Source organism: Sturnus vulgaris, unplaced genomic scaffold, assembly GCF_052056855.1.
Source record: "Sturnus vulgaris isolate bStuVul1 unplaced genomic scaffold, bStuVul1.hap1 Scaffold_195, whole genome shotgun sequence".
NCBI lineage: Eukaryota > Metazoa > Chordata > Aves > Passeriformes > Sturnidae > Sturnus > Sturnus vulgaris.
The window spans coordinates 3,563,770-3,816,065 of NW_028276170.1; the positions used below are offsets into that span (position 1 = coordinate 3,563,770).

General features: G+C 51.4%; 1 protein-coding gene across 1 annotated transcript; it reads right to left on the reverse strand.

Annotated features, from left to right (window-relative positions):
- Nucleotides 1-1,378: 1,378 nt before the first annotated feature.
- On the reverse strand, nucleotides 1,379-201,127 carry LOC148218014 (uncharacterized). The gene is given in 8 exon segments (XM_088158029.1): nucleotides 1,379-1,446; nucleotides 15,763-15,951; nucleotides 38,366-38,703; nucleotides 56,989-57,432; nucleotides 88,892-89,488; nucleotides 103,025-103,574; nucleotides 191,618-192,153; nucleotides 201,123-201,127. Coding segments are annotated over 8 exon segments (2,727 nt in total).
- Between the last annotated feature and the right edge of the window lie 51,169 nt (nucleotides 201,128-252,296).

Here is a 252,296-nt window from a genome sequence, read left to right on the forward strand (position 1 = left end):
CGTGTTCTGCTCCAGCTCCATCCCCCATGGGAGGATCGGTGTTGGATGATCCCCAGTGACCCCCGTTGGACAGAGCCCTGGTGATCCGTGGTCCTGGTGATCCCTGTTGGGTGGGGGGAAGGGATTGTAGAGATTTCTCTGTCTTTTCCTTCTGTTGCTATGATTTGATTGGGAATAAATTCCCTCGCTGTGCCCAGGCTGGCTCTGTTGTTCCCGTGCCGGTGCTCGGGCCGGGATCTCTCCTGTTCCTTCTCTCACTCCCGGGCCTGTTCTCAGCCAATCAGAGAATGCGATGGAGAAGATTCAGCCAATCAGAGAGAGCAGCTGTGATGACTCACCGGTTGCCGGGCAGACCCGCAGCACCCAGTGTTCCCCACCTGGACCCGCCCTCCCCGCCCAGTCACGATCCCCCCCCGGGGTCCCCCCAAGTCCTCTCCCAGTCCCGCCCCACAATAAACGGGACGGGGCGAACTGGGACACTTTACTGGGAACACCGGGAGCAGCCAGGCTGGGGCAGAGTGAGAGTGGGGCTGGGGGGAACACACGACCCCCCCAAAATCAGCGCGGGGACGGAGTGGAGGATCCCGGCCGCACCCGAGGCCATGGGGAGGGGCTGCAGCAGCTGCTGGGTCAGGAGCTCTGTGGGCAGAGAAAAGGGGGTAGCACCGGACTGGGGGCCCCATGGGGAGCGCACACGCTCCGGGGTCGGAACGCGACCCTCGGGACCCTCCCCTCACCCTTCTTGCACAGGTAGAAGCCGAGCCTCAGCTCCAGGAAGACGAAACCCAACACGGAGCCCCCGATCCCCATCAGCACCTTACTGCGGGTGGTGTCTGGCGGCATCTCTGGGGGTCCACAGGCGTCAAGACCTCCCAAAATCTCTCACAGACCCCCCCAAGCTACTCCAATCACCCTCCCAGTCACCTCTAGCCCACCCAGGACTCCTTGAATCCTCCTCCCAATCTCTTCCCAGCCTCACCAGGACCCACCAACGCTCCTCCTGTCCCTCTCACGATCCCATAACCCCCTCCCAGTTGTCCCCCACCACCCCAGGACCCCCAAACCCTCTCCCAGTCCCTACCCAGTGTTACCAGGACTCACCAGGACTCCTCCCAGTCTCTTCCCATCACAGCCAACCTTATTCTAACCCTTGCTTTGAAGTTCCTGATCTTTCTCCATCCCTTCCAGGCTCACTCAAATCCCTCCCTGTTCCCCCCAGCTGATCCCAATGTCTCCCCACTCTCTCCCAGTGCCCCCCAGTGTGTCCATCTCACTGTGGCCCTCGAGCTCCCAGCCTGGCGCCCGCTGCCTGCTCTGCTCCATGGATTTCTACGCTGCTGAGATCCAGGTGAGGTTCTTCCAGGGCCAGCAGGAGCTCTCAGGGCATGTGGTGGCCTCCAGGAAGAAGTCCCCAACAGGAGATGGCTGGTGTGGCCCTGCGAGGGACTGGGAATGAAATTGGAGAGAGTGGGGGAACAGTGGGAGAGAGTGGATTGGACTGGGGCAATGGGAGAGAGGGTGGAGGTTTGGGATTGGACTGCAAAGGACTTGGAAAGGACTGGGAGGAACTGGGGGGTCATTGGGGGAGAAGGGAGAGATTTGGAAGGGCACTGGGAGGGCACTGTGAGAGAGGATGGAGGTTTGGGAGTAGATTTAGAAGTACTGGGAGTGGGAATGGAATGGCTGGGGACTGAGAGGAATTGAGAGGGACTCTGGTGACACTGGGAGGGACTGTGAGGACACTGGGAGAGACTGGGATGGACTGGGAGAGCAGCCGGAGTCACTTGGGGTGAGGGGGCAGGAGGCCCCGGGGATGGGCACAAGAAGGGCTGACGTGTCTCGGGTGATTCCCAGGGAGGTTTTGAGGGGCTCCAGGGTCATTCCCAGGGCAGGGCCCGAGGGGACACGCTCTGCCCCACGCTCACCTCTGCGCTCCACGAGGAACGGGCTGGACAACTCGTAGTTGTGCCGGCAGTGCCTGTCCACCGCAGCCCGTCTGTACTCCATCCATTGCGGGTCGCTGTTCCAGTGCCTGGCAGCCTTGTCCCCAAAGGAGGTGTCCCCACGTGCAGCCCCACATCGCTGCCCAAGTGCAGGAACTGCTCCCGCTTGGAGATGTTCCTCTCCACGAACCTCAGCCGGTCGGTGCCGTGAATGAAGTGACACTCGGACTAAACCATCTCCTGGAACAGCGCTGTGTGTGCAGGACACAGGTCTGGGGTAGCCCCCCAGCAGCCCCATAGAAGCCCACAGTAGCCAAGAGCTCCGGGCCCCCGCCACACGCCCCATGGCCAGCACTGGGCAGGGTCTGACACCTCCCCCTGTTGGAACCCTGGAAACTGAGGGGTTTGGGCTTTCTGTGCTGACAGGCATTGACCCCCAGGAAAACACTGCTTTTTACCAGAGGCCGTGAAGAAGCTTTCCAGAACTGAGTGATAGAACTGGGATCGCTGGTGTGTAGTTTGAATAGAAGTGTGTTATGTCCCATGGTGGAAAATTTAGAATTTCTTGGTTTAAACTATATTAATACATATAAAACAAGATGGAAGTTTTAGGGTGGAGTTTCCTTTCTTTTTCACCTTCTTCGCGGGTATAGGTGGTACTTTTGTAATTAGATAGAAAATTCCACATTGCAGGTCACGGGTGATTGGTTCTTGGGCTATTATGGTGTCTTTTTTTAATTGGACTCATTGGCCCTTAAAAGGGCTTGTAGAGAGAGGTACGTCGCCATTTTTAGCCTGTTAGCTGTAAGTGCTGTAGAACTCACTGTAATATAGATAAGAATTAATAAACATCTGAGTCCGAACACGAAATTCCATGTCTAGAGCATTTAATCTCGACTCTAGAAAAACAAAAAAGAAGATAAAACGCGATACCCCCCTCCCCAAATTCTCCTGGCGGGGGGGCGCTGGGGGCGGGGCGCGGGTGGAGTCCAGGTGAGGAGCTCTGGGCGCTCTGGGACTGCCTGAGGAGTCATCAGCGCCGCGCACTCTGATTGGCTCAATTATTTTGGTGACTTCTCTGATTGGCTGAGGAGAGGTCCGGGAGTTGAGAGGAGGACCGGGAGAGATCCTGCCCCAGGCTAGCGGTGGAAGAACATCCAATTAACAAGGCATGCAGATCATTTCCCAGTGGTGCCCACACTCCTGTAGGAACTAAATGCACCGAGGATCTCACGAGGGTCACCAACTCTCTGGCGGCCAAATCCAGCCCTGCGCTCCCTGCGGGTGCGGGCACTCTGGGAAGGGCTCAGCTGCGGGTCAGATGGCCGGAGAGTGGCTTGGTGGTCACCTCGTGTGTGAGGCAGTGATGGGCTGGGGAGATGCGTGCACACTGCACATAATCACTTCCATGCAAAAATCATTCCAGGAAGGAGTAACAGCTTCTGACAGAGACCAAGTGTTGCCACCAGGTGCTCCTGCCAACAGCCGCCTGCAGAAAGGAGCACACACACCAATGCACGTGGGCTTTGGCTGTCCTCTGGCAGAGAAGTCCCCAGGGGACACAGGTCTCTGTGGCAGGAGCAGGCACCAGCATTGGCAGGCCTTGGGGGCGGCAGGTCTCCTTTGGCAGGGAGTCTGCCACACCTGCTGATTTCACTGCTCCCAGGGCTCAGAGCAGCATTCGTGCCCTGGGCCATACGTCCCGTGTCTGTGTCACACTCCTGTGTGTGTGACGGCCACCCAGCACCGGGTCTTGTCCCAAAGAGGCCCTGGCAGCTGCTGTGGAAGGCCCCGATGCCCTTCCTGCTGCAGCTGCATCGGCAACCGAGGAGGCTCCTTCTGCTGCCCTGAGCAGGCAGAGCAGAGGAGCATCTGCTTGTTGTTTGAGCCATTCCTAAAATTCCGGTTGGGCTGTCCTCGAACCTTGGGGGAACGTCTTCCTTGCAAGCTGGGCCACTTTGGGGGTGGGGGTGGGGTGGGGGTGTCCTCAGGGCACGTGGAGGTGTGTCCTAGGGCTCTTTGTGACACAGTGCACCGTGGTCACCGTGCAATAGGAAAGGGACAGAGCGTACAAGGGTGACCCTTTGTGACACGTCGTGACATAGGTGCTGGCGGTGACACGGCCACACCACAGTGCTCGGTGCACTCGTCGGGACAGGACGGAGAGAGCGGTGCTGTGAGGAGCCCCCACACAGCCAGCTTGTTCCTTACTGACCCGGAGCTTTTCCAAAGCGTTTCCTCTGCAGGTGGCCTCGAGGACAGACTGCAGGACACGGTGTCCTGTAGCCTTCCCAAGGCTTCTCTGTTGCAGGTGCCCACAAGGCACAACTGCAGCACTTGCTCATCTGGAGCTTTTCCGAGACATCTCTCCTGCAAGCAGTCCCAACTCCAAACAGTGACATGGAGCAGACACCACCCAGAGTGCCCAAGCTGGCCTGGGTGAAGGAGGAGGAGGAGGCTGCAGCTCCCTCAGCACAGCAGCCTGAAGAGCTGGAGCAGATCCAGCTGCTGCAGGAGGGTGAGTAGCAGAGCTGGGCCACAGAGCTGGTGTCTGCAGCCAGCTTAGCCCCATCCCATCCCATCCCATCCCATCCCATCCCATCCCATCCCATCCCATCCCATCCCATCCCATCCCATCCCATCCCATCCCATCCCATCCCATCCCATCCCATCCAACATGTCCATGGATAGGACAGAAGAGGGGCTGGGGCTGAACCCCCTGGCAGCCACACCCCATCCCTGGAGCATCCCAGGGCTGTCCCTGCCTGGGAATGCAGGGCTGGGCTGTGTTCTCCGGCCTCTCCCACAGCCCCTCAGCCCTGGCTGCGCTCGCTCTTTGCCAGGTGCCGCCATGGACCCAACACAAGAGCAGGACCCTGCCCGTGGCCGCTTCCGCAGAACAGCGCAGGTACTGCAGCCATCCCCACCTGGGCTGGGCCTGCTGTCACTGCTCAGCCCAGCACCGTGCTTGGAGCACTCCATGGATTCTCCCTCTCTTCCTGCCCTTCTCCTGCAGATGATCTATGAATTCATCATGTGCATTTGGTGGGAAGAGACCACCGCTGTGGGCACTGGGCACTTGGCAAACTTTCCCCTCTTCACTGCTGAGACCGGGGCTGCCATGCTGGATTTGCTTGTGGAGAAGGGTGTCTCCAATCCAAAGCAAGTAAGCAGCCTGTGGCCAGGAATTGTGTGGCGCCTCAAGCCAGCTCTGCTGGGTTCCTTCAGTCTTTGAGGCCCAGACCAATAGGGTAGGAAGGGCAGCACTTCTCAGGGGAAGCTGGGGAACCTGCTGCTCGGGCAGGTGTCCAAGTCTCCCCGGGCCTTCTGCAGGTGCCAGCTATGGTGAGGTACATCCACAAGTGGCTCACGGCCAACGAGTCTGCTGGGCACAGGCTGGACAAGGCCCTTCTGGAGCTGACCAGGGAATACCCCTGCGATGTGCTGATGACTCTCTTGCGCTGGGCCCCATCGGGTGACAGGTACGGCAGCCCCACCTGCCTTGAGGGTTTAGGGTTCCCCGGCCCGTTACCCTGTAGAGCCTGTCCCTGGTGACTGCCAGACAGGGGGACAGTTCCAGGAGCCTCTGGCTCCTCCGTTTGCCAGTGCTGCCATGTCAGCCCCTGAGCGTGCTGCCACGCTCCCTCCCTGCCCCTCAAGATGCCTGCAGCCCCGTGGGCTGGCTGGGTGCTGCCAGCGAGGGCCGGTGGGCAGAGGCAGGGCTGACGGCCAGCGCGGGCCCCTGCAGCAGCCCAGGCCACAGTGCTGTGGCCCAGACCCCCCTGACACAGAGCTCTGACCCCACAGAGCTGCTACGGCCATGTGGGGAGTGATCATGTCCTCCACTGGGACTGCGGAGCCGGCGCTGCAGATACTCCTCAATGTGCTGAACGCCTGGCCAGTGGACAGTGTGTACACCTCCGATGGGGACAGCACAGGAGTCTTTGCCCTGGCTGTGAGTTCCTGCAACTGACCTTGGCTTGTCCCTAGGCCACCTCTCCAGCAGCTAGCTCTCTGTCCTCCCCCCAGCTGCATCTCTCTGCCTCAGGCACTGGACTGAAACCTGCCTTAGGGGCAAGGTTCAGGGGCACCAGGCTGGGTGACCCCGCAGTGTCTCCCCCGGCCTCTCCCTGGCATGCTCGGGCCCTGCCACACGGATGTCTTGGCACTGAGTGTTGTCTCTGGGTGGTTCATTTTTTGCAGGCAACCGTGACACTGTGGAGTGTCTTCAACCTGACCTGGTGCCCACCTATAGTGTTGGAGTATTTTCCCCGTCTCTTTCTGTGTCTGCTCTTCCAAGTTTACATCAGCGCACTGGATACGCCAGAGGAGGTTGATACCTTCTGGAAGGGGTGCCAGGAGCAACTGGGCCTTGCCACCAACCCCCAAAGGTGCTCCATCCCAGTCCTCCCAGTGTCCCCATCCCTTCCAAGGCAGGAGCCAGGGCTGCCAGCATGACCTGGGCTTTGCTCTGCACGCAGGTTTGCAGTGCAGACCCTGAAGGTCCTGCTCTGCCGAGTGCAGTGTGAGCGTGTTGTGGTAGCCATGGAAGGCAAGGCTGGCTGGGACACGCTGCTCTGTACTGACACCCACCACTATGCAGTGGGACTCCTGGCCAGGTGAGACCCCCTTCTCCCTGCTGCCCCCGGCACTTGTGCCCAGGGTGCCCCACACAGTTCCCATGGGCATGGGTGAGAGGGCTTTGTCACAAAGAGAGGGACGAGCAGACTGGAAAAGGCTGGCAGAGGAGGGTGCCCGGGAACAGCCGCCTCCCAAAGCGCGCACGGGGGGCTTGGGAAAAGACCAGAGCTCCGTGGGTCACTCCTGGGAGAGCTTTGCCCTCTCGGCTCAGGGGCAATGATGCCTTTTCCCCCCCACCAGGGAGATGCGCTGTGTCTCCATGATCTGGTGTTGCAGCTTCATCTCCTGCCTCTTGGAGCTCCTCAGCCAAGACATTTCAGACTGGCAGCTGCCTGCCATGGCGTTCCTTGTGGAGGTGAGCCCCATGGGCAGCACAGTTGAGCCGCCTCCCACCTCTCTGCCCTCTCACAGCCGCAGCTGCCTGGGACGGTGCCCGTGCCCTGTGCTGCTGCCTTGGCTCAGCCCTGTGCAGTTCTGAGCTCCTGCCAGCTGGGCACCCCGGTCACTGCTTTGTGCCTTTCAGGTCCTGGACCTCCTGGACATCAAAGAATGGGGTGACAGCCTCCTGGAGATCATGGCAAGGCGCCTGCAGAGCACGTCCAGGGAGATGCGTCGCCTGGTGCTCAGAGGCCTCGTGCAGCTCAGCAAGGACCCCTCGATGGTGAGAAGACAGCAGCGGCTGAAGCTGTGCTGGCAGCGTGGGGCTGGGGAAAGCAGCCCCTTGGGCTTGGCTGGGCTTTGGGAGCTGTGGCAGCTGCTCCCAGCTCTCCTGCGTTGCTGTTCAGCTGCCCGAGTGCTTCAGGACAGGCCTTCGGCCCCTGGGCTCCACAGCAGCAGCAGCAGCAGCAGCGTGGGCTTGCCCTGCCTTGTCTTCCATGCAGAGCATTAGAATGTACAGCCTGACAGAAAGCCTTGTGGACCTGTTGTGGGATGCAGATGAAGACATCGTTGAGATGACCGTCGCGGTGCTCAGCTTTCTGCTCTCGCACAGACACCTCGCAATACCCAGCCCCATCGCCCTGCGGCTGGCTGGCGCGCTCTGGCCACTGCTGGACAACGTAAGGCTCTGTGCCCCCAGCCACGGCCACTGGGTGCTGTCCCCAAGTGTGGGGCCCCGTGGATTTTTGGGCCTGTGCACAGAGGGGTCTGGAGCAGCTGATGAGGAGGGCTTTTGCTTCCTTTCCAACAGGACAACCGCCATGTGCAGCTGCTCTCCATTCGCCTCTTCCAAGAGCTGATGAGGTTGGTAGCGGCCAAGGGTAAAAAGCCCCTCAAGATGCTTGTGAGCAAGAGCCTGCTGCCACTCTTCTTCAACTGCCACGATGAGAACATGCGTGTGGCAGAGGTGAGGACTCCTGGGCGCTGCTGTCCTCCTGGCAGGGGGCTCAGCTGTCTCCCTGCACCCGGGCACCTCATGGGCTCCAGCCTCCTCCTGGCCTTGGCACAGAGAGGCAGGTCCTGTGCCCTGGGCTGCGGTGCCATCTCTGGGTCTCTGCTGTTCTGCAGGCCTCTTGTGAAACGCTGCTTTCAGCACTAAGCTTCCTGAAGAGGAGAGATCTTGAGCACCTGCTGATGGCGGATCAGATGTGGAGGTTTGGCGAGTGCTTGGTAAGAACGCTGCTCCCTTCCCTGGGCTGCCCACGCGGGCTCTTCTCCAGGCTCCTCTGGCCCCAGGGCCGGAGCTGATGGAGCCCCGAGCTCCATCAAGCCCGCGCCTTGCCGGGCCCTCTGCCCCGCTCAGGGCTGTGCGGGCAGGGCAGGCCGGGGCCAAGGGACAGAGCCCGCGCCAACCCTTCCCTCCGTGCCCTGCCGCTCTCTCCAGCTGGCACAGGACAGGAGCCGAGCGGCCGAGCTGCTGCGCCAGGCGCTGCCGTACCTGCGGAGCCCACAGGAGCCCCTGCGAGAGGCGGCCGTCAGGTTTCTTGGTGAGCCACAAGCCCGGCTCCCTCCCCGCCCCGCCGCAGCTCGGCCCCAGCCCCGCCTGCTGCCCCGGCAGCGCCATCCGGGCCGGGGCTCTGGAGCCCCGCCTGCCCTCGGCGCCGCTGCCGCCCTCTCGCAGCCGTGTCCTTGGGCGTCAGGATGCGGCGAGGGCCGGGCCCGAGCCCAGGGGAAGGCGCTGCTGTGGCCGCAGGGCTGGCAGCGCCGCTGCGGGGCAGCTGTGCGGCTGGGGCCGTGACAGGCTCTGTGTTGGCAGGGATGGCCGGGCGGTTCCTGAGAGAGCAGCAGCGAGAGTTGCAGCTCATGTGCAGGGGTGAGTGAGGCCAGCGGGCTGTCAGCGGGGGCTGGCGCTGGCAGCTGCGTTCCCTGCCCCGGCTGGGAGGGCTCTGCTCCCTGCGCGCACGAGGGGCGGCGTGGGCAGAGCACAGAGACCTTCCAGGGGCCTGCGGGAGGGACATTCGTGGCCAGCGCCTTCCAGCTGATCCTTGCTGTCTCCTGCTTCCTTCAGGCTATGGCAAGAGCTGCCGTGTGGGAGGGATGGGGCAGGAGGGTCTCCCCAGGTCCCTGCAGATGCAGGCTCTGACTGTGGCTCTGTTCCTCTCTCTTCCAGCCCTTCAGGACATGACAGATGACACCAGCCCTGCCATCTCATGCCTGGCTCTTCAGACTCTGTACATCAACAGAGCTGTACAGAGCATTCCCTCCTCCCGACTCCAGCAGATGCGAGATGGATTCCGCCGCCTCTGGAAGTCACGGCCTTCCCTGTGTCGCAGGGGCTGGTTGTCCTGTGTGAGCACTGTGGAGAACTGATCCGGGATGCTGCGTCTGCTGGGGCCACCTGAGCCTGCAGGGAACACCTCTGCACTTCAAGGACGTTCTTTCACCCCATTGTAGGATTAGTAAATTGCTGTTGTCATACACAGAGGTCCAGGAGCTTTCTTCTGGTGCCAATGGGGAAGAGGGCAAAAAGGGTGCTTGTGCTCGCCAAGTTGTCCGAGCGTGCGGTGTGGAAGGGAAAGTGGCCAAAAGGCCCTTGGCCTTTGGTGGTTCTGTGGAAGCCTTAAGGCTTCCGACAGAGCGGGCGGGCAGAGGCCGGAGCTGCGGCGGGGATCCCTGAGAGACCGGTCCCTGGAGACGGCCAGCACCCCTCTGCCAGCCTGGAAGCGCCATCTGTGTCCTGCCCGTGTGTTGCTGGCTGGATTGCTGAGGGCTCTGAGGTGCCTCTTGATGCGGCTCCTCTGGAGCTCCTTCAGCAGCCAGGCAGGCCTGGGGGAGGCGTGGAGGGCACGGGACAGTGGGAGGCCATGAAGGGCTGCGGTGCTGCCAAGGCCTGCCCGGAGAAGGCAGTGGGAAGGCGTGAGGGGGATGCGTGTGGCGCTGGGTGGCGGGAGGCTGTGATGGGCCAGGAGGACTTGTGTGGATGGGTTGGTGGGAAGCCCTGAGGAACTGGGTGGCAGAGGCCATAAGCAGCCCCCAGACAGCCACCTTCTTCCTGCCAGCCGGCTGCTCTGGCGCTTCCCCGACGCGTCTCTGGTGCCTGTGGCAGAAGCCCTCGAGGCCTGGCCTCAGCAGGACGGTGGGGACAGCCCCGAGGTGCCCAAGCTGCTTTGGGCAGGGACACGGAGGGACAAGGAGGGACAAGGAGGGACAAGGACCGCAAGCAGGCCCTGCTGGATCACGGCCACTGGCTGCTGCAGGCGAGGAGCAGTGGGAAGTGGCAGCGCTGGCGATCAGCCCGGGTCCCCAGAGCTGTCCAGGCCACTGTGCTGTGTGGCCAAGACTCCCCTGACACTGAGCTCGGGACCCACAGAGCTGCTGCCACCATGGCAAGAACGATGTCTCCTGGAGCTGGCCTGTGGAGCTGCTGCTGTCAACGTGGCTCTGGACACCAGAGAAAAATGACCAGAGTGTGCACAGGAACAGCAGCACCCAGAAGGCTTGTACCTCCTCAGGAAGACATCCACACCAGACAGGATGCCAAAAGAGGGGATGCTATGGGCACAATTTTTTGTGGCTTGGCAAAGGGTGAAGGGAAAGTGGTCACCATGGTTTTCTCTTGACTTGCCAGAATCACAGCAACGCTTGGCAGCTTCAGCTGCAGCCTGTCCCCCTGACTGACCTCAGCGGCTCTGCTCGAGGGCACACTCGCCTTCCAGAGTCGGCTGTCCCAAGGCAGCAGCGTTGGTGCCATCGTTAGAGACTCTGATGGGACACGAGCCCTTAGCTGCAGCTGCTGACACTCTCCTCCATTGTTATAGTTTTGACTTGCAATTTAAATATACTCATTTTTCTGTTGTGAGACAGAACCAGGAGCAAAAGAGCAAGGCAGGACTAAAACTTAAAAAGGGTATAAAAAACTTTATTATCTACACAAAAAAAGAGAAAGAAAAGCAAATTCAGAGTAAGATCTTCAGACCACTCCTTCCTTCCCTCTCCCAACCTTCATAACAACAAAACAAAGACAGAAAAAACTACTTCAGTCAGTTCCCAAGTTAAATAGTCCTTTTCAGTTCATGTTGGAGAGAGAAGTTTCCTCTTGTCAGGCCATAGGGACTTCACCACAAGAAGCGAAAAAAACAGTCCCCTCGTGGCTTCACTTTCACGATTTGCATCTGCCCTGGAAAAAACTTGCAAAGTCGTTTCCCAAAGCTGTGCTTATGGGCCATGTAAATCCCATGAGGTATTTACTTTTAAGAATTAACTGTTCCAAACCAAACATTTTCTTCATCTCTCTTTCTCTCTGTTCATGCTCCATCTCCAGAAAAAGAGATCCCCTTTTCTCCTCGGGGTGAAGGATTCTCAACACAGATGCCTTTGATTAACAATCTATCAAATGGAACATCTCCAACCTCCCCATGTCTTTCTCCATGGTTTATAGGAATATTCATCAGTTCATCCCTACAATCTTACAAAAGGAATTTTCAGCCATCTTCACAACATCTCCTCATTCTCCTTCCATCTAAAGAAACTTAGCTCTTGCTTCACCGACTTTGGAGCATCTCCTTTTCCCCCTCTCATATTCAAAGGAAAGCCAGAAGTCTGCAAAATCTTACCTGAGCACTAAAGAGTTAAAGTTTCACACAGAAGTCACGGCGCTGGGTGTGGGGGGCGGCTGAGATGTTAATCAGCTTTTCTGGAGCTTGCTGCAGCCCCACACTGCCCATGGCCACCCCTGCTTCCAGACAGGGCCCGGCTGCCTCCCCCAGGCCGTGCGGGGGCTGGGCGGGCTCGGCCCCTCCAAAGCTGCTCCGAGCCAGCAGCAGGAGCCGGGCCCCCCCAGAGCCGCGGGCTCGTAGGGGAGGAAGCCGGGCTAAGGTCTCATCAATGAGCCTTTCCTCCCCCCGGCCATCGGGTTCCCTGGTTTGCAAACGGGGCCCAGCGGCCTCCCGAGCTCCCCCCACATGGGAGGGAGCCCGGGCTGGGCCGTTGTTACCTGCTCAGCCACCGGAAATAAAAGAGAGTTTTTTCCCGGGTTACCGCCTTCAAAATGTGTGCTCACCGAGCGAACTAACTTTCTCCAATTGATTGTTCAGGCTGTCAATAACCAAACCAGCCTCCAATTGGTCCCATCAACTCCCAGAGGGAGTTCTCACACTGAAAATTTCTCTCTTGAGTTTCTTCTCCCCGGGTGAAACTAGCACAGAAGCCGATATTAGGGAAGATCCTGCTGCTTTCCACCAGTTTTAGAGGGTCATAAACACTCTGTATAATTTTGAAATTAAGGGGCTCTCAGGCAATGATATGGAAATAGGAATAACAACAACTATGAAATTAACAACAAACAGAACAGGAGCCCCGTTCCGGTCTCTGGGCCACGGGCACTTTCCCCTTTGGTGCAGTTGCTGTCACAGCTGGCAGTGAGCTCTGGCAGGCTCCTGATGGGCAGGTGCGACGATCCCCGTGCGGCTGCAGGGGCACTGGGGTGATGGCAGCTGTGTCCCAGATGGGAAGGGATGGAGGAGAGGCAGGATGCTGGGAAAACAGCAAGCTGAAGCAGGAGGGCGTCCAAGCAGGGCTGCGGGGTCCAAAACAGAGAGGCAGCTCCCGGCGTTGGGATGGTGGGGGGGTAGCAATGACCTTTCTGCTCCGAGAGCCAAAAGCGAGCGAGAGCCAGCAACTGCCCCCCACCCTCCTTTACCTGCTTCTAATCTCACTGTGTTCCCCCTTTCCCTCCACCCACCCTCCGAGAAAAACTCCCAAAAATCCAGGGAGGCTCTCCCTGGTGCTGGGACCCAACCATCAGTGCTTCTTAGCATGTCAATGGGAAAAAAATTCCACAGGCAGAGAGGAAAGGAAAAACCAACCCCCAACAGAGGCTTATCCAGTTCTTCACTGATTTGAGGTTTATCAGCTGTTGCAAACACTGGGATGATGGTACAATGTTTTAATGTTTGGTAATAATCTAATTTCACAAGTGTTTTTAATTATATCTGTTATCGGAAATGGTTTGTGGTAGCAGAATTATTCCCGATTACTGTAAGTTTTGCTTTTACTACATGTATTGCTTTGTTTTGAACTTCCCTTCATGTTCATGGCAAGAGTCATGCATGCTGTTTTTAAAACAAGGAAGGGGGAATTAACTCCTAAATATTTACATATTTATAAAGATTTTTTTTGCCATATTTATACCAAAAAAAGGTAAAATATTTTAATGTAAGGCTCTTCAATTGAAGGTACAATGACAAAGTCTAATTAATTCATTAACTTAAGGAGAAGGTATGCACGTGTTTTTATCATCAACAAGTTCAAAGTAGTCACCTGTTCATTCAGCCAAACATCAGTTGCCCCCAAGAAAATGAAGCCCAGTGAGAAGAAAAAGAACCTAATCACCATGCAGCCTTCGTGGCCAGAACAAAACCAGAAGTAGGAGTGCCAAGACATGGCTGTGTCTGGAAATTTACAGGCAAATTGCCAACAAAAGCCTTGTGTCATCATCATGGTATAGTGTTCCTACTAACCTTCTTCAGTTATTCCCTGTTCCAGGATCCAAGAGCACATTCAGTGATGTCAAAGATCAACATTTCCAGCTAATGGACTATTTGGACTTTAAAACAATGGTCATTTATTCCCATTTGCTTAGGAGACATTGGACATTATTCTTTTGTTTTCTCATGCTGTGAAACCCTGTGTCAATGACATGATAGAATTTGCTAAGTTTTGTTGATTGCAATCTGTCTTTTATGTATCTTATCCCATATCTAGGAGATAACCAGTAATAACCTTAATGAGATAACACCCTCACAAGAGAGAGCTATTTTAACATCAGAACATATGAGCCTTTTTTGAATTAATGAAAAATGGTGAGATGTTGCAGTCAGGTAGATAAATTATAAAAGGAAGGCCTCATAAAATCAGGTCTTGCTCTCTGCTAATTAATAGCTAGCCTGTCACTTCTTCTATGTGCAGCTAAGTTACTTGCTTGTTCCCGTGTGAAAACAATCTTCAGCATGGCAACAATTAACACAACAAGCTATTCTGGTAAGAGAACCATTGGCACCTGCAAGAAATAAGAAATCTGTCCTGCTGGGGCCAAGGACGTTCATTCCCTTCCAGGAGCCCAATGCCCGGCTGGGGCTCCAGGGCAGGGGGTCCTTGAGCAGCTGCCCCAGAACCTCCGCCAGGGTCTCCCAGCGCAGCCAGAGCCGCTCGGCCTGGGGTCCCCAAAGGCCTCAGCGAGCCCCAAGTCCCTGCCAGGAACCCTCAACTCCCTCCAAGCCAGCATCCCCCACAGCCCCTGCAAGTTCCCCCCATGGCACCGGCCGTGGCCGTGTCCCCACATGTCACTGGCCATGTCCCACCATGTCCTCACCCATGGCTGTGTCCCCACCATGTCTCCATCCCTGTCACTGTCCCCCACATCTCCATCCATGCCTGTGTCCCCCCATGTCCCCACGAATGGCCACGTCCCCCTCCATGTCCATGTGTCCCCATGTCACTCTCCATGTCTGTGTACTACCATGTCATTGTCCCCCCATGTCCCCACCCATGTCTCAGTTCAGTGTCTTTATTTTTACCCCAGTGTTGGATGTTTTAAAGGGATGAAGAGAAATGAAAAGCAAATCAAGGCCAAAATAAAAGGATTTCTGTGTCTGTGCAAGTAGAGGATCCATGTGCTTGGAAGGGAGGGAAGAACATTTTTGGAGGAGTTTCCACCCCACTGTCTCCAAAATCTTGGTCTTTGCCCCAGTCCATCACCATTTGGCTGCAGAAGACACCCTTGGGTAATAGGAAATCAAAATCCTGGAATCACTGAGGTTAAATGTAGTAGTTTTGGTTTATTAATTTGAATTTTTTTGTTGTGAGAGAGGATTAAGAAGTAGACAAAAAACAGGATTTACTTTAAATGGTATAAAGAGAAATTTTATTACTAGAAACTATATGAAAAAAACCCTTAGAACAAAACTTTAGTCTACTGCTTTTTCTTCCATACATTTTTTTTAATACTAAACACGTACAAAAACAACTCAGTCTACCATCTCTAAAATAGTTTTTCACTCATTTACTTGAAAGAGGAGACTTTTTTTCAGTCTATGGAGATTCCTCCACAAGAAAACGGATTCTTTTTGTTTTGATGTTACAGTGATTAGCTTCCCAGGAGAATGAAAATCTGATTACTATCTAAGAATCCTTTATACAGACTAACAGTTTTTCTCATAACTGTTATTGAGGACTATATTGACTTCTGATGCACAGTTTAAGGATTATAACAGTTCAAAAAAAACTTACTTTATTTTTTAAAATAGAGTTTTTTCCTTTTTCTTTTTTTGGGGGGGAGAGCAGGGGTTTTCTATTACTAAAACCTAGAAGATTACTGTAATTTTTACATTTGTTTAATATTAATGCTTTTCTTTATATGTACAGTTAGAACAGTCATATTCACTTCAAAATATTTTTACATGTTTTAGAGGAAACAAGAGTTTTTTCTCCATAGTTTAAAAAAAGCGAAATGTTAGTTCATGACTTTTCTCCATTCTTATTTCAAAGTTGACTATTCTTTTTGTTTGATTTTGGTGTTTTTATATTGCTTCTGTGCGTATCACTATTTTAGTGGGTTTTTGTTTTTGTTTTGTTTTTGGGGTTTTTTTTGTTTGTTTGTGTGTTTGTTTGGGTTTTGGGGTTTTTTGTTTGGTTGGTTGGTTTTTGTGTTTTTGTGTTTTTTTCAACCATCCAACACTGATCCTCCCATGGGGGATGGAGCTGGAGCAGAGCACGAAGCTCTTCCCACACTCGGGGCACTCACAGGGCTTCCCTTAGTGGAGACTCCGTTGGTGTTGGGTCAAGTTAGAGCTCTGTGAGAAGCTCTTCCCACACTCAGGACACTCATAGGGCCTCTCCCCAGTGTGGATGCGCTGATGTTTTTTCAGGTCAAAGCTCCATCCAAAGCTCTTCCCACATTCCAAGCAGCTGTAGGGCCGTTCACCTGTGTGGACCACCTGGTGCCGGAGCAGGCCGGAGATCTCACTGAATCCCTTCCCGCATTTCCCACACTCGTAGGGCTTTTCCCCAGTGTGGATCCTCTGGTGTTGGATCAGCCTGCACCTGTAGCTGAAACTCTTCCCACATTCCAAGCACTTGTGGGGCTTCTCCCCTCCAGGAGGCTTCTCCACCAGCTCTGAGCTCTGCCTGGATCTCCGGCCGCCTTCCCGGCTCAGGGAGGGTCTTTCCTCCTCGCAGCTCCCTGGGCTGGGTTTGCAGCCCCTCCTCCTGCGGGATCTCCGGGGCTTTTCCTCCTCCTCCATCTCCTCACGCCGTGGGAATGAAAAGTCCTGGTTTGGGGAAAAAACAAGAGAGCTCCATAAACTGGGAGTTCCTCCTTGCCCAAGTTCATCTCTGCAGGTCATTGAGCATCTTGCGTCTGTAATAACCTCCCAAATATCAAGATTCAGTCAAAATCCCCTCCAAAATTGTGCTGATTTGAAAGCAAAACCAGTGAGAGACTCCAAGTCAGAAATACAGTTTAATAGAAAAAAACAAGAGAAAAAAATAAAATACATGCAATTCAAAAGAAAAGAACTGACAGAGTCAGAATACAACCTTACACTCCGCTAGTTAGGGTGGTGGTAGCAGTCCCGATGAAGTGGTCTTGTTGTAGTAGTGATCCTGTAGAAAGGTCTGGTAGCTCTTGTCCTCTGGAAACCAGTGGGTAAGGGATGATTTGGTGTTCCAAATCTCAGTTTGAATCTAGGTACGAAATGTTTGGCTCCTCCCCCTGGGTGCAGAATCGCAAAACGGGATGATGTAATTTTATCAGTTATGTATTGAACTCAATGGCCCATTAACAGAAGATACCTGATATCGTCCTGGAGGAAGGATGGATGGAAGAAAAGATAAAGAACACTCCCCCACCTGTTTTCTAGCATATGGCCCATTTACAGAGGATATCTCCCTCGGAGATAAGGATCACTACCCCAGCTGGCTTCAACAGATGGTGATAGAATACATACTTTTGGGCACATTTTACATTGGAACCGAGGAAAAAAATATAAAGATGCAGTCGCCACAGAAAAACCTCAGCCCCAACATTTAGCCCAATAAAGCTCAGAAACACCAAGATTTACCCCTGTGCAAATCATGGATCCTTCTCCCTGATCACCCGCGGCTGGTCGGGGGTGCAATGCTCCTGGGGCTGGGGGGGCCTGCAGATACAGGGAGGGGTGGAACCTTGTGGTGTTTCCCGTTTCTGCTACTCCTCGTCCTCATCCTGTGTCCCTACTGCCCCTCACACTCCTCTTCCTCCTTCTCCTGCACAATCCCACCTGCTCCTCCCACATGCATCATTTGATCATCTTGTTCTTCAACCCTGCGTCCGCCTTCCTTCTCCTGCTGCCCCCAGGCCCAGCACCCACTGCCGGCTCCCTCTTCCCCCCAAACCCACAGCATCCCAGCGCAGGGGCAGCGATGGAGCTGGGGCAGCTCGGGCTGGGGCAGCGCTGGGCTCTCGGCCGCTCCCGCCCGCACTCGCTCCCCACTGCAGCCGCTGCCGCCACCACAGCGCGGGGGGGCCCGGCCTTGGCGCTCCCCCCCTCCCACCTCCCCAAATTCCCCTGCCGGGGGGCGCTGGGGCCCGGGCCGGGCGCAGGTGGCTCCAGGTGGGCAACGCTGGGAGCTGCGGCTCTGCCTGGACACTGCTGCGTCATCACCGCCGCGCGCTCTCATTGGCTCAGCGCTGCCCGAGGGGCGGGGCTGCACCAAGCCGGGACACCCTGCTCCAGGGGGATGGCCCCAAAACGGGGGACCCCCATGCAAGGAACAACAGCAAAGGGTCTCTACAAACACATGCTGCGAATCCGCTTGGACACAGGGCCAGGGATGTGGACATAAGGAAGGGACAGCAGAAGCCATCAGGGTCAGAAAATGTTATTAATTGACCACACAGACTGCTGCTCAGCCAAGCTCCTGCTCAATTCAGGAACTCCCAGAAGAAGAACAAACACTTAACAGAGCCATGAATATCACTAGCTATACAAAAGTGGGGTGCATATTAAGGCCCAAGCACCCAGGGGCTCTCACATCCTTAAACCATCTTCAACCAGGTGCCCTCCTCACATCGCCATCATTCAGTATTTGATGGCAAAGATGCTTTCTGGGGATGCCCACTTACACAGGATGGTAAACTGGATTTTCCTTTTGGGTGGGAACAAGAGGTAGAAGGGAAAATGGAAAAGACATGGACGGTCCTTCTGCAGGGATGCACGGAAGCACCAGCCTTATTCAGGAAAGACTTGCAGAAAATATCACAAGAATTTACCCCATGCCCAGGGATTGGGTTAATGCAGGATGTGGATGACTTGATCGAATCAGGAGGACAAGGAGTGGTAGAAGAAGCCTCTGTGAAATGGCTGAATGTTCAGGCTAAACAGCATCTTTGAGTATTTGAAAAAAAAAAAAAAAGCGCAAATGGTGGAAAAAAAGGTAAAATATTTGGGACATATTTTGACTGCAGGTTTCTGGTGTATTGACTCAGAGAGAGACCAGGGAAGCTCAGAAATAACCCAGGATTAAAAAGGAGTTGCAAGAAGTATGACGATTAATCGGAAATTGCAGGGTCTGGATTGAGGATTCTCTGTTCTAGCCAGAACACTGAGTGACTTTTTAACACCAGATAGCCTCAATGCTGTGGTATGGATACAAGAAATGGAACAAAACTTAAGAAAATGAAATAAACAAATGATTGATGCTGCAGCCATGGCTCTATCAGACTCAGAAAAAAAAATTTGAATTGTATATGGATGTTAAACAGGGCCATGCCAAAGGAATTCTTCTGCTAAAATGTTTAGCTCAGTGGCCAGAGTGGCCTCATTGTCTGCAGAATTGTGCAGCCACAGCTTTAATGGGACCTGAGGCCCAAAAACTGTTGGCAGAAAGATCTCCTGTTGTTCAAGTCTGGCACCAAGTGAAAGCTTTGATAACCAAAGGAGCCTCTACATGGATGAGCAGTGCTCTATGATTACAGAATGAAACTTGTTAAGTGGCACAGGAGGATTTAGAATTGAGGACAGGGGAAGGGGAAGGGTTTAACCCAGGCTCCTGATTGAACAGCATGCACAGGGGGCTGGGAACAAACCCATGACTGCATTCGAGTGACAGAGCTCCAGAACCAGGCTGGGAGGGATTTAGGAGAAATTCCCCGGCCTGAGGGACAAAATGTGTTTATGGATGGGTCTGCAAGGGCAGGAGAAGGGAAAAGAGCTCCAAGACACGCTCTGATGAAGGAAAGGGAATTAAACCAAGCTAAGTTTTCCACCTGCGTGGTCAGCTCAACCGGCAGAGCTGGGTGTGCTTGGAAGAGCCTGGCACTGAAATGCCCTGAGCAGGAAGGCTCAAATATCTGCTGGTGACAGCATGGCAGCTAACAGGGTGAAAAAAGCTATTCTGACTTCTTCTGTTGAGTCGACTGCTGCTGTACTTGAGACAGAAAACACAGCACTCTCTGATCCTTATGAAAAAGTCCTCTTTATTTTTCTGACTTCTTCTTAAATATCTTTCTTAATGTTCCCAGGTAAGCGCCTGTGATTGGTTCCATGTTTAGGCTGCTCAGCCCTCTGAGCAATAGCCCCTGCAGCTTAGGACAGAATTGAAGACAGACAAGGATGTAACCCAATGAGTTCCAGCCTATCTCTGCTCTCTGGGGGCCTGTCTATTAGGCCAGGCCACTTCTCTTAGCAGTGGCCAAATTCACTGCCCAGTGTAAGCCAGCTAACACTGTGACACTCTTCAGCAATCTCTGGATCGTTTATTAAGGTATTTCTAAAACAACACGAAGATAAAGGATTGTGGAAAAAACAGACTCTCAGATGGGGAACTCTTTTCACAGCGAAGATCCTTCAGGGGGTTATGGCTGCTTTCGGAATACAATGGGACCTCCACAAGCCCTGGCACCCCCAGAGCTCAGGGCAGGTAGAAAGAACAAACAGGGAAATAAAGAAACACCTTTGGAAGCTGGTGATAAAAACCAAGATGCAATGGCTACGGCTTTTGCCATTGGCTTTGGCCAGAAAAAGTGCCAGATCCAGGGCAGATATTCAATTATCTCCCTTGGAATTGATTTTGGCAATTCCTTACCCTGGGAATTCTCCACCTAGTGCAGGGTGGAGATAAGGGATGTATATTTCAAGCAGTCTGTGGCCAGAATCCTGTCTCTGGTGAAATCTCTGCCACAGGAAGCTGGGCTGGCACAGAGCCTGCCTTGGCACTTTGCTGTTCACAGCATCCACCCAGGCCATCGGGTCCTGCCTAAGGAGTGCAAAGAAGCACCACTGGTGGCCAAGTGCCGTGGCCCATTCCAAGAGTCCCTGAGCACAGAAACAGCCGCCAGCACAGCTCAACACGGGGGGACCCCTCACCCTGGGCTCAGGGGCTCTCAAGCCCCGGAGATTTGGAATTCCCGGCTGCAGGAGCAGCATGGGAGGGCACCACTGACCCTGCACTGAAGGCAACGCAGCAGCAGCCAGGGCTCCACATCGGGCCAAGCCCCTGGGCCTGCCCACAGATCCTCTGCTGAAATCCTCTGCCTGGGCACCCTCCTTTGGCATCTCCACACACTGGGGCCAATCCTTGCTGCCACTGCTGGAGCTTCGCTGCTTTCTGTGCCTGCACTGCCACAGCTGCTGGGGAAGACAACGGCACAATTCCACTCTGCCCCTCAGTTACACTCACACACTGGGCTGCCGGGGATTCCATGGTCGGAAAATATACCATGTTCAAAATTTTTAAAAATCTTATTTCTCTACTACTGCTTGATTTACCTTTGCCTTGGGGAAACGAATTTTAAAGGGATTGTTTGAGGGATACTCCACCACTCAACAGAGATGAGTTTAACATCTCAACAGACTGGGAATAGCCCAAATGATACCAACAAAGAGAACGACATTCAACAAAACATCAACGAAAAGACAGCAAACATCAAGGAACACCCAACCCAGACACTGCCCCGGCATAGATGGAGACACCTGGTCTGGAAAAGGCTGAGAAAGAAATCCAGGAATGTGGATCTAATTAACATCAGAAGAGGAGAAATCTGAGTGCAATAGGAAACGAAACACTAAGAACTACACAACTTGGAAGTAATGAACATGAAACCAATGGAATTCTATGGGTTCAGACTGTAAAAAGTTAAGGGAAAATCTAGTAAAACTCACATGTCATGAAATGATTTTCTCTGCACACCCGGGCTATGTGTGGATGAAATTACTTCTGTTGCATATCCTGACCAGAATCAAGCAATGCCTTAACTCTCTAACACTAAAGATATTGTTGGAGAGATTTTTATTGTCCCTGCAGTTTCAGTGACAAGATTACACCGTGAGAAAAATTTTTCACAATAATCCTACTTTTATATTGTCAGTTAGGTTTGGGCCAGGGGTGTGACAATCAATTTTTACTCTTAGGAGAAGAAGTAGAAAAAGCTTGATTGCACTGGAATATTTTTGTATATATTTGTGAGTGGCTCTTAATGATGGCAGAATTTCAGAATGGATTTTTCTATGCTCACCTTTTGGATGCATTTTGCCAAACTACAAGAGGATTGATTGTGAGGGCTTAAACACATAAACAGTTAATACAAAATTGTTAACAAAAACAAGAAAAGAAAAAAAAGCAGACTATAGGGGTGCATGTGTGAATCACCTAAGGGCTGCTCTGGAAAAGAAGCATTGGATCCAGGCAGCCAGGACAGGAGCTTTAGAAATGCAAATTAACACTGATAGGGAAATGTGTGCACAATTAACCAGGATCTTCATCTCATTCCAGGAGGAATTTCGCTGATTCCCTCTGCCTCTCACCCCAAGCTCTGCCTGCTTGCACAGATGGAATTAGCATAGATAAAGGCAGAGCCCATAGTGAGGATATCTGACTGCAACAGAAATTGGTTAAGCTGCAAAGGGAAACAGCAAACGCAGAATGTTGGGAAAACTTTACTAAAAAAGCGGGGGGGAAATCATCCCTCTCCCCACTCCAACATGTGCTGCCACTGTCTAGGTTATATAGGGTGTATTAGAACACTGGGGTGTTTGTGCTAGTCCAGAGAAATCAGTTTGGAATCCAAACATTTGATAATTTAATAAGATAAAAGTGGTCAATTGATGCAGCCCTGGATGGAGGGAGCACCCAAAAAAGATGAACGGCCACCAGAGCCAATCCTACAACACCATGGACCAGCCCCTGGGATCCCTAACGAATTCATATCAGGACACAGAAAATCCATCCATAATTTGAGTGGCATAATTAGATTTAAAAGTGTCCTTGAAATAATAACCAACCAGACAGCTCCAGCTTCTGACCTTCCTGACGACCAATCCACTGAAATAAGAAGGAGACATTTCACCATGGGATGGGATCAGATTATCTATTAAAAGAAGGAGGCGGAGTTTGTGGAAAATTAATTACTCAAATTGCTGTTAGCGACTAGATGATAACCGAAAAGTGGTGAAACAGATAACAAAGGAAATAAGAAAGTAGCTCATCTACCAGTCCAAACAGGGAAAGGATGGGAATGGGAGACGTTTCCGTGGTTCCCTGGCAGACCATGGCTTAAACGAATGCTGCTCCTCCTCTGATGTGCTGCAGCAACTCTCAGCTTTTCACCATGCACGACACCTTGCGCCAAAGAGGATGCAGGAAAAGAGATTGAATCAATGGAAATTAAAAGTTTGTAAAGGCAATTCTTGAGAAAATGAGAAAAGGAGGGATTGCAAGCAGTAAGATTAATATCGTAGTAGGAGTGCATATTAAGAGGGATATGCAGTAGGTGGATCGGGAAGTCTGAAGCTTCCAAAAACGTCAGCAAGAGGGGAATGGGAGATGCAGACGGGAAAATGAGGATAAAAAGGAGGCGGCGCTTTAGAGACCGCATGGCAAATGCCGCATGGCCTCTCTCTTTGTTCATCAATAAAGTCACTTTTACAGGACTCCTCTGTCTCCTGCGGGCACACAAACCTCCGCCCACGGGAATTTTGCCGCACAGCCCCGGGCACAGGGCAGACACCTCTGTGCCACGCACAGCAACCGGGACGAGCCAGCGCCGCTCCGGCACCGGCTCCTGCCGAGGCCCCAGCGGGAAGGAGACCGCGGGCAGCCGCTCCCGCAGCGCCCTCAGCCCAGCGCCAACACGGGCCGGCACCGGCACAACCAACCCGCCAGAGCCCCCTGCCGCCCCCGAGGCCCGCAGCGAGCCCCGAGCCCCCGCACAACCGAGCGCGGCTCCCACCTGCGCTGGGGCCGCCTCCGAGCTCCGCCGCCGCCTCCCCGGGCTCCGGCCGCTGCCGCCGCTGCCGGGCCCGCACAGACGCTGCCACAATGGCGCCTTTGCTGCTCTGCCCAATCAGCGCGCGACAACCAGGAGTGACATTGGCACAATCAGCCAATGGCAGCGAGGGCCGGGCTCTGCACACGGCCCAGCCTCGGCCCGCGCTCTCAGGGCCCCCCGGGCTGTGGGAGGGCAAAGGCGGAGATGAGGAACAGCCCTGGAACGGGCCCGGGCCCGGGCCCGAGCCGCCATTGGCCTGGAAACACAAACAAAGTTCTCCGCAGCTCCCGGCACGCCTTTCCCAGCCCTGCGTGTTCGCTGCCTCCGGCTCAGCGGGAAGCCCTGGAGCCTCTCTTCTCCTACCCCCTAATTAGGAGCATCAGTGCATGGCTTTGATTTCACGCACAAAAAGGGAAAACTGCTCCAAAGCCCTGTGGATGAGTGGGAGAGGGGAGAGATTTCTGGCAGAAAACTCCAAAAACTCGGAGCATGAGAAGTAAATGAAGACCCTTCAATCCAGCTTTCCACACGCCTCCCTCCTTCCAGCTGCACCTCCTACCTCTGCAGTGCAGGGTTGGAGAAACGACGCTCACTTTGTAAAATTATAAAGGTTTTTATTAAACCTTAGCAAAAAAAAAATACACCAAAAGACTGAATTAGGAGAAAAATCAGCGCTGGGAGCACAGGACTAAAGCAGCAGGCCCGGGTATGATTTGGGGGCCCAGCGGGGTCCCCGGGCCGCCCCCGCCCCCCCCGATCTCGGCCAACGGGTGCGAGCGGCGCGGCCCCGCTGCTGAGCACTGACCCCGCCCCGGGGGCCGCCGGGAGCCCCCCGAAAAAACCCGCACCTGCACCCCCCCTTCAGTCCCTCCGACCTTCCCAGTCCTGGGGGAAAAGGGGGAAAGGGGAGGACCTGGGGCGGGATCACCCGGAGACCCCCGGGGTGAGGAGGGGGGGGGTTGGGCTCGCTCTGAGGGGGGCGGTTCCCGCGCGAGGATTTCGGGGGGGTTCGCTCGAGGAATTTTGGGGGTCCTCCTGCGAGGGATCCTCGTGCAAAGGGCTCCACTCGTGCCACCGTCTCCTCATGTCACCCAGACCAGTTTGGGGAGCTCTTTGTGTCACCCAGAGGAATTTTGGGGCTCCTCGTGTCACTGAGAGCCCTGCGAGTGTCACCAAGAGCTCCTCGAGTGCCACCAGGAGGAACGGGGGGACTCCTCGTGTCACCGAGAGGCCTGCGAGTGACACCGAGAGCCCTGTGTCACCAAGAGCCCCTCAAGTGCCCCCAGCTCCTTGTGCCACCAGGAGCTCCTGGAGTGCCACCAGCTCCTCGTATCTCCGAGAGCCCCTCGTGCCAGAGAATTTGGGGAGAGTCTCTGTGCCACCCGGAACCCCTGAGTGTCACCAGCCCCGTGTCAGGGTCCCCATTGTCACCGGGGTCTCTCTCTGTGTCACACACCAGACCCCCCCTCCGAGCACCAGGACCCCCGAATTTAACCGTCCTCGTGCACCGGGACCCCCTTAGGACCCTCGAGTTTCCTCTCTCCCCTCCTCGTGCACCGGCATCACCGGACCGCCCCCCCTTTCCCGAGGAATCGCCGGAGACCCCCTCCATCAATCACCGGGCACCGGGACCACCAGAGGACCTCCCCCATCAATCAGCACCGTCACCGTCCACCGGGACACCCCCCCACCATCGAGCAGTGACACCCCCTCATCGTGCACCGGGACGGCCGGACCCCCCCTCAAACATCGCCAGCCTCGGGCATCGAGATCACCGGAGACCCCTCCATGAGTCACCGGGACCCCCCCGTCATGCACCAGGACCACCGGAGACCTCCCCAGGAATCACCGGACACCCCCTCACGAATCACCGGGCACCGGGACGCCCCCTCGGGCACGGGAATGGACCCCCCCCTCGTGTACCGACCACCCTCCGGTGCACAGGGCCCGGACCCCCCTTTGTGCCCCCCCTGCCCATCCCGGGGATTCCGCCCCTCCCCTTTGACTTCCCCCGGGAACAGGAGCGGGAATGGGGGGGGGGGGGCCGTGCGCTGGGGGGGCACCGGGGTGTCCCCAGCACCGGGGGGAGTCCCTTGGGGCTCGCTCCTTTCCCCCCTCTCCTCCTCTGGTTATCATCAGGGACCCCCCCAATTTACCGGGGCTCCCCCTATTCACTGCCCCCCCGTTCACCGACCGCCCCAAAGCGCAGGGACCCCCCCCGGATACTTGGGACCACCCCAGGGCCCCAGGACCCCCCCTCACTCACCGCCCCTCCCCCATCCATGGGACCCCCCCACTCACCGCTCCCCCCCCTCACCAGGACCCCAAAATCCATGGGACTCCCCCCACACTCATCAAGACTCCCCCCAAATCCATGGGACCCCTCCCTCCCCCCCACTCACCACCCCCTTCTCAGCACTCCCCGGGCCCTCCCCATTGATCGAACGCCCCCATGGCCCCCCCAGCCCCTCGCCCTCGCATTGGGCCCCCCCGGGGCCGAGGCAGAGCCCTCCCTGAGGGACACCCCTCATCCCCGGCCTGCAGCCGCCCATGGAGCCGCTGACCACAACTCCCTGCCTGCGTCCATCCGGCCAATTCCTCTGGCCCCGCACAGCCCAGCCTGCAAAGCCAGCACCTGCTGGGCACCTGCTCCATGCCACTTCCAGGGGCTTGGGCTGCTGAAGGGCTGCTGGGCTGGGCCCTTTGTGACACAGGGCCGTTCTATCGGGTTCCTGGGTGCTGTTGGCCATTCTGTTGTCCTGGTGACATGGCACAGCCCCGCCCTGCAGGGGTATATACGGGGCACAGGGCCCTGCGCTGCCCAGGGCCAGGAGTGCCACTGGCTCAGGAGGAAGCAGCTCCTGGGACCTCTGTGCTCCAGACGACGTTACACATGGAGGAGGAAAAGGTGAACCCTGTTATAAATGAGAGATATTCTCGATATTCAGTAAAATTTAGATTGCTTTATTTGATATAGAAAGAGCAAGCAGCGCTGGGGAACGTGAGGGGTCACCGCCCACTCCACGCTCCACCGAACCTTGGTTTGCAGCCTCTTATACTGTGGGTTCTCGTTGTACAGAAATTCACAAAGCCTTTGGGTGATAATCAGTCACAGATAGCCATCCGGTCCTTCTAGATAAGCACCAGAGAAGTTCTGGGAGTCTGGTCCTTGAGATAGGCAGTATTGATTAGATAAAGGCAGGAAGGGTTTTTTGGGAAGTCCGATTTTGCAAGCTGGTAGCCAATACAACATATTTGAAAAACATAACATAACATATTATAATGTAAGATAATATAACATAATATAACATAACAATGTGATTTTAAACTGAATTATTTTATCATATAATTTCCTTTATCTAGTGTCCATGCTTCATTTCAGAGCTTAGTATTCTGGTTTATAGAAACCCCTAATGCTTTTGTGATTAACACGAATCTTTTATCAATTGTCACAATTTCCCCACTTCTCTTTTTTTATCCCATTGATTTGTGTTCTGGTTTCAAATTTTTTCAGTACCTCTTGTACTAGATTTAATTCATGTACTGTTATTAATTTTGTTGCCTTCTCAGGGTCTCTTGGTATTGTAGCAACTTGCATTCCTTGAACCACCGACTGGATTAGTCGAATGAAGCATGGAACAAGACAAGGGATGAACAGTAGTTCTAATAATGCACATGTTAACATAAACCCTAATTTCTTCCACCAAGCTCCCCCCCAACAGGTTATTCCACCAATTATCATTAAGCATAGTGTTTCAGTTTTGTACAGGTACATGGGCTATTCGTTTTATTTCTTCTGCAATTTTAGTAATTACTTCACTATTATCATCAATTTCTAATCAGTATTCAGAATTATTAAATTTCCCACACACTCCCCCTCGATATTTCTGTTTGATTTCACTCTAGCAACTGTTCTGGCCCTAATCCTTCACCCCACCTCCTTGGCCATTGTTCAGTCATCTGCATTCCTCTACAGATCCAACAGTGAGTTAAGATCAGTAGTAATTTCTTTCATTAATTCTACAAATAATTTTTTCCCGAGGTGGGTAATTCCCGTTCGCTGAGTTGTTGTTTTATTCTCTCATAGAAGTTAAAACTTCCCCCACGGTTTGTCCTTTTTCCCTTGAACATTTTAGTTTTTTTTTTTTAATCAATTCCTCCTTGTAGTGATCTTGCACTCCTCCCTGATCTGAATATCCCCACATACCTTCTTTTGGGAAGCAGAGGTGTGTCTCTCCTACTGGGCAACTTTGGTATGCTGATGGAGCCCACCCTCCTTTTTCCAAATTGGTGGCTACCCAATTTTTTCCATAATAGTGCATAATGTGTTTATTACAGCAGGCCGAATTGATGTGTGTGTGGAAGGCAAGGGTGGATACCGTGCATCCCCGTACCCAATTGTCTGGTGACACTTGGAACAAGCATCAGCATTATTTCCTTTTATCATCATTAGCAATAGGATGACTCCCATGACCATTTTCATCCCTCTGCCTCCCTCAAGGCCTACGGGGTTGCTGCCAGTAGCCGAGGTTTGTTTGATCTTCTCAGCAGCAGGGAATATGTCCTGGGCTCTCCCACTTTGTCTTTCTCTTTTGGTAGTGTTTCTTAATTTTGTCCCAAATTTAGCTTTAACATTCCAGTACGAGGTACAGCAGTAACAGCTCGGTATACACAACCCTTCTGACACTCTATTGCCAATACCTCTGTTCTGGTTTTCCTTCTTTTTTTGTTTTTCCTTATTATAGGGTATTAATACTGTAATAGTTTCCTTATATTCTTTTTTTATACACTGGACACATAATGTGAATGGGGGATACCCACCCTAGGAATAACACCACAACAACTCAGTACAATATGGACACCTTTTCTTGATGAACAGGCTACAGCCGGGTTTGGGGCAGGTGACTTTCAGTCCTGATTAGGAGACCTTCGAGACGAATTGATCCGATATTGACATCAAGTCTTCCGAATTCGCCCTTTGAGGTCTCCAGGCTCAGATGTCACTGCCCAACCTGCAGTAGGAGGGGTTACAGGACCCTTGACTCTACTCACGTGTGTCCATCCCTTTCCAGCTGTCCTCACAGCTGTTTCAGTTGTTAACAGAACCAAATACAGTCCTTCCCATTTTGGATCTAGATTTTCTTTTTAATTAACACATGTTGTCCTGGCCTAATCTTATCTATGGCAAATCTTAGAGGGACAGTTTGAGCCAAAATTCCCTTCTCCCTTAATACTTGCAAATTTTTATTGATTATTATTATTATGTAATTCTGGAGGGAAGGGTCATGAAATAAAGCTGGATCAAGGCGTTCTCCTTTAGGGTCAGGCATACCATACAGCATTTCGTATGGTGAAATCCCTGTTCTTGAATTTGGCATTGTTCGTATATTAGACAGGGCTAGTGGGAGGCACTTTGTCCATGGCATTTTAGTCTCAATCATTAATTTTTTACAGCTGTTGTTTTAATGTTTGATTCATTCTTTCAACCCTCCCAGAACTCTGAGGGTGCCAAGGTGTGTGATACTCCCAGCTGATGCCCAGTGCCGGGGTCAGTGACTGCAGCACCTTTGATGTAAAGTGCGTCCCCTGCTCTGAGTCTATTGCTCGAACCAGGCCATACCTTGGGATTATGTGTTCCAACAATATTTTGGCTACCACTTGTGATGTGGCCCTAGCTGCAGGGTATGCCTCTACCCAGTGGGTTAATTGGTCTACTATCACTAGTAAGTATTTCCACCTTCCTATTTTTGGTAATTCTCTAAAATCTACTTGTATTCTTTCAAAGGGTGTGTAAGCAGTTTTCTGTCCTCCTGACGGATCTTGTCACATACCTTTTTTATTAATTTTCTGACAAGTTAAACAACCCTGTACGTTTTGCTTTGCAATATCAAAAATGCCGATGCATCCAAAAAATTTTAAAAATTGGTCTGCTAGTGGTCTGGTTCCCCAATGTGTTTGTTGGTGTAATTGTTCAATAATTTGTCTGGCCTGGGTCTTAGGTAAAATTTCCCTGCCATCTGGTAAAACCCATTTGTTCTCATGCTGTTCTGCCTTTAATTTTTTTATTGCTTCTTTTTCCTGAGGAGTAAATAGCTTCTGTAATTCCTGGTTGGGGCTGAGATTTCTAACTCTAGTACTTAATACAGAAACTGGTTTTTGCTCCAATGCTGCTTTTTTTGCTTCTTTGTCAGCCAGATTATTCCCCCTTGTATGGTAGCTTGTTCCTTTTTGGTGCCCTCTTATATGCCCTCAATTTCAGTGGGGCCCCTAAGAGCCTCTAGTATTCTAACAATTAATTCTTGATGTATCAACCCCCGTCCTTGAGTGTTAATTAACCCCCTTTCTTCCCAAATTTTACCAAATGTGTGGACTCTGCCATAGGCATACTTAGAATCCGTATATATCGTTCCTTTTTTACCTTCTAAATAAGACAATGCCCTATAAAGAGCAAATAGTTCACAAGCCTGAGCAGACCCTGCTGCGTTTAAGGGTCCGGATACTACTAATTTCAATTCTTCTCCTCCTCCTATGGCATATCCCGATTTTCGTTTTCCTTCCACCACTCGAGAAGATCCATCTATAAACAATTTTACTCCATCCTCAAATTCAACTTCTCCCAGGTCAGGTCTCATTTTTGTTTGTAATTCTGTAACATCCACACAATCATGTTCTAAGTTTTCTCCTGGTTCCCCATATAGGAATTGTGCAGGACTTTGAGCAGTTGTTGCTTTTATCTCCAAATCTGGGGAAGTGATTAGAATAGCTTCATATTTTAATATTCGGGCATCAGTTAACCATTTCTCAGCTTTTTGATTCAGAATTCCCCTTACGTTATGAGGGGTGTGGACCACTAGGGCTGCCCCAAAGGTAATTTTTCGGGCTTCTTCAATTAAAAGTGCTGTGGCCACTGGGGCCTGGAGGCATGTGGGCCAACCCCGACTGACAGGGTCGAGCAGTTTAGAATAAAATCCCACTGGCTTTCGACTGCCTGCCCATTCCTGGGTGAGTACCCCATATGCTGTTTGATCAGAGGTGTTTACAAATAACTCAAATGGTCTCTCCAAGTCTGGGAGACTGAGTACAGGGGCTTGAATTAAAGCATGTTTGACCTTTTCAAAACTTTTATCATCCTCTTCTGTCCATTTTAGGCGATTAGTGGTAAGTTTTTCATATAGAAATTTTACTTTCTCACTAAATCCCTCTATCCATTGGCGACAATATCCCAGCAATCCCAAAATTTTCCTCACTTCTTTTTTAGTTTTTGGAGGTCCCAGACTTAATATTCCAGAGATTTTGTTAGGATCCAATTTCTTTTTCCCTTTACTTAGCCAATGTCCCAAATATTTTACTTCTGGTTCTGTGAAATGTAATTTGGCTTTGGATACTTTCAATCCCTGTTGTCCCAAAAAGTTTAGAAGTTTTATAGTTCCATTTCTAGTAGATTTCTCGTCTTTTCCTGCTATTAATAGATCATCTACATATTGTAACAATTTCACCCCGTCGGGTGACTCAAAAGATTGCATTAATTCTTCTAGGGCTTGTCCAAAGAGATTAGGGGATTCTGTAAAGCCCTGAGGCAATAGTGTCCAACGCAGTTGTTGTTTCCTGCCCTTATCAGGATCTTCCCATTCAAAGGCAAAGCAATCTCTGCTACTTTCCTCTAATGGGCATGCCCAGAAGGCATCTTTTAGATCTATTACACTATACCAAGTGTAGTCAGGGGACAACTGGTTTAAGAGTGTGTAAGGGTTTGCTACTACGGGAAATTTGGTAACAGTTCGCTGATTTATAGCCCTCAAATCCTGTACCAATCTGTAATTCCCGTCTGTCTTTCTGACAGGCAGAATAGGAGTATTATGTGGGGACATACATGGTTCCAAAGCCCCCTGTTGCAAAAGGTTTTCTATGAGAGGCTTAAGGCCCCGTCTCCCTTCCAGTGATATTGGATATTGATGAACTCGGATAGGTAAATCGGGATCAGTGATTTTCACTTTGATAGGTTTCATTTTTAACTTCCCTATTTCTCCAGGGGTGTACCACACCTCAGGACATATTTGCTCCTCGTCCTTTTGGGTTAAAGCAAAAATTTTAAGCTGACCTTGGGATACTTCAATTTTCAAATCCAATGCTATTATTAAATCCCTCCCCAATAAATTATTTTCTGCCTCTGGCAGCAACAGCAGATCTTTTAATTCAATTTTGTTTCGGGTCTCAATTTGTACATTTTTAATAATAGGGACCCGAAATGGTTCACCTTTTGCTCCAACCACGAGTGCTGTTTCTCTACTAGGCTCACACCCTTTTGGTAGGTGTTTAATTGTGGATTTTTCGGCTCCTGTATCTACTAAAAATTCCACCTCCTCTCCCTGGGGACCAATCTTTAAATTTATCAAGGGCTCTTTGGATGGTATGGTCCCTAATACATACAGCCCCTGACACCCCTATTCGTCTTCTTGGAACAATTTTTCATCCCGTATCCGTTCTTTACAGTTTTTCTTTATATGACCTTTCTTGTTACAGTAAAAGCAGGTTCGCCTTGGTGAATTATTTCCTGCTTCATTTCCTTGTTTTGGTGGGGGTTTTCGTGATTTCCCTCCCCCTTTCTGCTGGGTTTCTTTCTGTGTTTCACGAACTGCAGCTATAAAGATTTTTGCTTTTGCTTTCTGCTTTTCTTCATCCCTCCTTACATAAACTTTTTGTGCTTCTCTTAGCAATTCTTGTAACCCCCGATCTTGCCAATTGTCTAACTTTTCTAATTTCTTTCTAATATCTCCCCATGATCGAGCAACAAATTGGGTTTTGAGGAGTGCCTGACCCACTTGTGTATCAGGGTCTATCCCGGAGTACATTTGGAGATCTTTCCTCAGCCTCTCCAACCACTCAGTCGGGGATTCGTCCTTTTTTTGTTGTTCACTAAAGGCTTTATTAATATTTTGTCCTTTAGGAACTGATTCTCAGATACCTTTAACGAGTATCCATCTTAAGTCCATCATATTCTGGCGATGGACATCATTCTGATTATCCCAGTTAGGATTATTTAATGGCCATTTCTGGTCTCCCCTAGGTCCAATCTGATGCTCCCGGTCCCATACCCTCATTCCAGCCTGTCTGATCATTTCCCGTTCCTCCGTGGTGAATAGGATACTTAATATAGATTGTAATTCCATCCAAGTATACATACTTGGTCCGAGGAATTGATCTAGTCTCTCTCTGACACTCCTATAGGATCTTCTAATAGTTTCCCATTTCTTTTTTAAAGTTTCTCACTTCCCCTGTGTTCAAGGGAACATTTACAAATCCAATTAATCCAGCCTGTTGTCCTGATAATGGCACTTCCCTCAGGGGGTAAAGGCGAGCCTTTGTATCGTTATCTCCCTCCTCTCTGGTGATACCATCTCTCCTGGTATTCCTTTGACTGGAGCGAGTTCTCAGAGCTATGGGAGTACCAGGAGGAGAAGTGGGTGCGTGGGGGGGGGTCTCCTGTATTTTCTGTATTATATGGAGGTGGGAGATTATCAAGGGGTTCCCAGGTAACCTTATTTTTATCTTCATCCTCTTTTTCTTTTAAAGTATATATCAAGGATGGCTTGGACTGTTTTGCCCCCAGGGCAGCATACTCACATTCCTCTCTGTTAAATGGTTCTTTATGAGCCACATATGTGTTTAATGCCCGACAAATCCAACCTTCAAATGATCGGAACATGGGCCAGTATAGGATATCTTTATGGATCATTTCTCTGGTCCATTCCACCATGCAATATTGAATCAATTTTTCTTTACTTTTTCTTCTGTATATCGCCCCTGTGTCCCAACAGTTTAATATTACTCCCAAAGGGCTGCCTGGTGCTATTTCTGGCAACCTACTTGTCTTGTCTTTATTTTCCCGGTCTCCTTGTGGACCAAATGAACTTGAACCTCTTCGTGGGTCCTTGGGACTCAGAATCTTACTCCCTCTTTTGTCCCATTTTTACCTCAAGGGACTGTCTTGAGGTGTTTGTACTCCCCGATGTGTTCTGTCCGAACCCCTGTCTCTCCTCGGGTCAGGATGGACTGGAACCCGCCTCTACCTGGACTGGGATGGGAAAAGCAGCTTTTCCCTTCTCCCTCCGTGACTGGTGTGTTGCAATCTGCTTTTCTTTTCCTCCCCCTTCCCCCTTCCCGGGTCCTGCCTCTACCTGGACTAGGATGGGAAGGACCCAGCCTCTACCTGGGCTAGGACAAGAAAAGCAGTCTCTCCCTTTGTGCTCACTCGCTTCGTCCGGTCACCGGCCAGGTCCCTCGCGGGATGCTGGAAACGCGGATAGAAGGACTCCACTCTCGCTTCGCAGCCAAGGCCACGTCTCATTCAGGCAAGCACACAGTCATCCCCACCAAACCACACAGATACTCACAGTCCGATGCTCCTGTCTGGCTCTTCGTGCACGAGAATTCCAGGTGATTTTGCCGCGGTCTTCCGGGGAGATTTTCCTTGCTCAGTCTCTATGGTGCGGGACGTCGATGGGTCCCGAGAATCACTGACGAACCGGGGCCACAGCAGTGGGGCGCCTCCCCGAAATCGCAGTGCCTCTCAGGGCTCCAAGGACGTCCCGGGTTTCGGCACCAAATTGTTATAAATGAGAGACAAAAGTGTCGATTTTCAGCAAAATTTAGATTGCTTTATTTGATATAGAAAGAGCAAGCAGCGCTGGGGAACGTGAGGGGTCACCGCCCACTCCACGCTCCACCCAACCTTGGTTTGCAGCCTCTTCTTATACTGTGGGTTCTCGTTGTAATCAATAATTTTTGGATTTTTGTTGTCATAAGCAGTGGTGGTTGAATAAACATCCTTACACAAAGCCTTTGGGTGATAATCAGTCACAGATAGCCATCCGGTCCTTGTAGATAAGCACCAGAGAAGTTCTGGGAGTCTGGTCCTTGAGATAGGCAGTATTGATTAGACAAAGGCAGGAAGGCCTACGGGGAAGTCTGATTTTGCAAGCTGGTAGCCAATACAACTTATTTGGAAAACATAACATAATATAACATAATATAATGTAACATAATACAACATAATATAACATAACAAGGTGATTTTAAACAGAATGATTTTATCATATAATTTCCTTTATCTAGTGTCCATGCTTCACTTCAGAGCTTAGTATTCTGGTTTATACAAACCCCAATGCTTTTGTGTTTAACACGAATCTTTTATCAATTATCACACAAAGAAAAACCTTTTAAGTTCCGCTTTTGATAACTTAAGAGTGTTCACAACTTGGTAATAAATGTCCTTTTGAGGAGGGCTGAACTTAGCACTACTGATCAAATTGCCCATCCTCAAAACTCCAATCTCCCACCCAGCAGTAAAAGAAAAAACTAAAGGAAGAAGACCCCAGTATTTCTTAACTCACTCTTTTCTTCGGGCTAAGCAAAGCCCACTGGGTCAACAGAAAAGCTGCTGGGGAGGCCGTTGGGCCGGCGATTGGTCTCCAGAGATGTTCCACAGAAGGTCCCAGTCACCCCTCAGACGGCTTCCAGTAGAACGCGGAGAGCTGTGCTCGGGGAGCTGGCCGTCCCGAAAAGCGGCTTGTGTCCTGCAGTTGGTGCTGCAGGAGACGCTTCTCCAGGAACTCTTTCGCGGAGGTCCCGGTCTTTGGGCTCCGGTTATCGCGGCGGCACCGGCTGGAAGGAGCCGGTGGGCGTGGGGCGAGCGCTGGTGCCGAGACCTTCCAGAGAAGCGTCTTTAGAAAGACGGCCTGGGGGTTACAGGCACGTTCCCGCTCTCGGGACGAGAGGGATTTCAGCTCTCTTGTGTGAGCCCCGCTTCTGCCGACGGTGGAGAGAGGGACGGGAGCCACGTGTGGTGATCCAAGGCGGAGTTTGTTCCTTCTCGAAGGGTCCAGGGACGAAATGGCTCGAAGGGGCAGAGGGAACGGGGACACTGGGGTGGTGCCATGGGTGGCAGTGGTGATGCTGGGATGGCACTGGGGACACTGGGATGGAACTGGGAGCACTGGGAGGGGACGTTGGGATGGGGACATTAGGAAGGGACAGGTGACACTGGGGTGGTGACACCGGGATGGCACTGGGGGCACTGGGACAGGACCAGTGACACTGGATTGGTGACACTGGGACAGAACTGGTGGCACTGGGATGGAACTCGGGACACTGGGATGGTGACACTGAGCTGGCACTGGGAGCACTGGACTAGTGGCACTGAGACAGGACTGGTGGCACTGGGCTGGTGACACTGGTATGGGTCAATGACAGGGTGGCACTGGGCTGGCACGGGGACACAACTGGGAGAACTGGGACAAGAACACTGGGACAGGATGGGGGACACTGGGATGGCACTGGGGACACTGGGCTGGAACTGGGTTAGTGACACCAGGCTGGTGGCACTTGGGTGGTGACAGACAGAACTGGTGGTACTGAGTTGGTGACACTGGTATGGTGACAATGGGGCGGTGGCACTGGGACACAACTGGGAGCACTGAGACAAAAACACTGGAACAAGATGGGGGACACTGGGCTGGCACTGGGAGGGAACTGGTTTGGTGACATTAAGATGGTAACATTGGTATGGGGACAATGGGGTGGTGGCACTGGGAAGGAACTGGGGACACTGGTATTGAACTGGGAGCACTGGGATGGTGACACTGGGACACAACTGGTGGCACTGGGATAGAACTGGTTGCACTGGGACACAACTAGGAGCACTGGGACAGGGACGCTGGGACAGGATGGGGGACACTGGGATGGGACTGGAGACACTGGGAGGGAACTGGGAGCACTGGGATGGTGATATTGGTATGGTGGCAGTGGGGCAGTGACACTGGGCTGGCACTGGGACCACTGGGAAGGAACTGGGAACACTGGGCTGGTGACACTGAGACAGGACTGGGGACACTGGGATGGGAGTGGCTTGGTGGCACTGGGTTGGTGACACTGGGCTGGTGACAGTGGAATGGAACTGGTGGCACTGGGATGGAACTGGGGACAGTGGGTTGGTGACACCTTGGTAGCCCTGGTGCCACTGGGCTGGTGCCACTGGGACAGGGCTGAGGACACTGGGATGGCCCTGGGTTGAGGACACGGGGCTGGTGGCGCTGGGATTGAATGGGTGACACTGGGGTGGTGACACTGGGGCAGCCCTGGGGACACGGGGCTGGTGGCTCAGGGGTGTCCCTGGTGCCACTGCTCAGGTGCCACTGTGCTGGTTGCCCTGCTGCCGTGTCCCCGGTGCCACCTGTGCGGTGTCCCCATGTCCCTGCAGTGTCCCTGGACTCGGTGTGCGCTGCACTGGGGGTGGCCGAGGTCAGTCACCTGCTGCTGGCCCTGGGCACGGTGGCTGTGTCCGGCCAGGTGGCCCTGCAGGCCTCAGCGACATTGCGGTGACACCTGGCCACCATCGCCCGTGAGCACCGGGCCATGGCCCAGCGCCTGCAAGACCGCCCAGTGGGTGGCGAAGGCCAGGGCCAGTGGCGAGGCCACTGCGGCCACCAGCAAGGTCATCACAATGTCCAGGGGCGGCTGGACACAGTGACATGGCACCTGGGGTACTTGGTGAATGCTGTTAACCAGGACTTGGTGGTGACACGTGGGGGACATGGCGACAGGGGTTCCCCAGAGCTGGCCGGGCCCTCGGGGACATCGTGGTGGCCTTGGGGACATTGGTGGAGGGACACAAGGAGGTGATGCAAAAGCTGGAGGCGGCCTGGGATGCAGGCACAGGGTGGGGACATGGAAGTGGCACTGTCACCCCGAGGGACACTGGGGACCTTGGTGTCCTTGCCTTGGGGACATCGGGGCCACCCTGAGGTCGCCTGTCCTGTTTTGGGTCACTACAATGTCCCTGCAGTGTCCCCACGTGACCGCAGTTTGTCCCCCTGAATCCTTAAAAACCGGAATAATCACGGACAGAGACCCTCTAACTAATTAAAGTGACAAAGTGGTGTGTTTATTCACCGGCACGGGAGTCACCTCCCAAAGGCGTGACCGCCCCGAACAAGGTTCTTTGCCCTCTATTTATTGCCCAAGATCTTACATACAATACATGTGCATAACCCCAGCACCTCCCATCCCCACCCCATATTAAAATGAGCCCATTCGTCCTTCACGCGTGCGCAGTTCTTCTCTTGAATTGGGTCGGTGGTCTCGAAATGGGCCAGTGGTCTCGATGGATGAAGTCAGGAGAGTCTTCATCAGGTCTCAGTGAACCTCTGGCATGATCCAAGGCCTCGTGCTTCATGATTAACGGTTTATTATTTTATGTTCTTCCATACATAAGTTCATAATAGCAGATAATTATACCAATTAGCTCTTGCCTAAGCATCAAGTAATTACCTACCTAACTCACATCTTGGCCATGAAAACTCCTTCTACCCTTAGCAAAAATCTTAACTCTTTAAAGCCATGATTCAACTCTCCATGTCTGTGCCCCACCATGTCTTTGTCCCTCCATATCCACACCCATGTCTCAGTTCAGTGTCTTTATTTTCACCCGTGTTGGTTGTTTTAAAAGGATGAAGAGAAATGAAAAGCAAATCGAGTCTAAAAGAAAAGGATTTCCTTGTCTGTGTGAGCTGAGGACCAATGTGCTTGAGTGGGAGGGAAAAACATTTTTTGGAGGACTTTCCACCCCACTGTCTCCAAAATCTTGGTCATTGCCTCAGTTCATCACCATTTGGCTGCGGAAGACAACCTTGGGCAATAGGAAATGAAAATCCTGGAATCAGTGAGGTTGGAAAAGATCTCCAAGACCGTTCCTGGATATTCCTGGATACCACCAGGAGATAGGATTGAACACAGAATATTTTCTGAGGTTGAAAGTCAACAAATCTGCTCTCCTCAAAGAATTCCCAATGTCAGTTTGGGCCCTGATGGACGTTCCTGCCCCTGTGTTCATCCAGGTGCCCACAGGGAGACAGGATGATGCAGACCCCCCCAGCCAGGTGTCTTCCCAACACGGATCACCAGAACCAAAGACCACCAGGACTCTGCCCAACGGGGGTCACTGGGGATCATCCAACACCAATCCTCCCATGGGGGATGGAGCTGGAGCAGAGCACGAAGCTCTTCCCACACTCGGGGCACTCACAGGGCTTCCCTTAGTGGTGACTCCGTTGGTGTCGGGTCAAGTGAGAGCTGTGTGAGAAGCTCTTCCCACACTCAGGACACTCGTAGGGCCTCTCCCCAGTGTGGATGCGCCGGTGGACAGTGAGATGGGAGTTGTGCTTGAATCCCTTCCCGCAGTCGGGGCAGCGGAAGGGCCTCTCCTCTGTGTGAATCCGCTCATGGACGAGGAGATTGGAGCTGGTCTGAAACCTCTTCCCACACTTGGGACACTCGTAGGGCCTCTCCCCGGTGTGGATGCGCTGGTGTTTTCTCAGATTGGAGCTCCACCCAAAGCTCTTCCCACATTCCGAGCAGGTGTAGGGCCGTTCCCCTGTGTGGATCACCTGGTGCTTCATCAGATCAGAAATAGTGCTGAAGTTTTTCCTGCATTTTCCACACTCATAGGGCTTCTCCCCAGTATGGACCCTCTGGTGTAGGATCAGCTGGGAGCTGTAGCTGAAACCCTTCCCACATTCCAAGCACTTGTGGGGCTTCTCCCCTCCAGGAGGCTTCTCCACCAGCTCTGAGCTCTGCCTGGATCTCCGGCCGCCTTCCCGGCTCAGGGAGGGTCTTTCCTCCTCACAGCTCCCTGGGCTGGGTTTGCAGCCCCTCCTCGTGAGAGATCTCCGGGGCTTTTCTGCCTCCTCCATCCCCGCACACCTGAGGAATGAAAATTCCTGGTTTAGGGGGAAATAACAAGAAGAGAGCTCCATAAACTGGGTGTTCCTCCTTGCCCAAGTTCATCTCTGGAAGTCATTGAGCATCTTGTGTCTGTAATAACCTCCCAAACACCAAGATACCCACCCAAAATCCTCCAGACTTTAAGACACGGATCAAAACCTCCCCAAATATCAAGATTCAGCCAAAATCCCCCCCAAAATTGTGCTGATTCGAAAGCAAAACCAGTGAAAGACTCCAAGTCAGAAATACAGTTTTATAGGAAAAGAGATAAATTCATGCAATAGTACAAAAGAAAACAACTGACAGAATCAGAATACAACCTGACACCCTGCTAGTTAGGGTGGTGGTAGCAGTCCAGATGGAGTGGTCTTGTTGTAGTAGTGATGCTGTAGAAAGGTCTGGTAGCTCTTGTCCTCTGGAAACCAGTGGGGAAGGGCTGCCTTGGTGTTCCAAATCTCGGATTTTATCTAGGTAGGAAAGGCTTGGCTCCTCCCCCCGGCTGGAGCATCTCCCAATGGGATGATGGAATTTTATCAGTCATGCAGTGGCACTCAATGGCCCATTAACAGAAGATATCTTCCTGCAGGAAGGATGGGTTGTGGAAAAGATAAAGAACACTGCCCCACCTGGTTTTAACAGATGGCCCATTAGCAGAGGATATCTCCCACACAGATAAGGATCACTGCTCAACCTGTTTTTTCCTATACTCTTTGTTCTTTTGTTTCTTCCTGGGATCTCTGACTGGTTACTTCATGTTTGCTGCTGATTTCTTCTCCCTTTTGAAGATGAAAATGGTGAAAGTGTCTTTGACCTGCCTTGCTGGATATTGTGAAGAGGAACAGTCATCTACTGCATGTGGAAGTGTCACAGGTGGAGCAGAGTTCTGTGAGTGCTGTATCAAACCAGACCTCGTCAGAGCTGCCAGAACAACTGGTCCATGCTGCCCTTCACTGCTCTGCCTGTTCCCCACTGTTTCATGCCAGAGTAATTTAACTGCTGTTAATTGGGTGTGTGTTTCACTCGAGCCAGTCCAGCAGAACCAGCAGAAAGCAGCCCCAGAACGAATGGGGCTCTGCAGAGGAGCCCCAGACTATTCATCAGCCTGCCCACAGAACTGGCTCCAACTCTGAACCCTTGTGACCACACTCTGAAGAAGACACACTTCTGATATTTCTGAGGCACTTATGACTGAGGCACTGCATGTGCTTGTGCAGGTAAGAATCCCAAAGTTCTTTCTGTCAGGAAAATTAATCCACAAATACCAGAGGTTTATGTCCAAAAAGGAGACAGAGGAGTCCTTTTTGCTTTATTCGAATAAAGGGAGAGGCCATGGGACATTCCCCTGGGATCTCTCAAATTTTTGGAGGACGCAGCCTCCTTTTTATCCTATTTTCCCGGCCGCATTTCCCTCTCTCTTTCCCCATTGGCTGAGGTACTTGAGAGGCACAGACTTCCCGGAACGCCTGATATCTGAAATTCCCCTCTAATGTATAACCCTCCCTTTTAATTTTTAATTCTTATAGAATTCATAGTTTTCCCCCCCCGTTGCTTCTTTCATCTTTCGATATCCAATTTCATTTATCAGCAGCCCTACAGTTTGTTTGTAAAGGCAAATACCTCTTTCCATTCATCAATCAGTGGAATCCATCCCATTGTTTCTTTTATCTCTCAGTGCTAGCCTTATCTACAGGCTGATCCACAGCTCATTTGGAAAGACAAATTCAACATTACTCGCAATCCCCCCTCTTTTATTTTTTCAATAATTGTCTTTACAAACTTTAGCTATCATTGACTTAATTTCTTGTTCCTGAGTTCTTTTTGGTTTTGTAATTATTTGGAGTGACATCAATTTCTGTCCTTTTGTAACCATCTCTGGATCAGTGGGCGTGGCTCTTACCTGCATCCCTTTGATCACATGTTGAATAAGTTGTACTAAGCAAGGGATCGTGCATGGTAAAAAGATTAGAGTTGCTACAGCACATAAGAGGAAAAAAAAGTAATTGTTTAACCTATAGTCCACCAGGTAGCCAAGAAAACATGTCCCATTCCCATAAAGGTTTTTGCTACTTTTTCTCCTAAGGTCAAAACAATTATTTTCCCATTTTTGGCTCCAACCTAACTGATAATATAAAGGTAACATTATTAAGAGAAACATTCTGGTTGTGTAATCTAATCTCCTAACTTAATTTTTACTTTCACGTTGTCTTTCACACCACCTGTGGCGAGTGAAGGCACAGAAACAGCTCAACATAAAGAAAACAATGACAGCAAGGGTTGGCCCCCAGTGCCTGGAGATCTGAGAGGAGGGATGCCCACACAGACTATTTCAGCAGGCACTCTGTGGGTGGGCACACGAGGCTTCCCCCGATGTCGACGCCCTGGCTGCTGCTCCAGTCCCCTCCTGCCGAGTGTCAGTCGCGGCTTCCCGTCCTTCTCCTCCAGCTGAGATGTCCAAATCTCTGGGGCTGCAGAGACCTTGGCCCGAGTGTGATGGGTCCAGCCGTGTTCAGCTGTCTTGACGGCTGTGTCTGTGCTCAGCAACACCTGGAAAGGTCCACGCCACTTGGCCACCAGTGGTGCTTCTTCCCACTCCTTAACCAGGACCCAGTGTCCCGGTTGGATGTTGTGAACAGCAAAGTCCAAAGGCAGGGTCTGTGCCAGCTGAGCTTCCTGTCGAAGAGATTTCACAAGAGACAGTATCCAGCCACATATTGTTTTAAATACACATCACTTATCTCTATCCCCCCACTAGGCTGAGAATTACAAGGGTAAGGAATTCCAAACATCAATTCAAAGGGAGATAATTGAATATCTCCCCTGGGTCTGGCTTTTAATCTTGCTAAAGCCAGGGCCAGGAGCCGTACCCATGGCATTTTAGTTTCTATCACCAGCTTCAGGAGATGTTTCTTTATTTCTCCATTCATCCTCTCAACCTGACCCAAACTCTGTGGGTGCCAGGGGGTATGGAGGTTCCACTGTATCCCTAAAGCAGTCATAACTCCTTGAAGAATTTTTCCTGTAAAATGAGTTTCCCTATTTGAATCTATTGCTTCCACCATCCCATATCTTGGAATTATTTGTTCCAAAAATACTTTAACAACTGATCCTGTTGCTGAAACAGTTGGAAATGCTTCTGGCCACCCGGTTAATTGACATACTATTACCAGAAGATATTTAAATCTTGCCACTCGAGGCATTTCAGTAAAATTTACCTGGCATCTCTGGAAGGGACTTACTGCCCAACGCCTCCCTCCCCTGGCCAGTTTCTTTGTAACTTTGTTGTTGGTTTTAGCACATGTTAAACAACATTCAATAGCTCGCTTTGCCAGGCTAAAGAGACCAACAGCAGCGTTCATTTTGAGGAAGGCTTCTGCCAGTCCTCGGGAGCCCCAATGACTCCCTTCATGAAGTTCTTTTAACAATTGTAAGGCTCGAGCTTTTGGTATCCACTGCTTACCATCCCTTGTAAACCAATTATTTTTTTTTCTTTCCTCTGCCTCACTCTTTTTAATTATCTCAAGTTCCTCTGGTGGAAAAGAGAGTTTCTCTGGCAGCGGTGCAGTTACTGGGAGCAAAGGCAGGATCTTAGAGACTTCTGGCAACAATGCAGCTTTCCGAGCTTCTTCATCAGCCAGTCGATTTCCTATTGCCTCCTCCGACCATCCTGCCTGATGCCCCTTAGTATGGAATATTGCCACCTTTTTTAGTAAATTCACTGCCTCCCATAGGCGAGAGATTAAGTTCTCGTGAGCTAACGTCTTTACTCTGCAGCTTAATAAACCTCTTTCTTCCCATCGTTTTCCAAATGCATGTATTACCCCATATGCATATTTAGAATCAGTAAATATATTTACTGTCTTGTCCTGGTATAATTCACAGGCTCTCACAAGCCCGTACAGCTCTGCTGTCTGAGCTGACCAGGTGTGTGGTAACCTCCCTCCTTCCTTTAATTGCTTCCCATTTACGATAGAGTATCCTGTAAATCGTTTCCCTTCTACCACCTTGGAGGACCCATCAATGAACACATTCTCTCCCTCAGGCCAGGGAATATCCCGTAGATCTTCCCTAGCCCGTGTCTGGAGGTCTATAACCTGGATACCATCATGGATTTCTTCCTGGCCCCCCTTTTCTCCAGGGCCATTTAAATAAGAGGCTGGATTAAAAATTTCCCCACCTTTAAATTCTAAATCCTCCTGTTCCATTAAACAAGATTCATACTGTAATAATCGAGCACTCCTCATCCACTTAGAGGCTCTCTCAGTTAACAAAGCTTTAATCTGATGTGGGACTTTAACAATGAGATGCCCTCCCCTTGTCAGCTTTCGGGCCTCAGCCACCATCAGAGCTGTGGCTGCACAGTTCTGCAGACAATGGGGCCGCCTCTGGCCACAGGGTCTAACAACTCAGAAAAACAGGCAACAGGCCTCCGTGTTCCCCCATGCTCTTGCACCAAAATTCCTTTAGCATGACCCTGTTTGACATCCACATATAGTTGAAATTTTTTTTTCTGCATCTGGAAGAGCTAAGACTGGGGCATTAACCAATTTGTCCCTGGGGCTGCCCATACTTCCTAATTTATTTCAGCATAAGCCTTCTCAGACATTTTACACAAAGATATCACAGTTTCGGACTCCGTGTCACTTTTTTACAATGCTAATTTGCATTCCCATTCTAGCCATCAAATCTCTTCTCAGTAAATTACAATCACAATTAGGAACAAACAAGAATTCATGCAGTTCAAATCTGTCCCCCACATCTATTAACAGCGGTTGAATAAAATGCACTCGCTCATCCTTTCCGCTTACTTCTTGAATAACCAAGGATCTTTTTGACAATTTCCCCCCCTTAGGTATAAAATTTAAGGTGGACGGAGAGCCCTCCCCCCCCCCCCCCCCCCCGTGTCTACCAGAAAACACACCTCCTCTCGATCCGGACCCACCTTAAAAGTTACCAAGGGCTCCTGAGTGGTGGGTCCTTGGTATAATAGGAGCCCCTGACACCCCTAACAATCCATTTCCATTATCCTCTGGACTTCCTCCTCCTGAGGGTCCAGTTGTTTCTGCGGACACTCGTTTTTCCAATGCCCTTCTGCCCTGCAGAGAGCACACTGGTTCTTCCCCAGCCGCTGTTTGGGTCGGCTGTCCCCTGCCGAGGAGGGAATCCCTCTGCCACTTCCTTGTGACCGACCCCGTCCCCTCTGTCCCTGGGGACCCCTTGGACCCTGCGGTTTATTCCTCCGGGGCTGCAAAAACTCTGCCATCATCCTTGCTTTAGCTTCTGCCTTTTCCTCATCCCTTCTTACACATATCTGCTGTGTTTTTCTAACCAATTCCTCTAGAGGCTTATTTTGCCACTCTTCATCTTTCTATACTCCTTTCCTTATATCAGGCCAGGCCTTAGTAACAAATTGTACCTTAAGCAATGTGTTGAAGGCTGGCCCTTCAGGATCCATTCCCCCGTGCTTCCTCAAGGCATCCCTAATCCTCTCCAACCAATGAGGGCTTTCCTGTTTCTCCTGTTCTAACGACAGAGCCTTAGCTATGTTGTTAGTTCTGGGAGCCGCTGACTTGATTGCCCTGATCAAATAAGCACGGCAATCACGGTGAGCCAGACTGGCCTGGTTATTTGGGTCCCACTGGGGGTCTGCCTGGGGGATGGCATCACCCACCGTAGGTGCATTGGGTCCAGCCCCCCCTGCTGCTTGTGGATGTTCATCCTCCCACAGCTGCCGAGCTTTCTGCAAAATCATTTATTTCTCTGATGACCCAAACAAAATTCCCAAAAGAAAATCCCAATCCTTTCACGCATAATCCGCATTTCCCAAATATTTCTCTATCTTTACCCCCACCCCTATGGGATCATCCAAATATATTTTTTTTTTTTATTTAAACCCTCTTATATCCTGGGTAGTAAGTGGTACAATTACAAACTCAAATCCTCCCCCTTGACTCCCCAAAGGAACTTGACAGAGTGGCATCTGGTGTACCCCTGTCTCTTGGGGGGCTTCTGATGCCCTAAACTGAGTTCAAATTCTAGTTCTGGGGGGTGATACAACATGCTGCTCCCCTCCCCCTACACCATCATCCTTCTCAGGTGGGGCTGTAGGAATAACATTTCCCTGATCCCCTTGCTCTGAAAGTTAAGGATACAGACGACCTGCAGCTGGCAACACTGGAGGACAAGACAGGGGAAGGTGCTGAAAAACATCCCAATCCTCACCACTTTCCTCTTCCTCCTCTTTTTCCTCTTCTCCTTTTTTTCTTAACACATAAATTTTTCTTGTTCCTTGTCTGACCCATATTAATCCACATTCCCTTTCAATCCATCCTTTCCAATTCTCCTCTAGATACCTCCACAAAATTCGACACAAATGAATTTTATCTGTTCCATAATGTAGCCATATAAGTCCCCTTGCCAACTTATACTCTGGCCACACAAAATAACAATATTTTACCATAATTTCCATAGTTACTTCTGGGTGAATATACAATCTGTCCCAAGACCTCAGCATTCACCCCAAGGGACTCTCCGGGGGTATTATGGGATCGTCATCCCATTTGCCGGGGCCCCTTCGCGGCTTCACCTTTCCAACCCTCTCTGGGTGCCCCGTTTTACCTGTGCTATCCTCCATGGGTGCCCTCTCAGGTTTACCTGTGCTACCCTCCATGGGTGCCCTCCCAGGGTTGCTCCCTGAAGATCCCATTTTACTCACCGGTGAGATTTTCAGTGGTCCTTCCCTGCGGACTCTTCACGGACCCCCCTGGTCCGCCACTCGTCTGTCTCCTGGACAGTCTCGGGAACCCAATGGATCGCCCGGTACCGGCCGGCACCAAGGGGAGCTGATCACCCAAACTGGGTGAGGCGCCTTCAGCTCCACTCGCTGCCCCGGATGGTGGAAAGATCCCGGACGAGCCCCCAAAATTGTCAGGAAAATTAATCCACAAACACCAGAGGTTTATGTCCAAAAAGGAGACAGAGGAGTCCTTTTTGCTTTATTCGAATAAAGGGAGAGGCCATGGGACATTCCCCTGGGATCTCTCAAATTTTTGGAGGATGCAGCCTCCTTTTTATCCTGTTTTCCCGGCCGCATTTCCCTCTCTCTTTCCCCATTGGCTGAGGTACTTGAGAGGCACAGACTTCCCGGAACACCTGATACCTGAAATTCCCCTCTAATGTATAACCCTCCCTTTTAATTTTTAATTCTTACAGAATTCATAGTTTCCCCCCCGTTGCTTCTTTCATCTTTCCATATCCAATTTCATTTATCAGCAGCCCTACAGTTTGTTTGTAAAGGCAAATATCTCTTTCCATTCATCAATCAGTGGAATCCATCCCATTGTTTCTTTTATCTCTCAGTGCTAGCCTTATCTATAGGCTGATCCACAACTCATTTGTAAAGACAAATTCAACATTCCTCTCACATTTATCATGGATTAGTGTGTATCGACCCCCTAAACTCCGAGTTTTTGGGGGACTTTCAGCACCAAGAAAATGGAGATGTAGAGCATCCACAGTATGCCACTGGGATCCATCTCCAAGAGATCTATGGATGCTCTCCATCAGAGAGCAGAATTCCATTGGGATCCACAGAGTGGTGAGGTTTTCTACTTAATCTGTCTCTTTCACTCTCCCCCACCTCTATTCCATTTCTACTTTTCTCTTTTTTTTTCATTCTCTCTGCCACTTGTTTACTCTACAATAAAATCCATACTATTGACTTTGCCACATGCTCTCATTTGCAACCTTATTGAGGCAGAGCCATTTCTGATCATTTTCATCAGTGGATCAGAACAAGGGGCTACAAGCCCTCCAGTCTGGCTGCTGCTCCATGCCACTTCCAGGGGCTTGGGCTGCTGAAGGGCTGCTGGGCTGGGCCCTTTGTGACACAGGGCCGTTCTATCGGGTTCCTGGGTGCTGTTGGCCATTCTGTTGTCCTGGTGACATGGCACAGCCCCGCCCTGCAGGGGTATATACGGGGCACAGGGCCCTGCGCTGCCCAGTGCCAGGAGTGCCACTGGCTCAGGAGGAAGCAGCTCCCGGGATCTCTGTGCTCCAGACAGTTGCACATGGAGGAGGAAAAGGTGAATCCCAACTCCAAAGCAGCCAGCCCCATGCCCAGCAGGTTGGAAGAGCAGGCCCTCAGCGGGCAGTGGCTGGGGACAGGCGACAGCTCAGGCCTGCAACCATGCAGCAACCTCAGCAACAGCTGCCGTGAGGGATCCCAAGGGGAAGCCTGCATTGAGCAGGAGCTGTCCCCACTGAAACCAGCCTGTACCAAGAAGAGCCCCATGAGGAAGCGTGCTCTGTGCAGGACCTCTCACCAGCAGACGAGGATGAAGGAGATAGAGTCAGCCTCCTGGAGCTGTAGGAAGACCAGGCAGAGAGAGAACGCAGATGGGCAGGTCTGTCAGCAGGCGTGTTCCCCTGGGCTGCCCCTCGCCAGGCCTGGGTTGAGCCGGGACCAGCTGAGCCGAGCTCCCCAGGCCCGTGCTGTGCCTGCCCTGCCCGTGTGGAAGCGCCTGCAGCCATCAATAACCATCGATCCCGGCTGCGGCGGGCACTGCGGGCGCTGCGCCGCCTCTGCCGCTGCCCCTGCCTGGCTCCACTGCCCCAGCAGGAGGGCTGGAAGAGGAGCAAAAATAAGAAAAAAGAGACAGAAAGGATAAGAATAATAAGAATAATTTTAAAATGATTAGGACAAAGAATAGTAATTAAGAATAAGGAATAAAACCCAGTAAGAATAAGAATGAGACTATAAGAATAAAAGAATATAAGAATAAGATGTAGAAGGAAGAGAACAGGTTGAAGAAGCCAATAAGAATAATAGTAGTAGAGAAAAATAATGGGAAGAAGAATAATAAAAATACTAAGTTGAAGAAGAAATAGTGGTAGCAGTAAATGCCATAATCATTATAAGTATAGACAGAAGAAGAAGAAGAAGAAGAAGAAGAAGAAGAAGAAGAAGAAGAAGAAGAAGAAGAAGAAGAAGAAGAAGAAGAAGAAGAAGAAGTCCTGCATGGTTGGAATCCCTGTCCCTCCTTGTCCCTAGCCAAACCAGACTGGGCACCTTGGGGCTGTCCCCACCGTCCTGCTGAGGCCAGGCCTCGAGGGCTTCTGCCACGGGCACCAGAGACGCGTCGGGGAAGCGCCAGAGCAGCCGGCTGGCAGGAAGAAGGTGGCTGTCTGGGGGCTGCTTATGGCCTCTGCCACCCAGTTCCTCAGGGCTTCCCACCAACCCATCCACACAAGTCCTCCTGGCCCATCACAGCCTCCCGCCACCCAGCGCCACACGCATCCCCCTCACGCCTTCCCACTGCCTTCTCCGGGCAGGCCTTGGCAGCACCGCAGCCCTTCATGGCCTCCCACTGTCCCGTGCCCTCCACGCCTCCCCCAGGCCTGCCTGGCTGCTGAAGGAGCTCCAGAGGAGCCGCATCAAGAGGCACCTCAGAGCCCTCAGCAATCCAGCCAGCAACACACGGGCAGGACACAGATGGCGCTTCCAGGCTGGCAGAGGGGTGCTGGCCATCTCCAGGGACCGGTCTCTCAGGGATCCCCGCCGCAGCTCCGGCCTCTGCCCGCCTGCTCTGTCAGAAGCCTTAAGGCTTCCACAGAACCACCAAAGGCCAAGGGCCTTTTGGCCACTTTCCCTTCCACTCCGCACGCTTGGCCCACTTGCCGAGCACAAGCACCCTTTTTGCCCTCCTCCCCATTGGCCTGAAGACTCTGGGCACCAAAAGAAAGCTCCTGGACCTCTGTGTATGACAACAGCAATTTACTAATCCTACGGTGGGGTGAAAGAACGTCCTTGAAATGCAGAGGTGTTCCCTGCAGGCTCAGGTGGCCCCAGCAGACGCAGCCTCCCAGATCAGTTCTCCACAGTGCTCACACAGGACAACCAGCCCCTGCGACACAGGGAAGGCCGTGACTTCCAGAGCCGGCGGAATCCATCTCGCATCTGCTGGAGTCGGGAGGAGGGAATGCTCTGTACAACTCTGTTGATGTACAGAGTCTGAAGAGCCAGGCATGAGATGGCAGGGCTGGTGTCATCTGTCATGTCCTGAAGGGCTGGAAGAGAGAGGAACAGAGCCACAGTCAGAGCCTGCATCTGCAGGGACCTGGGGAGACCCTCCTGCCCCATCCCTCCCACACGGCAGCTCTTGCCATGGCCTGGAGGAAGCAGGAGACAGCAAGTATCAGCTGGAAGGCGCTGGCCACGAATGTCCCTCCCGCAGGCCCCTGGAAGGTCTCTGTGCTCTGCCCACGCCGCCCCTCGTGCGCGCAGGGAGCAGAGCCCTCCCAGCCGGGGCAGGGAACGCAGCTGCCAGCGCCAGCCCCCGCTGACAGCCCGCTGGCCTCACTCACCCCTGCACATGAGCTGCAACTCTCGCTGCTGCTCTCTCAGGAACCGCCCGGCCATCCCTGCCAACACAGAGCCTGTCACGGCCCCAGCCGCACAGCTGCCCCGCAGCGGCGCTGCCAGCCCTGCGGCCACAGCAGCGCCTTCCCCTGCAGGGCTCAGGCCCGGCCCTCGCCGCATCCTGACGCCCAAGGACACGGCTGCGAGAGGGCGGCAGCGGCGCCGAGGGCAGGCGGGGCTCCAGAGCCCCGGCCCGGATGGCGCTGCCGGGGCAGCAGGCGGGGCTGGGGCCGAGCTGCGGCGGGGCGGGGAGGGAGCCGGGCTTGTGGCTCACCAAGAAACCTGACGGCCGCCTCTCGCAGGGGCTCCTGTGGGCTCCGCAGGTACGGCAGCGCCTGGCGCAGCAGCTCGGCCGCTCGGCTCCTGTCCTGTGCCAGCTGGAGAGAGCGGCAGGGCACGGAGGGAAGGGTTGGCGCGGGCTCTGTCCCTTGACCCCGGCCTGCCCTGCCCGCACAGCCCTGAGCGGGGCAGAGGGCCCGGCAAGGCGCGGGCTTGATGGAGCTCGGGGCTCCATCAGCTCCGGCCCTGGGGCCAGAGGAGCCTGGAGAAGAGCCCGCGTGGGCAGCCCAGGGAAGGGAGCAGCGTTCTTACCAAGCACTCGCCAAACCTCCACATCTGATCCGCCATCAGCAGCTGCTCAAGATCTCTCCTCTTCAGGAAGCTTAGTGCAGAAAGCAGCGTTTCACAAGAGGCCTGCAGAGCAGCAGAGACCCAGAGATGGCACCGCAGCCCAGGGCACAGGACCTGGCTCCCTGTGCCAAGGCCAGGAGGAGGCTGGAGCCCATGAGGTGCCCGGGTGCAGGGAGACAGCTGAGCCCCCTGCCAGGAGGACAGCAGCGCCCATGAGTCCTCACCTCTGCCACGCGCATGTTCTCATCGTGGCAGTTGAAGAAGAGTGGCAGCAGGCTCTTGCTCACAAGCATCTTGAGGGGCTTTTTACCCTTGGCCGCTACCAACCTCATCACCTCTTGGAAGAGGCGAATGGAGAGCAGCTGCACATGGCGGTTGTCCTGTTGGAAAGGAAGCAAAAGCCCTCCTCATCAGCTGCTCCAGGCCCCTCTGTGCACAGGCCCAAAAATCCACGGGGCCCCACACTTGGGGACAGCACCCAGTGGCCGTGGCTGGGGGCACAGAGCCTTACGTTGTCCAGCAGTGGCCAGAGCGCGCCAGCCAGCCGCAGGGCGATGGGGCTGGGTATTGCGAGGTGTCTGTGCGAGAGCAGAAAGCTGAGCACCGCGACGGTCATCTCAACGATGTCTTCATCTGCATCCCACAACAGGTCCGCAAGGCTTTCTGTCAGGCTGTACATTCTAATGTTCTGCATGGAAGACAAGGTAGGGCAAGCCCACGCTGCTGCTGCTGCTGCCGTGGAGCCCAGGGGCCGAAGGCCTGTCCTGAAGCACTCGGGCAGCTGAACAGCAACGCAGGAGAGCTGGGAGCAGCTGCCACAGCTCCCAAAGCCCAGCCAAGCCCAAGGGACTGCTTTCCCCAGCCCCACGCTGCCAGCACAGCTTCAGCTGCTGCTGTCTTCTCACCATCGAGGGGTCCTTGCTGAGCTGCACGAGGCCTCTGAGCACCAGGCGACGCATCTCCCTGGACGTGCTCTGCAGGCGCCTTGCCATGATCTCCAGGATGCTGTCACCCCATTCTTTGATGTCCAGGAAGTCCAGGACCTGAAAGGCACAAAGCAGTGACCGTGGTGCCCAGCTGGCAGGAGCTCAGAACTGCACAGGGCTGAGCCAAGGCAGCAGCACAGGGCACGGGCACCGTCCCAGGCAGCTGCAGCTGTGAGAGGGCAGAGAGGTGGGAGGCAGCTCAGCTGTGCTGCCCATGGGGCTCACCTCCACAAGGAACGCCATGGCGGGCAGCTGCCAGTCTGAAATGTCTTGGCTGAGGAGCTCCAAGAGGCAGGAGATGAAGCTACAACACCAGATCATGGAGACACAGCGCATCTCCCTGGTCGGGGGAAAAGGCATCATTGCCCCTGAGCCGAGAGGGCAAAGCTCTCCCAGGAGTGACCCACGGAGCTCTGGTCTTTTCCCAAGCACCCCGTGGGCGCTTTGGGAGGCGGCTGTTCCCGGGCACCCTCCTGTGCCAGCCTTTTCCAGTCTGCTCGTCCGTCTCTTTGTGACAAAGCCCTCTCACCCATGCCCATGGGAACTGTGTGGGGCACCCTGGGCACAAGTGCCGGGGGCAGCAGGGAGAAGGGGGTCTCACCTGGCCAGGAGTCCCACTGCATAGTGGTGGGTGTCAGTACAGAGCAGCGTGTCCCAGCCAGCCTTGCCTTCCATGGCTACCACAACACGCTCACACTGCACTCGGCAGAGCAGGACCTTCAGGGTCTGCACCGCAAACCTGTGTGCAGAGCAAAGCCCAGGTCATGCTGTCAGCCCTGGCTCCTGCCTTGGAAGGGATGGGGAGACTGGGAGGACTGGGATGGAGCACCTTTGGGGGTTGGTGGCAAGGCCCAGTTGCTCCTGGCACCCCTTCCAGAAGGTATCAACCTCCTCTGGTGTATCCAGTGCGCTGATGTAAACTTGGAAGAGCAGACACAGAAAGAGACGGGGAAAATACTCCAACACTATAGGTGGGCACCAGGTCAGGTTGAAGACCCTCCACAGTGTCACGGTTGCCTGCAAAAAATGAACCACCCAGAGACAACACTCAGTGCCAAGACATCCGTGTGGCAGGGCCCGAGCATGCCAGGGAGAGGCCGGGGAAGACACCTCGGGGTCACCCAGCCTGGTGCCCCTGAACCTTGCCCCTAAGGCAGGTTTCACCCCAGTGCCTGAGGCAGAGAGATGCAGCTGGGGGGAGGACAGAGAGCTAGCTGCTGGAGAGGTGGCCTAGGGGCAAGCCAAGGTCAGTTGCAGGAACTCACAGCCAGGGCAAAGACTCCTGTGCTGTCCCCATCGGAGGTGTACACACTGTCCACTGGCCAGGCGTTCAGCACATTGAGGAGTATCTGCAGCGCCGGCTCCGCAGTCCCAGTGGAGGACATGATCACTCCCCACATGGCCGTAGCAGCTCTGTGGGGTCAGAGCTCTGTGTCAGGGGGGTCTGGGCCACAGCACTGTGGCCTGGGCTGCTGCAGGGGCCTGCGCTGGCCGTCAGCCCTGCCTCTGCCCACCGGCCCTCGCTGGCAGCACCCAGCCAGCCCACGGGGGTGCAGGCATCTTGAGGGGCAGGGAGGGAGCGTGGCAGCACGCTCAGGGGCTGACATGGCAGCACTGGCAAACGGAGGAGCCAGAGGCTCCTGGAACTGTCCCCCTGTCTGGCAGTCACCAGGGACAGGCTCTACAGGGTAACGGGCCGGGAAACCCTAAACCCTCAAGGCAGGTGGGGCTGCCGTACCTGTCACCCGATGGGGCCCAGCGCAAGAGAGTCATCAGCACATCGCAGGGGTATTCCCTGGTCAGCTCCAGAAGGGCCTTGTCCAGCCTGTGCCCAGCAGACTCGTTGGCCGTGAGCCACTTGTGGATGTACCTCACCATGGCTGGCACCTGCAGAAGGCCCGGGGAGACTTGGACACCTGCCCGAGCAGCAGGTTCCCCAGCTTCCCCTGAGAAGTGCTGCCCTTCCTACCCTATTGGGCTGGGCCTCAAAGACTGAAGGAACCCAGCAGAGCTGGCTTGAGGCACCACACAATTCCTGGGGTGATCAAGCCCTGGCCACAGGCTGCTTACTTGCTTTGGATTGGAGACACCCTTCTCCACAAGCAAATCCAGCATGGCAGCCCCGGTCTCAGCAGTGAAGAGGTGAAAGTTTGCCAAGAGCCCAGTGCCCACACCGGTGGTCTCTTCCCACCAAATGCACATGATGAATTCATAGATCATCTGCAGGAGAAGGGCAGGAAGAAAGGGAGAATCCATGGAGTGTTCCAAGCACGGTGCTGGGCTGAGCAGTGACAGCAGGCCCAGCCCAGGTGGGGATGGCTGCAGTACCTGCGCTGTTCTGCGGAAGCGGCCACGGGCAGGGTCCTGCTCTTGTGTCGGGTCCATGGCGGCACCTGGCAAAGAGCGAGCGCAGCCAGGGCTGAGGGGCTGTGGGAGAGACCGGAGAACACAGGCCAGCCCTGCATTCCCAGGCAGGGACAGCCCTGGGATGCTCCAGGGATGGGGTGTGGCTGCCAGGGGGTTCAGCCCCAGCCCCTCTTCTGTCCTATCCATGGGCATGTTGGGATGGGATGGGATGGGATGGGATGGGATGGGATGGGATGGGATGGGATGGGATGGGATGGGATGGGATGGGATGGGGCTAAGCTGGCTGCAGGCACCAGCCCTGTGGCCCAGCTCTGCTACTCACCCTCCTGCAGCAGCTGGATCTGCTCCACCTCTTCAGGCTGCTGTGCTGAGGGAGCTGCAGCCTCCTCCTCCTCCTTCACCCAGGCCAGCTTGGGCACTCTGGGTGGTGTCTGCTCCATGTCACTGTTTGGAGTTGGGACTGCTTGCAGGAGAGATGTCTCGGAAAAAGCTCCAGATGAGCAAGTGCTGCAGTTGTGCCTTGTAGGCACCTGTAACAGAGAAGCCTTGGGAAGGCTACAGGACACCGTGTCCTGCAGTCTGTCCTCGAGGCCACCTGCAGAGGAAACGCTTTGGAAAATCTCCGGGTCAGTAAGGAACAAGCTGGCTGTGTGGGGGCTCCTCACAGCACCGCTCTCTCCGTCCTGTCCCGACGAGTGCACCGAGCACTGTGGTGTGGCCGTGTCACCACCAGCACCTATGTCACGACGTGTCACAAAGGGTCACCCTTGTACGCTCTGTCCCTTTCCTATTGCACGGTGACCACGGTGCACTGTGTCACAAAGAGCCCTAGGACACACCTCCACGTGCCCTGGGGACACCCCCCCCCCCCCCACCAAAGTGGCCCAGCTTGCAAGGAAGACGTTCCCCCAAGGTTCGAGGACAGCCCAACAGGAATTTTAGGAATGGCTCAAACAACAAGCAGATGCTCCTCTGCTCTGCCTGCTCAGGGCAGCAGAAGGAGCCCCCACGGTTGCCGATGCAGCTGCAGCAGGAAGGGCATCGGGGCCTTCCACAGCAGCTTGCCAGGGACTCTTTGGGACAAGACCCGGTGCTGGGTGGCCGTCACACACACAGGAGTGTGACACAGACACGGGACGTATGGCCCAGGGCACGAATGCTGCTCTGAGCCCTGGGAGCAGTGAAATCAGCAGGTGTGGCAGAGTCCCTGCCAAAGGAGACCTGCCGCCCCCAAGGCCTGCCAATGCTGGTGCCTGCTCCTGCCACAGAGACCTGTGTCCCCTGGGGACTTCTCTGCCAGAGGACAGCCAAAGCCCACGTGCATTGGTGTGTGTGCTCTTTCTGCAGGCGGCTGTTGGCAGGAGCACCTGGTGGCAACACTTGGTCTCTGTCAGAAGCTGTTACTCCTTCCTGGAATGATTTTTGCTTGGAAGTGATTATGTGCAGTGTCCACGCATCTCCCCAGCCCATCACTGCCTCACACACGAGGTGACCACCAAGCCACTCTCCGGCCATCTGACCCGCAGCTGAGCCCTTCCCAGAGTGCCCGCACCCGCAGGGAGCGCAGGGCTGGATTTGGCCGCCAGAGAGTTGGTGACCCTCGTGAGATCCTCGGTGCATTTAGTTCCTACAGGAGTGTGGGCACCGCTGGGAAATGATCTGCATGCCTTGTTAATTGGATGTTCTTCCACCGCTAGCCTGGGGCAGGATCTCTCCCGGTCCTCCTCTCAACTCCCGGGCCTCTCCTCAGCCAATGAGAGAAGGCACCAAAATAATTGAGCCAATCAGAGCGCGCGGCGCTGATGACTCCTCAGGCAGTCCCAGAGCGCCCAGAGCTCCTCACCTGGACTCCACCCGCGCCCCGCCCCCAGCGCCCCCCGCCAGGAGAATTTTGGGAGGGGGGTATCGCGTTTTATCTTCTTTTTTGTTCTTCCAGAGTCCGCATTAAATGCTCGAGTGACTGAATTTCGTGTTCGGACTCAGATATTTATTAATTCTTATCTATATTACAGTGAGTTCTGCAGCACTTCTAGCTAACAGGCTAAAAATGGACACGTATCTCTCTCTACAAGGCCTTTTAAGGGCCAATCTTTCCAATTAAGAACAGACAGCTAAATTCTTTTTACTTTTAACCCACCAACCAATCACCTGTGATCTGCAATGTGGAATTTTTTATCCAATTACAATTATCACCTAGACCCGTGAAGAAGGTGAAAAAGAAAGAAAACTCCACCCTAAATCATCCATCTTGTTTTATATGTATTGATATATTCTAAAACCACAAATATTAAATTTTCCACCATGGGACATTACACACTTCTATTCAAACTACACACCAGTGATCCCAGTTCTATCACACAATTCTGGAAAGCTTCTTCACGGCCTCTAGTAAAAAGCAGTGTTTTCCTGGAAGTCAGTGCCTGTCAGCAGAGAAAGCCCAAACCCCTCAGTTTCCAGGGTTTCAACAGGGGGGAGGTGTCAGACCCTGCCAGGCGCTGGCCATGGGGCGTGTGGGGCAGCTGGGGCCCTACTGGTGCCACTGGGAGCCCCCCGGGCTGGGGGCGCGGAGCTGTCGGGTGAGCGGGAGGGGCGGGAAGGGAAGTGGTGGGAACGGTGGGGAGAGAAAGGGAAATGGGGAGGTGGGACCCCCAAACAGATGTTGGGGAGGGCTGGTGATTGGAGAATGTTGGGAAATGGGGAGGAAAATACAGAGAAGGGTGGAAAAGAGGAACTGGGACTGCGGGAAGAAGGGTCCCATGACGGCTGTGGGGCACTGGGGGTGCAAGGTCGGGGTTGCCCCGGAGCTCTTGACGACTGTGGGCTGCTGGGGGGCTGCTGGGGGGACACCCCCGGACCTGTGTCGTGCACACACAGCGCTGTTCCAGGAGATGGTTTAGTCCGAGTGTCACTTCATTCACGGCACCGACCGGCTGAGGTTCGTGGAGAGGAACATCTCCAAGCGGGAGCAGTTCCTGCACTTGGGCAGCGATGTGGGGCTGCACGTGGGGACACCTCCTTTGGGGACAAGGCTGCCAGGCACTGGAACAGCGACCCGCAATGGATGGAGTACAGACGGGCTGCGGTGGACAGGCACTGCCGGCACAACTACGAGTTGTCCAGCCCGTTCCTCGTGGAGCGCAGAGGTGAGCGTGGGGCAGAGCGTGTCCCCGCCTCGGGCCCTGCCCTGGGAATGACCCTGGAGCCCCTCAAAACCTGCCTGGGAATCACCCGAGACACGTCAGCCCTTTTGTGCCCATCCCCGGGGCCTCCTGCACCAGCACGGGAACAACAGAGCCAGCCTGGGCACAGCGAGGGAATTTATTACCAACCAAATCACAGCAGCACAAAGAGAAGGGAAAGAAATCTCTCCAGCCACTTCCACCACCAAACGGGGATAACCAGGACCACGATTCACCAGGGCTCTGCCCAACGGGGGTCACTGGGGATCATCCAACACAAATCTTCCCATGGGGGATGGAGCTGGAACAGAGCACGAAGCTCTTCCCACACTCGGGGCACTCACAGGGCTTCCCTTAGTGGTGACACCGTTGGTGTCGGGTCAAGTGAGAGCTCTGTGAGAAGCTCTTCCCACACTCAGGACACTCGTAGGGCCTCTCCCCAGTGTGGATGCGCCTGTGCCTGATGAGGGTGGAGTTGAGATTGAATCCCTTCCCGCAGTCGGGGCAGCGGAAGGGCCTCTCCTCTGTGTGAATCCGCTCATGTTTGAGGCGATTGGAGCTGGTGTGAAACCTCTTCCCACACTTGGGACACTCGTAGGGCCTCTCCCCAGTGTGGATGCGCTGGTGGTATTTCAGGGCAGAGCTCCATCCAAAGCTCTTCCCACATTCCAAGCAGGTGTAGGGCCGTTCCTCTGTGTGGATCACCTGGTGCTTCATCAGATAAGAAATAGTGCTGAAACTCTTCCCGCATTTCCCACACTCGTAGGGCTTTTCCCCAGTGTGGATCCTCTGGTGCCGGATCAGCTCAGACCTCCAGCTGAAACCCTTCCCACATTCTGAGCACTTTTGGGGCTTCTCCCCTCCATGAGGCTTCTCCACCAGCTCTGAGCTCTGCCTCGATCTCCGGCCGCCTTCCCGGCTCAGGGAGGGTCTTTCCTCCTTGCAGCTCCCTGGGCTGGGTTTGCAGCCCCTCCTTGTGAGAGATCTCCGAGGCTTTTCTTCCTCCTCCATCCACCCACGCCTTTGGAATGACAAATCCTGGTTTGGGGGAAAACACAAGAGAGCACCTTGGGGTGGGGGTTCCTCCTTCCAAAGTTCATCTCAGGAAGTCATTGGTCATCTTGTGTCTATAAGAACCTCCAAAACACAATGATTCAGCAAAAAAACTATCCAAACATCAAGACACAGATCAAAACCTCCCCAAAAAGCAAGTTTCAGCCCAAATCTCCTCTAAAATATAAAGATTCAGCCCCTGCAAAAACAAAAGCACCAACATTTAGCCCTATAGAACTCACAAACACCAAGTTTCACCCCTGTGAAAATCATGGATCATCATCTTCAGTCACTTGCTGCAGGTGGGGGGAGCAACGCTCCTGGGGCTGGGGCAGAGGCAGCAGATACAGGGAGGAGTGGAACATTGTGCCGCTTCCCATTTCTGCTCCTCCTCTGGTGTCCCTACTCTTCCTCACACTCCTCTTCCTCCCATTAGTCCTCTTTCTCCTGCACAATCCCACCTGCTCCTCCCACGTGCAGCATTTGACCAATTTGTTCAACCCTGCTTCTCCTTCCCTTCTTCTGCTGCCCCCAGGCCCAGCACCCACTGCCGGCTCCCTCTTCCCCCCAAACCCACAGCATCCCAGCGCAGGGGCAGCGATGGAGCTGGGGCAGCTCGGGCTGGGGCAGCGCTGGGCTCTCGGCCGCTCCCGCCCGCACTCGCTCCCCACTGCAGCCGCTGCCGCCACCACAGCGCGGGGGGGCCCGGCCTTGGCGCTCCCCCCCTCCCACCTCCCCAAATTCCCCTCCAGGGGGGCGCTGGGGCCAGGAGACAGACGAGTGACAGATCAGGGGGGCTGGGAACAGTCGGCAGCCAGAGAGCACTGAAAATCTCAGCAGTGACTACAGTGGGATCTTCGGGGACTAAACATGGCAGGGCACCCATGGAGGGTAGAAAGTGAAAGCCAGGAAGGGCTCCTGACCAAAGGTTTGATGATCCCAAAATATCTCTCAAGGGGCCCTTGGGAGCATGTTGAGAGAGTTTGCACATTCTCCCAGAGGTCATCAAGGTCAGGGACACCCAGGGAGGCATTAAGAGAAGTCCAGAAGGGATTTAGACAACAGGGGATGAATGCTATTGGTGTGCTAGAAAGGGACTGGGTGAAGGGCAGTGTGCAGGAATATGGTTCCGGCAAGAAGAAGGAAAGTTGCCAGCTGACTCACATCTTTTCTATCCCCGGTTGCCAGGACAGGCACACAAGGAGGTCAGGATTGCAGGGGGTTTCTCTGTGCTGGGCAGCGGCAGGAGCGGGCGCAGAGGGGCGGCACCGGGAGCACGGGCTGGGGGCCTGTGGGGAGCTGCGGGGCCGGGCCGGGGCTGTGGGGCAGCCGGGGCTCAGCGCCGGGCGCTGCCTGAGCCCAGCACCCCCCGGCAATTGCAGGCCCGGCAGTGGCCCCCGGCCCCCAGGAGGCTGCGGGACGCCCCGGCCGCTGCCCGGCCCCGTGGAGCTGCCGGCCCTGCCCGCCGGGGGGGCCGCGTTTGGACACTGCGGCAGGACAGGCACCGGCTCTGGGATACGGGCTGGCCACGGCAGCCACAGCACAAGGAGCAGCAGGACAAAGGAACAGCTGGGAAATGGGGATTGGACGTGCAAGCATCCAGATTCGCTTTTAAGCATTTTCCTTGGGTCACTGCAGAAAGGAATGATTTAGCAGAAAGCTCAGCAGCTGTCAGAGGATGAGCACCCCCAGGCACTGAGGGGGCTGCAGGAGGGGCAGAAGAAGCCCCTGGAGCACTTGGTCACAAAGGCACAGCAGGGGAATGCAAGAAGGGAGGAGGAAAAGGCCAAGGGGAAGGCAAAGGCCATGGCAGAGTTTCTACAGCCCCTGAGGGATGAACCCCAGGGCCCAAGGGGGCCCCAGCACCCAGGGGCTCTCACATCCTTACACCATCTTCAACCAGGTGCCCTCCTCACACTGACACCATTCAGTCCTTGATGGCAAAGATGCTTTCTGGGGATGCCCACTTACACAGGGTGGTAAACTGGATTTTGCCTTTGATTGGGAACAAGAGGTAGAAGGGAAAATGGAAAAGACATGGACGGTCCTTCTGCAGGGATGCACGGAAGCACCAGCCTTATTGGGGCAAGCCTTGCAGAAAATATCACAAGATTTTTCCCAACCCCCAGGGATTGGATTAATGCAGAATGTGGATGACTTTCCCCAGTCAGGAGGACAAGAAGTGGCAGAAGAAGCCTCTGTGAAATGGCTGAATGCTCAGGCTAAAAAACATCTTTGAGTATTTGAAAAAACAGCGCAAATGGTGGAGAAAAAAGTAAAAGATTTGGGACATATTTTGACTCAAGGTTTGTGGTGTATTGACCCAGGGAGGGACCAGGGAATCTCAGAAGCAATATTACCCAGCACTAAAAAGCAGCTGGGACAATTCTGAGGATTAACAGGGATTTGCAGAACCTGCACTGAGGATTCTCTGTTCCAGCCCGAATATTGTACGACTTTTTAACCACAGACAGCCCTAGTATTATGGTATGGACATAAGAAAAATAACAAAACTTGAGAAAATGAAAAAACAAAGTGATTGACGCCCCTGCCATGGCTCTACCAGAGTCAGAAAAGAAATTGGAATGTGATGTGGATGTTAAACAGGGCCATGCCAAAGGAATTTGGAATTCCCGGCTGCAGGAGCAGCATGGGAGGGCACCACTGACCCTGCACTGAAGGCAACGCAGCAGCAGCCAGGGCTCCACATCGGGCCAAGCCCCTGGGCCTGCCCACAGATCCTCTGCTGAAATCCTCTGCCTGGGCACCCTCCTTTGGCATCTCCACACACTGGGGCCAATCCTTGCTGCCACTGCTGGAGCTTCGCTGCTTTCTGTGCCTGCACTGCCACAGCTGCTGGGGAAGACAACGGCACAATTCCACTCTGCCCCTCAGTTACACTCACACACTGGGCTGCCGGGGATTCCATGGTCGGAAAATATAGCAAGTTAAAATTATTAAAACATCTCTTTTCTCTACTCAGGCTTCATGTGCCTTTGCATTGGGGAAACAAATTTTAAAGAGATTTCTAAGGAATATTCCTGCACTCAACAGAGATGAGTTTAACATCTCAATAGACTGGGAATAGCCCAAAAGATACTCACAAAGATAACGACCATTAAGGCCATCAGCAAACATAAAGGAACACCCACCCCAGACACTGCCCCTGGCATAGTTGGAGATGCCTGGTCTGCAAAAGGCTGAGAAGGAAATCCAGGAGTGCGGACTTAATTAATATAGAGGGGAAGAAATCCGGGGCGATAGGAAATTGAATACTTAAAATTGTACAACTTGGAAGCAATGAACACAAAACCAATGGATTTCTATAGGTTTTTTGACTGTAAAAAGTTAAGGGAAAATCGAGTAAAACTCACATATCATGGAATGATTTTCTCTGCACACCCGGGCTATGTATGGCTGAAATTATTTCTGTTGCACATCCTGGCCGGAATCAAGTAATGCCTTGATTCTCTAACAGTAGAAATGGTGTTGAAGAGTTTTGGGTCCTCCCGCAGTTTTGGTGACAAGATTACACCATTAGAATGTTTTTTCTTAATAATCCTACTTTTATATTTTCAGTTAAGATTGGGCCAAGGGTGTGAGAACCACATTTTAGTGTTAGGGGAATAAGCAGAAAAAATCTTTATTCCTTTGGGGATTTTTTGTGTATGTTTATGAGTGGCTGTTAGTGATGGCAAAATTTTGGTATGGAATTTGTAATGTTCACTGTTCACATTTAGACTGCATTTGGCAAAACCAGAAGCCCTGTAATATTTAATAGAATATTGTTTTAAAAAGAGACCAAAGAAGAAAAGCAGCGGGAGGGGGGAGGGGAGAGAGGAAGGAGAGAATATGTGAGTCACCTGATGGGCTGTGATGAAAAGAAGATTCATTCCAGGCAGAGCCAGGAGAGGAACTTTAGAAATGCAAACGAACTCTGCTGAGACAAAGCGCAGACAATTTACCAAACTCTTCATGCCTGGGGGAGGAATTTGGCTGATTCCCTCTGCCCCTCACCCCAAGCTCTGCCGGCTAGCACAGATGGAATTTGCACAACTAAAGGCAGAGCCCATAGTGAGGATATCTGACTGCAACAGAAATTGGTTAAGCTGCAAAGGGAAAACAGCAAACGGAGAATGTTGGGAAAACTTTATGAAAAAAAGCGGAGGGGGGAGGGGTAATCATCCCTCTCCACAGAGCACTGAGCTATTTTTGCTAATCCAGAGAAATCATTTGGGATCCAAGTATCTGATGATTTCGTAAGATAAAAGTGGTCAATTGACGCAGCCCTGGATGGAGGGAGCACCCAAAAAAGGGAAAAAGATGAACGGCCACCAGAACAAATCCTACAACACCATGGACCAACCCCTGGGAACCCTAATGAATTTATATCAGGAGACAGAAAATCCATCCATAATTTGAGTGGCATAATTAGCTTAAAAACTGTCCTTGAAATAAAAAGCAGACAGCTCCAGCTCCTGACCTTCCTGCTAAGCAATCCACTGAAATGAGGAACGAGAGATTTCACCTTGGGATTGGATCAGATTATCTATTAACAGAAAGAGGAGGAGTTTGTGGAAAATTAAATGACTCAAACTTCTCTTTGCAAATGTATGATAACTGAAAAGTGGTTAAACAGGTAACAAAGGAAATAAGAAAGTAGCTCATGTACCAGTCCAAAGAGGGAAAGGAAGGGAATGGGACACGTTTCCGTGGTTCCCTGGCAGACCATGGCTTAAACGAATGCTGCTGCTCCTCTGACGTGCTGCAGCAACTCTCAGCTTTTTACCATGCACGACACCTTGCGCCAAAGAGGATGCAGGAAAAGAGACTGAGTCAATGGAAATTAAAAGTTTGAAAAGGCAATTCTTGAGAAAATAAGAAAAGGAGGGATTGAAAGCAGTAAGATTAATATCGTAGTAGGGGGTGCATATTAACGAGGACATGCAGTAGGCGGATCGGGAACCTTCCAAGTACCTCAGCCAGCGGGGAAAGGGACAGGGAGACGCAGCCGGGAAAATGAGGATAAAAAGGAGGCGGCGCTTTAGAGACCGCATGGCAAATGCCGCATGGCCTCTCTCTTTGTTCATCAATAAAGTCACTTTTACAGGACTCCTCTGTCTCCTTTGGGCACACAAACCTCTGGCCACGGGAATTTTCCCGCACAGCCCCGGGCACAGGGCAGACACCTCTGTGCCACCCACAGCAACCGGGACGAGCCAGCGCTGCTCCGGCACCGGCTCCTGCCGAGGCCCCAGCGGGAAGGAGACCGCGGGCAGCCGCTCCCGCAGCGCCCTCAGCCCAGCGCCAACACGGGCCGGCACCGGCACAACCAACCCGCCAGAGCCCCCTGCCGCCCCCGAGGCCCGCAGCGAGCCCCGAGCCCCCGCACAACCGAGCGCGGCTCCCACCTGCGCTGGGGCCGCCTCCGAGCTCCGCCGCCGCCTGTGGCTGAGGAATTCGATGGGATGTGTTGCCTTAACCTTTCTGACCACTCCCAGACCATCTATGCCATTGGCCTGGAAACACAAACAAAGTTCTCCGCAGCTCCCGGCACGCCTTTCCCAGCCTCGCGTGTTCGCTGCCTCCGGCTCAGCGGGAAGCCCTGGAGCCTCACTACCACTACCCCTAATTAGGAGCGTCTGTGCATGGCTTTAATTTCCCCCAAAATGGGAAAACTGCCCCAAACCCCAGGGGATGAGTGGACGGGAGAGATTTCTGGCAGAAAACTCCAAAACCTTAGAGCACGATAATGAGAAGTAAATGGAGACCCTTCAAACCAGCTTTCCACACGCCTCCCTCCTTCCAGCTGCACCTCCTACCCTGTCAGTGCAGGGTGTGAGAAACGGCGCTTGCTCTTTTAAAACTTTCAGCAATTTCTTAAACCTTAGAAAAATACAGAAAAAGACTGAATTAGGAGAAAAATCAGCGCTGGGAGCACAGGACTAAACCCCCACGTGCTCCCCTACAGAATGGATGTTCTGCCTTTTGTGCCCCTGGGCCCTCCCAAAGTCTTGTCGCTGAACTCCTTCTCTGCCATCCATTGCTGGAGACTCCTTTCTTACATCTGCACTGGAGGTCAGGTGTAGGAACAAGCCGGCCCTCCCCAAATGCCCCCAGTACCTGAGCCATGTCGTGACAACAATGCAAGGGGGAGGGGAAAGAGGACTATGGGAGGATATATTACAATAACATCATTATACATCCACAAAACTTATCTTAACATACACACACTGTTCATCCTTTAATTGTGAGAGCCAACCACCACATTGCTCATCTGTAACAACAGCGACTGCACTGGCCCCCCTAGATCAGAGGGGGATGGAGCCAGAGCCAGTCCCCCCGAATCGGTGAGGGCAGAGACTACCCCCTGCCCACCTGGGTATTGCATCAGCCTAATACATATTTACAAAAGGCTATACATATTCAAACACTTAAACAGAGTTTCTCCCCTGTCCTACCTTTTTCAAGCATGTGCAGTTTTCCCAGTCCTCATCATTTGTTACTTTTCAATACATTCAACAGGTGTGAATTCCTTCACTGGTTAAATGTTAACATTACAACAACTCTTCACCAACATTCACAACACAACATTCGCATTAAAAGATCTCTAAACTTTAGGAAAACTTTTTACAAAAGGCAACCTTATGAAACACATGGTATTCACTCTAACAATTGCTAAAGCCGACAGTGTAATATATTTATCACAGTGGCCTTGAGTTCAGAGCCGGGCTTGGGCTAGGGAGTGTGATTGGGGCTGCCATTGGGCTTAGGACTAAGAACGGTGTTGGCCTTAGGGCAGGAACTGGGGCTGAGTTTGGGAATTCAAGCTAAAGCTGGCATTGGAGTGTGGACTGGCACTCAAAGCTGCACTTAGTGCTTGAGACTGCCATTGGGATCGGGCTTAGAGTTGCTATTGGGGCTGGTTTTGGGCTTAGGGCTAAACGTGGCATTTGGTTTAGGGCTGAGCATTTGGTAGGGGCTGGAATTGGGGCTGGGCTTTGTGGTTAGGGCTTGGGTTTATATTAGAGCTGGAATTGGGGTTAAGGCTAAATGTGCCATTTGCCTAAGGCCTGGCCTTGAGATTGAGATGGCAGGAGCTGGGCCTGGGAACTGCTGCCTTTGGAGTTGCATCTCCTCCCCCCGTGGCCGCTGCTCAGAGCCCAGAAGTGCTCTGAGAACTTGAAGTTGTGGCAGCTGGGTTAGAGCCTACATGGGAGGAGGAGAAGGTTCACCAGAGCCCTTCTCCTGCCGTGCCAGCTCCAGGGCAAGGAGTGCAATGGAAGCCAGCCAATGTCCAAACCCCATCTGCTCTGCCAGTTCCTGTGGGAATGAGCTGCTGCAGAGGGGAAGATTTGGGTGGGAATGTGGTTCTCTAAGAAGGCCATAACTAAATGCTTGCATGGGGATTTTGGCTTCTGGAGCAGTGGGGTAGGGCTGTTGTTGGTTCCTACCCCTCCATGCCATGATGATGTAAGGGGTGAGGGATGCCATGTGTGCTGTGCACTGGCAGTGATCCTCAAGAAATCCTTCTAATCCTCTCCTTCGAGCTCGTCAAGTTCCTGGAAATGACAGGACAGAAAAAAAAATTTAAAAATGCTCAGTTTTGTGCCCTCCTGCCCTTGTGGGGTGAGGGGCAGGAGGCAGAGGTCCAGCTTGGTCTCTCTTTGACCTTTCCTTTGAGACAACACTGTCTGCTCCCACCACAAAGGCACAGAGGGTGCTCTTTGCCCCCACCAGTGGGAAGTGGCTCTGCTGACCCCACTAAGAGTGCTGGAAGATGAGTCTGTGAACTAAACAGTTGAATATTGCCTAGAGGGGGGTAGCAGGCAGTAGATGTGCCACCATTCTCTTTCCAGGACCCCACTGGGAGTACTTGAACTATCGACGATGAGAGAGAGATGGGGACACTGAATGGTGATCAAAATCCAATTTTTACTGAGCACTACATGTGCTTATATACCATTTACAGGAAGGCTGGTAATATTTTACTGCAATCACATAGACAAACCTTACATAGACAAACTCTCACACAGACAAACTTTATATTTGGACTTAGTAAAATCTTATTTCCCATAACCCAGACTTGATCCAGTCCTCTTGCAGTCAGATCTCTGTTTGCTCTTGCCAGGCATCCTCGTTGTCAGGCTGCATTTGCTGATTAAATCTGCAGTACTATCAGTCTCATTTGCATTACCCATATCCACATTTCCCCCGTTTCTTTTAACTAAAAATACACTCTTAAGCGATTTGTCGATTAAATCCTTAACACACTGTAAAATACAAGGAATAACTACTACAATGCACAATATGATGCCTAATACATACAAACCTATTTGAACTAAATTCCTGATCCAGCCAGTGAGTCCCCAGTGCCCTAAGAGCCAGTTCAGCCAGTCGTGCCCATGATCTACCCGAAGTTTATTCACACCTTCTTTCAGGGCTTGAATGCTGGCATAGATGGTCTGGGAGTGGTCAGAAAGGTTAAGGCAACACATCCCATCGAATTCCTCAGCCACAGGCGGCGGCGGAGCTCGGAGGCGGCCCCAGCGCAGGTGGGAGCCGCGCTCGGTTGTGCGGGGGCTCGGGGCTCGCTGCGGGCCTCGGGGGCGGCAGGGGGCTCTGGCGGGTTGGTTGTGCCGGTGCCGGCCCGTGTTGGCGCTGGGCTGAGGGCGCTGCGGGAGCGGCTGCCCGCGGTCTCCTTCCCGCTGGGGCCTCGGCAGGAGCCGGTGCCGGAGCAGCGCTGGCTCGTCCCGGTTGCTGTGGGTGGCACAGAGGTGTCTGCCCTGTGCCCGGGGCTGTGCGGGAAAATTCCCGTGGCCAGAGGTTTGTGTGCCCGCAGGAGACAGAGGAGTCCTGTAAAAGTGACTTTATTGATGATCAAAGAGAGAGGCCATGCGGCATTTGCCATGCGGTCTCTAAAGCGCCGCCTCCTTTTTATCCTCATTTTCCCGTCTGCATCTCCCTCTCCCTTTCCCCTCTGGCTGAGATACTTGGAAGGTTCAGAATTTCCGATCCGCCTACTGCATGTCCCTCTTAATATGCACTCCTCCTACGATATTAATCTTACTGCTTTCAATCCTTCCTTCTCTCATATTCTCAAGAATTGCCTTTACTAACTTTTAATTTCCATTGACTCAATCTCTTTTCCTGCATCCTCTTTGGCGCAAGGTGTCGTGCATGGTAAAAAGCTGAGAGTTGCTGCAGCACGTCAGAGGAGGAGCAGCATTCGTTTAAGCCATGGTCTGCCAGGGAAACACGAAAATTTCTTCCATTCCCATCCCTTCTCCAGAATACGAGATATTTTCATATTTCCTTTGCTATCTGTTTCACCACTTTTCGGTTATCATCTGTTTGCAAACAGCCGTTTGCGTCATTTAATTTTCCACAATCTCCTCCTTCTTCTGTAAGTAGATAATCTGATCCCATCCCATGGTGAAATGTCTCGTTCCTCATTTCAGCGGCTTGGTCAGCAGGAAGGTCAGGAGCTGGAGCTGTCTCCTTGGTTATTATTTCAAGGATACTTTTAAACCTAATTATGCCACTCAAATTATGGATGGGTTTTCTGTGTCCTGATATGAATTCGTTAGGGATCCCAGGGGCTGGTCCATGGTGTTGTAGGATTTGTTCTGGTGGCCGTTCATCTTTTTCCCTTTTTTGGGTGCTCCCTCCTGCCACGGCTGCATCAATTGAACACTTTTATCTTATGAAATGATAAAATGTTTGGATTCTCAAGTGATTTCTCTGGACTAGCAAAAACACCTCATTGCTCTGGGGAGAGGGATGATCCCCCCACACACACTTTTTTTCATGAAATTTGCTCAATATTCTCCGTTTGCTGTTTCCCTTTGCAGCTTAACCAGTTTCTGTTGCAGTCAGATATCCTCACTATGGGCTCTGCCTTTAGTTGTGCAAATTCCATCTGTGCAAGCAGGCAGAGCTTGGGGTGAGGGGCAGATGGACTCAGGGAAATTCCTCCCCCTGGCAAGAAGGCCCTTGGGCATTGTCCACACTTTTCCAGAGCACTGTTAATTTTCATTTCTAAAACTCCTCTCCTGGCTGCCTGGAACTAGGATTTTCTTCCAGAGCAGCTATTAGGTGATTCACACGTCCACCCTCACAATCTGCTTTATTTTTCTTTTTTTTTTTTTTAACGATTTTGTATTAACTATTTATGTGTTAAAGCCTTACGATTAATACTCTTCTAAGTTTGCAAAATGCAACTTAAAGGTGAGCATTGAAAAACCCATTCCGAAATTCTGCCATCATTAAGAGTCAGCCACAAATATAGAGAAAAATATTCCAGTGCAAGCAAGTCTTTTCTACATCTTCTCCTAGGAGTAAAAATTGCTTGTCACACCCCTGGTCCAAACCTAACTGATAAAATAAAAGTAGGATTAATATGAAAAAATTTTCTAATTGTGTAATCTTGTCACTGAAACTGCAGGAAAAAGAAAAACTCTTCAATAATGTCTTTAGTGTTAGAGTCAAAGCATTACTTGATTCTGGTCAGGATGTGCAACAGAAATCATTTCATCCACACATAGCCCGGGTGTGCAGAGAAAATCGTTCCATGAGACGTGAATTTTACTAGAATTTTCCTAAACGTTTTACAGTCTGAACCCAATGAAATTCATTGGTTTAGTGTTTATTCCTTCCAGGTTGTGTAGTTCTTAGTATTTGGTTTCCTATTGCACACGGATTTCTCCTCTTCTGATGTTAATTAGATCCACATTCCTGAATTTCCTTCTCAGCCTTTTCCAGACCAGGTGTCTCCATCTGGGCCAGGGGCAGTGTCTGGGTGTTCCTTGATGTTTGCTGATGTTTCATTGATGTTCCTTGATGTTTATTATCTTTGTTGGTATCTTTTGGGCTATTCCCAGTCTGTTGAGATGTTAAACTCATCTCTGTTGAGTGGTCTAACAGTCCATAAAAAATACCTTTTAAAATTTCTTTCCTGAGAGAAAGGCAAACCGAGCCTGACTAGTAAAATGAAATGTAAAAAAATTTAAAGCTTGTATATTTTCCAACAGTGGAATCGCAGGCAGCCCAGTGTGTGAGTGTAATTGAGAGGCAGAGTCCTGGGTGGATGCTGTGAACAGCAAAGTGCCAAGGCAGGCTCTGTGCCAGCCCAGCTTCCTGTGGCAGAGATTTCACAAGAGACAGGATTCTGGCCACAGACTGCTTGAAATATCCATCCCTTATCTCCAGCCCGCACTAGGTGGAGAATTCCCAGGGTAAGGAATTGCAAAGATCAATTCCAAGGGAGATAATTGAATATCTGCCCTGGCTCTGGCCAAAGGTTACAATGGCCGGATGCTTGGCCTTCAGCCAAGGGCACACACTGACTCAGAAAACACTTCCTAAATGCAGCAACATGTTGCATATTCATAGACCTTCATGCATTATTCAGAATCATTCTCCTCCGACCTGTATATCATTCTTTTTCCTTCCCTGGGGTTTTGGTGGCCCATAATCCAGGAATGTGAAGAATTTCCTGATTATCGTTTTTACAATTCTCTGAGTTATTTATATGAACAAAAGCCTTTTAAATCAAAATGTTATAGTAAAAAAAAAATATTTATCACTACTAATTATAAGTTCTGTTAATCGCAGAACTAAAACTATATTCATACAGCAAAGTTTTCCAACATACAACATTATTTTTAATATTTGCAAAAAGCCAATAACATAATATAATACTAACTTAAAACACACATACAATCCAAATTTCATTTCTGAGACTTGAAGAGCCATAGCTAGGGCGCCAGTTGTTTTGTTATTTTTCATTTTCTCAGCTTTTCTTTCTTTTCTCTTGTCCATAGCACAACATTGAAGCTATTGGGGTTTAAAAAGTTATACAATATTCTGGCTAGAACAGGGAATCCTCAATCCAGGTCCTGCAATTTCCAATTAATCCTCAGAATTCTTGCAACTCGTTTTCAGTCCTGGATTATTTCTGAGCTTCTCCAGATCCTCTCTAGGTCAGTACACCACAAAACTTCATTCAAAATACATCCCGATTATTTAACACTTTTCTCCACCATTTCCTCTTTTATTTCAAGTACTCAAAGATGCTTTTTATCCTGAATATTCAGCCATTTCACAGAGGCTTCTTCTGCCACTTCTTGTCCTCCTGACTGGGGAAAGTCATCCACATTCTGCATTAATCCAATCCCTGGGGGTTGGGAAAAATCTTGTGATATTTTCTGCAAGGCTTGCCCCAATAAGGCTGGTGCTTCCGTGCATCCCTGCAGAAGGACCGTCCATGTCTTTTCCATTTTCCCTTCTACCTCTTGTTCCCAATCAAAGGCAAAATCCAGTTTACCACCCTGTGTAAGTGGGCATCCCCAGAAAGCATCTTTGCCATCAAGGACTGAATGGTGTCAGTGTGAGGAGGGCACCTGGTTGAAGATGGTGTAAGGATGTGAGAGCCCCTGGGTGCTGGGGCCCCCTTGGGCCCTGGGGTTCATCCCTCAGGGGCTGTAGAAACTCTGCCATGGCCTTTGCCTTCCCCTTGGCCTTTTCCTCCTCCCTTCTTGCATTCCCCTGCTGTGCCTTTGTGACCAAGTGCTCCAGGGGCTTCTTCTGCCCCTCCTGCAGCCCCCTCAGTGCCTGGGGGTGCTCATCCTCTGACAGCTGCTGAGCATTCTGCTAAATCATTCCTTTCTGCAGTGACCAAAGGAAAATGTTTAAAAGCGAATCTGGATGCTTGCACGTCCAATGCCCATTTCCCAGCTGTTCCTTTGTGCTGCTGCTCCTTGTGCTGTGGCTGCCGTGGCCAGCCCGTATCCCAGAGCCGGTGCCTGTCCTGCCGCAGTGTCCAAACGCGGCCCCCCCGGCGGGCAGGGCCGGCAGCTCCACGGGGCCGGGCAGCGGCCGGGGCGTCCCGCAGCCTCCTGGGGGCCGGGGGCCACTGCCGGGCCTGCAATTGCCGGGGGGTGCTGGGCTCAGGCAGCGCCCGGCGCTGAGCCCCGGCTGCCCCACAGCCCCGGCCCGGCCCCGCAGCTCCCCACAGGCCCCCAGCCCGTGCTCCCGGTGCCGCCCCTCTGCGCCCGCTCCTGCCGCTGCCCAGCACAGAGAAACCCCCTGCAATCCTGACCTCCTTGTGTGCCTGTCTTGGCAACCGGGGATACAAAGGATCTGCAGCAGCTGGCAACTCTTGAGGATGAGAGCCTGCTGAAAAACATCCCCATCCTCAGTATTTTTCTCTTCCTCCTCTTTCCCTTCACCCTTTTTCTTCCCACATAGATTGCTCCTGCTGCTTCCTTGCTGAACCATATTCCTGCACACCCCCCTTCACCCAATCCCTTCCCAGCACACCAACACAATCCATTCCCTGTTGTCTAAATCCCTTCTGGACTTCCCTTATTGCCCTTCTGGGTGTCCCTGTCCTTGATTACCTCTGGTAGAATGTGCAAACTCCCTCCAGATGCTCCCAAGGGACCCTTCAGAGATATTTTGGGATCATCATCCCTTTGGCCAGGAGCCCTTCCTGGCTTTCCCTTTCTACCCTCCATGGGTGCCCTGCCATGTTCAGTCCCCGAAGATGCCACTGTAGTCCCTGCTGAGATTTTCAGTGCTCTCTGGCTGCCGACTCTTCCCCCTGATCTGTCACTCGTCTGTCTCCTGGCCCCAGCGCCCCCCTGGAGGGGAATTTGGGGAGGTGGGAGGGGGGGAGCGCCAAGGCCGGGCCCCCCCGCGCTGTGGTGGCGGCAGCGGCTGCAGTGGGGAGCGAGTGCGGGCGGGAGCGGCCGAGAGCCCAGCGCTGCCCCAGCCCGAGCTGCCCCAGCTCCATCGCTGCCCCTGCGCTGGGATGCTGTGGGTTTGGGGGGAAGAGGGAGCCGGCAGTGGGTGCTGGGCCTGGGGGCAGCAGGAGAAGGGAAGGAGAAGCAGGGTTGAACAAAATGGTCAAATGCTGCACGTGGGAGGAGCAGGTGGGATTGTGCAGGAGAAAGAGGAATAATGGGAGGAAGAGGAGTGTGAGGAAGTGTAGGGACACCAGAGGAGGAGCAGAAATGGGAAACAGCACAATGTTCCACTCGTCCCTGTATCTGCAGCCTCTGCCCCAACCCCAGCAGCGTTCCTCCCCCAACATGCAGCAGGTCACAGAAGAGGACCATCCATGATTTTCACATGACTGAATCTTGGTGTTCGTCAGCTTTATTGGCCTAAATGTTGGTGCTTTGATTTTTTGCAGGGGCTCTGTCCTTATCTTTTGGAAGGAATTTTGCCTGAAACTTACTTTCTGGGGAGTTTTTTATCTGTGTCTTGATGTTTGGATAATTTTTGTGCTGAATCATTGTGTTTTGGAGGTTCTTATAGACACAAGATGCCCAATATCTTCCTGTGTTGCACTTTGAAAGCCCAAGGTGCTCTCTTGTGTTTTCCTCCAAACCAGGATTTGTCATTCCCAAGGCGTGGGTGGATGGAGGAGGAGGAAAAGTCCCAGGGATCCCACAGGAAGAGGGGCTGCAAACCCAGCCCAGGGAGCTGCGAGGAGGAAAGACCCTCCCTGAGCCGGGAAGGCGGCCGGAGATCGAGGCAGAGCTCAGAGCTGGTGGAGAAGCCTCCTGGAGGGGAGAAGCCCCACAAGTGCTTGGAATGTGGGAAGGGTTTCAGCTACAGCTCCCAGCTGATCCAGCACCAGAGGATCCACACTGGGGAGAAGCCCTATGAGTGTGGGAAATGCAGGAAGAGCTTCAGGACTATTTCTGATCTGATGAAGCACCAGGTGATCCACACAGGGGAATGGCCCTACACCTGCTTGGAATGTGGGAAGAGCTTTGGGTGGATCTCTGCCCTGAGAAGCCACCAGCACATCCACACCGGGGAGAGGCCCTACGAGTGTCCCAAGTGTGGGAAGAGGTTTCAGACCAGCTCCCATGTCCTCAGACATGAGCGGATTCACACAGAGGAGAGGCCCTTCCGCTGCCCCGACTGCGGGAAGGGATTCAAGCACAACTCCCATCTCACTGACCACCGGCGCATCCACACTGGGGAGAGGCCCTACGAGTGTCCTGAGTGTGGGAAGAGCTTCTCACAGAGCTCTCACTTGACCCGACACCAACGGTGTCACCACTAAGGGAAGCCCTGTGAGTGCCCCGAGTGTGGGAAGAGCTTCGTGCTCTGCTCCAGCTCCATCCCCCATGGGAGGATCGGTGTTGGATGATCGAAAAAAACCCAAAAACACAAAACCGAAACAAACAGAAAAACCCAAAAAACAAACAAAAATAAACCCAACAAATCAAAAGAAAACAAACAAACAAAAAACCCAATGAAAGAAACAAAAAAAACCCACCCTAATAGTGATACACACAGAAACAATACAAAAACACTGAAATCAAACAAAAAGAAACGTTAAATTCAAAATAAAGAAAGGAGAAAAGTCATGAACTAACATTTCTCTCTTTTTAAACTATGGAGAAAAAACCCTTGTTTCCTCTAAAACATGTAAAAGTATTTTGAAGTGAATATGACTGTTCTAACTGTACATATAAAGAAAAGCATTAATATTAAAGTAAACAAATGTAAAAATTGCAGTAATCTCCTAGGTTTTAGTAATAGAAAACCCCTGCTCTCCCCCCCAAAAAAAGAAAAAGGAAAAAACTCTATTTTAAAAAATAAAGTAAGTTTTTTTTCAACTGTTATAATCCTTAAACTGTGCATCAGAAGTTAATATAGTCCTCAAGAAAAGTTATGAGAAAAACTGTTAGTCTGTATAAAGGATTTTTAGATAGTAATCAGATTTCCATTCTCCTGGGAAGCTAATCACTGTAACATCAAAACAAAAAGAATTCGTTTTCTTGTGGAGGAATCTCCATAGACTGAAAAAAAGTCTCCTCTTTCAAGTAAATGAGTAAAAAACTATTTTAGAGATGGTAGACTGAGTTGTTTTTGTACGTTTTTAGTATTTAAAAAAAATGTATGGAAGAAAAAGCAGTAGACTAAAGTTTTCTTCGAAGGTTTTTTTTCATATAGTTTCTAGTAATAAAATTTATCTTTATACCATTTAAAGTAAAAGCTGTTTTTTGTCTACTTCTTAATCCTCTCTCACAACAAAAAAATTCAAATTAATATACCAAAACTACTACATTTAACCTCAGTGGTTCCAGGATTTTGATTTCCTATTACTCTAGGGTGTCTTCTGCAGCCAAATGGTGATGGACTGGGGCAAAGACCAAGATTTTGGAGACAGTGGGGTGGAAACTCCTCCAAAAATGTTCTTCCCTCCCTCCCAAGCATGTGGATCTTCAGCTCGCACAGACACAGAAATTCTTTTATTTTGGCCTTGATTTGCTTTTCATTTCTCTTCATCCCTTTAAAACATCCAACACGGGGTAAAAATAAAGACACTGAACTGAGACATGGGTGGGGACATGGGGGGACATTGACAGGGTGGGGACACAGACATGGAGAGTGACATGGGGACACATGGACATGGAGGGGGACGTGGCCATTCGTGGGGACATGGGGGGACACGGGCATGGATGGAGATGTGGGGGACAGTGACAGGGATGGAAACATGGTGGGGACACAGCCATGGGTGAGGACATGGTGGGACATGGGCAGTGACATGTGGGGACACGGCCACGGCCGGTGCCATGGGGGGAGCTTGCAGGGGCTGTGGGGGATGCTGGCTTGGAGGGAGTTGAGGGTTCCTGGCAGGGACTTGGGGCTCGCTGAGGCCTTTGGGGACCCCAGGCCGAGCGGCTCCGGCTGCGCTGGGAGACCCTGGCGGAGGTTCTGGGGCAGCTGCTCAAGGACCCCCTGCCCTGGAGCCCCAGCCGGGCATTGGGCTCCTGGAAGGGAATGAACGTCCTTGTCCCCAGCAGGACAGATTTCTTATTTCTTGCAGGTGCAAATGGTTCTCTTACCAGAATAGCTCTTTGTGTTAATTGTTTTCAGGTTTAAGATTGTTTTCACCTGGGAACAAGCAAGTAACTTAGCTGCACACAGAAGTGGTGACAGGCTAGCTATTAATTTAACAGAGAGCAAGACCTGATTTTATGAAGCCTTTCTTTTATAATTTGTCTACCTGACTGCAACATCTCACCCTTTTTCATTAATTCAAAGAAGGTTCATATGTTCTGATGTTAAAGTAGCTCTCTCTTGTGAGGGTGTTATCTCATTAAGTTTATTACTGTTAGATATGGTTAGATAAGGTTATTTGTTAGATAAGGGATAAGATACATAAAAGACCGATTACAATCAACAAAACTTAGCAAATTCTATCATGTCATTGACACAGGGTTTCACAGCATGAGAAAACAAAAGAATAATGTCCAATGTCTCCTAGGGAAATGGGAATAAATGACCATTGTTTTAAATTCCAAATAGTCCATTAGCTAGGAATGTTGATTTTTGACATCACTGAATGTGCTCTTGGATCCTGGAACAGGGAATAACTGAAGAAGGTTAGTAGGAACACTATACCATGATGATGACACAAGGCTTTTGTTGGCAATTTGCCTGTAAATTTCCAGACACAGCTATGTCTTGGCAGTCCTGCTTCTGGTTTTGTTCTGGCCACGAAGGCTGCATGGTGATTAGGTTCTTTTTTTTCTCAATGGACTTCATTTTCTTGGAGGCAATTGATGTTTGGCTGAATGAACAGGTGACTACTTTGAACTTGTTGATGATAAAAACACATGCATACCTTCTCCTTAAATTAATGAATTAATTAGGCTCTGTCATTGTAAACTCAATTGAAGAGCCTTACATAAAAATATTTTACTTTTTTTTTGGTAAAAATACTGCAAAAAAAAATTTTTATAAATATGTGAGTATTTAGGAGCTAATTCCCCCTTCCTTGTTTTAAAAACAGCATTCATGACTCTTGCCATGAACATGAAGGGAAGTTCAAAACAAAACAATACATGTAGTAAAACAAAAAACTTACAGTAATCGGGAATAATTCTGATACAACAATCCAAAACATTTCCGATAACAGATATAATTAATTACACTTGTGAAATTAGGTGATTACCAAACATTAAAACATTGTACTATCATCCCAGTGTCTGCAACAGCAGATAAACCTCAAATCAGTGAAGAACTGGATAAGCGTCTGTTGGGGGTTCTTTTTTCCTTTCCTCTCTGCCTGTGGAATTTTTTTCCCATTGACATGCTAAGAAGCACTGATGGTTAGGTCCTGGCACCAGGGAGAGGTTCCCTGGTTTTTTTGGGAGTTTCTGTCGGTGGGGGGGTGGAGGGAAAGAGGGAACACGGTGAGATTGGAAGCAGGTAAAGGAGGGTGGGGGGCAGTTGCTGGCTCTCGCTCGCTTTTGGCTCTCGGAGCAGAAAGGTCATTGCTACCCCCCCACCATCCCAACGCCGGGAGCTGCCTCTCTGTTTTGGACCCCGCAGCCCTGCTTGGACGCCCTCCTGCTTCAGATTGCTGTTTTCCCAGCATCCTGCCTCTCCCCCATCCCTTCCCATCTGGGACACAGCTGCCATCACCCCAGTGCCCCTGCAGCCGCACGGGGATCGTCGCACCTGCCCATCAGGAGCCTGCCAGAGCTCACTGCCAGCTGTGACAGCAACTGCACCAAAGGGGAAAGTGCCCGTGGCCCAGAGACTGGAACTGGGCTACTGTTCTGTTTGTTGTTAATTTCATAGTTGTTGTTATTCCTATTTCCATATCATTGCCTGAGAGCTCCTTAATTTCAAAATTATACAGAGTGTTTATGACCCTCTAAAACTGGTGGAAAGCAGCAGGATCTTCCCTAATATCGGCTTCTGTGCTAGTTTCACCCGGGGAGAAGAAACTCAAGAGAGAAATTTTCAGTGTGAGAACTCCCTCTGGGAGTTGATGGGACCAATTGGAGGCTGGTTTGGTTACTGACAGCCTGAACAACCAACTGGAGAAAGTTAGTTCGCTCGGTGAGCACACATTTTGAAGGCGGTAACCCGGGAAAAAACTCTCATTTATTTCCGGTGGCTGAGCAGGTAACAACGGCCCAGCCCGGGCTCCCTCCCATGTGGGGGGAGCTCGGGAGGCCGCTGGGCCCCGTTTGCAAACCAGGGAACCCGATGGCCGGGGGGAGGAAAGGCTCATTGATGAGACCTTAGCCCGGCTTCCTCCCCTACGAGCCCGCGGCTCTGGGGGGGCCCGGCTCCTGCTGCTGGCTCGGAGCAGCTTTGGAGGGGCCGAGCCCGCCCAGCCCCCGCACGGCCTGGGGGAGGCAGCCGGGCCCTGTCTGGAAGCAGGGGTGGCCATGGGCAGTGCGGGGCTGCAGCAAGCTCCAGAAAAGCTGATTAACATCTCAGCCGCCCCCACACCCAGCGCCGTGACTTCTGTGTGAAACTTTAACTCTTTAGTGCTCAGGTAAGATTTTGCAGACCTCCGGCTTTCCTTTGAATATGAGAGGGGAAAAGGGAGATGCTCCAAAGTCAGTGAAGCAAGAGCTAAGTTTCTTTAGATGGAAGGAGAATGAGGAGATGCTGTGAAGATGGCTGAAAAATCCTTTTGTAAGATTGTAGGGATGAACTGATGTACTGAATATTCCTATAAACCATGGAGAAAGACACGGGGAGGTTGGAGATGTTCCATTTGATAGATTGTTGATCAAAATGAATCTGTCTTGACAATCCTTCACCCCGAGGAGAAAAGGAGATCTCTTTTTCTGGAGATGGAGCATGAACAGAGAGAAAGAGAGATGAAGAAAATGTTTGGTTTGGAACAGTTAATTCTTAAAAGTAAATACCCCATGAGTATGGCCCATAAGCACAGCTTTGGGAAAGCTGTAAAGGTGGGAGGAACTTCACGACTTTGCAAGTTTTTTCCCGGGCAGATGCAAATCATGAAAGTGAAGCCACGAGAGGACTGTTTTTTTCCCTTCTTGTGGTGAAGTCCCTATGGCCTGACAAGAGGAAACTTCTCTCTCCAAAGTGAACTGAAAAGGAGTATTTAACTTGGGAACTGACTGAAGTAGTTTTTTCTGTCTTTGTTTTGTTGTTATGAAGGTTGGGAGAGGGAAGGAAGGAGTGGTCTGAAGATCTTCTGAATTTGCTTTTCTTTCTCTTTTTTGTGTAGATAATAAAGTTTTTTATACCCTTTTTAAGTTTTAGTCCTGCCTTGCTCTTTTGCTCCTAGTTCTGTCTCACAACAGAAAAATGAGTATATTTAAGTTGCAAGTCAAAACTATAACAATGGAGGAGAGTGTTAGCAGCTGCAGCTAAGGTCTCGTGTCCCATCAGAGTCTCTAACGATGGCACCAACGCTGCTGCCTTGGGACAGCCGACTCTGGAAGGCGAGTGTGCCCTCAAGCAGAGCCGCTGAGGTCAGTCAGGGGGACAGGCTGCAGCTGAAGCTGCCAAGCGTTGCTGTGATTCTGGCAAGTCAAGAGAAAACCATGGTGACCACTTTCCCTTACAACCTTTGCCAAGCCACGAAAAATTGTGCACACAGCATCCCCTCTTTTGGCATCCTGTCTGGTGTGCATGTCTTCCTGAGGAGGTACAAGCCTTCTGGGTGCTGCTGTTCCTGTGCACACTCTGGTCATTTTTCTCTGGTGTCCAGAGCCACGTTGACAGCAGCAGCTCCACAGGCCAGCTCCAGGAGACATCGTTCTTGCCATGGTGGCAGCAGCTCTGTGGGTCCCGAGCTCAGTATCAGGGGAGTCTTGGCCACACAGCACAGTGGCCTGGACAGCTCTGGGGACCCGGGCTGATCGCCAGCGCTGCCACTTCCCACTGCTCCTCGCCTGCAGCAGCCAGTGGCCGTGCTCCAGCAGGGCCTCCTTGGGGTCCTTGTCCCTCCCTGTCCCTGGCAAAAGCAGCCTGGGCACCTCGGGGCTGTCCCCACCGTCCTGCTGAGGCCAGGCCTCGAGGGCTTCTGCCACGGGCACCAGAGACGCGTCGGGGAAGCGCCAGAGCAGCCGGCTGGCAGGAAGAAGGTGGCTGTCTGGGGGCTGCTTATGGCCTCTGCCACCCAGTTCCTCAGGGCTTCCCACCAACCCATCCACACAAGTCCTCCTGGCCCATCACAGCCTCCCGCCACCCAGCGCCACACACATCCCCCTCACGCCTTCCCACTGCCTTCTCCGGGCAGGCCTTGGCAGCACCGCAGCCCTTCATGGCCTCCCACTGTCCCGTGCCCTCCACGCCTCCCCCAGGCCTGCCTGGCTGCTGAAGGAGCTCCAGAGGAGCCGCATCAAGAGGCACCTCAGAGCCCTCAGCAATCCAGCCAGCAACACACGGGCAGGACACAGATGGCGCTTCCAGGCTGGCAGAGGGGTGCTGGCCATCTCCAGGGACCGGTCTCTCAGGGATCCCCGCCGCAGCTCCGGCCTCTGCCCGCCCGCTCTGTCAGAAGCCTTAAGGCTTCCACAGAACCACCAAAGGCCAAGGGCCTTTTGGCCACTTTCCCTTCCACACCGCACGCTTGGCCAACTTGCCGAGCACAAGCACCCTTTTTGCCCTCTTCCCCATTGGCCTGAAGACTCTGGGCACCAAAAGAAAGCTCCTGCACCTCTGTGTATGACAACGGGAATTTACTAACCCTACAGTGGGGTGAAACAAAGTGCTTGCAGAGCAGAGGTGTTCCCTGCAGGCTCAGGTGGCCCCAGCAGACGCAGCCTCCCGGATCAGTTCTCCACAGTGCTCACACAGGACAACCAGCCCCTGCGACACAGGGAAGGCCGTGACTTCCAGAGGCGGCGGAATCCATCTCGCATCTGCTGGAGTCGGGAGGAGGGAATGCTCTGTACAGCTCTGTTGATGTACAGAGTCTGAAGAGCCAGGCATGAGATGGCAGGGCTGGTGTCATCTGTCATGTCCTGAAGGGCTGGAAGAGAGAGGAACAGAGCCACAGTCAGAGCCTGCATCTGCAGGGACCTGGGGAGACCCTCCTGCCCCATCCCTCCCACACGGCAGCTCTTGCCATGGCCTGGAGGAAGCAGGAGACAGCAAGTATCAGCTGGAAGGCGCTGGCCACGAATGTCCCTCCCGCAGGCCCCTGGAAGGTCTCTGTGCTCTGCCCACGCCGCCCCTCGTGCGCGCAGGGAGCAGAGCCCTCCCAGCCGGGGCAGGGAACGCAGCTGCCAGCGCCAGCCCCCGCTGACAGCCCGCTGGCCTCACTCACCCCTGCACATGAGCTGCAACTCTCGCTGCTGCTCTCTCAGGAACCGCCCGGCCATCCCTGCCAACACAGAGCCTGTCACGGCCCCAGCCGCACAGCTGCCCCGCAGCGGCGCTGCCAGCCCTGCGGCCACAGCAGCGCCTTCCCCTGCAGGGCTCAGGCCCGGCCCTCGCCGCATCCTGACGCCCAAGGACACGGCTGCGAGAGGGCGGCAGCGGCGCCGAGGGCAGGCGGGGCTCCAGAGCCCCGGCCCGGATGGCGCTGCCGGGGCAGCAGGCGGGGCTGGGGCCGAGCTGCGGCGGGGCGGGGAGGGAGCCGGGCTTGTGGCTCACCAAGAAACCTGACGGCCGCCTCTCGCAGGGGCTCCTGTGGGCTCCGCAGGTACGGCAGCGCCTGGCGCAGCAGCTCGGCCGCTCGGCTCCTGTCCTGTGCCAGCTGGAGAGAGCGGCAGGGCACGGAGGGAAGGGTTGGCGCGGGCTCTGTCCCTTGGCCCCGGCCTGCCCTGCCCGCACAGCCCTGAGCGGGGCAGAGGGCCCGGCAAGGCGCGGGCTTGATGGAGCTCGGGGCTCCATCAGCTGCGGCCCTGGGGCCAGAGGAGCCTGGAGAAGAGCCCGCGTGGGCAGCGCAGGGAAGGGAGCAGCGTTCTTACCAAGCACTCGCCAAACCTCCACATCTGATCCGCCATCAGCAGGTGCTCAAGATCTCTCCTCTTCAGGAAGCTTAGTGCAGAAAGCAGCGTTTCACAAGAGGCCTGCAGAGCAGCAGAGACCCAGAGATGGCACCGCAGCCCAGGGCACAGGACCTGCCTCCCTGTGCCAAGGCCAGGAGGAGGCTGGAGCCCATGAGGTGCCCGGGTGCAGGGAGACAGCTGAGCCCCCTGCCAGGAGGACAGCAGCGCCCAGGAGTCCTCACCTCTGCCACACGCATGTTCTCATCGTGGCAATTGAAGAAGAGTGGCAGCAGGCTCTTGCTCACAAGCATCTTGAGGGGCTTTTTACCCTTGGCCGCTACCAACCTCATCACCTCTTGGAAGAGGCGAATGGAGAGCAGCTGCACATGGCGGTTGTCCTGTTGGAAAGGAAGCAAAAGCCCTCCTCATCAGCTGCTCCAGGCCCCTCTGTGCACAGGCCCAAAAATCCACGGGGCACCACACTTGGGGGCAGCACCCAGTGGCCGTGGCTGGGGGCACAGAGCCTTACGTTGTCCAGCAGTGGCCAGAGCGCGCCAGCCAGCCGCAGGGCGATGGGGCTGGGTATTGCGAGGTGTCTGTGCGAGAGCAGAAAGCTGAGCACCGCGACGGTCATCTCAACGATGTCTTCATCTGCATCCCGCAACAGGTCCACAAGGCTTTCTGTCAGGCTGTACATTCTAATGTTCTGCATGGAAGACAAGGCAGGGCAAGCCCACGCTGCTGCTGCTGCTACCGTGGAGCCCAGGGGCCGAAGGCCTGTCCTGAAGCACTCGGGCAGCTGAACAGCAACGCAGGAGAGCTGGGAGCAGCTGCCACAGCTCCCAAAGCCCAGCCAAGCCCAAGGGGCTGCTTTCCCCAGCCCCACGCTGCCAGCACAGCTTCAGCCGCTGCTGTCTTCTCACCATCGAGGGGTCCTTGCTGAGCTGCACGAGGCCTCTGAGCACCAGGCGACGCATCTCCCTGGACGTGCTCTGCAGGCGCCTTGCCATGATCTCCAGGAGGCTGTCACCCCATTCATTGATGTCCAGGAAGTCCAGGACCTGAAAGGCACAAAGCAGTGACCGGGGTGCCCAGCTGGCAGGAGCTCAGAACTGCACAGGGCTGAGCCAAGGCAGCAGCACAGGGCACGGGCACCGTCCCAGGCAGCTGCGGCTGTGAGAGGGCAGAGAGGTGGGAGGCAGCTCAGCTGTGCTGCCCATGGGGCTCACCTCCACAAGGAACGCCATGGCGGGCAGCTGCCAGTCTGAAATGTCTTGGCTGAGGAGCTCCAAGAGGCAGGAGATGAAGCTGCAACACCAGATCATGGAGACACAGCGCATCTCCCTGGTGGGGGGGAAAAGGCATCATTGCCCCTGAGCCGAGAGGGCAAAGCTCTCCCAGGAGTGACCCACGGAGCTCTGGTCTTTTCCCAAGCCCCCCGTGGGCGCTTTGGGAGGCGGCTGTTCCCGGGCACCCTCCTGTGCCAGCCTTTTCCAGTCTGCTCGTCCGTCTCTTTGTGACAAAGCCCTCTCATCCCTGCCCATGGGAACTGTGTGGGGCACCCTGGGCACAAGTGCCGGGGGCAGCAGGGAGAAGGGGGTCTCACCTGGCCAGGAGTCCCACTGCATAGTGGTGGGTGTCAGTACAGAGCAGCGTGTCCCAGCCAGCCTTGCCTTCCATGGCTACCACAACACGCTCACACTGCACTCGGCAGAGCAGGACCTTCAGGGTCTGCACCGCAAACCTGTGTGCAGAGCAAAGCCCAGGTCATGCTGGCAGCCCTGGCTCCTGCCTTGGAAGGGATGGGGAGACTGGGAGGACTGGGATGGAGCACCTTTGGGGGTTGGTGGCAAGGCCCAGTTGCTCCTGGCACCCCTTCCAGAAGGTATCAACCTCCTCTGGCGTATCCAGTGCGCTGATGTAAACTTGGAAGAGCAGACACAGAAAGAGACGGGGGAAATTCTCCAACACTATAGGTGGGCACCAGGTCAGGTTGAAGACCCTCCACAGTGTCACGGTTGCCTGCAAAAAATGAACCACCCAGAGACAACACTCAGTGCCAAGACATCCGTGTGGCAGGGCCCGAGCATGCCAGGGAGAGGCCGGGGGAGACACCGCGGGGTCACCCAGCCTGGTGCCCCTGAACCTTGCCCCTAAGTCAGGTTTCAGCGCAGTGCCTGAGGCAGAGAGATGCAGCTGGGGGAGGACAAAGAGCTAGCTGCTGGAGAGGTGGCCTAGGGGCAAGCCAAGGTCAGTTGCAGGAACTCACAGCCAGGGCAAAGACTCCTGTGCTGTCCCCATCGGAGGTGTACACACTGTCCACTGGCCAGGCGTTCAGCACATTGAGGAGTATCTGCAGCGCCGGCTCCGCAGTCCCAGTGGAGGACATGATCACTCCCCACATGGCCGTAGCAGCTCTGTGGGGTCAGAGCTCTGTGTCAGGGGGGTCTGGGCCACAGCACTGTGGCCTGGGCTGCTGCAGGGGCCCGTGCTGGCCGTCAGCCCTGCCTCTGCCCACCGGCCCTCGCTGGCAGCACCCAGCCAGCCCACGGGGGTGCAGGCATCTTGAGGGGCAGGGAGGGAGCGTGGCAGCACGCTCAGGGGCTGACATGGCAGCACTGGCAAACGGAGGCTCCTGGGACTGTCCCCCTGTCTGGCAGTCACCAGGGACAGGCTCTACAGGGTAACGGGCCGGGGAACCCTAAACCCTCAAGGCAGGTGGGGCTGCCGTACCTGTCACCCGATGGGGCCCAGCGCAAGAGAGTCATCAGCACATCGCAGGGGTATTCCCTGGCCAGCTCCAGAAGGGCCTTGTCCAGCCTGTGCCCAGCAGACTCATTGGCCGTGAGCCACTTGTGGATGTACCTCACCATGGCTGGCACCTGCAGAAGGCCCGGGGAGACTTGGACACCTGCCCGAGCAGCAGGTTCCCCAGCTTCCCCTGAGAAGTGCTGCCCTTCCTACCCTATTGGTCTGGGCCTCAAAGACTGAAGGAACCCAGCAGAGCTGGCTTGAGGTGCCACACAATTCCTGGGGTGATCAAGCCCTGGCCACAGGCTGCTTACTTGCTTTGGATTGGAGACACCCTTCTCCACAAGCAAATCCAGCATGGCAGCCCCGGTCTCAGCAGTGAAGAGGGGAAAGTTTGCCAAGAGCCCAGTGCCCACACCGGTGGTCTCTTCCCACCAAATGCACATGATGAATTCATAGATCATCTGCAGGAGAAGGGAAGGAAGAGAGGAAGAATCCATGGAGTGCTCCAAGCACGGTGCTGGGCTGAGCAGTGACAGCAGGCCCAGCCCAGGTGGGGATGGCTGCAGTACCTGCGCTGTTCTGCGGAAGCGGCCACGGGCAGGGTCCTGCTCTTGTGTCGGGTCCATGGCGGCACCTGGCAAAGAGCGAGCGCAGCCAGGGCTGAGGGGCTGTGGGAGAGGCCGGAGAACACAGGCCAGCCCTGCATTCCCAGGCAGGGACAGCCCTGGGATGCTCCAGGGATGGGGAGTGGCTGCCAGGGGGTTCAGCCCCAGCCCCTCTTCTGTCCTATCCATGGGCATGTTGGATGGGATGGGATGGGATGGGATGGGATGGGATGGGATGGGATGGGATGGGATGGGATGGGATGGGATGGGATGGGATGGGGCTAAGCTGGCTGCAGGCACCAGCCCTGTGGCCCAGCTCTGCTACTCACCCTCCTGCAGCAGCTGGATCTGCTCCAGCTCTTCAGGCTGCTGTGCTGAGGGAGCTGCAGCCTCCTCCTCCTCCTTCACCCAGGCCAGCTTGGGCACTCTGGGTGGTGTCTGCTCCATGTCACTGTTTGGAGTTGGGACTGCTTGCAGGAGAGATGTCTCGGAAAAGCTCCAGATGAGCAAGTGCTGCACTTGTGCCTTGTAGGCACCTGCAACAGAGAAGCCTTGGGAAGGCTACAGGACACCGTGTCCTGCAGTCTGTCCTCGAGGCCACCTGCAGAGGAAATGCTTTGGAAAAGCTCCGGGTCAGTAGGGAACAAGCTGGCTGTGTGGGGGCTCCTCACAGCACCGCTCTCTCCGTCCTGTCCCGACGAGTGCACCGAGCACTGTGGTGTGGCCGTGTCACCGCCAGCACCTATGTCACGATGTGTCACAAAGGGTCACCCTTGTACGCTCTGTCCCTTTCCTATTGCACGGTGACCACGGTGCACTGTGTCACAAAGAGCCCTAGGACACACCTCCACGTGCCCTGGGGACACCCACACCCCCCCCAAAGTGGCCCAGCTTGCAAGGAAGACGTTCCCCCAAGGTTCGAGGACAGCCCAACAGGAATTTTAGGAATGGCTCAAACAACAAGCAGATGCTCCTCTGCTCTGCCTGCTCAGGGCAGCAGAAGGAGCCCCCACGGTTGCCGATGCAGCTGCAGCAGGAAGGGCATCGGGGCCTTCCACAGCAGCTGCCGGGGCCTCTCTGGGACAAGACCCGGTGCTGGGTGGCCGTCACACACACAGGAGTGTGACACAGACACGGGACGTATGGCCCAGGGTACGAATGCTGCTCTGAGCCCTGGGAGCAGTGAAATCAGCAGGTGTGGCAGAGTCCCTGCCAAAGGAGACCTGCCGCCCCCAAGGCCTGCCAATGCTGGTGCCTGCTCCTGCCACAGAGACCTGTGTCCCCTGGGGACTTCTCTGCCAGAGGACAGCCAAAGCCCGCGTGCATTGGTGTGTGTGCTCCTTTCTGCAGGCGGCTGTTGGCAGGAGCACCTGGTGGCAACACTTGGTCTCTGTCAGAAGCTGTTACTCCTTCCTGGAATGATTTTTGCTTGGAAGTGATTATGTGCAGTGTCCATGCATCTCCCCAGCCCATCACTGCCTCACACACGAGGTGACCACCAAGCCACTCTCCGGCCATCTGACCCGCAGCTGAGCCCTTCCCAGAGTGCCCGCACCCGCAGGGAGCGCAGGGCTGGATTTGGCCGCCAGAGAGTTGGTGACCCTCGTGAGATCCTCGGTGCATTTAGTTCCTACAGGAGTGTGGGCACCGCTGGGAAATGATCTGCATGCCTTGTTAATTGGATGTTCTTCCACCGCTAGCCTGGGGCAGGATCTCTCCCGGTCCTCCTCTCAACTCCCGGGCCTCTCCTCAGCCAATCAGAGAAGGCACCAAAATAATTGAGCCAATCAGAGCGCGCGGCGCTGATGACTCCTCAGGCAGTCCCAGAGCGCCCAGAGCTCCTCACCTGGACTCCACCCGCGCCCCGCCCCCAGCGCCCCCCGCCAGGAGAATTTGGGGAGGGGGATATCGCGTTTTATCTTCTTTTTTGTTTTTTTAGAGTCGAGATTAAATGCTCTAGACACGGAATTTCGTGTTCGGACTCAGATGTTTATTAATTCTTATCTATATTACAGTGAGTTCAACAGCACTTACAGCTAACAGGCTAAAAATGGCGACGTACCTGTCTCTACAAGCCCTTTTAAGGGCCAATGAGTCCAATTAAAAAAAGACACCATAATAGCCCAAGAACCAATCACCCGTGACCTGCAATGTGGAATTTTCTATCTAATTACAAAAGTACCACCTATACCCGTGAAGAAGGTGAAAAGGAAAGGAAACTCCACCCTAAAACCTCCATCTTGTTTTATATGTATTAATATATTCTAAACCAAGAAATTCTAAATTGTCCACCATGGGACATTACACACTTCTATTCAAACTACACACCAGTGATCCCAGTTCTATCACACAATTCTGGAAAGCTTCTTCATGGCCTCAGGTCAAAAGCAGTGTTTTCCTGGGGGTCAATGCCTGTCAGCACAGAAAGCCCAAACCCCTCAGTTTCCAGGGTTCCAACAGGGGGGTGGTGTCAGACCCTGCCCAGCGCTGGCCATGGGGCGTGTTGCGGGGACCCAGAGCTCTTGGCTACTCTGGGCTGCTGGGGGGCTACCCCAGACCTGTGTCCTGCACACACAGCGCTGTTCCAGGAGATGGTTTAGTCCGAGTGTCACTTCATTCACGGCACCGACCGGCTGAGGTTCGTGGAGAGGAACATCTCCAAGCGGGAGCAGTTCCTGCACTTGGACAGCGATGTGGGGCTGGACCTGGGGACACCTCCTTTGGGGACAAGGCTGCCAGGCACTGGAACAGCGACCCGCAATGGATGGAGTACAGACGGGCTGCGGTGGACAGGCACTGCCGGCACAACTACGAGTTGTCCAGCCCGTTCCTCGTGGAGCGCAGAGGTGAGCGTGGGGCAGAGCGTGTCCCCTCGGGCCCTGCCCTGGGAATGACCCTGGAGCCCCTCAAAACCTCCCTGGGAATCACCCGAGACACGTCAGCCCTTCTGTGCCCATCCCCGGGGCCTCCTGCCCCCTCACCCCAAGTGACTCCAGTGGCTCTCCCAGTCCATCCCAGTCTCTCCCAGTGTCCTCACAGTCCCTCCCAGTGTCACCAGAGTCCCTCCAAATTCTTCTCAGTCCACAGGTATTCTATTCCCTGTCCACTCCCAGTATTTCTAATTCCAATCACAGACCTCCACCCTCTCTCCCAGTGCCTTCCCAGTCCCTTCCAGTCCATTCCATGTCCTTTTCAGTCCAATTCCAGACCTCTACCCTCTCTCCCATTATCCCAATCCACTCCACTCTCTCCCAGTGTTCGCCCACTCTCTCCAATTTTATTCCCAGTCCTTCAAAGTGCCACACCAGCCCTCCTTCACCTCTTCCAGTTCCCACCAACTTATCCCAGTGTGTCCCCACTCTCTCCCAGCGCCCCCCAGTGTCCCCACCTCACTGTGGCCCTCGAGCTCCCAGCCCGGCCCTGGCTGCCTGCTCTGCTCCCTGATGGGTTTCTACCCTGCCGACATCCAGCTGAGCTGGTTCCAGGACCAGCAGGAGCTCTCGGGACACGTGCTGGCCACCGACCTGGTCCCCAATGGGGACTGGATTTCTACCAGCTCCTGGTGCTGCTGGAAACCCCCACGGCACGGGGTCAGCTCAAGCTCCAGGTGGAGCACGTCAGCCTGGAGCACCCCCTGAGCCGGCACTGGGGCACGGCCCGGACCCCACAGTGTGGGGGGAGTGGGGAGGCACTGGGGGGGCTGGGAGGGGGATTGAGGTGTGCTGGGAGTAACTTGGGGAGAGTTTCAGACAGTCTACTTTAAACTGGGAGTAAGGCTCAGGGGTTTAGAAGGTCTGAGAAGGAGTTTGAAGAATGCTGGGGAGGGCGGGATGGGGTTGTAGGGGTCCTGGTGGGCACTGGGAGGGAATTTGGGGGTGCTGGGTGTAACTGGGAGGAATTTGAGTGAGTCTGGAGGGGTTGGAAAATAATCAGGGATTGGAAAGCAGTAGTTGGAATGTGGTTGGTGGTGATGGGAAGAGACTGGGAGGGTCTAGGTGAACCCTGGTGGGACTGGGAAGGGAATGGGAGAGGGTTTGGGGGTTCTTGGGCAGTGGGGGGCAATCGGGACGGGGCAGTGGAATCCCGAGAGGGACAGGAGGTGCTTTGGTGGGTCCTGGGGAGGCGGGGAAGAGATTAGGAGGAGGTTTCAGGGGATCCTGGGTGGGCTGGGGACGATTGGGAAGGTGCTTGTAGGGGCTTGGGGTGTCTGAGAGGTTTTGGGGGGTCCTGACCCCTCTGGACACCCAGAGATGTCGCCAGACGCTGCCCGCAGCAAGGTGCCAATGGGGATCGAGGGTTCCGTGTTTGGCTTCGGCTTCCTGGCCCTGGGGCTCAGCCTCTACCTGTGAAAGGTGAGGGGGGGCCCTAGGGAGTCGTGTGCCCCCTATCCTCGAGCGTGTGTGCTCCCCCTGGGGCCCCCACCCAGGGTCACCCACTTTTCTCTGCCCACAGAGCTCCTAAGCCAGCAGCAGTGGCCTTCAACCAGCTGGGACCCCCAGATCCATCCACCCGCTGATTTTGGGGGCAACGTGTGAACCCCCAGCCCAGCTGCTCCCAGTGCTCCCAGTAAAGCTTCCCAGTTCGCCTCGGTCCCTTTGAGTTGGGAGCTGGACTGGGGAGGGACTTGGGGGGACCCCGCGGGGGGATCGTGACTGGGCGGGGAGGGTGGGGTCCAGGTGGGGAACACTGGGTGCTGCGGGTCTGCCCGGCAACCGTTGAGTCATCACAGCTGCTCTTTCTCATTGGCTGAATCTTCCTCATCGCATTCTCTGATTGGCTGAGAACAGGCCCGGGAGTTGAGAGAAGGAACAGGAGAGATCCCACCGCGAGCACTGGCACGGGAACAACAGAGCCAGCCTGGGCACAGCGAGGGAATTTATTACCAACCAAATCACAGCAGCACAAGGAGAAGGGAAAGAAATCTCTCCAAACCCTTCCCCCGACCCAACACGGATCACCAGGGCTCTGCCCAACGGGGGTCACTGGGGATCATCCAACACCGATCCTCCCATGGGGGATGGAGCTGGAGCAGAGCACGAAGCTCTTCCCACACTCGGGGCACTCACAGGGCTTCCCTTAGTGGTGCCTACGTTGGTGTTTGGACAAGTGAGAGCTCTGTGAGAAGCTCTTCCCACACTCAGGACACTCGTAGGGCCTCTCCCCAGTGTGGATGCGCCGGTGGACAGTGAGGGTGGAGTTGTGCTTGAATCCCTTCCCGCAGTCGGGGCAGCGGAAGGGCCTCTCCTCTGTGTGAATCCGCTCATGTAGGAGGAGATTGGAGCTTCTCTGAAACCTCTTCCCGCACTTGGGACACTCGTAGGGCCTCTCCCCAGTGTGGACGCGCTGGTGCATTCTCAAGCCAGAGCTATGCCCAAAGCTCTTCCCACATTCCAAGCAGGTGTAGGGCCTTTCCCCTGTGTGGCTCACCTTGTGCCGCATCAGGCTGGAGCGCTGGCGGAAGCTCTTCCCGCATTCCCCACATTCATAGGGTTTTTCCCCAGTGTGGACCAGCACATACTGCATCAGATTAAAGATCGTCATGAATCCCTTCTCACATTCCCCACATTTGTAGGGCCGTTCCCCAGTGTGGATCCTCTGGTGTCGGATCAGCTCGGAGCTCCAGCTGAAACCCTTCCCACATTCCAAGCACTTGTGGGGCTTCTCCCCTCCAGGAGACCTCTCCACCAGCTCTGAGCTCCGCCTGCATCTCCAGCCTCCTTCCTGGCTCGAGGAGGGTCTTTGCTCCTCACAGCTCACTAGGCTGGGTTTGCAGCCCCTCGTCCCACGGGATCACCGGGGCTTTTCTTCCTCCTCCATCTGTTCACACCTTGGGAAGGAAAAATTCTGGTTTGGGGAAAAAAACAAGAGGGGAGTGCCTTGAGTTGCAGGTCCCTCCTTGCCCAAGTGGAAACCAGGAAATTATTGGGCATATGATGCCTGCAAGAACCTACAAAATACCAAGATTCAGCCTAAAAATCCTCCAAAACATCATGACACAGATAAAAAACTCCGCATAACAGCAAGATTTACCCAAAACCTCCTCCAAAATATAAGCATTCAGCCCCTGCAAAAAACACCAAAGCACCAACATTTAACCCAGTAATGCCCAGAAACACCAAGATGCACCCCTGTGGAAATCGTGGATCCCCCTCCCCGGTCGCTTGCTGAATGTGGCGAGGGCAATGCTCCTGGGGCTGGGGGTTCCTCCTTTCAAAGTGCAACTCAGGAAGTCATTGGGCATCTTGTGTCTGTAAGAACCTCCAAAACACAACGATTCAGCACAAAAATTATCCAAACATCAAGACACAGATCAAAAACTCCCCAAAAAGCAAGTTTCAGCCCAAATCCCTTCCAAAATATAAAGATTCAGCCCCTGCAAAAAATCAAAGCACCAGCATTTAGCCCAATAAAGCTCACAAACACCAAGATTCAGCCCTGTGAAAATCATGGATGGTCCTCTTCAGTCACCTGCTGCATGTGAGGGGAGCAACGCTCCTGGGGCTGGGGCAGAGGCTGCAGATACAGGGAGGAGTGGAACATTGTGCTGCTTCCTGTTTCTGCTCCTCCTCTGGTATCCCTACTCTTCCTCACAGGCCTCTTCCTCCCATTATTCATCTTTTTCCTGCACAATCCCACCTGCTCCTTCCACAGGCATCCTTTGACCATTTTGTTCTTCAACCCTGCTTCTCCTTCCCTTCTCCTGCTGCCCCCAGGCCCAGCACCCACTGCCGGCTCCCTCTTCCCCCCAAACCCACAGCATCCCAGCGCAGGGGCAGCGATGGAGCTGGGGCAGCTCGGGCTGGGGCAGCGCTGGGCTCTCGGCCGCTCCCGCCCGCACTCGCTCCCCACTGCAGCCGCTGCCGCCACCACAGCGCGGGGGGGCCCGGCCTTGGCGCTCCCCCCCTCCCACCTCCCCAAATTCCCATCCAGGGGGGCGCTGGGGCCAGGAGACAGACGAGTGACAGATCAGGGGGGCTGGGAAGAGTCGGCAGCCAGAGAGCACTGAAAATCTCAGCAGGGACTACAGTGGGATCTTCGGGGACTAAACATGGCAGGGCACCCATGGAGGGTAGAAAGGGAAAGCCAGGAAAGGCTCCTGGCTAAAGGGATGATGATCCCAAAATATCTCTGAAGGGTCCCAGGGGAGCATCTTGAGGAAGTTTGCACATTCTCCCAGAGGTAATCAAGGACATGGACACCCAGGGGGGGCAATAAGGGAATTCGAGAAGGGATTTAGACAACAAGGGATGGAGGTGTTGGTGTGCTGGGAAGGGACTGGGTGAAGGGGAGTGTGCAGGAATATGGTTCAGGCAAGAAGAAGCAGCAGGAATCTATGTGGGAAGAAAAAGGATGATGACAAAGACAAAGAAGAGAAAAATACTGAGGATGGGGATGTTTTTCAGCAGGATTTTATCCTCTAAAGGTGGCAGCTGCTGCAGATCCTTTGTATCCCCGGTTGCCAGGACAGGCACACAAGGAGGTCAGGATTGCAGGGGGTTTCTCTGTGCTGGGCAGCGGCAGGAGCGGGCGCAGAGGGGCGGCACCGGGAGCACGGGCTGGGGGCCTGTGGGGAGCTGCGGGGCCGGGCCGGGGCTGTGGGGCAGCCGGGGCTCAGCGCCGGGCGCTGCCTGAGCCCAGCACCCCCCGGCAATTGCAGGCCCGGCAGTGGCCCCCGGCCCCCAGGAGGCTGCGGGACGCCCCGGCCGCTGCCCGGCCCCGTGGAGCTGCCGGCCCTGCCCGCCGGGGGGGCCGCGTTTGGACACTGCGGCAGGACAGGCACCGGCTCTGGGATACGGGCTGGCCACGGCAGCCACAGCACAAGGAGCAGCAGGACAAAGGAACAGCTGGGAAATGGGGATTGGACGTGCAAGCATCCAGATTAGCTTTTAAGCATTTTCCTTGGGTCAGTGCAGAAAGGAATGATTTAGCAGAAAGCTCAGCAGCTGTCAGAGGATGAGCACCCCCAGGCACTGAGGGGGCTGCAGGAGGGGCAGAAGAAGCCCCTGGAGCACTTGGTCACAAAGGCACAGCAGGGGAATGCAAGAAGGGATGAGGAAAAGGCCAAGGGGAAGGCAAAGGCCATGGCAGAGTTTCTACAGCCCCTGAGGGATGAACCCCAGGGCCCAAGGGGGCCCCAGCACCCAGGGGCTCTCACATCCTTACACCATCTTCAACCAGGTGCCCTCCTCACACTGACACCATTCAGTCCTTGATGGCAAAGATGCTTTCTGGGGATGCCCACTTACACAGGATGGTAAACTGGATTTTGCCTTTGAGTGGGAACAAGAGGTAGAAGGGAAAATGGAAACGACATGGACGGTCCTTCTGCAGGGATGCACGGAAGCACCAGCCTTATTGGGGCAAGCCTTGTAGAAAATATCACAAGAATTTACCCCACCCCAGGGATTGGGTTAATGCAGGATGTGGATGACTTGCTGCAGTCAGGAGGACAAGAAGTGGTAGAAGAAGCCTCTGTGAAATCGCTGAATGTTCAGGCTAAAAAACGTCTTTGAGTATATGAAAAAAAGGAGCAAATGTTGGAGTAAAAGGTAAAATATTTGGGACATATTTTGACTAAAGATTTGTGGTGTATTGACCCGGAGAGGGTCCGGAGACGCTCAGAAGTCATCCAGGACTGAAAAGGAGGTGTAAGAATTCTGAGCATTATTAGGAAATTGCAGGACCTGGATTGAGGATTCTTTCTTCTACCCATAACATTGTATCACTTTCTAAACCCCAATAGCCTCAAGGCTGTGGTATGGCAGGACGAAAGGAAGAAAACCTGAAAAAATGAACAATAACAAAATGATTGGTGCCCCACCTATGGCTCTTCCCGACTCAGAAAATAAATTTGAATCCTAGGTGTCTTATGAGTACATATTAAATTATTGGCTTTTTGAAAATATTAAAATGAATGCTCTATGTTGAAAAACTTTCCTGTATGAACATAGTTTCTTTTAGCTTTGCTATTAACAGAACTTATAAACAATAGTGATAAATATATTTTTTTGGACTACAACATTTTGATGTAAAAAGCTTTTGTTCATTTAACTAACTCAGAGAATGGTAAAAAAGATAATCAGGAAATTCTTCACATTCTTGGACTCTGGGACACCAGAGCCCTAGGGAGGGAAAAATTAATGATTTACAGGTTGGGGAGAATGATTGTGAATAATGCATGAAGGTCTATGAATATGCAACATGTTGCTGCATTTAGGAAGTGTTTTCTGAGTCAGTGTGTGCCCTTGGCTGAAGGCCAAGCATCCGGCCATTATAACCTTTGGCCAGAGCCAGGGCAGATATTCAATTCTCTCCCTTGGAATGGATCTTTGCAATTCCTTACCCTGGGAATTCTCCACCTAGTGCGGGCTGGAGATAAGGGATGTATATTTCAAGCAGTCTGTGGCCAGAATCCTGTCTCTTGTGAAATCTCTGCCACAGGAAGCTGGGCTGGCACAGAGCCTGCCTTGGCACTTTGCTGTTCACAGCATCCACCCAGGACTCTGCCTCTCAATTACACTCACACACTGGGCTGCCTGCGATTCCACTGTTGGAAAATATACCAACTTTAAATTTTTTTACATTCCATTTTACTAGTCAGGCTCGGTTTGCCTTTCTCTCAGGAAAGAAATTCTAAAAGGTATTTTTTATGGACTGTTAGACCACTCAACAGAGATGAGTTTAACATCTCATCAGACTGGGAATAGCCCAAAAGATATCCACAAACATAACAAACATCAACAAAACATCAATGAAACATCAGCAAACATCAAGGAACACCCACCCCAGACACTGCCCCGCCACAGATGGAGACACCTGGTCTGGAAAAGACTGAGAAGGAAATCCAGGAGTGGGACCTCATTAACATCACAGGAGGAGAAATCCAGGTCCAATAGGAAACTAAACACTAAGAACTACACAACCTGGAAGCAGTAAACACTAAACCAATGGATTTCAATGGGTTCAGACTGTAAAATTTCAGGAAAAATCTAGCAAAATTCACATCTCATGGAATGATTTTCTCTGCACGCCCGGTCTATGTGTGGATGAAATTATTTCTGTTGCACATCCTGACCAGAATAAAGTAATGCCTTAACTCTCTAACACTAAAGATATTGCTGGAGAGCTTTTTATTGTCCCTGCAGTTTCAGTGACAAGATTACACCATGAGAAAAATTTTCACATTAATCCTACTTTTAGATTGTCAGTTAGGTTTGGGCCAGGGGTGTGACAACCAATTTTTACTCCTAGGAGAAGAGGCAGAAAAGACTTGATTGCATTGGAATATTTTTCTATATATTTGTGGTGGCTCTCAATGACGGCAGAATTTTGGAATGGATCTTTAGAAGCTCACCTTTAAGTTGCATTTTGCAAACCTAGAAGAGTATTAATGGTGAGGCTTTAACGCATAAACTGTTAATAAAAAATCGTTAAAAAAATAGAAAAGAAAAATAAAGCAGGTTGTGAGGGTGGACGTGTGAATCCCCTAATAGCTGCTCTGAAAGAAAATCCTAGTTCCAGGCAGCCAGGAGAGGAGTTTTAGAAATGCAAATTAACATTGCTCTGGAAATGTGTGGACAATGCCCCAGGGCCTTCTTGCCAGGGGGAGGAATTTCCCTGAGTCCATCTGCCCCTCACCCCCAGCTCTGCCTGCTTGCACAGATGGAATTTGCACAACTAAAGGCAGAGCCCATAGTGAGGATATCTGACTGCAACAGAAACTGGTTAAGCTGCAAAGGGAAACAGCAAACGGAGAATATTGAGCAAATTTCATGAAAAAAAAGTGTGGGGGGATCATCCCTCTCCCCAAAGCAATGAGGTGTTTTTGCTAGTCCAGAGAAATGAGTTGGGAATCCAAACATTTTGTAATTTCATAAGATAAAAGTGGTCAATTGATGCAGCCGTGGCAGGAGGAGCACCCCAAAAAGGGAAAAAGATGAACAGACACCAGAACAAATGCTACAACACCATGGACCAGCCCCTGGGATCCCTAACGAGTTCATATCAGGACACAGAAAACCCATCCATAATTTGAGTGGCATAATTAGGTTAAAAAGTATCCTTGAAATAATAACCAAGGAGACAGCTCCAGCTCCTGACCTTCCTGCTGACCAAGCCGCTGAAATGAGGAACGAGACATTTCACCATGGGATGGGATCAGATTATCTACTTACAGAAGAAGGAGGAGTTTGTGGAAAATTAAATGACGCAAACGGCTGTTTGCAAACAGATGATAACCGAAAAGGGGTGAAACAGATAGCAAAGGAAATATGAAAATATCTCGTATTCCGGAGAAAGGATGGGAATGGGACACGTTTTCGTGGTTCCCTGGCAGACCATGGCTTAAACGAATGCTGCTGCTCCTCTGACGTGCTGCAGCAACTCTCAGCTTTTTACCATGCACGACCCCTTGCTCCAAAGAGGACACAGGAAAAGAAATTGAGTCAATGGAAATTAAAAGTCTGTAAAGGCAATTCTTGAGAATATGAGAGAAGGAAGGATTGAAAGCAGTAAGATTAATATCGTAGTAGGAGTGAATATTAAGAGGGACATGCAGTAGGCGGATCGGAAATTCTGAACCTTCCAAGTATCTCAGCCAGAGGGGAAAGGGAGAGGGAGATGCAGACGGGAAAATGAGGATAAAAAGGAGGCGGCGCTTTAGAGACCGCATGGCAAATGCCGCATGGCCTCTCTCTTTGATCATCAATAAAGTCACTTTTACAGGACTCCTCTGTCTCCTTTGGGCACACAAACCTCTGGCCACGGGAATTTTCCCGCACAGCCCCGGGCACAGGGCAGACACCTCTGTGCCACCCACAGCAACCGGGACGAGCCAGCGCTGCTCCGGCACCGGCTCCTGCCGAGGCCCCAGCGGGAAGGAGACCGCGGGCAGCCGCTCCCGCAGCGCCCTCAGCCCAGCGCCAACACGGGCCGGCACCGGCACAACCAACCCGCCAGAGCCCCCTGCCGCCCCCTCGGCCCGCAGCGAGCCCCGAGCCCCCGCACAACCGAGCGCGGCTCCCACCTGCGCTGGGGCCGCCTCCGAGCTCCGCCGCCGCCTGTGGCTGAGGAATTCGATGGGATGTGTTGCCTTAACCTTTCTGACCACTCCCAGCCCATCTATGCCAGCATTCAAGCCCTGAAAGAAGGTGTCAATAAACTTCGGGTAGATCATGGGTACGACTGGCTGAACTGGCTCTTAGGGCACTGGGGACTCACTGGCTGGGTTAGGAATTTAGTTAAAATAGGTTTGTATGTATTAGGCATCATATTATGCATTGTAGTAGTTATTCCTTGTATTTTACAGTGTGTTAAGAATTTAATAGACAAATCGCTTAAGAGTGTATTTTTAGTTAAAAGAAACGGGGGAGGTGTGGATATGGGTAATGCAAATGAGACTGATAGTACTGCAGATTTAATCAGCAAATGCAGCCTGACAACGAGGAAGCCTGGCAAGAGCAAACAGAGACCTGACTGCAAGAGGACTGGATCAAGTGTGGGTTATGGGAAATAAGATTTTACTAAGTCCACATGTAAAGTTTGTCTATGTGAGAGTTTGTCTGTGTAAGGTTTGTCTATGTGATTGCAGTAAAATATTACCAGCCTTCCTGTAAATGGTATATAAGCACATGTAGTGCTCAGTAAAAATTGGATTTTGATCACCATTCAGTGTCCCCGTCTCTCTCTCATCGCCGATAGTTCAAGTACTCCCAGTGGGCTCCTGGAAAGAGAATGGTGGCACATCTACTGCCTGCTACCCCCCTCTAGGCAATATTCAACTGTTTAGTTCACAGACTCATCTTCCAGCACTCTTAGTGGGGTCAGCAGAGCCACTTCCCACTGGTGGGGGCAAAGAGCACCCTCTGTGCCTTTGTGGTGGGAGCAGACAGTGTTGTCTCAAAGAAAAGGTCAAAAAGAGACCAAGCTGGACCTCTGCCTCCTGTCCCTCACCCCACAAGGGCAGGAGGGCACTAAACTGAACACTTTTAAAATTTTTTTTCTGTCCTGTCATTTCCAGGAGCTTGACTAGCTCGAAGGAGAGGATTAGAAGGATTTCATGAGGATCACTGCCAGTGCACAGCACACATGGCATCCCTCACCCCTTGCATCATCCTGGGATGGAGGGGTAGGAACCAACAACAGCCCTACCCCACTGCTCCAGAAGCCAAAACCCCCATGCAAGCATTTAGTTATGCCCTTCTTAGAGAACCACATTGAGAGGAATGTTGAATTTTTTCTTTCCAAATGAGTTGTGGATCAACCTGTAGATAAGGCTAGCACTGAGAGATAAAAGAAACAATGGGATGGATTCCACTGATTGATGAATGGAAAAAGATATTTGCCTTTACAAACAAACTGTAGGGCTGCTGATAAATGAAATTGGACATTGAAAGATGAAAGAAGCAACGGGGGAGAAAACTATGAATTCTGTAAGAATTAAAAATTAAAAGGGAGGGTTATACGTTAGAGGGGAATTTCAGGTATCAGGCGTTCCAGGAAGTCTGTGCCTCTCAAGTACCTCAGCCAATGGGGAAAGAGAGAGGGAAATGAGGCCAGGAAAATAGGATAAAAAGGAGGCTGTGTCCTCCAAAAATTTGAGAGATCCCAGGGGAATGTCCCATGACCTCTCCCTTTATTCCAATAAAGTCTCCTTTTTGGACATAAAACTCTGGTGTTTGAGGATTAATTTTCCTGACAGAAAGCACTTTGGGATTCTTACCTGCACAAGCTCGTGCAGTGCCTCAGTCATAAGTGCCTCAGAAATATCAGAAGTGTGTCTTCTTCAGAGTGTGGTCACAAGGGTTCAGAGTTGGAGCCAGTTCTGCAGGCAGGCTGATGAATAGTCTGGGGCTCCTCTGCAGAGCCCCATTCATTCTGGGGCTGCTTTCTGCTGGTTCTGCTGGACTGGCTCGACTGAAACACACACCCAATTAACAGCAGTTAAATTACTCTGGCATAAAACAGTGGGGAACAGGCAGAGCAGTGAAGGGCAGCATGGACCAGTTGTTCTGGCAGGTCTGACGAGGTCTGGTTTGATACAGCACTCACAGAACTCTGCTCCACTTGCAGTAGATGACTGTTCCTCTTCACAATATCCAGCAAGGCAGGTCAAAGACACTTTTACCATTTTCATCTTCAAAAGGGAGAAGAAATCAGCAGCAAACATGAAGTAACCAGTCAGAGGTCCTGGGCAGAAACAAAAGAACAAAGAGTGATGGAAAAAACCAGGTGGAGCAGGGATCCTTATCTCTGTGGGAGATATCCTGTGCTAATGGGCCATCTGTTAAAACCAGGTGGGGCAGTGTTCTTTATCTTTTCCACAACCCATCCTTCCTCCAGGAAGATATCTTCTGTTAATGGGCCATTGAGTGCCACTGCATGACTGATAAAATTCCATCATCCCATTGGGAGATGCTCCAGCCAGGGGGAGGAGCCAAGCCTTTCCTACCTAGATAAAATCTGAGATTTGGAGCACCAAGGCAGCCCTTACCCACCGGATTCCAGAGGACAAGAGCTACCAGACCTTTCTACAGCATCACTACTACAACAAGACCACTTCATCTGGACTGCTACCACCACCCTAACTAGCGGGGTGTCAGGTTGTATTCTGATTCTGTCAGTTGTTTTCTTTTGTACTATTGCATGGATTTTATTTCTCTTTTTTTTCCTATCAATTTGTATTTCTGACTTGGAGTCTCTCACTAGTTTTGCTTTCAAAGCAGCACAAGTTTGGAGGGGATTTTGGCTGAATCTTGATATTTGAGGAGTTTTTGGTCCCTGTCTTAAAGTCTGGAAGATTTTGGGTGGGAATCTTGGTGTTTGGGAGGTTATTACAGACACAAGATGCTCAATGACTTCCAGAGATGAGCTTGGGCGAGGAGGAACACCCAGTTTATGGAGCTCTCTTCTTGTTATTTCCCCCTAAACCAGGAATTTTCATTCCTCAGGTGTGCGGGGATGGAGGCAGAAAAGCCCTGGAGATCTCTCGCGAGGAGGGGCTGCAAACCCAGCCCAGGGAGCTGCGAGGAGGAAAGACCCTCCCTGAGCCGGGAAGGCAGCCGGAGATCCAGGCAGAGCTCAGAGCTGGTGGAGAAGCCTCATGGAGGGGAGAAGCCCCACAAGTGCTTGGAATGTGGGATTAATTTCAGGTGGAGCTCTGATCTGATGCGGCACCAGAGGATGCACACTGGGGAGAAGCCCTTCGAGTGTGGGGAATGTGGGAAGAGCTTCACAAGGATCTCTCACTTGATGTGGCACCAGGTGATCCACACTGGGGAAAGGCCCTACACCTGCTTGGAATGTGGGATGAGCTTTGGGTGGAGCTCTGCCCTGAGAAAACACCAGCGCATCCACACTGGGGAGAGGCCCTACGAGTGTCCCAAGTGTGGGAAGAGGTTTCACACCAGCTCCAATCTCCTCATGCATGAGCGGATTCACACCGAGGAGAGGCCCTTCCGCTGCCCCGACTGCGGGAAGGGATTCAAGCACAACTCCCATCTCACTGTCCACCGGCGCATCCACACTGGGGAGAGGCCCTACGAGTGTCCTGAGTGTGGGAAGAGCTTCTCAGACAACTCAGTCTTGACCCGACACCAACGGAGGCTCCACTAAGGGAAGCCCTGTGAGTGTCCCGAGTGTGGGAAGAGCTTCATGCTCTGCTCCAGCTCCATCTCCCATGGGAGGATGGGTGTTGGATGATCCCCGGTTGGGCAGAACCCTGGTGATCCGTGGTCCTGGTGATCCCCATTGGGTGGGGGAAGAGGTTGGAGATATTCCTTTCCCTTCTCCTTGTGCTGCTCTGATTTGGTTGTAATAAATTCCGTTTCTGTGCCCAGGCTGGGTCTGTTGTTCCCATGCAGGTGCTTGGGGTGGGATCTCTCCCGTTACTTCTCTCAACTACCAGGTATCTCCTCAGCCAATCAGAGAAGGCACCAAAATAATTGAGCCAATCAGAGCACGCGACGCTGATGACTCCTCAGGCAGTCCCAGAGCGCCCAGAGCTCCTCACCTGGACTCCACCCGCGCCCCGCCCCCAGCGCCCCCCGCCAGGAGAATTTGGGGAGGGGGGGTGTCAGACCCTGGCCATGGGGCGTGTGGGGCAGCTGGGGCCCTACTGGTGCCACTGGGAGCCCCCCGGGCTGGGGGCGCATGGCTCTCGGGTGAGCGGGAGGGCCGGGAAGGTGTCCCAATCGGCGGTTAATCGAGGCGGGAGTCGTGATGATTCGTTTTGATCTCAGAGTTACAAAAGACAACAACAGAAGGACAAATCAGTTTGCTCAAAAAATATTACACTGTATTGAGGGCCAACAACTCAGTTTTGTGATAGAAGGAGAGTTAAAGAGAGAGAGAAAGGGGTGAATCATGGTTTTAAAAAGTTAGGATTTTTGCTAAGGGTAAAAGTAGTTTCCATGACCAAGATGTAAGTTAGGTAGGTAAATGCTAAGTTAATAATTACTAGATGCTTAGGCAAGAGCTAATTGGTATAATTATCTGCTATTATGAATTTATGTATAGGAGAACATAAAATAATAAACTGTTAATCACAAAGCACAAGGCCTTGGATTGTTCCAGGGGGTCACAGAGACTTGATGAAGACTCTCCTGACTTCATCCTTTGAGACCACCGACCCAATTCAAGAGAAGAACTGCGCACGCGTGAAGGACGAATGGGCTCATTTTAATATGGGATGGGGATGGGAGGTGCTGGGGTTATGCACATGTATTGTATGTAAGATCTTGGGCAATAAATAGAGGGCAAAGAACCTTGTTCGGGGCGGTCACGCCTTTGGGAGGTGACTCCCGTGCCGGTGAATAAACACACCACTTTGTCACTTTAATTAGTTACAGTGCCTTTGTCCGTGATTATTCCGGTTTTTAAGGATTCAGGCCCCGGCTCAGGGGGTATCACAGCCCCCCCGTTCCCCGCTGTGGCGCTTTCCCACCCCTCTTTCGGGTGGCTGCAGCCCCCGCTGCTCAGCGCCGCCGGCTCAGGCTCCCGTTCTCCCCGCGGGGCCCGGAGCTTCCCCCCCGCCGTCTGCTGCCCGACTTGGGAGCTGCCTCTGCACTGCAGCCACAGGCGGCTCTGCGCTCATTTCGTCCCAAATCATTTTCCGGTGATGATTATCCACTTCTTCACTGATTTGAGGCTTATCAGCTGTTGCAGACGCTGGGATGATGGTACAATGTTGTAGTGCTTGGTAATCCTGTAATTTCAGATGTGTTATTAATTATATCTGTTATCAGAAATGTTTTATATTGTTGTATCTGAATTATTCCCGATTGCTGTAAGTGTTTGGTTTTACTATATATATTGTTTTGTTTTGATGTTCCCTTCATGTTCAGTGCAAGAGTCACGCATGCTGTTTTTAAAACAAAGAAGGGGAAATTAACACCTAAGGAAATATGAATAGTGCAATATTTATACAAAAAAAAAAGAAAATATTTTAGGTAAACCTCATCAATTGAATTTACAAAGACTAATTAAGTCATTAACTTAAGGAGAAGGTATGCATGTGTTTTTATCATCAAGTTCAAAGTAGTCACCTCTTCATTCAGCCAAACATCAATTGCCTCCAAGAAAACGAAGCCCAGTGAAAAGAAAAAGAACCTAATCACCATGCAGCCTTCGTGGCCAGAACAAAACCAGAAGCAGGACTGCCAAGACATGGCTGTGTCTGGAAATTTACAGGCAAATTGCCAACAAAAGCCTTGTGTCATCATCATGGTATAGTGTTCCTACTAACCTTCTTCAGTTATTCCCTGTTCCAGGATCAAAGAGCACATTCAGTGATGTCAAAGATTAACATTTCCAGCTAATGGACTATTTGGACTTTAAAACAATGGTCATTTATTTCCATTTCCCTAGGAGACATTGGACATTATGCTTTTGTTTTCTCATGCTGTGAAACCCTGGGTCAATGACATGATAGAATTTGCTAAGTTTTGTTGATTGTAATCGGTCTTTTGTGTATCTTTTCCCATATCTAAGAGATAACCAGTGATAACCTTAATGAGATAACACCCTCACAAGAGAGAGCTATTTTAACATCAGAACATATGAGCCTTCTTTGAATTAATGAAAAAGGGTGAGATGTTGCAGTCAGGTAGACAATTTATAAAAGGCTTCATAAAATCAGGTCTTGCTCTCTGCTAAATTAATAGCTAGCCTGTCACTTCTTCTATGTGCAGCTAATTAACTTGCTTGTACCCATGTGAAAACAATCTTAAACCTGAAAACAATTAACACAACAAGCTATTCTGGTAAGAGAACCATTTGCACCTGCAAGAAATAAGAAATCTGTCCTGCTGGGGACAAGGACGTTCATTCCCTTCCAGGAGCCCAATGCCCGGCTGGGGCTCCAGGGCAGGGGGTCCTTGAGCAGCTGCCCCAGAACCTCCGCCAGGGTCTCCCAGCGCAGCCGGAGCCGCTCGGCCTGGGGTCCCCAAAGGCCTCAGCGAGCCCCAAGTCCCTGCCAGGAACCCTCAACTCCCTCCAAGCCAGCATCCCCCACAGCCCCTGCAAGTTCCCCCCATGGCACCGGCCATGGCCGTGTCCCCACATGTCACTGGCCATGTCCCACCATGTCCTCACCCATGGCTGTGTCCCCACCATGTTTCCATCCCTGTCACTGTCCCCCACATCTCCATCCATGCCTGTGTCCCCCCATGTCCCCACGAATGGCCACATCCCCCTCCATGTCCATGTGTCCCCATGTCACTCTCCATGTCTGTGTCCCACCATGTCATTGTCCCCCCATGTCCCCACCCATGTCTCAGTTCAGTGTCTTTATTTTTACCCCAGTGTTGGATGTTTAAAAGGGATGAAGAGAAATGAAAAGCAAATCAAGACTAAAAGAAAAGGATTTCTGCGTCCCTGCTGGCTGAGAACCCATGCAATTGGCTAGGAGGAAAGAACCTTTTTTGTAGGAGTTTCCACCCCACTGTCTCCAAAATCTTGGTCTTTGCCTCAATTCACCAGGATTTGACTGCAGAAGACACCCCTGGAAAATAGGAAATCAAAATCCTGGAATCCCTGAGGCTGGAAAAAGACCTTCAAGACCATTCAGGATTCCTTGATGCCAGGAGAAGATAGCATAGAACACAGAAGATTTTCTGGGGTTGAAAGTCAAAAATTCCACTCTTCCCAAGGAATTCCCAATGTTGATTTCTGTTCACAATGGACGTTCCTGCCCCTGCATTCATCCAGGCGTCCACAGGGGATGGAGCTGGAGCAGAGCACGAAGCTCTTCCCACACTCGGAGCACTCACAGGGCTTCCCTTAGTGGTGACTCCGTTGGTGTTTGGTCAAGGTTGAGCTGTGTGAGAAGCTCTTCCCACACTCAGGACACTCGTAGGGCCTCTCCCCAGTGTGGATGCGCCGGTGCCTGATGAGGGTGGACTTGTGCTTGAATCCCTTCCCGCAGTCAGGGCAGAGGAAGGGCCTCTCCTCTGTGTGAATCCGCTCATGCATGAGGAGATTGGAGCTGGTGTGAAACCTCTTCCCACACTTGGGACACTCGTAGGGCCTCTCCCCGGTGTGGATGCGCTGGAGTTTTCTCAGGGCAGAGCTCCACCCAAAGCTCATCCCACATTCCAAGCAGGTGTAGGGCCGTTCACCTGTGTGGATCACCTGGTGCTTCATCAGATCAGAAATCGTCCTGAAGACTTTCCCACATTTCCCACACTTGTAGGGCTTTTCCCCAGTGTGGATCATCTGGCGTTGGATCAGCCTGGAGCTCTGGCTGAAACCCTTCCCACATTCCAAGCACTTGTGGGGCTTCTCCCCTCCAGGAGGCTTCTCCACCAGCTCTGAGCTCTGCCTGGATCTCCGGCCGCCTTCCCGGCTCAGGGAGGGTCTTTCCTCCTCGCAGCTCCCTGGGCTGGGTTTGCAGCCCCTCCTCGAGAGAGATCTCCGGGGCTTTTCTGCCTCCATCCCCGCACACCTGAGGAATGAAAATTCCTGGTTTAGGGGGAAATAACAAGAAGAGAGCTCCATAAACTGGGTGTTCCTCCTTGCCCAAGTTCATCTCTGGAAGTCATTGAGCATCTTGTGTCTGTAATAACCTCCCAAACACCAAGATTCCCACCCAAAATCTTCCAGACTTTAAGACAGGGACCAAAAACTCCTCAAATATCAAGATTCAGCCAAAATCCCCTCCAAACTTGTGCTGCTTTGAAAGCAAAACTAGTGAGAGACTCCAAGTCAGAAATACAAATTGATAGGAAAAAAAAGAGAAATAAAATCCATGCAATAGTACAAAAGAAAACAACTGACAGAATCAGAATACAACCTGACACCCCGCTAGTTAGGGTGGTGGTAGCAGTCCAGATGAAGTGGTCTTGTTGTAGTAGTGATGCTGTAGAAAGGTCTGGTAGCTCTTGTCCTCTGGAAACCAGTGGGTGAGGGCTGCCTTGGTGTTCCAAATCTCAGATTTTATCTAGGTAGGAAAGGCTTGGCTCCTCCCCCTGGCTGGAGCATCTCCCAATGGGATGATGGAATTTTATCAGTCATGCAGTGGCACTCAATGGCCCATTAACAGAGGGTATCTCCCACACAGATAAGGATCACTGCTCAGCCTGTTTTTTCCACTACTCTTTTGTTCTTTTATTTCTTCCCGGGATCTCTGACTGGTTACTTCATGTTTGCTGCTGATTTCTTCTCCCTTTTGAAGATGAAAATGGTAAAAGTGTCTTTGACCTGCCTTGCTGGATATTGTGAAGAGGAACAGTCATCTACTGCAAGTGGAAGTGTCACAGGCGGAGCAGAGTTCTGTGAGTGCTGTATCAAACCAGACCTCGTCAGAGCTGCCAGAACAACTGGTCCATGCTGCCCTTCACTGCTCTGCCTGTTCCCCACTGTTTCATGCCAGAGTAATTTAACTGTTGTTAATTGGTTGTGTGTTTCACTCGAGCCAGTCCAGCAGAACCAGCAGAAAGCAGCCCCAGAATGAATGGGGCTCTGCAGAGGAGTCCCAGACTATTCATCAGCCTGCCCGCAGAACTGGCTCCAACTCTGAGCCCTTGTGACCACACTCTGAAGAAGACACACTTCTGATATTTCTGAGGCACTTATGACTGAGGCACTGCACGTGCTTGTGCAGGTAAGAATCCCAAAGTTCTTTCTTACTTCAGGAAAAACCCTGCAGCAGTGCATACCCAGCATCTGCTATCAGCACATCCTGGCTGCACGTGCAGGAGAAGCAGCAGCAGCATTGTACACGTGGGTTTGTTAAGCTGAACTCCCCTACACTTTGAACAGTGCTCATCACAAACATATTTAATGGCACACCGATGCCTTACATTTCTCCTAAAAGCCTCCCTTGTAACTAAACTTTGCTAGAAAGTTCATGCCGAGGATGAACGAGCAACTTCGGTCTCATTCCGGAGGTGGAGGGGTTCTAAACACTGACTTTCCGAGAGCAGCATTTCTCCTGAAGAGCTCGGGGCCACCCGAGCCGCCGCCGGGAGCGCGGTGCAGAAGCCGGCCCGGACTCAGCCGCAGCGCCGGGCACCGCGCATCGCTGCTCTGCAGGGCGGCCCGCACGTCCTCCAGCAGCTGCCGCAGGCTGCCCTTCTCCTGCTGCAGCTCGGCCATGCGCTCCTCGGCCCGCTCCAGCGCCACCATCTCCTCGCAGCGCTCTCGGGAGCAGGGCCCCGGCGGCCGCCGCTCGGGCTCGGCGGGGGCTGCGCGGGCGGATGTGGCTCTCGATGTGCTCGCCCTCCCGGCCCAGCGGCAGCCGCGGCCCCGCGCGGGTGCTGAAGTGTCCGCGGAGCCGCGCGTGGAGCTGACGGAAGGTGAGCTCGGCCCAGAGCCCGTCCCACAGCCCCGCGCACTCCTCGGGCTCCGCCGCCTCCTCCGGCGCCAGCGCCCGGCACAGCGTGCGGGACTCCTCGCCGGGGGTGCGGCCCGGCCCGGCGCAGTCCCGCTGCTGGAAGATCTCCTGCAGGGACTGCTCCGGGCCGCTGGCCAGCACGACCATCTCGTTCTCCACGCCGCGCTCCAGCCCGTAGCGGTGGGCGAGGGCGCTGAGCAGCCACTGCGTGCGCCGGGCCGGCCGCCCGGAGGGGTCCCAGCCCTCAGGCGGCTCCATCGCGCCCGCCCGGCCCGCGGCGCTGCCCGAGCATCCTGAGCGCCGCCCGCCCGAGCGCTCGGCCCCGGCCCCGGCACGGAGCGCCCGGCTCGCCCCGCACGGAGCCGCGTCCGCCTTTGTCCGGCAGGAGCAGGGACTCGGGCAAAGCGGGCAGGTGCCGTCCTGCTCCCTTTGTCTGCCAAGCCCGAGCCCCAAGTGTGGTTCTTATTTCTTAGCTAATTTCTCCCTGGTTTCTCTCTAACACAAGCAAGACAATTGCATCGCACAATCCAGTTTGACAAGTAAGGCTTGTGAACGAGTGAGTGCTTCCACTAAATTAAAAACCCGATATGCTTGAATGTCAACCTTCTGTTCTCTCAGGCTCCTCACCTCTGTAGATGAGGTGACTTCCCGGTATTGGTATGTGGGTGTTAAGGGGTCTGTGTTAGAGATGAGTAAGTGTTCAACTCGTTCAAAGGAGCTGCCCAAAGCGGTGATTTTGGTCTCTGTTTGCCTGGGGAGCAGGACGGGCGTTGTTGAACGCAGGCAGCAGCACGAGCAGGGCTCCTCCAGCAGCAGGGACACGCCAGGAGCCAGAGGGGACCGTGGCACCAGAGGGGACCGTGGCACCAGCCATGCCCGAGGTCTGAACAGGCTGCCAAAGTCAGGTGGTGCTGACAGGCTGCGTTAACAGCTCAGGCAAGGCGTGGTGAGGAGCCAGCGCTGGGGGCCACCCAAGGAGTCCTGTCAAGAGCAAATCGTTCTAATATTCTCTCTAGGACAAATAAAGGAGCAATCCAGTCCAGCTGATATGTGAGGAAAATGAATTCAAGTTGGTTTAAAACGCTGCTTAATACAAAGTTTGGTTTCTTTTGAGTGAACTGATGCTAATAAATATTTGCTCCCATATGATGGAGTTTCTCTGCAAATAGGCCTTGATGGGAAATTTCTGACCACCTTTAGTTTTGCTCTTTCTTAGGTAGAGCACCTGAGTAGCTTTGTTGAGGAATGGAGAATTGTTTGTAGCTCAGTATTTTCTCAGGAGGAGCCTTAAATTTTATCACAGGAGGAAGGAAAGGCAAAGGTTTGAAAGCCTTCCCCTGCTGAAGTGACACACTTTGAGAGAAGTCCCCTCAGGCACTGCCAGGGCTGTTTGCCTCCTCTGCAGGCTCAGTATTCTCGGGGTTCCACAACCCTCAGCTGCCACTGTATTTTCCTCTGAATATATCTTGTCGTGCAGTACACAGGGAGAATATTTTGTGCTAGATTCTCCTCTGGGCTTTGAGGTTAATCTCAGTAATTGTAGTGACTTTCATTTCCAGATGTACTTTTTATAGATTGTAAGGAAAAGGGAAGAGGTACCATGGAAAATTAATTGCTCAAAATGGGAGTGGCCACCGACACTAAAAATAAAGTCTGAAGTGAAGAATTTTTTTTTCCCCTCGATGGTTGGTGTAAGTCATTGTCTTGGTTTGAAAGACAGGTATGGTCTAAGGAAAGGCAGGAGCCCCTTTTCTGTGATGCAGAGTGCAACCCCCCTCCCTTTTAATTATTTTAGGTCCAATTCAGACACCTTCAGGCAGGAGATATGGGGATGAGAATAACAGTTCTTTATTGGTATTTAACAAAGCAGAAAAAAACAACAACAGCTATAAAAATTGGCAACAGAAACAGTCTAGCTCCGCTCCAGTCCCTTCTGGCCGCAGGCCGTCTCCCTGTGCTGTTACCGGTGCTGTGGGGGCAGGGCAGGTCCCGCGCAGTTGAAGAGGGCTGGGTGATGGCGGCCGCGGCCCAGGGGAGAGAGAGGATGGGGAAAGTTACTCCCCCCTCACGGTGTCGGTCGTGGTGCTCAGCAGAGTGTCCGGAGGTAGCAGGGTGAGCTGGGAGAGCCGCGGAGCGATGTCCAAAGGCAGGGAGCGTGGATCTCAGCGCTGGGATGGCAGGGGAAGATGCCAGAGCAGAGCCCAGGTTGTCTTCCCACTCCAGGAGCCAAGCGAGAGAGCGAGCCCAGCTCCAGACCCCCCTATCCCCCCTTTCCTTTTCCGGTTCCCCCCCCCTCCCCCTCCAGCCACCCCCCTACGAGAGAACATTATCTGTCGTTTTAAGGTGTAGCCACAATTACTTAGCATAACAATGGGAGAAATTCCACAGAAAGAAAAGCGAAGCATTCAACCCCCAACATTATCCACCCCTGAATTTCTCCCATACTAATATGCTATATCAAATTAAACTGTTACATTATATATACATACATGCAGTTAGAGACATAGGCACAGTACTATAGGTATTTCACCCTAAAACAAGGTCTCCTTGGGGTATGCATCTGGTCTCTCCATTCTTTTGCATCACCCACCAGGTGCAACCTGGTCCTTGAGCGAATACAACTCCACGGATGGGATTGTCTTTGCTGGAGGCAGGATTCACCCAAACAGTTTTTCCTAGCATACCTCTCATGTGTACCACTGGAACCTTATCTCCATTCGATATTCCCAAGGGCTCAGATTGGGCAGGGCCTGCTCGGTTAGTGGAACCTCGGGTGATCACTAACCAGGTGGCCTTTGGTAGATTAATCTCCCAGTTCTTGAAAGTTCCCCCACCCAGTGCCTTCAAGGTGGTTTTAAGCAGGCCATTGCACCGTTCAACTTTCCCTGCAGTGCGTGGTGCGTGGTAGGGGATATGGTACACCCACTCAATGCCGTGTTCTCTAGCCCAGGTGTTTATAAGGCTGTTCTTGAAATGAGTCCCATTGTCTGACTCAATTCTCTCAGGGGTACCATGCCTCCAAAGAACTTGTTTTTCCAGGCCCAGAATGGTGTTCCGAGCAGTGGCATGAGGCACAGGGTAGGTCTCCAACCATCCAGTGGTGGCTTCCACCATGGTCAGTACATAGTGCTTGCCCTGGCGGGTTTGAGGCAGTGTGATGTAGTCAATCTGCCAGGCCTCTCCATACTTATATTTGGACCATCGCCCCCCATACCAGAGGGGCTTCACCCGCTTGGCTTGCTTGATGGCAGCGCACGTCTCACAGTCATGGATAACTTGAGAAATACTGTCCATGGTTAGATCCACCCCTCGGTCTCGTGCCCACTTATATGTGGCATCTCTGCCCTGATGACCTGAGGCATCATGGGCCCATCGAGCCAGGAACAACTCTCCCTTGTGCTGCCAGTCTAAATCTATCTGCGATACCTCTATCTGTGCCGCCTGATCTACCTGCTCATTGTGTCGGTGTTCCTCATTAGCTCGACTCTTGGGGACATGGGCATCTACGTGACGGACTTTCACAGGCAACTTCTCTACCCGTGTGGCAATGTCTTTCCATTCATTGGCAGCCCAGATTGGTTTTCCCCTACGTTGCCAGTTAGCCTTTTTCCACCTTTCCAGCCATCCCCACAGAGCATTGGCTACCATCCATGAATCAGTGTAAAGGTAGAGTTTTGGCCACTTCTCTCTTTCAGCAATGTCCAGGGCCAGCTGAACAGCTTTGAGTTCAGCAAGTTGACTCGATCCACCTTCTCCTTCGGTAGCTTGTGCAACCTGTCATGTGGGGCTCCATACGGCTGCTTTCCACTTCCGGTTCATCCCCACGATGCGGCAGGAACCATCAGTGAAAAGAGCATAGCATGTTTCATCTGCTGGCAGTTGGTTATATGGTGGGGCTTCTTCGGCCCGGGTCACCTGTTCCTGTTCCTCTTCGTCGGCAAGGCCAAAGTCTTCCCCTTCCAGCCAGTTGGTAATTATCTCCAAAATCCCAGGGCGATTCGGGTTTCCAATACGGGCACGTTGTGTGATGAGGGCAATCCATTTACTCCATGTGGCGTCAGTGGCATGGTGGGTTGAGGGAACCTTTCCTTTAAACATCCAGCCCAGCACTGGCAGTCGGGGTGCCAGGAGGAGTTGTGTTTCTGTGCCAACCACCTCTGAGGCTGCTTGGACCCCTTCATAGGCGGCCAAGATCTCCCTCTCCGTCGGAGTGTAGTTGGCCTCGGACCCTCTGTAGCTTCGGCTCCAGAACCCCAGTGGTCGGCCTCGCGTCTCACCAGGCACCTTCTGCCAAAGGCTCCAGGACAGACCATGGTTCCCGGCTGCAGAGTAGAGCACGTTCTTCACATCTGGTCCCGTCCTGACTGGGCCAAGGGCTACTGCATGAGCAATCTCCTGCTTGATCTGGGCAAAGGCTTGCTGCTGCTCAGGGCCCCAGTGGAAATCGTTCTTCTTGCGGGTGACCAGGTAAAGAGGGCTCACAATCTGGCTGTACTCAGGAATGTGCATTCTCCAAAAGCCTATGGCACCTAGGAAGGCTTGTGTTTCCTTCTTGCTGGTTGGTGGAGACATTGCAGTGATCTTATTGATGACCTCACTGGGGATCTGGCGCCGTCCATCTTGCCACTTTACTCCCAGGAACTGGATCTCTTGGGCAGGCCCTTTGACTTTGCTCTTTTTAATGGCGAAGCCGGCTCCCAGCAGAATCTCAATGATCTTTTCTCCTTTCTGAAATACTTCCATTGCCGTATCCCCCCACACAATGATGTCATCAATGTACTGCAGATGTTCTGGAGCTCCACCCTTCTCCAGTGTAGCCTGGATCAGCCCATGACAGATGGTGGGGCTGTGTTTCCACCCCTGGGGCAGTCGGTTCCACATGTATTGCACACCCCTCCAGGTGAAAGCGAACTGAGGCCTGCACTCTGCTGCCAGAGGAATGGAGAAGAATGCATTGGCGATGTCAATGGTGGCGTACCACTTTGCTGCCTTGGACTCCAGCTCGTACTGCAGTTCCAGCATGTCCGGCACGGCAGCGCTCAGCGGTGGAGTCACCTCATTCAGTGCACGATAGTCCACTGTCAATCTCCATTCTCCTTCCGATTTACGCACAGGCCAGATGGGGCTGTTGAAGGGTGAGTGGGTTTTGCTGACCACCCCTTGGCTCTCCAGCTCACGGATCATCTTGTGGATGGGGATCACGGCATCTCGATTCGTCCGGTACTGCCGGCGGTGCACTGTTGAGGTAGCAATTGGCACCTGTTGCTCTTTCACCCTGAGGAGTCCCACTGCAGATGGGTTTTCTGATAGCCCAGGCAGGGTGTTCAACTGCTTAATGCCCTCTGCTGCCACAGCAGCTATTCCAAAAGCCCACCTGAGTCCCTTTGGGTCTTTGTAATAGCCATTCCTGAGGAAGTCTATGCCTAGGATACATGGTGCCTCTGGGCCAGTCACAATTGGATGTTTCTGCCACTCTTTCCCAGTCAGGCTCACCTCAGCCTCCAGCAGAGTCAATTCCTGAGATCCCCCTGTAACCCCAGCAATTGAAACAGGTTCCTTTCCGACATGTCCCGATGGTATTAATGTACATTGTGAACCAGTGTCAACCAATGCTCTGTGTTCCTGTGGCTCTGATGTGCCAGGCCATCGGATCCACACCGTCCAAAAGATCCGGTTTTCCCGTGCCTCTCCCTGGCTAGAGGCAGGGCCCCTCTAGCCCTGGTTATTATTTCTCTCCTGGGCATACATACTGGAGGTTCCTTCAAGGGGATCTGACAGATCATCCTCCCTTCTGTAATACCCTGCACCTCCATGGGAGGCTGAGGCTACCCTCACTTTAGTGGAGTTCCCTCTGTTGGTGTTCCCCTCCCTGATTTGGCGCACCCGTGCTGCCAGGACGGAAGTGGGTTTCCCATCCCACCTTCTCATGTCTTCCCCGTGGTCACGTAGAAAAAAACACAGGTCAGCACGTGGGGTGTACCCTCTCTCCCTAGCTGGGGGGCGTTGGGCTCTACTTTTGGGGTCCATGACTCTCACTGGTGCTGCACTGATCTTCCTCACCTCTTCCCTTATCTCCTTCATCTCCTCCTTAAACTCCTCTCTGAGGTCCTTAGCCACAGCAGAGACATGAGCCTGCACTGGGCCAGCCATCATACTCTGATAATTCCTGAGCCTGTTGGCAACAGAACCCACTGTCACTTGGTTGGTATCAGCATCAATCATTGCAATAAAGGGGGTATATTGAGATGGGCCCAGGTTTGCCAGATTCCACAACATCTGCCCTGTGCACCTGACCTTGTCAGGGTCATTGTCATGCTGTCCATCCCTCCCAAAGAGCACCTCCAGTACTGCCACTTCTCTCAGCTTTTGGATCCCTTCCTCAAGGGTATTCCAACGTGTTCTCTGGTGGTACTCCTGCATTCTTTCCCTGTGGACAAATCTCTCTCTCACACTCATTAAAAGTCGCTCCCAGAGGGAAAGGAGACCTGTCTCCCTTACAAATACCTGGTCCACACCTGAGTCCTGGGTCAAGGCTCCCAAATTCCTTGCCTCAGTACCATCCAGTTGCACACCTGTACCCATAAGGTCCCAGACCCGCAGTAACCAGGTTGTAAAAGCCTCACGGCCCCGCCGTACAATGTCTTTTCGCAGGTTACGGAGACTCTCGTATGACAGGGACTCGGTGATGATCTCAACTTCTGGCTCCCCTGCTGGTTGTGAGGGGCCCCCTTCCTGACCCTTATTATCTAGGTGCCTTGTTTTCATCTTAGACTTCCTAGTTTCCACAGGGGCAACTGCTGCTGGCTGTGAGTGCCCTTGCAGTTCAGCTGGAACCTGGACAGATGTAACATCTGTGGGTCCCACTGCTGCACCACCAGAGTCTCCCTCTTTAAGGCAGGGGGAGGGTTTCTCACCAGCTGGGGAGAGGTACTCCTTCAGCATCTGGCCCATCTCACGTATCTCCTTTGCTAGCACCCCCACCCATTCTGGGTGGTTCCTTTCCGAGGTGGGCTGTGGAGCAGGGTCAAACTCTGGGGTAATATCCCTAGTCTCTGGGATAGGATCAGGCTCTGGGGTAACATCACTATTTCCTCGGGTAGGTATCAGGGTTGTTATCCAAGTCAATCTCCCCTTATCTCTGAATGTTAGATAGAACAGGTTTAACAGGGATATAAGCAACACTAGCCACAATATAATGTCATTAGCATTTAAAGTGGATTGGAACCCCTTGAAGACTGGTGGGGTGAACTTCAAAAACCCTGTGATGGGTTGAGAAAAAATTTCACCTGCTGCCACTTCCTCACAGTAAGTACCATTATTGAAGTAGCCCCAGAAACACACACTTAGAGTGTGATAGCTCTGAATCCATGTGGCCATCTTCCAGAGAAAATTAAAAATCCATGAATTTCTCAACTGATCAACCCACATAATAAACTGGATAATAGCCACAGTAACTTTGGTTATGAAACTCATGTTTAAAAAAGGGCTTGCAAATGGGAGAGATATAGCAGTGACCACATGGAGGCCAATCCAGGGTAAGCTGGACAGCATGGTGAAACCTACCACAAGCTTGGGTAATTTAAGAACTGTTATCCCCTTTTCTACCCCTCTCTCAATGCCCTCAGGCAATGCCCCACGTTCCGGGCGCCAAAATCTGTCTCGGTTTGAAAGACAGGTATGGTCTAAGGAAAGGCAGGAGCCCCTTTTTCTGCGATGCAGAGTGCAATCCCCCTCCCTTTTAATTATTTTAGGTCCAATTCAGACACCTTCAGGCAGGAGATATGGGGATGAGAATAACAGTTCTTTACTGGTATTTAACAAAGCAGAAAAAACAACAACAGCTATAAAAATTGGCAACAGAAACAGTCTAGCTCCGCTCCAGTCCCTTCTGGCCGCAGGCCGTCTCCCTGTGCTGTTACCGGTGCTGTGGGGGCAGGGCAGGTCCCGCGCAGTTGAAGAGGGCTGGGTGATGGCGGCCGCGGCCCAGGGGAGAGAGAGGATGGGGAAAGTTACTCCCCCCTCACGGTGTCGGTCGTGGTGCTCAGCAGAGTGTCCGGAGATAGTAGGGTGAGCTGGGAGAGCAGCGGAGCGATGTCCAAAGGCAGGGAGCGTGGATCTCAGCGCTGGGATGACAGGAGAAGATGCCAGAGCAGAGCCCAGGTTGTCTTCCCCCTCCAGGAGCCAAGCGAGAGAGCGTCCCCCGCTCCAGACCCCCCTATCCCAACTTTCCTTTTCCGGTTCCCCCCCCCCTCCCCCTCCAGCCACCCCCCTACGAGAGAACATTATCTGTCGTTTTAAGGTGTAGCCACAATTACTTAGCATAACAATGGGAGAAATTCCACAGAAAGAAAAGCGAAGCATTCAACCCCCAACAGTATATAAGCACATGTAGTGCTCAGTAAAAATTGGATTTTGATCACCATTCAGTGTCCCCGTCTCTCTCTCATCGTCGATAGTTCAAGTACTCCCAGTGGGGTCCTGGAAAGAGAATGGTGGCACATCTACTGCCTGCTACCCCCCTCTAGGCAATATTCAACTGTTTAGTTCACAGACTCATCTTCCAGCACTCTTAGTGGGGTCAGCAGAGCCACTTCCCACTGGTGGGGGCAAAGAGCACCCTCTGTGCCTTTGTGGTGGGAGCAGACAGTGTTGTCTCAAAGGAAAGGTCAAAGAGAGACCAAGCTGGACCTCTGCCTCCTGCCCCTCACCACACAAGGGCAGGAGGGCACAAAACTGAGCAGGTTTTTATTTTTTTTTTCTGTCCTGTCATTTCCAGGAGCTTGACTAGCTCGAAGGAGAGTATTAGAAGGATTTCTTGAGGATCACTGCCAGTGCACAGCACACATGGCATCCCTCACCCCTTACATCATCATGGCATGGAGGGGTAGGAACCAACAACAGCCCTACCCCACTGCTCCAGAAGCCAAAATCCCCATGCAAGCATTTAGTTATGGCCTTCTTAGAGAACCACATTCCCACGTGAGAGCCCTCCCGCACAGCCGGGCTGGTTCTCCACCCTCGGCCGCGCTGTCCGCGCCACCTCTGGGCTGGCGAACGCCGGGAGTTGCTGGGCTGGGTTTGATGGCCCCGCTCAGCGCTTTCGGCCGCTGCTCACGCCGCACCCTCGCGATTTTCGCTGGCAATCAATGCAGATTGGCCATCAAAGTCCAGAAAGCCAAAATAGACACCAAGGGCGTTCTAGAGGGCGTTTCCTACAGCCAGACACACAGCAGCAATTTCCAGGAGCTGTCACTTGCTAGTCCACAGCTTTAAGGATGCTGTGGTGGTGCTACAGGAGAAGACCCTTGGTGTTGTGCTGGAACAGGTTCCTGCAGAAGAAAAGGTGATGTTCCTATGTGCAGGGAACTCTGTGGTATCAGCAGTGGAGGAGCAGGGTGAGGAAGATCTCCAGCCTTGGGATATTTCTGCAAGAGCCTTCACCCCTGCCAGAGCCTGGGTGAGAGCTGCCAGAGTGCAGAGGGAGGCAGCCCTTTGGACAGGCGTCCCTGCTCCCTCAGAGCCACGGCTATGAGACAAACAGCCTCATCCCTGAGGATGCAGATGGGCAGGAAATGCCTGGAAGTAAAAAGGGGAGCCCAGCCATCTCCAAGAAGCTGATCCCAGAGGCAAGTGTCCCAGCAGGAAGTGTCCTGGAGCCACTTGTGTTCAGCCTATAGTCAGTTCCCAGAACGCTGACCCTCTTCCAGTGGGGAACCCCCCACGCTTTGCAGCAGGAAGGATTCACATGAAACCAAGGAGGCTCTTGCATCTGCAGGAAGCTTCTCCCCTCTACTAGTGAGATGGCCTCTGACTACCAGGAATGTGTTTACAGATTAAGATCTGATCTTCTTCGGAGCATTAGTGTTAAATACATTAGGATTTTCTCAGAGACTTGTCAGAATGTTCCCACTGTTTTGGATTTGACTGATGTGATAATTGATAAAAGATTCGTGTTAATCACAAAAGCATTGGGGTTTGTATAAACCAGAATACTAAGCTCTGAAGTGAAGCATGGACATTAGATAATGGAAATTATATGATAAAATAATTCTGTTTAAAATCACCTTGTTATGTTATATTATGTTGTATTATGTTACATTATATAATATGTTATGTTATGTTTTCCAAATGAGTTGTATCAGCTACCAGCTTGCAAAATCAGACTTCCCAAAAAGCCCTTCCTGCTTTTGTCTAATCAATACTGCCTATCTCAGACTCCCAGAACTTCTCTGGTGCTTATCTACAAGGACCGGATGGCTATCTGTGACTGATTATCACCCAAAGGCTTTGTGAATTTGTGTACAACGAGAACCCACAGTATAAGAAGAGGCTGCAAACCAAGGTTGGGTGGAGCGTGGAGTGGGCGGTGACCCCTCACGTTCCCCAGCGAGCTGCTTGCTCTTTCTATATCAAATAAAGCAATCTAAATTTTGCTGAATATCGAGACTTTTGTCTCTCATTTATAACAATTTGGTGCCGAAACCCGGGATGTCCTTGGAGCCCTGAGAGGCACTGCGATTTCGGGGAGGCGCCCCACTGCTGTGGCCCCGGTTCGTCAGTGATTCTCGGGACCCATCGACGTCCCGCACCATAGAGACTGAGCAAGGAAAATCTCCCCGGAAGACCGCGGCAAAATCACCTGTAATTCTCGTGCACGGAGAGCCAGACAGGAGCACGGACTGTGAGTATCTGTGTGGTTTGGTGGGGATGACTGTGTGCTTGCCTGAATGAGACGTGGCCTTTGCTGCGAAGCGAGAGTGGAGTCCTTCTATCCGCGTTTCCAGCATCCCGCGAGGAACCTGGCCGGTGACCGGACGAAGCGAGTGAGCACAAAGGGAGAGACTGCTTTTCTTGTCCTAGCCCAGGTAGAGGCTGGGTCATTCCCATCCTAGTCCAGGCAAAGGCAGGACCCGGGAAAAGGGGGGGGAAGGGGGAGGAAAAGAAAAGCAGATTGCAACACACCAGTCACGGAGGGAGAAGGGAAAAGCTGCTTTTCCCATCCCAGCCCAGGTAGAGGCGGGTTCCAGTCCATCCTGACCCGAGGAGAGGCAGGGGCTCGGGCAGAACACATCGGGGAGTACATACACCTCAAGACAGTCCCTTGAGGTAAAAATGGGACAAAGAGAGAGTAAAATTCTGAGTCCCAGGGACCCACGAAGAGGTTCAAGTTCATTTGGTCCACAAGGAGACCGGGAAAATAAATACAAGACAAGTAGATTGCCAGAAATACCTCCAGGCAGCCCTTTGGGAGTAATATTAAAATGTTGGGACACAGGGGCGGTATACAGAGGAAAAAGTAAAGAAATATTGATTCAATCTTGCATGGTGGAATGGACCAAAGAAATAATCCATAAAGATAACCTATACTGGCCCATGTTCCGATCATTTGAGGGTTGGATTTGTCGAGCATTAAACACATATGTGGCTCATAAAGAACCATTTAACAGAGAGAAATTTGATTATGCTGCCCTGTGGGCAAAACAGTCCAAGCCATCCTTGATATATACTTCAAAAGAAAAAGAGAATGAGGATAAAAAAAAAGGTTACCTGGGAACCCCTCGATAATCTCCCACCTCCGTATAATACAGAAAATACAGGAGACCCCCCCACGCACCCACTTCTCCTCCTGGTACTCCCATAGCTCTAAGAACTCGCTCCAGTCAAAGGAATACCAGCAGAGATGGTATCACCAGAGAGGAGGGAGATAACGACACAAAGGCTCGCCTTTACCCCCTGAGGGAAGTGCCATTAGCAGGACAACAGGCTGGATTAATTGGATTTGTAAATATTCCCTTGAACACAGGGGAAGTGAGAAACTTTAAAAAAGAAATGGGAAAATTATTAGAAGATCCTATAGGGGTATTAGAGAGACACCAGATCAATTCCTCGGACCAAGTATGTATACTTGGATGGAATTACAATCTATATTAAGTATCCTATTCACCACGGAAGAACGGGAAATGATCAGACAGGCTGGAATGAGGGTACGGGACCGGGAGCATCAGACTGGACCTGGGGGAGACCAGAAATGGCCATTAAATAATCCTAACTGGGATAATCAGAATGATGTCCATCGCCAGAATATGATGGACTTAAGATGGATACTCGTTAAAGGTATCTGAGCATCAGTTCCTAAAGGACAAAATATTAATAAAGCCTTTAGTGAACAACAAAAAAAGGACGAATTCCCGACTGACCGGTTGGAGTGGCTGAGGAAAAATCTTCAAATGTACTCCGGGATAGACCCTGACACACAAGTGGGTCAGGCACTCCTCAAAACCCAATTTGTTGCTCGATCATGGGGAGATATTAGAAAGAAATTAGAAAAGTTAGATGATTGGCAAGATCGGGGGTTACAAGAATTGATAAGAGAAGCACAAAAAGTTTACGTAAGGAGGAATGAAGAGAAGCAGAAAGCAAAAGCAAAAATCTTTATAGCTGCAGTTCGTGAAACAAAGAAAGAAAGCCAGCAGAAAGGGGGAGGGAAACCACGAAAACCCCCACTGAAACAAGGAAATGAAGCAGGAAATAATTCACCAAGGCGAACCTGCTTTTACTGTAACAAGAAAGGTCTTATAAAGAAAAACTGTAAAGAACGGATACGGGATGAAAAAATGTTCCAAGAAGATGAATAGGGGTGTCAGGGGCTGTATGTACTGGGGACCATACCATCTAAAGAGCCCTTGATAAATTTAAAGATTGGTCCCCAGGGAGAGGAGGTGGAATTTTTAGTAGATACAGGAGCCGAAAAATCCACAATTAAACACCTACCAAAAGGCTGTAAACCGAGTAGAGAAACAGCACTCGTGGTTGGAGCAAAAGGTGAACCATTTCGGGTCCCTATTGTTAAAAATGTGCAAATTGAGACCCGAAACAAAATTGAATTAAAAGATCTGCTGTTACTGCCAGAGACAGAAAATAATTTATTGGAGAGGGATTAAACAATAGCATTGGATTTGAAAATTGAAGTATCCCAAGGTCAGCTTAAAATTTTTGCTTTAACTCAAAAGGATGAGGAGGAAATATGTCCTGAGGTGTGGTACACCCCTGGAGAAATAGGGAAGTTAAAAATGAAACCTATCAAAGTGCAAATCACTGATCCCGATTTGCCTATCCGAGTTCATCAATGTCCAATATCACTGGAAGGGAGACGGGGCCTTAAGCCTCTCATAGAAAACCTTTTGCAACAGGGGGCTTTGTGTGGGGACATGTATGTCCCCACATAATACTCCTATTCTGCCTGTCAGAAAGACAGACGGGAATTACAGATTGGTACAGGATTTGAGGGCTATAAATCAGAGAACTGTTACCAAATTTCCCGTAGTAGCAAACCCTTACACTCTCTTAAAAGAGTTGTCCCCTGACTACACTTGGTATAGTGTAATAGATCTAAAAGATGCCTTCTGGGCATGCCCGTTAGAGGAAAGTAGCAGAGATCGCTTTGCCTTTGAATGGGAAGATCCTGATAAGGACAGGAAACAACAACTGCGTTGGACACTATTGCCTCAGGGCTTTACAGAATCCCCCAATCTCTTTGGACAAGCCCTAAAAGAATTAATGCAATCTTTTGAGCCACCAGACGGGGTGAAATTGTTACAATATGTAGATGATCTATTAATAGCAGGAAAGGACGAGAAATCTACAAGAAATTGGACTATAAAACTTTTAAACTTTTTGGGACAACAGGGATTGAAGGTATCCAAAGCCAAATTACAGTTCACAGAACCAGAAGTAAAATATTTGAGACATTGGCTAAGTAAAGGGAAAAAGAAATTGGATCCTAATAGAATCTCTGGAATATTAAGTCTGGGACCTCCAAAAACCAAAAAACAAGTGAGGAAAATTTTGGGATTGCTGGGATATTGTTGCCAATGGATAGAGGGGTTTAGTGAGAAAGTAAAATTTCTGTATGAAAAACTTACCACTAATCGCCTAAAATGGACAGAAGAGGATGATAAAAGTTTTGAAAAGGTCAAACATGCTTTAATTCAAGCCCCTGTACTCAGTCTCCCAGACTTGGAGAGACCATTTCAGTTATTTGTAAACACCTCTGATCAAACAGCATATGGGGTACTCACCCAGGAATGGGCAGGCAGTCGAAAGCCAGTGGGATTTTATTCTAAACTGCTCGACCCTGTCAGTCGGGGTTGGCCCACATGCCTCCAGGCCCCAGTGGCCACAGCACTTTTAATTGAAGAAACCCGAAAAATTACCTTTGGGGCAGCCCTAGTGGTCCACACCCCTCATAACGTAAGGGGAATTCTGAGTCAAAAAGCTGAGAAATGGTTAACTGATGCCCGAATATTAAAATATGAAGCTATTCTAATCACTTCCCCAGATTTGGAGCTAAAAGCAACAACTGCTCAAAGTCCTGCACAATTCCTATATGGGGAACCAGGAGAAAATTTAGAACATGATTGTGTGGATGTTATAGAATTACAAACAAAAATTAGACCTGACTTGGGAGAAGTTGAATTTAAGGATGGAGTAAAATTGTTTATAGATGGATCTTCTCGAGTGGTGGAAGGAAAACGAAAATCGGGATATGCCATAGTAGGAGGAGAAGAATTGAAATTAATTGAATCCGGACCCTTAAACGCAGCAGGGTCTGCTCAGGCTTGTGAACTATTTGCTCTTTATAGGGCATTGTCTTATTTAGAAGGTAAAAAAGGAACGATATATACGGATTCTAAGTATGCCTATGGCATAGTCCACACATTTGGTAAAATTTGGGAAGAAAGGGGGTTAATTAACACTCAAGGACGGGGGTTGATACATCAAGAATTAATTGTTAGAATACTAGAGGCTCTTAGGGGCCCCACTGAAATTGCTGTGGTCCATATAAGAGGGCACCAAAAAGGAACAAGCTACCATAGAAGGGGGAATAATCTGGCTGACAAAGAAGCAAAAAAGCAGCATTGGAGCAAAAACCAGTTTCTGTATTAAGTACTACAGTTAAAGATCTCAGCCCCAACCAGGAATTACAGAAGCTATTTACTCCTAAGGAAAAAGAAGCGATAAAAAAATTAAAGGCAGAACAGCATGAGAACAAATGGGTTTTACCAGATGGCAGGGAAATTTTACCTAAGACCCAGGCCAGACAAATTATTGAACAATTACACCAACAAACACATTGGGGAACCAGAGCACTAGCAGACCAATTTTTAAAATTTTTTGGATGCATCGGCATTTTTGATATTGCAAAGCAGAGCGTACAGGGTTGTTTAACTTGTCAGAAAATTAATAAAAAAGGTTTGTGACAAGGTCCGTCAGGAGGATGGAAAACTGCTTACAGACCCTTTGAAAGAATACAAGTAGATTTTACAGAATTACCAAAAACAGGAAGGTGGAAATACTTACTAGTGATAGTAACTAATTAACCCACTGGGTAGAGGCATACCCTGCAGCTAGGGCCACATCACAAGTGGTAGCCAAAATATTGTTGGAACACATAATCCCAAGGTATGGCCTGGTTCGAGCCATAGACTCAGAGCAGGGGACGCACTTTACATCAAAGGTGCTGCAGTCACTGACCCCGGCACTGGGCATCAGCTGGGAGTATCACACACCTTGGCACCCTCAGAGTTCTGGCAGGGTTGAAAGGATGAATCAAACATTAAAACAACAGCTGTCAAAATTAATGATTGAGACTAAAATGCCATGGACAAAGTGCCTCCCACTAGCCCTGTCTAATATACGAACAATGCCAAATTCAAAAACAGGGATTTCACCATATGAAATGCTGTATGGTATGCCTGACCCTAAAGGAGTACACATTGATCCGACCTTAGTTCAGGATCCTTCTCTTCAGAATTACATAATAACAATCAGCAAAAACTTGGAAGAATTAAGAGAGAAGGGGATTTTAGCTCAAACTGTCCCTCTAGGATTTGCCATACATAAAATTAAGCCAGGACAACATGTGTTAATTAAAGTATGGAAAGAAGAAAATCTAGATCCAAAATGGGAAGGACCGTAATTAGTTCTGTTAACAACTGAAACAGCTGTGAGGACAGCTGAAAAGGGATGGACACGTGAGTAGAGTCCAGGGTCCTGTAACCCCTCCTACTGCAGGTTGGGCAGTGACATCTGAGCCTGGAGACCTCAAAGTGCGAATTGGGAAGACTTGATGTCAATATCGGATCAATTCGTCTCGAAGGTCTCCTAATCAGGACTGAAAGTCACCTGCCCCAAACCCGGCTGTAGCCTGTTCATCAAGAAAAGGTGTCCATATTGTACTGAGTTGTTGTGGTGTTATTCCTATGGTGGGTATCCCCCATTCCCATTATGTGTCCAGTGTATAAAAAAAGAATATAAGGAAACTATTACAGTATTAATACCCTATCAGCACAAGGAGAAATCGAAATTGATGATCATAACGGGTGGGAGGAATAAGGAAAAACAAAAAAAGAAGGAAAACCAGAACAGCGGTATTGACAAGAAAGTGTCAGAAGGGTTGTGTATATTGTGATGTTACTGCTGTACCTCGTACTGGAATGTTAAAGCTAAAAGCTGGAACAAAATTAAGAAACACTACCAAAAGAGAAAGACAAAGTGGGAGAGCCCAGGACATATTCCCTGCTGCCGAGAAGATGAAACAAACCTCGGCTACTGGCAGCAACCCCGTAGGCCTTGAGGGAGGCAGAGGGATGAAAATGGTCATGGGAGTCATCCTATTGCTAATGATGATAAAAGGAAATAATGCTGATGCTTGTTCCAAGTGTCACCAGACAATTGGGTACGGGGATGCACGGTATCCACCCTTGCCTTCCACACACACATCAATTCGGCCTGCTGTAATAAACACATTATGCACTATTATGGAAAGAAGTGGCCACCAATTTGGGAAAAGGAGGGTGGGCTCCATCAGCATACCAAAGTTGCCCAGTAGGAGAGACACACCTCTGCTTCACAAAAGAAGGTATGTGGGGATATTCAGATCAGTGAGGAGTGCAAGATCACTACAAGGAGGAATTGATTAAAAAAAAAAATAACTAAAATGTTCAAGGGAAAAAGGACAAACCATGGGGGAAGTTTTAACTTGTATAAGAAAATAAAACAACAACTCAGCGAACGGGACTTACCCACCTTGGGAAAAAATTTATTTGTAGAATTAATGAAAGAAATTACTACTGAACTTAACTCACTGTTGGATCTGTAGAGGAATGCAGATGACTGAACAATGGCCATGGAGGGGGGGAAGGATTAAGGCCAAAACAGTTGTTACAGTGGAATGAAACAGAAATATCGAGGGGGGGAGTGTGGGAAGTTTAATAATTCTGAATGCTGATTAGAAATTGATGATAATGGTGAAGCAATTACTAAAATTACAGAAAAAAATAAAACGAATAGCCCATGTACCTGTACAAACCTGGAACTCTATGCTTAATAATAATTGGTGAAATAACCTGTTGGGGGGAGCTTGGTGGAAAAAATTAAGGTTTACATTAACATGTGCATTATTAGGAGTACTGTTCATCCCTTGTCTTGTTCCATGCTTCATTCAACTAATCCAGTCAGTGGTTCAAGGAATGCAAGTTGCTACAATACCAATAGACCCTGAGAAGGCAACAAAATTAATGGCAGTAGATGTATTAAATCTAGTACAAGAAGTACTGACAAACTTTGAAACCAGAACGCGAATCAATGGGATAAAAAAAGAGAAGTGGGGAAATTGTGACAATTGATAAAAGATTCGTGTTAATCACAAAAGCATTGGGGTTTGTATAAACCAGAATACTAAGCTCTGAAATGAAGCATGGACACTAGATAAAGGAAATTATATGATAAAATAATTCTGTTTAAAATCACCTTGTTGTTATATTATGTTGTATTATCTTACATCACAATATGTCATGTTATGTTTTTCAAATAAGTTGTATCGGCTACCAGCTTGCAAAATCGGACTTCCCAAAAAGCCCTTCCTGCCTTTGTCTAATCAATACTGCCTATCCCAAAAACCGGACTCCCAGAACTTCTCTGGTGCTTATCTACAAGGACCGGATGGCTATCTGTGACTGATTATCACCCAAAGGCTTTGTGAATTTGTGTACAACGAGAACCCACAGTATAAGAAGAGGCTGCAAACCAAGGTTGGGTGGAGCGTGGAGTGGGCGGTGACCCCTCACGTTCCCCAGCGCTGCTTGCTCTTTCTATATGAAATAAAGCAATCTAAATTTTGCTGAATATCGAGACTTTTGTCTCTCATTTATAACAGGGTTCACCTTTTCCTCCTCCATGTGTAACGTCGTCTGGAGCACAGAGATCCCAGGAGCTGCTTCCTCCTGAGCCAGTGGCACTCCTGGCACTGGGCAGCGCAGGGCCCTGTGCCCCGTATATACCCCTGCAGGGCGGGGCTGTGCCATGTCACCAGGACAACAGAATGGCCAACAGCACCCAGGAACCCGATAGAACGGCCCTGTGTCACAAAGGGCCCAGCCCAGCAGCCCTTCAGCAGCCCAAGCCCCTGGAAGTGGCATGGAGCAGGTGCCCAGCAGGTGCTGGCTTTGCAGGCTGGGCTGTGCGGGGCCAGAGGAATTGGCCGGATGGACGCAGGCAGGGAGTTGTGGTCAGCGGCTCCATGGGCGGCTGCAGGCCGGGGATGAGGGGTGTCCCTCAGGGAGGGCTCTGCCTCGGCCCCGGGGGGGCCCAATGCGAGGGCGAGGGGCTGGGGGGGCCATGGGGGCGTTCGATCAATGGGGAGGGCCCGGGGAGTGCTGAGAAGGGGGTGGTGAGTGGGGGGGAGGGAGGGGTCCCATGGATTTGCGGGGAGTCTTGATGAGTGTGGGGGGAGTCCCATGGATTTTGGGGTCCTGGTGACGGGGGGGGAGCGGTGAGTGGGGGGGTCCCATAGATGGGGGAGGGGCGGTGAGTGGGGGGGGGGGGGTCCTGGCGTCCTGGGGTGGTCCCAAGTATCCGGGGGGGTCCCAGCGCTTTGGGGCGGTCGGTGAACGGGGGGGCAGTGAATAGGGGGAGCCCCGGTAAATTGGGGGGGTCCCTGGTGATAACCGGAGGAGGAGAGGGGGGAAAGGAGCGAGCCCCAAGGGACGCCCCCCGGTGCTGGGGACACCCCGGTGCCCCCCCAGCGCACGGCCCCCCCCCCCCCCCCATTCCCGCTCCTGTTCCCGGGAGAAGTCAAAGGGAAGGGGCGGAATCCCCGGGATGGGCAGGGGGGCACAAAGGGGGGTCCGGGCCCTGTGCACCGGAGGGTGGTCGGTACACGAGGTGGGGGGTCCAGTCCCGGTGCCCGAGGGGGCGTCCCGGTGCCCGGTGATTCGTGAGGGGGTGTCCGGTGATTCCTGGGGAGGTCTCCGCTGGTCCTGGTGCATGACGGGGGTGTCCCGGTGACTCATGGAGGGGTCTCCGGTGATCTCGGTGCCCGAGGCTGGCGATGTTTGAGGGGGGGTCCGGCGGTCCCGGTGCACGATGAGGGGGTGTCACTGCTCGATGGTGGGGGGAGTCCCGGTGCACGGTGACGGTGCTGATTGATGGGGGAGGTCCTCTGGTGGTCCCGGTGCCCGGTGACTCATGGAGGGGGTCTCCGGCGATTCCTCGGGAAAGGGGGGGGGCGGTCCGGTGATGCCGGTGCACGAGGAGGGGAGAGAGGAAACTCGAGGGTCCTGAGGGGGTCCCGGTGCACGAGGACGGTTAAATTCGGGGGTCCTGGTGCTCGGAGGGGGGGTCTGGTGTGTGACACAGAGAGAGACCCCGGTGACACTGGGGACCCTGGCACAGGGCTGGTGGCACTCCAGGGGCTCCTGGTGGCACAAGGAACTGGGGGCACTTGAGGGGCCCTTGGTGACACAGGGCTCTCAGTGTCACTCGCAGGCCTCTCGGTGACACGAGGAATCCCCCCGTTCCTCCTGGTGGCACTCGAGGAGCGCTTGGTGTCACTCGCAGGGCTCTCAATGACAGGAGGAGCCCCCAGATTCTTCTCAGTGACACAAAGAACTCCCCAAACTGGTCTGGGTGACACAAGGAGACGGTGGTACGAGAGGAGCCCTTTGCAGGAGGATCTCTTGCACGAGGACGCCCAAAATTCCTCGAGCGAACCCCCCCGAAATCCTCGCGAGGGACCCCCCACTCAGCGCGAGCCAAACCCCCCAATCCCCTCCCCGCTCCTCACCCCGGGGGTCTCCGGGTGATCCCGCCCCAGGTCCTCCCCTTTCCCCCTTTTCCCCCAGGACTGGGAAGGTCGGAGGGACTGAAGGGGGGGTGCAGGTGCGGGTTTTTTCGGGGGGGTCCCGGCGGCCCCCGGGGCGGGGTCAGTGCTCAGCAGCGGGGCCGCGCCGCTCGCACCCGTTGGCCGAGATCGGGGGGGGCAGGGGCAGCCCGGGGACCCCGCTGGGCCCCCAAATCACACCCGGGTCTGCTGCTTTAGTCCCAGCGCTAATTTTTCTCTTTATTCAGTCTTTAGGTGTATTTTTATGCTAAAGTATAATAAACCTATGAGACTTTTAAAAACTCCCAAAACAACAGCGGTGTTTGTCATAAGATCTCTACTATATTTTGTTAAGGTTTCATAAACCATTAAAATTTTAAAAAGTGAGCGTCGTTTCTGCACTGCCGGGATAGGAGGTGCAGCTGGAAGTAGGGATGTGTGGCGAAAAGCTGGTTTGAAGGGTCTTCATTTATTCTCATTATCCTGCTCTGAGTTTTTCGAGTTTTCTGCCAGAAATCTCTCCCACTCATCCACAGGGGTTTGGAGCAGTTTTCCCTTTTTGTGGGGGAAATCAAAGCCATGCACTGACGCTCCTAATTAGGGGTAGGAGAAGTGAGGCTCCAGGGCTGCGCGCTGAGCCGGAGGCAGCGAACACGCAGGGCTGGGAAAGGCGTGCCGGGAGCTGCGGAGAACTTTGTTTGTGTTTCCAGGCCAATGGCGGCTCGGGCCCGGGCCCGTTCCAGGGCTGTTCCTCATCTCCGCCTTTGCCCTCACCCAGCCCGGGGGGCCCTGAGAGCGCGGGCCGAGGCTGGGCCGTGTGCAGAGCCCGGCCCTCGCTGCCATTGGCTGATTGTGCCAATGTCACTCCTGGTTGTCGCGCGCTGATTGGGCAGAGCAGCAAAGGCGCCATTGTGGCAGCGTCTGTGCGGGCCCGGCAGCGGCGGCAGCGGCCGGAGCCCGGGGAGGCGGCGGCGGAGCTCGGAGGCGGCCCCAGCGCAGGTGGGAGCCGCGCTCGGTTGTGCGGGGGCTCGGGGCTCGCTGCGGGCCGAGGGGGCGGCAGGGGGCTCTGGCGGGTTGGTTGTGCCGGTGCCGGCCCGTGTTGGCGCTGGGCTGAGGGCGCTGCGGGAGCGGCTGCCCGCGGTCTCCTTCCCGCTGGGGCCTCGGCAGGAGCCGGTGCCGGAGCAGCGCCGGCTCGTCCCGGTTGCTGTGGGTGGCACAGAGGTGTCTGCCCTGTGCCCGGGGCTGTGCGGGAAAATTCCCGTGGCCAGAGGTTTGTGTGCCCAAAGGAGACAGAGGAGTCCTGTAAAAGTGACTTTCTTCGTGAACAAAGAGAGAGGCCATGCGGCATTTGCCATGCGGTCTCTAAAGCGCCGCCTCCTTTTTATCCTCATTTTCCCTTCTGCACCTCCCTCTCCCCTTCCCTACTGGCTGAGGTACTTGGAAGGTTCAGACTTCCCGATCCGCCTACTGCATGTCCTCGTTAATATGCACCCCCAGTACGATATTAATCTTACTGCTTTCAATCCCTCATTTTCTTATTTTCTCAAGAATAGCGCTTAGAAACTTTTAATTTCCATTGACTCAATCTCTTTTCCTGCGTCCTTTTTTGGCGCAAGGTGTCGTGCATGGTAAAAAGCTATGAGTTACTGCAGCACGTCAGAGGAGGAGCAGCATTCGTTTAAGCCATGGTCTGCCAGGGAACCACGAAATCGTGTCCTATTCCCATCCTTTCCCTCTTTGGACTGGTACATGAGCTACTTTCTTATTTCCTTTGTTATCTGTTTCACCACTTTTCGGTCATCATCTGTTTGCAAACAGCCGTTTGCATCATTTAATTTTCCACAAACTCCTCCTTCTTCTATAAGTAGATAATCTGATCCCATCCAATGGTGAAATGTCTCGTTCCTCATTTCAGCGGCTTGGTCAGCAGGAAGGTCAGGAGCTGGAGCTGTCTGCTTGGTTATTATTTCAAGGATACTTTCAAACCTAATTATGCCAGTCAAGTTATGGATGGGTTTTCTGTGTCCTGATATGAATTCGTTAGGGATCCCAGGGGCTGGTCCATGGTGTTGTAGCATTTGTTCTGGTGGCCGTTCATCTTTTTCCTATTTTTGGGTGCTCCTCCTGCCAGGCCTGCATCAATAGACCACTTTTATCTTATGAAATGATAAAATGTTTGGATTCCCAACTCATTTCTCTGGACTAGCAAAAACACCTCATTGCTTTGGGGAGAGGGATGATCCCCCCCACACACTTTTTTTCATGAAATTTTCTCAATATTCTCCATTTGCTGTTTCCCTTTGCAGCTTAACCAATTTCTGTTGCAGTCAGATATCCTCACTATGGGCTCTGCCTTTAGTTGTGCAAATTCCATCTGTGCAAGCAGGCAGAGCTGGGGGTGAGGGGCAGATGGACTCAGGGAAATTCCTCCCCCTGGCAAGAAGGCCCTGGGGCATTGTCCACACTTTTCCAGAGCAATGTTAATTTGCATTTCTAAAACTCCTCTCCTGGCTGCCTGGAACTAGGATTTTCTTCCAGAGCAGCCTTTAAGTGATTCACACGTCCACCCTCACAACCTGCTTTATTTTTCTTTTTTATTTTTTTAAACGATTTTTTATTAACAGTTTATGCGTTAAAGCCTCACCATTAATACTCTTCTAGGTTTGCAAAATGCAACTTAAAGCTTCTAAAGATCCATTCCGAAATTCTCCCATCATTAAGAGCCACCACAAATATATAGAAAAATATTCCAGTGCAATCAAGTCTTTTCTGCCTCTTCTCCTAGGAGTAAAAATTGCTTGTCACACCCCTGGCCCAAACCTGACAATCTAAAAGTAGGATTAATGTGAAAATTTTTTCTCATCGTGTAATCTTGTCACTGAAACTGCAGGGACAATAAAAAACTCTCCAGCAATATCTTTAGTGTTAGAGAGTTAAGGCATTACTTGATTCTGGTCAGGATGTGCAACAGAAATAATTTCATCCACACATAGCCCGGGCGTGCAGAGAAAATCATTCCATGAGATGTGAATTTTGCTAGATTTTTCCTGAAATTTTACAGTCTGAACCCATTGAAATCCATTGGTTTAGTGTTCATTGCTTCAAAGTTGTGTAGTTCTTAGCGTTTGGTTTCCTATTGCAAATGGATTTCTCCTCTTCTGATGTTAATTAGATCCACATTCCTGGATTTCCTTCTCAGTCTTTTCCAGACCAGGTGTCTCCATCTATGCCGGGGCAGTGTCTGGGGTGGGTGTTCCTTGATGTTTGCTGATGTTTCCTTGATGTTTTGTTGAATGTTGTTATCTTTGTGGGAATCTTTTGGGCTATTCCCAGTCTGTTGAGATGTTAAACTCATCTCTGTTGAGTGGTGCAACATCCCTTAAAAAAAACCTTTTAAAATTTCTTTCCTGAGAGAAAGGCAAACCGAGCCTGACTAGTAAAATGAAAGGTAAAAAAAATTTAAAGCTTGTATATTTTCCAGCAGTGGAATCGCAGGCAGCCCAGTGTGTGAGTGTAATTGAGAGGCAGAGTCCTGGGTGGATGCTGTGAACAGCAAAGTGCCAAGGCAGGCTCTGTGCCAGCCCAGCTTCCTGTGGCAGAGATTTCACAAGAGACAGGATTCTGGCCACGGACTGCTTGAAATATACATCCCTTATCTCCAGCCCGCACTAGGTGGAGAATTCCCAGGGTAAGGAATTGCAAAGATCAATTCCAAGGGAGATAATTGAATATCTGCCCTGGCTCTGGCCAAAGGTTATAATGGCCGGATGCTTGGCCTTCAGCCAAGGGCACACACTGACTCAGAAAACACTTCCTAAATGCAGCAACATGTTGCATATTCATAGACCTTCATGCATTATTCTGAATCATTCCCCTCCAACCTGTAAATCATTATTTTTGCCTTCCCTGGGGTTTTAGTGTCCCATAATCCCGGAATGTGAAGAATTTCCTGATTATCATTTTTACCATTCTCTGAGTTAGTTACATGAAAAAAAGCTTTTTACATCAAAATGTTATAGTCCAAAAAATATATTTATCACTACTATTTCTAAGTTCTTTTAATCGCAGTACTAAAAGAAACTATGTTCATGCAGCAATGTTTTCCAACATATAACACTCATTTTAATACTTGCTAAACGCAAATAATATAATATGTACTTATAACACACGTAGGATTCAGATTTCTTTCCTGAGTCTTGAAGAGCCATAGGTGGGGCACCAATCATTTTGTTATTTTTCATTTTCTCAGATTTTATTCCTTTTCTTATGTCCATACCACAACATTGAAGTGATTGGGGTTTAAAAAGTGATACAATGTTATGGGTAGAACAGAGAATCCTCAGTCCAGGTCCTGCAAATTCCTATTAATGCTCAGAATTCTTGTACCTCCTTTTCAGTCCAGGATTACTTCTGACATTCCCCAGACCCTCTCTAGGTCAAGACACCACCAAACTTCAGTCAAAATATGTCCCAAATTTTCTCTGGCATTTGCTCTTTTTTTTTCAAATACTCAAATATTATTTCTAGAGGCTTCTTTTCTTCCTGATTGGAGCAAGTAATCCACATCCTGCATTAACCCAATCCCTGGGGGTGGGTGGGGTAAATTCTTGTGATATTTTCTGCAAGGCTTGCCCCAATAAGGCTGGTGCTTCCCTGCATCCCTGCAGAAGGACCGTCCATGTCTTTCCCATTTTCCCTTCTATCTCTTGTTCCCCCTCAAAGGCAAAATCCAGTTTACCATCCTGTGTGAGTGGGCATCCCCAGAAAGCATCTTTGCCATCAAGGACTGAATGGTGTCAGTGTGAGGAGGGCACCTGGTTGAAGATGGTGTAAGGATGTGAGAGCCCCTGGGTGCTGGGGCCCCCTTGGGCCCTGGGGTTCATCCCTCAGGGGCTGTAGAAACTCTGCCATGGCCTTTGCCTTCCCCTTGGCCTTTTCCTCCTCCCTTCTTGCATTCCCCTGCTGTGCCTTTGTGACCAAGTGCTCCAGGGGCTTCTTCTGCCCCTCCTGCAGCCCCCTCAGTGCCTGGGGGTGCTCATCCTCTGACAGCTGCTGAGCTTTCTGCTAAATCATTCCCTTCTGCAGTGACCCAAGGAAAATGCTTAAAAGCTAATCTCGATCCTTGCACGTCCAATCCCCATTTCCCATCTGTTCCTTTGTGCTGCTGCTCCTTGTGCTGTGGCTGCCGTGGCCAGCCCGTATCCCAGAGCCGGTGCCTGTCCTGCCGCAGTGTCCAAACGCGGCCCCCCCGGCGGGCAGGGCCGGCAGCTCCACGGGGCCGGGCAGCGGCCGGGGCGTCCCGCAGCCTCCTGGGGGCCGGGGGCCACTGCCGGGCCTGCAATTGCCGGGGGGTGCTGGGCTCAGGCAGCGCCCGGCGCTGAGCCCCGGCTGCCCCACAGCCCCGGCCCGGCCCCGCAGCTCCCCACAGGCCCCCAGCCCGTGCTCCCGGTGCCGCCCCTCTGCGCCCGCTCCTGCCGCTGCCCAGCACAGAGAAACCTCCTGCAATCCTGACCTCCTTGTGTGCCTGTCCTGGGAACCAGGGATATAAAAGATGTCAGTCAGCTGGCAACTTTCCTGCTTCTTGCCTGAACCATATTCCTGCACAATCCCCTTCACCCAGTCCCTTCCCAGCACACCAACACCATCCATCCCCTGTTGTCTAAATCCCTTCTGGACTTCTCTTAATGCCTCCCTGGGTGTCCCTATCCTTGATGACCTCTGGGAGAATGTGCAAACTCCCTCCACATGCCCTCAAGGGACCCTTCAGAGATATTTTGGGATCATCATCCCTTTTGCCGGGATCCCTTCCTGGCTTTCCCTTTCTACCCTCCATGGGTGCCCTGCCATGTTTAGTCCCCGAAGATCCCACTGTAGTCCCTGCTGAGATTTTCAGTGCTCTCTGGCTGCCGACTCTTCCCAGCCCCCCTGATCTGTCACTCGTCTGTCTCCTGGCCCCAGCGCCCCCCGGCAGGGGAATTTGGGGAGGTGGGAGGGGGGGAGCGCCAAGGCCGGGCCCCCCCGCGCTGTGGTGGCGGCAGCGGCTGCAGTGGGGAGCGAGTGCGGGCGGGAGCGGCCGAGAGCCCAGCGCTGCCCCAGCCCGAGCTGCCCCAGCTCCATCGCTGCCCCTGCGCTGGGATGCTGTGGGTTTGGGGGGAAGAGGGAGCCGGCAGTGTGTGCTGGGCCTGGGGGCAGCAGGAGAAGGAAAGGAGAAGCAGAGTTGAAGAACCAAATGGTCAAACGCTGCACGTGGGAGGAGCAGGTGCGATTGTGCAGGAGAAAGAAGAATAATGGGCGGGAGTGTGAGGAAGAGTAGGGACACCGCAGGAGGGTCAGAAATGAGAAGCAGGACAATGTTCCACTCCTCCCTGTATCTGCTGCCTCTGCCCCAGCCCCAGGAGCGTTGCTCCCCCCGCATGCAGCAGGTGACCGAAAAGGATGATCCATGATTTTCACAGGGGTGAATCTTGGTGTTTGTGAGCTTTATTGGGCTAAATGTTGGTGCTTTGGTTTTTTGCAGGGGCTGAATCTTTATATTTTGGAGGGGATTTGGGCTGAAACTAACTTTTTGGGGAGTGTTTGATCTATGTCTTGATGTTTGGATAATTTTTGTGCTGAATCGTTGTGTTTTCAAGGTTCTTATAGACACAAGATGCCAAATGACTTCGTGAGATGAACTTTGGAAGGAGGAACCCCCAGCCCAAGGTGCTCTTGTGTTTTTTTCCCCTCAAACTAGGATTTGTCATTCCCATGCCGTGGGTAGATGGAGGAGGAGGAAAAGCCCCAGAGATCCCTCTCGAGGAGGGACTGCAAACCCAGCCCAGGGAGCTGCGAGGAGGAAAGACCCTCCCTGAGCCGGGAAGGCGGCCGGAGATCCAGGCAGAGCTCAGAGCTGGTGGAGAAGCCTCCTGGAGGGGAGAAGCCCCACAAGTGCTTGGAATGTGGGAAGGGTTTCAGCCACAGCTCCAGGCTGATTCGGCACCAGATGATCCACGCTGGGGAAAATCTCTATGAGTGTGGGAAATGTGGGAAGTGTTTCAGAGACAGCTCGGACCTGCTCCGGCACCAGGTGATCCACACAGGTGAACGGCCCTACACCTGCTTGGAATGTGGGAAGAGCTTTGGATGGAGCTCCAACCTGAGACAACACCAGCGCATCCACACTGGGGAGAGGCCCTACGAGTGTCCCAAATGTGGGAAGAGGTTTCAGAGAAGCTCCGATCTCCTCAAACATGAGCGGATTCACACAGAGGAGAGGCCCTTCCGCTGCCCCGACTGCGGGAAGGGATTCAAGCACAACTCCACCCTCACTGTCCACCGGCGCATCCACACTGGGGAGAGGCCCTACGAGTGTCCTGAGTGTGGGAAGAGCTTCTCACACAGCTCTCACTTGACCAAACACCAACGGAGTCACCACTAAGGGAAGCCCTGTGAGTGTCCCGAGTGTGGGAAGAGCTTCGTGCTGTGCTCCAGCTCCATCCCCCATGGGAGGATTGGTGTTGGATGATCCCCAGTGAGCCCCGTTGGACAGAGCCCTGGTGATCCGTGGTCCTGGTGATCCGTGTTGGGAAGACACCTGGCTGGGGGACTCTGCATCATCCTCTCTCCCTGTGGGCACCTGGATGAATGCAGGGGCAGCAAAGTCCATCAGGATGCAAACCAACTTTGGGAATTCCTTGGGGAGAATGAATTTGTTGATATCCAACTCTAGAAAATCTTCTGTGTTCAATCCTATCTTCTGGTGGTGCCCTGCTGGGCAGGGTGGAGGAAGAACCCCCGGCCCGTGGCTGGAATTGAGTGCAGCGGGCGCCGGAGAACAGCCATGAAACCAGAAACTCATCATGGCTCCTCTGACTAAACCCTACAGTCCTCACCCAGCCCCCAGCGTGGCCTTGAAGACTCTTTATTGTAAATAACTCTGACTGCCCCACATGGAAAAAATCACAAATCCCTCTGCTGCCCTCTGGGCAAGGTATTAACTCTTGGAATGCCCAGAATAAAACTTTACAGATACTTTATTCTCTCTCCTAAAAAAAACCCAAAAAACCCAAAAACAACCAAAACACAAACAAAGCCAAAAAAACCCACCAAAATAGTCATACATACAGAAACATTATAAAAACACCGTAATCAAATAAAAAGAAAAGTCAAATATGAAATAAAGAAAGGAGAAAAGTAGTGAGCTAAAATTTCTTTTTTTAAACTACGGAGAAAAGCCTCTTGTTTCATCTACAACACATAAAAGTATTTTGAGGTGAATATGACTGTTCTAACTGTACATATAAACAAGAGCATTGATATTAAAGTAAACAAATGTTAAGATTGCTGTAATCTCCTGTTTAAATAATAAAAAACCCCTACTGTTCCCCCAAGAAAAAGAAAAAAATCTCTGTACTCAAAAATAAACTGTTTTTTGTTTAACCTGTTATAATCCTTAAACTGTGCCTTGTAAATTAAGACAGTACTTAATAAAAGTTATGAGAAAAACTGTTAATCTGAAAAAAGGGTTTTTAGATAGTAATCAGATTTCCATTCTCCTGGGCAGCTAATCACTGTAACATGAAAACCACAAGAAAACTGTTCATTATTCTAAGTTTTTTTCTTATAGCTCCCCTTAATAAAATTTCAATTTCTACCGTTTAAAGTTAAACCTGTTTTTTACCTCAGTGATTCCAGGATTTTGATTTCGTATTGCCCAAGGGTGTCTTCTCCAGCCAAAGGGTGATGATCTCAGGTAAAGACCAAGAATTTGGAGACAGTGGGGTGGAAACCCCTCCAAAAAAATGTTCTTCCACCCAAGCACGTGGATCCTCAGCTCACACAGACACAGAAATCGTTTTCTTTTGGCCTTGATTTGCTTTTCATTTCTCTTCATCCCTTTAAAACATCCAACACTGGGGTAAAAATAAAGACACTGAACTGAGACATGGGTGGGGACACGGGAGGACCTTCCTTTGGTGCAGTTAAGGCTGTGTCCTCTTGTCCTGTCCCTGTTCCCTAAGAGAAGAGCTCGACCCCCACCAGGCTGCACCCTCCTGTCAGGGAGTTGTAGAGAGTGATGAGGTCTCCCCTGAGCCTCCTCTTCCCCAGGATAAACATTCCCAGCTCCCTCAGCTGCTCCTCACAGGACTTGTCTTCCACAGCTTCTCCCCTGTTGTTCCACAGCCACTGCTCCTGTTCCAGTGCAGCTGCAACCCCTCCAGTGGTGCTGCTCCCACTGCAGTGCTGCTCGTCTGTGACAATGAGGGGACAGATGGAATCCTGGGGCCAATGTGACACTGCAGGGCCTCCTGGAATTGTGGGGCCGTTGTTACACTATGGGGACACATGGAACCATGGGTCCCTTGTCACAATGAGGGCATAAATGACACTTTGGGGCCATTGTGACATTGAGGGGACATATGGAACCCTGATGCCATTGTGACATGAGGGGACATGGAACACTGGGGCCACTATGCCACAGCAGAGCCTCCTGGAAGCGTGGGGCCATTGTAACACTGAAGGGAAAACATGGAACCATGATGCCATTGTGACACATCGAAACCTGAGGCCATTGTGACGTGAGGGGAAACATGGAACTGTTGGGCCATTGTGAAATGGCAGGGTCTCTTGGAGCCATGGGACCATGGTGACACTGAGGGGACACATGGAACTGTGGGGCTATTGTGACATTGAGGGCACACATGGAACCCTGGGCCCAAAGTGACACTCAGGGGACACGTGAAATGGTGCAGATATTGTGACACTGAGGGAACACATGGAACCGTGGGGCCATTGAGAAACTGCAGGACCTCCCAGATCTGTGGGGCCATTGTGACACTGGTGGACACACGAAAGCCTGGGGCCATTGTGTCACTGAGGTGAAACATGGAATCCTGAGGCCAGTGTCAGACTGAGGAGACGAATGGAACCCTGAGGCCATTGTGACAGGAGGGATCACGTGGAACCATTGGGCCATTGTGACATGGCAGGGTCTCTTGGAACTTTGGGACCATGGTGATCCTGAAGGGACACATGGAACCCTGGGCCATTGTGACACTAATGGGACACATGGAACTTTGGAGGTATTGTAACTTTGAGGGGACACATAGAACTCTGGGGCCATTGTGACATTCAGAGTATACACGGAACCGTGAGACATTGTGACACCTCAGGGCCTCTTGGAACTGTGGGACCATTGTGACACTGACAGGACACATGGAATAATGGGGCAATTGTGACATTGACGGGACTCATGGATCCTTGGGGCCATTATGACATTGAGGGGACACGTGGAACAATGGGGCCATTGTGACACTCAGGAGACATATGGAACTGTGTGGACACTGTGACACTCCAGTGTCTTGTGGAATCCAGAGGCCCCTGTGATTCTGCAGGGCCTCATGGAACCAAGGATCCATTGTGATCCCACAAGGCCTTGTCATTCTCTGTGACTTCATGGAACTGAGGGGACACTGTGACACTGTGGGGTCTCTTGAATCCAAGAATTGTGACACTTTTGAGATTTGGGGAAAGAAAGTGACTCTGTGACACTTTGGAGTCTTGTGGAATCCAGAGGCCCCTATGGTTCTGCGGGGATTTTTGGAACCAAGGGGCCATTGTGATGCCTCAGGGCCTTATGGTGTCCAGAGATCATTGTGACATTGTGGGGTCTCCTGGAATGAAGGTTCCATTTTGACTTTACAGGGCCTCATGGAGCCAAGAGTGACAACATGAGACCTCACAACAGAAAAGGGGGAACCCTCTGTGCTGGTTTTGCACATTTGACATTTGGGGAGGAGGGAAGATGCCACCCCCAGAAATAATTTTTTTTTTGGACAGGAGCTGCTAAGAGCTTCCTCCATGTCTGACAGAATCTAATCAGTGATTAGTTTTGAGAACTGACAACCTGTTAAACCACTGAAAAAGCTGTGCAGCCAGAGCGGCCACACTGTCCTTGCTGGGCCCCTTAAAAATCCTGGCACAGCCCCCCAGAATTCTCCACTGTAAACAGCTCTGGCCACCACCTAGCAGGGATCATATGATTATCTGCAGGCCTTGGAACAAGATATTATCTCTTTCACTGTACAGATGAGACTTGCAGACCTTCAATTCTCTCTCGAGTGAGAGAACAGGACAGAGTGAAGACACGTAGAGGAACAACATTTGGACCCCAAGGTTAGAGAAGTAGAATTCAGGTCCCAGATGGGAGGGATTGAGGATATGCCTGACTCTTCGGCTGAAATCCTCTTGTAAGTCTATGGGAAAGATAAAGTTGATATGTCAGTCTCTATTTCCCTGTAACTTTTTGAAAAGCACGTGGAGGATGAAGTGTTCAAATTGTAGACATGAGCAAAAGCATCCATGCTGAACAAGCAGATATTGAAGTAGCTTGAACAGAGAGAGATGAGAGTGATGAAGACCCTTTACCCCAGGGAAGAAGAAGAGAACCTCTGTTCCCAGAGATGAAGATGATCTCAGAGACAGATGAAGAGAACCTTTGCTTCTGAACAGCTCATCCTTAAAAGTGTACCCCATTAGCCAAAGAATGAGCCCTCAAAAACAATTGTGGGGAAAGCTGTAGGTCGGGGGGAGGGACTTTTACAAAGTGATGAGATTTCCATTCTCCTGGGCAGCTGATGCACTGTGACTTTGAAGCCACGAGAGAATTGTCTCTTGTGGAGAAGTCTCCATAGCATGACAAGAGAGACTCCTCTCCCTAAGTGAACTGGAAAAAGTTCACTATTTTAGAGATGGTAAACTGGCTGAATTGTTCCTGCACTCTGTCAGTAGGAAAGAAAAGAAGGTGTGGAGGGAGGAGAAGTGTTCTGAAGGTTTTATTCTGATTCTTATTATTCTTTTAGTTTTATTAATAAAGTTCTTTCTTTATACCCTTTAAGGTTTGAGCCTGCTTTGCCTTCCTCCTAATCCTATCTCACAGCAGGAAATGAGTAAATAATTCTAGAGGAAGATTTGGCCAGCACTAAACCTGTAGTAGCTAACAGCTGGCCTGGAGGCCTTCCAGTTATAACTAATCCCAATTGTAATTTTATAATGTAAATAATTCTATAACTACCGTAATGTTATAACTTGAGCAGTCTGGGCTGTTGGGGAGCAGGTCTAGGCCATCTGGGACACGGGCAGCCACTGGCCAGTTAGCCAGGTGGCAACTAATTTAGCCAAGCAGAGCTAACCGTGCAGACTTCAAAGGCTATATAGGGAGAACAGCCCTCAATAAAAGTTGGTTTTTGTTGCACGAACACAGAGTTTTTTGTCATCACTTCTGTCTCAACTGCAATGAGTGGTGACCCCGATGTGATAGGCAATAGCCCAGCTGTGGGGATAGTGGTGGAGATGGAACACCAGTGGGGGAAGGTGACTGGGAAGAGCTGCCAGCAGTCGAGAGCTGTGGAGGTCCAGACCTTGTAAATAGAAGAACCTGCTGGGGACCCTTGTAAATAGAAGATTCTTACAAAAAGAAGAAGCAGATGGAGATACAGGAATGTGATTTTCCAGAGAAGAAATAGAAGGGGATCAGAGCCATGGACTGGACACAGCTGCAAGAGCTGCAGCAGAGACACCATGGGCAATGCCCACCGGTGAAGTGGCTGGTCAAAATTGGATGTTTCTGCCACTCCTTCCCAGTCAGGCTCACCTCAGCCTCCAGCAAAGCCAATTCCTGCCATCCTCCCGCCACCCTGGCAATGGAAACAGGATCTGTCCCCACATGTCCCAATGGCATTAGGGTACACTGTGCACCAGGATCAACTAACACTCTATATTTCTGTGTCTCTGATGTGCCAGGACATCGGATGCACACCTTCCAAATGATCTGTTTTTCCTGTGCCTCTCCCTGGCTAGAGGCAAGGCCCCTCTAGCCCTGGTTATTTTTTCTTTCCTGGGAATACATGCTGGAGGTTCCATCAAGGGGATCCGACAGATCATCCTCCCTTCTGTAATACCCAACACCTCAGTCATGGGAGGCTGAGGCTACCTTCACTTTATCAGAGCTCCCTCGGTTTGTGTTTCCTCCCCTCAGCTGACGCATCCGTGCTGCCAGGACAGAAGTGGGTTTCCCATCCCACCTTCTCATGTCTTCCCCATGGCCACCCAGAAAGAACCACAGGTCAGCTCATGGGCTGTACCCTCTCTCTAGCTGGGGGATACTGGGCTCTGACTTTGGTGCCTGTGACTCGCACTGGTGCTGCACTGATCTTCCTCATCTCCTCCCTCATCTCCCTCATCTTCTCTTGGAGGCCCTTGACCATGTGTCCTAGGGTGATGTTATGGTGTTTGTATCTCCAATCGTGTGTCCTGATTGTGTTTGGTATTATGTCCTGTGCTTCCAGGACTGACTCTGAAAGTGAAGCTTTGTTTTGTCTTGTTATCAGCCGGCTCACCTCCCCCATGGTCTATGTTTAGGAGAGGTTTTAGCTCTGCTTGCCTGCTTGCTCGCTTCTGCCTCTTTTTCTTTCCTTCGCTTTGCCCTTGCTTTTTGCTTATTAGTTAGTTCAGCTAGGCAGTCCAACTTTTTCCCTGGATTGTTTTCTTTTCCACCCCGTCCCCTCCCTCTCCTGGATACCATCTGAACGGACGGGGACCTGGGAACCCCAAGAAACACCGGGAGTCTACACTTTGTCACCTGCAGCAGTCATTCCCCAGCGCCAGAGACTGATAACTGAGTGACCACTCGCCAGAGAGACTGAACTTGTCATCCCTTCAGAACGGTGAAAGAGTTTTTTTTGTCAGCTGGTGTTGGTTTTTTTTCCCCTGTGCTGGGGAGTGTCTTGCTTGTTAAATAAACAGGATTTTTCTCCCACTCTTCTCTGAGGAAATTCTTCCCGAACCCGGTGGTGTGGCGGGGGGAGGAGTCGTGGGGTTTGCAGTTTGGGGGCTCCTTCTGGAGGTTTTCCCCCAAATTTGCCCAAAACCAGGACACCATGGCAGAGACAGGAGCCTGCATCGAGCCATTGATCATACTTCCAAAATTTCTAAACTTGCTGGTGACAGAACCCACTGTCTCTCGGTTGTTTTTAACATTAATTGTTTCAATAAAGGTGGTGTATTGAGATGGCCCCAGGTTTGCCAGATTCCACAACATCTGCCCTGTGCACCTGACCTTGTCAGGGTCATTGTCATGCTGTCCATACCTCCCAAAAGCACCTCCAGCACTGCCACTTCTCTCAGCTCTTGGATCCCTTCCTCAAGGGTTTTCCAAGGCATTGTATGGTGGTGCTCCTGCATTCTCTCTCTGTGGACAAACCTCTCTCTCACATTCATTAAAAGTCGCTCCCAGGGGGAAAGGAGGCCTGGCTCCCTTACAAATACCTGGTCCACACCTGAGTCCTGGGTCAAGGGTCCCAAATTCCTTGCCTCAGTACCATCCAGCTGGATGCCTGTACCCATAAGGTCCCAGACCCAAAGTAACCAAGTTTTAGGAGCCTCACGGCCCCATCATACAATGTCTTTTCACAGATTACAGAGACTTTCATATGACAGGGACTCGGTGATAAACTCAACCTCTGGCTCCCCTGCTGGTTGTGAGGGCCCTCCTTTCTTATCCTTATTTTCTAGGTACCTTGTTTTCATCTTAGACTTCTTTGCTTCCACAAGGGTGACTGCTGCTGGCTACAAGTGCCCTTGCAGTACATTTGGAACCTGGACAGATGTAACATCTGTGGGTTCCACTGCTGCACCATCAGACTCTCCCTCTTTAAGGCAGGGGGAAGGTTTTCACCAGCTGGGGAAAGGTACTCCTTCAGCATCTGGCCCATCTCACATATCTCCTTCAGTGTAACCCCTACCTACTCTGGGTGGTTTCTTTCTGAAGTGGGCTATGGGGCAAGGTCAGGCTCTGGGGCAGGGTTAGGCTTTGGGTAACATCCCTAGACTCTGGAACAGGGTCAGTCTCTGCAGCAGCATCCCGATTTCCTGGGGTTGTTATCCAAATCAGTGTCCCCTTATCTCTGAATGTTAAACAGAACAGGCAGATTAGTAACACCAGCCACTGTATGATATCATTAGCATTTAGAGTGGATTTGAAGACCTTGGAAACTGGTGGGGTGGACCTAAACAACTGGGTGATGGGTTGGGAGAAAATTGCCCCTACTGTCACTTCCTCACAGTAAGTACCATTATTGAAGTAACCCCAAAAACACACAGAGTGCAAGAGCTCTGAATCCATGTACCTGCCTTCCAGAGAGAGATAAAAGCCCATGAATTCCTCACCTTATCAACCCACAAAATGAACTGGATTATAGTCACAGTAGCCTTAGTGATAGCACCCATGTTTAGATAAGGGCCTGCAAATGGGAGAGATGTAGCAGTGACCACGTGCAGCCCAAACCAGGGTAAGCTGGACAACATGGTGCCACCTAAAACACAAAATCAGGTCACTCAAGAACTGTTATTGCTTTTCCAGCCTTTCCACTCAATGTCCACAGGTTCCACCGTTGGGTGCCAAAATCACTCCTGGTTTGAATAAAAGACAGGTGTGTGCTAGGGAAAGCAGGGCCTTCCCTTGAAATGGAGAAAGCAAATCCCTCCCTCTGAATCAGTATAATTTTGAAATTAAGGGGCTCTCAGGCCAAGATATGGGGATAGGAATGACAGTTCTTTACTAGTATATCTAAGAAGGCAAACAGAACAACAACTCTGGAATTAACAAGAAGCAGAACAGGAACCCAGTTCCAGTCCTTCTGGGCCTCAGGCACTTTTCCCCTGTGCTGCAGTCACCGTCACCGCTGGCAGTGAGCGCTGGCAGATTCCCGGTGGACGGGGCAGATGTGACGATCCCGGCACCTGCAGGGGGCTGGGGGTGATGGCAGCTGTGTCCCAGATGGGAAGGGATGGAGGAGAGGCAGGATGCTGGGAAAACAGCAAGCTGAAGCGGGAGGGCGTCCAAGCAGGGCTGCGGGGTCCAAAACAGAGAGGCAGCTCCCGGCGTTGGGATGGTGGGGGGGTAGCAATGACCTTTCTGCTCCGAGAGCCAAAAGCGAGCGAGAGCCAGCAACTGCCCCCCACCCTCCTTTACCTGCTTCCAATCTCACCGTGTTCCCCCTTTCCCTCCCCCCGCCCTCCGAGAGAAACTCCCAAAAAACCAGGGACGCTCTCCCTGGTGCTGGGACCTAACCATCAGTGCTTCTTAGCATGTCAATGGGAAAAAAATTCCACAGGCAGAGAGGAAAGGAAAAACCAACCCCCAACAGACGCTTATCCAGTTCTTCACTGATTTGAGGTTTATCAGCTGTTGCAGACACTGGGATGATGGTACAATATTTTAATGCTTGTTAATAATCTAATTTCACAAGTGTTTTTAATTATATCTGTTCTCGGAAATGTTTTGGATTGTTGTATCAGAATTATTCCCAATTACTGTAAATTTTCGGTTTTACTACATCTATGGTTTTGTTTTGAACTTCCCTTCATGTTCATGGCAAGAGTCATGCATGCTGTTTTTAAAACAAGGAAGGGGGAATTAGCTCCTAAATTTATATATTTATAAAATTTTTTTTGCAATATTTGCACCAAAAAAAAGTAAAATATTTTTATGTAAGGCTCTTCAATTGAATGTACAATGAAAAAGTCTAATTAATTCATTAACTTAAGGAGAAGGTATGCATGTGTTTTTATCATCAACAAGTTCAAAGCAGTCACCTGTTCATTCAGCCAAACATCAGTTGCCTCCAAGAAAATGAAGCCCAGTGAGAAGAAAAAGAAGCTAATCACCATGCAGCCTTCGTGGCCAGAACAAAACCAGAAGCAGGACTGCCAAGACATGGCTGTGTCTGGAAATTTACAGGCAAATTGCCAACAAAAGCCCTGTGTCATCATCATGGTATAGTGTTCCTACTAACCTTCTTCAGTAATTCCCTGTTCCAGGATCCAAGAGCACATTCAGTGATGTCAAAGATCAACATTTCCAGCTAATGGACTATTTGGACTTTAAAACAATGGTCATTTATTCCCATTTGCCTAGGAGACATTGGAAATTATCTTTTGTTTTCTCATGCTGTGAAATTTGAATTTGCTAAGTTTTGTTGATTGTAATTGGTCTTTTATGTATCTTATCCCATATCTAAGAGATAACCAGTAATAACCTTAATGAGATAACATCCTCACAAGAGAGAGCTATTTTATCATCAGAACATATTGTTACCGTATGGACTAGAAATCCTGAATATTAGAATATAAAGTGTATAAACCATAATAGTAGTAGTAATGCTAAGGCTTGAAGACTGCAGTCCCCAGAGTAGGCCCTGGGAAACTAACTTAAGAGTGTGCTGTGCTGAGAGCATGCAGAACCGTTAGTGATAAGGTTAAAGTCTAAACATAAATAAAGTACTGGTGGTGGGCAGTGGCATAAGAGAGAGATTGAGGGGGAGAACACTATAGTCCTGAGGCAGTGGCGCCAGAGAGAGATTGAGGGGGAGAACACTATAGTCCTAAGATAAGCAACCATGTAGGATTTATGACGCCAAAATGCTATCTTCAAGGTGAATGTATCTACAGAAGAATGTGTACTTCTGCACATAAACCATTTGTAAAAAGGGTATAAAAAACCCTCTAAAAAGGGAACCAGCGGGATCCTGACTTGGGACGCGAGTCCGCAGGTCCCCGGGCCCTGAATAAAGCACCGCATAAACTGACACTCTGTTAGTTTGTGTTTTACTTGGGGTTTCGGGCAGCAGTTTTGGCGACCGCGGCAGGACTCCGGAGGCGGCAGGGGCGGTTCGCGAGCTGATCTACTCCACGCCGGCACCAGGTGATTTCTGGGGAGACATCAACCCGTGCCCGACCCCGCGCCTGACGGACGACTGTGAGGTAAGCCCGCAAGGTGCTTTATTCTTTATTGAAAGGGAAAGCCCGCCGATTAAGACGGGACGGTGATCCCGCACCGGGGGCAAAGGACGTCTTAAAGGTTGTGGAAAAGGAAGCCTAGGCGCTGGTCGTCAGACGCAACAGTGATTGCGCAGATCCAGCACTTGCCACTCGCGGCGACGAGAAAGGCAAGAATTGTGGTAAAGGGTGTGTGAGTGTGGAAATAATAGTAAAGTGTGTGAGTGTGAGTGTTATGATGCCTTTTAAAACCTTTAAAGTTCTGGCTAGTTCGGGGATGGAAATTCCGAATGATTCACCCTTGGGCTGTTTGTTGCAACATTGGAAGGTGGGGAAATTTGGTCAAGAACTGAGTAAAAAGAAATTGATTGATTTTTGTAATCATGTGTGGCCCCAATACGAACCTGAGGGTATGCAATGGCCCCGAAATGGTACTCTAAATCCTGATATTATAACTCCTCTTATGCATTTCTTACAAAATAATGAGAAATGGGAAGAAATCCCGTATCTTGATTTGTTTTATTATTTGAAAAATAAGCCAGAGTGGCAGAAGGAGTGTGGCATCATGGTCTTAAAAACAGCAACAGATGGTTGTGCGGGCTGCAAAGGGTGGCAGAAAGGGAAGCGGTATTCTGTTAAGTTGTCAGACCCTGAGGAGGATGTTTCTCTGTTGGTAGCACCTAGTGCCCCCCCCTCGGAAGAGAGTGAATCGAGTGAGTCGGACGAAGAGGTGAATGAGGAAGAAAAAGGGGGGGATTTAGAGAAAGGAAAAGTCGTTGATAAGCCGCGTACTCCTCTATGTGAAAGGACCCGTAGCGGGCAGGAGAAGAAGGGAAAAAGGGATGCACAATTGATGGCTCCGTTGCGGGAAGCGGTCGGACCCCACGGGGAACGAGTAATGGTGAAAGTTCCTTTTTCTCCTAATGATTTGTTAATTTGGAAGCAGCCTGTGGGGGCTTATCGGGAGGATCCTGAACGGGCGGCAAGGGTAGTGAAAATGGTGATTAAAACACAGAATCCAGACTGGAATGATTTACAGGTTTTACTGGATACAATAATGGACTCTACTGAGAAAGAGATGGTGTTTAGAGCTATGAGGGAAAAGGCACGAGAAATGATTAGGTTGCAAATAGCGGATGGTACATTAAACGATTTGGTGCCGCGGGAGGATCCAGAGTGGAATGTTAATTCAACAGGGGGTTACCATAGACTTAAGGCTTATCAAGAATTGTTGATAGAAGGAATACGGAGCGGGATACCTAAGACGTTAAACTGGTCCAAGCTGTATTCAGTGAAGCAGGAGAAAAATGAGTCCCCGTCAGCTTTCTTAGAAAGGCTTAAGGAAACTGCTCGAAAATATACCAGTTTGGAAGTTGAAGGGGAATCAGGGAAATTGCAGCTAGCTTTAATTTTTATGGGACAATCCCAAGAGGATATTCGGAAAAAGTTGCAGAAATTAGAAGGGGAAGATACACGGAATTTGGATAAACTTTTAGAAGTTGCGTGGAAGGTATATAATAATAGGGAAAAAGAGACTGCTAAGAAGCAACAAGCTAGTATGTTGGCAGTACTACAGCAGATAACGGGGAATGGTATGTGGGGAGGTGGCCGGGGGCGCGGACGGGGGCGAGGAATGGCTAGGGGAGGAATTTCGATGGGTGGAAGGGGATTCCCAAACCAATTACAAATGGGACAAGGAAAAATGAGATTGGGATTGGATCAGTGTGCCTTGTGCAAGAACAGAGGACACTGGAAAAACGAATGTCCACTTAATCAAGGTATGGGATTCGGGCTGAATAGCGGGGAGGGGTTGATAAATAATTCACGTGCAGTTCGTGGAGGGCCACAAGGTGTCGCCCAAGCCTTTATGATGGGAAGCTACCAGAATCAAAGCTGACTAGATCGGGATCTGAAGGTAGTTTTAGAAGTAGACGGGGAACCATTGGAATTTAGAGTAGATACGGGGGCTACATATTCTGCAATTAACACCAAATTAGGACCTCTAAATGATTCTACCATTCGGGTGGTAGGGGTTACAGGACAGGTGGAAGAAAGGGCATTTTTACGTCCGTTGGATATAAAGTTTGGGGGGAAAGAATTTGATCATCAATTTTTATATATGCCAAATAGCCCAGAATCATTAATAGGGAGGGATTTGTTATCAATGTTAGAGGCAAAAATAATCTTTGAAAAAGGAAGAGTAAAATTAGAAATTCCAGAAGATAATATAGCCAAATTATTTACAGTGAAAGAAGTAGAGGCAACAGAAATCCCCACAGAAATAGAACAGGCTGTGGTACCATGGGTATGGGAAATAGGGATTCCTGGAAAATCAAAAGCAGCACAACCGGTAGTTGTGGAATTGAAGGAAGGAGCACAACCCGTACGGATAAGGCAGTACCCTCTGAAACTGGAGGCTCGGAAAGGAGTAGCACCCTTAATAGATCAGTTTGTCAGTTTAGGGATATTACAGGAATGTGAATCAGAATTCAATACCCCCATATTTCCGGTAAAGAAGTCCAATGGTAAGTACAGGTTAGTTCAAGATCTGAGGGCAATTAATAATATAACAAAGGATATTCATCCAGTAGTAGCAAATCCATATACATTGCTAACAGCTGTCTCGGAGATATTTAAATGGTTCACAGTAATTGACTTGAAAGATGCATTCTTCTGTATCCCTTTGGCATTTGAAAGTAGGAAAATTTTTGCTTTCGAATGGGAAAATCCTGCTACAGGACGGAAAAGACAGCTCACCTGGACACGCTTACCACAAGGATTCAAGAATTCTCCAACCATCTTCGGAAACCAATTAGCCCGGGAACTAGAAGAATGGAGACTAACCCAGGTAAAGGAGTCACCTTCCTCATTTATTCTTTTACAGTACGTAGATGATATTTTTCTAGCCTCAACAGAAGAAGACATCTGTCGCAGACTCAGCATTGAACTCCTCAACATGCTCGGACAAGCTGGATACCGAGTGTCAAAAGAAAAGGCCCAGCTGGTAAGAACACAAGTCATTTATTTGGGATGCGAGATATCACAAGGAGTTCGGAAATTAGGGGTGAACCGGATCCAGGCCATATGTGCTATACCAACACCTCGAAATTCACAAGAGTTAAGGTCCTTTTTAGGAATGGCAGGGTGGTGTCGGTTGTGGATTCCAGAATTTGGACTAAAAGCAAAACCTCTGTATGAGGCAGTCAAGAATCCTGAATTTAAATGGAATAAAATACAAGAAAAGGCATTTCAGAACTTGAAGCAAGCCCTAAAAGAGGCACCTGCATTAGGGTTGCCAGATCTCACAAAACCCTTTCAGCTATATGTAAATGAGAGGCAAAGACTGGGGATTGGGGTGTTGACACAAAAATTGGGAACATGGAAGCGCCCGGTGGGATACTTCTCAAAACAACTGGATCCAGTAAGCGCTGGATGGCCTGGCTGCCTTAGAGCTGTTGCTGCAACAGTGCTTCTGATACAAGAAGCTAGAAAACTAACTATGGGGCAGAAAATGGAAGTGTTTGTCCCACATATGGTAATAGCAGTGTTGGAACAAAAGGGGGGGCATTGGCTCTCCTCCAGCCGTATGCTGCAATACCAGGCAATCCTTAGGGAACATGATGATGTTGAAATGAAGGTAACTAACCATCTCAATCCAGCCGAATTTCTTAGAGCCACCCAAGAAGAAGGCAACCTGGTACACGACTGTGTGGAGACCATCGAACAGGTATACGCTACCCGCAAGGATCTAAAGGATGAGCCCTTAGACGAACCTGAATGGGAGCTGTATACCGATGGATCTAGTTTCGTGGAGAATGGAACCAGGTACGCCGGGTATGCAGTGGTAACTCTAAGACAGGTTATAGAAGCCAGAGCCCTGGCTCCCGGAACATCAGCACAACAAGCTGAAATCCAAGCCCTCATCCGAGCCTTGGAATTGAGTCAAGGGAAAAGAGTAAATATTTGGACTGATTCTAAATATGCATTTGGGGTAATACATGTACATGGGGCATTATGGAAGGAGAGAGGACTATTAAATTCACAGGGTTCGTCAATCAAACACCGAGAACAAATTGTGCAACTACTGGAAGCAGTACATAAGCCCCAGGCGGTGGCAGTAATGCATGTAAAAGGACACCAGCAGGGAGAAGAAAGAGCATTCCAGGGAAATCGTCTGGCTGACAGAGCAGCCAGACAGGCTGCTCGCGAGGTATGGACCCAAATGGCGTTGCTACCAGCACGTACCAACCCTGCGGAAGCTTTCATGGACGAAGTACCAGTATACCTACCAGAAGACGAAAAATTAGCACGGCTAGTACAAGCTAAGAAGAATGCGGCTGGATGGTATGTAACTGCCGTAGGACAAGTGATATTGCCAACAAAAATAATGAGAATGATATTAGAAATTGAACATAACAAATGCCATTGGGGAGCAGAAGCTTTAGTGCAATTTCTAAAACAAGAAATAATCTCCAATCAGATGTTAACAATGGCCAAAAGGATCAATGCAATGTGTCCAGTTTGTATTAAGAACAACCCAATGACACGTAGGCAAGTGCAAATGGGAAAATTGCAAATAGGCCCACAGCCAGGAGATTATTGGCAGATAGATTTTTCAGAATTACCAAAAGCACAGGGGTATAAGTATGTTTTAGTCTATGTATGTACCTTCTCAGGCTGGCCAGAGGCATTCCCATGTAGAACAAACCAAGCAAAAGAAGTGATTAAAACTTTACTTCGAGAAATCATCCCTAGGTTTGGAATCCCACTAGGGATGTCCTCTGATAGGGGACCTCATTTTGTGGCAGGAATAGTGCAAGAAGTGGCTAAGGTACTTGGGATAACATGGAATCTCCATACACCTTGGAGACCTCAGTCTAGTGGACAAGTAGAAAAAATGAATCAGACACTAAAAGGCCAAATTAAGAAAATCTGCCAAGAAGCAAAGATACAATGGCCTCAAGCATTACCTTTAGCTCTGTTAAGGGTCAGAATCAAACCTAGAGACAAGGTAGGAGTAAGTCCGTATGAAATTTTATACGGCAAACCCTATCATGCTGCAACTTACAAAGGGGACCCTAATGTGGTGGGAGATCAGGTACTGGTAAATTACATTTTGTCTCTCAATAAGACTCTTACAGCACTACGGGGGCGTTGCAGTGGAATCGACCTTTGCCTCTGGAGAATCCCGTCCACGATATACAGCCTGGAGACCAAGTCTACATTAAAAACTGGAATGTGGAACCACTAAAAGAAACATGGGACGGTCCCCGACAAGTGATTATGACTACATACACAGCCGTAAAGGTCCAAGGGATCGACAATTGGATACACTACACCCGAATCAAGAAAGTCCCGTCACGATGGGAAGTCCAACCTTTAACCGACACAAAACTGGTGTTCAGGGCAAGGCCTTGATTGCGATGTTAATGTTGAGCATTGCTCGTATCGGAGATGCCTTTGTTAAAGTTACTGTTCCTGAACCAACAGTGATTGTACCACAAGGGGCAAATGTAAATCTAACCTGTTTGTTTTCTGATGACCAGGGAGCTGGATTCGATGAAGTAAAGACGAAATGGAAATTGATCACTACAAATAAGGTATTTTCAGAAGAAATTGTGACAATTTGGGATATGAAACAGCAGAAAGGTAATACTACCCTAATGATCTCACACTTGCAAAAAGCCCAGGTTGGTCAATTTTCATGCATGGTATGGATTAGGGAAAGTTTCGATTATGGGAACTTAGATGTAAAAATTTTGGTGGAGGGTTTTAAGACAAAAGGGCATTCTTATCCAATACAAGTAACACCCACAAGTATGAGAATTGACATGTGGGATGGTCCTTCATTGAGAATCAATTGCACTCTCAAATTAGGGAATCTTTGCAGGATGAGAGAAACTAGAATGGTCCAACAAGCAAAAGAAATGGAAAATGAGAAACAGGAATTGGGGCAAGAGAATTTGGTAGTGGGATTAATTAGGGATTTTGGGAAAATGCAAAATGTAACAGCGATAACAGCGTGTTTGCCCTTGCCAAAGGCAGCAAGTGACCCTATACCGTGGGGAATCATCCCATTAGGAGAAATGCCCCCCAAAATAGTAAATGGAACGAGGAAATGCCACAGAAAGCTACGAAATCACACTAGAATAGTAGAAGAGGTTTATACCTATGGAAGACGGTGGTCAACCCCAGGGCAAAGATCGGAATGTTTAAAATTACCAAATTCTGTATTCACTGAAATAGGTCAATACAAAAATGTTGGGTGGTGCACATTTGAAGTAAATCAGAAAAGAAGAAAACCTGTAGTAGATTATTATCATGAGATAGTGTGTCAAGAAGGGAAAGAAGAGTGGGAGCAATGGAAAGCAATTTGGGGTCCTAGCCTACTCGAACCCTATAGTTATATCGGATCAATACACTGGTGTATCGAGTGGTCAAGAAAACAGGAACATCCAGGGGCCCTCGAAGTTGAAACAGTGCACCACAACAGACTAGCCCAAATATCAGGTTGGAACTGTAGTAAAGTCATAACCTGTGATACCCCAGAATCCCAAATTGGATTAGTACCCGTCCGGGTGTTGTTGAAATGGGGATGTGAATGTCAGAGATACAACCATACAATAACGGGAGAATTAAAAGGAGCTCGGAAAGATTGTCAATCAACCACAGTACGAAGCCCCGGAAATTCAGTCTGGGTAATGGGACATGGCCAATGGACTACACATCTACCGATAGGTGGTCCGATTACTCAAATAACGTTAGGGATACCAACCTTATGTCCATTTTGGAAACAGTCCAAATTAACCAAGGAGGACCAAGAGAAAAGGACGAAAAGGGGATTAAGCCCTGAGACAGTCGAAGCAGTAAATCTAGAGAATGAATGGCACGAGCCAGGGGAAAGTGTAAAATTCGGTTGGATGCTTGAATCCTTATTTGCACCTGTATCTACATATAGAAACCGGGAAATGTTATATAAATTACTAGAGCAGACAGAAAGATTGGCAGCAGTAACAAAAAAGGGATTTAGAGATCTTAATATACAATTACAAGCCACAACCAGGATGACAATCCAGAATAGAATGGCATTAGATCTGCTCTTATTAAAGGAACACGGAGTTTGTGGATATTTACAAGGAAGGGATGATCACTGTTGTGTACATATCCCAAATGTCACGAAGGAAGTAGAAAAGGATATAGGTCAATTGGAGCGAATTGAACTAAACATACATGAAGTACAAAAGAATGCAGAACATATTTGGGTTGGAGCTTTATTCAGTTCTTTAGGAATCCAGGTCTCTGGTTGGTTATCCTCAATTATTCAAAATGGAATAATGATTGTAATAATCATTGTAGTAATTGTGATTATGTATAGGTGTCTTTTAGGAATAATTGCTAAAGAAGGAACACATACACGGCAAATCATGAAGGCCCTGACTCGAAAAGAAGTGATTCAACCAACTTCCTGAAACAACCCTCCACCATCATATCTAGAAACTATCACTTGGAAGAATTGAGCATCCTTGCAGAAGGCTCTAAAGAATGCTCAAAAGGGGGGAGTTGTTACCGTATGGACTAGAAATCCTGAATATTAGAATATAAAGTGTATAAACCATAATAGTAGTAGTAATGCTAAGGCTTGAAGACTGCAGTCCCCAGAGTAGGCCCTGGGAAACTAACTTAAGAATGTGCTGTGCTGAGAGCATGCAGAACCGTTAGTGATAAGGTTAAAGTATAAACATAAATAAAGTACTGGTGGTGGGCGGTGGCATAAGAGAGAGATTGAGGGGGAGAACACTATAGTCCTAAGATAAGCAACCATGTAGGATTTATGACGCCAAAATGCTATCTTCAAGGTGAATGTATCTACAGAAGAATGTGTACTTCTGCACATAAACCATTTGTAAAAAGGGTATAAAAAACCCTCTAAAAAGGGAACCAGCGGGATCCTGACTTGGGACGCGAGTCCGCAGGTCCCCGGGCCCTGAATAAAGCACCGCATAAACTGACACTCTGTTAGTTTGTGTTTTACTTGGGGTTTCGGGCAGCACAAGGGGGCCCCAGCACCCAGGGGACGGGGTCGGCCACAAGGTCCTGGCAGAGGCATTGCCCTCCTCGGCAGGGGAGAGCCAACCCAAACAGTCCCTGGGAAGGAATCAGGGTTCTATCTGCAGGGCAGAAGGACACTGGAAGCAGATACAGGAGCACCCTCAGGAGGAGCAAGTCCAGCCCTTGATGGACATACATTGTCAGGGGTGTCACAGCTCCCATTACACCAGGGACACACCGCATTGGGGCCCTTGAGAACAATCAGGGTGGATCTGGATCGAGAGGAGGTCTTTCCTGATGGACACAGAGACCTCTCCATCCACTCCCAATCTTAGATTTAAGGTGACAAGAGGCCAAAAATTATTCAGGGGATAAATGGGAAAGGTGAACTGGTGTGTTTTATTCAACCGCTGTTAGCAGATGTGGGGGATGGGTTTGTAATTTAGGATTTTTTATTTCCTCCTAATTGTGACTGTAATTTGCTGGGAAGGGATTGATGGCTAAATTGGGAATGCAAATTGATATTGTAAAAGGTGATACAGACGCTAGTTCTGTTTTGCCTTTGTATCAAATGTCTGGCAAGGCCTATGCTGAAGCGAAACCAGAAGTGTGGGCAGCTCCAGGAAAATAGGGAAATTAGATATGGAGCCTCTCCAAAGTACTTTGAAGCAACAAGGACAACTGGAGTCTGAAAGCAATACCCTATTCCAAGGGAGGGAAGGAAGGGCTTAGAGCCTCTTACTGAGTCCCTGCTAAAGGCAGGGCTTTTGGAGCCAGGGATTTCTTCCTAAGACATTCCTATCTTGCCAGTCAAGAAACTGGAGGGATGGACACCAGGAGGAAGGCAGAGTTTTCAAGTGTTAAAAAGCAGATTAACTGAGCCTCCTGCCCTGGCCTTACCACAAAGGGAAAAAGAATTTGAATTGTATGAGAATGCTAAACAGGGCCATGCCAAAGGAATTCTCATGCTAAAATGTTTAACCCAGTGGCCAGAGTGGCCTCATTGTCTGCAGAATTGTGCAGCCACAGCTTTAATGGTACCTGAGGCCCAAAAACTGCTGGAAGGAGGATCTCCTGTTGGTCAAGTCTTGCATCAAATTAAAGCTTTGATAACCAAAAGAGTGCCTGCACTCCCACAGCTGCTGGGGAAGACAATGGCAGAATTCCACTCTGCCTCTCAGTTACACTCACACACTGGCCTGCCCGGGATTCCACTGTTGGAAAATATACCTAGTTTAAATTTTTAAAAGTTATTTCTCAACTCAGGCTTGTTTTGCCTTTGCACTGGGGAAAGAAATTTTAAAGAACTTTTTAAGGGGTGTTACACCAGTCAATAGGGATGAGTTTAACATGTCAACAGACTGGGAAGAGCCCAAAAGATACCCACAAAGAGAATGCCCATCAACAAAACCTCAACGAAACATCAGCAAATATCAAAGAACACCCACCCCAGACACTGCCCCCGGCATCGAGCACAGATGGAGACACCTGGTCTGGAAAAGGCTGAGAAAGAAATCCAGGAGTTCGGACCTAATTAACATCACAAGAGGAGAAATCCGGGCCTGCTAAGAAACAAAATACTAAGAACCACACAACTTTGAAGCAATGAGGAATAGACGAGTGGATTTCTATGGGTTCAGGCTGTAAAAACTTTATGAAAATCTAGTAAAACTCACGTGTCATGGAATGATTTTCTTTGCACATCCGGGCTATGTGTGGATGAAATGATTTCTGTTGCACACCCCGACCAGAATCAAGTAAAACCTTGACTCTCTAACACTAAAGATATTATTGGAGAGTTTTGTTTTCCTGCAGTTTAACTGACAAGATTACTCCATTAGAAAAAAATTTCATAATAATCCTACATTTATATTATCAGTTAGGATTGGGCCAGGCTTGTGACAATTTTTACTCCCAGGAAAAGCAGAAAAAACTTGATTGCATTGGAATATTTTTGTACATATTTGCAGGAGGCTCTTAATGATGGCAGAATGTCGGAATGGATTTTTGGATGCGCATCTTTAGGTTGCATCTGGCAAAACTAGAAGAGTATTAATGGTGAGACTTTAATGCATAACCAGTTAATACAAAATCGTTTAGAAAAAAAGCAAAGCAAAACAAAACAAAATAAAACAAGCAGGTTGTGGGGGTGCACATGTGAATCACCAAACGGCAGCTCTGGAAGAGAAAAATCGGTTCCAGGCAGCCGTGAGGGGAGCTTTAGAAATGCAAATTACCTGAAGCAAAGTGTGGACAATGCCTCAGGATCTTCTTGCCTGGGGGAGGAATTTGGCCGATTCTCTCTGCCCCTCACCCCCAGCTCTGCCTGCTTGCACAGATGGAATTTGCACAACTAAAGGCAGAGCCCATAGTGAGGATATCTGACTGCAACAGAAACTGGTTAAGCTGCAAAGGGAAACAGCAAACGCAGAATGTTGGGAAAACTTCATGAAAAAAAGCGGGGGGAAAATCATCCCTCTCCTCACTCCAACATGTGCTGCCACTGTCCAGGCTATATAGGGCATATCAGAAATGTATTTTCTTGCCCAGAGAAATCAGTTTGGTATCCAAGTATTTGAGGATTTAATTAGAAAAAAGTTGTCAATTGATTCTTCCCCGGCTGGAGGGAGCACCCAAAAATAGGAAAAAGATGAAGAGACACCAGAACAAATCCTACAACACCATGGAGTAGCCCTTGGAAACCCTAACGAATTCATATCAAGATATAGAGAATCCATCCATAATTTGAGTGGCATAATTAGCTTAAAAACTGTCCTTGAAATAATAACCAAGCAGACAGCTCCAGCTCCTGAACTTCCTGCCGACCAAAACACTGACATTAGGAATGAGACATTTCACCATGGGATGGGATCAGATTATCTATTAAAAGAGGGAGCCGGACTTTGTGGGAAATTAATTACTCAAATTGCTGTTAGCGACTAGATGATAACCGAAAAGTGGTGAAACAGATAACAAAGGAAATAAGAAATTAGCTCATGTACCAGTCCAAACAGGGAAAGGATGGGAATGGGACACGTTTTCGTGGTTCCCTGGCAGACCGTGGCTTAAAGAAATGCTGCTCCTCCTCTGACGTGCTGCAGCAACTCTCAGCTTTTTACCATGCACGACACGTTGCGCCAGAGGATGCGGGAAAAGAAATTGAGTCAATGGAAATTAAAAGTTTGTAAGCGCTATGCTTGAGAAAATGAGAAAAGGAGGGATTGAAAGCAGTAAGATTAATATCGTAGTAGGGGTGCATATTAACGAGGACATGGAGTAGGCGGATCGGGAAGTCTGAACCTTCCAAGTTCCTCACCCAGAGGGGAATGGGAGAGGGAGATGTAGACGGGAAAATGAGGATAAAAAGGAAGCGGCGTTTTAGAGACCGCATGGCAAATGCCGCATGGCCTCTCTCTTTGTTCATCAATAAAGTCACTTTTACAGGACTCCTCTGTCTCCTTTGGGCACACAAACCTCTGGCCACGGGAATTTTCCCGCACAGCCCCGGGCACAGGGCAGACACCTCTGTGCCACCCACAGCAACCGGGACGAGCCAGCGCTGCTCCGGCACCGGCTCCTGCCGAGGCCCCAGCGGGAAGGAGACCGCGGGCAGCCGCTCCCGCAGCGCCCTCAGCCCAGCGCCAACACGGGCCGGCACCGGCACAACCAACCCGCCAGAGCCCCCTGCCGCCCCCGAGGCCCGCAGCGAGCCCCGAGCCCCCGCACAACCGAGCGCGGCTCCCACCTGCGCTGGGGCCGCCTCCGAGCTCCGCCGCCGCCTCCCCGGGCTCCGGCCGCTGCCGCCGCTGCCGGGCCCGCACAGACGCTGCCACAATGGCGCCTTTGCTGCTCTGCCCAATCAGCGAGCGACAACCAGGAGTGACATTGGCACAATCAGCCAATGGCAGCGAGGGCCGGGCTCTGCACACGGCCCAGCCTCGGCCCGCGCTCTCAGGGCCCCCCGGGCTGTGGGAGGGCAAAGGCGGAGATGAGGAACAGCCCTGGAACGGGCCCGGGCCCGAGCCGCCATTGGCCTGGAAACACAAAGTTCTCCGCAGCTCCCGGCACGCCTTTCCCAGCCCTGCGTGTTCGCTGGCTCCGGCTCAGCGGGCAGCCCTGGAGTCTCACTTCTCCTACCCCTAATTAGGAGCGTCAGTGCATGGCTTTGATTTCCCCACAATGGGAAAACTGCTCCAAACCCCTGTGGATGAGTGGAGGGGAGAGATTGCTGGCAAAAACTCCAGAAACTCAAAGCAGGACAATGAGAAGTAAATGAAGACCCTTCAAACCAGCTTTCCCTCACCCCTCCCTCCTTCCAGCTGCACCTCTTACCTCGGCAGTGCAGGGTGGGACAAACAACGCTCACTTTTTAACATTTTATGAGGTTTATTAAATCTTAGCATGAAAATACAACAAGAGACTGAGAAAGGAGAAAAAACATCACTGGAAGTACAGGACTAAACCCCCACGTGCTCACCTACAGAATGGATGTTCTGCCTTTTATGGCCCTGGGCCCTCCCAAAGTCTTGTCGCCGAACTCCTTCTCTGCCATCCATTGCTGGAGACTCCTTTCTTACATCTGCACTGGAGGTCAGGTGTAGGAACAAGCCGGCCCTCCCCAAATGCCCCGACTGCCTGAGCCATGTTGTGACAACAATGCAAGGGAGAGGGGAAAGAGGACTATGGGAGGATATATTACAATAACATCACTATACATCCACAAAACTTATCTTAACATACACACACTGTTCATCCTTTAATTGTGAGAGCCAACCACCACATTGCTCATCTGTAACAACAGCGACTGCACTGGCCCCCCTAGATCAGAGGGGGATGGAGCCAGTGCCAGTCCACCCGAATCGGTGAGGGCAGAGACTACCCCCTGCCCACCTGGGTATTGCATTAGCCTAATACATATTTACAAAAGGCTATACATATTCCAACACTTAAACAGAGTTTCTCCCCTATCCTACCTTTTTCAAGCATGTGCAGTTTTCCCAGTCCTCATCATTTGTTACTTTTCAATACATTCAACAGGTGTGAATTCCTTCACTGGTTAAATGTTAACATTACAATAACTCCTCACCAACATTCACAACACAACATTCGCATTAAAAGATCTCTAAACTTTAGGAAAACTTCTTTTACGGATGTTGGGGGTTGAATGCTTTGCTTTTCTTTCTGTGGAATTTCTCCCATTGTTATGCTAAGTAATTGTGGCTACACCTTAAAACGACAGATAATGTTCTCTCGTAGGGGGGTGGCTGGAGGGAGAGGGGGGGGGGGAACCGGAAAAGGAAAGGTGGGATAGGGGGGTCTGGAGCGGGGGACTGGCTCTCGCTTGGCTCCTGGAGTGGGAAGACAACCTGGGCTCTGCTCTGGCATCTTCCCCTGTCATCCCAGCGCTGAGATCCACGCTCCCTGCCTTTGGACATCGCTCTGCTGCTCTCCCAGCTCACCCTACTACCTCCGGACACTCTGCTGAGCACCACGACCGACACCGTGAGGGGGGAGTAACTTTCCCCATCCTCTCTCTCCCCTGGGCCGCGGCCGCCATCACCCAGCCCTCTTCAACTGCGCGGGACCTGCCCTGCCCCCACAGCACCGGTAACAGCACAGGGAGACGGCCTGCGGCCAGAAGGGACTGGAGTGGAGCTAGACTGTTTCTGTTGCCAATTTTTATAGCTGTTGTTGTTTTTTTCTGCTTTGTTAAATACCAGTAAAGAACTGTTATTCTCATCCCCATATCTCCTGCCTGAAGGTGTCTGAATTGGACCTAAAATAATTAAAAGGGAGGGGGATTGCACTCTGCATCGCAGAAAAGGGGCTCCTGCCTTTCCTTAGACCATACCTGTCTTTCAAACCGAGACAGATTTTGGCGCCCAACGTGGGGCATTGCCTGAGGGCATTGAGAGAGGGGTAGAAAAGGGGATAACAGTTCTTAAATTACCCAAGCTTGTGGTAGGTGACACCATGCTGTCCAGCTTACCCTGGATTGGCCTCCATGTGGTCACCGCTATATCTCTCCCATTTGCAAGCCCTTTTTTAAACATGAGTTTCATAACCAAGGTTACTGTGGCTATTATCCAGTTTATTATGTGGGTTGATCAGTTGAGGAATTCATGGATTTTTAATTTTCTCTGGAAGATGGCCACATGGATTCAGAGCTATCACACTCTAAGTGTGTGTTTCTGGGGCTACTTCAATAATGGTACTTACTGTGAGGAAGTGGCAGCAGGTGAAATTTTTTCTCAACCCATCACAGGGTTTTTGAAGTTCACCCCACCAGTCTTCAAGGGGTTCCAATCCACTTTAAATGCTAATGACATTATATTGTGGCTAGTGTTGCTTATATCCCTGTTAAACCTGTTCTATCTAACATTCAGAGATAAGGGGAGATTGACTTGGATAACAACCCTGATACCTACCCGAGGAAATAGTGATGTTACCCCAGAGCCTGATCCTGTCCCAGAGACTAGGGAGGTTACCCCAGAGCCTGATCTTGTCCCAGAGACTAGGGAGGTTACCCCAGAGCCTGATCCTATCCCAGAGACTAGGGATATTACCCCAGAGTTTGACCCTGCTCCACAGCCCACCTCGGAAAGGAACCACCCAGAATGGGTGGGGGTGCTAGCAAAGGAGATACGTGAGATGGGCCAGATGCTGAAGGAGTACCTCTCCCCAGCTGGTGAGAAACCCTCCCCCTGCCTTAAAGAGGGAGACTCTGGTGGTGCAGCAGTGGGACCCACAGATGTTACATCTGTCCAGGTTCCAGCTGAACTGCAAGGGCACTCACAGCCAGCAGCAGTTGCCCCTGTGGAAACTAGAAAGTCTAAGATGAAAACAAGGCACCTAGATAATAAGGGTCAGGAAGGGGGCCCCTCACAACCAGCAGGGGAGCCAGAAGTTGAGATCATCACCGAGTCCCTGTCATACGAGAGTCTCCGTAACCTGCGAAAAGACATTGTACGGCGGGGCCGTGAGGCTTTTACAACCTGGTTACTGCGGGTCTGGGACTTTATGGGTACAGGTGTGCAACTGGATGGTACTGAGGCAAGGAATTTGGGAGCCTTGACCCAGGACTCAGGTGTGGACCAGGTATTTGTAAGGGAGACAGGTCTCCTTTCCCTCTGGGAGCGACTTTTAATGAGTGTGAGAGAGAGATTTGTCCACAGGGAAAGAATGCAGGAGTACCACCAGAGAACACGTTGGAATACCCTTGAGGAAGGGATCCAAAAGCTGAGAGAAGTGGCAGTACTGGAGGTGCTCTTTGGGAGGGATGGACAGCATGACAATGACCCTGACAAGGTCAGGTGCACAGGGCAGATGTTGTGGAATCTGGCAAACCTGGGCCCATCTCAATATACCCCCTTTATTGCAATGATTGATGCTGATACCAACCAAGTGACAGTGGGTTCTGTTGCCAACAGGCTCAGGAATTATCAGAGTATGATGGCTGGCCCAGTGCAGGCTCATGTCTCTGCTGTGGCTAAGGACCTCAGAGAGGAGTTTAAGGAGGAGATGAAGGAGATAAGGGAAGAGGTGAGGAAGATCAGTGCAGCACCAGTGAGAGTCATGGACCCCAAAAGTAGAGCCCAACGCCCCCCAGCTAGGGAGAGAGGGTACACCCCACGTGCTGACCTGTGGTTTTTTCTACGTGACCACGGGGAAGACATGAGAAGGTGGGATGGGAAACCCACTTCCATCCTGGCAGCACGGGTGCGCCAAATCAGGGAGGGGAACACCAACAGAGGGAACTCCACTAAAGTGAGGGTAGCCTCAGCCTCCCATGGAGGTGCAGGGTATTACAGAAGGGAGGATGATCTGTCAGATCCCCTTGAAGGAACCTCCAGTATGTATGCCCAGGAGAGAAATAATAACCAGGGCTAGAGGGGCCCTGCCTCTAGCCAGGGAGAGGCACGGGAAAACCGGATCTTTTGGACGGTGTGGATCCGATGGCCTGGCACATCAGAGCCACAGGAACACAGAGCATTGGTTGACACTGGTTCACAATGTACATTAATACCATCAGGACATGTCGGAAAGGAACCTGTTTCAATTGCTGGGGTTACAGGGGGATCTCAGGAATTGACTCTGCTGGAGGCTGAGGTGAGCCTGACTGGGAAAGAGTGGCAGAAACATCCAATTGTGACTGGCCCAGAGGCACCATGTATCCTAGGCATAGACTTCCTCAGGAATGGCTATTACAAAGACCCAAAGGGACTCAGGTGGGCTTTTGGAATAGCTGCTGTGGCAGCAGAGGGCATTAAGCAGTTGAACACCCTGCCTGGGCTATCAGAAAACCCATCTGCAGTGGGACTCCTCAGGGTGAAAGAGCAACAGGTGCCAATTGCTACCTCAACAGTGCACCGCCGGCAGTACCGGACGAATCGAGATGCCGTGATCCCCATCCACAAGATGATCCGTGAGCTGGAGAGCCAAGGGGTGGTCAGCAAAACCCACTCACCCTTCAACAGCCCCATCTGGCCTGTGCGTAAATCGGAAGGAGAATGGAGATTGACAGTGGACTATCGTGCACTGAATGAGGTGACTCCACCGCTGAGCGCTGCCGTGCCGGACATGCTGGAACTGCAGTACGAGCTGGAGTCCAAGGCAGCAAAGTGGTACGCCACCATTGACATCGCCAATGCATTCTTCTCCATTCCTCTGGCAGCAGAGTGCAGGCCTCAGTTCGCTTTCACCTGGAGGGGTGTGCAATACACGTGGAACCGACTGCCCCAGGGGTGGAAACACAGCCCCACCATCTGTCATGGGCTGATCCAGGCTACACTGGAGAAGGGTGGAGCTCCAGAACATCTGCAGTACATTGATGACATCATTGTGTGGGGGGATACGGCAATGGAAGTATTTCAGAAAGGAGAAAAGATCATTGAGATTCTGCTGGGAGCCGGCTTCGCCATTAAAAAGAGCAAAGTCAAAGGGCCTGCCCAAGAGATCCAGTTCCTGGGAGTAAAGTGGCAAGATGGACGGCGCCAGATCCCCAGTGAGGTCATCAATAAGATCACTGCAATGTCTCCACCAACCAGCAAGAAGGAAACACAAGCCTTCCTAGGTGCCATAGGCTTTTGGAGAATGCACATTCCTGAGTACAGCCAGATTGTGAGCCCTCTTTACCTGGTCACCCGCAAGAAGAACGATTTCCACTGGGGCCCTGAGCAGCAGCAAGCCTTTGCCCAGATCAAGCAGGAGATTGCTCATGCTGTAGCCCTTGGCCCAGTCAGGATGGGACCAGATGTGAAGAACGTGCTCTACTCTGCAGCCGGGAACCATGGTCTGTCCTGGAGCCTTTGGCAGAAGGTGCCTGGTGAGACGCGAGGCCGACCACTGGGGTTCTGGAGCCGAAGCTACAGAGGGTCCGAGGCCAACTACACTCTGACAGAGAGGGAGATCTTGGCCGCCTATGAAGGGGTCCAAGCTGCCTCAGAGGTGGTTGGCACAGAAACACAACTCCTCCTGGCACCCCGACTGCCAGTGCTGAGCTGGATGTTTAAAGGAAAGGTTCCCTCAACCCACCATGCCACTGACGCCACATGGAGTAAATGGATTGCCCTCATCACACAACGTGCCCGTATTGGAAACCCGAATCGCCCTGGGATTTTGGAGATTATTACCAACTGGCCGGAAGGGGAAGACTTTGGCCTTGCTGACGAAGAGGAACAGGAACAGGTGACCCGGGCCGAAGAAGCCCCACCGTATAACCAACTGCCAGCAGATGAAACATGCTATGCTCTTTTCACTGATGGTTCCTGCCGCATCGTGGGGATGAACCGGAAGTGGAAAGCAGCCGTATGGAGCCCCACACGACAGGTTGCACAAGCTACCGAAGGAGAAGGTGGATCGAGTCAACTTGCTGAACTCAAAGCTGTTCAGCTGGCCCTGGACATTGCTGAAAGAGAGAAGTGGCCAAAACTCTACCTTTACACTGATTCATGGATGGTAGCCAATGCTCTGTGGGGATGGCTGGAAAGGTGGAAAAAGGCTAACTGGCAACGTAGGGGAAAACCAATCTGGGCTGCCAATGAATGGAAAGACATTGCCACCCGGGTAGAGAAGTTGCCTGTGAAAGTCCGTCACGTAGATGCCCATGTCCCCAAGAGTCGGGCTAATGAGGAACACCGACACAATGAGCAGGTAGATCAGGCTGCACAGATAGAGGTGTCGAAGATAGATTTAGACTGGCAGCACAAGGGAGAGTTGTTCCTGGCTCGATGGGCCCATGATGCCTCAGGTCATCAGGGCAGAGATGCCACATATAAGTGGGCACGAGACCGAGGGGTGGATCTAACCATGGACAGTATTTCTCAAGTTATCCATGACTGTGAGACGTGCGCTGCCATCAAGCAAGCCAAGCGGGTGAAGCCCCTCTGGTATGGGGGGCGATGGTCCAAATATAAGTATGGAGAGGCCTGGCAGATTGACTACATCACACTGCCTCAAACCCGCCAGGGCAAGCGCTATGTACTGACCATGGTGGAAGCCACCACTGGATGGTTGGAGACCTACCCTGTGCCTCATGCCACTGCTCGGAACACCATCCTGGGCCTGGAAAAACAAGTTCTTTGGAGGCATGGTACCCCTGAGAGAATTGAGTCAGACAATGGGACTCATTTCAAGAACAGCCTTATAAACACCTGGGCTAGAGAACACGGCATTGAGTGGGTGTACCATATCCCCTACCATGCACCAGCTGCAGGGAAAGTTGAACGGTGCAATGGCCTGCTTAAAACCACCTTGAAGGCACTGGGTGGGGGAACTTTCAAGAACTGGGAGATTAATCTACCAAAGGCCACCTGGTTAGTGAACACCCGAGGTTCCACTAACCGAGCAGGCCCTGCCCAATCTGAGCCCTTGGGAATATCGAATGGAGATAAGGTTCCAGTGGTACACATGAGAGGTATGCTAGGAAAAACTGTTTGGGTGAATCCTGCCTCCAGCAAAGACAATCCCATCCATGGAGTTGTATTCGCTCAAGGACCAGGTTGCACCTGGTGGGTGATGCAAAAGAATGGAGAGACCAGATGCATACCCCAAGGAGACCTTGTTTTAGGGTGAAATACCTATAGTACTGTGCCTATGTCTCTAACTGCATGTATGTATATATAATGTAACAGTTTAATTTGATATAGCATATTAGTATGGGAGAAATTCAGGGGTGGATAATGTTGGGGGTTGAATGCTTTGCTTTTCTTTCTGTGGAATTTCTCCCATTGTTATGCTAATTAATTGTGGCTACACCTTAAAATGACAGATAATGTTCTCTCGTAGGGGGGTGGCTGGAGGGGGAGGGGGGGGGAACCGGAAAAGGAAAGGTGGGATAGGGGGGTCTGGAGCGGGGGACGCCCTCTCGCTTGGCTCCGGGAGTGGGAAGACCACCTGGGCTCTGCTCTGGCATCTTCCCCTGTCATCCCAGCGCTGAGATCCACGCTCCCTGCCTTTGGACATCGCTCCGCGGCTCTCCCAGCTCACCCTACTACCTCCGGACACTCTGCTGAGCACCACGACCGACACCGTGAGGGGGGAGTAACTTTCCCCATCCCCTCTCTCCCCTGGGCCGCGGCCGCCATCACCCAGCCCTCTTCAACTGCGCGGGACCTGCCCTGCCCCCACAGCACCGGTAACAGCACAGGGAGACGGCCTGCGGCCAGAAGGGACTGGAGCGGAGCTAGACTGTTTCTGTTGCCAATTTTTATAGCTGTTGTTGTTTTTTTCTGCTTTGTTAAATACCAGTAAAGAACTGTTATTCTCATCCCCATATCTCCTGCCTGAAGGTGTCTGAATTGGACCTAAAATAATTAAAAGGGAGGGGGATTGCACTCTGCATTGCAGAAAAGGGGCTCCTGCCTTTCCTTAGACCATACCTGTCTTTCAAACCGAGACAGGCAGAAAACATCGGGGAGTACAAACACCTCAAGACAGTCCCTTGAGGTAAAAATGGGACAAAGAGGGAGTAAGATTCTGAGTCCCAAGGACCCACGAAGAGGTTCAAGTTCATTTGGTCCACAAGGAGACTGGGAAAATAAAGACAAGACAAGTAGGTTGCCAGAAATAGCACCAGGCAGCCCTTTGGGAGTAATATTAAAATGTTGGGACACAGGGGCGGTATACAGAAGAAAAAGTAAAGAAAAATTGATTCAATATTGCATGGTGGAATGGACCAGAGAAATTATCCATAAAGATAACCTATACTGGCCCATGTTCAGATCATTTGAGGGTTGGATTTGTCGGGCATTAAACACATATGTGGCTCATAAAGAACCATTTAACAGAGAGGAATGTGAGTATGCTGCCCTGAGGGCAAAACAGTCCAAGCCATCCTTGATATATACTTTAAAAGAAAAAGAGGATGAAGATAAAAATAAGGTTACCTGGGAACCCCTTGATAATCTCCCACCTCCATATAATACAGAAAATACAGGAGACCCCCCCCACGCACCCACTTCTCCTCCTGGTACTCCCATAGCTCTGAGAACTCGCTCCAGTCAAAGGAATACCAGGAGAGATGGTATCACCAGAGAGGAGGGAGATAACGACACAAAGGCTCGCCTTTACCCCCTGAGGGAAGTGCCATTAGCAGGACAACAGGCTGGATTAATTGGATTTGTAAATGTTCCCTTGAACACAGGGGAAGTGAGAAACTTTAAAAAAGAAATGGGAAACTATTAGAAGATCCTATAGGAGTGTCAGAGAGAGACTAGATCAATTCCTCGGACCAAGTATGTATACTTGGATGGAATTACAATCTATATTAAGTATCCTATTCACCACGGAGGAACGGGAAATGATCAGACAGGCTGGAATGAGGGTATGGGACCAGGAGCATCAGATTGGACCTAGGGGAGACCAGAAATGGCCATTAAATAATCCTAACTGGGATAATCAGAATGATGTCCATCGCCAGAATATGATGGACTTAAGATGGATACTCGTTAAAGGTATCTGAGAATCAGTTCCTAAAGGACAAAATATTAATAAAGCCTTTAGTGAACAACAAAAAAAGGACGAATCCCCGACTGAGTGGTTGGAGAGGCTGAGGAAAGATCTCCAAATGTACTCCGGGATAGACCCTGATACACAAGTGGGTCAGGCACTCCTCAAAACCCAATTTGTTTCTCGACCATGGGGAGATATTAGAAAGAAATTAGAAAAGTTAGACGATTGGCAAGATCGGGGGTTACAAGAATTGCTAAGAGAAGCACAAAAAGTTTATGTAAGGAGGGATGAAGAAAAGCAGAAAGCAAAAGCAAAAATCTTTATAGCTGCAGTTCGTGAAACACAGAAAGAAACCCAGCAGAAAGGGGGAGGGAAATCACTAAAACCCCCACCGAAACAAGGAAATGAAGCAGGAAATAATTCACCAAGGCGAACCTGCTTTTACTGTAACAAGAAAGGTCATATAAAGAAAAACTGTAAAGAACGGATACGGGATGAAAAATTGTTCCAAGAAGACGAATAGGGGTGTCAGGGGCTGTATGTATTAGGGACCATACCATCCAAAGAGCCCTTGATAAATTTAAAGATTGGTCCCCAGGGAGAGGAGGGGGAATTTTTAGTAGATACAGGAGCCGAAAAATCCACAATTAAACACCTACCAAAAGGGTGTGAGCCTAGTAGAGAAACAGCACTCGTGGTTGGAGCAAAAGGTGAACCATTTCGGGTCCCTATTATTAAAAATGTACAAATTGAGACCCGAAACAAAATTAAATTAAAAGATCTGCTGTTACTGCCAGAGGCAGAAAATAATTTATTGGGGAGGGATTTAATAATAGCATTGGATTTGAAAATTGAAGTATCCCAAGGTCAGCTTAAAATTTTTGCTTTAACTCAAAAGGATGAGGAGCAAATATGTCCTGAGGTGTGGTACACCCCTGGAGAAATAGGGAAGTTAAAAATGAAACCTATCAAAGTGAAAATCACTGATCCTGATTTACCAATCCGAATTCATCAATATCCAATATCACTGGAAGGGAGACGGGGCCTTAAGCCTCTCATAGAAAACCTTTCGCAACAGGGGGCTTTGGAACCATGGATGTCCCCACATAATACTCCTATTCTGCCTGTCAGAAAGACAGACGGGAATTACAGACTGGTACAGGATTTGAGGGCTATAAATCAGCGAACTGTTACCAAATTTCCTGTAGTAGCAAACCCTTACACTCTCTTAAACCAGCTGTCCCCTGACTACACTTGGTATAGTGTAATAGATCTAAAAGATGCCTTCTGGGCATGCCCGTTAGAGGAAAGTAGCAGAGATTGCTTTGCCTTTGAATGGGAAGATCCTGATAAGGGCAGGAAACAACAACTGCGTTGGACACTATTGCCTCAGGGCTTTACAGAATCCCCCAATCTCTTTGGACAAGCCCTAGAAGAATTAATGCAATCTTTTGAGCCACCAGACGGGGTGAAATTTTTACAATATGTAGATGATCTATTGATAGCAGGAAAGGACGAGAAATCTACAAGAAATTGGACTATAAAACTTTTAAACTTTTTGGGACAACAAGGATTGAAGGTATCCAAAGCCAAATTACAGTTCACAGAACCAGAAGTAAAATATTTGGGACATTGGCTAAGTAAAGGGAAAAAGAAATTGGATCCTAATAGAATCTCTGGAATATTAAGTCTGGGACCTCCAAAAACTAAAAAAGAAGTGAGGAAAATTTTGGGATTGCTGGGATATTGTTGCCAATGGATAGAGGGATTTAGTGAGAAAGTAAAATTTCTATATGAAAAACTTACCACTAATCGCCTAAAATGGACAGAAGAGGATGATAAAAGTTTTGAAAAGGTCAGACATGCTTTAATTCAAGCCCCTGTACTCAGTCTCCCAGACTTGGAGAGACCATTTCAGTTATTTGTAAACACCTCTGATCAAACAGCATATGGGGTACTCACCCAGGAATGGGCAGGCAGTCGAAAGCCAGTGGGATTTTATTCTAAACTGCTCGACCCTGTCAGTCGGGGTTGGCCCACCTGTCTGCAGGCCCCAGTGGCCACAGCACTTTTAATTGAAGAAGCCCGAAAAATTACCTTTGGGGCAGCCCTAGTGGTCCACACCCCTCATAACGTAAGGGGAATTCTGAATCAAAAAGCTGAGAAATGGTTAACTGATGCCCGAATATTAAAATATGAAGCTATTCTAATCACTTCCCCAGATTTGGAGCTAAAAGCAACAACTGCTCAAAGTCCTGCACAATTCCTATATGGGGAACCGGGAGAAAATTTAGAACATGACTGTGTGGATGTTACAGAATTACAAACAAAAATTAGACCTGACTTGGGAGAAGTTGAATTTAAGGATGGAGTAAAATTGTTTATAGATGGATCTTCTCGAGTGGTGGAAGGAAAACGAAAATCAGGATATGCCATAGTAGGAGGAGAAGAATTGAAATTAATTGAATCCGGACCCTTAAACGCAGCAGGGTCCGCTCAGGCTTGTGAACTATTTGCTCTTTATAGGGCATTGTCTTATTTAGAAGGTAAAAAAGGAACGATATATACGGATTCTAAGTATGCCTATGGCATAGTCCACACATTTGGTAAAATTTGGGAAGAAAGGGGGTTAATTAACACTCAAGGACGGGGGTTGATACATCAAGAGTTAATTGTTAGAATACTAGAGGCTCTTAGGGGCCCCACTGAAATTGCTGTGGTACACATAAGAGGGCACTAAAAAGGAACAAGCTACCATACAAGGGGGAATAATCTGGCTGACAAAGAAGCAAAAAAAGCAGCATTGGAGCAAAAACCGGTTTCTGTATTAAGTACTAGAGTTAGAGATCTCAGCCCCAACCAGGAATTACAGAAGCTATTTACTCCTCAGGAAAAAGAAGCAATAAAAAAAATTAAAGGCAGAACAGCATGAGAACAAATGGGTTTTACCAGATGGCAGGGAAATTTTACCTAAGACCCAGGCCAGACAAATTATTGAACAATTACACCAACAAACACATTGGGGAACCAGAGCACTAGCAGACCAATTTTTAAAATTTTTTGGATGCATCGGCATTTTTGATATTGCAAAGCAGAGCGTACAGGGTTGTTTAACTTGTCAGAAAATTAATAAAAAAGGTATGTGACAAGGTCCGTCAGGAGGACGGAAAACTGCTTACACACCCTTTGAAAGAATACAAGTAGATTTTACAGAATTCCCAAAAATAGGAAGGTGGAAATACTTACTAGTGATAGTAGACCAATTAACCCACTGGGTAGAGGCATACCCTGCAGCTAGGGCCACATCACAAGTGGTAGCCAAAATATTGTTGGAACACATAATCCCAAGGTATGGCCTGGTTCGAGCCATAGACTCAGAGCAGGGGACGCACTTTACATCAAAGGTGCTGCAGTCACTGACCCCGGCCCTGGGCATCAGCTGGGAGTATCACACACCTTGGCACCCTCAGAGTTCTGGCAGGGTTGAAAGGATGAATCAAACATTGAAACAACAGCTGTCAAAATTAATGATTGAGACTAAAATGCCACGGACAAAGTGCCTCCCACTAGCCCTAATATACAAACAATGCCAAATTGGAAAACAGGGATTTCACCATATGAAATGCTGTATGGTATGCCTGACCCTAAAGGAGAACAACTTGATCGAGCTTTATTTCATCACCCTTCCCTCCGGAATTACACAATAATAATAATCAATAAAAATTTTCAAGAATTAAGGGAGAAGGGAATTTTAGCTAAAACCATCCCTATAAGATTTGCCATAGATAAGATTAGGCCAGGACAACATGTGTTATTTAAAAAGAAAATCTATATCCAAAATGGGAATGACCGTATTTGGTTTTGTTAACAACTGAAACAGCTGTGAGGACAGCTGAAAAGGGATGGACACATGTGAGTAGAGTCCAGGGTCCTGTAACCCCTCCTACTGCAGGTTGGGCAGTGACATCCGAGCCTGGAGATGTCAAAGTGCAAATTCAGAGCTCTCGATGTCGGCACCGGATCAATTTGTCTCGAAGGTCTCCCAGTCAGGACTGAAAGTCACCTGTCCTGAAGCCAGGTGTGATTGTAACCTGTTCACCAAAAAGAGTTGTCCATATTGTGCTGAGCTGTGGTGGTCTCATCACTATGGTGGATATCTCCCATTCACATTATGTGTCCAATGTAGAAGAAAGGAACAGAAGGAAACTGTTAAGGTGCTAAATACCCTATCAGCACGAGGAAAAATCGAAATTGATGATCGTAATTGGTGGGAGTTATTTGAGAATGGAACAAGAGGAAAAGAGAAAGCCAGAGCAGAGGTATTGGCAAAAGAGTGTCAGAAGGGTTGTGTATACCGAGCTGTTACTGCTGTACCTCGTACTGGAGTGTTAAAGTTAAAAGCTGGGACAAAATTAAGAAACACTACCAAAAGAGAAAGACAAAGTGGGAGAGCCCAGGACATATTCCCTGCTGCTGAGAAGATCAAACAAACCTCGGCTACTGGCAGCAACCCCGTAGGCCTTGAGGGAGGCAGAGGGATGAAAATGGTCATGGGAGTCATCCCATTGCTAATGATGATAAAAGGAAATAATGCTGATGCTTGTTCCAAGTGTCACCAGACAATTGGGTACGGGGATGCACGGTATCCACCCTTGCCTTCCACACACACATCAATTCGGCCTGCTGTAATAAACACATTATGCACTATTATGGGAAGAAGTGGCCACCAATTTGGGAAAAGGAGGGTGGGCTCCATCAGCATACCAAAGTTGCCCAGTAGGAGAGACACACCTCTGCTGCACAAAAGAAGGTATGTGGGGATATTCAGATCAGGGAGGAGTGCAAGATCACTACAAGGAGGAATTGATTAAAAAAAAATTATAACTAAAATGTTCAAAGGAACAAGGACAAACCGTGGGGGACGTTTTAACTAGTATGAGAAAATAAAACAACAACTCAGCAAATGGGACTTACCCACCTTGGGAAAGAATTTATTTGTAGAATTAATGAAAGAAATTACTACTGATCTTAACTCACTGTTGGATCTGTAGAGGAATGCAGATGACTGAACAACGGCCAAGGAGGTGGGGGGAAGGATTAAGGTAAAAACAGTTGTTACAGTGGAATGAAACAAAAATATCGAAGGGGAGTGTGTGGGAAGTTTAATAATTCTGAATGTTGCTTAGAAATTTATGATAATGGTGAAGCAATTACTAAAATTGCAGAAGAAATAAAACGAATAGCCCATGTACTGTACAAACCTGGAACTCTATGCTTAATAATAATTGTTGAAATAACCTGTTGGGGGAGAGCTTGGTGGAAAAAATTAAGGTTTATGTTAACATGTGCATTATGAGAACTACTGTTCATCCCTTGTCTTGTTCCACGCTTCAATCGACTAATCCAGTCGGTGATTCAAGGAATGCAAGTTGCTACAATACCAATAGACCCTGAGAAGGCAACAAAATTAATGGCAGTAGATGTATTAAATCTAGTACAAGAAGTACTGACAAAATTTGAAGCCAGAACACAAATCAATGGTATAAAAAAAAGAGAAGTGGGGAAATTGTGACAATTGATAAAAGATTCGTGTTAATCACAAAAGCATTGGGGTTTCTATAAACCAGAATACTAAGCTCTAAAGTGAAGCATGGACACTAGATAAAGGAAATTATATGATAAAATAATTCTGTTTAAAATCACCCTGTTATATTATGTTATATTATCTTACATTATAATATGTTATGTTATGTTTTTCAAATAAGTCGTATCAGCTACCAGCTTGCAAAATCGGACTTCCCAAAAAGCCCTTCCTGCCTTTGTCTGATCAATGCTGCCTATCTCAAGGACCAGACTTCCAGAACTTCTCTGGTGCTTATCTAGAAGGACCGGATGGCTATCTGTGACTGATTATCACCCAAAGGCTTTGTGAATTTGTGTACAACGAGAACCCACAGTATAAGAAGAGGCTGCAAACCAAGGTTGGGTGGAGCGTGGAGTGGGCGGTGACCCCTCACGTTCCCCAGCGCTGCTTGCTCTTTCTATATCAAATAAAGCAATCTAAATTTTGCTGAATATCGAGAATTTTGTCTCTCATTTATAACAGGGTTCACCTTTTCCTCCTCCATGTGTAACGTCGTCTAGAGCACAGAGGTCCCAGGAGCTGCTTCCTCCTGAGCCAGTGGCACTCCTGGCCCTGGGCAGCGCAGGGCCCTGTGCCCCGTATATACCCCTGCAGGGCGGGGCTGTGCCATGTCACCAGGACAACAGAATGGCCAACAGCACCCAGGAACCCGATAGAACGGCCCTGTGTCACAAAGGGCCCAGCCCAGCAGCCCTTCAGCAGCCCAAGCCCCTGGAAGTGGCATGGAGCAGGTGCCCAGCAGGTGCTGGCTTTGCAGGCTGGGCTGTGCGGGGCCAGAGGAATTGGCCGGATGGACGCAGGCAGGGAGTTGTGGTCAGCGGCTCCATGGGCGGCTGCAGGCCGGGGATGAGGGGTGTCCCTCAGGGAGGGCTCTGCCTCGGCCCCGGGGGGGCCCAATGCGAGGGCGAGGGGCTGGGGGGGCCATGGGGGCGTTCGATCAATGGGGAGGGCCCGGGGAGTGCTGAGAAGGGGGTGGTGAGTGGGGGGGAGGGAGGGGTCCCATGGATTTGGGGGGAGTCTTGATGAGTGTGGGGGGAGTCCCATGGATTTTGGGGTCCTGGTGACGGGGGGGAGCGGTGAGTGGGGGGGTCCCATGGATGGGGGAGGGGCGGTGAGTGAGGGGGGGTCCTGGCGCGCTGGGGTGGTCCCAAGTATCCGGGGGGGTCCCAGAGCTTTGGGGTGGTCGGTGTGCTGCCCGAAACCCCAAGTAAAAAACAAACTAACAGAGTGTCAGTTTATGCGGTGCTTTATTCAGGGCCCGGGGACCTGCGGACTCGCGTCCCAAGTCAGGATCCCACTGGTTCCCTTTTTAGAGGGTTTTTTATACCCTTTTACAAATGGTTTATGTGCAGAAGTACACATTCTTCTGTAGATACATTCACCTTGAAGATAGCATTTTACGTCATAAATCTTACATGGTTGCTTATCTTAGGGCTATAGTGTTCTCCCCCTCAATCTCTCTCTTACGCCACTGCCCACCACCAGTACTTTATTTATGTTTATACTTTAACATTATCACTAATGGTTCTGCATGCTCTCAGCACAGCACATTCCTAAGTTAGTTTCCCAGGGCCTACTCTGGGAATTGCAGTCTTCAAGCCTTAGCATTACTACTACTATTATGGTTTATACACTTTATATTCTAATATTCAGGATTTCTAGTCCATACGGTAACATCAGCACCACCTGACTTTGGCAGCCTGTTCAGACCTCGGGCACGGCTGGTGCCACGGTCCCCTCTGGTGCCACGGTCCCCTCTGGCTCCTGGCATGTCCCTGCTGCTGGAGGAGCCCTGCTCGTGCTGCTGCCTGCGTTCAACAACCCCGGTCCTACTACCTAGCCAAAAAGAGACCAAAATCACTGCTTTGGGCAGCTCGTTTGAACGAGTTGAACACTTACTCTTCTCTAACACAGACCTCTTAACATCCACACACCAACACCGGGAAGTCACCTCATCTACAGAGGTGAGGAGCCTGAGAGAACAGAAGGTCGACATTTAATCACATTGGGTTTTTAATTTAGTGGAAGCACTCACTCGTTCACAAGCCTTACTTGCCAAAACTGGATTGTGCGATGCTATTGTCTTGCGTGTGTTAGAGAGAAAGCAGGGAGAAATTAGCTAAGAAATGCGAACCACACTTGGGGCTCGGGCTTGTCAGACAAAGGGAGCAGGGCGGCACCTGCCCGCTTTGCCCGAGTCCCTGCTCCTGCCGGACAAAGGCGGACGCGGCTCCGTGCGGGGCGAGCCGGGCGCTCCGTGCCGGGGCCGGGGCCGAGCGCTCGGGCGGGCGGCGCTCAGGATGCTCGGGCAGCGCCGCGGGCCGGGCGGGCGCGATGGAGCCGCCTGAGGGCTGGGACCCCTCCGGGCGGCCGGCCCGGCGCACGCAGTGGCTGCTCAGCGCCCTCGCCCACCGCTACGGGCTGGAGCTCGGCGTGGAGAACGAGATGGTCGTGCTGGCCAGCGGCCCGGAGCAGTCCCTGCAGGAGATCTTCCAGCAGCGGGACTGCGCCGGGCCGGGCCGCATCCCCGGCGAGGAGTCCCGCACGCTGTGCCGGGCGCTGGCGCCGGAGGAGGCGGCGGAGCCCGAGGAGTGCGCGGGGCTGTGGGCCGGGCTCTGGGCCGAGCTCACCTTCCGCCGGCTCCACGCGCGGCTCTGCGGCCACTTCAGCACCCGCGCGGGGCCGCGGCTGCCGCTGGGCCGGGAGGGCGAGCACATCGAGAGCCACATCCGCCCGCGCAGCCCCCGCCGAGCCCGAGCGGCGGCCGCCGGGGCCCTGCTCCCGAGAGCGCTGCGAGGAGATGGTGGCGCTGGAGCGGGCCGAGGAGCGCATGGCCGAGCTGCAGCAGGAGAAGGGCAGCCTGCGGCAGCTGCTGGAGGACGTGCGGGCCGCCCTGCAGAGCAGCGATGCGCGGTGCCCGGCGCTGCGGCTGAGTCCGGGCCGGCTTCTGCACCGCGCTCCCGGCGGCGTCTCGGGTGGCCCCGAGCGCTTCAGGAGAGATGCTGCTCTCGGAAAGTCAGTGTTTAGAACCCCTCCACCTCCGGACTGAGATCGAAGTTGCTCCTTCATCCTCGGCATTAACTTTCTAGCAAAGTTTAGTTACAAGGGAGGCTTTTAGGAGAAATGTATGGCACGGGTGTGTCATTAAATATGTTTGTGATGAGCACTGTTCAAAGTGTAGGGGAGTTCAGCTTAACAAACCCACGTGTACAATGCTGCAGCTGCTTCTCCTGCACGTGCAGCCAGGATGTGCTGATAGCAGATGCTGGGTATGCACTGCTGCAGGGTTTTTCCTGAAGTAAGAAAGAACTTTGGGATTCTTACGTGCACAAGCACGTGCAGTGCCTCAGTCATAAGTGCCTCAGAAATATCAGAAGTGTGTCTTCTTCAGAGTGTGGTCACAAGGGTTCAGAGTTGGAGCCAGTTCTGCAGGCAGGCTGATGAATAGTCTGGGGCTCCTCTGCAGAGCCCCATTCATTCTGGGGCTGCTTTCTGCTGGTTCTGCTGGACTGGCTCGAGTGAAACACACACCCAATTAACAGCAGTTAAATTACTCTGTCATGAAACAGTGGGGAACAGGCAGAGCAGTGAAGGGCAGCATGGACCAGTTGTTCTGGCAGGTCTGACGAGGTCTGGTTTGATACAGCACTCACAGAACTCTGCTCCACCTGTGACACTTCCACTTGCAGTAGATGACTGTTCCTCTTCACAATATTCAGCAAGGCAGGTCAAAGACACTTTTACCATTTTCATCCTCAAAAGGGAGAAGAAATCAGCAGCAAACATTAAGTAACTAGTCGGAGGTCCTGGGAAGAAACAAAAGAACAAAGAGTGGTGGATAAAAACAGATGGAGCAGTGATCCTTATCTGTGTGGGAGATATCCTCTGCTAATGGGCCATCTGTTAAAACCAGGTGGGGCAGTGTTCTTGATCTTTTCCACAACCCATCCTTCCTCCAGGAAGATATCTTCTGTTAATGGGCCATTGAGTGCCACTGCATGACTGATAAAATTCCATCATCCCATTGGGAGATGCTCCAGCCAGGCGGAGGAGCCAAGCCTGTCCTACCTAGATAAAATCTGAGATTTGGAACACCAAGACAGCCCTTACCCACTGGTTTCCAGAGGACAAGAGCTACCAGACCTTTCTACAGCATCACTACTACAACAAGACCACTTCATTGGGACTGCTACCACCACCCTAACTAGCGGGGTGTCAGGTTGTATTCTGATTCTGTCAGTTGTTTTCTTTTGTACTATTGCATGGATTTTATTTCTCTTCTCTTTTTTTCCTATCAAATTGTATTTCTGACTTGGAGCCTCTCACAGGTTTTGCTTTCAAACCAGCACAATTTTGGGGGGGATTTTGGCTGAATCTTGATATTTGGGGAGTTTTTGATCCGTGTGTTAAAGTCTGGACGATTTTGGGTGGGAATCTTGGTATTTGGGAGGTTATTACAGACACAAGTTGCTCAATGACTTCCAGAGATGAACTTGGTCAAGGAGGAACACCCAGTTTATGGAGCTCTCTTCTTGTTATTTCCCCCTAAGCCAGGAATTTTCATTCCCCAGGTGTGCGGGGATGGAGGAGGCAGAAAAGCCCCGGAGATCTCTCACAAGGAGGGGCTCCAAACCCAGCCCAGGGAGCTGCGAGGAGGAAAGACCCTCCCTGAGCCGGGAAGGCGGCCGGAGATCCAGGCAGAGCTCAGAGCTGGTGGAGAAGCCTCCTGGAGGGGAGAAGCCCCACAAGTGCTTGGAATGTGGGAAGGGTTTCAGCCGGAGGTCTGAGCTGATCCGGCACCAGAGGATCCACACTGGGGAGAAGTCCTACTGGTGTGGGAAATGTGGGAAAAGCTTCAGGGACAGCAACTACTTTATGCAGCACCAAGTGATCCACACAGGGGAACGGCCCTACACCTGCTTGGAATGTGGGAAGAGCTTTGGCTTGAGTTCTCACCTGAGAAGGCACCACCGCATCCACACCGGGGAGAGGCCCTACGAGTGTCCCAAGTGTGGGAAGAGGTTTCAGAGCAGCTCCAGTCTCCTCCTACATGAGCGGATTCACACAGAGGAGAGGCCCTTCCGCTGCCCCGACTGTGGGAAGGGATTCAACCGCAACGACATCCTCATCAGGCACCGGCGCATCCACACTGGGGAGAGGCCCTACGAGTGTCCTGAGTGTGGGAAGAGCTTCTCCAGGAGCTCACCCTTGACCCGACACCAACGGAGTCTCCACTAAGGGAAGCCCTGTGAGTGCCCCGAGTGTGGGAAGAGCTTCGTGCTCTGCTCCAGCTCCATCCCCCATGGGAGGATCGGTGTTGGATGATCCAAAGAAACCCAAAAACACAAAAACCAAACAAAAACAAAACAAAACAAAAAAACCCCAAAAAACCAAAAAACAAAAATCCAAAAACCACACACACACACAAAAAAAACAAAAAACAAAAAACCCAAACCCACCAAAATAGTGATACACATAGAAACAACATAAAAGCACCAAAATCAAACAAAAAGAAAAGTCAAATCCGAAATAAAGAAAGGAGAAAAGTCATCAACTAACATTTCTCTCTTTTTAAACTATGGGGAAAAAGCTCTTGTTTCCTTTAAAACATGTAAAAATATTTTAATATTTTGAAGTGAGTATGACTGTACTACCTGTAGATATAAACAAAAGCATTAATATTAAAGCAAACAAATGTTAAAATTGCAGTAATCTCCTAGGTTTAAATAATAAGAAAACCCCTGGTGTTCCTGCCAACAAAAAGAAAAAGGAAAAAACCTCTGTTCTCAAAAGTAGGTAAGCTTTTGTTTAAAGTGTTATAATCCTTAAACTGTGCCTCATAAGTTAATATAGTCCTCAATAATAGTTATGAGAAAAACTGTTAGTCTGAATAAAGGGTTTTTAGATAGTAATCAGATTTCCATTCTCCTGGGAAGCTAATCACTGTAACATCAAAACAAGAAGAATCTGTTTTCTTGTGAAGAAATCTCCATAGACTGAATAAAATCTCCTCTTTCAAGTAAATTAGTAAGAAACTATTTTAAAATTGTTAAATAAGGGAGCTGGTTTTTCCACGTGTTTAGTATTTAAAAATGTATGGAAGAAAAAGCAGTAGCCTAATGTTTTCTTCTAAGGTTTTTTTCTTATAGTTTTTAGTAATAAAATTTCTCTTGATACCATTTTAAGTAAAACCTGGTTTTTGTCTACTTCTTAATCCTCTCTCACAACAAAAAAAATCAAATTAATAAACCAAAACTACTACATTTAACCTCAGTGATTCCAGGATTTTGATTTCCTATTGCCCGAGGGTGTCTTCCGCAGCCAAATGGTGATGGACTGGGGCAAAGACCAAGATTTTGGAGACAGTGGGGTGGAAACTCCTCCAAAAATGTTCTTCCCTCCCTCCCAAGCACGTGGATCTTCAGCTTGCACAGACACAGAAATTCTTTTCTTTTGGCCTTGATTTGCTTTTCCTTTGTCTTCATCCCTTTAAAACATCCAACACTGGCTAAAAATAAAGACACTGAACTGAGACATGGGTGGGGACATGGGGGGACAATGACATGGTGGGGACACAGACATGGAGAGTGACATGGGGACACATGGACATGGAGGGGGACGTGGCCATTCGTGGGGACATGGGGGGACACGGGCATGGATGGAGATGTGGGGGACAGTGACAGGGATGGAAACATGGTGGGGACACAGCCATGGGTGAGGACATGGTGGGACATGGCCAGTGACATGTGGGGACACGGCCACGGCCGGTGCCATGGGGGGAACTTGCAGGGGCTGTGGGGGATGCTGGCTTGGAGGGAGTTGAGGGTTCCTGGCAGGGACTTGGGGCTCGCTGAGGCCTTTGGGGACCCCAGGCCGAGCGGCTCCGGCTGCGCTGGGAGACCCTGGCGGAGGTTCTGGGGCAGCTGCTCAAGGACCCCCTGCCCTGGAGCCCCAGCCGGGCATTGGGCTCCTGGAAGGGAATGAACGTCCTTGTCCCCAGCACGACAGATTTCTTATTTCTTGCAAGTGCAAATGGTTCTCTTACCAGAATAGCTTGTTGTGTTAATTGTTTTCATGCTTGAGATTGTTTTCAACTGGGAACAAGCAAGTAACTTAGCTGCACACAGAAGAAGTGACAGGCTAGCTATTAATTTAACAGAGAGCAAGACCTGATTTTATGAAGCCTTTCTTTTATAATTTGTCTACCTGACTGCAACATCTCACCCTTTTTCATTAATTCAAAGAAGGTTCATATGTTCTGATGTTAAAATAGCTCTCTCTTGTGAGGGTGTTATCTCATTAAGGTTATCACTGGTTATCTCTTAGATATGGGATAAGATACATAAAAGACAGATTACAATCAACAAAACTTAGTAAATTCTATCATGTCATTGACACAGGGTTTCACAGCATGAGAAAACAAAAGAATAATGTCCAATGTCTCCTAGGCAAATGGGAATAAATGACCATTGTTTTAAAGTCCAAATAGTCCATTAGCTGGAAATGTTGATCTTTGACATCACTGAATGTGCTCTTGGATCCTGGAACAGGGAATAACTGAAGAAGGTTAGTAGGAACACTATATATACCATGATGATAACACAAGGCTTTTGTTGGCAATTTACCTGTAAATTTCCAGACACAGCCATGTCTTGGCAGTCCTACTTCTGGTTTTGTTCTGGCCACGAAGGCTGCATGGTGATTAGGTTCTTTTTCTTCTCACTGGGCTTCATTTTCTTGGAGGCAACTGATGTTTGGCTGAATGAACAGGTGACTCCTTTGAACTTGTTGATGATAAAAACACATGCATACCTTCTCCATAAGTTAATGAATTAATTAGACTTTGTCATTGTACATTCAATTGAAGAGCCTTACATTAAAATATTTTACCATTTTTTGGTATAAATACCGCAAAAAAATCTTTATCAATACGTAAATATTTAGGAGTTAATTCCCCCTTCCTTGTTTTAAAAACAGCATTCATGACTCTTGCCATGAACATGAAGGGAAGTTCAAAACAAAACAATACATGTAGTAAAACCAAGAACTTGAAGTAATTGGGAATAATTCTGATACAACAATCCAAAACATTTCCGATAACAGATATAAATAATAACACTCGTGAAATTAGATGATTAACAAGCATTAAAACATGGTACCATCATCCCAGTGTCTGCAACAGCTGATAAACCTCAAATCAGTGAAGAACTGGATAAGCCTCTATTGGGGGTTGGTTTTTCCGTTCCTCTCTGCCTGTGGAATTTTTTTCCCATTGACATGCTAAGAAGCACTGATGGTTGGGTCCCAGCACCAGGAAGAGCCTCCCTGGTTTTTTGGGAGTTTTTCTCGGAGGGTGGGTGGAGGGAAAGGGGGAACACGGTGAGATTGGAAGCAGGTAAAGGAGGGTGGGGGGCAGTTGCTGGCTCTCGCTCGCTTTTGGCTCTCGGAGCAGAAAGGTCATTGCTACCCCCCCACCATCCCAACGCCGGGAGCTGCCTCTCTGTTTTGGACCCCGCAGCCCTGCTTGGACGCCCTCCCGCTTCAGCTTGCTGTTTTCCCAGCATCCTGCCTCTCCTCCATCCCTTCCCATCTGGGACACAGCTGCCATCACCCCAGTGCCCCTGCAGCCGCACGGGGATCGTCGCACCTGCCCATCAGGAGCCTGCCAGAGCTCACTGCCAGCTGTGACAGCAACTGCACCAAAGGGGAAAGTGCCCGTGGCCCAGAGACTGGAACTGGGCTCCTGTTCTGTTTGTTGTTAATTTCATAGTTGTTGTTATTCCTATTTCCATATCATTGCCTGAGAGCCCCTTAATTTCAAAATTATACAGAGTGTTTATGACTCTCTAAAACTGGTGGAAAGCAGCAGGATCTTCCCTAATATCGACTTCTGTGCTAGTTACACCTGGGGAGAAGAAACTCAAGAGAGAAATTCTCTCTGTGAGAAATCCCTCTGGGAGTTGATGGGACCAATTGGAGGCTGGTTTGGTTACTGACAGCCTGAACAACCAATTGCAGAAAGTTAGTTCGCTCGGTGAGCACACATTTTGAAGACGGTAACCCGGGAAAAAACTCTCTTTTATTTCCGGTGGCTGAGCAGGTAACAACGGCCCAGCCCGGGCTCCCTCCCATGTGGGGGGAGCTCGGGAGGCCGCTGGGCCCCGTTTGCAAACCAGGGAACCCGATGGCCGGGGGGAGGAAAGGCTCATTGATGAGACCTTAGCCCGGCTTCCTCCCCTACGAGCCCGCGGCTCTGGGGGGGCCCGGCTCCTGCTGCTGGCTCGGAGCAGCTTTGGAGGGGCCGAGCCCGCCCAGCCCCCGCACGGCCTGGGGGAGGCAGCCGGGCCCTGTCTGGAAGCAGGGGTGGCCATGGGCAGTGCGGGGCTGCAGCAAGCTCCAGAAAAGCTGATTAACATCTCAGCCGCCCCCCACACCCAGCGCCGTGACTTCTGTGTGAAACTTTAACTCTTTAGTGCTCAGGTAAGATTTTGCAGACCTCCGGCTTTCCTTTGAATATGAGAGGGGAAAAAGGAGATGCTCCAAAGTCAGTGAAGCAAGAGCTAAGTTTCTTTAGACGGAAGGAGAATGAGGAGATGCTGTGAAGATGGCTGAAAATTACTTTTGTAAGATTTTAGGGATGAACTGATGAATATTCCTATAAACCATGGAGAAAGACACGGGGAGGTTGGAGATGTTCCATTTGGTAGATTGTTAATCAAAGGCATCTGTGGTGAGAATCCTTCGTCCCGAGGAGAAAAGGGGATCTCTTTTTCTGGAGATGGAGCATGAACAGAGAGAAAAAGAGATGAAGAGAATTTTAGTTTGGAACAGTTAATTCTTAAAACTAAATACCTCATGGGTTTAACATGGCCCATAAGCACAGCTTTGGGAAAGCTGTGCAGATGGGAGGAACTTCACGACTTTGCAAGTTTTTTCCCGGGTGGATGCAAATCGTGAAAGTGAAGCCACGAGAGGACTGTTTTTTTCCCTTCTTGTGGTGAAGTCCCGATGGCCTGACAAGAGGAAACTTCTCTCTCCAAAGTGAACTGAAAAGGGCTATTTAAGTTGGGAACTGGCTGAAGTAGTTTTTTGTATGTTTGTTTTGTTGTTATGAAGGTTGGAGAGGGAAGGAAGGAGTGGTCTGAAGATCTTCTGAATTTGCTTTTCTTTCTCTTTCTTTGTGTAGTTAATAAAGTCTTTTATACCTTTTTTAACTTTTAGGCCTGCCTTGCTCTTTTGCTCCTGGTTCTGTCTCACAACAGAAAAATGAGTATATTTAAATTGGCAAGTCAAAACTATAACAATGGAGGAGAGTGTCAGCAGCTGCAGCTAAGGGCTCGTGTCCCATCAGAGTCTCTAACGATGGCACCAACGCTGCTGCCTTGCAACAGCCGACTCTGGAAGGCGAGTGTGCCCTCGAGCAGAGCCACTGAGGTCAGTCAGGGGGACAGGCTGCAGCTGAAGCTGCCAAGCGTTGCTGTGATTCTGGCAAGTCAAGAGAAAACCATGGTGACCACTTTCCCTGACAGCCTCTGCCAGGCCACGAAAAATTGTGCCCATAGCATCCCCTCTTTTGGCATCCTGTCTGGTGTGCATGTCTTCCTGAGGAGGTACAAGCCTTCTGGGTGCTGCTGTTCCTGTGCACACTCTGGTCATTTTTCTCTGGTGTCCAGAGCCACGCTGACAGCAGGAGCTCCACAGGCCAGCTCTAGGAGACATCGTTCTTGCCATGGTGGCAGCAGCTCTGTGGGTCCCGAGCTCAGTGTCAGGGGAGTCTTGGCCACACAGCACAGTGGCCTGGACAGCTCTGGGGACCCGGGCTGATCGCCAGCGCTGCCACTTCCCACTGCTCCTCGCCTGCAGCAGCCAGTGGCCGTGCTCCAGCAGGGCCTCCTTGTCTCTCCTTGTCCCTCCTTGTCCCTGGCCAAAGCAGCCTGGGCACCTCGGGGCTGTCCCCACCGTCCTGCTGAGGCCAGGCCTCGAGGGCTTCTGCCACGGGCACCAGAGACGCGTCGGGGAAGCGCCAGAGCAGCCGGCTGGCAGGAAGAAGGTGGCTGTCTGGGGGCTGCTTATGGCCTCTGCCACCCAGTTCCTCAGGGCTTCCCACCAACCCATCCACGCAAGTCCTCCTGGCCCATCACAGCCTCCCGCCACCCAGCGCCACACGCATCCCCCTCACGCCTTCCCACTGCCTTCTCCGGGCAGGCCTTGGCAGCACCGCAGCCCTTCATGGCCTCCCACTGTCCCGTGCCCTCCACGCCTCCCCCAGGCCTGCCTGGCTGCTGAAGGAGCTCCAGAGGAGCCGCATCAAGAGGCACCTCAGAGCCCTCAGCAATCCAGCCAGCAACACACGGGCAGGACACAGATGGCGCTTCCAGGCTGGCAGAGGGGTGCTGGCCATCTCCAGGGACCGGTCTCTCAGGGATCCCCGCTGCAGCTCCGGCCTCTGCCCGCCCGCTCTGTTGGAAGCCTTAAGGCTTCCACAGAACCACCAAAGGCCAAGGGCCTTTTTGCCACTTTCCTTTCCACACCGCACGCTTGGCCAACTTGGCGAGCACAAGCACCCTTTTTGCCCTCTTCCCCATTGGCCTGAAGACTCTGGGCACCAAAAGAAAGCTCCTGCACCTCTGTGTATGACAACAGCAATTTACTAATCCTACAATGGGGTGAAACAAAGTGCTTGCAGAGCAGAGGTGTTCCCTGCAGGCTCAGGTGGCCCCAGCAGACGCAGCCTCCCGGATCAGTTCTCCACAGTGCTCACACAGGACAACCAGCCCCTGCGACACAGGGAAGGCCGTGACTTCCAGAGGCGGCGGAATCCATCTCGCATCTGCTGGAGTCGGGAGGAGGGAATGCTCTGTACAGCTCTGGTGATGTACAGAGTCTGAAGAGCCAGGCATGAGATGGCAGGGCTGGTGTCATCTGTCATGTCCTGAAGAGCTGGAAGAGAGAGGAACAGAGCCACAGTCAGAGCCTGCATCTGCAGGGACCTGGAGAGACCCTCCTGCCCCATCCCTCCCACACGGCTGCCCTTGCCATAGCCTGGAGGAAGCAGGAGACAGCAAGGATTAGCTGGAAGGCGCTGGCCACGAATGTCCCTCCCGCAGGCCCCTGGAAGGTCTCTGTGCTCTGCCCACGCCGCCCCTCGTGCGCGCAGGGAGCAGAGCCCTCCCAGCCGGGGCAGGGAACGCAGCTGCCAGCGCCAGCCCCCGCTGACAGCCCGCTGGCCTCACTCACCCCTGCACATGAGCTGCAACTCTCGCTGCTGCTCTCTCAGGAACCGCCCGGCCATCCCTGCCAACACAGAGCCTGTCACGGCCCCAGCCGCACAGCTGCCCCGCAGCGGCACTGCCAGCCCTGCGGCCACAGCAGCGCCTTCCCCTGCAGGGCTCAGGCCCGGCCCTCGCCGCATCCTGACGCCCAAGGACACGGCTGCGAGAGGGCGGCAGCGGCGCCGAGGGCAGGCGGGGCTCCAGAGCCCCGGCCCGGATGGCGCTGCCGGGGCAGCAGGCGGGGCTGGGGCCGAGCTGCGGCGGGGCGGGGAGGGAGCCGGGCTTGTGGCTCACCAAGAAACCTGAGGGCCGCCTCTCGCAGGGGCTCCTGTGGGCTCCGCAGGTACGGCAGCGCCTGGCGCAGCAGCTCGGCCGCTCGGCTCCTGTCCTGTGCCAGCTGGAGAGAGCGGCAGGGCACGGAGGGAAGGGTTGGCGCGGGCTCTGTCCCTTGGCCCCGGCCTGCCCTGCCCGCACAGCCCTGAGCGGGGCAGAGGGCCCGGCAAGGCGCGGGCTTGATGGAGCTCGGGGCTCCATCAGCTCCGGCCCTGGGGCCAGAGGAGCCTGGAGAAGAGCCCGCGTGGGCAGCCCAGGGAAGGGAGCAGCGTTCTTACCAAGCACTCGCCAAACCTCCACATCTGATCCGCCATCAGCAGGTGCTCAAGATCTCTCCTCTTCAGGAAGGTTAGTGCAGAAAGCAGCGTTTCACAAGAGGCCTGCAGAGCAGCAGAGACCCAGAGATGGCACCGCAGCCCAGGGCACAGGAGCTGCCTCCCTGTGCCAAGGCCAGGAGGAGGCTGGAGCCCATGAGGTGCCCGGGTGCAGGGAGACAGCTGAGCCCCCTGCCAGGAGGACAGCAGCGCCCAGGAGTCCTCACCTCTGCCACACGCATGTTCTCATCGTGGCAGTTGAAGAAGAGTGGCAGCAGGCTCTTGCTCACAAGCATCTTGAGGGGCTTTTTACCCTTGGCCGCTACCAACCTCATCACCTCTTGGAAGAGGCGAATGGAGAGCAGCTGCACATGGCGGTTGTCCTGTTGGAAAGGAAGCAAAAGCCCTCCTCATCAGCTGCTCCAGGCCCCTCTGTGCACAGCCCCAAAAATCCACGGGGCCCCACACTTGGGGACAGCACCCAGTGGCCGTGGCTGGGGGCACAGAGCCTTACGTTGTCCAGCAGTGGCCAGAGCGCGCCAGCCAGCCGCAGGGCGATGGGGCTGGGTATTGCGAGGTGTCTGTGCGAGAGCAGAAAGCTGAGCACCGCGACGGTCATCTCAACGATGTCTTCATCTGCATCCCGCAACAGGTCCACAAGGCTTTCTGTCAGGCTGTACATTCTAATGTTCTGCACGGAAGACAAGGCAGGGCAAGCCCACGCTGCTGCTGCTGCTGCTGCCGTGGAGCCCAGGGGCCGAAGGGCTGTCCTGAAGCACTCGGGCAGCTGAACAGCAACGCAGGAGAGCTGGGAGCAGCTGCCACAGCTCCCAAAGCCCAGCCAAGCCCAAGGGGCTGCTTTCCCCAGCCCCACGCTGCCAGCACAGCTTCAGCCGCTGCTGTCTTCTCACCATCGAGGGGTCCTTGCTGAGCTGCACGAGGCCTCTGAGCACCAGGCGACGCATCTCCCTGGACGTGCTCTGCAGGCGCCTTGCCATGATCTCCAGGAGGCTGTCACCCCATTCTTTGATGTCCAGGAAGCCCAGGACCTGAAAGGCACAAAGCAGTGACCGGGGTGCCCATCTGGCAGGAGCTCAGAACTGCACAGGCCTGAGCCAAGGCAGCAGCACAGGGCACGGGCACCGTCCCAGGCAGCTGCGGCTGTGAGAGGGCAGAGAGGTGGGAGGCAGCTCAGCTGTGCTGCCCATGGGGCTCACCTCCACAAGGAACGCCATGGCAGGCAGCTGCCAGTCTGAAATGTCTTGGCTGAGGAGCTCCAAGAGGCAGGAGATGAAGCTGCAACACCAGATCATGGAGACACAGCGCATCTCCCTGGTGGGGGGAAAAGGCATCATTGCCCCTGAGCCGAGAGGGCAAAGCTCTCCCAGGAGTGACCCACGGAGCTCTGGTCTTTTCCCAAGCACCCCGTGGGCGCTTTGGGAGGCGGCTGTTCCCGGGCACCCTCCTGTGCCAGCCTTTTCCAGTCTGCTCGTGCGTCTCTTTGTGACAAAACCCTCTCACCCCTGCCCATGGCGTGTGGGGCACCCTGGGCACAAGTGCCGGGGGCAGCAGGGAGAAGGGGGTCTCACCTGGCCAGGAGTCCCACTGCATAGTGGTGGGTGTCAGTACAGAGCAGCGTGTCCCAGCCAGCCTTGCCTTCCACGGCTACCACAACACGCTCACACTGCACTCGGCAGAGCAGGACCTTCAGGGTCTGCACTGCAAACCTGTGTGCAGAGCAAAGCCCAGGTCATGCTGGCAGCCCTGGCTCCTGCCTTGGAAGGGATGGGGACACTGGGAGGACTGGGATGGAGCACCTTTGGGGGTTGGTGGCAAGGCCCAGTTGCTCCTGGCACCCCTTCCAGAAGGTATCAACCTCCTCTGGCGTATCCAGTGCGCTGATGTAAACTTGGAAGAGCAGACACAGAAAGAGACGGGGAAAATACTCCAACACTATAGGTGGGCACCAGGTCAGGTTGAAGACCCTCCACAGTGTCACGGTTGCCTGCAAAAAATGAACCACCCAGAGACAACACTCAGTGCCAAGACATCCGTGTGGCAGGGCCCGAGCATGCCAGGGAGAGGCCGGGGAGACACCTCGGGGTCACCCAGCCTGGTGCCCCTGAACCTTTGCCCTAAGGCAGGTTTCAGCGCAGTGCCTGAGGCAGAGAGATGCAGCTGGGGGGAGGACAGAGAGCTAGCTGCTGGAGAGGTGGCCTAGGGGCAAGCCAAGGTCAGTTGCAGGAACTCACAGCCAGGGCAAAGACTCCTGTGCTGTCGCCATCGGAGGTGTACACACTGTCCACTGGCCAGGCGTTCAGCACATTGAGGAGTATCTGCAGCGCCGGCTCCGCAGTCCCAGTGGAGGACATGATCACTCCCCACATGGCCGTAGCAGCTCTGTGGGGTCAGAGCTCTGTGTCAGGGGGGTCTGGGCCACAGCACTGTGGCCTGGGCTGCTGCAGGGGCCCGCGCTGGCCGTCAGCCCTGCCTCTGCCCACCGGCCCTCGCTGGCAGCACCCAGCCAGCCCACGGGGGTGCAGGCATCTTGAGGGGCAGGGAGGGAGCGTGGCAGCACACTCAGGGGCTGACATGGCAGCACTGGCAAACGGAGGAGCCAGAGGCTCCTGGAACTGTCCCCCTGTCTGGCAGTCACCAGGGACAGGCTCTACAGGGTAACGGGCCGGGGAACCCTAAACCCTCAAGGCAGGTGGGGCTGCCGTACCTGTCACCCGATGGGGCCCAGCGCAAGAGAGTCATCAGCACATCACAGGGGTATTCCCTGGTCAGCTCCAGAAGGGCCTTGTCCAGCCTGTGCCCAGCAGACTCATTGGCCGTGAGCCACTTGTGGATGTACCTCACCATGGCTGGCACCTGCAGAAGGCCCGGGGAGACTTGGACACCTGCCCGAGCAGCAGGTTCCCCAGCTTCCCCTGAGAAGTGCTGCCCTTCCTACCCTATTGGTCTGGGCCTCAAAGACTGAAGGAACCCAGCAGAGCTGGCTTGAGGCGCCACACAATTCCTGGCCACAGGCTGCTTACTTGCTTTGGATTGGAGACCCCCTTCTCCACAAGCAAATCCAGCATGGCAGCCCCGGTCTCAGCAGTGAAGAGGTGAAAGTTTGCCAAGAGCCCAGTGCCCACACCGGTGGTCTCTTCCCGCCAAATGAACATGATGAATTCATAGATCATCTGCAGGAGAAGGGCAGGAAGAGAGGGAGAATCCATGGAGTGCTCCAAGCACGGTGCTGGGCTGAGCAGTGACAGCAGGCCCAGCCCAGGTGGGGATGGCTGCAGTACCTGCGCTGTTCTGCGGAAGCGGCCACGGGCAGGGTCCTGCTCTTGTGTCGGGTCCATGGCGGCACCTGGCAAAGAGCGAGCGCAGCCAGGGCTGAGGGGCTGTGGGAGAGGCCGGAGAACACAGGCCAGCCCTGCATTCCCAGGCAGGGACAGCCCTGGGATGCTCCAGGGATGGGGTGTGGCTGCCTGGGGGTTCAGCCCCAGCCCCTCTTCTGTCCTATCCATGGGCATGTTGGATGGGATGGGATGGGATGGGATGGGATGGGATGGGATGGGATGGGATGGGATGGGATGGGATGGGATGGGATGGGATGGGATGGGATGGGATGGGGCTAAGCTGGCTGCAGGCACCAGCCCTGTGGCCCAGCTCTGCTACTCACCCTCCTGCAGCAGCTGGATCTGCTCCAGCTCTTCAGGCTGCTGTGCTGAGGGAGCTGCAGCCTCCTCCTCCTCCTTCACCCAGGCCAGCTTGGGCACTCTGGGTGGTGTCTGCTCCATGTCAGTGTATGGAGTTGGGACTGCTTGCAGGAGAGATGTCTCGGAAAAGCTCCAGATGAGCAGGTGCTGCAGTTGTGCCTTGTAGGCAGCTGCAACAGAGAAGCCTTGGGAAGGCTACAGTGTCCTGCAGTCTGTCCTCGAGGCCACCTGCAGAGGAAACGCTTTGGAAAAGCTCCGGGTCAGTAGGGAACAAGCTGGCTGTGTGGGGGCTCCTCACAGCACCGCTCTCTCCGTCCTGTCCCGACGAGTGCACCGAGCACTGTGGTGTGGCCGTGTCACCGCCAGCACCTATGTCACGACGTGTCACAAAGGGTCACCCTTGTACGCTCTGTCCCTTTCCTATTGCACGGTGACCACGGTGCACTGTGTCACAAAGAGCCCTAGGACACACCTCCACGTGCCCTGGGGACACCCCCCCCCCCCCCCCCCAAAGTGGCCCAGCTTGCAAGGAAGACGTTCCCCCAAGGTTCGAGGACAGCCCAACAGGAATTTTAGGAATGGCTCAAACAACAAGCAGATGCTCCTCTGCTCTGCCTGCTCAGGGCAGCAGAAGGAGCCCCCACGGTTGCCGATGCAGCTGCAGCAGGAAGGGCATCGGGGCCTTCCACAGCAGCTGCCAGGGCCTCTCTGGGACAAGACCCGGTGCTGGGTGGCCGTCACACACACAGGAGTGTGACACAGACACGGGACGTATGGCCCAGGGCACGAATGCTGCTCTGAGTCCTGGGAGCAGTGAAATCAGCAGGTGTGGCAGAGTCCCTGCCAAAGGAGACCTGCCGCCCCCAAGGCCTGCCAATGCTGGTGCCTGCTCCTGCCACAGAGACCTGTGTCCCCTGGGGACTTCTCTGTCAGAGGACAGCCAAAGCCCCCGTGCATGGGTGTGTGTGCTCCTTTCTGCAGGCGGCTGTTGGCAGGAGCACCTGGTGGCAACACTTGGTCTCTGTCAGAAGCTGTTACTCCTTCCTGGAATGATTTTTGCTTGGAAGTGATTATGTGCAGTGTCCACGCATCTCCCCAGCCCATCACTGCCTCACACACGAGGTGACCACCAAGCCACTCTCCGGCCATCTGACCCGCAGCTGAGCCCTTCCCAGAGTGCCCGCACCCGCAGGGAGCGCAGGGCTGGATTTGGCCGCCAGAGAGTTGGTGACCCTCGTGAGATCCTCGGTGCATTTAGTTCCTACAGGAGTGTGGGCACCGCTGGGAAAGGATCTGCATGCCTTGTTAATTGGATGTTCTTCCACCGCTAGCCTGGGGCAGGATCTCTCCCGGTCCTCCTCTCAACTCCCGGGCCTCTCCTCAGCCAATGAGAGAAGGCACCAAAATAATTGAGCCAATGAGAGCGCGCGGCGCTGATGACTCCTCAGGCAGTCCCAGAGCGCCCAGAGCTCCTCACCTGGACTCCACCCGCGCCCCGCCCCCAGCGCCCCCCGACAGGAGAATTTGGGGAGGGGGTATCGCGTTTTATCTTCTTTTTTGTTGTTACAGAGCCGGGATTAAATGCTCTAGAGACGGAATTTCGTGTTTGGACTCAGATATTTTATTCTTATCTATATTACAGTGAGTTCTACAGCACTTCTAGCTAACAGGTCAAAAATGGACACGTATCTCTCTCTACAAGGCATTTTAAGGGCCAATCTGTCCACTTAAGAACACACAGCTAAATTCTTTTTACTTTTAACCCAACAACCAATCACCTGTGACCTGCACTGTGGAATTTTCTATCCAATTACAAAAGTACCAGCAAGACCCGTGAAGAAGGTGAAAAAGAAAGAAAACTCCACCCTAAAACCTCCATCTTGTTTTATATGTATTAATATAGTCTAAAACCATAAATTCTAAATTTTCCACCATGGGACATTACACACTTCTATTCAAACTACACACCAGTGATCCCAGTTCTATCACAATTCTGGAAAGCTTCTTCACAGCCTCAGGTCAAAAGCAGAGTTTTCCTGGGGGTCAATGTCTGTCAGCAGAGAAAGCCCAAACCCCTCAGTTTCCAGGGTTCCAACAGGGGGGAGGTGTCAGACCCTATCCAGTGCTGGCCATGGGGCGTGTGGCAGGGACCCGGAGCTCTTGGCTACTGTGGGCTGCTGGGGGGCTGCTGGGGGGACACCCCCGGACCTGTGTCCTGCACACACAGCGCTGTTCCAGGAGATGGTTTAGTCCGAGTGTCACTTCATTCACGGCACCGACCGGCTGAGGTTCGTGGAGAGGAACATCTCCAAGCGGGAGCAGTTCCTGCACTTGGGCAGCGATGTGGGGCTGGACGTGGGGACACCTCCTTTGGGGACAAGGCTGCCAGGCACTGGAACAGCGACCCGCAATGGATGGAGTACAGACGGGCTGCGGTGGACAGGCACTGCCGGCACAACTACGAGTTGTCCAGCCCGTTCCTCGTGGAGCGCAGAGGTGAGCGTGGGGCAGAGCGTGTCCCCTCGGGCCCTGCCCTGGGAATGACCCTGGAGCCCCTCAAAACCTCCCTGGGAATCACCCGAGACACGTCAGCCCTTCTTGTGCCCATCCCCGGGGCCTCCTGCCCCTCAACCCAAGTGACTCGGGATGGACCCAGTCCATCCCAGTCCCTCCCAGTGTCCTCACAGTCCCTCCCAGTTTCACCAGAGTCCCTCTCAATTCCTCTCGGTCCCCAACCATTCCATTCGCATTCCACTCCCAGACCTCCACCCTCTCTCCCAGTGCACTCCCAATCCCTCTAAATCTTCAAAGTCCTTTTCAGTCCAATCCCAAACCTCCACTCTTTCTCCCGTTCCCCAATCCACTCCACTCTCTCCCAGTGTTCCCCCACTTTCTCCAGTTTCATCCCCAGTCCCTCTCACTTCCTCAACAGCCCTCTTCCATTTCTCCTAGTCTCCCCCCAGCTGATCCCAGTGTGTCCCCGCTCTTTCCCAGCGCTCCCCAGTGCCCATCTCACTGTGGCCCTCGAGCTCCTAGCCCGGACCCGGCTGACTGCTCTGCTCTGTGATGGATTTCTGCCTTGCCGAGATCCAGCTGAGATGGTTCCAGGGCCAGCAGAAGCTCCGGGGCATGTGGTGGCCACCAATCTGGTCCCTAATGGGGACTGGATTTCTACCAGCTCCTGGTGCTTCTGGAAACCCCCCTGGCACAGGGTCAGCTCCAGCTACCAGGTGGAGCACATCAGCCTGGAGCACGGCCCGGACCCCACAGTGTGAGGGGCGTGGGGGAGGCACTGGGGGAGCTGGGAGAGGGATTGGCGTGTGCTGGGAGTAACTGGGAGGGAGTTTGAGATAGCCTGGATTAAAATAGGAGAATGGATCGGCGGTCTAGAATGGCTGAGAATGAGTTTGAAGGATGTTGGGGAGGGTGGGATGGGGTTCTAGGGGTCCTGGAGAGCACTGGGAGGGAGTCTGGGGGTGCTGGGTATAACTGGGAAGGTTTTGAGTGAACGTGGAGGAGCTGGAAAAAGATCAGGGATTGGAAAGCAGGGTTTGGAATGAGGTTGGTTGTGCTGCAAAGAGACTGGGAGGATCTTCGTGAGTTCTACTGTAGCTGGGAAGGGATTGGGAGATGGTGTGGGGGTCCTGGGGCAGTGGGGGGCAAATGGGAGGGAGTTATGGCATTTTGAAAGGGACAGGAGGGGCTTTGGTGGGTCCCAAGGAAGCCAGGAAGAGATTAGAAGAATTAGAAGTTTTAGGGAGCCCTAGGTGGGCTGGGGGAGATTGGGAGGATTCTTGGAGAGGCTTGAAATGTCCGTGAGAGGTTTTGGGTGGCCCTGACACCTGTGGTCCCCCAGAGATGCCGCCAGACGCCGCTCACAGCAATGTGCTGACGGAGATTGGTGGCTCCGTGTTGGGCTTCGTCTTCCTGGCGCTGGGGCTCGGCTTCTACCTGTGCAAGAAGTTGAGGGGAGGACCCCGGGTTCATATTCCCCCGCCCCCAGAGTGTGTGTGCTCCTCCTGGGGACCTCCAGCCGGGTGTCACCCCCTTTTCTCTGCCCACAGAGTTCCTGAGCCGGCAGCGGCCGCAGCCCCTCCCCATGAACTCACGGAAGGCCAGGACGCCCTGCTCCATCCACACACTGATTTTGGGAGGGTAGTGTGTCTCCCCCAGCCCTGCTGGAACTCTGCCTAAGCCCAGCTGCTCCCAGTGTTCCCAGTAAAGCTTCCCAGTTACACCCAGTTCATTTAGTGGGGGGTACTAGGAAAGGACTTGAGGGGACCCCGGAGTGGGGATCGTGACTGGGCGGGGAGGGCGGGTCCAGGTGGGGAACACTGGGTGCTGCGGGTCTGCCCGGCAACCGGTGAGTCATCACAGCTGCTCTCTCTGATTGGCTGAATCTTCTTCATCGCATTCTCTCATTGGCTGAGAACAGGCCCGGGAGTGAGAGAAGGAACAGGAGAGATCCCGCCCCGAGCACCGGCACGGGAACAACAGAGCCAGCCTGGGCACAGCGAGGGAATTCATTACCAACCAAATCACAGCGGGACAAGGAAAAGGGAGAGAAATCTCTCCAACCCCTTCCTTCCACCCAACAGGGATCACCAGGACCACGGATCACCAGGGCTCTGCCCAACGGGGGTCACTGGAGATCATCCAACACCGATCCTCCCATGGGGGATGGAGCTGGAGCAGAGCACGAAGATCTTCCCACTCTTGGGGTACTCACAGGGATTCCCTTAGTGGTGCCTCCGTTGGTGTCGGGTCAAAGTTGAGCTCTGTGAGAAGCTCTTCCCACACTCAGGACACTCGTGGGGCCTCTCCCCAGTGTGGATGCGCCGGTGGACAGTGAGATGGGAGTTGCGGTTGAATCCCTTCCCGCAGTCGGGGCAGCGGAAGGGCCTCTCCTCTGTGTGAATCCGCTCATGGATGAGGCAATCGGAGCTGGTGTGAAACCTCTTCCCACACTTGGGACACTCGTAGGGCCTCTCCCCAGTGTGGATGCGCTGGTGCCTTCTCAGGTCAGAGCTCCACCCAAAACTCATCCCACATTCCAAGCAGGTGTAGGGCCGTTCCCCTGTGTGGATCACTTGGTGCTCCATCAGATGAGAAATAGTCCTGAAGCTCTTCCCACATTTCCCACAATCATAGGGCCGTTCTCCAGTGTGGATCACCTGGTGCCGGATCATGTCGGAGGTCCATCTGAAACCCTTCCCACATTCCAAGCACTTGTGGGGCTTCTCCCCTCCAGGAGGCTTCTCCACCAGCTCTGAGCTCTGCCTGGATCTCCGGCCGCCTTCCCGGCTCAGGGAGGGTCTTTCCTCCTCGCAGCTCCCTGGGCTGGGTTTGCAGCCCCTCCTCGTGAGAGATCTCTGGGGCTTTTCCTCCTCCTCCATCTGCCAATGCCTTGGGAATGAAAAATCCTGGTTTGGGGAAAAAACAAGAGGGGAGTGCCTTGAGCTGGCGGTTCCCCTTTGCCCAAGTTCATCCCAGAAAATTATTGGCCATATTGTGTCTGTAAGAACCTCTGAAACACCAAGATTCAGCCCCAAAATCCTCCAAACCTCAAGATACACATCAAAAGCGCCCCACAAAGCAAGATTCAGCCAAAATCCCCTTGAAATACAAAGATTCAGTACCCGCAAAAGAAATAAAACACCAACTTTTACCCCAATAAAGCTTTCAAACACCAAGATTCATCCTTCAGAAAATCACACATCCCCCTTTCTGGTCACCTGCTGCATTTGGAGGGGGGCAATGAACTTGGGGCTGCAGGGGTGAGGCTGTAGATAGAGGGAGGGATGGAAACTTGTGTTGCTTCTCTTTTCTGCTCCTCCTTCTCCTGTGTCCCTGCTTTTCCTCACATTTCACTTCCTCCTACTATTCCTCCTTCTCATGCACAATCCCACCTGCTCCTCCCATATGCATTATTTGACCATTTTGTTCTTCAACCCTGCTTCTCCTTCCCTTCTGCTGCTGCCCCCAGGCCCAGCACCCACTGCCGGCTCCCTCTTCCCCCCAAACCCACAGCATCCCAGCGCAGGGGCAGCGATGGAGCTGGGGCAGCTCGGGCTGGGGCAGCGCTGGGCTCTCGGCCGCTCCCGCCCGCACTCGCTCCCCACTGCAGCCGCTGCCGCCACCACAGCGCGGGGGGGCCCGGCCTTGGCGCTCCCCCCCTCCCACCTCCCCAAATTCCCCTGCCGGGGGGCGCTGGGGCCAGGAGACAGACGAGTGACAGATCAGGGGGGCTGGGAAGAGTCGGCAGCCAGAGAGCACTGAAAATCTCAGCAGTGACTACAGTGGCATCTTCGGGGACTAAACATGGCAGGGCACCCATGCAGGGTAGAAAGGGAAAGCCAGGAAGGGCTCCTGGCCAAAGAGATGATGATCCCAGAATATCTCTGAAGCGGCCCTTGGGAGCATGTTGAGGAAGTTTGCCCATTCTCCCAGAGGTAATCAAGGACAGGGAGACACAGGGGAGCAATAAGGGAAGTCCAGAAGGGATTTAGACAACAGGGGATGGATGGTGTTGGTGTGATGAGAAGTGCAGGGAATATGGTTCAGGCAAGAAGCAGCAGAAAGAATCTATGTGGGAAGACAAAGAATGATGGAAAAGAGGAGGAAGAGAAAAATACTGAGGATGGGGATGTTTTTCAGCAGGCTATTCTCGTCAAAAGTTGCCAGCTGCTGCAGATCCTTTGTATCCCCGGTTGCCAGGACAGGCACACAAGGAGGTCAGGATTGCAGGGGGTTTCTCTGTGCTGGGCAGCGGCAGGAGCGGGCGCAGAGGGGCGGCACCGGGAGCACGGGCTGGGGGCCTGTGGGGAGCTGCGGGGCCGGGCCGGGGCTGTGGGGCAGCCGGGGCTCAGCGCCGGGCGCTGCCTGAGCCCAGCACCCCCCGGCAATTGCAGGCCCGGCAGTGGCCCCCGGCCCCCAGGAGGCTGCGGGACGCCCCGGCCGCTGCCCGGCCCCGTGGAGCTGCCGGCCCTGCCCGCCGGGGGGGCCGCGTTTGGACACTGCGGCAGGACAGGCACCGGCTCTGGGATACGGGCTGGCCACGGCAGCCACAGCACAAGGAGCAGCAGGACGAAGGAACAGCTGGGAAATGGGGATTGGAAGTGCAAGCATCCAGATTCGCTTTTAAGCGTTTTCCTTGGGTCACTGCAGAAAGGAATGATTTAGCAGAAAGCTCAGCAGCTGTCAGAGGATGAGCACCCCCAGGCACTGAGGGGGCTGCAGGAGGGGCAGAAGAAGCCCCTGGAGCACTTGGTCACAAAGGCACAGCAGGGGAATGTAAGAAGGGATGAGGAAAAGGCCAAGGGGAAGGCAAAGGCCATGGCAGAGTTTCTACAGCCCCTGAGGGATGAACCCCAGGGCCCAAGGGGGCTCCAGCACCCAGGGGCTCTCACATCCTTACACCATCTTGAACCAGGTGCCCTCCTCACACTGACACCATTCAGGAATTGATGGCAAAGATGCTTTCTGGGGATGCCCACTTACACAGGATGGTAAACTGGATTTTGCCTTTGAGTGGGAACAAGAGATAGAAGGGAAAATGGAAAAGACATGGACGGTCCTTCTGCAGGGATGCATGGAAGCACCGGCCTTATTGTGGCAAATCTTGCAGAAAATATCATAAGAATTTTTCCCTAGGATTTACCTAGGAATTGGGTTAATGCAGGATGTGGATGACTTTCCCCAATCAGGAGGACAAGAAGTGGCAGAAGAAGCCTCTGTGAAATGGCTGAATATTCAGGCTAAAAATAATCTTTGAGTATTTGAAATAAAAGAGGAAATGGTGGAGAAAAGGGTTAAATATTTGGGACATATTTTAACTAAGGGTTTGAGGTGTATTGACCCAGAGAGGGACCAGGGAATCTTAGAAGTAATCCAGGACAAAAAAGCAGGTGCAAGAATTCTGAGGATTAATAGGAAATTGCAGGACCTGGATTGAAGAATCTCTGCTCTAGCCACAACATTTTATGACTTTTTAAACCCAAATATCCTAAATATTGTGGTATGGACAGGAGAAAAGGAAAAAACCTGAGAAAATGAAAAATAACAAAATGATTGGTGCCCCAGCTATGTCTCCTCCAGACTGAGAAAAAGAAATTTGATTTCTATGTGTGTTCTAAGTGTACATTATATTATTGAGTTTTTGCAAATATTAAAATGAATGCTATATGCTGGAAAACATTGCTGTATGAATATAGTTTCTTTTAGTTCTGCAATTAACAAAACTTATAAATACTTGTGTGATAAATATATTTTTCTTGGAGTATAATGTAAAAATCTTTTGTTCATGTAACAAACTTGGAGAATGGTAAAAAAGATAATCAGGAAATTCTTCACATTCCTGGATTATGGGGCGCCAAAACCCCAGGGAAGGAAAAAATAGTGATTTACAGGTTGGAGGGGAATGATTCTGAATAATGCATGAAGGTCTATGAATATGCAACATGTTGCTGCATTTAGGAAGTGTTTTCTGAGTCAGTGTGTGCCCTTGGCTGAAGGCCAAGCATCCGACCATTATAACCTTTGGCCAGAGCCAGGGCAGATATTCAATTATCTCCCTTGGAATTGATCTTTGCAATTCCTTACCCTGGGAATTCTCCACCTAGTGCGGGCTGGAGATAAGGGATGTATATTTCAAGCAGTCTGTGGCCAGAATCCTGTCTCTTGTGAAATCTCTGCCACAGGAAGCTGGGCTGGCACAGAGCCTGCCTTGGCACTTTGCTGTTCACAGCATCCACCCAGGACTCTGCCTCTCAATTACACTCACACACTGGGCTGCCTGCGATTCCACTGTTTAAAAATATACCAACTTTAAATTTTTTTACATTCCATTTTACTAGTCAGGCTCGGTTTGCCTTTCTCTCAGGAAAGAAATTCTAAAAGGTATTTTTTATGGACTGTTAGACCACTCAACAGAGATGAGTTTAACATCTCATCAGACTGGGAATAGCCCAAAAGATATCCACAAACATAACAAACATCAACAAAACATCAAGGAAACATCAGCAAATATCAAGGAACACCCACCCCAGACACTGCCCCCCGGCATAGATGGAGACACCTGGTCTGGAAAAGGCTGAGAAGGAAATCCAGGAGTGAGACCTCATTAACATCACAGGAGGAGAAATCCAGGTCCAACAGGAAACCAAACACTAAAAACTACACAACCTGGAAGCAATAAACACTAAACCAATGGATTTCAATGGGTTCAGACTGTAAAATTTCAGGAAAAATCTTGTAAAATTCACATCTCATGGAATGATTTTCTCTGCACACCCGGGCTATGTGTGGATGAAATGATTTCTGTTAATAATCCTGACCAGAATCAAGAAATGCCTTAACTCTCTAACACTAAAGATATTGCTGGAGAGTTTTTTATTGTCCCTGCAGTTTCAGTGACAAGATTACACCATGAGAAAAACTTTTCACATTAATCCTACTTTTAGATTGTCAGTTAGGTTTGGGCCAGGGGTGTGACAAGCAATTTTTACTCCTAGGAGAAGAGGTAGAAAAGACTTGATTGCATTGGAATATTTTTCTATATATTTGTGGTGGCTCTTAATGATGGGAGAATTTCGGAATGGATCTTTAGAAGCTCACCTTTAAGTTGCATTTTGCAAACCTAGAAGAGTATTAATGGTGAGGCTTTAACGCATAAACTGTTAATAAAAAATCGTTAAAAAAATAGAAAAGAAAAATAAAGCAGATTGTGAGCTTGCACGTGTGAATCCCCTAATAGCTGCTCTGGAAGAAAATCCTAGTTCCAGGCAGCCAGGAGAGGAGTTATAGAAATGCAAATTAACATTGCTCTGGAAAAGTGTGGACAATGCCCAAGGGCCTTCTTGCCAGGGGGAGGAATTTCCCTGAGTCCATCTGCCCCTCACCCCCAGCTCTGCCTGCTTGCACAGATGGAATTTGCACAACTAAAGGCAGAGCCCATAGTGAGGATATCTGACTGCAACAGAAACTGGTTAAGCTGCAAAGGGAAACAGCAAACGGAGAATATTGAGCAAATTTCATGAAAAAAAAGTGTGTGTGCGGGGATCATCCCTCTCCCCAAAGCAATGAGGTGTTTTTGCTAGTCCAGAGAAATGAGTTGGGAATCCAAACATTTTATCATTTCATAAGATAAAAGTGGTCAATTGATGCAGCCCTGGATGGAGGGGGCACCCAAAAAAGGGAAAAAGATGAACAGACACCAGAACAAATGCTACAACACCATGGACCAGCCCCTGGGATCCCTAAGGAATTCATATCAGGACACAGAAAACCCATCCATAATTTGAGTGGCATAATTAGGTTAAAAAGTATCCTTGAAATAATAACCAAGCAGAGAGCTCCAGCTCCTGACCTTCCTGCTGACCAAGCCGCTGAAATGAGGAACGAGACATTTCACCATGGGATGGGATCAGATTATCTACTTACAGAAGAAGGAGGAGTTTGTGGAAAATTAAGTGACGCAAACGGCGGTTTGCAAACAGATGATAACCGAAAAGTGGTTCAACAGATAGCAAAGGAAATATGAAAATAGCTCGTATTCCGGAGAAAGGATGGGAATGGGACACGTTTTCGTGGTTCCCTGGCAGACCATGGCTTAAACGAATGCTGCTCCTCCTCTGACGTGCTGCAGCAACTCTCAGCTTTTTACCATGGAAGACACCGTGCGCCAAAGAGGATGCAGGAAAAGAGATTGAGTCGATGGAAATTAAAAGTTTGTAAAGGCAATTCTTGAGAAAATAAGAAAAGGAGGGATTGAAAGCAGTAAGATTAATATCGTAGTAGGGGTGCATATTAAGAGGGACATGCAGTAGGCGGATCGGGAACTCTGAACCTTCCAAAAACGTCAGCCAGAGGGGAATGGGAGAGGGAGATGCAGACGGGAAAATGAGGATGAAAAAGGAGGCGGCGTTTTAGAGACCGCATGGCAAATGCCGCATGGCCTCTCTCTTTGTTCATCAATAAAGTCACTTTTACAGGACTCCTCTGTCTCCTGTGGGCACACAAACCTCTGGCCACGGGAATTTTCCCGCACAGCCCCGGGCACAGGGCAGACACCTCTGTGCCACCCACAGCAACCGGGACGAGCCAGCGCTGCTCCGGCACCGGCTCCTGCCGAGGCCCCAGCGGGAAGGAGACCGCGGGCAGCCGCTCCCGCAGCGCCCTCAGCCCAGCGCCAACACGGGCCGGCACCGGCACAACCAACCCGCCAGAGCCCCCTGCCGCCCCCTCGGCCCGCAGCGAGCCCCGAGCCCCCGCACAACCGAGCGCGGCTCCCACCTGCGCTGGGGCCGCCTCCGAGCTCCGCCGCCGCCTGTGGCTGAGGAATTCGATGGGATGTGTTGCCTTAACCTTTCTGACCACTCCCAGCCCATCTATGCCAGCATTCAAGCCCTGAAAGAAGGTGTGAATTAACTTCGGGTAGATAATGGGTACGACTGGCTGAACTGGCTCTTAGGGCACTGGGGACTCACTGGCTGGGTTAGGAATTTAGTTCAAATAGGTTTGTATGTATTAGGCATCATATTATGCATTGTAGTAGTTATTCCTTGTATTTTACAGGGTGTTAAGAATTTAATTGACAAATCGCTGAAGAGTGTATTTTTAGTTAAAAGAAACGGGGGAGATGTGGATATGGGTAATGCAAATGAGCCTGATAGTACTGCAGATTTAATCAGCAAATGCAGCCTGACAACGAGGATGCCTGGCAAGAGCAAACAGAGACCTGACTGCAAGAGGACTGGATCAAGTCTGGGTTATGGGAAATAAGATTTTACTAAGTCCAAATGTAAAGTTTGTCTATGTGAGAGTTTTCTATGTAAGGTTTGTCTATGTGATTGCAGTAAAATATTACCAGCCTTCCTGTAAATGGTATATAAGCACATGTAGTGCTCATTAAAAATTGGATTTTGATCACCATTCAGTGTCCCCGTCTCTCTCTCATCGTCGATAGTTCAAGTACTCCCCGTGGGGTCCTGGAAAGAGAATGGTGGCACATCTACTGCCTGCTACCCCCCTCTAGGCAATATTCAACTATTTCGTTCACAGACTAATCTTCTAGCACTCTTAGTGGGGTCAGCAGAGCCACTTCCCACTGGTGGGGGCAAAGAGCACCCTCTGTGCCTTTGTGGTGGGAGCAGACAGTGTTGTCTCAAAGGAAAGGTCAGAGAGAGACCAAGCTGGACCTCTGCCTCCTGCCCCTCACCCCACAAGGGCAGGAGGACACAAAACTGAGAATGCTTTTTTCTTTTCGGTCCTATCTTTCCCAGGAGCTTGACTAGTTTGAAGGAGAGGATTAGAAGGATTTCTTGAGGATCACTGCCAGTGCACAGCACACATGGCATCCCTCACCCCTTACATCATCCTGGGATGGAGGGGTAGGAACCAACAACAGCCCTACCCCACTGCTCCAGAAGCCAAAACCCCCATGCAAGCATTTAGTTATGGCCTTCTTAGAGAACCACATTCCCACCCAAATCTTCCCCTCTGCAGCAGCTCATTCCCACAGGAACTGGCAGAGCAGATGGGGTTTGGACATTGGCTGGCTTCCATTGCACTCCTTGCCCTGGAGCTGGCACGGCAGGAGAAGGGCTCTGGTGAACCTTCTCCTCCTCCCATGTAGGCTCTAACCCAGCTGCCACAACTTCAAGTTCTCAGAGCACTTCTGGGCTCTGAGCAGCAGCCACGGGAGGAGGAGATGCAACTCCAAAGGCAGCAGTTCCCAGGCCCAGCTCCTGCCATCCCAGTGGGGCTGTTCGGTGGTTCAGGAGAGGAAGGGAAGGGCAAGTGCAGGTGGCAGTAGCTCACTTTGGACTGAAAGAGGGAAAGGTAATTTATTCACTTTGAAATCCCTGCATTCAAGCTCTGATTTCAACATGAAAGAGAAGTAGCACCTTCTTGTGTTTAATTTGGGTGAAGAACAACTGTTACATTTGATGTGGTAAGCAGTTCAATTATCTGAGGGAAAGTGTACAGCAAAATTAGTGTTCACAGAGAGAGAGAAAAGTCAGGAGGTAGCAAAAGAGAAGAGGAAAAGAAAGCACACCCCAAGCCAGTGTTTTTCCCAAATCCAGGATTTTCTGTTTGTAGGGAATGGGGTGCAGAGTACCTTTCCCTTGAGATTCAGGACTGAGAGGCCAGAGCTAGAAAGGTTTTTCAGTGAGAAATCCCCTCTCCCACATCTGTACAAGAGCTGTTCTTTAGCTTTTACATGGATGTTTAAAACCTGACATATCCTTTCCTCATGTGACTCATCCCTCGACCAGTAAACATATTTGGACTTAATTACTCTCTTAGTCTATTCTATTACACAACTCTATATTATCTTAAGTTCTTTGGTGTTGGAGTCATATTTCCACCCGGCTAGTTTTCTTCCCGGGGGGCTATTTAAGGGTCTATCTGTTGACATATTTCCATTTCTTTTTCCCCTAGTGAATTCCTTCCTTGCTCTTAGTCCCATTCTTCCCGCCAATCACCGGTTCTCACAACAAAAGCCGCATTCCCGACAGACAATTACAGGTCCTTGAAAGCAAAGCTGGACTACCAGGAATGTTTTTACAGATCAAGATCTGATTTCTTAGGAGCATTAGTGTTAAATAAATGAGGATTTTCTCAAGAACTGTCTGAAAGTTCCCACTGTTCTGGATTTGACTGGGCTTCATTTCTTCCCAGAAAGTGGCACAGGGATGGGATTGGATGCAGGATGGGAATGCTGTGTATGACAGGGAGAGAATTTGGTTGTTGCTAAGCAAGGCTTGCCCTCCTCAAGGACTCTGCAGGGTCCTAGAAGCCACTCAATATCCCATGCTCTGCCATCGAGGAGGTGACAAAGAGCCCGGAGGGAGCCTGTCCAGGACAGCCCAAGGGACTGGACAGAGGGATATTCTCGGTGCTGGGAGCACCTGGATGTTGGACCAGCCAGCTCCTGCTGCCTTTTGGTGGTGCCTGAGCAGGGCTGTGACGATGCCAGGGACATCCTGCAGTGACATCTCCCCTGTCCATCTGGGCGTGCGCTCGGTCCCAAAGCTCATCCTGATCCTGATCTCAGTCTCACTCCATGTTGAGACACACTCACTCTCCTGGATTTAATCTCATCCCAGTGCCAGACTCGTGCAGCCCCAGAGCCAATCTCAAGGCCAGGCCTAAGGCAAATGGCACATTTAGCCTTAACCCCAATTCCAGCTCTAATCTAAAACCCATCTCTAACTGCAAAGCCCAGCCCCAATTCCAGACCCTACCACATGCTCAGCCCTAAACCAAATGCCACGTTTAGCCCTAAGCCCAAAGCCAGCCCCAATTGCAACTCTAAGCCCAATCCCAATGGCAGTCTCAAGCCCTAAGTGCAGTTTTGAGTGCCAGCCCACACTCCAATGCCAGCTTTAGCTTGAATTCCCAAGCTCAGCCCCAATTCCTGCCCTAAGGCCAACACTGTTCTTAGTCCTAAGCCCAATGGCAGCCCCAGTCACACTCCCTAGCCCAATCCTGGCTCTGAACTCAAGATCACTGTGATAAATATATTACACTGTCGGCTTTAGCAATTGTTAGAGTGAATACTATGTGTTTCATAAGGTTGACTTCCGTAAAAGAAGTTTTCCTAAAGTTTAGAGATCTTTTAATGCAAATGTTGTGTTGTGAATGTTGCTGAGGAGTTGTTGTAATGTTAACATTTAACCAGTGAAGGAATTCACACCTGTTGAATGTATTGAAAAGTAACAAATGATGAGGACTGGGAAAACTGCACATGCTTGAAAAAGGTAGGATAGGGGAGAAACTCAGTTTAAGTGTTGGAATATGTATAGCCTTTTGTAAATATGTATTGGGCTGATGCAATACCCAGGTGGGCAGGGGGTAGTCTCTGCCCTCACCGATTCGGGTGGACTGGCACTGGCTCCATCCCCCTCTGATTTAGGGGGGCCAGTGCAGTCGCTGTTGTTACAGATGAGCAATGTGGTGGTTGGCTCTCACAATTAAAGGATGAACAGTGTGTGTATGTTAAAGATAAGTTTTGTGGATGTATAATGATGTTATTGTAATATATCCTCCCATAGTCCTCTTTCCCCTCTCCCTTGCATTGTTGTCACAACATGGCTCAGGTACTGGGGGCATTTGGGGAGGGCCGGCTTGTTCCTACACCTGACCTCCAGTGCAGATGTAAGAAAGGAGTCTCCAGCAATGGATGGCAGAGAAGGAATTCGGCGACAAGACTTTGGGAGGGCCCAGGGCCATAAAAGGCAGAACATCCATTCTGTAGGTGAGCACGTGGGGGTTTAGTCCTGTACTTCCAGTGCTGATTTTTCTCCTTTCTCAGTCTCTTGTTGTATTTTCATGCTAAGATTTAATAAACCTCATAAAATGTTAAAAAGTGAGCGTTGTTTGTCCCACCCTGCACTGCCGAGGTAAGAGGTGCAGCTGGAAGGAGGGAGGGGTGAGGGAAAGCTGGTTTGAAGGGTCTTCATTTACTTCTCATTGTCCTGCTTTGAGTTTCTGGAGTTTTTGCCAGCAATCTCTCCCCTCCACTCATCCACAGGGGTTTGGAGCAGTTTTCCCATTGTGGGGAAATCAAAGCCATGCACTGACGCTCCTAATTAGGGGTAGGAGAAGTGAGACTCCAGGGCTGCCGGCTGAGCCGGAGCCAGCGAACACGCAGGGCTGGGAAAGGCGTGCCGGGAGCTGCGGAGAACTTTGTTTGTGTTTCCAGGCCAATGGCGGCTCGGGCCCGGGCCCGTTCCAGGGCTGTTCCTCATCTCCGCCTTTGCCCTCCCACAGCCCGGGGGGCCCTGAGAGCGCGGGCCGAGGCTGGGCCGTGTGCAGAGCCCGGCCCTCGCTGCCATTGGCTGATTGTGCCAATGTCACTCCTGGTTCTGGCGCGCTGATTGGGCAGAGCAGCAAAGGCGCCATTGTGGCAGCGTCTGTGCGGGCCCGGCAGCGGCGGCAGCGGCCGGAGCCCGGGGAGGCGGCGGCGGAGCTCGGAGGCGGCCCCAGCGCAGGTGGGAGCCGCGCTCGGTTGTGCGGGGGCTCGGGGCTCGCTGCGGGCCTCGGGGGCGGCAGGGGGCTCTGGCGGGTTGGTTGTGCCGGTGCCGGCCCGTGTTGGCGCTGGGCTGAGGGCGCTGCGGGAGCGGCTGCCCGCGGTCTCCTTCCCGCTGGGGCCTCGGCAGGAGCCGGTGCCGGAGCAGCGCTGGCTCGTCCCGGTTGCTGTGGGTGGCACAGAGGTGTCTGCCCTGTGCCCGGGGCTGTGCGGGAAAATTCCCGTGGCCAGAGGTTTGTGTATCCAAAGGAGACAGAGGAGTCCTGTAAAAGTGACTTTATTGATGAACAAAGAGAGAGGCCATGCGGCATTTGCCATGCGGTCTCTAAAACGCCGCTTCCTTTTTATCCTCATTTTCCCGTCTGCATCTCCCTCTCCCATTCCCCTCTGGGTGAGGAACTTGGAAGGTTCAGAGTTCCCGATCCACCTACTGCATGTCCTCGTTAATATGCACCCCTACTACGATATTAATCTTACTGCTTTCAATCCCTCCTTCTCTCATTTTCTCAAGCATAGCGCTTACGAACTTTTAATTTCCATTGTCTCAATCTCTTTTCCTGCGTCCTGTTTGACGCAAGGTGTCGTGCATGGTAAAAAGCTGAGAGTTGCTGCAGCACGTCAGAGGAGGAGCAGCATTTCTTTAAGCCACGGTCTGCCAGGGAACCACGAAAACGTGTCCCATTCCCATCCTTTCCCTGTTTGGACTGGTACATGAGCTAATTTCTTATTTCCTTTGTTATCTGTTTCACCACTTTTCGGTTATCATCTAGTCGCTAACAGCAATTTGAGTAATTAATTTCCCACAAAGTCCGGCTCCCTCTTTTAATAGATAATCTGATCCCATCCCATGGTGAAATGTCTCGTTCCTAATGTCAGTGGATTGGTCGTCAGGAAGTTCAGGAGCTGGAGTTGTGTGGTTGGTTATTATTTCAAGGACAGTTTTTAACCTAATTATGCCACTCAAATTATGGATGGATTTTCTGTGTCCTGATATGAATTCGTTAGGGTTTCCAAGGGCTACTCCATGGTGTTGTAGGATTTGTTCTGGTGTCTCTTCATCTTTTTCTTATTTTGGGTGCTCCCTCCAGCCGGGGAAGAATCCATTGACAACTTTTTTCTAATTAAATCCTCAAATACTTGGATACCCAACTGATTTCTCTGGGCAAGAAAATACATTTCTGATATGCCCTATATAGCCTGGACAGTGGCAGCACATGTTGGAGTGAGGAGAGGGATGATTTTCCCCCCGGTTTTTTTCATGAAGTTTTCCCAACATTCTGCGTTTGCCGTTTCCCTTTGCAGCTTAACCAATTTCTGTTGCAGTCAGATATCCTCACTATGGGCTCTGCCTTTAGTTGTGCAAATTCCATCTGTGCAAGCAGGCAGAGCTTGGGGTGAGGGGCAGAGAGAATCGGCCAAATTCCTCCCCCAGGCAAGAAGATCCTGGGGCATTGTCCACACTTTGCTTCAGGTAATTTGCATTTCTAAAGCTCCCCTCACGGCTGCCTCGAACCGATTCTTCTCTTCCAGAGCTGCCGTTTGGTGATTCACATGTGCACCCCCACAACCTGCTTGTTTTATTTTGTTTTGTTTTGCTTTGCTTTTTTTCTAAACGATTTTGTATTAACTGGTTATGCATTAAAGTCTCACCATTAATACTTTTCTAGTTTTGCCAAATGCAACCTAAAGATGCGCATCCAAAAATCCATTCCGACATTCTGCCATCATTAAGAGCCTCCTGCAAATATGTACAAAAATATTCCAATGCAATCAAGTTTTTTCTGCTTTTCCTGGGAGTAAAAATTGTCACAACCCTGGACCAATCCTAACTGATAATATAAATGTGGGATTATTATGAAATTTTTTTCTAATGGAGTAATCTTGTCAGTTAAACTGCAGGAAAAACAAAACTCTCCAATAGTATCTTTAGTGTTAGAGAGTCAAGGTTTTACTTGATTCTGGTCGGGGTGTGCAACAGAAATCATTTCATCCACACATAGCCCGGATGTGCCAAGAAAATGATACCATGACACGTGAGTTTTACTAGATTTTCATAAAGGTTTTACAGCCTGAACCCATAGAAATCCACTCGTCTATTCCTCATTACACCAAAGTTGTGTGGTTCTTAGTATTTTGTTTCTTAGCAGACCCGGATTTCTCCTCTTGTGATGTTAATTAGGTCCGAACTCCTGGATTTCCTTCTCAGCCTTTTCCAGACCAGGTGTCTCCATCTGTGCTCGATGCCGGGGGCAGTGTCTGGGGTGGGTGTTCTTTGATATTTGCTGATGTTTCGTTGAGGTTTTGTTGATGGGCATTCTCTTTGTGGGTATCTTTTGGGCTCTTCCCAGTCTGTTGACATGTTAAACTCATCCCTATTGACTGGTGTAACACCCCTTAAAAAGTTCTTTAAAATTTCTTTCCCCTCTTTCCCCAGTGCAAAGGCAAAACAAGCCTGAGTTGAGAAATAACTTTTAAAAATTTAAACAAGGTATATTTTCCAACAGTGGAATCCCGGGCAGGCCAGTGTATGAGTGTAACTGAGAGGCAGAGTGGAATTCTGCCATTGTCTTCCCCAGCAGCTGTGGCAGTGCAGGCACTCTTTTGGTTATCAAAGCTTTAATTTGATGCAAGACTTGACCAACAGGAGATCCTCCTTCCAGCAGTTTTTGGGCCTCAGGTCCCATTAAAGCTGTGGCTGCACAATTCTGCAGACAATGAGGCCACTCTGGCCACTGGGTTAAATATTTTAGCATGAGAATTCCTTTGGCATGGCCCTGTTTAGCATTCTCATACAATTCAAATTCTTTTTCCCTTTGTGGTAGGGCCAGGGCAGGAGGCTCAGTTAATCTGCTTTTTAACACTTGAAAATTCTGCTTTCCTCCTGCTGTCCATCCCTCCAGTTTCTTGACTGGCAAGACAGGAATGTCTTAGGAATAAATCCCTGGCTCCAAAAGCCCTGCCTTTAGCAGGGACTCAGTAAGAGGCTCTAAGCCCTTGCTTCCCTCCCTTGGAATAGGGTATTGCTTTCAGACTCCAGTTGTCCTTGTTGCTTCAAAGTACTTTGGAGAGGCTCCATATCTAATTTCCCTATTTTCCTGGAGCTGCCCACACTTCTGGTTTCACTTCAGCATAGGCCTTGCCAGACATTGGACACAAAGGCACAACAAGCCTCTGTATCACCTTTTCCAATATCAATTTGCATTCCCAATTTAGCCTTCAATCCCTTCCCAGTAAATTACAATCACAATTAGGAGGAAATAAAAAATCCTAAATTACAAACCCATCCCCCACATCTGCTAACAGCGGTTGAATAAAACACACCAGCTCACCTTTCCCATTTATCCCCTGAATAATTTTTGGCGTTTTGTCACCTTAAATCTAAGATTGGGAGTGGATGGAGAGGTCTCTGTGTCCATCAGGAAAGGCCTCCTCTCGATCCAGATCCACCCTGAATGTTCTCAAGGGCCCCAATGCTCTGTGTCCCTGGTGTAATGGGAGCTGTGACACCCCTGACAATGAATGTCCATCAAGGGCTGGACTTGCTCCTCCTGAGGGTGCTCCTGTATCTGCTTCCAGTGTCCTTCTGCCCTGCAAATGGAACCCTGATTCCTTCCCAGGGACTGTTTGGGTTGGCTCTCCCCTACCGAGGAGGGCAATGCCTCTGCCAGGTCCTTGTGGCCGACCCCGTCCCCTGGGTGCTGGGGCCCCCTTGGGCCCTGGGGTTCATCCCTCAGGGGCTGTAGAAACTCTGCCATGGCCTTTGCCTTCCCCTTGGCCTTTTCCTCCTCCCTTCTTGCATTCCCCTGCTGTGCCTTTGTGACCAAGTGCTCCAGGGGCTTCTTCTGCCCCTCCTGCAGCCCCCTCAGTGCCTGGGGGTGCTCATCCTCTGACAGCTGCTGAGCTTTCTGCTAAATCATTCCTTTCTGCAGTGACCCAAGGAAAATGCTGAAAAGCTAATCTGGATGCTTTCACGTCCAATGCCCATTTCCCAGCTGTTCCTTTGTGCTGCTGCTCCTTGTGCTGTGGCTGCCGTGGCCAGCCCGTATCCCAGAGCCGGTGCCTGTCCTGCCGCAGTGTCCAAACGCGGCCCCCCCGGCGGGCAGGGCCGGCAGCTCCACGGGGCCGGGCAGCGGCCGGGGCGTCCCGCAGCCTCCTGGGGGCCGGGGGCCACTGCCGGGCCTGCAATTGCCGGGGGGTGCTGGGCTCAGGCAGCGCCCGGCGCTGAGCCCCGGCTGCCCCACAGCCCCGGCCCGGCCCCGCAGCTCCCCACAGGCCCCCAGCCCGTGCTCCCGGTGCCGCCCCTCTGCGCCCGCTCCTGCCGCTGCCCAGCACAGAGAAACCCCCTGCAATCCTGACCTCCTTGTGTGCCTGTCCTGGCAACCGGGGATATAAAGGTGTCAGTCAGCTGGCAACTTTCCTGCTTCTTGCCTGAACCATATTCCTGCACAATCCCCTTCACCCAGTCCCTTCCCAGCACACCAACACCATCCATCCCCTGTTGTCTAAATCCCTTCTGGACTTCTCTTAATGCCTCCCTGGGTGTCCCTATCCTTGATGACCTCTGGGAGAATGTGCAAACTCCCTCCACATGCCCTCAAGGGACCCTTCAGAGATATTTTGGGATCATCATCCCTTTTGCCGGGATCCCTTCGTGGCTTTCCCTTTCTACCCTCCATGGGTGCCCTGCCATGTTTAGTCCCCGAAGATGCCACTGTAGTCACCGCTGAGATTTTCAGTGCTCTCTGGCTGCCGACTCTTCCCAGCCCCCCTGATCTGTCACTCGTCTGTCTCCTGGCCCCAGCGCCCCCCTGGATGGGAATTTGGGGAGGTGGGAGGGGGGGAGCGCCAAGGCCGGGCCCCCCCGCGCTGTGGTGGCGGCAGCGGCTGCAGTGGGGAGCGAGTGCGGGCGGGAGCGGCCGAGAGCCCAGCGCTGCCCCAGCCCGAGCTGCCCCAGCTCCATCGCTGCCCCTGCGCTGGGATGCTGTGGGTTTGGGGGGAAGAGGGAGCCGGCAGTGGGTGCTGGGCCTGGGGGCAGCAGCAGAAGGGAAGGAGAAGCAGGGTTGAAGAACAAAATGGTCAAATAATGCGTATGGGAGGAGCAGGTGGGATTGTGCATGAGAAGGAGGAATAGTAGGAGGAAGAGAAATGTGAGGAAAAGCAGGGACACAGGAGAAGGAGGAGCAGAAAAGAGAAGCAACACAAGTTTCCATCCCTCCCTCTATCTACAGCCTCACCCCTACAGCCCCAAGTTCATTGCCCCCCTCTAAATGCAGCAGGTGACCAGAGAGGGGGATCTATGATTTTCTGAAGGGTCAATCTTGGTGTTTGAAAGCTTTATTGGGGTAAAAGTTGGTGCTTTATTTCTTTTGCGGGGAGTGTATCTTTGTATTTCAAGGGGATTTTGGCTGAATCTTGCTTTGTGGGGCGTTTTTGATGTGTATCTTGAGGTTTGGAGGATTTTGGGGCTGAATCTTGGTGTTTCAGAGGTTCTTACAGACACAATATGGCCAATAATTTTCTGGGATGAACTTGGGCAAGGGGGAACCGCCAGCTCAAGGCACTCTCCTCTTGCTTTTTCCCCAAACCAGAATTTTTCATTCCCAAGGTCTTGGCAGATGGAGGAGGAGGAAAAGCCCCGGAGATCTCTCACAAGGAGCGGCTGCAAACCCAGCCCAGGGAGCTGCGAGGAGGAAAGACCCTCCCTGAGCCGGGAAGGCGGCCGGAGATCCAGGCAGAGCTCAGAGCTGGTGGAGAAGCCTCCTGGAGGGGAGAAGCCCCACAAGTGCTTGGAATGTGGGAAGGGTTTCAGCCGGAGCTCCCATCTGATCCAGCACCAGAGGACCCACACTGGGGAGAAGCCCTATGAGTGTGGGAAATGCGGGAAGAGCTTCAGGACTATTTCAACTCTGATGAAGCACCAGGTGATCCACACAGGGGAACGGCCCTACACCTGCTTGGAATGTGGGAAGAGCTTTCAGTGGATCTGCAACCTGAGAAACCACCAGCGCATCCACACCGGGGAGAGGCCCTACGAGTGTCCCAAGTGTGGGAAGAGGTTTCAGAGCAGCTCCAATCTCCTCCTACACGAGCGGATTCACACAGAGGAGAGGCCCTTCCGCTGCCCCGACTGCGGGAAGGGATTCAAGCACAACTCCACCCTCATCAGGCACCGGCGCATCCACACTGGGGAGAGGCCCTACGAGTGTCCTGAGTGTGGGAAGAGCTTCTCACAGAGCTCAACCTTGACCAAACACCAACGGAGGCTCCACTAAGGGAAGCCCTGTGAGTTTCCTGTGTGTGGGAAGAGCTTCGTGCTCTGCTCCAGCTCCATCCCCCATGGGAGGATCGGTGTTGGATGATCCCCAGTGACCCCCGTTGGGCAGAGCCCTGGTGATCCATGGTCCTGGTTATCCCCGTTGGGTCGGGGGAAGGTGTTGGAGAGATTTCTCTCCCTTCTCCTTGTGCTGCTGTGATTTGGTTGGTAATAAATTCCCTTGCTGTGCCCAGGCTGGCTCTGTTGTTCCCGTGCCGGTGCTCGGGGCGGGATATCTCCTGTTCCCTCTCTCAAGTCCTGGGCCTCTCCTCAGCCAATCAGAGAATGCGATGAAGAAGATTCAGCCAATGAGAGAGAGCAGCTGTGATGACTCACCGGTTGCCGGGCAGACCCGCAGCACCCAGTGTTCCCCACCTGGGCCCCACCCTCCCCGCCCAGTCACGATCCCCCCGCGGGGTTCCCCCAAGTCCTTTCCTAGTACCCCCCACTAAATGAACTGGGTGTAACTGGGAAGCTTTACTGGGAGGACTGGGAGCAGCTGGGCTTAGGCAGAGTTCCAGCAGGGCTGGGGGAGACCCACTACCCTCCCAAAATCAGTGTGGGGATGGAGCAGGGGGTCCTGGCCGGGCCTGAGGCCACGGGGAGGGGCTGCGGCCGCTGCCGGCTCAGGAACTCTGTGGGCAGAGAAAAGGGGGTGACTCCCGGCTGGAGGTCCCCAGGAGGAGCACACCTACTCTGGGGGCGGGGGAATATGAAGCCCGTGTCCCCCCCTCACCTTCTTGCACAGGTAGAAGCCGAGCCCCAGCGCCAGGAAGACGAAGCCCAACACGGAGCCACCAATCTCCGTCAGCACATTGCTGTGAGCGGCGTCTGGCGGCATCTCTGGGGGATCACAGGGGTCAGGGCCACCCAAAACCTCTCACGGACATTTCAAGCCTCTCCAAGAATCCTCCCAATCTCCCCCAGCCCACCTAGGGCTCCCTAAAACTTCTAATTCTTCTAATCTCTTCCTGGCTTCCTTGGGACCCACCAAAGCCCCTCCTGTCCCTTTCAAAATGCCATAACTCCCTCCCATTTGCCCCCCACTGCCCCAGGACCCCCACACCCCCTCCCAATCCCTTCCCAGCCACACTAGAACTCACCAAGATCCTCCCAGTCTCTTTCCAGCACAACCAACCTCATTCCAACCCCCTGCTTTCCAATCCCTGATCTTTTTCCAGCTCCTCCACGCTCACTCAAATCCTTCCCAGTTATACCCAGCACCCCCAGACACCCTTCCAGTGCTCTCCAGGACCCCTAGAACTGCATCCCACCCTCCCCAGCATCCTTCAAACTCATTCTCAGCCATCCTAGACCCCCGATCCATTCTCCTATTTTAATCCAGGCTATCTCAAACTCCCTCCCAGTTACTCCCAGCACACGCCAATCCCTCTCCCAGCTCCCCCAGTGCCTCCCCCACGCCCCTCACACTGTGGGGTCCGGGCCGTGCTCGAGGCTGATGTGCTCCACCTGGAGCTGGAGCTGACCCCGTGCCGGGGGGGTTTCCAGCAGCACCAGGAGCTGGTAGAAATCCAGTCCCCACTGGGGACCAGATTGGTGGCCACCACATGCCCCGAGAGCTCCTGCTGGCCCTGGAACCATCTCAGCTGGATCTCGGCAAGGCAGAAATCCATCACGGAGCAGAGCAGGCAGCCGGGGCCGGGCTGGGAGCTCGAGGGCCACAGTGAGATGGGCACTGGGGAGCGCTGGGAGAGAGCGGGGACACACTGGGATCAGCTGGGGGGAGACTAGGAGAAATGGAAGAGGGCTGTTGTGGAAGTGAGAGGGACTGAGGATGAAACTGGAGAAAGTGGGGGAACACTGGGAGAGAGTGGAGTGGATTGGGGAACGGGAGAAAGAGTGGAGGTTCGGGATTGGACTGAAAAGGACTTGGAACAGACTGGGAGGGATTGGGAGTGCACTGGGAGAGAGGGTGGAGGTCTGGGAGTGGAATGCGAATGGAATGGCTGTGGACTGAGAGGAATTGGGAGGGACCGTGAGGACACTGGAAGAGACTGGGATGGACTGGGAGAGCCACCGGAGTCACTTGGGGTGGGGGGGCAGGAGGCCCCGGGGTGGGCACAAGAAGGGCTGACGTGTCTCGGGTGATTCCCAGGGAGGTTTTGAGGGGCTCCAGGGTCATTCCCAGGGCAGGGCCCGAGGGGACACGCTCTGCCCCACGCTCACCTCTGCGCTCCACGAGGAACGGGCTGGACAACTCGTAGTTGTGCCGGCAGTGCCTGTCCACCGCAGCCCGTCTGTACTCCATCCATTGCGGGTCGCTGTTCCAGTGCCTGGCAGCCTTGTCCCCAAAGGAGGTGTCCCCACGTGCAGCCCCACATCGCTGCCCAAGTGCAGGAACTGCTCCCGCTTGGAGATGTTCCTCTCCACGAACCTCAGCCGGTCGGTGCCGTGAATGAAGTGACACTCGGACTAAACCATCTCCTGGAACAGCGCTGTGTGTGCAGGACACAGGTCCGGGGGTGCCCCCCCAGCAGCCCCCCAGCAGCCCACAGTAGCCAAGAGCTCCGGGCCCCCGCCACACGCCCCATGGCCAGCGCCGGGCAGGGTCTGACACCTCCCCCTGTTGAAACCCTGGAAACTGAGGGGTTTGGGCTTTCTGTGCTGACAGGCATTGACCTCCAGGAAAACACTGCTTTTTACCAGAGGCCATGAAGAAGCTTTCCAGAATTGTGTGATAGAACTGGGATCACTGGTGTGTAGTTTGAATAGAAGTGTGTAATGTCCCATGGTGGAAAATTTAGAATTTGTGGTTTTAGAATATATTAATACATATAAAGCAAGATGGAGGTTTTAGGGTGGAGTTTTCTTTCTTTTTCACCTTCTTCACGGGTCTAGGTGGTACTTTTGTAATTAGATAGAAAATTCCACATTGCAGATCACAGGTGATGGGTTGTTGGGTTAATAATAAAAGGAATTTAGCTGTCTGTTCTTAATTGGACAGATTGACCCTTAAAAGGCCTTGTAGAGAGAGAGAGATAGGTGTCCATTTTTGGCCTGTTAGGTAGAAGTGCTGTAGAACTCACTGTAATATCGAGAAGAATTAATAAATATCTGAGTCCGAACACAAAATTCCGTCTCTAAAGCATTTTATCCTGACTCTGGAAGAACAAAAAAGAAGATAAAACGCAATTTCCCCCTCCCCAAATTCTCCTGGTGCAGGTTGCTGGGGGCGGGGTGCGGGTGGAGTCCAGGTGAGGAGCTCTGGGCGCTCTGGGACTGCCTGAGGAGTCATCAGCGCCGCGCGCTCTGATTGGCTCAATTATTTTGGTGCCTTCTCTGATTGGCTGAGGAGAGACCCGGGAGTTGAGAGGAGGACCGGGAGAGATCCTGCCCCAGGCTAGCGGTGGAAGAACATCCAATTAACAAGGCTTGCAGATCATTTCCCAGCGGTGCCCACACTCCTGTAGGAACTAAATGCACCGAGGATCTCACGAGGGTCACCAACTCTCTGGCGGCCAAATCCAGTCCTGCGCTCCCTGCGGGTGCGGGCACTCTGGGAAGGGCTCAGCTGCGGGTCAGATGGCCGGAGAGTGGCTTGGTGGTCACCTCGTGTGTGAGGCAGTGATGGGCTGGGGAGATGCGTGGACACCACATGATCAGAGAGCTGACTGGGTAAAGGGACACGGGAACAGTGAAACCGCAGTGACAGGCAGCCAATGCGGGCTTGTTTCAGTAAAGTTTGGGTTAAGTTTCTCTTGGGGGTTGTTTTTATTTTTTTTTTTTTTCCCTCGCCTCGCTGTCTGGAATTTTTTCCCATTGACATGCTAAGATGGCTAGTGATAGGGGGAGACTCCCTGACCCTTTTTGGAGTTTCCCTCGTAGGGCAGGGGGGATGGGGGAGAAGAGGGAGAACATCACAAGATCGGGGGCAGGTAAAGGAGAGGTGTGTGTAGCTGCTCGCTCTCTCGCTCATTTGGCTCGGAGATGGATGGCCACTGGAAAACCTCGCCCTGCCATCCCAATGATGGGAGCTTGGCTGTGGGACCCCGCACTCTCCTGGTCTGATGCTCTCCCACTTCACCCTGCCACCTCCACACAACCTATTGGAGCACTGGGACTGACACTGCCTCCAAGGATCCATGAGCAGAGTCTTTCCTCCGCCCTTCCCACCCAGGACACAGCTGCCATCACCCCCAGCACTCCTGCAGCCACACGGGATCACCGCATCTGCCCCTGCCCACCGGGAGCCGGCTGGCACTGACTGCCAAACTGGGACGGTAACTGCAGCAGAGGGGAAAGGTGTCCACAACCAGAAAAACTGTTACTGGGTTCCCGTCTTCTATTTGTTGTTAATTACTTAGCTGTTGTTGTTTTGTTTGCCTTGTTATATATATATATACACATACTAGTAAAGAACTGTTATTCCTATCCCTGTATTTTTGCCTGAAATCCCCATAATTCCAAAATTATACTAATTCAGAGGGAGGGATTTATTAGCTCCATTTCCAGGGAAGGCCATGCTCTTCTCCAGCACACACCTGTCCTTTTTAAAACCAGGACAGATTTTTGGCGCCCAGCATGGCCCCTCTCCCTCTGGGAATGGCTTTTAATGAGTGTAATAGAGAAGTTTCTCCACAGAGAGAGAATGCAGGAGCACCATCATAGAATGTGTTGGAAGACCCTTGAGGAAGGGATCCAAGAGCTGAGAGAAGTGGCAGTGCTGGAGGTGCTCTTTGGGAGGGATGGACAGCATGACAATGACCCTGACAAGGTCAGGTGCAGAGGGCAGATGGCAAACCTGGGGCCATCTCAATACACCACCTGTACTGCAATGGTTAGTGCTGACAGCAGCACAGAAACAGTGGGTTCTGTCACCAACAAACTTAGACATTAGGATAGTATGATCAATGGCCTGATGCAGGCTCATGTATTCCACCCGAACCCCTGCCTCTCCTTGGGTCAGGATGGACTGGAACCCGCCTCTACCTGGGCTGGGATGGGAAAAGCAGCTTTTCCCTTCTCCCTCCGTGACTGGTGTGTTGCCATCTGCTTTTCTTTTCCTCCCCCTCTCCCCCCCGCCCCCTTCCCGGGTCCTGCCTTTGCCTGGGCTAGGATGGGAAGGACCCAGCCTCTACCTGGGCTAGGACAAGAAAAGCAGTCTCTCCCTTTGTGCTCACTCGCTTCGTCCTGTCACCGGCCAGGTCCCTCGCGGGATGCTGGAAACGCGGATAGAAGGACTCCACTCTCGCTTCGCAGCAAAGGCCACGTCTCATTCAGGCAAGCACACAGTCATCCCCACCAAACCACACAGATACTCACAGTCCGATGCTCCTGTCTGGCTCTTCGTGCACGAGAATTCCAGGTGATTTTGCCGCGGTCTTCCGGGGAGATTTTCCTTGCTCAGTCTCTATGGTGCGGGACGTCGATGGGTCCCGAGAATCACTGACGAACCGGGGCCACAGCAGTGGGGCGCCTCCCCGAAATTGCAGTGCCTCTCAGGGCTCCAAGGACGTCCCGGGTTTCGGCACCAAATTGTTATAAATGAGAGACAAAAGTCTCGATATTCAGCAAAATTTAGATTGCTTTATTTGATATAGAAAGAGCAAGCAGCGCTGGGGAACGTGAGGGGTCACCGCCCACTCCACGCTCCACCGAACCCTGGTTTGCAGCCCCTTCTTATACTGTGGTTTCTCATTGTACAGAAATTCACAAAGCCTTTGGGTGATAATCAGTCACAGATAGCCATCTGGTCCTTGTAGATAACCACCAGAGAAGTTCTGGGAGTCTGGTCCTTGAGATAGGCAGTATTGATTAGACAAAGGCAGGAAGGGCTTTTTGGGAAGTCTGATTTTGCAAGGTGGTAGCTGATAGAACTCATTTGGAAAACATAACATAACATATTATATAATGTAACATAATACAACATAATATAACATAACAAGGTGATTTTAAACAGAATTATTTTATCATATAATTTCCATTATCTAATGTCTATGCTTCACTTCAGAGCTTAGTATTCTGGTTTATACAAACCCCAATGCTTTTGTGATTAACACGAATCTTTTATCAATTATCACATCAGTCAAATCCAAAACAGTGGGAACATTCTGACAAGTCTCCGAGAAAATCCTAATGTATTTAACACTAATGCTCCGAAGAAGATCAGATCTTAATCTGTAAACACATTCCTGGTAGTCAGAGGCCATCTCACTAGTAGAGGGGAGAAGCTTCCTGCAGATGCAAGAGCCTCCTTGGTTTCATGTGAATCTTTCCCACTGCAAAGCGTGGGGGGTTCCCCACTGGAACAGGGACAGCGTTCTGGGAACTGACTGTAGGCTGAACACAAGTGGCTCCAGGACACTTCCTGCTGGGACACTTGCCTCTGGGAACAGCTTCTTGGAGAAGTCTGGGCTCCCCTTTTTACTTCCAGGCATTTTCTGTCCATCTGCATCCTCAGGGATGAGGCTGTTTGTCTCATAGCCGTGGCTCTGAGGGAGCAGGGACGCCTGTCCAAAGGGCTGCCTCCCTCTGCACTCTGGCTGCTCTCACCCAGGCTCTGGCAGGGGTGAAGGCTCTTGCAGAAATATCCCAAGGCTGGAGATCTTCCTCACCCTGCTCCTCCACTGCTGATGCCACAGAGTTCCCTGCAGGAACCTGTTCAGCACAACACCAAGGGTCTTCTCCTGTGGCACCACCACAGCATCCTTAAAGCCATGGACTAGCAAGTGACAGCTCCTGGAAATTGCTGCTGTGTGTCTGGCTGTAGGAAACCCCCTCTAGAACGCCCTTGGTGTCTATTTTGGCTTTCTGGACTTTGATGGCCAATCTGCATTGATTGCCAGCGAAAATCGCGAGGGTTCGGCGTGAGCAGCGGCCGAAAGCGCTGAGCGGGGCCATCAAACCCAGCCCAGCAACTCCCGGCGTTCGCCAGCCCAGAGGTGGCGCGGACAGCGCGGCCGAGGGTGGAGAACCAGCCCGGCTGTGCGGGAGGGCTCTCACGTGGGAATGTGGTTCTCTAAGAAGGCCATAACTAAATGCTTGCATGGGGATTTTGGCTTCTGGAGCAGTGGGGTAGGGCTGTTGTTGGTTCCTACCCCTCCATCCCATGATGATGTAAGGGGTGAGGGATGCCATGTGTGCTGTGCACTGGCAGTGATCCTCAAGAAATCTTATGAATCCTCTCTTTTAAACTAGTCAAGCTCCTGGAAAAGATGGGTCCAAAAAAAACGTGCTCAGTTTTGTGCCCTCCTGCCCTTGTGGGGTGAGGGGCAGGAGGCAGAGGTCCAGCTTGGTCTCTGTTTGACCTTTCCTTTGAGACAACACTGTCTGCTCCCATCACAAAGGCACAGAGGGTGCTCTTTGCCCCCACCAGTGGGAAGTAGCTCTGCTGACCCCACTAAGAGTGCTGGAAGATTAGTCTGTGAACGAAACAGTTGAATATTGCCTAGAGGGGGGTAGCAGGCAGTAGATGTGCCACCATTCTCTTTCCCGGACCCCACGGGGAGTACTAGAACAGAGGTCTGTGAGGCTGAGAGGTTGAATATTGCCTGGGAGGGTGGCACTGGATGTGACTGGTCTCATGTGGGCACTGGCCTGGCCTTTCCTGTTTGTGCAGAACAAGCTCACTGTTCACCGCGGGTGTTCTCTTTCCAGCACAGATTCTCTGTGTGTTGTTTGCACTGGGAGGGAGATTTCTAGGTTGTCTTTTGTTTCTTCATTAAAGGCGAATGATGGTGGGCAGAGCTCTGCAGAGAGTGAGATGAAGAAAGGAACAGGGCTGGTTGTCCCTAAGAACATGAGAGGAGAGGAACAGTCCCATTGTCCCCCCCCGAGCCTCGCCAGAGGGAAATAACCAAGAAATTGTCCCCAAAGACCGGGTTTTGTGAAGCCTTGTGCTGCCTGCAGGAATGCGGGACCTGTCTTCGAGTATGTGTGTGGGGGAGGGTTGTGAAGTAAGAAGAACTTCTAGTGACATATTTTAACTAATTGTAGGCATGAACTGTGCCACAGTGTCCCACCCATACTCCCCTCTCCTGTCCCCATCCCCACCGTGTCATGATCCCACAGAGAGACCCACAGGGGGGTCGGGGCCAGGAGGGCTCTAGAAAAGTGCAGTGCACACGTGTGCCAGTGTGCAGAGCTCTGTGTGCACACACAGACACCGAAGTGCACACGTGTGTCAGTGTGCACAGCTGCACACACGGATATTTTCTAGCGTGTCCAGATGTAAGAGTGCCCGTCCTGCTTTGCACGGTGTCCATGTGTGCGGGTGTGCACAGCACTGTTCACATCTGTGCACTGCTGTGTACACGTGTGTGGAGTCTGTGCACAGCTCTGTGCTTGTAGGTGTGCACAGCTCCGCAAGGGTGAGCACGGCTCTGTGTGGGACATCCGTGTGTCAATGACACTGCACGTATTCGTGTGCACGAGCTCTCTAAGGACAACAGGTCTTGTGCCTGTGGGCAGGTGAGCATTAGTGGAGACTGTGCCTAGGTGGGCGTGTGTCTGTGTGTCTGTCTGTCTGTGTGTGCCCGTCTGTAAGAGCCAAAACGAGCTATGTGGGGCTCCAGACTGTTTTTTGTATCCAGATGATACCGCAATTCACAGGTCGTGGAGCATTTTCAGCCACAGCTGTAGGTTCGTCTGAAGCTTCTCTAGTTCTGGTTACAATGCATTATATACTTTCCATTACAGAGCATCTTAATACATGACAACCGATCTCTACCTTTACTATTACCCATATCCTATCCTTACAACTAACATTACCATATTCATGTTACTATTGTCCAATCACCAAAGGTTAGTATGACACACTTTAAGCTAGAAGTACTTTTTCAGTTTTCTTGCATTGGAAAATTCTGAGATCTTTTCTCTACTTGCCACACCAGCTTTCTTGTTTGTCTGTGAAAATCTTTTTGCTTGTTAAGAACATCTTTTGTTGGAGATGGATTTATCCTTTGCTCTAAGTCACACAAGCCCCGTCCCCCTCGCTCGCTCTTTGTCTCCTGGTGGCGGCGGCCCCGGGGCCGGGCTCTCCCCCGCACTGCCCAATCAGCGCGCGAATTCGAGGAGTGACAGCGGAATCAGCCAATCGCCGCGAGGGGCGGGCTCTGCACGCGGCACGGACTCTGCTCCCTTTGCCCGAGCTCCGCCATTTCTCGGAAACCTCGCCTGAGGAGCGGGCAGGAGGCCAAGGGACCGCTGCTGCCCTGAACCGCCGGGAGCTCGGGGTGAGCGGGAGCTGAGGGCGCTGGGAGCTGGGGGTGAGTCCGGGATGGAGCCCAGACCCACCTGCAGCCTCGGCAGGAGCCGATGCCGGAGCAGCGCTGGCTCGTCCCGGTTCCTGTGGGTAGCATAGAGGTAGCTGCCCTGGGGAAGGGGGGTGGAAGGGGAAATCCCTCTACGGGATAATTCACGTGGCGAGAGGTTTGTGTGCACAAAAGAGACAGAGGAGTCCTGTAAAAGTCACTTTATTCATGAACAAGGGGAGAGGCCATGCGGCATTTGTAATGCGGTCTCTAAAACGCAGCCGCCTTTTTATCCTCATTTTCCCGGCCGGATCTCCCTCTCCCTTTCCCCACTGCCTGAGGTACTTGGAAGGTTCTGACTTCGCGATCCGCCTACTTCATGCCCTCGTTAATATGCACCCCTCCTTTTGTATAACATCCGATATTCCCGGCTCTGTTAAGTGTTTCTCCTTCTCGAAGTTCAGGAATTGAGAAGGATCTTGGCTGAGCAGTTGTCCGTGCCAATTAGTTTTCTGAAACTGATGGTTTGTCTTGTTACTTCCTTTTGTACAAATTCCTGGCCCTGTCTCCGGGCACATTCATCTTACTCTGTTCAAACCCTCTTCTCATTTTCTCAATAATTATCTTTACTAACTTTATTACTATTGACTTAGTATCTTTTCCTGGATCCTCTTTGATTTTGGGATTATTCTCAGTGACCTCATTCCCTGTCCTTTTGTAGCCGTTTCTGGATCAGGAGGCCTGGCTGCCACCTGCGTCCCCTTGCTCACCTGCTGAATGAGCTGCACTCAGTGCATGGTAAAAAGATGAGAGTTGCTGCAGCACATCAGAGGAGGAACAGCATTCGTTTAACCCATGGTCTGCCAGGGAACCACAGAAACGTGTCCCATTCTTAACCTTTCTACATTTGGATTGGAATATGAGCTATTTTCTTCTTTCCTTTGTTATCTGTTTCACCACTTTTTGGTTATCATCTGTTTGCAAATAGCAGTTTCAATCATTTAATTTTCCACAAACTCCTCTCCTTCTTTTAACAGATAATCTGATTCTATCCCATGGTGAAATGTCTCATTGTTCATTTCCTTGGATTGGTGGGCAGTAAAGTCAGGAGCTGGAGCTGTCTGTTTAGTTATTATTTCGAGGACAGTTTTTAACCTAATTATGCCACTCAAATTATGATTATGATTTTTTTGTCTCCTGATACGAAATCATTAGGGCTTCCAGGGGCTGGTCCATGGTGTTGTAGGATTTGTTCTGGTGGCCGTTCATCTTTTTCCCATTTTTGGGTGCTCCCTCCAGCCAGGGCTGCATCAATTGACCACTTTTCTCTAAATAATCATCAAATACTTGGATTCCCAACTGATTTCTCTGAACAGTGACAGCACATGTTGGACTGGGGAGAGGGATTATTCCCCCCTCCCACATTTTTCATGAAGTTTTCACAACGTTTTCCTTTGCTGTTTCTCTTTGCAGCTTAACCAATTTCTGTTGCAGTTAGATATCCTCACTATGGGCTCTGCCTTTAGTTGTGCAAATTCCATCTGTGCAAGCAGGCAGAGCTTGGGGTGAAGGACAGAGGAAATTAGCGAAATTCCTCCCCCAGGCAACAGGACCCTGGTACATGGTGCACAATTTGCCCTATCAGTGTTAATTTGCATTTCTAAAGCTCCTCTCCTGGCTGTGCCTGGATCCAATGCTTCTATTCCAGAGCAGTCATTGGGTGATCCACAAGTGCACCCCCACAATTTGCATTATGTTTTGCCATTTTTTTTTTATTTTTAACAATATTTTCTTAAATGTTTATGCATTGAAGCATCACCTTTAAAGCTTTTCTGGTATTGCAAAATCCACCCTAAACGTGAACATGGAAAAACCCATATGGAAATGTTGCCATCATTAAGAGCCATTCAAAAATATACACAAAAAATTTCCAATGCAATCAAGATTTTTCTACTTCTTCTCCAAGGAGTAAAAATTGCTTGTCACATCCTTGGCCCAAACCTAACTGACAACACAAAAGTAGAATTATTCTCCACTAGATGAAGAATTACTGGGGTAAAAAATTTCACACACCATTTCCAAGGGAGATAATGGAATATCTGCCCTGGATCTGGCACTTTTTACTGGCCAAAGCCAATGGCAAAAGCCATAGCCATGGCATCTTGGCTTCTATCACCAGCTTCCAAAGGTGTTTCTTTATTTCCTGTTTGTTCTTTCAACCTGACCTGAGCTGTGGGGGTGCAAGGGCTTGTGGAGGTCCCATTGTATTCCTAAAGCAGCCATGGATGCACGTGGGAGGAGCAGGTGGGATTGTGCAGGAGAAGGAGGAATAATAGGAGGAAGAGTAGGGAGCTGCAGCAGGGCGAGTGTGGAGAGAGGAGTGGCTGAGGCCCCAGCTCACACAGGGACCCTCCTGCACAGCAGGGCCCAGAGCTGGCAAGGCTCCCCAGCACGGCTGGAGGTGCAGGCACAGCTTGGCCCAGCTGGACAGCTGCCCCTCAAGGCCCTGGCGAGCAGGGGATGTGTTTTAGGTCACAGGATGTGACCAAAAGTACAAATTCTATCACCATCTGTGGGGCAGTGATCCTTATCTCTGTGGGAGATATCCTCTGCTAATGGGCCATCTGTTAAAACCAGGTGGGGCAGTGTTCTTTATCTTTTCCACAACCCATCCTTCCTCCAGGAAGATATCTTCTGTTAATGGGCCATTGAGTCCCACTGCATGACTGATAAAATTCCATCATCCCATTGGGAGATGCTCCAGCCAGGGGGAGGAGCCAAGCCTTTCCTACCTAGATAAAATCTGAGATTTGCAACACCAAGGCAGCCCTTACCCACTGGTTTCCAGAGGACAAGAGCTACCAGACCTTTCTACAGCATCACTACTACAACAAGACCACTTCATCTGAACTGCCACCACCAGCCTAACTAGGGGGGTGTCAGGTTGTATTCTGATTCTGTCAGTTGTTTTCTTTTGTACTATTGCATGTATTTTTTTTCTCTTATCATTTTTCCTATCAAATTGTATTTCTGACTTGGAGTCTCTCACTGGTTTTACTTTTAAACCTGCAAAATTTTGGAGGGGATTTTGGCTGAAGCTTGTTATTTGGGGAGATTTGATCCGTGTCTTAAAGTTGGGAGGATTTTGGGTGGGAATCTTGGTGTTTGTGAGGTTATTACAGACACAAGATGCTCAATGACTACCAGAGATGAACTTGGGCAAGGAGGAACACCCAGTTTATGGAGCTCTCTTCTTGCTTTCCCCCTAAACCAGGATTTTTCATTCCCCAGGTGTGCGCAGATGGAGGAGGCAGAAAAGCCCCAGAGATCCCTCTCGAGGAGGGGCTGCAAACCCAGCCCAGGGAGCTGTGAGGGGGAAAGACCCTCCCTGAGCCGGGAAGGCGGCCGGAGATCCAGGCAGAGCTCAGAGCTGGTGGAGAAGCCTCCTGGAGGGGAGAAGCCCCACAAGTGCTTGGAATGTGGGAAGAGTTTCAACTACAGCTCCCAGCTGATCCGGCACCAGAGGATCCACACTGGGGAGAAGCCCTACGAGTGTGGGAAATGTGGGAAGAGTTTCAGGACCATTTTTCATCTGATGCAACACCAGGTGATCCACACAGGTGAACGGCCCTACACCTGCTTGGAATGTGGGAAGAGCTTTGGGCACAGTTCTCACCTGAGAAGGCACCAGCGCATCCACACTGGGGAGAGGCCCTACGAGTGTCCCAAGTGTGGGAAGAGGTTTCAGACCAGCTCCCATGTCCTTTTACATGAGCGGATTCACACAGAGGAGAGGCCCTTCCGCTGCCCCGACTGCGGGAAGGGATTCAACCGCAACGACATCCTCACTGTCCACCGGCGCATCCACACTGGGGAGAGGCCCTACGAGTGTCCTGAGTGTGGGAAGAGCTTCTCCAAGAGCTCTCACTTGACCCGACACCAACGGAGGCTCCACTAAGGGAAGCCCTGTGAGTGCCCCGAGTGTGGGAAGAGCTTCGTGCTCTGCTCCAGCTCCATCCCCCATGGGAGGATCGGTGTTGGATGATCCCCAGTGACCCCCGTTGGGCACAGCCCTGGTGATCCGTGGTCCTGGTGATCCCTGTTGGGAAGTCATCTGGCTGGGGGGACTCTGCATCATCCTGTCTCCCTGTGGGCACCTGGATGAATGTAGGAGCAGGAACGTCTATCAGGGTTCAAACTGACATTGGGAATTCCTTGAGGAGAGCAGATTTGTTGACTTTGATCCCCAGAAAATCTTCTGCGTCCAATCCTATCTCCTGGTGGCATCCAGGAATGCTGAACAATCTTGGAGATCTTTTCCAACCTCACTGATTCCAGGATTTTCATTTCCTATTGCCCAAGGTTGTCTTCCGCAGCCAAATGGTGATGAACTGAGGCAAAAATCAAGATTTTGGAGACAGTGGGGTGGAAATTCCTCCAAAAAATATTTTTCCCTCCCACTCAAGCACAGAGGACCTCAGGTCACACAGACAAGGCAATCCTTTTCTTTTGGCCTCGATTTGCTTTTCATTTCTCTTCATCCTTTTAAAACAAGTAACACAGTTGAAAATAAAGACACTGAACTGAGACATGGGTGTGGATACGGAGGGACAAAAACATGGTGGGGCACAGACATGGAGAGTTGAATCATGGCTTTAAAGAGTAAAGATTTTTGCTAAGGGTAGAAGGAGTTTCCATGGCCAAGATGTGAGTTAGGTAGGTAATTACTTGATGCTTAGGCAAGAGCTAATTGGTATAATTATCTGCTATTATGAACTTAAGTATAGAAGAACATAAAATAATAAACCATTAATCATGAAGCACGAGGCCTTGGATCGTGCCAGAGGGTCACAGAGACCTGATGAAGACTCTCCTGACTTCATCCTTTGAGACCACTGACCCATTTCGAGACCACTGACCCAATTCAAGAGAAGAACTGCGCACACGTGAAGGACGAATGGGCTCATTTTAATATGGGATGGGGATGGGAGGTGCTGGGGTTATGCACATGTATTGTATGTAAGATCTTGGGCGATAAATAGAGGGCAAAGAACCTTGTTCGGGGCGGTCACGCCTTTGGGAGGTGACTCCCGTGCCGGTGAATAAACACACCACTTTGTAACTTTAATTAGTTACAGCGCCTTTGTCCGTGATTATTCCGGTTTTTAACAATTCAGGGGGACAAACTGCGGTCACGTGGGGACACTGCAGGGACATCGTAGTGACCCAAAACAGGACAGGCGACCTCAGGGTGGCCCTGATGTCCCCAAGGCAAGGACACCACGGTGTCCCCAATGTCCCCAGTGTCCCTCAGGGTGACAGTGCCACCCCCGTGGTCCCACCCTGTCCCTACCCCTGCCCTGTCGCCGCGTCCTGGGCCGCCTCCAGCTTTCGCGTCACCTCCTTGTGTCCCTCCACCGATGTCCCCAAGGCCACCACAATGTCCCCGATGGCCTGGGCAGCTCTGGGGAACCCCTGTTGCCATGTCCCACATGTGTCACCACCATGTCCCGGTTAACAGCATCCACCAAGTACCCCAGGTGCCATGTCACCGTGTCCAGCCACCCCTGGACATTGCGGTGACCTTGCTGGTGGCCGTAGTGGCCTCGGCGCTGGCCTTGGCAGTCACCACCCACTGGGTGCAGTCACGCAGGCACTGGGCCATGGCCCAGCGCTCATGGGCGGTGGTGGCCAGGTGTCACCACGATGTCACTGAGGCCTGCAGGATCACCTGGCAGGACACGGCCACCATGCCCAGGGCCAGCAGCAGGTGACTGTCCTTGGCCACCCCCAGGGCAGAGCGCGCCGAGTCCAGGGACACTGCGGGGACATGGGGACACCGCACAGGTGGCACCGGGGACACGGCAGCAGGGCAACCAGCACAGTGGCACCTGAGCAGTGGCACCAGGGACACCCCAGAGCCACCAGCCCAGTGTCCCTAGTTCCATCCCAGTGCCGCCAGTTCTATCCCACTGTCACCAGCCCAGTGTCACCAACCCAGTGCTACCAAGCCACTTCCATCCCAGTGTCCCCAGTCCTGTCTCAGTGTCACCAGCCCAGTGCTCCCAGTTCCTTCCCAGTGGTCCCAGTGCCAGCCCAGTGTCACTGCCCCATTGCCACCATACCAATATCACCATCCCAGTGCTCCCAGTTCCCTCCCAGTGTCTCCAGTCCCATCCCAATGTCCCCCATCCTGTCCCAGAGTCCCTGTCTCAGTGCTCCTAGTTGTCCCAGTGCCACCAGTTGTGTCCCAGTGTCACCATCCCAGTGCTCCCAGTTCAATCCCAGTGTCCCCAGTTCCTTCCCAGTGCCACCACCCCATTGTCCCCATACCAATGTCACCATCTCAATGTCTCCAAACCAGTTCCCTCCCAGTGCTCCCAGTGCCAGCCCAGTGTCCCCCATCCTGTTCCAGTGTTTTTGTCTCTGTGCTCCCAGTTGTGTCCCAGTGCCACTGCTCCATTGTCACAATACCAGTGTCACCAACCCAGTGCCACCAGTTCTGTCACCACCCAAGTGCCACCAGCCTGGTGTCACTAACCCAGTTCCAGCCCAGTGTCCCCAGTCCTATCCCAGTGCCACCAGTCCTGTCCCAGTACCACATCCCCAGTGTCCCCATACCAATGTCATCACCAGCCCAGTGTCCCCAGTGCTATCCCAGTGTCCCCCATCCTGACCCAGTGTTCTTGTCCCAGTGCTCCCAGTTGCGTCCCCGTGCCAGCCCAGTGCCACCCTGTCATTGACCCATACCAGTGTCACCAGCCCAGTGCCACCAGTCCTGTCCTAGTGCCACTAGCCCAGTGCTCCCAGTGCCAGCTCAGTGTCACCATCCCAGTGTCCCCAGTTCCATCCCAGTGCCACCAGTTCTGTCCCAGTGTCACCAATCCAGTGTCACTGGTCCTGTCCCAGTGCCCCCAGTGCCATCCCGGTGTCACCACCCCAGTGTCACCTGTCCCTTCCTAATGTCCCCATCCCAACGTCCCCTCCCAGTGCTCCCAGTTCCATCCCAGTGTCCCCAGTGCCATCCCAGCATCACCACTGCCACCCATGGCACCACCCCAGTGTCCCCGTTCCCTCTGCCCCTTCGAGCCATTTCGTCCCTGGACCCTTCGAGAAGGAATAAACTCCGCCTTGGATCACCACACGTGGCTCCCGTCCCTCTCTCCACCGTCGGCAGAAGCGGGGCTCACACAAGAGAGCTGAAATCCCTCTCGTCCCGAGAGCGGGAACGTGCCTGTAACCCCCAGGCCGTCTTTCTAAAGACGCTTCTCTGGAAGGTCTCGGCACCAGCGCTCGCCCCTCGCCCACCGGCTCCTTCCGGCCGGTGCCGCCGCGATAACCGGAGCCCAAAGACCGGGACCTCCGCGAAAGAGTTCCTGGAGAAGCGTCTCCTGCAGCACCAACTGCAGGACACAAGCCGCTTTTCGGGACGGCCAGCTCCCCGAGCACAGCTCTCCGCGTTCTACTGGAAGCCGTCTGAGGGGTGACTGGGACCTTCTGTGGAACATCTCTGGAGACCAATCGCCGGCCCAACGACCTCCCCAGCAGCTTTTCTGTTGACCCAGTGGGCTTTGCTTAGCCCGAAGAAAAGAGTGAGTTAAGAAATACCGGGGTCTTCTTCCTTTAGTTTTTTCTTTTACTGCTGGGTGGGAGATTGGAGTTTTGAGGATGGGCAATTTGATCAGTAGTGCTAAGTTCAGCCCTCCTCAAAAGGACATTTATTACCAAGTTGTGAACACTCTTAAGTTATCAAAAGCGGAACTTAAAAGGTTTTTCTTTGTGTGATAATTGATAAAAGATTCGTGTTAAACACAAAAGCATTGGGGTTTGTATAAACCAGAATACTAAGCTCTGAAGTGAAGCATGGACACTAGATAATGGAAATTATATGATAAAATCATTCTGTTTAAAACCACCTTGTTATGTTATATTATGTTGTATTATGTTACATTATATTATGTTATATTATGTTATGTTTTCCAAATAAGTTGTATCGGCTACCAGCTTGCAAAATCGGACTTCCCAAAAAGCCCTTCCTGCCTTTGTCTAATCAATGCTGCCTATCTCAAGGACCAGACTTCCAGAACTTCTCTGGTGGTTATCTACAAGGACCGGATGGCTATCTGTGACTGATTATCACCCAAAGGCTTTGTGAATCTGTGTAAGGATGTTTATTCAACCACCACTGCTTATGACATCAAAAATCCAAAAATTATTGATTACAACGAGAACCCACAGTATAAGAAGAGGCTGCAAACCAAGGTTGGGTGGAGCGTGGAGTGGGCGGTGACCCCTCACGTTCCCCAGCACTGCTTGCTCTTTCTATATCAAATAAAGCAATCTAAATTTTGCTGAATATCGAGACTTTTGTCTCTCATTTATAACAATTTGGTGCCGAAACCCGGGACGTCCTTGGAGCCCTGAGAGGCACTGCGATTTCGGGGAGGCGCCCCACTGCTGTGGCCCCGGTTCGTCAGTGATTCTCGGGACCCATCGACGTCCCGCACCATAGAGACTGAGCAAGGAAAATCTCCCCGGAAGACCGCGGCAAAATCACCTGGAATTCTCGTGCACGAAGAGCCAGACAGGAGCATCGGACTGTGAGTATCTGTGTGGTTTGGTGGGGATGACTGTGTGCTTGCCTGAATGAGACGTGGCCTTTGCTGCGAAGCGAGAGTGGAGTCCTTCTATCCGCGTTTCCAGCATCCCGCGAGGGACCTGGCCGGTGACCGGACGAAGCGAGTGAGCACAAAGGGAGAGACTGCTTTTCTTGTCCTAGCCCAGGTAGAGGCTGGGTCCTTCCCATCCTAGTCCTGGAAGAGGCGGGACCCGGGGAGAGGGGGAAGGGGGAGGAAAAGAAAAGCAGATTGCAACACACCAGTCACGGAGGGAGAAGGGAAAAGCTGCTTTTCCCATCCCAGCCCAGGTAGAGGCGGGTTCCAGTCCATCCTGACCCAAGGAGAGGCAAGGGTTCGGGCAGAACACATCGGGGAGCACAAACACCTCAAGACAGTCCCTTGAGGTAAAAATGGGACAAAGAGAGAGTAAGATTCTGAGTCCCAGGGACCCACGAAGAGGTTCAAGTTCATTTGGTCCACAAAGGGACCGGGAAAATAAAGACAAGACAAGTAGGTTGCCAGAAATACCACCAGGCAGCCCTTTGGGAGTAATATTAAAATGTTGGGACACAGGGGTGTTATACAAAGGAAAAAGTAAAGAAAAATTGATTCAATATTGCATGGTGGAATGGACCAGAGAAATGATCCGTAAAGATAACCTATACTGGCCCATGTTCGGATCATTTGAGGGTTGAATTTGTCGGGCATGAAACACATATGTGGCTTGTAAAGAACCATTTAACAGAGAGGAATGTGAGTATGCTGCCCTGTGGGCAAAACAGTCCAAGCCATCCTTGATATATACTTCAAAAGAAAAAGAGGATGTAAATAAAAAAAAGGTTACCTGGGAATCTCTCGATAATCTCCCACCTCCGTATAATACAGAAAATACAGGAGACCCTCCCCACGCACCCACTTCTCCTCCTGGTACTCCCATAGCTCTAAGAACTCGCTCCAGTCAAAGGAATACCAGGAGAGATGGTATCACCAGAGAGGAGGGAGATAACGACACAAAGGCTCGCCTTTACCCCTGAGGGAAGTGCCATTAGCAGGACAACAGGCTGGATTAATTGGATTTGTAAATGTTCCCTTGAACACAGGGGAAGTGAGAAACTTTAAAAAAGAAATGGGAAAACTCCTAGAAGATCCTATAGGGGTATCAGAGAGACCAGATCAATTCCTCGGACCAAGTATGTATACTTGGATGGAATTACAATCTATATTAAGTATCCTGTTCACCACGGAAGAACGGGAAATGATCAGACAGGCTGGAATGAGGGTATGGGACCGGGAGCATCAGATTGGACCTAGGGGAGACCAGAAATGGCCATTAAATAATCCTAACTGGGATAATCAGAATGATGTCCATCGCCAGAATATGATGGACTTAAGATGGACACTCGTTAAAGGTATCCGAGAATCAGTTCCTAAAGGACAAAATATTAATAAAGCCTTTAGTGAACAAGAAAAAAAGGACGAATTCCCGACTGACTGGTTGGAGCGACTGAGGAAAAATCTCCAAATGTACTCCGGGATAGACCCTGACACACAAGTGGGTCAGGCACTCCTCAAAACCCAATTTGTTGCTCGATCATGGGTGATCGTGGGGAGATATTAGAAAGAAATTTTAAAAGTTAGATGATTGGCAAGATTGGGGGTTACAAGAATTGCTAAGAGAAGCAGAAAGCAAAAGCAAAAATCTTTATAGCTGCAGTTCATGAAACACAGAAAGAAACCCAGCAGAAAGGGGGAGGGAAACCACGAAAACCCCCACCAAAACAAGAAAATGAAGCAGGAAAGAATTCACCAAGGCGAACCTGCTTTTACTGTAACAAGAAAGGTCCTATAAAGAAAAACTGCAAAGAACGGATACAGGATGAAAAAATGTTCCAGAAAGATGAATAGGGGTGTCAGGGGCTGTATGTATTAGGGACCATACCATCCAAAGAGCCCTTGATAAATTTAAAGACTGGTCCCCAGGGGAAAGAGGTGGAATTTTTAGTAGATACAGGAGCCGAAAAATCCACAATTAAACACCTACCAAAAGGCTGTAAACCTAGTAGGGAAACAGCACTCGTGGTTGGAGCAAAAGGTGAACCATTTCGGGTCCCTATTATTAAAAATGTGCAAATTGAGACCAAGAACAAAATTGAATTAAAAGATCTGCTGTTACTGCCAGAGGCAGAAAATAATTTATTGGGGAGGGTTTTAATAATAGCATAGGATTTGAAAATTGAAGTATCACAAGGGCAGCTTAAAATTTTTGCTTTAACCCAAAAGGACGAGGAGCAAATATGTCCTGAGGTGTGGTACACCCCTGGGGAAATAGGGAAGTTAAAAATGAAACCTATCAAAGTGAAAATCACTGATCCCGATTTACCTATCCAAGTTCATCAATATCCAATATCACTAGAAGGGAGACGGGGCCTTAAGCCTCTCATAGAAAACCTTTTGCAACAGGGGGCTTTGGAACCATGAATGTCCCCACATAATACTCCTATTCTGCCTGTCAGAAAGACAGACGGGAATTACAGATTGGTACAGGATTTGAGAGCTATAAATCAGCGAACTGTTACCAAATTTCTGGTAGTAGCAAATCCTTACACTCTCTTAAACCAGTTGTCCCCTGACTACACTTGGTATAGTGTAATAGATCTAAAAGATGCCTTCTGGGCATGCCCATTAGAGGAAAGTAGCAGAGATTGCTTTGCCTTTGGATGGGAATATCCTGATAAGGGCAGGAAACAACAACTGAGTTGGACAGTATTGCCTAAGGGCTTTACAGAATCCCCCAATCTGTTTGGACAAGCCCTAGAAGAATTAATGCAGTGAAGGGGTGTGATTGTAGCCCGTTCATTAAAAAAAAAAAAAGGGTGCCCATACTGTACTGAGTTGTGGTGGTGTCATTCCTATGGTGGGTATCCCCCACTCGCATTATGTGTTCAGTGTAGAAGAAATGAATGTAAGGAAACTATTAAGGTACTTAATACCCTATCAGCACAAGGAGAAATCGAAATTGATGATCATAACTGGTGGGAGTAATTTGAGAATGGAACAAGGCAAAAAAAGAAAGCCAGAGCAGAGGTATTGGCAAAAGAGTGTCAGAAGGGTTGTGTATACCGAGCTGTTACTGCTGTACCTCGCACTGGAATGTTAAAGCTAAAAGCTGGGACAAAATTAAGAAACACTACCAAAAGAGAAAGACAAAGTGGGAGACCCCAGGACATATTCCCTGCTGCCAAGAAGATGAAACAAACCTCGGCTACTGGCAGCAACCCCGTAGGCCTTGAGGGAGGCAGAGGGATGAAAATGGTCATGGGAGTCATCCTATTGCTAATGATGATAAAAGGAAATAATGCTGATGCTTGTTCCAAGTGTCACCAGACAATTGGGTACGGGGATGCACGGTATCCACCCTTGCCTTCCACACACACATCAATTCGGCCTGCTGTAATAAACACATTATGCACTATTATGGGAAGAAGTGGCCACCAATTTGGGAAAAGGAGGGTGGGCTCCATCGGCATACCAAAGTTGTCCAGTAGGAGAGACACACCTCTGCTTCACAAAAGAAGGTATGTGGGGATATTCAGATCAGGGAGGAGTGCAAGATCACTACAAGGAGGAATTGATTAAAAAAAACCCAAAAACCTAAAATGTTCAAGGGAAAAAGGACAAACCGTGGGGGAAGTTTTAACTTCTATGAGAGAATAAAACAAAAACTCAGCGAACGGGAATTACCCACTTCGGGAAAAAATATTTGTAGAATTAATGAAAGAAATTACTACTGAACTTAACTCACTGTTGGATCTGTAGAGGAATGCAGATGACTGAACAATGGCCATGCAGGGCGGGGAAGGATTAGGGCCAGAGCATTTGTTACAGTGAAATCAAACAGAAATATCGAGGGGGAGTGTGTGGGAAGTTTAATAATTCTGAATGCTGATTAGAAATTGATAATAATGGTCAAGTAATTACTAAAATTGCAGAAGAAATAAAACGAATAGCCCATGTACTGTACAAACCTGAAACAATATGCTTAATGATAATTGGTGGAATAACCTGTTGGGGGGGAGCTTGGTGGAAAAAATTAATGTTTATGTTAACATGTGCATTATTAGGAGTACTGTTCATCCCTTGTCTTGTTCCATGCTTCATTCGACTAATCCAGCCGGTGGTTCAAGTAATGCAAGTTGCTACAATACCAAGAGACCCTGAGAAGGCAACAAAATTAATGACAGTAGATGTATTAAATCTAGTACAAGAAGTACTGACAAAATTTGAAACCAGAACACGAATCAATGGGATAAAAAAAGAGAAGTGGGGAAATTGTGACAATTGATAAAAGATTCGTGTTAATCACAAAAGCATTAGGGGTTTGTATAAACCAGAATACAAAGCTCTGAAATGAAGCATGGACACTAGATAAAGGAAATTATATGATTAAATAATTCTGTTTAAAATCACCTTGTTATGTTATATTATGTTGTACTATCTTACATTATAATATGTTATGTTATGTTTTTCAAATAAGTTGTATCGACTACCAACTTGCAAAATCGGACTTCCCAAAAAGCCCTTCCTGCCTTTGTCTAATCAATACTGCCTATCTCAAGGACCAGACTCCCAGAACTTCTCTGGTGCTTATCTAGAAGGACCGGATGGCTATCTGTGACTGATTATCACCCAAAGGCTTTGTGAATTTGTGTACAACGAGAACCCACAGTATAAGAAGAGGCAGCAAACCAAGGTTGGGTGGAGCGTGGAGTGGGCGGTGACCCCTCACGTTCCCCAGCGCTGCTTGCTCTTTCTATATCAAATAAAGCAATCTAAATTTTGCTGAATATCGAGACTTTTGTCTCTCATTTATAACAGGGTTCACCTTTTCCTCCTCCATGTGTAACGTCGTCTGGAGCACAGAGGTCCCAGGAGCTGCTTCCTCCTGAGCCAGTGGCACTCCTGGCCCTGGGCAGCGCAGGGCCCTGTGCCCCGTATATACCCCTGCAGGGCGGGGCTGTGCCATGTCACCAGGACAACAGAATGGCCAACAGCACCCAGGAACCCGATAGAACGGCCCTGTGTCACAAAGGGCCCAGCCCAGCAGCCCTTCAGCAGCCCAAGCCCCTGGAAGTGTCATGGAGCAGGTGCCCAGCAGGTGCTGGCTTTGCAGGCTGGGCTGTGCGGGGCCAGAGGAATTGGCCGGATGGACGCAGGCAGGGAGTTGTGGTCAGCGGCTCCATGGGCGGCTGCAGGCCGGGGATGAGGGGTGTCCCTCAGGGAGGGCTCTGCCTCGGCCCCGGGGGGGCCCAATGCGAGGGCGAGGGGCTGGGGGGGCCATGGGGGCGTTCGATCAATGGGGAGGGCCCGGGGAGTGCTGAGAAGGGGGTGGTGAGTGGGGGGGAGGGAGGGGTCCCATGGATTTGGGGGGAGTCTTGATGAGTGTGGGGGGAGTCCCATGGATTTTGGGGTCCTGGTGACGGGGGGGGGGAGCGGTGAGTGGGGGGGTCCCATGGATGGGGGAGGGGCGGTGAGTGAGGGGGGGGTCCTGGCGCGCTGGGGGGGTCCCAAGTATCCGGGGGGGTCCCTGCGCTTTGGGGCGGTCGGTGAAGGGGGGGCAGTGAATAGGGGGAGCCCTGGTAAATTGGGGGTGTCCCTGGTGATAACCGGAGGAGGAAGTGGGGGGAAAGGAGCGAGCCCCAAGGGACTCCCCCCGGTGCTGGGGACACCCCGGTGCCCCCCCAGCTCACAGCCCCCCCCCCCCATTCCCGCTCCTGTTCCCGGGGGAAGTCAAAGGGGAGGGGCGGAATCCCCGGGATGGGCAGGGGGGGCACAAAGGGGGGTCCGGGCCCTGTGCACCGGAGGGTGGTCGGTACACGAGGGGGGGTCCAGTCCCGGTGCCCGAGGGGGCGTCCCGGTGCCCGGTGATTCGTGAGGGGGTGTCCGGTGATTCCTGGGGAGGTCTCCGGTGGTCCTGGTGCATGACGGGGGGGTCCCGGTGACTCATGGAGGGGTCTCCGGTGATCTCGGTGCCCGAGGCTGGCGATGTTTGAGGGGGGGTCCGGCGGTCCCGGTGCACGATGAGGGGCTGTCACTGCTCGATGGGGAGGGGGAGTCCCGGTGCACGGTGACGGTGCTGATTGATGGGGGAGGTCCTCTGGTGGTCCCGGTGCCCGGTGATTGATGGAGGGGGTCTCCGGCGATTCCTCGGGAAAGGGGGGGCGGTCCGGTGATGCCGGTGCATGAGGAGGGGAGAGAGGAAACTCGAGGGTCCTGAGGGGGTCCCGGTGCACGAGGACGGTTAAATTCGGGGGTCCTGGTGCTCGGAGCGGGGGTCGGTTCCTGGTGTGAGACACAGAGAGAGACCCCGGTGACACAGGGGACCCTGGCACGGGGCTGGTGACACTCAGGGGCTCCGGGTGGCACAGAGACTCTGCCCAAATTCTCTGCCACGAGGTCCTGGTGGCACGAGGGGCTCTCGGTGATACGAGGAGCTGGTGGCACTCCAGGGGCTCCTGGTGGCACAAAGAGCTGGGGGCATTTGAGGGGCTCTTGGTGACACAGGGCTCTCAGTGTCACTCGCAGGGCTCTCGGTGACACGAGGAGTCCCCCCGTTCCTCCTGGTGGCACTCGAGGAGCTCTTGGTGACACTCGTGGGGCTCTCAGTGACACGAGGAGCCCCCAAATTCCTCTCAGTGACACAAAGAGCTCCCCAAACTGGTCTGGGTGACACGAGGAGACGGTGGCACGAGAGGAGCCCTTTGCACGAGGATCCGTCGCACGAGGACCCCCAAAACTCCTCACGCGGGACCCCCCACTCAGCGCGAGCCCCTCCCCCTCCTGCTCCTCACCCCGGGGGTCTCCAGGTGATCCCGCCCCAGGTCCTCCCCTTTCCCCCTTTTCCCCCAGGACTGGGAAGGTCGAAGGGACTGAAGGGGGGGTGCAGGTGCGGGTTTTTTTCGGGGGGGGTCCCGGCGGCCCCCGGGGCGGGGTCAGTGCTCAGCAGCGGGGCCGCGCCGCTCGCACCCGTTGGCCGAGATCGGGGGGGGGGGCGGGGGCGGCCCGGGGACCCCCCTGGACTCCCAAATCACACCCGGGTCTGCTGCTTTAGTCCTGTGCTACCAGCGCTGATTTTTCTCCTAATTCAGTCTTTTGTTGTATTTTTTTTGCTGAGGTTTAATAAACTTGTAAAATTTTACACAGTGAGCGCCGTTTCTCACACCCTGCACTGACGGGGTAGGAGGTGCAGCTGGAAGGAGAAAGGGGTGGGGGAAAGCAGTTTTTAAGGGTCTTAATTTACTCCTTATTATCCAGCTCTGACTTTTTAGAGTATTCTGCCAGAAACTTGTCCCCTCAGAGAATCTGGGTGAGTTTTCCGTTTTTTGGGGGGAAATCAAAGGCATGTACTGATGATCCTAATTAGGGGGTAGGAGAAATGAGGTTCCAGGGCTTCCCGCAGAGCCGGAGGCAGCGAACACGCAGGGCTGGGAAAGGCGTGCCGGGAGCTGCGGAGAACTTTGTTTGTGTTTTCAGGCCAATGGCGGCTCGGGCCCGGGCCCGTTCCAGGGCTGTTCCTCATCTCCGCCTTTGCCCTCCCACAGCCCGGGAGGCCCTGAGAGCGCGGGCCGAGGCTGGGCCGTGTGCAGAGCCCGGCCCTCGCTGCCATTGGCTGATTGTGCCAATGTCACTCCTGGTTCTGGCGCGCTGATTGGGCAGAGCAGCAAAGGCGCCATTGTGGCAGCGTCTGTGCGGGCCCGGCAGCGGCGGCAGCGGCCGGAGCCCGGGGAGGCGGCGGCGGCGGCGGCGGAGCTCGGAGGCGGCCCCAGCGCAGGTGGGAGCCGCGCTCGGTTGTGCGGGGGCTCGGGGCTCGCTGCGGGCCGAGGGGGCGGCAGGGGGCTCTGGCGGGTTGGTTGTGCCGGTGCCGGCCCGTGTTGGCGCTGGGCTGAGGGCGCTGCGGGAGCGGCTGCCCGCGGTCTCCTTCCCGCTGGGGCCTCGGCAGGAGCCGGTGCCGGAGCAGCGCTGGCTCGTCCCGGTTGCTGTGGGTGGCACAGAGGTGTCTGCCCTGTGCCCGGGGCTGTGCGGGTAAATTCCCGTGGCCAGAGGTTTGTGTGCCCGAAGGAGACAGAGGAGTCCTGTAAAAGTGACTTTATTGATGAACAAAGAGAGAGGCCATGCGGCATTTGCCATGCGGTCTCTAAAACGCAGCCTCCTTTTTATCCTCATTTTCCCGTCCGCATCTCCGTCCCCTCTGGCTGATGTTTTTGGAAGGTTCAGACTTCCCGATCCGCCTACTGCATGTCCTCGTTAATATGCACCCCTACTACGATATTAATCTTACTGCTTTCAATCCCTCATTTTCATATTTTCTCAAGAATTGCCTTTACAAACTTTAATTTCCATTGACTCCATCTCTTTTCCTGCGTCCTCTTTGGAGCAAGGTGTCGTGCATTGTAAAAAAGCTGAGAGTTGCTGCAGCACGTCAGAGGAGGAGCAGCATTCGTTTAAGCCATGGTCTGCCAGGGAACCACGAAAACGTGCCCCATTCCCTTCCTTTCTCCATAATACGAGCTATTTTCTTATTTCCTTTCTTATCTGTTTCACCACTTTTCAGTTCTCATCTATTTGCCAACAGCAGTTTGAGTCATGTAATTTTCCACAAACTCCTCCTCCTTCTGTTAATAGATAATCTGATTCCATCCCATGGGGTAACGTTGCATTCCTCATCTGAGTGGATTGATGGGGAAGAAGGTCAGGAGCTGGAGCTGTCTGGTTGGTTATTATTTCGAGGAAGCTCTTTATCCTAATTCTGCCAATCAAATTATGGATGGATTTTCTGTGTCCTGATATGACTTCGTTAGGGTTCCCAGGGGCTGGTCCACGGTGCTGTAGGATTGGCTCTGGTGTCTGTTCATCTTTTTTGCGTTTTTGGGTGCTCCCTCCATCCAGGGCTGCATCAATTACCACTTTTCTCTAATTAAATCACCACATACTTGAATTTCCAATTCATTTCCCTGAACTTGTGGCACCAAAAACACCCCAGTGCCCCAATACACCCTATATAACCTGGACAGTGACAGCACAGGTTGGAGCAGGGAGAGGGATGATTCCCCCCCACTTTTTTTAGTAAAGCTTTTCCAACATTCTCCGTTTGCTGCTTCCCTTTGCAGCTTAACCAATTTCTGTTGCAGTCAGATATCCTCACTATGGGCTCTGCCTTTAGTTGTGCAAATTCCATCTGTGCAAGCAGGCAGAGCTTGGGGTGAGAGACAGAGGGAATCAGCCCAATTCCTCCCCCAGGCATGAAGATCATCCTGGTTCATTGTGCACACATTGCCCTAGCAGTGTTAATTTGCATTTCTAAAGCTCCTCTCCTGGATGTGCCTGGATCCAATGCTTCTATTCCAGAACAGCCATTAGGTGATCTACACCTAATTTTCTCTTTTTTTTAACAATTTTGTACTAACTGTTTATGTGTTGAAGCCTCACCATTATTACTCTTCTAGTTTTGCAAAATGCAACATAAAGGTGAGCATCGAAAAACCCTTTCTGAAATTCTGCCATCATTAAGAGCCAGCCACAAATACACACAAAGAAATTCCAATGCAATCTAGATTTTTCTACTTCTTCTCCTAGGAGTAAAAATTGACTCTCACACCCCTGTTCCAAACCCAACTCAGAATATAAAAGTAGGATTACTATGAAAAATTTTTCTACTGGTGTAATCTTGTCACTGAAACTGCAGGAAAAACAAAAACTCTCCAACAATATCTTAATGTTAGAGAGTCAAGGCATTACTTGATCCTGGTCAAGATGTGCAACAGAAATAATTTCATCCACACATAACCCGGGTGTGCAGAGAAATTCATTCCATGAGATGTGAATTTTCCTAGATTTTTCCTAAACTTTTTACTGTCCAAACGTGGAGAAATCCATTGGTTTAGTGTTCATTACTTCCAAGTTGTGTAGTTCTTAGTGTTTGGTTTCCTATTGCACATGGATTTCTCCTCTTCTGATGTTAATTAGATCCACATTCCTGAATTTCCTTCTCAGCCTTTTCCAGACCAGGTGTCTCCATCTGGGCCAGGGGCAGTGTCTGGGGTGGGTGTTCCTTGATGTTTGCTGATGTTTCCTTGATGTTTTGTTAAATGTCGTTCTCTTTGTGGGAATCTTTTGGGCTATTCCCAGTCTGTTGAGATGTTAAACTCATCTCTGTTGAGTGGTGCCACATCCCTTAAAAAAACCTTTTAAAATTTCTTTCCTGAGAGAAAGGCAAACCGAGCCTGACTAGTAATATGAAATGTAAAAAAATGTAAATTTGGTATACTTTCCAACAGTGGAATCGCAGGCAGCCCAGTGTGTGAGTGTAATTGAGAGGCAGAGTCCTGGGTGGATGCTGTGAACAGCAAAGTGCCAAGGCAGGCTCTGTGCCAGCCCAGCTTCCTGTGGCAGAGATTTCACAAGAGACAGGATTCTGGCCACAGACTGCTTGAAATATCCATCCCTTATCTCCAGCCCGCACTAGGTGGAGAATTCCCAGGGTAAGGAATTGCAAAGATCAATTCCAAGGGAGAGAATTGAATATCTGCCCTGGCTCTGGCCAAAGGTTATAATGGCCGGATGCTTGGCCTTCAGCCAAGGGCACACACTGACTCAGAAAACACTTCCTAAATGCAGCAACATGTTGCATATTCATAGACCTTCATGCATTATTCAGAATCATTCCCCTCCAACCTGTAAATCACTATTTTTTCCTTCCCTGGCGTTTTGGTGTCCCATAATCCAGGAATGTGAAGAATTTCCTGATTATCTTTTTTACCATTCTCTGAGTTAGTTACATGAACAAAAGCTTTTTGCATCAAAATGTTGTAGTCCAAAAAAATATATTTATCACTATTATTTATAAATTCTGTTAATAGCAAAGCTAAACTAAACTGCTCATGCAGCAAAGTTTTCCAACATAGAGCATTAATTTTAACATTTTCAAAAAGCCAATAATATAATATGTCCTTAGAACACAACTAGGATTTAAATTTATTTTCTCAGTAGGGAAGAGCCATAGGTGGGGCACTAATCATTTTGTTATTGTACATTTTCTCAGGTTTTCTTCTGTCTATACCACAACATTGAGGCTATTGGGGTTTAGAAAGTGATACAATGTTATGGGTAGAACAGAGAACTCTCAATTCAGGTCCTGCAGTTTCCTATTAATGCTCACAATTCTTGCACCTCCTTTTCAGTCCTGGATTACTTCTGAGATTCTCCAGACCGTCTTTCGGTCATTACACAGCAAACCTTCAGTCAAAATATGTCCCAAATATTTAGCATTTCTCCATTTGCTCCCTTTTTTCAAATACTCAAAGATATTTTTTAGCCTGAACATTCAGCCATTTCACAGAGGCTTCTTCTACCACTTCTTGTCCTCCTGATTGCAGCAAGTCATCCACATCCTGCATTAACCCAATCCCTGGGGTGGGGTAAATTCTTGTGATATTTTCTGCAAGGTTTGCCCCAATAAGGCTGGTGCTTCCGTGCATCCCTGCAGAAGGACCGTCCATGTCTTTTCCATTTTCCCTTCTACCTCTTGTTCTCACTCAAAGGCAAAATCCTGTTTACCATCCTGTGTGAGTGGGCATCCCCAGAAAGCATCTTTGCCATCAAGGACTGAATGGTGGCAGTGTGAGGAGGGCACCTGGTTCCAGATGGTGTAAGGATGTGAGAGCCCCTGGGTGCTGGGGCCCCCTTGGGCCCTGGGGTTCATCCCTGAGGGGCTGTAGAAACTCTGCCATGGCCTTTGCCTTCCCCTTGGCCTTTTCCTCCTCCCTTCTTGCATTCCCCTGCTGTGCCTTTGTGACCAAGTGCTCCAGGGGCTTCTTCTGCCCCTCCTGCAGCCCCCTCAGTGCCTGGGGGTGCTCATCCTCTGACAGCTGCTGAGCTTTCTGCTAAATCATTCCTTTCTGCAGTGACCCAAGGAAAATGCTTAAAAGCTGATCTGGATGCTTGCACGTCCAATGCCCATTTCCCAGCTGTTCCTTTGTGCTGCTGCTCCTTGTGCTGTGGCTGCCGTGGCCAGCCCGTATCCCAGAGCCGGTGCCTGTCCTGCCGCAGTGTCCAAACGCGGCCCCCCCGGCGGGCAGGGCCGGCAGCTCCACGGGGCCGGGCAGCGGCCGGGGCGTCCCGCAGCCTCCTGGGGGCCGGGGGCCACTGCCGGGCCTGCAATTGCCGGGGGGTGCTGGGCTCAGGCAGCGCCCGGCGCTGAGCCCCGGCTGCCCCACAGCCCCGGCCCGGCCCCGCAGCTCCCCACAGGCCCCCAGCCCGTGCTCCCGGTGCCGCCCCTCTGCGCCCGCTCCTGCCGCTGCCCAGCACAGAGAAGCCCCCTGCAATCCTGACCTCCTTGTGTGCCTGTCCTGGCAACCGGGGATACAAAGGATCTGCATCAGCTGGCAACTTTGGAGGATCAAACCCTGCTGAAAAACAGCCCCATCCTCAGAGTTTTCCTTTCCTCCTCTTTTCCATCTTCCATTTTCTTACCACAAGATTCTTCCTGCTGCTTCTTGCCTGAACCACATTCCTCCACACTATCCTTCACCCAATCCCTTCCCTGCACACCAACAGCATCCATCCCTTGTTGTATCAATCTGTTCTGGACTTCCCTTATTGCCCCCTGAGTGTCCCTGTCCTTGATTACCTCTGGGAGAATGTGCAAACTCCCTCAACATGCTGCCAAGGGACCCTTCAGAGATATTTTGGGATCATCATCCCTTTGGCCAGGAGCCCTTCCTGGCTTTCCCTTTCTACCCTCCATGGGTGCCCTGCCATGTTTAGTCCCCGAAGATCCCACTGTAGTCACTGCTGAGATTTTCAGTGCTCTCTGGCTGCCGACTCTTCCCAGCCCCCCTGATCTGTCACTCGTCGGTCTCCTGGCCCCAGCGCCCCCCGGCAGGGGAATTTGGGGAGGTGGGAGGGGGGGGCGCCAAGGCCGGGCCCCCCCGCGCTGTGGTGGCGGCAGCGGCTGCAGTGGGGAGCGAGTGCGGGCGGGAGCGGCCGAGAGCCCAGCGCTGCCCCAGCCCGAGCTGCCCCAGCTCCATCGCTGCCCCTGCGCTGGGATGCTGTGGGTTTGGGGGGAAGAGGGAGCCGGCAGTGGGTGCTGGGCCTGGGGGCAGCAGGAGAAGGGAAGGAGATGCAGGGGTAAAAAACAAAAGGATCAAACGATGCACATGGGAGGAGCAGGTGGGATTGTGCAGGAGAAAGAGGAATAATGGGAGGAAGAGGAGTGTGAGGAAGAGCAGGGACACTAGAGGAGGAGCAGAAATGGGAAGCAGCACAATGTTCCACTCCTCCCTGTATCTGCAGCCTCTACCCCAGCCCCAGGAGCGTTGCTCCCGCCACATGCAGCAGGTGACTGAAGAGGGGGATCCATGATTTTCACAGGGGTGAATCTTGGTGTTTGTGAGTTTTATTGGGCTAAATGTTGGTGCTTTGATTTTTTGCTGGGGCTGAATCTTTATATTTTGTAAGGGATTTGGGCTGAAACTTGCTTTTTGGGGAGATTTTGATCTGTGTCTTGATGTTTGGATAATTTTTGTGCTGAATCGTTGTGTTTTGGAGGTTCTTATAGACACAAGATGCCCAATGACTTCCTGAGTTGCACTTTCGAAGGAGGAACCCTCAGCCCATGGTGCTCTCTTGTGTTTTCCTCCAAACCAGGATTTTTCATTCCCAAGGCATTGGCAGATGGAGGACGAGGAAACTCCTGAGAGATCCCTCTCGAGAAGGAGCTGCAAGCCCAGCCCAGGGAGCTGCGAGGAGGAAAGACCCTCCCTGAGCCGGGAAGGCGGCCGGAGATCCAGGCAGAGCTCAGAGCTGGTGGAGAAGCCTCCTGGAGGGGAGAAGCTCCACAAGTGCTTGGAATGTGGGAAGGGTTTCAACTACAGCTCCCAGCTGATCCTACACCAGAGGGTCCATACTGGGGAGAAGCCCTATGAGTGTGGAAAATGCAGGAAAAACTTCAGCACTATTTCTTATCTGATGAAGCACCAGGTGATCCACACAGGAGAACGGCCCTACACCTGCTCGGAATGTGGGAAGAGCTTTGGATGGAGCTCCAACCTGAGAATCCGCCGACGTATCCACACTGGGGAAAGGCCCTACCAGTGTCCCAAGTGTGGGAAGAGGTTTCAGAGCAGCTCCAATTGCCTCCTACATGAGCGGATTCACACAGAGGAGAGGCCCTTCCGCTGCCCCGACTGCGGGAAGGGATTCAAGCACAACTCCACCCTCACTGTCCACCAGCGCATCCACACTGGGGAGAGTCCCTATGAGTGTCCTGAGTGTGGGAAGAGCTTCTCACAGAGCTCAACCTTGACCAAACACCAACGGAGCCACCACTAAGGGAATTCCTGTGAGTGCCCCAAGTGTGGGAAGAGCTTCGTGCTCTGCTCCAGCTCCATCTCCCATGGGAGGATTGGTGTTGGATGATCCCCAGTGACACCCATTGGGTGAGGGGGAAGGGTTTGAGAGATTTCTTTCCCTTCTTCTTGTCCTGCTGTGATTTGGTTGGTAATAAATTTCCTCTCCATGCCCAGGCTGGGTCTGTGATGCACATTTTGCTGTTTGGTACGGGATGTTTCTCCTTTTTACACCAACCCAGGAACTCTGGGTTAAACTTTCTCCCCACTGTTGCAGGTGGAGGGGCAGGGTCAGAGTGGCTTTGGTGGGTGCCTGCCATCAGGCCAGTGTCACCCAGGCCATGGGCACCCCTGAGATCCCAGTGTGGTGAAGCATTCCCCCACTTCTAGAGAAAGTGCCAACCCAGACTGAGGCCAGGATGAAACATGGTTATGACTGGAGCCCACTCTCTTGTGACCCTGTCAGCAGAAATCCAAAAGGAGACCTTTGAGCTCTCCTTGGCCACCGTGGGCTGTGACCAGCAGTCTCCCTCTGAGGGGCCTCTCAGAGCCAGCAAACCCTCGGCTTTGCTGTGCCTGGAGGATCGCTGAAACACGACGTGTCCTGGGCCCATACCCTCACTGCTCAAGGCCCCATCCTTCGGCCAGTGGGAGATGCAAAAACATCTGAAGGGAGGATTTCACTGAGCTCTGGGGGGCATTGCCTGCACTGACTGTTCCTGTCTGTGTGTTTGCCCCTGCACATATGCTATAGCAAATCTGGGAGAAATACAGCTTTCCTAGATGTGGAAGTACCTTGGATATCTAAGTTAGGCCTGTAAGCAAGATTCAGTTATAGTTATGAACTTACTTAAATGCTGTTAAATGCTAAGTGTTTTGCTAAGTTCTTAAATGGAAGTCATAACTGTTGTTTTTGTATTAATTGCCAAGTACAACTCGGAAGTTATAGCTGTATTTTAGGTTAAATGCTGTTAAGTGTTACTGCTCTGTGGAATTGTTAAGTTATAAGTTAAGTTAGGTACACGTTCAGTATTGTTCCTCTGTTGATTTGCTAGGTTTAAGGTATAAGTTAAGTTACAAATTAAGGTAGAAGTTAAAGAGTTGTTTAGAGTTGTTGAGATTTTAGGCCGTGTTCCTTTTAATCCCTGCATGCACCTAAACACACCACACACCCACCCACACTCCTCTAGAGAGTTCCCAGTTAATTTCTGTTCTGATTGCATGGATTTTATTTGGTGTTGTTCTTGCCTTGTTGTGCCTCACCTGTCCTGTAGGCAGTAGAGTGAATCTTGCCAACAAACTTATTGTACTTTGTTGCTTAATATTAAATCTGACTTTTGTTCATGCATTTGTCACCGATTTTTAACCGATCTCAAACGCTCTCATTCATGACAGCACCACAATGTCCCGCATCACCGAGGGCCCTGACACACGCCCGTGTCACAAAGGGCCACCCCCGGCACCCAAGAGCAGAGGGACAGCCTGGAAGCGGCCCGGAGCAGCCCCGGCCTCGTGGCCTTGTAGCCCCTGGCGTGGCCAGAGCCCTGGGAGGCTTTGGGGTCCCCACTTCGGTGTCCCAGGGGTTCCCCGTCTCCAGGCTCATCCCTTCTCCAGGCTCCCCTCACTCCCGGCTCTTGGGGTCCCCCCTCTCCAGGCCCCCGTTCCAGGCTCCGGCACTCCCGGGGCTCTCCCCTTTTCGCTTTCCCCCCCTCAAGGCTGCTCCCCTCGCCCTGCCAGTCCCGGGCGATCGCCACGGGGCTCCGGGGACCTCCATCCCCCACCCACCGCCGGGGCTCTGTCTGCAGCCACCACCCAGACATCCCCAAAAAACCACCCGGGGACCCCGCAGGATCCCCCAAAAGGGGATTTCGGGACAGCTTTGGAGCCCTGCGAGATGCAAACATCGCTCCGCCCGCCGCCTCCCGAAATACACAAACAGGGAGAACCAAAGATACATCGGGTGAGCTCCAAATATCCCTCTCCTGTTCAAAAAAACCCTGCCAGGACGGCCCAAGATATTGGGGGCAAGGTCCCTCTCCCGGGTCATCTATGTCAGGAATATTAATCCACAAACACCAGAGGTTTATGTCCAGAAAGGAGACAGAGGAGTCCTTTTTGCTTTATTCCAATAAAGGGAGAGGCCATGGGACATTCCCCTGGGATCTCTCAAATTTTTGGAGGACGCAGCCTCCTTTTTATCCTATATTCCCGGCCGCATTTCCCTCTCTCTTTCCCCATTGGCTGAGGTACTTGAGAGGCACAGACTTCCCGGAACGCCTGATACCTGAAATTCCCCTCTAATGTAGAACCCTCCCTTTTCATTTTTAATTCTTATAGAATTCATAGTTTTCCCCCCGTTGCTTCTTTCATCTTTCAATATCCAATTTCATTTATCAGCAGCCCTTCATTTGTTTGTAAAGGCAAATATCTCTTTCCATTCATCAATCAGTGGAATCCATCCCATTGTTTCTTTTATCTCTCAGTGCTAGCCTTATCTACAGGCAGATCCACAGCTCTTTTGTAAAGACTAATTCAACATTCCTCTCAACCCCTCCTCTTTTATTTTTTAATAATTGTCTTTACACACTTTAGCTCTCATTGACTTAATTTCTTGTTCCTGAGTCTTTTTTGGTTTTGTAATTATTTGGAGGGACATCAGTTTCTGTCCTTTTGGAACCATCTCTGGATCAGTGGGCGTGGCTATTACCTGCATCCCTTTGATCACATGTTGAATAAGTTGTACTAAGCAAGGGAACATGCCTGGCAACAAGATTAGAGTTGCTACAGCACGTAAGAGGAAAAAAACCAGTTGTTTAACTTATAGTCCACCAGGTAGCCAAGAAAACATGTCCCATTCCCATCTTTTTCATCTTTGGACTGGTACATGAGCTAATTTTTAAAATTCATTTTGCAATTTGTTTCACCACTTTTCCATTGTCATCTATTTGCCTATTTAGGCAATAAGTGTCTTTTTCAGAAGAATGAAGCCGCCATGGACTTCCTTCTTCATCCCAAAATCCTGTTCCATTACAGACTTTACTCAGGGTGCTAATCTACTGTTGAGGTTTTACTGGGCTGGCCACCCATGGCCCGTTTTCAGATTCTCCTGAACCTCCACAGACCCAACAATTGCTAAGGTTAAAGGTTTTTGCTACTTCTTCTCCTAAGGTCAAAAAAATATTTTCCCATTCTTGGCCCCAACCTAACTGATAATATAAAGGGAACATTATTAAGAGAAACATTCTGATTGTGTAATCTAATTTCCTAACTTCATTTTTACTTTCACGTTGTCTTCCACACCACTTGTGGCGAGTGAAGGCACAGAAACAGCTCAACATAAAGAAAACAATGACAGCAAGGGTTGGCCCCCAGTGCCTGGAGATCTGAGAGGAGGGATGCCCACACAGACTATTTCAGCAGGCACTCTGTGGGTGGGCACACGAGGCTTCCCCCGATGTCGACGCCCTGGCTGCTGCTCCAGTCCCCTCCTGCCGAGTGTCAGTCGTGGCTTCCCGTCCTTCTCCTGCAGCTGAGATGTCCAAATCTCTGGGGCTGCAGAGACCTTGGCCCGAGTGTGATGGGTCCAGCCGTGTTCAGCTGTCTTGATGGCTGTGTCTGTGCTCAGCAACACCTGGAAAGGTCCACGCCACTTGGCCACCAGTGGTGCTTCTTCCCACTCCTTAACCAGGACCCAGTGTCCCGGTTGGATGTTGTGAACAGCAAAGTCCAAAGGCAGGGTCTGTGCCAGCTGAGCTTCCTGTCCAAGAGATTTCACAAGAGACACTATCCGAGCCACATATTGTTTTAAATACACATCACTTATCTCTATCCCCCCACTCGGCTGAGAATTACAAGGGTAAGGAATTCCAAACATCAATTCAAAGGGAGATAATTGAATATCTCCCCTGGGTTTGGCTCTTATCCTTGCTAAAGCCAGGGGCAGGAGCCGTACCCATGGCATTTTAGTTTCTATCACCAGCTTCAGGAGATGTTTCTTTATTTCTCCATTCATCCTCTCAACCTGACCCAAACTCTGTAGGTGCCAGGGGGTATGGAGGTTCCACTGTATCCCTAAAGCAGTCATAACTCCTTGAAGAATTTTTCCTGTAAAATGAGTTTCCCTATTTGAATCTATTGCTTCCACCATCCCATATCTTGGAATTATTTGTTCCAAAAATACTTTAACAACTGATCCTGTAGTTGCTGAAACAGTTGGAAATGCTTCTGGCCACCCGGTTAATTGACATACTATTACCAGAAGATATTTAAATCTTGCCAGTTGAGGCATTTCAGTAAAATCCACCTGGCATCTCTGGAAGGGACGTACTGCCCAACGCCTCCCTCCCCTGGCCAGTTTCTTTGTAACTTTGTTGTTGGTTTTAGCACAAGTCAAACAGCCTTCAGTGGCTCGCTTTGCCAGGCTAAAGAGACCAACAGCAGCGTTCATTTTGAGGAAGGCTTCTGCCAGTCCTCGGGAGCCCCAATGACTCCCTTCATGAAGTTGTTTTAACAATTGTAAGGCTCGAGCTTTTGGTATCCACTGCTTACCATCCCTTGTAAACCAATTATTTTCTCTTTCCTCTGCCCCACTCTTTTTAATTATCTCAAGTTCCTCTGTTGGAAAAGAGAGTTTCTCTGGCAGTGGTGCAGTTACTGGGAGCAAAGGCAGGATCTTAGAGACTTCTGGCAACAATGCAGCTTTTCGAGTTTCTTCATCAGCCAGTCGATTTCCTATTGCCTCCTCCGACCATCCTGCCTGATGCCCCTTAATGTGGATTATTGCCACCCTTTTTGGTAAATTCACTGCCTCCAATAGGCGAGAGATTAAGTTCTCGTGAGCTAACGTCTTTACTCTGCAGCTTAATAAACCTCTTTCTTCCCATAGTTTTCCAAATGCATGTATTACCCCATATGCATATTTAGAATCAGTAAAGATATTTACTGTCTAGTCCTGGTATAATTCACAGGCTCTCACAAGCGCGTACAGCTCTGCTGTCTGAGCTGACCAGGTGTGTGGTAACCTCCCCCCTTCCTTGAATTGTTTCCCATTCACGATAGAGTATCCTGTAAATCGTTTCCCTTCTACCACCTTGGAGGACCCAGCAATGAACACATTCTCTCCCTCAGGCCAGGGAATATCCCGTAGATCTTCCCTAGCCCGTGTCTGGAGGTCTATAACCTGGATACAATCATGGATTTCTTCCTGGCCCCCCTTTTCTCCAGGGCCATTTAAATAAGAGGCTGGATTAAAAATTTCCCCACCTTTAAATTCTAAATCCTCCTGTTCCATTAAACAAGATTCATACTGTAATAATCGAGCACTCGTCATCCACTTAGAGGCTCTCTCAGTTAACAAAGCTTTAATCTGATGTGGGACTTTAACAATGAGATGCCCTCCCCTTGTCAGCTTTCGGGCCTCAGCCACCATCAGAGCTGTGGCTGCACAGTTCTGCAGACAATGGGGCCGCCTCTGGCCACCGGCTCTAACAACTTAGAAAAACAGGCAACAGGCCTCCGTGTTCCCCCATGCTCTTGCACCAAAATTCCTTTAGCATGACCCTGTTTGACATCCACATATAGCTGAAATTCTTTTTCTGCATCTGGAAGAGCCAAGACTGGGGCCTTAACCAATTTGCCCCTGGGGCTGCCCATACTTCCTGATTTATTTCAGCGTAGGCCTTCTCAGACATTTTACACAAAGATATCACAGTTTCGGACTCCGTGTCACTTTTTTACAATGCTAATTTGCATTCCCATTGTAGCCATCAAATCTCTTCTCAGTAAATTATAATCACAATTAGGAACAAACAAGAATTCATGCAGTTCAAATCTGTCCCCCACATCTATTAACAGCGGTTGAATAAAATGCACTCGCTCATCCTTCCCGCTTACTCCTTGAATAACCAAGGATCTTTCTGACAATTTCCCCCCCTTAGGTATAAAATTTAAGGTGGATGGAGAGGCCCCCGTGGGTGGGAAAACACACCTCCTCTCGATCCGGACCCATCTTAAAAGTTATCAAGGGCTCCTGAGTGGTGGGTCTTTGGTATAATAGGAGCCCCTGACACCCCTAACAATCCATTTCCATTATACTCTGGACTTCCTCCTCCTCAGGGTCCAGTTGTTTCTGCGGACACTCGTTTTTCCAATGCCCTTCTGCCCTGCAGACAGCACACTGGTTCTTCCCCAGCCGCTGTTTGGGTCGGCTGTCCCCTGCCGAGGAGGGAATCCCTCTGCCCCTTCCTTGTGGCCGACCCCGTCCCCTCTGTCCCTGGGGACCCTTGGACCCTGTGGTTTATTCCTCCGGGGCTGCAAAAACTCTGCCATCATCTTTGCTTTAGCTTCTGCCTTTTCCTCATCCCTTCTTACATATATCTGCTGTGTTTTTCTAACCAATTCCTCTAGAGGCTTATTTTGCACTTTTCATCTTTTTGTACTCCTTTCCTTATATCAGGCCAGGCTTTAGTAACAAATTGTACTTTAAGCAATGTGTTGAAGGCTGGCCCTTCAGGATCCATCCCCCCGTGCTTCCTCAAGGCATCCCTAATCCTCTCCAACCAATGAGGGCTTTCCTGTTTCTCCTGTTCCAACGACAGAGCCTTAGCTATGTTGTTCGTTCTGGGAGCCGCAGACTTGATTGCCCTGATCAAATAAGCACGGCAATCACGGTGAGCCAGACTGGCCTGGTTATTTGGGTCCCACTGGGGGTCTGCCTGGGGGATGGCATCACCCACCGTAGGTGCATTGGGTCCAGCCCCCCCTGCTGCTTGTGGGTGTTCATCCTCCCACAGCTGCCGAGCTTTCTGCAAAATCATTCGTTTCTCTGATGACCCAAACAAAATTCCCAAAAGAAAATCCCAATCCTTTCACGTATAATCCACATTTCCCAAATATTTCTCTATCTTTTCCCCCACCCCTATGGGATCATCCAAATATGGGGGTAATTCTTTTTTCAACCCTCTTATATCCTGGGTAGTGAGTGGTACAATTACAAACCCAAATCCTCCCCCTTGACCCCCCAAAGGAACTTGACAGAGTGGCATCTGGTGTACCCCTGTCTCTTGGGGGGCTTCTGATGCCCTAAACTGAGTTCAAATTCTAGTTCTGGGGGGTGATACAACATGCTGCTCCCCTCCCCCTTATCCTTCTCAGGTGGGGCTGTAGGAATAACATTCTCCTGATCCCTTTGCTCTGGAAGTTGAGGATACAGACGACCTGCAGCTGGCCCTGGATAAGCTGGCAACACTGGAGGACAAGACGGGGGAAGGTGCTGAAAAACATCCCAATCCTCACCACTTTCCTCTTCTCCTTTTTCTTTTTTTTTTCCTTAACATATAAATTTCCTTAAATGCCTCCACAAAATTAGACACAAATTAATTTTATCTGTTCCATAAGGTGGCCATATAAGTCCCCTTGCCAACTTATACTCTGGCCACACAAAATAACAATATTTTACCATCATTTCCATAGTTATGTCTGGGTGAATATACAATCTCTCCCAAGACCTCAGCATTCTCCCCAAGGGACTCTCCGGGGGTATTATGGGATCGTCATCCCTTTTGCCGGGGCCCCTTCGCGGCTTCACCTTTCCAACCCTCTCTGGGTGCCCTGTTTTACCTGTGCTACCCTCCATGGGTGCCCTCCCAGCTTTGGTCCCCGAAGATCCCATTTTACTCACTGGTGAGATTTTCAGTGGTCCTTCCCTGCGGACTCTTCACGGACCCCCCTGGTCCGCCACTCGTCTGTCTCCTGGACAGTCTCGGGAACCCAATCAATCGCCCGGTACCGGCCGGCACCGAGGGGAGCTGATCACCCGAACTGGGTGAGGCGCCTTCAGCTCCACTCGCTGCCCCGGACGGTGGAAAGATCCCGGACGAGCCCCCAAAATTGTCAGGAAAATTAATCCACAAACACCAGAGGTTTATGTCCAAAAAGGAGACAGAGGAGTCCTTTTTGCTTTATTCGAATAAAGGGAGAGGCCATGGGACATTCCCCTGGGATCTCTACAATTTTGGAGGACGCAGCCTCCTTTTTATCCTATATTCCCGGCCGCATTTCCCTCTCTCTTTCCCCATTGGCTGAGGTACTTGAGAGGCACAGACTTCCCGGAACGCCTGATACCTGAAATTCCCCTCTAATGTAGAACCCTCCCTTTTCATTTTTAATTCTTATAGAATTCATAGTTTGCCCCCCCCCCCGTTGCTTCTTTCATCTTTCAATATCCAATTTGATTTATCAGCAGCCCTACAGTTTGTTTGTAAAGGCAAATATCTCTTTCCATTCATCAATCAGTGGAATCCATCCCATAATTTCTTTTATCTCTCAGTGCTAGCCTTATCTACAGGCAGATCCAGAGCTCATTTGTAAAGACAAATTCAACATTCCTCTCCAAGGGGTCCTGTCTGAGGCAGCAGTGATGATGGTGGAGTGGGAGGAGGAACAGGCACGGCAGTGCCAGAGATGGCTACAGGCTGGGCACAGGCTGGCCATGGGTCTGATGGTGCTGTGCAGTGCCGTGTGTGAGTAAAAACCAGTATGGACCAGTATAAACCAGTATAAACTAGTAAAATCCTGTATAGACCACTATAAACCAGTATGGACCAGAATAAACCAGTATAGAGCAGTACCAACCAGTGCAGACCAGTTTAGGTGAGCTGGGCTCCAGGGTGGGCATGGGCTGGCCGTCGGGCTGATGGTGCTCTGTGTGAGTATAAACCAGTAGAGACCAGTATGGACCAGTACAGACCTTTACAGACCAATATGGACCAGTAGAGACCTTCCCCTGTCCCAGGATGGGGACACTGGGCTGGCACTGGGAGCACTGGGAAGGAACTGGTTTGGTGACATTGAGATGGTGACATTGTTTTGGGGACAATGAGTTGGTGACACTGGGATGGAACTGGGATGGAACTGGGGGCACTGGGATACAACTGGGAGCACTGGGCTGGTGACACTGGGACAGGACTGAGGACACTGAGACTGAACTGGGGACACTGGGGTGGTGCCATGGGTGGCACTGGTGATGCTGAGATGGCACTGGGGACACTGGGACAGGACCAGTGACACTGGATTGGTGACACTGGGACAGAACTGGTGGCACTGGGATGGAACTGGCCACACTGGGTTGGTGACCCTGAGCTGGCACTGGGAGCACTGGGCTGGCACTGGGACCACTGGGCTAGTGGCACTGGGACAGGACCGGTGGCACTGGGCTGGGGACACTGGTACGGGTCAATGACGGGGTGGCACTGGGCTGGCACAGGGACACAACTGGGACAACTGGGACAAGAAGACTAGGACAGGCTGGGGGACACTGGGATGGCACTGGGGACACTGGGCTGGTGATGACATTGGTATGGGGACACTGGGGATGTGGTACTGGGACAGGACTGGTGGCACTGCGATAGGACTGGGGACACTGGGCTGGAACTGGGTTAGTGATACCAGGCTGGTGGCACTTGGGTGGTGACAGACAGAACTGGTAGCACTGGGTTGGTGACACTGGTATGGTGACAATGGGGGGGTAGCACTGGGATGGGACTGGAAGCACTGGGATGGTGACACTGAGAGGGAACTGGTGGCACTGGGACACAACTGGGAGCACTGGGACAAGAGCACTGGGACAGGATGGGGCACACTGGGATGGCACTGGGAGCACTGGGAGGGAACTGGTTTGGTGACATTGAGATGGTGACTTTGGTATGGGGACAATAGGGTGGTGGCACTGGGAGGGAACTGGAGACAGATTGAACTGGGAGCACTGGGATGGTGACACTGGGACACAACTGGTGGCATTGGGATGGAACTGGTGACACTGGGACACAACTAGGAGCACTGGGACAGGGACACTGGGACAGGATGGGGGACACTGGGATGGACTGGAGACACTGGACACTGGGATGGACTGGAGACACTGGGAGGGAACTGGGAGCACTGGGATGGTGAAATTGGTATGGTGGCAATGGGGCAGTGACACTGGGCTGGGAAGGAACTGGGAACAGTGAGCTGGTGACACTGGGACAGGACTGGGGACACTGGGGCAGCTCTGGTGGCGCTGGGGTTGAACTGGGGACACTGGGATTGAACTGGGGACACTGGGCTGGTGACACTGAGACTGAACGGGTGGCACTGGGATGGTGACACTGGGGCAGCCCTGGGCTGGTGGCTCTGGGGTGTTCTTGGTGCCACTGCTCAGGTGCCACTGTGCTGGTTGCCCTGCTGCCGTGTCCCCAGTGCCACCTGTGCGGTGTCCCCATGTCCCCACAGTGTTCCTGGACTCGGCGCACGCTGTGCTGGGGGTGGCCGAGGACAGTCACCTGCTGCTGGCCCTGGGCACGGTGGCCGTGTCCTGCCAGGTGACCCTGCAGGCCTCGGTGACATTGTGGTGACACCTGGCCAGCAGTGCCCATGAGCACCGAGCCATGGCCCAGCATCTGCGAGACCGCACCCAGCAGGTGGTGACCACCAGGGTCAGCGCCGAGGCCACCGCGGCCACCAGCAAGGTCACCACAATGTCCAGGGGCAGCTGGACACAGTGACATGGCACCTGGGGTACTTGGTAGACGCTGTTAACAGGGACATGATGGTGACACATGTGGGACATGGCGACAGGGGTTCCCCAGAGCTGCCCAGGCCCTCGGGGACATCGTGGTGGCCTTGGGGACCTCGGTGGAGGGACACAAGGAGGTGATGCGAAAGCTGGAGGTGGCCCGGGATGCAGGGACAGGGTGGGGACAATGGGGGCGGCACTGTCACCCCAAGGGACACTGGGAACCTTGGTGCCTTGCCTTGGGGACATCAGGGCCACCCTGAGGTCGCCTGTCCTGTTTTGGGTCACTACGA